Source organism: Oryzias latipes, chromosome 23 (genome assembly GCF_053564925.1).
Source record: "Oryzias latipes strain Hd-rR chromosome 23, Olatipes_Hd-rR_3.1".
In the NCBI taxonomy this organism is placed as follows: Eukaryota; Metazoa; Chordata; class Actinopteri; order Beloniformes; family Adrianichthyidae; genus Oryzias; species Oryzias latipes.
Window position 1 is genome coordinate 7,762,988 of NC_136259.1, and position 274,836 is coordinate 8,037,823.

Below are 274,836 nucleotides of genomic sequence, written 5' to 3' on the forward strand. Positions count from 1 at the left end.
CCTATGAACCAAGTTTCTGCTGCTATGGTTACCAACTGCAGTTTAGGCCAGTGATATGGAACACTCAGGCTGTCTGATCGGAACTTCTGCTTTTTGAGTCCATTATGTAAGGGTTAATGGCCGACGAAGTGTGCGGTTATTACTTTTTAACACACGCCGTGGAAGCCTGAACCGTCCGACGCGTCGCGCAGCACAACCGCTGCAGTCAAGATTCGGCGATATATATATATATATGCTGATCGTCCCGATGTGTTGAATAAAGCATCATTTCAGAGAGAAAGTTCTCCTCTTACCGCTTGTTTTTGTCCAGATGATGAAACAGAAAGTTGTTTTAAAGAAGCCGGCGCAGTGATACAAAATTTTTAAGCTAGCTGACCGAACTTCTTTTTTCACCGTGCGGTTATCAGGTTTTAATGCATACCCAGCAGCCAATCAGAATCTAGTATTCAACCGGACCATGGTATAATACTTTTTAATGAACACCCTGAAGCCAATCAGAATTAAGTATTCACCCAGACAATGGAGTTAACAAGAAAATAATTATTTGTGCAATTATTGATATTTGTAGACAAGAAATTAAGCTTTAACAGATTTAACAAAAAGGAAATTCTTATTTACTGTATTTTTGCTACTACTCATTATGCTAGTGTTTTCTTCAAGCAAAAAGAAAACTTCTAGTTTTATCCTATGCTATTTAGTATTTTTCCTTTTCATGTAAATAATTTCTATTTCAATATGAAAAAATACTTTTTTTTTAACTCTCCACACACGCACTACTTTGCAGGGCAACATTTTTAAAATTCCTTCACATCCCAATAGTTTTTCAGTTTTTGCAGCCACACTGATGTGTTCTTGGTGGTTTTTCGGTTGAGGCTAAACTCTGTTGGGGAAACCTTTTGGCTAAATTCTTCACACTGGCTATTTTAATATTTTTTTAACCTTTATTTAACCAGATAAAGACCTATTGAGATTAGGAGGCCAAGAGTCCTGCAACAAACGTCATGAAAACAAAACTGTTATGTAGTACAAGACAAGGACAGATACAATTAAAATATACAAAAATAAAAGTTAAAGAATGATCATAGTTAAAACAGAAATGTAAAAAAGGTAAGAAAGAGAACCGTAATAAATTAGTAGCATAGTTTGAAAGCTCATGGTTTTTGTTAGGATCAAACGAATATTTACCTTTTTACGTAATTTTCAAAAAAATAGCATGAAACATTTACTGTTGGGATCAACAGTAAATAGTTCACGTATTAAAAACGAAAACAAAGTAAAAGTACACATTTTCCATCACACTCACCTCTTATGCACAGTTGTGAGTAGCATGAAAAAAAACAGTTTGGTCATTTATTTTCAAATTTGTTAAGATTCTGGATTTGCCAAAAAAACCCTGTTTTGCTTCACTTCCTGCCAAAGAGAGCTGACTACTCGAGGTGGAAAAAAAATAGCTTTTTCTCCAAAACCTATATCACATAATAGCAGATAGGATTTAAAGGACCCAGGGGTCACAAAACATATTTTTATTGAAAAATGAAGCTCGCCAAACAGCACATTATAGCCATAAATCAGCAGCAGTGACCAGTTGTGGATAATATCCTAACTGTCTCCACAGCAGTTCCCTTGGCCCTGTTTTTGCTGCTCTGGGTCTTGGTGAGCCTCCAACAAAAGCACACGCATGCTATCCCTTCACCATTCACATCTGCTGCAGGATTCATTTCTCTGCAACCAATCCAAGAGGTCAAAATGTTGCAATAAACCAAAAATGTAAAAAAAAAAAAAAGTCTAGCTATAATAGTGTAAATACAGTAAGAGAAGCGAATGTCTTTTGTTTTTTGACAGGAGTTTCTGTAGTTCAGCTTCAAGTTCCCTTGGAATTGTAAAAAAGAGGGGGAAAAGGTTTAACCATTTGGATTTATTGGATTAAATTCATTGAATGAATGTTTACTATGAAATGTATACCTATAAGGCTTTCATGAGCCAGCATAGACTCACACAGGAAAAAAGGGGGATGGATTCCCCTAAATCCACATCCATATGTGACTCACAGCGTTTAAATCACAAGACCAGATAGAACAATTTGTTTCTGATGACTCCTGTGGATTTGTCATTAGGTCGCGTGCTGCATCAATGGATGGGACAAGAGTAGCCTCTGTTGCCTTTGCATGCATTCGTCAGTGTTAGTAAAGGCAAATTAAATACAGAAACCACACATTGTAGTAGGAAGCCATGACCTACTGTTTCAGGTGTGCCTGATCTTCATCTGATGTACGTTTACAACAGCATTTAAAGTCCAAATACATCTTTCAAGTTTCCCAAGAGAGACAAAAACAGACTTTGATCAAAAAATAATTCTCATACTTCTCGGAACATAAGGTTCAGTACACATAGAAAGATGAAACACGGTCATTTTCATACCCCAGATTATAGGGGTTACATTATGAAACAAAACAGTCAGATAGTATATGACTGCACTACCCAGAATGTCTAAGATGTCTGAGAGGCAGACTACTGGTTAAAAGAATTGATGGGAAGTTTTTCTAGCAAACTGTGTTGTTAAAAATTCAAATAAAAAAAAAAAACAGAATCTTTTAAACTGTATTTTTGCTACACATGATGGTTTCATAAAAACATGTAAATCATTTAAGACTACTGCTTATATCAAGCCCTAAATGTAAAGTAATTACTGGTACACTAACACATTGTTACTGGTCCTGTCCTGAAATACAAAAGTATTAGATACTATACTGATAGCCCATGAACAAATGGTGATTATTATTAAACTGGAGCCAGTTACATTCTTCCTTGGTCTCCCTAACACACAAATTAAGAATGTGATTCACAAAAAATTATTTGAAGTCCTAACCTTATGTGCCAGAAAAAAAATTCTGCTCAATTGGATCTCCAAGAAACCCCTGACAATTTCTCATGTACTTGACTAGTTTTAAATAAAAATGAATGAATAAAAAAACAAATGAGGTTACACTGATCAGAGAGAGTAGCATGATGGGTCTTGCTGAAGGACCCAAACCGGATCACACCCTCTGGCAATTGAACTCTGATTTCCCAAGTGCCAGTCCTGCACGTAACCCTCGTGCATTCTTATGGGGTCCAGATGATCCCACCCTTACATTGACGTGTTCTTCCTACCATGACAAAGGTGGAAAAAGGTGGAGAGGATTTCCTGTAATCCATGGACACCAGTGAAGATCACAAATCATTGAAGAAAAAAGGTTCAGAGCCATGTCTAGCGGGTCTAAGTGACCCCACTCCCAAAGTTAAAGTGCCTTGGATAGCACAAGGGCCTATCCATCTGCTTAAGTCCAGCTTCTGGGTCTTACATGAAATAGACACTAAACCGTCACAGCTACATTTCTGTGTGAGAACAAATAAACTGCATCCACTGCTGGCTGTTATGAAAATTTTGGGAATTATTCTCCTGATATTTTTATTGCCAAAAATATACTTCTTAAGCTTGTTATAGTTCAATAAAGTTGTGAAATAACTTTTTCTTATCAGAACAGACTTATCAGAAGGCTTCATCAACCAACACTGCGCCCGGCTGTACTGCCCCCTGTGGTGAGACCCAGCAATTAAAGGGAGGTTGTGACGGTCCTCTGAAGACATTTGTCAAATGAAAATTAGAGGAAAGTAAATGTAAATTCATTTTTCCTGAATACACAAAAAATAAAAGTAATTCAGAAAAGCCTTTTATTTACTTTTTTAAATAATACAGCAAGATTTTTTGGGTGAAAGACCAAAAACTAGGATGATTTATTTCGCCACAAATTTTTTATCTAATTACTAACAAATAACATTAATCTTTGTTTAAAAAAAAAGCTACAAGAAGCATTCCACATGAACAATATACTAATTAAATAATATACTAAGAAAATTATTCCATGCAGTAAAATGGCATATGGATTGTTAAAAAAAAAAAAAAAACACCAAAAACAAAAAAACAACAACTAATCTTTAAAAAAACTAAACTGGCAAGACTCTTGCATTGTTTAACTAAAAACATCAAGAGAACATACGAAGTTAAAAATAGAAAAGCTACAGGATCGCATTTTTCAATTTTCAATAAAATCTGAGGATAAGTGCTGAAGACATTTACTAATTTTTGCCTCATGGGCATGTAGCCTGCAGCCAATATGAAAAAGACTTTACATGTAATTATATTGACCAGCTGCTCCTATTCCTCAGGCATTAATGGACCAGTGGAAGTTCTATGGTTCAGACGTGGTAAAAGAAAAAGAGGGATAAATGCCCGCCTCACTGTGACACATAAAACAGAGGGGTGGTGGGCAAGTCAGACAGAGCGGGGGGAGGCTGTGTTGGACATTGAGATGAGGGGGAAAAAAAAGTTAAGAGGTGGAGGGATGAAGTGTTTTACCAGACAGGAGCCCAATTCACTCACAAAAGTTTAAAATAGATCCACTTGGTAAAAACATTAGTATTTTTTAAAAGATAAAAGAGCATTTGCTCAGTTTTTCCTCAAAGCTTTAAAAAGATGATAATGAAGGAAAAAAATACATAAAATTGCACCCTTTCTGCACAAAAACATTTTTTGTTGCGCTATTCATTGGGATTTAAAGATGTTCTCCTGACCATGTTTTTGGTCTTTTTAACATGTTCTTGTATCATTTCCCGATGATGGAGGGCATATATATAGAAAATAAAAATTTAGTATTTAGCTTGGGTTGTGAGGGGCTGTAAGCTAGCGGGAGAGAGTGTAAACAGACGCATGACGGGGGGTGGGGAAGGGCTTAAAATTTAGAAGAGAATATCTAATGAACTCCTGCCGCTCTGCAGAAACTATGTCCTGGCACACGACATTCTTTTTTTAAGTTTTGGTATAAACATAATTAAAGAGCACTGGGAACCGTTTTACAGTAAATCAAAAAATGGTCGAAGTTTAAAGCCTAACTAATGCAATAGTTAATTTATAGTGAGTGCTCCTCTCACTATTGTAATCAAAAGCAGAAGACTGAAGAGGTTAAATGACAGACTTGTCATAGTGTTGTTTCTACAACTTTAAAGGCATACTAAAATATTTCAAAAATATTTTGCACAAAAAACAGACAAAAGTGGAACTTGTTAAACCTTAAGATAAGTTCTTTTTTTGCAGCAATCAGATCAAAATATAGACTGATGTTCTCGTAATGCTTAAGTTTTCTTCCATACATGTTTTATCTGTAGTTTATGTGTTTTGAATTTCTTTCACTATTTTGTCAGGGAACCGCGAGTGTGACCAGTTTGCAGAAGTGAGGGCGTGAATGCGTCAGTGTCACTTCAGTGTTTTGCCCATAGTCAACATGTTGCGGGTGTCAAAACCCTCAAGCTAGGTTCACACCACTCTCGACAACTTGTGTTCACGTCTGTGTAAACATGTGGAAACGCGCTTTTCCTTCACACGTAGTTATGCATGATTCTACGACTTTTTTTGGGCTCTATATAAAAAACGTGCGGCCGTTGAACATGCGTTGAAAGTTAAACCAGGTTGAAATTGACCAATCAGGGACTTGGGTTTGGTAGTGACGAATGGATGACGTCCCTTCCTTTAATTCACGGAAGTGCTAAACGTTTGAAAATTGATTGCAGTTTGTGCCTGGTCGGAATTATATGACACCAAGTCTTTCATATATCGGAATAGAGCTGTGAAAGAAAAAGGCTGGAGCAAGAGTTGCAAGATTTGCACCCAAGACAATGTACCCCCACCCCCAGCCTTATGATATTCATCTTATTTCACTTAGCGTACAGCTAAACGTCTTTTCAAGTCCATACAGCTCTGCCAGGGTACGTTGACAGAGTTGAGGTGCGACATGCACCGGCATGCCCATAATGCAGATTACCATCCAGAAGAATAGACCCACATGTGCCGTTCTCTAATGTGACCTCAGCTCTGAGTTCATTCTTTCTTCGCACATGTGGAGCTCTGGCACCATCCCTCGTGCTCGACTGCTGCGCTGCTACTATCAGCACTTTTTTTTTTTAATTGGCCCGTCTTCAGATTATAACAGCCTCTGTGATGACAGCGCACTTGTTTATTTTTATATGCAACCATAAAGGCCTCAAACAGCTAACACCATACAAGGCGCATCGTGAAGTCTTTTAGTGTTTTTTTCTTTTTTTAACGAAGCACAAGGAAATAAAAAGGATTTAAAAAGGGAAAAAAGTGACAAAAAAGACCTACTCCGATCATGTTTTGTTCTACTTTAAAAGTTTTCCCAGTGATCTTTTAATTATGATTTTTTTGTTTTTAGCCCAAAAACTGTGTTGTTTTCGAGGACATGGTTTCCTGCATCTCTGCAGAGATGCAGGAAACAGTGGTGGGCGGGACAGTTAGCGCAGGGCAAGTCCACCCACATTTCCCATTACCCATCTGTTTACGAGCTCTCCTGCTAGCTTACGGCCCCTCACAACTTCAATCTAATGCTACGTTCACACCAACGTCAGCAACATGCATTCAAGCGACCACGTCCTATAAAAAGTCCATGTAAACGTGCATAAATGCGTGTTTCAGGCTGTCACGTTCAAAACCAGTCTTGAACTTCACACAAATGCAAACTTTGAGTTCGTGTGAACTTTGATCAGGGACTTGGATCTGGTGGTGATGTATGGACGGCGTCCTTTTCAAAACACGGAAGTTTGAAAATTGATCATGAAGGAGAAATGAATAATTGTGGTCTGTCCGGATGGAATTCTAAGACACCAAGTGGTTTATACATCGGAATAGAGCTGTAAAAGAAAAAGCCTGTGGCAAGATTTGCAGCACTTCAACATTTCGCACCAAACCTCTTCCAACTGTAGTGACATGCGCTCGTATTGGGTAGCGACAGTCCTTGGTGAACACCATAAGCTTAAAGTGCGCTCAAGAATGTGTCCAATGCTCGGTGTGCAAGTAGCATAAAAGTAGTTGTGCAACAAAAATGGTGAAATGATGATCAATATCCAGCCGTACAATTTTGAGCCAGATGTCAGCTCGTATCAGGAAAACAGACGTATATGGATTCAGTCGTCAAAAAGTGGACACATCAGAATGGAGGAGAGCAGAGAGCTTGCGGCCCCTCCCAGCGTATTTTCTACGTAACAAATACGATCTTTTTCAGACTACATTTTTTCTTCTGTTCCTGAATAAAGAAATACTCAGAAAGGCAAAATTAAGCTGTATTTTCTGTTTTTGTGTCCTCCATCATGAGAAAAATGACACAAAAACATGTCAAAAATAAATTTTTCCTCTGAGTTGGTCTTAAGGGAAACAAGCAAAACAACACGACAAATTACCACTTTCAATATATAGTCTGCACTACAAAAGGTGTTATTACAGTGAGGCCCGACGCCAGGAAGCGTATCTTACAAATACATTGTTGTAATTGGTGGTTGGTGAATTGCTGAGGGAGGAATTACAAGAACCAGGAAGCTCTAAGAGCACAGGAGTCAGGCTGAAGGGACACAACGGGGAACCCCCGCCCCACAAAAAACCCCAAAAATATCTGTATGATTAAAATTTCTGACGAGATTCAAGACTCACGAGTCATAAATTTGACCAGAATGCTGTTTCCTGACAGACCTAAGAGAAAGAAACTGACTTTGCAGACACCAGGTGAGAAAAACAGGTTCGTTCACCAGTTATTTGTGTAACGTCTCAGTGGGAGCCAGACAGTTTAGCATGACACTGCTGGATGAAGACGAAAACTGAGTTAGGAGGTTAGGAGGAAAATATGTGAAAGATACAGCAGCAGAAATGATTCATAATTTCTAAGTAAGAGCTGAGTAATGTGACTATATGCTGAGTTTCAAAGCTCTCGATTTCAGGCTAAAAACTGTTAAAGAAAAAGTTTGAATGAAACTTTTAAGATGGAATGGTTCTAAATGGCACACATTACCAAAATGAAAAAACTGAAAAAATACAGGAGACAAACGGTAACGCTTTCTTTTACAGTACAGTACTTACAGTGTACTTAAGTGGTATTTACATGGTACTTAATGTGTAACTACTGGGTACTTTTTAATGGAATTTACTGGGTACTTACATGGTACTTTTTATGGAATTTACTGGTTACTTAAATGGTACTTTTTTGTGTCTAGTCTGTACTTACATGGTACTTACTGTGTATTTATGTGGTACTACTTGGTTCATACCTATGTGGTACAAACTGGGTATTTACATGTTGTTCAAAGGTGTCTTTTGTGGTACTTACCACATGTATGAACAAGGTAAGTACAAATAAAGTACCTTGAATTTAAGTCTTCACTCGTATGCTTCATAGCATTTACTACTGAAAGTACCATGTAATAGAGCGGAAATAGGGCTGATTTTCTTTTACAGTCCAGTTTCAGTGTACTTAAGGGGTAGTTTCAGTGGTAAATTCATGGAATCCTTGGGGATTTTACACTTCACATTGATGAGGATTCTTCCGGCCCAGCGAAGGATTTTTTATGCATAACAGAAACTTTTACCCTTAAACAGCACATATCCAGTCCCACTCACACAAAAGGCCAACTCTTTTCATTGGGGCTTCATATCACTAATCTCTGGGTAAAAGATGTCCACATTAGGGATTATTGCTGTGTTTTTTGGTCTTAACTTTCCTCTTGACCCAAAACCTCTAAATATATGAAGGCAGATTGTTACTGAGACCACAGCGGAGAGATTTCAGGCCATGTTTGACCCATGTTTCTTAAATGATTGCTCTGATGTGCACTGTTTTAACGTACATCAATCCTCGACCAAGTAGCACCTTTCAAATCTAATAACGCCTCGCAGAAGCGCCATACTCCTTGGATAAATACATTTATTTTAAACCTAAGAAGATTTGGTTGTAAAGCTGGACGTTTATGGAAGTCCAACAACCTCGAGGTCCTTAGGCACCTGATGTGCTCTCCTAATGAAATGATAAAGGAGGCCAGATTCAAACAATTTCTCCAGTTGATAACATCTAACAAGAAAAATCCCAAAGTTCTGTTTGATGTGATTACTTCTATTGTATCTCCTGCTTTGCCAACTGCAGCTTTGCTTTGTAAAGCTGACAGTAATAATTTAAGTCAGAGACATCAAAGAAAATATTCCACCACTCCCTTGCCGTACCACAGCTTTTGCAGAGCCACCTGCACAAACCTAGCATTTTAAACCTCTCACTGGAGGACACTGCAATAATAATGCTCAAAACGAAACCCTCTTTTAGTTCCTCTGATGTCCTCCCCCTTCGGCTTCTCGTTAATGTCACATCCTGGATTACCTGAATGGTTAATCTGTCTCTTGCATCTGATGGGTTTCCTATAGATCTTTCAAATATGCTGTAATAGAAAACTTTAAAGACCCAACTGGACCCAACTGAAGAACTTTAGACCAATATCCAAGCTCTAGATCTAAATTGATAAAAAAAAGTGGTATCTGAACAGCTCACATCTTTTTTCATGCGGCCCTAAACCTCGGGGCAAAAGCCGATGGTCCCCAGCACACGTTATGAAACCATAGATCATTCTTTTAAAGCGGTCACTTTCTTCACGTTCTCTAGTCTCTATTGATGTTTTTAAAAGCCAACTGAAAAACCAGTTTTTTAATCAGGGTTTCTTATCACACTCTGGCTTGCTGACTGTATTTTATGATTTTATGTGTTTTTCAATTTTCTTCATTTTTTTGCATTCAAATTTTTATTTTTATGTTTTTGCGTTTGCAAAACAAATGTTTTCGCATGCGTTGTGTCTCATCTCGCTTTTTTCCTAACTTTGCTTTTGCTGACAAAATTTTTAGTTTAGCTGTCATCAAACAGCCTGCTGATTGGTCTAGATTCCAACCAATCAGGTGTGTCTGACTCATATTGATAGTCCTTCGAGGCAGACATGGACTTTGGACTTTGTATCGGTTCTGTTCGAACGGGATTCTGCCGTTTTCAACGTTTTTGTCCTGTCCAACAGCTGAGCAGACAGATGAGAGCTGAGAGCCTCTTGTGTTGAACATATTTTACTGTCACAATAGGGGTTATAAATCATTTGACCAACTAGGTGTATATTTAAATAAACCCCTTTTGTAATTTAGCTTAAACTTTGTCTTACTCATAACTATCGATTGAGGAATATAACATATTACAAATGTCATACTACATATTTACAAACATATTTTACAACAGATACTTGATACTTCGTAACCCTTGTGCTATATTAGATGACCCCACCCTTGCATTGACGTGTTATTGACAAAGGAGGATAAAAGTAGAAAGATTTCATGTAATCCATGGACACCAGTGAAGATCACAAATCATTGAAGAGAAAAGGTTCAGAGCACTGTCTAGTGGGTCTAGATGACCCAACTCCCAATGTTAAAGTGCCTAGGATAGCACAATTAATATACTTACAAATTGGCGATCGCACTATATAGCGCAAAATATATGGGTTAGGGAAGTAATTCGGACGCAGGGTTATATGAGCAAAACAATGCATGTGAAAGCATTTGTGTTGGAAATCGAAAAAATAATTTTTGAAAGCCGAAAAAATCAAATTTGAAAAAAAAGTGTTTGAAAGCAACAAAAAAAAATTACTTGAAAACAAATATTCAATATTTTCATTTGCAACTTAGAAAGTTTTGAGTGCAACGTGGTGGCATAAATTTTATTCCATACAAGCTACGTTCATACTGACCTTTACAATGTGTTTTCAAGTGACCACTTTCAATGAAAAGCCTATGTAAAGACGGGTAAACACAAGTTATGGGGTTCCGAATTTCACACATAGGAGCACAAGTAAATATGTTTTTGAGCTCTACATAAAAAACAAGCAGCTGTCTAAACCAAGCCGAACTTTGACCAATCAGGGGGCTTGGATTTGGTAGTGATAACCCTGATGACATCTGCGTTTGTTTTTCAAATAAAAGATAAACTAAGGCCACTTTCCTGAGACGCTAGCAGTGACTCTCCCTTAAATGACTAAGGCCCAACGACCGCCCCTAAATTGTAGGGATAACAATGGAGGCTATGTGTTCTGCATTTAATATCAAAATATTTGTTTTGCTACAACTTTTGAGATTTTGAGATTTCTGCAGCAGCTGTTCCAAAGTCACTATCAAACCGTTTTACCGTACTTGCTGTTTTGCAGCAGCTGCAGTGCTGGAGATCACTGAAGACTATATTCTGCTTTTTCATACACGACTAGAGCTTAGTTGCTAATATTCGTCTGGTTGACTCTGTTTGGGCTTTTTTTAACGTTCATTTTTGTATACTCCACCTCAAAGTTTTCAAACAGCTGCTAAGTTGATCTTGTTAGAATTACGGCCTTGCTTGAGAACGTTTTTTGTTTTTTTTCCGGCTTCACCCTTTAGAAAAACCCTGGCATGGTACATCTGGCATGACTCAGCAGATACAATCATTTTTTTCTCTAAAGGGATACCTGTAAGATTTTTTTCAGTAGCCGGATTTTACGTTCCATTGATTGCTTAATAAAAACCATGTAAAACTTTATCAAGATCTAGTTTCCTATTTTCATGTCAGTGAAATTGTTGCAGCAGAAAAAGTGTGAGCGGGTTTCATTTCTGGTTTTTGTGGCAACGTTTAACTGCCTCCGTCTTGAAGGTTGTCTTGACCATTATTACTCAGTGCGAGAAGAGCACCGCAACGTGTAACGTGTTCAGCAACTTGTGCCCTCAGCATGCAATTAGTCAGAGCTTCCCGTTCAAAACCTGTTCAGAACTGCTTTCCTCAGAAATATGCGATTGTTAGCAGCACTAATGACACCTTTTTGTCCCAACAAAGCACTTAAATATTAACAGTTTCTTTTTTTTAATCACCTAGTAAGTTTACAACTTCAAAATATTGTTTGTGTATCTTTGTGTGTGGTTGTGGTTACACAAGCGAACAAAGAGAGGATGACATAACGCTTAGAGTTCAAGTAAACCAGAATTTTTATTTCATCTTTAAAAGTGCTCCATAAAACAGTTTTTTTCTGGTAATTGTTACAAAGTCATCTTTTTATCTGCCTGTTTACTCATTTAGCTATTCAAGCAACACAAAATGAAAGACATGTCATGTAACCCTTGTGCTATATTAGATGACCCCACCCTTGCATTGACGTGTTATTCCTACCATGACAAAGGTGGATAAAGGTGGAAAGATTTCATGTAATCCATGGACACCAGTGAAGATCACAAATCATTGAAGAAAAAAGGTTCAGAGCACTGTCTAGTGGGTCTAGATCAGGGTTCACCAACCTTTTTGAGACCGAGGGCTATTTCATGGGCACCAAGTGGTATGAAGGGCGCCACTAAAAACCTCCTAGCCCCCCCCCCCCCCCCCCCCCCCCCCCCCAAAAAAAAACAAAAAAAAAACCAACACAATTTGAGGACTTCCTTTTGTGTGCCCTATTTTTTTTGCTCATTTTACACACAAAAACATGCATGAATTTTCTAGACTCGTATTACAGGGGGGGGTCAAACTCAGTTGCAGAGGGAGCCTAAATTCAAAACAGACTTTAGGTTGCAGCCGAACAAGATAAATATTTATTGAACACACTAAAGCTAAACTTTTAAACCTTTAAAACTTAAAATTAATTTTAACTTTTTAAACATAAATGTAAATAAAAACAGACAGGAATATTAATCCTCACATTAATGGATTACTCAACCACCTCAATCTATTCTCAAAATCTTTACATTACATGAATCATAAGAATGTCCAGAAATTGTGTAATTTATTTGATCTATTTAAACTTTTGTAATAGACCCTTACTTTTATTGATTATTTTTTAAGTTATATTTGTTTACATATTTGGGTTTACTTTGTCTACCTTTATCTCAGAATTGATATTGTTGTCATTGACAGACATGCCGTGGTTGTTTGTTGAATATTTGCTTCAATAAAAAAAAAAAAAAAAAAAAAAAAAATTGGGTGCATTCCCTGCGGGCGCCACAAGGGGTGCTCGCGGGCGCACTGGCGCCCGCGGGCACAGGGTTGGTGACCCCTGGTCTAGATGATCCAACTCCCAGTGCCTAGTGCCTAGGATAGCACAAGGGTTAAAAAAGGAAGTGATGAACTTTAACAAAACTAGGAGGAGGTCATGTTTGATACATTGTTTACTAAAACCTCAACTGTTCCATATGATGGCTCGAAGCTTCGGTTTCAGCATATTTTCCCTTTCGTACGAGTAAATGAAAGCAGAAGTGAGGTGAGAAGTTGGTTTGACAGCAAACTGCGACTGACCTAGCTTTAACAGGTGGTAAGAAAAGCTGTCGTTTTCCCTCTGTCCCATAAACAAAGCAATGATTGCTGTATTTTACAGATTACAATTCACATTTTTTGCAGCGTTTGGCCAGGGCTGTAATTTGTACTCAGGTGCGACCCAGCTGATTTGTTTTTTGTAAATGAATAGCAACAACCACTAGAGGGCGATGTGGTATGTATATATGAGTATCAGTATTAGCTACTGACAGCAACACAAAAGAAGAAACACCGCTCAGTCTTACGTTGGGCTTGGTGGAATTGTTCCAAACCAACGTAGTGGAAGAATTCAGCCGATTTACTAATTTCCATTGATATAAAGAGTTTAGTTGACTTGTTAGCATAGTCTTTACGCTATAGTTATCTTAACAATTGTTCATATGCTGTGCTAATATATTAGATTCAGTCTACAATTCCTAAGCATCAATGTGTTACGGTGGTGAAGCAGATATTTAGTCTATTGTTGTTGTCTTTACTGTTATGATTTGCTTTTTTAAGATTTTGCTACACAAATTTCGATCAAAGATGTGACTTATACACTCAATGGCCACTTTGTTAGGTACACCTAGCTACCAGTACCAGGTTGGACCCCCTTTTGCCTTAGTCCCTTAATGTTACAGATTTAACAAGGTTATGGAAACATTCCTCAGAGAGTTTGGCCCATATTGACATGATAGCATCACACAGTTGCTCCAGATGTGTCGGCTGCACATCCATGAGGCCCAATCTCCCATTCCACCACATCCCAAAGGTGATCTGTTGGGTTGAGATTTGGTCACTGTGAAGGCCATTTTAGTCCGGAGAAATCATTGTTCTGTTCAAGAAACCAGTCTGACATGATTATGACATGGCGCCTTATCCTGCTGGAAGTAGCAATCAGAAGAGTGCTGCACTATGGTCATAATGGAATAGATGTGGTCAGAAGCAATACTCGAGTAGGGTATGCTGTTGTGACCATGCTCAATTGGTACTAAGTGGTCCAATGTGTGCCAAGAAATATCCCCACACCATTACACCACCACCACCAGCCTGAACCCTTGATATAAAGCAGGATGGATCCATGATTCCATGTTATTGATGCCAAACTCTGACCCTACTGTCCAAATGTCACAGCAGAAATGAAGACAACATTTTTCCAATCTTCTACAGGATTGTCCAACTTTGGTGAGTCTGTGTTAATTGTAGCCTCAGTTTGCTGTTGTATCCCCAATTTCTTTCTTTTAAATTGATTTTTTTTTTTTTTATCAAGGTAAACTTTATTTTACTTCTTTCTTCTGAAAATGCACGAGGAAGAAGTCTTTTTTTCTTTTCTTTTTTTGGCCAGATTATGGAGGTAAATGTCATGATGGGGTGTCAAAGACTAATTGCTGGTTTTGCTGCTGTATGTGGCACAGGTTCAAGACGAAGTAAAGTAATAGTAATAGTATGTATACTTTTTAAAATAAGCAGCTCTGAATGGCTGTTTTCTAATTTTTAGGTACTGTGTGGTCAAAGCAGCATTCTTAGGCTGAATATTTGTCTGGTCTGGGGTTCAGATTTTCTGCTACACTAACAAGATTTTTTTAGTGCCACATATTTTTCTTCTTTTGATGAACTTTAGTTTGGGCAAACCTACTGAGATGTCTAGCGGGACTTTCATTTGTGAAAATACTGGGAGTGAAACTTAATAAAACCACAGTTAAAGTTAATTTTTCTCATTAATTTTTATTAAACAGCTCTCCATTAAGCTATCGGCCAAGCCTTCTTAAAACTGCATAGAAAGACAATCACCTGTCTGTTTGTTGTAATTTTGACATCCATAATCTCAAAACGACCTTTCAATATCTTATTCTCATCTATATTTTATAGCGATCTGCCCATTGACACAGTAAAATAACACACCCTCTTTAAACCACCATAACTCTTCAGCTGTTTACACAAATAACAATTCCAACAGATTCTGATTGTTGTCCAAATCTTCTCATCTCCTCGTCAGAAGCCGAATCCGAATTTATTCCCTACCCCTACATTTAACCCTTCAAACAGAGAGTTATAGAAAAATAGCGTCTTCTAACCCTTGTGCTATCTTGTGGGGTCCAGATGACCCCACCCTTACACTAACGAGTTCTCCCTATCATGACAAAGGTGGATAAAGGTGAAGAGGATTTCATGTAATCCATGGACACCAGGGAAGATCACAAATCATTGAAGAAAAAAGGTTGTCTTGTGGGGTCCAGATGACCCCACTCCCAACGTTACGTTGGGAGTGGGGTCATCAGGACCCCACAAGATAGCACAAGGGTTAAGTTGGACGTCACTCCCACTCGATGACATCATCAATATTCACGCTCAGAAAATACATAACATTAGTTTTATAGCTTTAAAAAGTCATGCTAAAACCAAAAAAATCATTATTTACATTTACATGCAAACTTCTGTGCTTAGGAGCACACCCATGTAAAGAAATGTGTTTGTCCTCCGTAGGACAGCGCAATGCAGGTCACCATTGTGGCGGAGGGATACAGAGCCCTCTGCCATGAGGGTTTCCTATTCAAAAAAAAACGTTTGAAACTTACTTGTCCCGTCCAACAGCTGAGCAAGGAGATCAGAGCTGAGTGCCTCTTGTATTGGACAGATTTTATTGTCCCAGTTGGGGTTTATGGATCTTCAGACAGACAGAGGGTATATTTGTATAAACCCCTTTTGTATTTGAGGCTAAGCTTTATTTATGAAAATTATATTTGTATGCATTCCTTGTTGGACCAGACGGAAAAAAGAAACAAAAGAGGAGAGAAAGAAACAGAGTGGGATGTCAGAGATGGGGGATAAGGGGTTAGAGTGGGGGGTATTCGATATTACAAAGTTAAAACTTAAACGTGTCCTAAGTAAATTAGGAGGACCAGGCTTTAGTTGCTGTAAGCAACTATGGAAAAGATTGGGGTGTCCCAGTATGCCCAAGAGAGGGGCCCCACCCGGCCCCAGGGGATGCCGTCCAGCCAACTCAGATGTTGTAGACTCCCTCCCTGCACGGAAAAAGAGCCGCAAGATCAGGGACGCAGGAGCCCCCACAGCGCCACCAACACCCCAGCAGCAGACGCCGGCCCATTTTACTCAGCGTGGGGGGCAGGGGACAGGGAGCAACATGACCATCCCCCTCTCGTTGTGTTTGTATGTGTGTGTATGTGTGTGTGTTAAAGAGTGTTTAAAACAACTATTTCTGACACCACTGTCCCACCAAATGCCCCTACAATTGGAGAGATAGGGGGAAGCCAGAGGAGTAGGGGAAGAATCTCTGGGTAAGAATCAGCTGTTTTACATAAATTGCGAAAAAACTTCACTGCTGTAAAGTGTTGTATTTTAGCACCAAGTTGCTTTTCTCCGCTTTAGAGTCCGGTGGAATTTTTTAAATTGCATAAATGGTTGATGAGTTATGGTAGTTCAAAGAATGTCAACACTGGAAATAAAGTTTTGCTGTTAAAGGGCCTATATCATGCTTTTCTTTAGCCTTTCAGAGTAAACTTTATCCATAGATATATAGATATGATAATATATTACCTTTTGCACTCTCACGAATACTTTTTAATGAAATACGAGTTATTTACTCAGCTCATTTTCCTACCTGGTGACGCCTGTTTCATGACATCAACCTAGAGTCGGCCTCAGCAGTGAGTCAGGGTCTCGCCCTGACAACAAACAACATCCAAACTTGTGTGAGATAGATGTGCATACTGTGCATATAAAATGAATGCGTCTTTGTGGATCACATTTAAGAGAAAGCTTGTGTGTGTGTGTGTGTGTGTTAGCCTGGGGACAGAGCTGGCAGTGCAGACTCTTCCTGGAAGGGGCAGTTACTCACTTATCTACATCACAATGTTAGAACCTGTGCGTTTTTGTGGATTGCGAGGGGCTGGTTCTCAAAGCGCAGGTTTTTAAAAGGAATACTCCAAAAACGATGCGTGAATAGATCAAATCCCTTTTTGGGGTTTCTTTTTGTTAGGAACCAACACTGTTATGCACTTCAAAGCTCAAAAAGTTGATTTAGCATGGTGTAGGCCCTTAAAAGGGTTGAAAAAAAGCTTAGACCCCCCGCTCCCCCATCTCCTTACGCTGTCCTGTGTGGGAACACTTTGACTTTGTTGTGAGCATCCATGAAGGGAAAGACAAATGGATAAGTGGAATGCTGTGTGTTGACATTGTTACACAAAGATAGCGTATGCCACATTAACACATCTAATCTGTTAACAAACTTAAAACTGCATCACCCGACTGTAACAATCAGGTCTACAAGAAAAAAATGTGCAAGTAAAAATGTTTTTTTTTTCAGGCCAGTATTACAGTAATTATCCAAAGTTTTTGGTTCCTGGCAGCTAATAGTTTTTCTTATTTTATTAAGCAGATCACCAATCGTATTTATTGTTATGTAAAACCAATAAATGCATTTTGTAAGTAATTTTTCTTCTGCCTTTTTTGTACCATGGATGGATGGATGGAGTGAGATAGAGAGATAGATAGAGAGAGAGAGAGATAGAGAGAGAGATAGAGAGATAGAGAGATGGATGGAGATAGAGAGATGGATGGAGAGAGAGAGAGAGAGAGAGAGAGAGAGAGAGAGAGAGAGAGAGAGAGAGAGAGAGAGAGAGAGAGAGAGAGAGAGAGAGAGAGAGAGAGAGAGATAGATAGATAGATAGATAGATAGATAGATAGATAGATAGATAGATAGATAGATAGATAGATAGATAGATAGATAGATAGATAGATAGATAGATAGATAGATAGATAGATAGATAGATAGATAAAAAATTTATTAATCTCCCAAGGGAGAAATTCAGGTGTCCGGCAGCTAAACACACACAATAAATAACAATAAAATAATAGTTTATAAAATAGCAGTTCATATCAGGCAGATTTGTACCATATCGAGCCCTGTTAAAATTCTGAATTGAACCGAATTAAGATTTTAGCGTGTCGTTACACCCCAACTATTTAATAAGATAGCTACGGCTAGTAGTTAGGCTAATGGAAAGACAATTAATTGTAATATTACATTAGCATTCACAAATGAATCTGAAGAATAATGTGCAAAATTCTGTAAATCAAGCTTGTTTCTTTTTTACTTTCCTTCTTAACGTTTTAAAGAAGTTGTAAACCTGAGGATTTCCCGTGCAAAAAAAGGCCTTAGCATCCATCACTGAAAATGCTAGCATAGCAGAGCAATGATTCAGACGTAACACAGCCACAGAGACTAAATGTAGCCCACAAAATATGCAGCTGGGAGAACTATGTCAGCTAAATGTAACTCACTAATCATCATAATGTACCTGCTCTTCATAACCACTGCACACACACATTAGGACAGACAGGAGGGGAGAGCGTGCGACCTGGGTAACACTCTATACTTAGGGAACTTCTGGCGTTTTAATGGACCTGACGTCGTTTCCTGTTGCGGCCTGAGCTCTCTCCACCAGCGTTCATTTTCCCTTAGGAGCTGAGAGCTGGAAAAAGGCACAGAGCGTTTAAACAGGCTAAAAATGTATCTGATGGCAACCACAGTTGGCTAAAAATGGCCCAGAAAGAGTATTATTATCATTAATGGGGAATAAACTGGTTGGCTGATTTAAGTCAGAGGCAGATTTCTCTTGAGTTTAGTCTTTTAGAAGACTTGGCAGAACTGAGTTAGTGTGGATAAAGGATTGTCCTGTTGGTTTAGCCAGAAGAGCAGATTGCAGAGATCACTTAGAACACACACAGATCAAAAAATGTTTTCTTCTTTTGCTCGTTAAAGCAACTTTTGCTTGAAAAACCTTCTCACAAAAAATGTATTTGACTTATTTTTAACATTTAGCATTTAACACACAACTAAATCTGTTGTGCATAGCTGAGATGTAGAGTGCAATGCGAATGTATAACATGTACAAAACTGTAAATAGAATTAAGCAGATCATCAGGTGTTGGGGTGGGATCACAAAAGATTTCTCTTCAACCCACTCCTTTTAAAGCACACTGTTTTGTTTTATCTGTCCACCTTACATTCTTGTGTTTATTCTCATTTTCCAAATTCACATTTTTACCATTTATTACTTACAGCTTTTAAACCAGTTTTGGTGTCGCACCACGACCTGCATCACTCAGATTTTGTAGCATGGCGTCTGTAAATCTTTCTAGAATTTAAAAACCATATTCAGGAATGTACGTTCGAATACTGATCATAAGCACACTTCAACAGGACAAATGCACAAAAGCCTATATCATTTTTATGTAGCAGGAAAAACAACACAATAAATCGTTATGATATGAAAATTTAACTCAGTTGAGGCCCCCATTATTAATTATTTAGGATTATTTAATGGCAATAAACAAAAATTGAGGTTTTCTAACTATAAATTACAAAACTTGCTGATATTTATGGACACAGCTTTGTTTTAAAAGGACCTGAAACGCATTCTGATCAAAGTCACTTTGAAAAATAACTACTTCCTACGTTCTTGTTGTCTTTTTCTTCCTCTCTTTTTAACCAGTTTTTGCCAAATTGTCTAAAAAAAGCTTACTATGACATTTTTCCATTTTTTTAATGCTTAAAGAAACATGCATTAATTATTTCCTAAACTTTGTCAATAATTGTGGTAATATTGGCTCAAAAATTTGGGGGCAAGTGGGGGGGATTTTTGCTCAGGGTGGGAGGGTTGTCTCCCTAGCTCCACCCCTGATCCCATCTTATTTCTTTTTTAAATCAAATGTAACTACCATATTGACATTGTGAGCTACTGCAACAAAGGGAAATCAGGCTACATATTTTGCAAACGTCTTTAGGTAATGGAAGTTATTTTAACTATTTGTGTCTTTGGGTAGTTTTTGGACCTTTTCGGTTTCTTTTTGTTGCTGTAGCCCCACCCACAAACGGTGGGGATGTTTATATTTAAGCGCAGTCCAAGCCGCAGGTGTTTCTGGTTCGAGCTGTTGTTGGCAGGAACCTAAAGTTGTGATTAAGCTAAACACTGTGAGTTACTGCTTTCTATAAAAGTAACTAACATCAATGTTGCCATGGAGATGGACAAAAGCAACGACACAGGTCACTAATTTGTGTTGGGTCCAATTTCAGACCAGTTCTTCAGCTCCATTTACAAACCTTTTTGCTTTCAAAACCAAGGAAAAACATTGAAAGCAAAAATATGTACAAAAAAAACTCTTTTTAATCTTAAGGTTTTAAAATTTGCTTTGTTCGAAAAATAAAAGCTGACACAAACCCTACAAAATAAAAGGTCATTGTTTTTAGCTTTTTCAAAACTGTTGTACTTTCGCATGTGTGATATTGTCCAAAACAGCCTTTAATGAATCATGCATCCAAATGTTATCAAATACATTGAATTTTAAGCTGGTTGTTCTCTCTGGTTTGAACTTGTTTAAGCCTGTTAAGGTTTTTGTTTGGTTCAGAGTTCAAGTCTGTTTTTTTGGGACATCTATTAGTTAGAACTAGAAGTTTATGTACATGAAAAAGGATTTTCTGTTCTTTATTTGCTTGTCTTAGTTCAGTTTTTGGGCTGCTCTTGCTTCATCCGTGATCACAGGTTTAAGTTTCATCCATGTGACTGTTTAATTTAATTCAATTCACTCTTCATAAGATCCTCTTCCTGGTCATCGTCACAATATTCTCTTCCTTGGTTTGAGCTTTACGTTTTGCCCTCTTGGCAAGTTTTTTTCTTTTCTTCTTAAAGTTAATGTCTAAAGTTTTTTTGAAAGGACTACTGAAGATGGGCCCAAAATTACAGGATAACAAACTTGGAAAAGGATCTTAAAACTTTAATAGACAACCTCAAACATAGCTCTGCTCAAAAATGCTTGTGACAGAAAATGGGCAACAAGAAAGTGAACTAAAAAAACCCAGACACTTAAATACACCGAAGATGATTGACTTAACTGAAGACAGGTGTGGATGATTAACAAAGGAAACCAGGTGAGAGGGTGACATGGAGGAAACCACGAAACCACCGAAGAGAACATGAGATGAACCAAAGAAAGATAAGTGAACAAAGAAAACCGATAGTAAAAAGTGTGATCCTCACACACTGAATTTACACTGAAACACTGAATGTGTTTGGGTCTGCCAAAGCCAGCATCCATGACACAAACCAAATGAAATACTCGCTCTACTTTTGCGGTCTAGTTTTGTTTTTGTTTTCTTTATATGCCTTCCAGACATGAGGTTGAGCAAAGAGAGTTCATCTCACAATGGCAAAAAAATGTAGTTTTGTTCACTAACCTAACATTTTTGGACATTTTAAACCTCCATTAATAACCAAATTCAAAGTTTCCATTGCATACCTGAGAGGAAACTGATGGGAAAAATCTGTCTTTATTTACACTCTTTCCACAACTCTTCCACACAACTACGGACATTTCAAATCAATTAAGTAAACAACGATGACATTAGTAAAAATTAAAGCCACAAGCGGCATTGTATGCCCCACAGGCGCTACCCGCCCATCTTTTGACACACCCTCACTGGTTTAGCAGGTGCTAAAGCCCTCACTCTCCGCCTCTTCCCCTGCCACATGTGAGCATTATGTGAGCAAATTCATTAAAAAAAAGGCAGATTTTTGTTTTGTTTTATCACCATAGCAACCATGTTATTTTTTTTGGTCACCTGGGAGTGACAGACAGGTCTATGTAAATTTCAGAAGAACCAGCAACAGTAAACTTTTGGATTTCCTTTGGCCACATAGGTTTTTTGTTAACCGCGCAAACATTCCTAATGTTGTATGTCATTTTGTTTGGCTCAGCTTGAGCCAAGGATTCCTGTATTCAATTTTCATTATATTCCGGTAAAATATGCTTGCTAAAGGGAAACACCAGTTTTGCCATTACAAATCTACCAAAAAAATAAATATAAAAAATCTCTTTTACAAATACCTTCACAAAGAAAGTCAAGGAGTTAGGTCGAAATCCCTAAATGTGAAGAAGGTACTAAATATTTAGTATATATGTATATTTTTAAAATTCAAGATAGCAGCCTTTTCCTGAGGCCAAAGGTCAATGACCTTGCACACTTAACCTGGTGTGAAACTTCCTGAAGAACAAAAGTTTCCTTTTCTCATATTGTGGGAAACTAAGAAAATCGGCAAGATTTAACACTTTGCCACACAATGACCGCCAAGCCGAAGGTTTTGTGGCCATCCCATAATAATAATAACTTACTTTGGATTTCCATGATACGTGTGTTTTGATTTCGTTAGTGGATTTTAGAATGTTTTATTTTTTTTTAAGACCCAATGAAGATTTTGGCCCCATTCCTTTTTTTGATGTTTTTTTCCCGCTGTGATGTCATCTGTTTTTGGAGGGTGGGGGATGGGGAGATTGTTGACTATGGCCAAAACAGTAAAAATAAATAAAAAAATTACAATTTGCCAAAACAAAATGGTCCTTGCAATACAAGACTGCTGGAGGAAATAAGAAGTAGAATTTTATCAAGTTAGCGTTGCACACTTAACATCAGATGTCTTACTTTTTATGTTGTTTTGTTGTTGTAGCCATTGTAAAGATCTCAACTTGTGAATTGTCTTGGATTTCTTCTGAATCTTCGCAATATTGTGGTAAACAATGGTCGTTTTTGCAGGAAAATCCTCCAGTCTGCTGTATTCATGGGGTCTTTGGGTTCATAATGATGTGTCAAGTCTGTATAAACTAGAAGGAGAGATACGGGAGGTGTGACGAGAGAGGTCAAGCAGAAAGAAACCGATAAAGTCGAGCAAAATGATGCATGGCGCTCCAGACCACGGGAGAACACTGTTTCGCTTTTAAGAAACCGTTCTTTTTTTTTTTTTACAGTAGTTGGTGGACTTTAGGGGAAGGTAGTCAGCAAGAGAGGGGGAGGCAGACAGAATAAAGTGCAGTGGGAGAGGGGGAGGACAGATAGGGAGAGCGTGAGGGAGTAATCTTATCATTGTTTGTGGACTGCTCTCACGCACATGCAGAGATTTCTTTATTGCAAGCCTGAAGGAATGAAACTGATGGCCTTCCTGTTGTTATTTTTTTTGTCTTTTTTAACCCTTGTGCTATCCTAGGCACTTTAACTTTGGGAGTTGGGTCATCTAGACCCACTAGACAGTGCTCTGAACCTTTTTTCTTCAATGATTTGTGATATTCACTGGTGTCCATGGATTACATGAAATCCTCTTCACCTGTGTCACGCTAAAGGTCAAAATCCAAATTCTTCATGTTTTTAAGAATTAATCTGCAGCTTCACCCCTCCCCCACTGGCCTGAAATGACCTTGTTACAATTTGGCACATTTCCACGGGAGCCATTACCATCCCTTGGGTGCGTCCCACCTCGCTGCAGGGTCTTGGTTTCTTAGATTCTTCATTTTACTAGCTATCAGTGGATGCAGCTTATTTTTGCCAAACATAAACACAGCTTCACCAATATAAAGTTAATGAAATCGCCGCAGAACAAACAGCTGCATGTATCCGTTTTTTGTATTGTTGATGCCCTTCATCGCTATCCTGTTTTTATTTTACATGTGCTAACAATGAAATATGAATATGCATAATTCATAGTCTCAGTCTTATTTGTTCACAAATCTTTCAGGAAATGGATCCCACCTTAAAACAATTAACCAATCAAAACAAACGAAAACTTCCATATAAGCTTAACACAAGCACGACAATTGTAAGTGACATTTTCAAAAATGCCCCTTGAGGTGGTCATGCAAGCGTCAAGGGAAATCCCAGACACGCCTGTGCTCCTTTTAAAATACTCTTGCCTACGACAACCCAAAACCCAGCAGAACCCGCACGGGTTAACCCTGCATGGACGCATGTGACTAAGGCCCTAGTTAGATTTCTTGCAACACCAACAATCTTGCCCTAAAAACTTAATCATTGAAAAAGTATCTGAAGATCAATCTGACCAAAACCAAATCCAAATTCATTCCCTACCCTACAGCTTCTCCCTACCCTCACATTTATCTCTCCAAGCAGAGAGTTATGGAATAATTGTGTCTTTAAATGCGGACGTCACTACCACTAGACGAGGTCATGAATAGTCCCCGTTCGCGCATAGATGTCAGCGCTACATAAATACATAACAAAATCGGTTTTATAACTTTAAAAAGTCGTGCAAGAACAAAGTCATTACTTACACTTAAATGTAAACTTCTGTGCGTCAGAGTACATGCATGTGAAGAAATGCGTTTCTCCTCTGCGTCGCGCTTGTGGCGCTTGTCACCCGTAGGGTGTCGCTTTGACTCCCCTTTAAAAAAAAAACAGTTCAGACACCACTAAAGCTCCAAATGCCCCAACAATTGATGCAATAGGGAGGAGCCAGAGGGGTATATCGTGAATTTAAGTTCAGACAAACTTCTTCTTCCTCTTTCGGCTTCTCCCATCAGGGGTCGCCACAGCGAACAAGTCGCATGGTAAACTTGGCAATGTTTTACGCCGGATGCCCTTCCTGACGCAACCTTCTCAAACCGCGCTTGGAACCGGCACGGAGATGGAGAAGGGAACAATTTGAGTTCAGACAAACAAATTTCCTTAAAGTTATACTAAACAAACGGATTTGAACATCAGATTTAACTCCATATTTACTCTAACAGACTCCTGGCACAACTTTTGTATGCAATTACACAAAAACAAGTCATTTACAATCTGTCCTCTCCGTATTCGGGATGCATAAGTGTGCATACGCACGTGTTAAGGTACATTAAAACAATATCTAACTCCTGGAGGTAAATCTTTCATTCGTGATTCTTCCTAATAAAGGGTTTGTACTGTTTGTCGACTCTGCCTCACTAGTAAAACTTGACCGAGTGGATTCCACTACAAGTTTATCCTCTCCTCTACACACAGTTGTGTTGGAAAAGTACAAGTCTGTTTGGAAATGATTGTTTGGAAGTAAAGGAAAAAATGAAAAACATGTTTCACACCTCTGTACTTGTTTCCACACCCTAGTTCTGGAAAATTATAGCTTTACTACTGTTGAACTGCTGGAAAGACAGGTTCAACTAACTGTGCAGTTTGTGACCAGTAGTTGTAGTGGGTGGATCTCTGGTTTTTTCATCGTTATTGTGAAAAATAGGGTCAATTAGTATATAATGCATACTGATTAAAGTCGACTTTAAATAAATTCAAATGTAGTAAAAAATGATTACATTGGAAAACAAAAGCAAAAAATTCCTCGTATTGTAACCATTGTGCTATCCTAGGCACTTTAATGTTGGGAGTTGGGTCATCTAGACCCACTAGACAGTGCTCTGAACCTTTTTTCTTCAATGATTTGTGATCTTCACTGGTCTCCATGGATTACATGAAATCTTTCCACCTTTATCCACCTTTGTCATGGTAGGATTGTCAAACTAGTATCATAATGTTCCTGAAGGAATGATATTTCAAAGCTGCTCTGTCATAGTAAAGATGTTTGGATCAATTCCAGTTTTAAAGTCTTTTAACCAACTTTAATTAAAATCATTCTCAAACGTGGAAGGGACCACAGTATGATGTCAGAACTGTGCAGAGACAAAGATGGGCTCCTTTGAACAGGAACTTGGACTTAGTGGTACATTGTAAAATGAGATGAACACTTTAAAATAGTGTTGACATCTTAACCCTGCGACAAAGATCAAATCTGCAGTAGGCAGAAATTCCGATTGGCTAAAGTTTAATTCAGATTCATGTAAAGTCACATGCACCTGCTCAGGGTTGACCCATCTTGACATATTTCTTTGATTGACAGTCGGGTGGACTTAAAACTTTACTTGGTCACGCCCAATAATTCATTTTGTTGTTGAGGTAGGCGGAGTAAATTCTAGTAAATGTTCCCAACCCTTTTTTTTTCTAATTTCTGGGTCCAGAGACAAGTAGTCCATAACACTTATATCCATGGTTTAGAATGATTATTCTCAGTGGTTTTTACCATTCACTTATTAACACATCTAAGACATTTTATGTTCTAAAAGACTAAAATAACTGTACTCACCCGCATTAAGCCTTAAACCCAAATGGCAAGTTGGGTTCTCCGGGTTTTTTGGGTGGCCCGGGCCAATGAAGGGTCGTAGAGAGAAGCAGCAGCAGGTGCATCTTGCTGTTCACTTGAGGCTCATACTGCCACCTAAAGGGACTGAATGAAAATGTAACGTTTGATTAACGTGCCTGTGGTAAGCGTATTGTAAGGAATTTGTAAGGATAATGTAAGTTGCACACACTTATTACATTTGGGTGACACTGTTTTACAGTGTCCTTATGCCACACCATTATCTTTAGCAATGTGCGCGTATGCCAGCCCACACAATTTACACTCTAATTGTCTTATTATCCCAATTTCCAAGTCAGGCGGCACGAAAGAGCAAGCACTTATCACATAAACAGGACCAACAGGATCCTTGTGCACTCTGTGTGTTAATTGTACACCATGACTTGTCGCTTGCAACATGCCCATAGAAAACTGTGCATGAGCATTTTGGCTTCACAGGCTAACGGAGCTGTCAAGACCTTGATATATTGTCCAGTATACAACCTTGATAAACTGTTGCGATCTATAACCTTGATTTATACCATGGTCCGGGTAAATACTCGATTCTGATTGGCTGTGCATTAAAAAGTGATACACCACAGGATTACCGCACAGTGAAAAAAGAAGTTCCGGTCACCTAGCTTAAATGTTTTGTATCACTGCCCCGGCTTCTTTAAAACAACCTTTAGCTTCATCATCTGGACAAGAACAAGCGGTAAGAGGTGAACCTTCTCTCTGAACTGATGCTTTATTCAACTTATCGGAAAGATCAGCATATATGTATTGCTGAATCTTGACTTCAGCAGTGGTGCGCCGCATCGCGGACTATTTGTTACGACGCGCCGCACCACGTAGCAAATAGTTCGCTTTTTGTGAGAAAAGCAATCCAAATTGGAAAAAAACAAGAATTAAGGACTAAAAACTGGTTACTATTTATTTCTTTTGTAAGTGACCATGGTATAACCGGGTTAATGGCCTTCAAAGTATGCATTATCACTTTTTAACGCAATTTGCGGAAGCTTCGCGTCGGACGGTTCAGGCTTCCACGGCGTGCGTTAAAAAGTGATAATGCGTACTTCGTCGGCCATTAATCCTTACATATATTGTGCAGTCTACGGCCTTGATGTATCGTGCGGTCTAAGATCTTGATATATCATGCGGTCTTTGACATCGATATATATGATATATATATATAGTAAGGTCTATATCCTTGATATATTATGCAGTCTATGACCTTGATATATATATATAGTCCAGTCTACAGCCTTCATATATCGTACAGTCTACAACCTTGATATTCTGTGCGGGCCACTCATTATGACAAAGGCATAAGTCGATCTAAAGTTTATTTAAAAATGGGTCAAAGTTTGGAAGATTGATTTCAGTGGATTCAGAATCCATGTGTAAGGGAAATTATGTCACCTTTTTAACATTTTTGGTCACTTTTATGAGTCAGTGCATGAGGTTCTGCTTTGGGCAAATCTTAATTAGATTATTGGACTTTAATAACTGCTTCGATAAAGTACAGAAATAAGTTGGAAGGGTTTTAAAAAGCAAGAGTAAGAAAATATCCATGTCATCGCTCTTTGATCTATCTCACCTGAGAAATATGCCTCCTGCTTCCTCCATATGCCATTCATCATCACTCAATATTTCTCCACTTCCAAACACACGTTTCTTGCCCTCGGGGTTCAGCATGGTGGGGCTGAAAGCACGCGAAGCAAAGCCTGCACTTCATTTAAGCATTTGCAAAAGCAAATAAAAGGTGCAGGGGCCAAAAACAGGAAGAGGAACTACAAGATGTGCTCCTTACAGTACTTTCAATTTAATAGCATGTCTTGTTTTAACAAGAAATGAATGTTGGCCCCTGACGCTGCTAAATCAAGAAGTGGTAGTCGCTTTGCAATTGAAGGACAGAATCACTGCATGAAGTAAGTGTAAAGCTAAATTGGGAAAATGATCTTTTTTCCCGTTCGGACATCAAACTGACAGTAAAAGTCTCCAACTGCAGACTTTTTTCCAGACTGAGTTTGGAAAGGTAAAAATGAAGATTATGATTCAATGTTTGTCTGTGTACAGCACAATGTGTTCCATCTGGTGTTTTCCTTTTTTTCCTCTCCTCCCTGGACCCTGAGGGAATATAACTGTCAGAACAGGACTTATTTCTGCTTAACATCTCTTGACTGACCGCCCCAAGTCCTTTTGTGTAATAAAAAAGTAATGAAAAAACAACGTAAGCGGACACTGCAAACATCTCAGAGCCATGTGGAATTCAAGCACAGGATTCTTGCAAATTTTTTGGTGGATTAAGATGAATAAAAATGGGATTAAATTTTTTTTTGCCAGGGAAAAAAGTTTTTCTATAACCTCGTAAACCACTACATCAAACGTTTGACTGAAAATCTAATTTTCAGAAAATGTTTATTTTTTTTGGAACTAAGATGTTTTTGAACCATTTAATAAAATCCATAAAACCAATTTTGCAATATGATTATTTATGATATATAGATAGTATCATTAATAATATGTTGGCTGATTTGGTTTTGCTCACAACAATTTTAGTTAAAGTGGGTAAAAGCACTTTATTTTTCATCTGTGCTTTTAACATGGTGTGACTGTAATATAAAGAATATCAACAAATTTTGCATTAATTAAAAAAACGTAACAATAGTCAAATCAACTCACCACGAAGTTTTGAAAATTAGGAAAACTTTTTCCAACTCAAACTGTTTTTGCGATTTCAGGGAGGCAGCCATTTCAAAATGACCAGAAAAAGCCCTTCTACTGCCCCTAGAGGAAAAATGATGAGTTATTCTCGTCACACATTTTTTTTTAATTGGCTGATATTGTTTGCACATATTTACGTGCAACCAAGAACAAAAACTGATGGAAATTCATGTTAGCCACACGTAATATGTGTGACCAAGATGCACACATACATTGCCCACACTTACTTTAAGTCTGTTCTGGTTCTGGTTTCTTTTTATTCTGGTTTCTCTTTATTTAATTAATTATTTATTTTCCACTGGTGTTTGTCTTTGTGTATTTTATTGCGTGGGGCTAATTGAATGTATTTTATTGCATTTGTTTTTGTTTTTATGTACAGCACCTTGAGCTGTCTTCTCATCATGAAAGGTGCTATATAAATAAAATTAATTTGAATTTTGAATTTGAATTTAAGTGCATCCAAGGCTAAATGTTGTTGTTGCTCACACATATTAATCTGACCGTAACCAAAACCTTCCTCGGGGTCCGGTGCGGCCATCAAAAAAGTTCAGCAATTGCAGCATGTTTTTAGAAAATCACATGCGAATAGCCACTTTCTTAACCTTAATCCACCAAAACTGTTTTTGAGATTTCATTGAAGCAGCTATTTTGAAATGACGAGGAAAAAGCCCTTCTACTGCCCCTAGTGGACTGATGATCCTCTAGGTATTTAGCCTTAGATGGAGTTTACCACCCACTTTGGGCTGCATTCCTAAACAACCCGACTCGGGGAAGGCAGAAAATGTGAATATTTATTTGATGGAAAGGAAAAAAAAAACTTTATAGAAACAAAAACTTGCAATATTTATAAAACAGTTAAATCTTATTCCATCAGTGTCAGATAAATTATTTTTGCTTGAAGATTTTCAGCAATTCTTCATACCATCTACCTTCTCTTTGGACCACTGACTGTGCTTATTTTGGGGGGAGCACCAACTGTTTGACTGCTGACCTCCTGCTACTCTAATGGCTTTGAAGTTGGTCAGTAATCCGACGGGAGGTGGACGGGTTACTTTACAGTGCTGAACATTACAGAGCGCAGCGGTGCAACACCCCCCCCCCCCCCCCTTGATAGACTGGCCGAGATGAGAGAGTCGCCTCCTTCAAGACTAATAACATGAAGAAAATGAGAAATGTTCCAAATGGCCGAGCATCCGTAGCCTAAAGGCATTATGGGGGCTTACAGCTTACATCTAAGAACAGCTGGAATCCTCTCATTATTTACGCTTATTACAATAATATTTACACTGACATTCAAGAATTTTTGTCTTCAAAGTAATATAAAAACTAACCAATGTGAATTCGTTTTTTTCCCATTCAGATGTTTTTTTTCCCTGAAAACAACCAAGACCTCAATTTAAAGTAATAAATAAAGTATTTGCTTGGGGTCTCGTGTAAACAAAAGGATGACGGGAAGTGGGGCTGGGCTTACTCCACACTAACGTCCCGCCCACAACTTGGAGGCAGATTTCTAATGAACTTCTATTGCTCTGCAGAATCTATGTCCTAGAAAACGACTAAAATCAGCATAATCATAATTAAAGGACCATAGGGAGCCCTTTAGATCAGAAGATGATCGGAGTGGGACTTTGACTTGACTTTGATTTGATAGACTTTTTGTCACCCCTTGACAGCAGGACAACATTTAATTCTGGGTACTAAACTCTACAAATGACTGAACTGACATGGAGTCATCAACAATCCATGCATGATAGTTACACATATAGTTTGCTTTTGTTAGGTTGACATCCTTTCATTTCTTGTTTCTTCGCTGGCTGGAACTCTACTTAGACTCTCCATGTGTGACATGAAAGCCCATTTATAAGGACTTTTAAGACTTTTTCTGAGGGTTGTGTACAGGGTGAAAGAGGTGAGACAGGCACAGATACAGATTTTTCATTTTTTCCAAACCTCCCCCCAAACCTTATGCACTGCAAAAGGGCGGGTGGCGGCTGTTAGTGCTGTTCAGGTGGTTAGTGTGTTCTCCTTGCGCGCAACCTGACTGTTAGAGTTTAAGAAAATTGGACAACCAGAGCGCAGTATAAGCAGATATCCTACAGCCATCCTATGGGCACGTACCACCTGGACAGAACTAGATCGCGGCGTATGACATCACCCGTACGTCATCTGTGCATGCAACTTAATACTTTACGATAAACTTCCAACGCGTACAACGTTCCGTTTTCATGACATCCCTTTAAGATGGCCACAAAGCCCAGAGTCCTGCATTTTGGGTCCAGTTCTTGACACTTTTTGAGGCTAACAAACCAAAAAAGGCTGCTTGGTATCCAATAAAAACCTCAGTGTGGAGATTCCACAAATAAAGTCCTAATATCTTTCTAAAAATCTTTAAGAGTCAATGCACAAAGTAGTAGTTATTGGTCTACCTATGATAATAAAGTAGATGGAGGAGCACAGAAGACCAAAGCAGAAGAACAGCAAATAAATAATCTTAACATCTTTTGTTTTTTGGTTGTGTAGGTTTTTAATACACATCTCTGTCTTCCAGAAAAGCAAGCTTTTATTCATAATACTATTTTTTTATTCCATTTGCCAATTGTAGATACCTTATTTAATATTATGAGTCATTTTCCTGATTTGGAAGCATCTTTTCAAAGTTCTTTTCCAAGTCATGTTTCTGCCTCGAAACAGCTGAGAGTTTAAAGCGACAAAATGTCAGCGCCTTCAGCGACGAGAGGTGTGGCTGTGTGTGTCTGGGCTGTGTGTGATTGTGGACTCTGGTGGTAAAAAAAAAGGATAATGGCTCCTTCCTGGTTTCGCCTGAGCCCAAAAAGAGAATTAAAAAAATAAAGAAAGCTGAAACTCAGCATGTGGAGAAGATAGGAGATAAAATCCAAATCAAAGTCATGGTTTCTATGCAGCGGTTTCCTTTTTCTTGAGCTGCTTGATTCAGAAGGAGCTGCTGCCAAATGCAGTCCTCCTCCCTCTTGGTTTGCAGAGGAGATTCAAACGGAGGGGTGTTTTTCCATCTTTCATCTCTACTCCATGAAGTGCTTTGGCTTCACACGTTTGCTCAACTGCCATCATCGCCTGTGTTAACAAAGCAGCAACAAACCCTGAGGGCATGACTCACTCCGCAATATATCACTGCCTTTATCATAATGAGCACTCATTACCTACCCTGCTTCCATATAAAGATGTATTTATACACTCAAGGACATAACCTCATCCCTCGTCTAATTGCTGCTCGCTTTATGAGCCTCCTTGGAGCCGTGGAGGAAGCTCAGAAAGCGTTCAGTCAGGAAAATTGCACATCTGACAGACAGTTTGGGAAACCGGCAACAGCCACGGCTCCAACTCTGGTTCCGTTTATGATGTGGTTTGTTTGTTTATCTACCGATCTCTATGGCATAAAAGCTCTGTGTCAGTTATTCTTGTCGGTGGAATTAGCCGATGGAAAAGGGAAAACTTTGCGGCATGACGCCTCGTTTATCAGTTTGCGGTGCGATCAGTTCAACTGACAGCAAGCAGAGGGACAGCTGGGAGTTAAGACTACCTGTCTTTAATTAAACTTGAACTAAAACAGACATTTAGTCATTTTAGAGCTGGATCCGTCACACCGATATTTGCTGCAGATCGCTCTCATCAGGGCTGCAAATATAGTTTGGTTTTCAACTAGCATTTATTTATTAATTAGTCATCAGTTTGTTCTCAGTTTTGTGTTTTCACAAGTTCACAAGTTTTGTGCGTGTGCAGCATCACTTTCAGCCAAAAAATGACCACATATGTATTCTGTGTTTACGATTTATTTATTTCAATTTGGAAGAGGTTTCAGAAATCTATTTGCAAAATGTATGTATGTTTCTTTTTTCCTTTTGTATCAGGTTTGAAACTTATTTTAAATTATAAAAAGTGTAAAGTGTTGTAAAAGCTACTGTTGTCTTTTACGAACCTCTGAATTTGAAGTGGTTTAAATTAGTGTCGGCGCTTAATTTGTGTTCTTAGCTGGTTGCCATGGCTTCAATTTACCAGCGGATGGCTTCTATAATTGTGTTGCCGGGGCAACAGTTTCATCTCCAAAATGTTGCTAATGGGGCCAACGCATTTTAGAGTGAAACCAATCGATAGCTTGTTAAAAAAAATGAGGCAACTCTCTTTTCACGTCAATAAGATGGTCGTGATATACAAGAAATTTTTAACAGTACCACATTAGCATGTGGAAAGTGTTCAAAATTGGTCAGTGAAACATAAAGTTTAAATAAGTAAACTATTCTGACAAGGATTGCAAAACTCAGGACTTCCATCATTTCTGCCTCTCATTGCTTTGCCCCGCCCCCGTAATTCCTGGCCAATGACTGAAGAGATCTATAGTTAATAGTTACGTGGTTTTGTTTACAAGCTTTGGTTTGCAGCAGAAATGACAAATCGCGAGGTTTAGGACTCGATTCGGACCAAAAAAAGTGGACTCTGACCAGACCAACAGATTTTTTCAACCAGAATACCCCCGTAACCCTTGTGCTATCCTAGGCACTTTACCATTGGGAGTTGGGTCATCTAGACCCACTAGACAGTGCGTTATACCTTTTTTCTTCAATGATTTGTGATCTTCACTGGTGTCCATGGATTACATGAAATCTTTCCACCTTTATCCACCTTTGTCATGGTCGGGAGAACAGGTCAAAGTAAGGGTGGGGTCCAGAGGGTCCCGCCGGGTCCCGCGGGACCAAATCTCGCGGGATTGGGCGGTTTGAATTGTGCTGCGGGCGGGAGCGGGCGGCAAAAAAAAAAACCTGCGGGATCAGTGCTGCCACAAATATCTCATGAATTTATATTAGCGGACTACGTTAGGCTGTGCGGCTGTTGGATTCTTATGTACTGAAGCTCTGTGAAGGCACCAGGTAGAGACGCCCAATGGCCTCTGTCATCTTATCTGTTGTTGGGGGTGCGCCCCGCCCCGCCTCTTACTAAGAGCGCGCTTCAGGCCGTCTGTCTGCGCGCGCACACACGCACACTTTTAATCGAACAGGATTTGGGAAAATATATTTAATATTTAAGTTGCACATTACACAAAAGAGGAATGCATGAAAAGATGAGGCTGGAGGAGGGACATGAATCTCTTTAATAATATCAATACAAATCCGTGTTTTTTTCCTGCGGGAAGACGATACAAAATCAATGCATCTCTATTACTGTGCGGGACTAAATTCTATGAGTTTTGCGGGTGCAGGCGGGAGTGTAACGCATACGTTGCGGGAGCGGGCGGGAGTGTAACGCATACGTTGCGGGAGCGGGCGGGATTGGTCAGAAATTCAGCGAGCGCGGGCGGGATGAAGAAAATAGTCCCGCGCAGGGCTCTAGTGGGGTCATCTAAGATAACACAAGGGTTAAAGTCATCCAACCACTACCAGTTTGGTTGTCCTCTAAATGCTTTAACGATTTGTCTCTGTTTTGTTTTGTTTTTAATCTATTTTCATGGTGATGTCCACAACCTCTGCTTTTGGCCTCTTTTGCTAACAGGACTTGCCAGAGTAGTTTAGCTACGTTTGCACCATTTTATTTCAAAATGGCGGTTTTACTGTTGGCCTTATCTTTATGTCTTTATCTGAGGGTTAAGAGCAGGTTTGACTTATTTTTGGAAGAATCCTCAACAACAGAGTTTTTTTGTAAACCACGCCCACATTCCCTTTTATAGGGGAACGCCCCTTTTGAGACTTCACCAAACTACTTCTAATTCCAATATTTGATCCCAAGTAGCTTCTCGATGAAGCTCAAGGTGTCATGGAGCCATAGATCAAAATCCCCTAAAAGGGGTTAAAATGTGTTGCTGGTACTAAAGGTTTTTTCTTTTTAAATTCAAGATGGCGTCCTTTTCAAGGTCAAAGGTCAACAAAACTTTGGTTGTGGTTGTAGACTAAAGCTGGCAGTGGGTGGGAAATTCTTTTCATATAAGCGGTGTGTAAATATCGCTTGTACAAAACTTTTCTTTTTCCATACTGTGGGAAAATGTGAAATTTGGAAAATTTCACGCTTTGCCACAAATGGCCACCAAACTGTAGATCCTGTGGCCATCCCATAATAATTTCATAGCCTCCTTTGGACATTCTCAACAGGAGAGTTTTGGTTCGGTTAAAAGATCATGAATTATTTTATTTTTTGAGTCCCTTAAGAGATGTAGGCCCCACTGACTTTTTTGATAGTTTCGTCAGCTGTGATGTCGTCGTCTCTTTTTTTCTTTATTAATTTTTTTAGGGGGGTATTTATTACGTCCAAAATTCATTTTCACCGGGTACTACCTGATTGCATTTACTTTCAAAAAGTTACTTTTCTTTTTCAATTAAATTAATCGTAATTACAGACAATCCTCAACTGAACACCCCCAAAAGAACGATCTACATCAGGATTATAAAAAAAGGCTGGATTTTTTTATTTTATCCCTTGTTTTGGTTTTAGATGCAGCCTTTCTTCAATGTGTGGTCGGTATGAATATCTTTAAAACAGCCCAGTATAATGATAATCATAAAAGACTTAAATTTACTGAACAAAAGAACAAAAATGGAAGTAGAACTACTTACAATAACTTGTGTAACATTTTTTAAAAAGTGTTTCCTGTCTAACTGAACCACCATAAATTTTTGCAACTAAAAAGCTTGTAGCAGCTGAAACTGAGAAGCTCTCTTTGTCTATCAAAGACTTCATTATAGGCGCCAGCTCTTTTGAACACAGAGGCAAACATAATTTGAATGATAACAAAAAACACATCTGTGAGAACAGGAACACGTTTATCTGAGTTCAAAGCCCCAGATCATTTATTTAAAGGGCTTTTTATAAAATTAATCTTTTTTTTGGAATTCAGATATTTTTTAAAACCCATTTGATAAAATCTACACAAAAAATTGCTGTACAATTATTATATGAGATATAGATAATATCAGCTATGATACCTTAAGAAATTTGTTACGTTTTTGTTGACAACAACGTCAGTTTAGGGTGCAAAAATATTGACGAGTGTTGAGGAAAAAAGCATCTTAACTTGATCCTCATATTTTTAACATGCTGTAAATGTATTATAAGAAATCAATTATCAACACGTTTTACATTTTTCCATTAAATGAAATTATCATTTTTAAAATGAATGACAATAGATGAACTATTCTCAACAAAAAGTTGTGAAGGTTAGCTAACCCTTTTTCCCGCGTTTTTGAGATTTTCTGAAGGCAACTATTTTTTGATTGAGCAGAAAAAGAACTTGTACTGCCCCTAGTGGAAAGATAATGAACTACAGGAGAGAAAATTTAGACCAGGTTATATATAATGAGAAAAGTTTTGATCATGCTAACGAGATAGACATGTGTGCATCAAATAGGATACATGAATAGGGTTTTTAAAAAAGCAGCATTTTCACTTCTAAACTAATTTTTCTAAATATTGACAGGTTTTTAACCATCAGTTAGCTGCACACGCTGTTTGGTTTAGCTGATGAACCCAGCTGTTAAGTAGGGTTAATTATTGACCTACATTACAGCTTATCACGAGCTAAATGGATCATCTGCAAGCAAACAAAGAACAAAAACGTAATGCTTTTGGATGACGTCCAGAGGAATTTGCTTTTGGCCGCTGTGTCTTTATGCATTTATTGTGAGCAGTTGTTGGTCCAAAGGACAGACAAACACCATCCTAGTTTCACTTTGTGTATTCTTGTTCATAATCCAAATGCATATCGTTTTTGCTTTTACTTATTCAAAAAAGTCATTAGTTTGTGAGAAAAGGAACTTTTCTTACATAGAACGTGACATTTTAATTGCGGCTTCGCCAGACAAAGTTGTTGTTTTCAATTTGTTTCTGTCTCTCACATAGACATAAAAAATAAAAGAGTTCACCGTATCAGGTGTGGGCGCAAGTTGAGCCGTTGGTTATGATGTGATCAGTGGCAAGAGGACATTCCCTGTTGCATATCTTGTTGGGTTGAAAATGTTAGCGTCTTGCTTACAACCCAGATGAAAGGCCTGTTTCAAAGAGTGAAAGTGTGTGGGAAGTGGTAGGTTTTGAGAAGAGTGTGTGGCGACAGCGCGTACGCGTGCGTGCGTGTGATCGTGTGGGCCGTGAAAAGTGTTTTCCTTGTTGTTTTTCACATGCAAAGGCTTCTCCACATCTGTTTTCCACCTCTGCGCACACAGCAACTCTGAGCACAAACAGGTGTTGAGCTGAACTCCTCCACAGTTGTGTTTTAACAAAAAAAAAAAAATGTTAGAAACTAAAAGTTCATCAGATAAAATTTTGTTTCAGCCAACGACGACTGTTTACAACAAGGCAAATAGGTCACATTGATTACTACCCACCTAATCTTGCAGCTGAATGCTGATAGAGCCTAACAGCAGCTGTGGAGTCCAAACCTAAATCATTTTTAGAGTATGTTGGGACAGCCACTGTGCATGTGAGCAGTGACACCAAATAGGTTAAGCTGCCTGAGCTTTGGACTTCTTTCTTCTGCTCTGTAAAAGCATAAGGAATAGTCAGAAATATTTGCACGAAGAAGAAAAACAGCGCAGTTATCGCAGTGAGTTATACGTTTGGAGAGTATAAACATGGAGCTACAATGGAGCCAGCCCTAATGGAGCGTATAAGCAACAGACTGATTTAGATGGTTTTTCCAGCTGCTTTTTTCTCACAACAGGACTGACTCAATGAAATTGGTTTTAGCCTGAGTGTTTCATATCTGCTGCCGATATTGAAACTAAGGAGCAAATATAAGTGAAAAAGAATTTCTTTTAATTTACTTTGATCTACCTGAGTCACGATTCACTTCCTCAGGTTTTCTTCATCAAAAGCCTGATCATTCTGGACAGAGCCATGAGTATTCAGGTTCTGCTGTCTCTTTATGCAAACATTAGCAGAACGCGTTGTGACAGTCACCTGACCAAACTCATTTCCCATCAGATGAGGACAATAAAAGATAACAAACCTGCCCGTCATTGGGTTTGAAATTGCTTTTGTAATCCAAAGAATAGAAATCATTTGAAGTGGTGCTTAGAAGTAAACTCCTGCCCGGTCTTTGCAGCACTGGACGCCCCCACTGTTAGTCGCTTTAAGGACTTGCACGTGCCTGTAGATTTGTGGGCTTTTAATTACAACAAAACAAAACGATCCCAGCTGTCTTTACGTAAGGATTTAGCTTTCATTTGAGCCCCTTTCAGAGGGTCACAATCCGGAGTCCCTCAACTTTAAGGCAAATCAGAAACATCAGAGGGGTTTCATTTGACCTCACCTTTATCTGAGGGCTCGGATATTTCCTGGAGCCACACGTCTGTCCTCAGGTCAGGCATTACTCACTGCTAAAAAATCCCTGCTCTGGCTTCAGCTAAAGATCCTCCAACCCCAGTTACATTACAATGTTGTTTTTTTTCTTGAAAACTGTAAACACGCAGATTAACATTTTGCTGAGGTGCCACACTGACATGACACAGAATCCACCCACGCAAAAGTCTGGGCCAGAAGTGAAAAACTGCATAAAAACACACACTAGTCCCCCCATCGACTGCCGTAGTTTAAATGTATACAAGCCTAGGATTATTAGATAGAACATGAGTGGAATGTTTGACTAATTTCACACTTTTGTTGTTTTTTTCCTAGTTGCAAACAGAAATGTCACATATCCTCAAGGCCATATGTAAGAAATGGTGTGTGTACTTTTTTAAAATAAAAGCCTTTATTGAAACTTGAATTGGAGATGAAAACTAATCAAAAGTAGAATTTTCCAATGGCTTTTACAGACATAAATATTTGCCAAAGTAAACTTCCTTTATTGGTAGAAAATTGTTCCTATGTGTATTTTCTCTTTTGGGTTTAATAAAAAAGTTGATGTTTTGGTCCATAGTCCCTCATAAAACTGACATAGTTGAACGGCAAACAGATAAAGCCTTTAGATGTTTTGAAGACACGTGGCGACATTTATCAATCTAAATTTCTTGTTGTCGCTGAGTTGCTGCTTATGGATAAGCCTCAATGTGAGGCATCAGGGTCACTGCATTTGTGTCTAGAAAGGGAAAAAAGATGTAAAGAGAGGCCAACGTCTTTACCTCTTCCATGACACGTACAAGGTGTATTTTCTTGTCAGGATCACAGAAGGACAACAATGCAGTTTGCCTTTGACGTGTTTCGGCCTTCAGTCTTCCTCAGAAGGTTTGCATAGTGACGAGCCACAACCAGCTGTTTAAATTCTAAAGGTTATGTCACACAGCGAATACATACATTTTGGGCATTTTCCACGCATGAAATTTCAACCTTTTGTGATACATGTGATGTATACGTAATTCATTTGTGTTTCTTGGGTTCGTCATTCTTCAAAGAGCGCAGATGTCCAGCGAGAGGTTTTACATAGTTTATACGCAATTATAACATAAATCTTATGCAATTGTGAGTGATTTTTGCAAGATACATCTGTAAACTTGTGGCTTTCCATGACTCCAACGCACAGAAGGGCATTGGTAGAGACTTCAGAGGAGCCAAACACCAACTCCTGGTTGACAGAACAGTTGCTTAAGACTGCAGGTCATGACACACCAACCCGAGCACAGCCTGGATTGATTACAAGAAAGCCTGTGTCTCAATGCCGCACACGTGGATCACTGAATGCTTGGAGCTGTACAACATAAACAGGACTCTAAGAGTCTTCATAGGAAATTCGATGAAGCTGTGGAAAACCACCCTTGAAGCCAATGGGAAGCCAATTGCACAAGTGTCCATCAAATGTGGGATAAACCAAGGAGATGCTCTGTCCCCACTGCTGTTCTGCATAGGTCTGAACCCCCTCAGCCAAATAATCACCAAGACTGGCTATGGATACCGACTCAGAAATGGGGCCAACATCAGTCACCTCCTCTACATGGATGACATCAAGCTATATGCTAAGAGCGAGCGTGACATTGACTCCCTGATCCACACCACCAGGATCTACAGTACTGACATTGGGATGTCATTCGGGCTCGAGAAATGCAGCCGGATGGTGACAAAGAGAGGCAAGGTAGTCCACACAGGAGGGGTCTCACTCCCAGAAGGAACAATAGCAGACATTGAGGACAGTTACAAGTACCTTGGAATTCCACAGGCTAATGGAGCAGGCAACAAGGAAAGCTGCTACAGCTAAATACCTCCAACGAGTAAGGCAAGTCCTGAGAAGCCAGCTCAATGGCAAAAATAAGACCCGGGCAATAAACAGCTACGCACTGCCAGTTATCAGATACCCTGCAGGAATAATAAGATGGCCAAAGGAAGAGATACAGACCATGGATGTTAAGACATGAAAGCTCCTCGCCATGCATGGAGGGTTCCATCCCAAATCCAGCACCCTGAGACTGTATGCTTGCCGCAAGGAAGGAGGCAGAGGACTAGTGTGCAGAACATGTGTGCAGAATATGGACTGGAAACCCCAAGGTCAAAACAGGAAACTCCTCAGAAGGTGGTAGAGAATGAGAGGGCAAAGATCCTGTGGGACTTCCAGATCCAGACTAATAGGATGGTAATGGAGAACCAACCAGAAATTGTAGTGGTGGATAAAGAACAGAGGAAAGCCGTTGTGGTGGATGTGGCAGTGCCAAGCGATGGGAACATCAGGAAGAAGGAACATGAGAAACTGGAGAAATACCAGGGACTCAGAGAAGAACTGGAGAAAGCCTGGAAAGTGAAGGTGACAGTGGGTCCTCTGGTAATTGGAGCACTCGGGGAAGTAACCCCCAAGCTGGAGGAGTCCCTGGAAAGACCTCAGACCTTTCAGTCCAGAAAAGCGCAGTGCAGTATATTTCCATTAAACAGTCACTCACAACAAAACAATAGGAGCTATGACAAAATCTTTAAAGAAGCAAAAATAAGCTATAAAAGACTGAGATGGCAAGTTTGCAATGAAGATCTGTGCAGCTATTTGTGTTTACTTTTGGTCAAAATGGATTTAGGATGCTATTAAAACAAAGTTTTGCATCTGTGCTTCATTCATACATGGAAGTGTGCTTACAGTGTTGTTACAAACACCCCAGAGAGACACAAACTCCATGTTTGTGTCAGCAAACTCCCGGGTAGAAAATGTTAACAGCTGCACTTGAAAAATAAACTGCATCCACTGCTCTCAGGTGTGAATAAAACATTTGTGGACGAGGCACTACAAATGTTACAAAGTCACACTGTAGGTACAGAAAAGTAGAAGTTTTATAGTTAAACCCTGTTTTTTTTATATTATAAGATATTTACTGTAAAACAAAAAACTACTGGTGTCATAAAATAGGTAGAATAATCAAATGAAGAAGACTGGTTTTGAAGAAGACTTTTAAAAAATGAAATCAAGCTGAACAAAAAGCACACATTTTGAAACATCTCTGACATCTCTGAACTGTCATAAAATTGCTTCAGGGAGGACAAAAACCTAATGAAACTAGACCTGACAGTGAGGAACCGAAAATTATAAAGACAGGAAGATAAAACCTGAAACAGAGACGCTTGAGGATGACTAAATCTGAAACCTGGTGAGAGTGAGGAAAAGGAGAAAACAAAAATGATTTAAAACAGACAAGAAAACATGACACATTAAAAAAAAAAGAAAAATCTTCTAAACCTCATTTAAATGTTTGATGTTGGATTTTCAAAATAGAAGCTTACTAGAGTATGTAAAAGTAACTAATTAGGAGTTTTAAAGGTTGTAAATATCAACAAATCCAAACCTGACTCGAAGAGTTAGAGCATAATTTCAAAAATAAATCATGAGACTATATTCCATGATGAGACATGCAGTCTGCTCACCATTTAAACACCATTTAAACAGCCCTCCTGCCACAAACCTTGCTAAGAGATATGAAAACTGAGCATGCACACTCAGTTTACCATTGCTGCAGGCTGAAACTAGAGGCCCTGCTCACACCTGATGCACGCTGAAAGCGTACTGTGGTAAAATGACTGATCTGATGTCATGTTTAATCCCAGTTAATCCAGTTGATTTCCCCAAGATGAAAAAAAACCTTCACACTAATTTAAAACATTGATGGCTTAAGCATTTTTTTCTTCTAGAAAGAGAACGGAACCTACAGGCTGTAGTGCTGGGTTTACAGCTACAGGCTTAGTTAGGGCTACCATAATTTCCAGATTATAAACCGCTACTTTTGTAACACGCTTTCAACCCTGCGGCTTATTTAATGATGCGGCTAATGTATGCATTTTTTTTTTTTTTGCATTTTTGTTTTTTATCGCACTTTTTCTAATGGCCGCCATGGGTGCTCGAGCAGAAAGGATAAGAGTAAGACAGGGGGAATACGGTATATGTGTCGAGGAAGACGCAAGTTTAATGTAAATTCCTGCTTTGTGAATGAATAGCATGAACAGACCCTCATCATGGAAAATGCAAGTAGAAATGCATATGACCCAGCTTTCAAGTTAAAAGCAATTGTTAAAAGCAGTGTGAAAAAATCCACCATTATCACCAACGGGTTTAGAAAAGCTGGTCTGCTGCGTGACGGAGAGGACAGCACAAGCTCAGGAGTGAATTTGCCTCAGGATGAGAGGGACACTGACAGCGACAACGAAGGAGCGACAGAGAGAGTGTATGGCGAAGAATATCTGATGCTGTTCCAATCCGACACTGAGGAGGAAGACTTCCATGGTTTCAGTGCACAGGAGGAAGACGAAGAAAGCCCTCAGTGACTTTTACCGGTATCTTTTTTTAAACCAGCCCTGTTTGTGCCGTTACTACCATATGGCTGCCATGTTACTGCTGTGTCACAGGTACTGTTTGGAAAGAAAAGCTTAGGTATATTATTGAAACTTTGAAAACTCTTTCTGTGTAAATATGTCATGTGTTGAACCTTTCCTGCGATTACTATTTTTCTTTCTGACGGTGGTCGGAAACTGCAGGGGAGATCCTCTCCACCAAAGGCGGATCTTCCTTCGGGGTTCACTTCCCCGTTCGGACCCCTCAAAGCCTCCAGAGTGGATTAATAAAGAATCATTCACAGCTCTTCTGGGGGAAAGCTTCTTTTATTACGGTTCTCCTTCTCTCTGTATATCAAACATGAATGCGCACTCCCAACAAACCTCCACAGCACACTCTCACTCCCTCTTGCACTGCATGAGCTCTCCCCTCCTTCCGCTGCACACGTTCCCTCCTCTTTCTTACACACTCGTGCGGTTCAGCACATACACATCCTCATTCTACAACACATGTTTCAATGTGGGCACATGCGGCTTATAGACATGTGCGGCTTATGTACGTACAAAATGGTTTATCCTTTGAATAATGTAATGGGTGCAGCTTATAATCAGGTGCACTCTATAGCCCGGAAATTACAGTAACTAGTTTTGCAAAATAATAAAAATGTGCAAGTTAAAGGTACATACTCTTTAAAAAAAGACCTAGACTTCATCGGGTTTAAATAACACAGAGCCAGTAACATTACAATTAGTTGATAATGACAAATTGAACAATAAAAGTAAGATTTGTGGCCATTTGTTGATCATAATGTGAATTAATCTGAAGTCAAACACAATTTATCAGCAATTTTAGAGTTAAGGAAAGATTTAACCCTTGTGCTATCTTAGATGACCCCACCCTTGCATTGACGTGTTCTCCCTACCATGACAAAGGTGGATAAAGGTGGAAAGATGGTGAGATTCACAAATCATTGAAGAAAAAAGGTATAACGCACTGTCAAGTGGGTCTAGATGACCCAACTCCCAATGTTAAAGTGCCTAGGATAGCACAAGGGTTACAGGCTGTTTTTTTTTAAATACCCAAAAATGTATTGTTTTGTTCCTTTTTTTCTTCTTATTCAGACAGAAAACTAAAGATTGTAAATTGTTTATAACAAATCTCATCAGTGATGGAGTTATCCTAAAAAGCAATTCCTCTATAAAAAAACTGCATGAAAACTGATCTTTAAGAACATGTTTTGAAGGTAAAAAAAAACAGATTGGAGTGTCAGTTACTATTGAGAAACTAAGGTTTAAATGATACAATGTTTGTTAATTTGTTACATTGCCTACATGTGCAGAAAATGAAAGACAGAGCTCATTTTGTCGTTACTGCAATATTAGCAACAGTTTTAATTGAACTTAGTAAATTCATCAGATTTTTTTTCCACTTTTTCTCTAAATCTGTTGCCCAAAAACATCTTTCAAAGCTAGAATCTTTTTCTATTGCCTTTGTAAGACAGTGTAACGGCAAAAAGAGAGCCGTCTTTGTAGTCCTGGTGCTGCAGTTAAAGCTCAGCACAGCAGATCAGCCAGCATATGAGGTCACACACTCAAGCTGCATGACTCAACCAACCCGGAGCGAAACCAGAGTGTGTAAAAACCCCGAGACTGGTTTATTTACATCCTGAACTGGACGTGGTTTAGCCAGGCTGTAGCCAAAGAAATCGCCTTCCTTTTCCTCCCTTTTAATTTCTTCCATGAAAGAGGAAAAGCAAGGCAGCTTGGCTCTTCAAGTCCAAGCAACAAATTTATTACAGGAGGTAGGGACATTTTTCTGGATGAAAAACAAAGAGTTTCCTGAAAATATTTCAAATAAAAGACGCACCCCTCCCCCTCTCCCAGCTGAGTTTGCCAAATCATGAGCTCATGTTTTGTAGGTTGAATAAATGTCTCTTAATAATATCAGCTTAAATACGTCTGACTTTTATGGCACACTCCACCGTTGTTGTCTAAAGCAGTTACTAGAAATTTGCTTATTGCAGACTTTTTTTTTCAGCCCCGCTAAGAGCGTATTAGTGGTTAAAAAGAAAATTTTGTAGATCTGCCTGATTATATAATGGTTTTGTAATATTTTGTCAAAAAAAAAATTCTCAAAATCGTTAATTTAGGCAAATTCCAGCATTAGAGGACATTTGGGGTTAAATACTAGCTTTCCTTTCAAAATAAACTTGAACTTTTGTTTCTTACATTGCACTATAGGGTGTACCGTCAACGAATGGTCTAATTTTGAACCTACCAGTATGTCAACTATAAATAATAAGGCACACCGAACTGTAGAGCGCACTAAGCGAGATAGCAGATAAGTCATGTCAGTCAGACAGACTTAAATAACTGCATTCGCAGGTAACTCTTGGGCTATGTCCGAGTGCTTTTGCCATTTTAAAGTGCTGTCTGAATCCACAATTCCCAAATCGAGTGCCCTAGAAATTTCCCAGATGTCTCTGCGAAAAACCAGTGTGAACCGATGCTCACTAGATCGGCAAATATAGACCACAATGCATTGCGTCTGAACAATTTTTGCTTGAAACCTTTTTTTAAAATAAACTATTAACGTTCGTATCTTAAGAAGACAGTGGGTTCATAAATGTTTGTCGCAAAACGCTCATATTAATTAGATTTTCACTTTGTGAAATCGATGACGTCATATCCGCCGTCAAAAAAAAAAGTAATGAGCACGGTGCCCGAATTGTTTTTAAAATTAACGGCACTACATAGTGCCGGACTGCATAGTTTTTTAGTAGTTATAGGGGTTAGGGTGGGAATTCAGACACAATCTAGAACTTGTTTGTAGCACACGACACGTTGGTCGTGTTAGCGTATCAACAATTCCTGTAACTGCCAACCTTATTTGCAATACGTAAAAAACAGTCTAATACCGTTAAGGCCAACTTTACTTTGACCATGCTAACTACCAACCTTGTTAGTACACAGTTTGACACCGTTGTATGTTAGCTGCGTTAGCTTATTCACAGTAACACCCAACCTTGTTTGCTTTTTGTTGAAAGAAAAAAAAAACAGGCTGATACCGCTAAGACAAACATTACTATGACTATGCTAACTTCCAACCTTGTTCGTAACGTAAAAAAACACAGTCTGACGCTACTACATGCTAGCTGTATTTGCATATTCACAATAACAGCGGCGCTAAAAGTAAGCCGGTACAGTCCAGTACTGCGTACCGGTATAAGATCTAGCGAAGGTACAACGTACTGGCTGGAAGTTCAGCTGTGTCGCCGCTCTTTGCTGCTTTAACACAGATACAAAAGCAGCTGCTGGCTAACGCCGCTAAAACTGTGAACCATGCAGCCCTTTATCTCATCATTTTGGCGTCTCTTTGGTTTTTAGTGTCTTATTATCGCTACAAACTGTGATTTACATCCCTCTATCCTTTCATGTTATCTACTCATTCTCACCCTAAACAAACATATTGAGCATGTGCGACTAACAGGATACCTTTTGATTTGTTGTGCGTGGACATTCAATTCATCCACAGTCAAGCAGGCATATTTATGTGCAAGCTGGAGGTTGGTGTTTTTGCAACGGGACAAGAAAAACAATAAATAGCACTATTGATTGACAGTTCAAGATGAAACCTATTGCAACGGTAGAAGTACAACATGCAGCAAAGAAATTCCTTTATATTTGAAAAAGTATTTGAAAAAAATAGAACAATGCAGGGAAGATTATTCAAGAGGAAAATAGTGAGGATGAAGATGTACAAGTGGAAATTAGTAGAGGAGAAGAAGAAAATTAAAAAGAAGGAGGTGCATTTCCTGCATTTATCCAGTTCTTTAGTGTAATAATAAATTAAAATATTTTTTCCAAAAAGCCCCATCAACAGTTGTATTTACAGTTAAGATTTATTCGTAATTGTATTAATCTGTAGTGCTGTAACGATTCATTTTAACAACAATTCATATCGTAATTTGTGTTTGTTGATCTGATTCATAGTCGTTATTGGTTTGAACAATCTGATTCACTGACCTAAAAACGATCCAGAGTTCGAGAAGAAAGCTCAGATATATACGAATGGATCAAAATACCACTTGGGGGTTGTTTTTTGTGAGGATTTAACATTATAATACACTTAAATGCTCAAAAAGTTGATTTTGCATGGAATAGGCCCTTTAAAATCGCTTTAACATCAGTAAACACAACCAGAATGAATCCATATACCGGATTTTCCGGACTATAAGTCGCCCTTTTTTTCATAGTTTGGCAAGGGCTTATACTCCGCAGCGAATTATATTAGAAATAAATTGAAATAAATACATTGTTAACCCTCCTGTAATGTTCATTTGTGAGGAACAGAGATGATGTTCCTGGGTCAATTTGATGTATGAGGTATGTTAAGTGTTAAGAGTATGTTAAGTGACTCAGAGAATCAGCAAACTTTTTTTTACAGTAAGATCTTGAAGGCTAACAACATAATATTCTATTTTCCAATGATTTCATAGATTCAGAAATGCAATAAAAATGACTACATTCTACAAATACAGGATGAAAACAGAGTATTGGTTGGCCAATGATGCTTCATGAAAGGAATAAATAAATAAGTATGAGAAAGAATTACTGTGAAATTATGAGATAAACAGTCTGCTATGATTGTGTCATATGAGGTTGTGGAACTTATTAGTTTTCTGTCTCAGATTTTGTCAAATAAATTTCCCGTCAAAATGTGACTTATAGTCCAGTGCGACTTAACTGTGTTTTTTTCTACTTTATAATGCATTTTTGGGCTGGTGCGACTTATACTCCGGAGCGACTTATAGTCCGGAAAATACGGTATAAGGCACTCTATATTATAAGGCGTGCTGTTGTTTTTCAAATAAAATGGCTTTTAAATGTGCCGTGTAGTGCAAAAAATACAGTGATTAATTATCTATCCATGTGCAAAAGTCCTCTTTTGTGGAACATCAGCTGTTCGTCCCTTTCTAAAATTGCGTTCAGTAGAAACAGGCCCAAACGTGACAGCAGTGCTGCATCTCTGTTGTCTTGACTCGTCTATAATTTGCTGGATGCTTTGCAAACGGTGTAATCTGGGATTTGGGGGGAATGTACAGTGCAAAGTCTGCCTGTAAAAAAACCTTATCCATGTTACCTTGAACTTCAGTTATAATAAAAAATGATAGCAGAGTCAACACATTCCCATCTAAACACACTTTTTTGTCAGTAAACATACTTTCAGAAGACAACAGAAAACCCTTTAAGCCGGCCACTGGCAGTTTCCCATTATCAGAATTTATTGTGGGGTGTTTTGAATAGCTTTCCAACACTCTGATACCCTCGTTCTGAAAAAATGAAGCACTTTTATGCAAAACTCATGCTGCTGCAGAAAAGTTTACAGCATTTTTTTGCATGGGAGAGAGAATCTGATAATATTTAACAGATGTTCAAAAATATGTCATGATAATTAAATATTATCCAGAAAGTGTGTTTTCTGGTTCAAGTTTGGAATCTATAATTTATGTAAATAAAACTATTTGTTACACTGATTTCTACAACTGTATGGTTACCACCAAAAGTACTACTATGAAGGTTATGGTTATGGTTTGTATACTTGTACATACTTAACCCTTGAGCTATCCTAGGCACTTTAACATCGGGAGTTGGGTCATCTAGACCCACTAGACAGTGCTCTGAACCTTTTTTCTTCAATGATTTGTTTTCTTCACTGATTTCCATGGATTACATGAAATCTTTCCACCTTTATCCACCTTTGTCATTGTTGGGAGAACACGTCAATGTAAGGGGGGGGGGGGGGGTCATCTAAGATAGCACAAGGGTTATAGGGGAATAATTAAAGAAATTTTTAAAAGTTTCTTTTGGAATTTGTTCCTTTTGTAAAGTTATGTCTGTTTGTATGTATAGTAGCGAATGCTTTAACCAAAGTTATCTCTTCTTGGACCAAACATCTTTAAAATGTCACAAAAATTGGCTGGTCCATGTTGCCTAAATGCCATTAACAGTACTTTGATGCTACAAAATGCCATAAAAAAACTATTTAAAAGGGAATTTTCTGATAATCTCCTGTGAAATTTAGATTTCCTTTTTTTTTTTTTTGGCTAAACTTATATTAAATGGAAGATGATTGGCCTGTGGGCCACTAAAGCTCACCAGTGTGATCTGACATGGGTTCCTTTCGACACTGAGCCCACTGAGTTTGGTCTATACCAGCAATTTTCTGGAATTGTCCATGTCTTTGTAAAGCTTATCTGAGGTTAACAAGTCACCTCTGATCCAACTCAAAACAAGGGCATCACTTCACTTGGAAGTGAACCCTTGAGCAGTTTTTTTGGAAAATAAGTCTTTGGTTATCTACAAACAAACAAGATTTCTGGCTCTCACCGGCCTGCAACTTCTTCTGTAAAAGGATCCTCTGTCCTTCACTTGTTACCTGTATTAATGGAACCTGTTTTAACTTTTTATCTGTATATAAACACCTGTCCACAACCTCAAAATGTTACACTCCAAACGGGGGACCTAGTGAATGACCTGCAGAGAGCTAGGACAAAAGTAACAAAGGCTACCATCAGTAACACACTACCCTGCTAAATACTCAAATCCTGCAGTGCCAGACGTGTCCCCCTGCTAAAGCCATAGCATGAGGAAGCCCATCTAAAGTTTGCTAGAGAGCATTTGGATGATCCAGAAGAGGATTAGGAGAATGTCCTATGAGGCAGATGAAACCAAAATAGAACTTTTGGCAAGAACTCTACTGGTTGTGTTTGGAGGGCAAAGAATGCTGTGTTGCATCCAAAGAATGCCATGTCTACTGTAAAGCATGGGGGTGGAAACATCATGCTTTGGGGCTGTTTTAAGGCAGAGGGACCAGGACGACTCATCTATGTAGAGGAAAGAAGGAATGAGGCCATGTATTGTCAGATTTTGAGTGAAAACCTCCTTCCATCAGCAAGGAGATTGAAGATGAAACGTGGAGTCTGCAGTGTGACAACAATCCTAAACACACTGCCCGGGTAACAAAGGAGTGGCTTCATAAGAAGCATTCCAGAACTTGAAGTCCTCGACTGGAACTGGAAGTCCCCCCACAAAAAAAAGAAAGTATTTTAACTGACGACCCTAACAGTTACATTTTTTTTCTTTTTTAAGCTTTAATGAAAGTTTTTCTACAGTTCTGAACACTTTTGGGTTAGAGTTAGGTTAATTGACGGCATATGAGAACTGGACTGAATGACGTCTCCACCCCTGCATTCCAAACAGGAAGTACCCACCAACTCCAAGAAGTCAAAATCTTATAGACTTCAATAGAGAAATAAACATCTAAAATTTAGTCATTCTATCTGTCAGAATAACCATTCTTGTTCTGCTACCTTTTTTTTTACATGTTCTTACTAATCCAATTTATTTTCCATAATTTTTATTTATTGCAAGGTATTCAAGTTATAAACTGACCAATCAGATGTTTCAATAAAAGCATATGGTGCCCGCTGGCCCCCACCTCAAATGTTCAAAATGTTTGATTGACAGATTCTCCCAAGCCCACTTTCAAATGGTAAGGGTATGAACTTCCAACAAGCTCACTCTTGACTGGTGACAGTAGTTGCCATAGAAACACTGACAAAGACCGATTCGAACTAATCACTGCTTACTGTTGTCATCTGGCTCCAAATAGTGGCGTCCGTATGACGGAAAAATGGCAACTGAATTGACTTAATTTGGATTGAGCTGGAAGTAAGCCATTTTCTATTGGTGATGTCACATTCACTCAGTCCAGTTCTCTTGTACAGTCACAGATTAGGATTAGGGTAAATTGTATAATTTCCGCTTCTGGACAAGGATCTCAGGCACCATCTTGTCTGCAGCTAGGTCCCTGTCATTGGGAGTGTCAATGAATGGCCACAGAAAGATAGTGGAGTCCATTGGCCCATTGTTGGATGCCATGTTGGCGCTATTCTTGTTGCTCCTGTGGAAAATGACCAGGTCTTCAAGGAGCACCTCAACAGAACCACCCAAGCATTAGGAATAACATCGGTATCAAACCATCACCAGTTCCATGGTGGGGAAACCCAAAGAGACCCTTATTGGTCAGTTTTACTTCCTTCAGGCTTAAGCTCATTTCAGCCAATACTGCCTCCCAATGAGCAGGTGTTGTAACTGCATGATTGTTTTTCATTGTTATTTATTCTGTGGAGTGCAGGATGTAAAAGCAGGATGTAAAAGCAACACAAGCCAAATGGTGAGACATTTTTCGGTCGTCCTCGCATAACAAACCCTAAAGGATGTAGGAAGGCATGAAAAGTCTATGTAAATGTGCATTTTGAGCTATGCACATTTTTGTGCATAGCTATGTGTTAATGCGTGACAGTTTTGGGACTCTAGGTAAAAAAAAGTGTGCCATTGAATGTCCGTTGAAAGTTAAAGTAGGACGAACTTTGACTAATAGGGGACTAGAATTTGGTAGTGATGCATGCATTTGTAATTCAGGGTAATTCAGGGACGTGCCAACCGTTTGAAAACTGATCATGAAGGAGAAACTAATAGTTATGGTTTGTACCCAGCTGGAATTCTATGACTCCAAGTCTTTAATGTATTGGAATAGAGCTGTGAAAGAAAAAGACTGGAGAAAGATTGGCAAGATTTGCAAGACATTTCGCACCGAGCCTCTTCGAAGCGGACATGCTTGTCCAGCGTGAACACCATGGGCTATACTCGCATCCAAGAATGCACATTCTGGAATGTGCATCACATGCTCAGTACGTCCACAGCTTTGGGAAATGCAAAAAAGCATGGAAACAATTCTGAAGCTCTATGTGATCTGCAAATATACCAGCTATTATAAAAAAAACTGTCTGCAGGCTTTAAAATACATCATGGCATGCCAGCATAACCCTTGTGCTATATTAGATGACCCCACCCTGACATTGACGTGTTCTCCCTACCATGACAAAGGTGGATAAAGGTGGAAAGATTTCATGTAATCCATGGACACCAGTGAAGATCACAAATCATTGAAGAAAAAAGGTTCAGCGCACTGTCTAGTGGGTCTAGATGACCCAACTCCCAATGTTAAAGTGCCTAGGATAGCACAAGGGTTAAATCAGATACCCCAGTTTGATTTCATTGTCATGCACTCTTAAACTAGGTTAAGGATTAAAAACTGTGAATCACAATTGTGCCGTTTTTTCTATGTTTTACACTGGTTTAAAAACACAGTTGTCCATGCAACCACTAAAGGCTGGAAACTTTCTTATCTGATCTATTGTCAGAGCATCCCCAGTGGTCTTTTAACTACGATCATGCTGTTTTTAGCCTAAATTAAAAAACAAAAACAGTCATTTTCTAGGACATATTTTCTGCAGAGTAGCAGGAGTTCATTAGAAATTTGCCTCCCCGACTTCCTGACATTCATTTGTTTACACGCTCTCCTGCTAGCTTACAGCCTCTCACAACCCCATCCTAACATATGAGGTGCACCTAAATGGCAAATAATATTGGAGATATCCAGCCGTACAGATTAGAGCCAGATGTCAGCTTGGTCAAGGAAAATGAAGACGTACATGGATCTAATCAATAAGTCTACGAGCAGATGCATCAGCATTGAGCAAAGAGCTTTTGGCTTGAAGCTTCAACGTTACACCTACCATCTTTTTCGAGTGTAACTTTTTCGTCTACTCCTGCTTCACAGCGATCTGAATAAAGAAATACCAAAAATGCAATCTTGAACTGAAACATCTTGATGTATGTCCTCAACCATCACAAAAATGGCACAAGAACATGTTAAAAACACCAAAAAAAAAAAAAATTTCATTGGAGTGGTTCTTTAGGGAAATATTGTTTCTTTTTGTTCCATTGATGGGGTGAGAAGTTTTAACATAACAATTTTTACAGTGAAAAATGGCTACAACTGGAATAAAAAAGTTCTTAAACCAGGTTTGACTCTTATTTAACCGAAAGGCTTTGCAACCATGATGTAATACACCCTTAGGAGCATCCTGACACTCATACTGTCTTCACCAGTCATTCAGATTTGATCAGTGCAGCAAAAAAGAACGTAAACGCTCAGTAATAAGCAAAACAATGAATGGTGGCTTCTTCTGCAATCTGATTGGTGCAGCATTTTCTTGCATTTCAAAGTGACTCTGCACTTTCTGCCGAGCAAGCACTGTTCGAAGCAGCAGCAAAGGGTTTCAAACTGGCTCCACTTCCAGACACCTACAGCCAGACTGAGGAATCACAAGAGCGGCCTCGCGCCAAAAAAACATTTTTGTTTTTTCTCTGTGTTTGACTCCTGCACAGGAGTATCAACAGGAAAGAGTCAGCCAATGAAACTAATTGGGTGGTGTGAGTCTTCTAAAAAGAACAGCCTGTACTGTCTCAGGATCCCTCCCCTACAGTTCCTCTGACTGGCTGCTTCCTAAGTGGTCTGCTTTCCGTCTCTCTGCTGCCATTGGAGAAGAGAAATGTCAATAACTCAAAACTTTTCTTCCCTACCTCCTTTTTTTTTTCTTCCTGGGGACATACCCTTGTTGTTTTCGACTTCAGAGGCAGAGCTGCAGGGATTTGGTGACAGCCTGCGCTCTGGTGCAGCGTCCACTCATCTTAATGCACGCACTTTCAACAGTCCTCACCAAAAAACAGCTCCAAATTCAAACTTTTTGGGCATAAATGCCTAAAAATTCACAACATTTTGGCTTATTGGTGGATTAAAATGATTGATTTAAACTCGGTCACGTCGCTGCAAACACACTTCCCCGTCATAAATAGAATCAGTTTACATGAGCGGATCACTTTAGACAGCATGTGTGTTTATTACAAGCAATGAAAAAAGTAAAAACAGCTGCAGGGGTTGTAACATTTTTAAATAACTTCTTTTTTTTAAAAGAGAAAATGCATAAAATCTATTATAAGGCTCAGTTTAGCAATTTTATTTATTCATCTTACAAACAATGAAGACAATACATATTTACAAAAAATTTGTTTCTTTGGAAGCAATAAACACTCACAAAAGAAGCATGACATAAATAAGTTAGTTAAATTTCAGTGTTTCAAAAAAAAAAAAAGAAAAAGAAAAAAAAAACATAATAATAACCTCACAGGTACAGGTTTTACACCAGATAAGGAGGTGCCACTTTGTTTTTCCTGCCCTCACACAAAAAAATGAATAATAGTGCAATTACAGGATAAACGCACCACAAGGAAAATTCTCTCTTTCACATATATATATTTAAAAATATATATTTTTTTAGGTCCACTACAGGGTTTTGATTTTTATGCAAACTTGGACCAGAATTTGGGGGTAAAAATGCACGACTTGTAAAAGCTAGTTTAAAAAAAAATAATAGTAAAAAAAGGCAGTTTCAAACACTGTTCAAATTTACTCCAAGGGAAAAATAAATAAAAGAGGGACTTAGTTTGGCAAATTCTCCATTTAAAGACCAAAAATAAAAATATAAATAAATAAAAAGTGGAAATAACGTCTCGTAAACGTCATTCAACCTGGCTGTTTCAGCCAAATGGACCTCTTGACTAACATTGTGGCCAAATGGGGGGGGATAAAATAATAAAGCCACAGAAAAAGTAAAGCCCTGACTTCTCTGTGTTCTTTTTTTTTTTGATTACCTGAATAACATCTTTAAAAAAAAACTTGTTGGAAATTGCACTGCAACTTCCCAAGTCAACAAACAAAAGACACGAAAAGCTTTCTGCTTTTGTATGTGCTACATCTTAAACATAGGTAGTAGGTATTAGAAAAAAGAAGCAAAAATCTTTTTTTGTTGCTTTTTTTTTGTAATTTCTTTTTGCACACTGCTACATCTTCTGCTGTTTGAGGCAATTTGTGAGTGCCAAAGGTCGATAGTGTACATATTCAGTGCTTGTGAAGGCTCCCTTCTATATGATGAGGCTTCCTTGTTGTGGAACATTAGTAGAAAGCTACAGTGATCCATCAGGACAGATCTCCATGCTCTAGAGAAGCAGGATCTTTTCAAAATAAAGGCTGAAGATGATGGTGATGATGTGCAAGGACAGCTGTTTGTGAGTTTATGGATGCTGATTGGAAGAAGAGGAGCTCCATCTCTGGAGAGTAGCTAACCTGGCACGTTTTTATATATATATATATATATATATATATATATATATATATATATATATATATATATATATATATATATATATATATATATATATATATATATATATATATATATATATATATATATATATATATATATATATATATATACACTCATATATATACTCATATATATATATATATACTCATATATATATATATATATATATACACACACACACACTTTAGTGGACATCTTCTGCGCTGTCTGCCTCGCTGGGTCCCACTGAAAGCGCCAAACTTCTTGCACCGTCCGACTGATCCTCCGGATCGTCCCCGTCGGGGCGCGACCTCTTGTTTGGACACGGTTTGGAGCAAGAATCTGACAAATCAAGATTTAGCAACATTTAGGAAAAAAGGGGGAGCCGCAAATGTGATTTTAGATTGTCTGTGGTTGGGGGGCTCGCAGTGGCGCACCGCGGGTGCGCCGCCGCCTGACAGCTCCAACCTTCCTCACCTGAAGTGTCCGCGCGCCGTTTCCGCGAGCCGCTTCTCCTCAAACTAGGAGCTGGGGATCGCGTCCCGGTTCTCCCCTCGTCCTCCTGGCTGCTCCCGCCGTCATCCCACCGCGGCCGCCGGCACCCGTGCGGCGGCCTGCGGTAAAATTCCGGCGCGTCGTCGTCCTTTTGCCACTCGTAGTTCCCCGGCGGCAACGGCCGCTCGGTCAGCGGGTCGAAATTGTATCTCTGCGCAAAATCCTGCGCGCCCTCCTGCGTGATCTCCGCCAAAAACCTCCGCGTCTCCTCCGGGTCAGGTGTGCCGAAAAGCGTCCTGCGGACCTGCCGGACGCTGTCCTGCTGCCGCGCCTCCACCCGCTCCACCGTGGGGCTCCCGCTGGAGAGGCGAACATCTGACATTGCAGCGCGCGAACGAGACGCTCTGAAAACGGCTGGTTAGATTCCCGAACGGTGTTTCCTTCAGACGCAGCTGGAGCGCGCACATGCCGCGCGTATCATCCAAAATGCGCATAAACAGAAATAATAGTAAATCGTCTCCAAAAAAGGTGCCAAAAAAAAGAGGTGGTGGTGGTGGTGGGGGGAGGTTTAAATGGAGCCACTCCTGTCAACTTCGTAGTAAGTCAGATGCGTCAAGGCACAACAACCAACATGGCGTTAGAGGGAGCTATGCGTGAAGAAGGGAGACTTGGCATCAAGGAACTATTTAACCGGAGGAGGCGAAGCGTCGCTGCGCGCACGAAATGTAGGACCGCCCATGGCGCTCTCAGAGAGAGGGGGGGGGGGGGCGCTACACCACGGAGCAGTGGGACGTTTTGAAGCTTGGTCACTCCAAAAAAAAAAAGGCAAAAATCCACTCCACAGAGGATTTTCTGACAAAAGAACTCAACAATCTGACGCATTTTCCGGTTAATCTGAAGTCCCCCTCCACACACACGAACACACACACACACACACCTCCCCAGGCTGCTATCACATGCATCAATCAATAAATGGCTTTATGATTGCTGATCTGATTTGGAGCCACATAAACAGCACGCTTGATTCAATCAGTGTCATTTAGGATAGTGAGTCTGGAGCTGTGGGGGGGGGGGGGGGTGTCAGCACAAACAATGACGGCAAAATAAAGTTAACTAGTGGCTGGAGGAGGTAGGTTGCCTGAGGTGACATCAGCTTTTAAAGCCCCACCCCCATGAAAACTTTGTTTTCAACATGTTTTTGTGCCAGTTATCTGATAATGAAGGACACCTATGAAGAAAATTAAGATAAAAAAAAAGCATTTTTTGAAACTGTATGGACAGCTCCAATATTGCTCGCCATTTTTGTTGCACAGGTGATGCTACGATGGGGGGGGGGGGGGGGGGGGGGGCTTATGAGATTGCGTAATCAGAGAGATCTCAAGGGGGGAGGGGGGGGGGGGTTGCTCCATGCTAGCAGTCCTGCCTGCAGTTCCTGCGACGTCACAGTGGGGTCAGAAATGTGCGTTGGAGCGTTCAGTAAAAAGTCTGTTAGGGCACGTGAATTTCCACGTTGAAAACTATCGCTTTAAAGTACGCAAGTGTTTGCGTTATATTTTGGGCTCTACGTACAAAAACACTGAGCACGCAAAAAAAATTTTTTTTAACAAACAGGAATTCGGATTTGGTAGTGACATGAGGATAGCGTCCTTTTCAAAACACAGAAGTACAAACCGTTTGAAGAAGAAATTAATAATTGTTTCTTTCATAAATCAGAATAGATTTGTAGCCTGAAGCAAGATTCACGGGATTTGCACCGCTTTGCCATTTGGCCTAAAACCTCTTCCCACTGTACGTACATGTATAGTATCGGGTAGCAACGGTGCAGTGAGAACAAAGTGCGTTCTTGATGCCCGTACACAGCTTCAGAGACACTGCCGCTCTGCAGAAACTATGTCCTAGAAAACAACACCGTTTTTATTTAGATTTTGGCTAAAAACGAAATTGTCATTATAAAAAGAGAAGGCTTTAAAAATAGCGTAGTGGGACTTTGCAGGTGAAGTCATCCTTGGCTCGGTGCCTATCTCTGACAGACTTTGGCACTTCTGCCACGAGGGTGGTTTGTGTGCTTCAACGCTAAGAAAAAACAAAAAGAACTTCTTTTTCTTTTCTTTATGAATTGTACACCCTGCAGGTGAGAAGAGAAGCGGGGCAAAAAGCGGAATGACTGTTGCTGTGGAGTGTCCCCAGGCCTCAACGCCGTGTCATCTGCATTCCTCTGCAGCGCTCAACCAGGCTAACCAGAGCCTCCGAGGCCATGCTGCTCCAATTAACATCTCGTGATGAATGGAAGCCAAGCCATCTGTTATATAGATGTTATCGCCAGGATCACACTTAATCCATAATGCGTTTATGCCGCTGTAAACGGACTTGTAACGGAGCGATCCTCCAACTGAAAACAGATCCCCATCACTCTGATCTGAGGGGAAGTTGAGAAAGGAATCCGGTCTCGTGTGACCGACGTAAATTATTGTGGTTTTGGTTAAAAGAAAGAGAAAATAATTAGGCCTCGTAGTTTTAGGGAAACAAAAGAATTAAATGTTCCACAGGACACCTGAAGTGAGAATCCCAAAGTCCAAACATAATACAAACTATTCAAAGAAAACGTTTCCATGAGCCAAAACCGCACTTGAAAGAATTTTTAAGTCGCTAAAAGCTAAAGTTTGAACTTTGTGTGCTAAAATCAGAGCAGAGTTGATTCAAAGAAATCAAATCGGTAAAAGGATGGAAATATTACTTAACGTCATTGTTATATATGAGCTGTGGTCCCTGTGGTCAATTTGTTTCAAAATGTTCCTTTCAGAATTTCATACAAATCAAAAGAGACAAAATGTTGCAGTGCCACTTTTGACCACTAGGGTTGGTTGCAGAAGGAGCAAATTTCCTATCACTTCCTTACTAAAAAGTCAAACTTTACAGCTAAAATTATAAATTATAAAGCCTTTTAATGTTTTCTTTCTTCTTAATTCATTCTTCAAAACATTTAGAAGAATTTTCCTTTTTTTTTAATCAGCCATTTTTATTTTGTTGAAGCTTAGATTTACACATTATTTCTACTTACTTAACGGTCGGGTTTAGCTCCATTACTGCAGCCATTTTGGCAAATATAGCATAAAACTCTGCTTTTAAATAAAGAAATAAAAATAAAAGTGTCAAACCTCAGATGTTAAAACACATCCAGTGACGCCATTCTAGAACTCACCTTTTTGAAGGTGTCATGGGAAAGGCCACGCCCCCTTTTGAACCCAACTTTGATTTTAAATAAAAATATATAAAATGAAAGTGCTAACATCTTACATTTTAAACCGACAAAAATGAACCACGTTAACAGAACTTACAGTTATAAAAAAAAAAATTCTATAAGACATTTCTTCCACTTCTATAGTTAGATTCAAAAACTCTTTAAATTTCACATTTACTTTAAATTTGCAAACAGATATATTCCTCCTTAGTACACAAAAAGATTTATAGTGTAGAATTTAATGTCCACCTGTCAATCAAAAGGCCACAACCTTAAGTATAATTTTTATTCAGAAATGTAAAATAAAAATACGATGCTTCTAAAAGTTCAGTTGATTTGGAGAATTTATAAAACTAGAGATAAAAAAGTTGTTTTTTTGTAATGTTAAGATGTTCCATTATAGTGCAAACCTAGTGGAAACTCGGTGAACTGATCTGGTTCCACTCTTAATTTTTAAATGTACTTTGTTCTGAAAGTCCCTGAATTCTTCCTGCTTCTAAAGAACGGCAACATCCAGGTGGTATCATTGTGAGTCTACAGTAGGGCTGCACGATATAAGGAAAACTCGCGATATGCGGTATTAGTGATCAATATTGCGATGACGAAGTAACTTGCGATAAATGAACAAATAGCAAAAACAACATTTCCATTTCACTGCAAAGTTTAATAGAAATAAGAGTCAAAATACCTTAAATTATTCCTAAAATGGCCCTCGTCTAATTAGGAAGCCAACATCTAACATAAAAGCTCCATCTGATTGGTCAACAACGTGAAGGGCTCCATCTGATTGGTCAAATGCATTAAGGGATTTATTCAATTCATATAGTTAAAGTTGCCATACTATTGTTTTAGCACATTTAAGGTTTACCATTTATTGCGATTTTCGGCGACTTTTGCGATGTGGACATTGCACCGATTAAAATCGCGATAACGATAAAATTGCGATTAATTGTGCGGGCTAGTCTAAAGTAATGAAAATAACACTTTTCTACATTTGAGATCCCTTTATTTCTCAGTTGGTGCTGATGTTTTCCAGTTTGTTAACACCCAGGAGTGCCACAAATGCAAGCAAAGCAGATGATGTTTTTCAGAAAAGCAGATCTGTCAGGTCTGATATCGGAATAGTGTTGAAACGAGGCGTTTTCACGCCACATATGATGACTGCATCGCTGCTGAGCCCCCCAAAGATTTCAGAACAGCTCCAACACTAAACCTGCTGCTGAGCCAAGCAAAGCCGGCAGGGAGAAGCGGGAAGAGCTCCGCCTGTCGAGGCTCGCACTTTCTTCAAGACAACGTCTGGAGCATCATCTGGATGCTGGATGCTGTTCCATGTGAACCGCAGAGCAGCTTGATATTCCTCACAGGCTGCAATTGCACTGTAAACTTAACAAAAGTCAACAAAAAAAAAAAAAAAAAACTTTTGGCTTCGACTTTACGTCTCTTTTGCCGGTTTTACGGCAGCTGCAGAGACCTTCTAGGACCGGTGAGCCGGTCCTGGTGCTTTCAGGTCACAGAGCAGCTGCCTTGGGGCTCTTTTTTGCCAGCTCGGCCTGAATCTGATGGGGAAACTGGTCCAGGTGTTTGCCGACACACTGCATGCAGAACCTCTTGGTGTAGAAGAGGCTGCAGTCCTGGTTTAGAGGAGAAAGCAGAGGAGATGGGAGGATTTCAGAGCCAAAAACAGTGTTGGCACATAGAGAAGACAGTCGTGCTATTCCGTTAAATTCTGCTTACAAGCTAAACAAAACCATCTACAATGATATACTAGGCAGTTAATTCAGTACTAATGACCAATATGGCTCCAAATGAATGGCATTTCTACAAAATGCTGCTCTTTTGTAGGATGAAAATTGTAAATTTAGTTCAACACAGTAAAAACTGACTACTTTAAATTGTTTAAGGTGGCAAAAATATTTTGACGAAAATATGACTGCAAAGTTAAAATGTTCTAATATAATTGAATAACTGTATTTCAAATTAAAAACTGGTTGTTCTTTGTCATTTTAATTTAAAAAAAGGTTAAAATAAAAATATATTAATTTGATCATTTTCAATGTATAAAAGCTTTGAACCCAAAAATCAGAAGAAAAAAAATTGAATTAGAGCTTTTAAAAAAGAAATTATTTTTTCAAATTGCATCAAATATAGAAAAGTCCGAATTTTTTTTGTTATGTACAATCAAATGCAACAGTGCTAGTATTTTAGACAAACACAGTCCTCTTTAAGTTACTAGATGTCATGAATATTTTACAATGTTGAATATTTCTTACCGATCCAACACAGACGCATGTTTTGCACAAGCTGCAGGTGGATCCTAACACGAGAAACTTCTCTTTATCAGGACTGAAGGGATCTCTAGTGACAAAACATTCCTCAAGAAGCCTAAAAAGAAAAGATAATCCCTTTATCTTTGAAGAGTTTCAATGATAAATGGTTTAGTAACACAAAGATATGGAATAAAACGAGAAAATCCGACTGGCCTTAAACACCCCATGCAAATACGTAGCTGCTACTGCTAACATTAGCATAGCTTGCCGCTTCTCTTTTTTATCTACAACTATTTAGCACGTTCTTCACTTACACAATGGCTCTGGTGTTCGGTGGTTTCTGACCGTAATATGTAAACGCGGTGCTAAAACCGCACAAGCGACATGTGAAGGTTTTAGGAGGATTTTCAGTTGTACTTTCCTCCATCGACAAAAAGCATTGAGGGTCTTCCTGCTTTCACTCACGTGTTCTTCTTTTGTGAACCTTTAGCGCCCCCAGCTGGAGCGGAGGGAAACAACCAAAGAGAATTGCTAAGTTTTCTCTGCTCCTGCAAAACTAGAACTAAAAAATAAAATAAACACAAATTGGAAGAAATACACCTGTATACAAATATGTACAAATTTGAAATAAATTTAAATAGAAGTCTATCTAAATCTACTTGGAAAAGCTTTAAATAAAAATATCAAACTACTAAAAATGACTAGTGACTCGAACCGACCGAGGATAAGCTAAATTATAATATTATCACAGTATAATTTTTTAACAGTTTATAATTAAATAAGAACATTATTGAATATAAAAAATGTCTAAATATGAAATTAAATAATGTATATCTAAACATTTTCAATATAACTAAAACATTGAGATGATTTGTTTTTGTCTCCAACAATTTCATTAAAAAATGTGTTTATGCAACAACAAACCAAATTTAAAAACACATTGTAGCAATTTTAATTTGTTTGAATAAAAATTTATTTAAAAAAAAGGATTAGATTCATGATAATAAAGTAATGGAAATGTCATATTGCACATAAAATTCAGTTGTATATATTATACTTTTAGCATATCACTGTAAACATGATGGTAATGGAAAAATGTAGATTAATTGTGTTGTACATTAAAAAATATATTATTATGTGAAAATCGTTTTTAAGTTTTCTTTTTTGAGGCATGTTTTCTGAGTCTGTGAAATTACAGCTCAGGTTCACCAGAGTCTTGTTATATTTACAAAATACTGTAAAAAAAATAAAAAGTTTATGGTGAAAATATTTCACCGTAACACATAAAATATTCTTTTGACACTGAAAACATAAAAAGTCAAAATTTAAATGTTGACCTGTAAAAATGTTGACTGAAATGCAAAGAACAAAACAAATTTGTCATTTTTAGGCATAACATGGATTAACATACAATATATGTAAGCATATCTAAATCAAAACATTTGCAGCTTTTTTTGTGTAACAGAAAAAATGTTTTGATTTATAGCGTCTTAACTATTCACAAAATGACATTTTACAGAAAAGCCTAAAACAAAATATTTGAAAACTGCAAGTGGTTATTGTTTTCTTTACACAGAATTATTTTTTTCCGAGCCTATTCCATTTACCTGCTACATAAGGACTTGTGTACACCCAAATCTCCTGCTTGTAGTCTCCCTACATTGGTAGAAGCCCAATCAGTACATGTCTTTGTATATTTCTTGCAGGAGGGGGTGCAGCGATGTGTCCTCTAGTGTTTTGATTTCCTGAATGAGCTGCGCGTGCTCTGTGACGAGCTCCCTGAGGTCAGCCAGCTTCTGCAGCAGTCGGGGGAACAGGAAAGTGTCGTCGGGGTGATTGGCCAGCAGGTGGTGCCGCAACGCCTGAATGATGCTCTCCTGCAGCCGCTCCACCACCGGTATGTCCACCAGACCTGGACGGTCTAAAAGAGGAGAGTTCAAACTTTTTAAAACCCAAACAAAAAGATGTACATTGAGAATATTTTGCATGATAAAAATGTGAGCCACCTCCACAGCAAATGATGGCGGCCACGAAAAGCGCCAGGTCACTGTCGTCCAAGTCCATTGAGTTGAAGCGCGTCGCAAACTGGAACTTTGGCTCCATCATGTCGCTAAACGGTCGTCGGAGACTCTTTAGGAACTCGCGTGTGATAAAGCCTCTTCCTCGAGCCACTAGGAGACCATCTTTGTTCATACAGGACGCCAAAAGGGTGAAAAGCGCTTCGTGGACCGCATATTTCAGAAGGGTCACCTGTGGATCAGGAGAAGGACAAAGTGTGACGCTCACTTCTAGCACAAACTGGCAGGACAATTCACTAGAGACCCACTCCAATCAATATGGTGTTTTTGGTGCTTTTAACATATTCTTGTAGCATTTTTCTGATGATGGAGGACATATATGATGAAAATGTAGGTCAAAATTGCATTTCTGAGTATTTCTTTATTCAGATCGCTGTGAATCTGGAGCAGATGAAAAAATAATGTTTGACATAGAAAATACAACGGCTAGCTACAAGCTCCTTGCTCTGATGCATCCACTTGTAGACATATCGATCCATGTACGTCTTTGCCGTTTTTGTTGCACCAGTAATGTTAGGTTGGGGGTGTGAGGGACTGTAATCTAGCGGAAAAGAATGTAAACAGATGGATGACGGGCAGTAGGGGCGGGCATACTGAGCTAACGGCCTCACCCACAACAATTTCTAATGAACTCCTGCCGCTCTGCAGAAACTATGTCCTAGAAAAGCACACGGGTCTTTTTTAATTTTGGCTAAAACGGCATAATTTTCGGAAAATCCACCTGATCGTTTAAATCCAGGGTCTGGAAGTCTGGCATGGCCTTGGCGAACTCCGTCAGCTCGGTGACCGTCTCCACCGACGTGCTCTGGCAGCAGTGGAACAGTCTGGCTTCGGCCTCCCTCTGCTGGAGCTCCTCAGACTCCCCGGCTGGAGTCACGTGTTCAACCCGAAGCTCGCTTTCTGACTCCAAACGCTCACCTTTTACCATGTGGGCCATGTAGGCAGCTAGCGTCCTCTCAGCTAGCTGAAACGTGTCCATGTCGTGGATAATAAAAGGCTTAAAAACAACAACAAAAACAGAGCGGCTTAGCTTTACAAAAGACGGAGATAAAGGACACAAAAAGGTAAAATTGGATTTTTTATTTTACCGGTTCGCTTGTCTTTCCGGTCAGAATGAGCCGCGCCTTTGCCTTGTTCATGGTGAAGCTCTTCATGTAGGCGTCGTGAATCTGCCTGACCAGAGTCTTACCGTCTCCCTCCATGCAGCTTTCAACTTCCTTTTCTGCCACCTTGCTTTCCTCCTTCAGCTTCAGCTTCTCTGCATGCGGCATGCGACCGAAGCGGATGGCTGAAAGCGGGAAGCATTCACAGCTTTAGCGATGGTTTGTGCAGCGGGCACGCATGCATCTTAACTGTCTATATAAAACACGCAAAAAATATCTGCTGTCCTATTTTCAATCTTCAAAGGCCGTTTCTGTAGGTCTCATGTTTCTGACGCGGCTCTGCCTGCAGCAAGAGGCCTGCAGAACGAACCCGCTGAACCGCTGAAAGACGCCAGATGTGAGGCTCGCTGTTTGGACATTTAAGTTGGCTCCAACAGAACACAATTCAATAAATACAGAGTTGACGCAAACTGATAGTGAAGTGTGTGTGTGTGTATATATATATATATAAACATATATATACATATATATATATATATGTATGCTAACAAATCGCTGACTCAGCATGATCCAAAAAATGCCAACACACTCACTTGTTTTTGATGTGTTTTTATAAACTTTCAGGCTAAATCATGATTTCTGCAAATGCTTTAATAATTTATATCATTATTTTAAGGCATTTATTAAAAAAAACTGTAATAAAAGTCTGTTAGCAGTTTAATCCCCGATTCTCCATAAAGCAATTGTGATCTCCTTCAACAATAGTCCCACTCCGATCACCTTTTGATCTATTGTTAAAGCGTTCCCAGTGGTCTTTTGGTTATGTTAATGCCGTTTTTTTGGGCCAAATAAAAAAAAAAGGTGCTGTTTTCTAGGACATAGTTTCTGGACAGCAGCAGTAGTTCATTAGAAGTTTAGCTGTGGGTGAGACCGTTGGCAAGGAGCAACCCCAGCCCCCTTCCCCTTGCAATTGCTGAGAGCTCTCTGTTGACACCCTTTCCCACTAGCTTACAGCCCCTCACACCCCCAGCTCAGACAGGGAAAACCAAGTCGTGCATTTATCATCTACAAGTGGATGCATCAGAATTGAACGGAGCAGGGAGCTTGTGGCTCGCCGTTGTAACAACACTGCAGCACTAACTGCTACAAGCTTTTTTAAACTGCTTTTTTTTAATATCTGCTCCTGATTTATAACAATTTGAATTGAAAATACTTAGAAATTGAAGTTTAAGCTCAATTTTCTAAATGTCCTCAGTGATAAGAAAAATGTTAAATAACACTAAAAACATGATTTTCTATTGGGGTGGGTCTTTAAAAACTCGCACCAGAGAGACTGCAGCAGAATGACTTCCAAAATACATAAATAAATGAATACATCCATCCATCCATTTTCCTCCGCTTATCCGGGACCGGGTCACGGGGCAGCAGTCTAAGCAGAGATGCCCAGACTTCCTACTGCCCGGCCACTTCCCCCAGCTCCTCTGGGGGGGACCCCGAGGCTTTCCCAGGCCAGCCGAGAGACGTAGTCTCTCCAGCGTGTCCTAGGTCTTCCCCGGGGCCTCCGCCCAGTGGGACATGCCCGGAACACCTCTCCAGGGAGGCGTCCAGGAGGCATCTGGACTAGATGCCCGAGCCAGCTCAACTGGCTCCTTTCAATGTGGAGGAGAAGCGGTTCTACTCTGAGGAGGCGGAGGCGGGTGACCGAGCTTCTCACCTCATCTCTAAGGGAGCACCCAGAACCCCTACAGAGGAAGCTCCTTTTAGCCGCCTTTATCCAGGACCTCGTTCTTTCAGTCATGACCCAGAGCTCATGACCATATGTGAGTGTTGGAACGAAGATCGACCGGTCAATTGAGAGCTTTGCTTTCTGACTCAGCTCTCTCTTCACCACAACGGACCGATACAGCGACCGCATAACTGCGGACGCCGCTCCGATCCGCCCGTCAATCTCACTCTCCGGTCTTCCCTCACTTAACTACAAGACACCATAGATATTTACACTCCTCCACCTGGGGCAGGAACACTTCAGCCTCCGAGAGATGGAGAACTACCTTTCTCCGGTCAAGAACCATGGCCTCAGATTTAGTGGTGCTGACCCTCATCCCAGCCGCTTCACACTCGGCCGCGAACCGCCCCAATTCACGCTGGAGGTCCCGCCTCGATGAAGCCAACAGGACATCATCATCTGCAAAGAGCAGAGAGGAAATCCTGTGGTCCCTAAACCAGACCCCCTCGGCCCCTGGCTGCACCTACAAATTCTGTCCATAAAAACCAAAAACCGAACTGGTGACAAAGGATAGCCCTGCCAGAGTCCAACATGCACCAGGAACAAGTCTGATTTACTGCCGGCTATGTGAAGCATAGCTCTTGCTCCGGTCATACAGAGACCGGACAGTCCTCACTTAGGCTCCTCAGACCCCATACTCCCAGACCACCCTCCACCAGAACCCCATGGGGGGCGCGGTTGAACGCCCTCTTCAAATCCACAAAACACATATGGACCGGAGGAGCGAAGTCCCACAAACCCTCCAGCACCCTAAAGAGGGTGTAGAGCTGGGCCACTGTTCCACCACCAGGACGGAAACCACACAGTTGTTCCTGGATCTGAGGCTTGACTATCGGACGGACTCTCCTCTCCAGTACCCTGGCATAGACTTTCCCAGGGAGGCGTCATATTCGCCATTAAAAAAAATGAAAGTATAGAGCGTGGTGTCCGAATTGCTTTTAAAATCCAGGGCACTAGATAGTCCCGCACTATTACTTTTAGTACTTTTAGTAGTTAGGGAGTAGGGTGCGAATTAGGCATGAAAGCCCTGCTGATGGTGGTCACAAGGGATCTTAAAAAATCTTACATTTAACTCACAGAAACTGGAACCCTGTGATGTTTGGGTTTGAAAAACTCACCGTTGTGGGACATCCCCACAATCAGACACTTGTTGAACCTGCAGTATTGGCACTTGTTGCGGTTCTTCTTCTGGATCTTACAGTTGCGTTCACATTTGTTGTACTCCAGCTTCAGCCTGATGGTTCTTCTAAAGAAACCCTGAATGAGACACAAAAGCATCTTTAATTACGATTAAAATGTGCTCAGGCTAAAATTGCTGCTAAGTAGCCTTGAGTCAGCCTTGAAGGCAAATAGATTTAGTTCGCAAATAAAAGGAGTAGTACTGGTACATACAAAGCAACTTCCATGCATGGAATTGTTGACACAAACCTTATCTTGAACATGATAGAGGTAAATCCACAAGAACAGCAGGATGCCTTAGTCTGAAATGCTAATGTAGATTAGAGTTTACAAGAAAAATAAGCAAAAATAAAAGTCTGTAATTCTTTTTTGAGATAGTTCGAGATACTCCATGGTGCTGCTAGCTGTTGGTCCGTAAGATTGGTAAAAACAAAAGCTTGGGGTTATATGTTACAAGGTGGTACCTGAGGGCCAAATGAAACCCCACAACAGTGTCAATTTGAAGGGGCAGAGCTGCAAGCTTCGCAAAAGGGGCTCACCTCCACTCTTAGAGGGAATGTAGGGTCTAGTAGAAACAGTGACGGCTGTGGGAGAATACTTTCTAAAAATGTTATGTGCCATTCTGATACAGGAAACTTTAAAATATTGAGTTTAAAAAATATGCTATGTTAAAGATTTTCTTTTAATGGGGGTAAAGTGGGCATGTTTTAGCCCAGGGCCTCAGAAATCTGAGCAGCGGCCCTGAAAATTATAAAGAAATAAAGCAAAGTAGTCCCTAAACATTTTGTTTTACTGTAAAGCAACTGTAAAGCAAATTCAAATTCATGTTTCCCCCTCATGCATGACTTTATTTCAAATTATATAAAATTATTATTCAATGTTTTTTCACATCAAGGTGATGCTAGATTAGGTGGAGTTCTGGATTAAATGGTGCGTTGCAAATTAGCGACATACAACAAGAAGGGGTTAAATGTAATTTGATGTATTTTGATGCTTCAAAAGGCACAAAAGGTGCATTTAAAGAACACGACTTTCCTAACAGTAAAAAATAAAATAATTTGATTTTCTTTTACCTTTTGATTCCTAAAAATGTATATTAAATACGTATTAGTGGTGCAAGCAGACACTAAATTCATTTATATCTTTAAAAAAAAAACTAAATCGTTTTCCATTTTGTCAGAAGTTTTGCCACAAATGTTTCTCATTTCTCAGAAATAAACTTTCCTCCTCCTGATGTGGCCTTGACAATTACTCGGTTGTGAAATTGTTGTTCTGAACATGGAGTGTTTCAATTCACAAACATAGATGCTATTTTTTGTACATTAAACATTTTTTTCCACAGAAGGACCACAGCTGTCATAGATCCCAGCCACTAATCATAAGATTTGGGCTTTCACTAATAAGACAAGGAATGCATACAGAAGTTAGATTTTATGTTCCTTTTTTTATTTAAACTATTTATTCTAATTGTCATGATGTTTACTGCAAACTAGTACACACAAACAAGGGGCTCTACTTGAAAAAACAGACATTTACCTTGAAAAAAAAACTGCTTGAGCTTTGTGATAGAAATCCTTCTGTCAGGTGTTTTGAATAAAAATGGCCTTTAACTTGCAAATACATTTTTTTAATTGAATAGATTTTCTCCACAACTTGCAGCCACTAGCACAATCTAAAGTGGGTTGTAATTCAGTCATCTCCTTGTGATTGTCCTTTTATAAGCAATTAGCAATATTCTGACAAAGTATCTGTCCTGTTGCCCAGCGACTGGTAACAATTTCAAAAGGAAAAACCTGGGGACACCACAACGCGTAATGGATTTAATAGCTGTCATAATATTGGGCAGAAATGTCTGTAACTTTGTGCAGGACCAGAAAATGGGAAATGATTGCCAGCTGCGTGTCCACATTGCCTCCAACAATATCGCTTTTTTCCTTATAGTTTATTAATAAATTGTGGTGTTTTAGAACAGTTTGTGTCTTTTATTATTTTTTTATACAAGCAAGAAAAAGAAAATCTTATGTTTAACCTTTTAACAACCCGCTAAAACCCTAATTTATATGACATTAAATTTAGCTTTTTTAGTCAAATAAAGCATTAAAAAAATCCGCCAACATAGGTGTTTAATGCTGCATTCAAAATATTACACTTAAAAAATAAATTGATTTGGATTCCCATATTTTTCAGACTATAAGGAGTTTAAGTTACAGACGCCTAAGAGGGCTTAATAAAGATAGAAACATATATAAGTTGCACTGGAGAATAAATCGGTCTTTTGGGAAAAAAGTAATGACAACAACCAACATTTAGTCTAGAAAGGCAAACAACGGAATAGATACGAATAATAATAGACTGAATGTATGCACGTTTCACTACCGTAACACATTGATGCTTATTTGGCTTCATGAAACATCAGAGGAATCTAGTAAATTAACGCAATATATAAAAACATAAAGAACACGCTAAGAAGTCAACTAAACTCTATATATCAACTCAGTGCATTAAATTCTTCATCCTGTGTCGCTTTGATAACATTCCGTCAACCCCGGTGTACGACTGAGTGGCGCTTTTTCTTCTTCTTCTTCTGTGTTGCTGTCAGTAGCAAATACAGAAACATACATCTACAGTGCCCTCCTCTCTGGAGTTACAACTAAACTGTTAAAAGGAGGAAAATAAATAAAAGTTAAAACAGATATAAATAACCAGATAAGTAAATATTTAACCTTAGAGACAGATATAAATTTGTAAACGTGAATAAAAACTATATCAAATTATTAAAAAGAGAACATAAAATACTTAAAATATCAAACAAATTCATAACGTTCATCTAATCAGAGGACCTCAGGGTCCATGAGGGCTTACACTTTAATTCATTCATTCATTCATCTTCTAAATCGTTTTTTATCCCTTTCAGGGTCACACAGCTGCTGGGTCGGTGTGATGTGTTCCTGCCCCTTTAGTCCTCGTCAGCACACGTGTGGCTGAATTCTGCAGCAGTTGAAGGTTTGATATCGTTCTTCTGGGAAAACCAGAGAGCAGGGCATAACAATAATCTAATCTGCTGGAAATAAAAGCATGCATTAGCACCTCTGTGCTGGCAAGCCAGAGAAATGTGCATGAGAGACTTTGTGAAATAAAATTCAAATATATCACCCAGGTTTCTCACACACTGAGAAGTTTTGTAATTTTTTTAGTTGAAATGAATCAATCTTTCTCTTGTCTTCTCTTCAAAACCGATCACTAAAACCCAAACCTCTCAGCCTGTTCAGTAACAGTACTGTGATGTACTGTGTCAAATGCAGCACTCAGATCCAGTAGTACCAGGACTGAGAGTTTCTGATAGTCCAGTTTATCTAATATCATTTACTATTTTAACAAGAGTTAAAATAGTGCTGTGGTTTGTCCTAAAACCAAACAGATACTTTTCAGAGATGTTATTTCTATGTAAACTCATTAAAGTTGAATTAGAACAATCATTTTACTTAAAAAATGTTAAGTTGGATATTGGTCGATAGTAATTAAAGTTGTTAGGATTCAAATTAGTCTTCCTCAGAAGAAGCCTCACCACGGCCATTTTAAATGAAACTTTTAATTTAATTTTGCCCATCAATGACATAATCATAATTAAAAGACCACTGGGAATGCTTAAAATAAACGAGTGGGACTTTAAGGAGAACAGGTTTCAGTTTTGCTCCGAAACAGCCACCTGCTCCTGGAAAACGATCCACTCAAGGAGATTTTTCTGAGGAACCTCCAGAGTTCCGTGAGACGGCCAAACAGCTCAGGAAAGTCAGGGCGCCTGGCCAACAGATGTCCCACATGTGCCACAACATATAATCTTCTGAAGCGCAACCACATAAATAACAATAACCCTTCAAGTCTGAGTTGGAAAGGGGGGGGTTGGTGGGAATTTTCTGTAGTTGTGAAATCCACCAGCCGTCGTCTTACACAACATCTTGGCTGCATTCATGTCAAAGAGCAGATTTGTTGTTTGCAGGGTTATTATATGTCGCATATCACTTTTTCGATGCATCTTTTAACTGCAAACATGTGGGTTTGTGGGCAAATCTCCAAGAAAACAGTTCAGTGGGGAACTTTGAGGACCAAACGTATAGTTTGGTAGCATGTGAAAGTCATTAGAGTGACATTTCAGGACAATATTACAGATGTGTGCGTCTCTACAACACACAGGCCAAAGCAGAGACGTATACAATGGTTTAGTGAAGATTTAACGCCTATTTATGTCTCATACTATTAACAGCTCTGGCTCGAACCCTCCCTTCTCTAGCGTCGAGTGTTCCACCACGTTGAAGTGAGGTGTTGAGTCGGACACTCAGAGGCCAAACGGCGTGCAGAGTATTTTCCATGACGGCTCAATAGACCGCTGTCATGGCAAACGAGTGTCCAGTCGCTGCTTTGGAGCGGTCACACGCTGCATGTAGAAACAGGCGGCCGTCCCGGCGGGCAGATGAGACGGCCGGCCTCCCTGATGATAGATGCGCGAGTCACAGATGCTGATGGGAAATGCTGAGCTGCCAATTCCAGATTAGAAGTGTGCATCAAGAACTGCATTTTTTTTTAATTACTCAAAATACCAACTAATTTATTTAATTTGTATTTTATGAAAACCCAGGTATACATACACAAATAAACTTGAGTTTCAACTTTAATAGACCTCATTTGGCAGGTTTAACCTACTGGCAGGTTTAGAAGCTGATGCCAACAAACACACCATTAGATCAAAGGACCACAGACAGAAATCACAATTATTTAACCTCATCAGTTCGAAGAAACGTCTAGAAAAAGCTTTTAGATAAAAGCTCAATTAATAAAATAATTGATGCAATTCCACGAAGTGACCACTGGGGCTTTTTCTCACAAGCAAATAACCTCCCAAACAGGTAATGGACCAAAAATGAAAAACTCCCAGGTTTGTTCTGGGAGTAACAGGTTTTGTGAATACAGTAATGTGGCTAATGTGTAGTGTGTTACAAACATGTTCTTGGGTTACTGTGAACGCAGTTTCTAAAGTCTGACTGACGGACTTATCTCTGACTCTTCAGTCACGCTTAAAGCCTTTTATAGTTCTCTGCACCTTATGACACAAGTTCAAAGTTAGATCGTTCATTGACGGCTCGCTTTACAATTCGCTGTGCCTAATAGTGCAGAAAATACAGTATTTACTAATTCTGTGTTTGTGAAGAGCAAACAGTCATGCTCATTTTTAAACTGTGACTTCACTGAGAAAGCATTAAAAGAACCAATCAGGAGAGACCTGGCTCCTATGAGGGTGGGGCTTCACCTGGAACTGGTAGATGGGGGCGGGACAAAAAAAAAATATCCATAGAACTAGACCTGCAACGAGTATCCAAATACTCGGATATCCGTGATCTGTTCCAGAAATAAAGGAGTAGGAATGTTTGTGACTTCCAAGATAGCTGATTTGTAATCTTTATAGGTATAGTACCAAAAAAACCATACACTTCAGACAATGTAATTATCACTCTAAAATACTGACTGATGGTGAATTTTCAACCTAACAAACCAACTGTGCTTCTGTCATTGGAAGTAAATAAACCTTCAAAGTAAAGTGTTGATGAAGGTTCTAATTTTCAAAATAAAACTAACCGGTGTATTTCGTAAATGAAAAGAAAAAAAGTTCAGTTTGCCGAATTAGGTTATGAAAAAAATAATTTTGTTTCATTATAGTTGACAATCTGAAGTAAAAAATATAATGAATATTTCATTAAAAGCATTATGATAATCTGGTGATCGTTAGCTTAGCAGAGAAGTTGGACTGGAATGTATCTGCTAAATGTTAATCTAAAGTGTTGAAGTTTAGTAAAAAGACAAACATATAGCAAGCATTTAAAATACCGTATTTTCCGGACTATAAGTCGCACTTTTTTTCATAGTTTGGCAAGGGGTGCGACTTATACTCCGCAGCGACTTATATTAGAAATAAATTGAAATAAATACATTGTTAACCCTCCTGTTATGTTCATTTGTGAGGAACAGAGATGATGTTCCTGGGTCAATTTGATGTATGAGGTCTGTTAAGTGTTAAGAGTATGTTAAGTGACTCAGAGAATCAGCAAACCTTTTTTTTACAGTAAGATCTTGAAGGCTAACAACATAATATTCTATTTTCCAATGATTTCATAGATTCAGAAATGCAATAAAAATGACAACTGTTTCTACAAATACAGGATGAAAACAGAGTATTAGTTAGCCAATGATGCTTCATGAAAAGAATAAATAAATACATTTGAGAAAAAATTACTGTGAAATTATTAGATAAACAGTCTGCTATGATTGTGTCATATAAGGTTGTGAAAGTTAAAATGCGACTTATAGTCCAGTGCGACTTATCTGTGTTTTTTTCTACTTTATAATGCATTTTTGGGCTGGTGCGACTTATACTCCGGTGCGACTTATAGTCCGGAAAATACGGTAGAATATATCAAATAGTAAGAATTGATATGTGAATTGTTCATTTTGATTGATGACTTGAATCGGATTGCCACCTAAGGAACGACACACAGCTCTATTTAGAACCAACACAAACTAGAATAAAAGGAATAAATGTTCTAAAAAGGCTTAATATGGCCTCTTTAGTCAGAGGTTTTCTTCTCAGAGTTGCATGCATCCTTCAGACTTGGTGCATGTGCCTAATTTCTCCTGCAGCTTGCTGTGGCGGTGGCTGTTGCACGCTCCTTACCTTGCAGCCTTCACACGCGTGCACGCCATAGTGGAACCCTGAAGCTCGGTCTGAGCACACGCGACACTCCAGGCTGAGGGGCCCGACGCTGTCCTCTGCTGCCGGGGCCGCTCCACACACCTCTGGTGAAGGACTGGAGGCTGGAGTTAAGGGGTCTACAGCGGGAAAGAAAGAAACTACATTAAGGAATTAATGAGAAATATGCTGAAATACCAGTTTTCAAGCTGCGTTCACATCCCCCTCTGCAGCATGAGTTCAATGAAAATTCTAATCCAAATCCCCATTTTTAACACCATTTTAAGGTATCTTTTAGGGTCCCTGTACTTACCCGGCATAACGGAGCTTTTGGGCCCGGAGTCGTTGCTCTGGCACTCCGGGAAGTCGAATTCCAGCGAGTTGTCGCCTATCGACGCAGAGATCTTACGGAGATCCTCGATCAAGTCTCCACACAGAGGACTGTCCAGGAGGGAATCTCCCAGTGGGGACGGGGGGCTGTACAGTTCCGCCGCCATGGTGGAGATCTGGGACCAAAACCCTAAAAGGTATTTGTTCACAGTTTTAAACCCATCTGTGGTGAGATTTTAGACACCAGAGACATCTGAAGATGTTGTGTTTGATCGAGCAAACAGGTTTAGATGTTTGATTACAGCAAAAGTACGAGAGGAATGGATCTGAAATCTGAGCTGCATCTACATGGTCAGGGTAGATTATTGAGTAGATTACGGCTGCCATAATAGGTTCAATAATGTCCATTCATTGATTGTATTGTATACATTACTAACAAAAGTATTTTATTGGAAATTTGTTGAATAATCCAATATTGAATCAAATTGGGAACTTGAAAATCAACATTGAATTGTTGGGATTCATGAGACCTGCTCTCCTTCTTGTTTCCCTGCAAAGAGCACAAGATTAGAGAGTGTTGGGCCATCAGAACCCGAGAATCACCTGATCCAGCTAATCCACCGGAAAAGCCGGAAAACAAGCAGGGTTGCAGTTTTCCAGTTCTGGGCAGACGTGGTCAAGAGTTTAATCCCCCCCCCCCACCACCACCACCAGCAGCAGCTCGCTGCTTCTCTAATAGCACTGAGAATACTCGGATGGTAAAAGCCCGTCTCAGTGTCCGCCCCGACACCAGGAGTTTGCTAAATGGGTTCCATTGTTGGGTAAAATCAAAGACTTGGAACTCCGCATCAGGGGCTGGACTGGACGCCTAGATCCCAAAACGGTTCCCGGCACAATGACCGCTGCTTCCACCTTTCTCGGGGCTAAAGGTCGATTATCCAGAACAACTTTCAGTCGTGGGAACCATAGAGTAACTCTAGATGGGACTGGACATGCGGACAATGGCCCACTCAAGAGGAAACCCAATGACTTCCTGTTTGAAGCAGATCTAAAACTGAAATAAACTGAAGCCAGGTCAGTTCACAAAGGAACCACAGGGTGACACGTTACACAAGCAAAATCCATCCTTATCCACACATTTTCTAGTTGAAAATGTACACCTTTTTTAAGACGATTAGTTTGAATATATTTGATCACTGAAAGAAGACAATTTTATTGAAAATATCTATGCTATTATTTTGTTTTTAACATGCAGAAAAGGGGGCGGGGATCTCATAGGACAGCTAAAAAGCCATCTTATTTATGGCCAACTATATGAAAACTTCAAACCACAATGATTAAATGAAAACTGATTCTAAAACATTAGTCATATGGAAGCCAAACTGAGTCTAGATATAGGACCTTAATGTGTTTGAAGTTTGTCATTACTATTTCAATAATCTTGATAGAGCAACCACATTGACAGGAGTTTACCTCACCCACTACTGTTCTTCTTAAAATGAGCAGCTGGATCCAAACACTTTAAAAAATAAAATAAAAGGTTGTTTAAAATAAAACAAAGTGGTAAAATCCCACATAGCTCTTATAATATACAAATTTAGGCCAAACGGGGCCAAAAGCTCCGTTATGCCGGGTAAGTACAGGGACCCTAAAACAAACAAAAAAAACAGTTCAGCTAAACAGAAATTGAGGTTTGAGGACACACTAAAGAGGTTTTTGATTTTTGGTTCGAAGTTGCAAAAAATGAAAGTCTTTGGATATTTCTTAAGGCCCGTACACACCGGGACGAATATTCGCCAGCGTTTTTCGCCACGTTTTTTGTGTTCACACCCAGGCGATTTTCGCTGATGATGAGCCGAGCGAACATGCAATTTCATTCCCTGACATTAGATGGCGCCTAATGTAAAACAGAAATACTCCTGTACACAAGGTGGCGCTGCGCAACTTTACGCTTCTTAAAGTCGCTTTTCACTCAGAAGAAGAGAGCAAGTATTTACGCGCTTGTCAGAATCAAACAAAGAAAACATGAATATTTCAAGCACCAGTAGCTCCAACTGGTGCTTGGTTCGGGGATATTTTAGAATGTCCGTCATTATTTCTTCGCGGCTGTGTAGATGCAACTCGGCGTCTATCTTCTTCGCTGGTATGTGTGCTCAGAAAGGCAGTTTTGTGTTTGGGCGCCCCCAAGTTGTGTTTTACTGTAACTTCAGAAGCTCCAGACACGTGTGCAAAAGCGCCATTCTCATTGGTCGAATAGATTTCGACGCGACAAAAAAAAAAAACGAACCCGAGGTTGTTTTTTTTTGACGCTTTGACGTGTGGCGTTTTTTCGCATCGGTGTGCACACTCTCATTGGTGCCCTTTGTTTAGTCACGAGGCGTTAAACGTCGGCGAAAATCTTGCGCGAAATTCGTCCCGGTGTGTACGGGCCTTAACTCCTGAAATCATTTAAGAAACTGCAGCATTCGATACTTTTAGGCTTTAAATTTAGCAACATGATGGAGTGTTTGAAACTTTGATGGCCACTTTATTTTATTGACGTCTGTCTTAAAGATCTACTTTCGTTTTTTTTTTTTTTTTCCTGATGTGGTCTGCAACACCAGAAAGTAGTGATGCGAGGAGGATTACAGAATATTTTTCATTAGTACTTGAAAAAAAAAAATGGGACCATAACATCTTTTTATACTCTGTTTTTTAAAGAGTCTTAGTTTTGAGAAGCACTGGTATATGATGGTATGCTCATGGGGGTGGGGCATACAACCTTCAGGCTACTGGTCACCACACATCTTATTGACTTTTGCCCTTAACTACCAAGATGTCACCTTTGACAGCAAAAGAAATGATGCTCTTCGAACTACCATAACTCTTTGACTGTTTCCATAATTCCTACAGATTCCAAAGTGGAGAAAAGCAGCTATATATCAGTTTCAAAAGTGTTGTAAATTGGCTTAAACTGCTCTTCTAAGCATCAGAATCAGTTGGTGATGCAGGCAGATTCGTTTGTGAACCAGAATAGAAACAGAGTGGATGGTAAGGGAGGGGCAAAAACGGTGGATTTTAAATAAAAATGGGAATACCGAGGATTGTTATTAGTATGAAATAGAAATAATAATAAGCTCTCCAAAATGACACCCGGACTCTTCACCTGTGGGGAGGGGGGAGACTGAAGATGAGTCAATGGAAAGAGTCAAACTTGTAACTTTGGAGAGGGTGGATTTGGAACCAGCAAGAAGTAATTCGGTTTTATCACCTTTGATTTTCAGGAAGTTTAAAGTAAATTAGTTTTTTCAATCTCAGATAGACAGACGGAGAGGGAGGAAGGTGGAAAAGAGGTGTCAGGTTTACTAGATACATAGAGCTGGGTGTCATCCGCAAAAAATGAAACTTTATATTCATTTTTTGTAAAACATTGCCACGGGTGAGGAGGTAAGTAATGAACAGAAGAGGACCAAGGACAGAACCTTAGGGCACACCAGATTTTAATGGTTTTATTTGAATTAATTGGGTGCACTTGAGAGGTAGGATTGGAACCAGAGGGGGATGCAGGTGATGCCGAGGGAGGAGAGCCTGTGGAGGAGGATGGAGTGAGATTTGGTTTCAAAGGCCGCTCTCAAGTTAGGGAGGAAGAGAACGGTGAGAATCAACTGCAATGAAAAGGTCATTGATGATCTTCAGCAGTTTCGGTGCTGTGTGAGGGGCGGAAACCAGACTGGAAAGGTTTTTGTTTTAAGTAATCATATTAGATTGTGGCAACACTGCTGTTCTCTGCATCAGGATCAGTTGGTTTAGGTTCATTGCCGAGGCGCTTTACTACCATAAAGTGTTGCAGAGGAGCTAAAGCTCTGGTGTTAACCTCAAAGCTTTAGCTCCAGTGTTGACACACTTTGGACTGCTTTAACTCTTTAACCGTTTACACAATTAACGTCATTCTAGCGGTTTCTGAAGCAGAGAAAAGCCGCTTTGCGCCAATTTGAAGCACTTTACGGTAGTGGATCATGTAAACATTTGAAAAGTTACGGTATGTCAAAGAGCGTGTTTTCTTCTTGGGCATCCCCAGCAACACCTCCAGAGTTAAAGAGAAGATCATGTGAATGTAAAATAAGAACATTTGCACTAATATTACAATATTTTAACAATTGGAGTCTATTGTGATGATTTTCTTCAGGCAAAAACTACAACTTACCTCCTTCAACTACAAAACATATTTTGAGTAAATATATATGTTTTGTGTGTAAAATTTCCCCTAAAAGGCTGGAGGTTGGAAAAAATGCATCTGTGTGTTGATACTAAAGCGGAGCGATTGTACCGTTTGACGTGAACGCTGTTCAGTGTCACTCAACAGCTGTACAATATTTCAAATGAGTTATTCTTACACACTAAATCCCCACCAGTCCAAAAAAAAAAAAAAAAAAAGTGCAAGCACAGTTGATTGTAAAACAATTATGGTGATTTATGGACCAACTCGAGACGCGCTGCACCCCGGTGGAGTTTCCATCAAAGAGGGAGCTTTTGAAACGTCCGGAGACTGTGTCAACTTTGTCTTTTGCAGTTTACTTTGGGGACAGAAGTAAATGGGAGCTGTCTGTGGGTTTATTTTTTTATTTTTTTTGCCTCCATGTTCAGAGAATGTTTACTCATATGAGGGGATCTTTGGGAGGGTGTGTGTGGGTGGGGGTTTGGTGGAGCTCCCAGCTGCTTCCAGTGGGATAAAGGACATCTGTTTGAACCATCGCAGAGGAGGACAGAAACATGGCAATGCATATTTTCTGCTCGGTTTCCTTTGATTCATGGCGACAGATGCGCGGACTCTCCTGTAGATTTACTTTTTCTCGTTTGATTTTGAAAGGATTTTCAGATCACCATAGAACTTTAACTGCTTAATAAAGCTAGAAAATGTCATCTGCAGGTGTGCTATAGAAAGGAAATTCCGGGATTTTGGGATCTAAAACTCAAAGTTTGAGATTGAGTGACTGTCTGAAACTATGTGAAAGGTCATCATCAGTAAACACGCACTGTTGTAACTCCAAAGGCCAGGCGTGGAGGACGTCGTTGATTGACGTGTTTGTCTCCTCTTTTGTTTTTGCAGCCCTGAAAGTGTGCCAACGGTGTGCAAAGGGGGTCAATACCACTCATCGATTTGCCTTTGATGTTTAAAGTATGCGCCCTTTGACACGGCAAACATCCCCTTCAGATTTCACAGGAGGGGAAGGAAAATCTGTTTTGCTTCACGGTGTGATTAAAAACTGCAAGTATAAAGAGTTAAGTGTCTTTTTTTTGGGGGGGGGGGGGGGGGGTTATTTATGTAGAAGATGTATATTTACGGATCATCAATGGCCCTAAAAGTCATAGTTTGAGTGTTTGTGACTTTAAGGAACCTGAAATGTTTACGTTTACAATGATAGTCATTAAAGAAATGACCATTTATGATTGCTATGACGCAAAAAGTGGAGAAGTTTAACTGATTATTTTAGAGGAAATTTTGTATTAAAAAAAACGGTGTCTAAACCACCTCTTGGGCGATAACCAATTTGGTTAGTAAGTACATCTCTCTGATGAAAATAAATTTTTTTTTAGTTATTGACATTTAAGTAGCTGTCAAACAGTCGCAAAGACGCTCTGTTGGAATTAATGCGATGTTGTGGCTAGGGATGGGTATCGTTAAGGTTTTCACGGTGCTACTACTCTTATCGATACTGCTTATCGATCCGGTATTTTAACGGTACTCTTATCGATACTTTTTGAGGACGAAAAATAAACAAATAAACAAATAAATAACAATTAAGAACATAAAGTGTTTTATTTCCTTATTAAGCAAAAGCAGTGTTTTTAACAAAACATTTTACTTTATACATGATACTGTTACAGCACAAACCTGGAATGCACGTGGATGTGCTAGACCAGGGGTCGCTAAACTGTACCTCTCAAAAAGCCATTTGGATCAGTTTAGCAATGAGATGAAAGAACAGGGAGCAACAACACTAGATGTGTAAGAAAAAAGGGTTTTTGCCGATATATCGTGATAGTACATTTGGCCATACTTGTATTGATTCAAAAATGCTGTCAGGATATTTATTTCATTATGTAATTATTTGTATTCTTTATGAGAGTGATGTTTCCTTTGATCTTTTGTCCATTGTCCATCTGTCAAACACCCAGAGTTAGGATGATGGAAACAAATTCACTTTGATGCAGACTCGTCTCTATTTATTTATTTTTCTTTAAATCCAGGAAACTCAATAGATTATATTAATTTTATGGATGACAACTATGTTGTATTAGCAAGAAGCTGTTAGTTTGTTGCGGGGCTGGAATCATAAGCGGTGAGTCTAAGCCCCGCCCCCGCCTCTCTCCCGCATCATATGGTCATCGTAGCAGCAAGGTGACAGGATAGTGGGGGCGCCCTGACGCAAATTTAACTAATTTTACGTGGGAATGGGTGGTCTTAGTCTAGGGGATAAAAATGAATTTTTTTGGGCGCTCACGTGTCCCCTACGAGATCGCCGGCGTTCACAGCTGCAGAATACAATAAATCCCAAAGTTATCGTGATATCAAGCTGAGCAAATACGCATATCGCAAAAGTTGCGATAAATGGTTACCTCAAACGGGCTAAAAGAATCTTAAAGCAGTTTAAGGTATTTATCAAATCAAATAAATCTCTTTATGCATTTGACCAATCGGATGGACTCCTTTGTATCATTGACCAATCGGATGGATATCTTGTGTGTTAGATGTTTGCCTCCTATGAAGACGAGGGTCATTTGGAGTAGAATTTAGGAAATGTTGACTAAAATCTAAATCCAACTGTTGCAGTGAAATGGAAAATATGTGTTTAGTTGTTTTGCTATTTGTATCGCAAGTTATATCGTCATCACAATATTGATCACTAATATCGCAAATCGCCAGTTTTCCTCATATCGTGCAGCCCTACAGGGGAGCTTTTTTTTATTATTGTCTCGATAAAAAAATAAGAAAAACATTGTAAAGTTCAGGAGGCCCAAGCAGGCTGCCTCCTCGTCCCGCAGCGCGTCTCTGATTTTAAAGAAATTACTACTTTAATTGTTCTTTAATAAAAATTAAACAAAAAAAAGGTAAAAGTACAGCAGCATTGATTTTTAAGGAGGATATTTTGTGGAAAAAAACAAACACCTCTTATTGCGTGACAACCAATTTGGCTGGTAGGTGCCTTTCTTTGAAAGAATTGGTGGAAGCCACCATGTGGTTTCCATGGTCACTATAGGCTCAGGTCATCAAGTCTTCAGTGGGCCAGATGACTCTCTTTCCACAGGTCCTTGGCCCAGTTTACATCACCCCCCAATCATCCCAGAAGACATTGTGTTTGAACTCCCAGAGGAACTGTAATCCCACACAGCCCGCTCTATCTTTAGGCTATTGGAGAAGTGGAAGCTGAAAGAGACACACGCCCGGCAGACTCAGACAGCAGAGCAAGGAATAATGCAGACACAACACATGATGACATGAAGAACAACAGCCCTTTATCTCTCATGTTTGTCATTTATTTCTGTCTCCACCTGTCGCAAAAATAAAAGCCTGACTTTTCTTGGGTAGAAGATTTTTTTTGTAATGTTTAGGTCGTTTTCTATAGTAAATAAAGTGAGATTACAATTACAAGTGTATTAACTGATGGTAGCTATCCTCACATAAACATTTTTAGTGAAAGTAAATAAAAGTTAAAACCCAAACAGGAAATAGACCGGAATGACACTTAATGGTTTAACAACGCGATTACGTAACTGCTTTGTTTTTTCTTAAAATAAAAGTTTGTTACGTTACCTTCGAGGCTGACTTCTCGCCTTAACTTTAGTTCATGTTGCCGGGATACACGCCTGTCTGCCGGACACTAGAGGAGGGAGGCGTTCCGCTCTCTAGAATCGCCACCACGCATGCACACAAGACCTCCGCGCGGCTCCGTCGATGCTGTTCGCCTCCCTCGGCGGATCGTCTCAACTTCCGGCGGAAGTGAGGTAGTTGCGGGACTGTGACATGCGTACACACCTCCTGACACACCTATACTTTCAACCAATTGGCATTGCCGGATCAAAAGTCGAACCCTATTTCTTTTAGGGTTTTTTTTGTTAGTAGGGAAATAAATACCATGAAATGTACCATTACTTTACAAAGGACTATTTGGCTCATACCAATCTATTTACACAGTTACATCATCTGTATTATTGGCTATCCGCGAATTACATAAAGTTATTAATGTCCAGTAAAATGTTTCAATTTAAAAATAAAGCACAATTACTTTTTAAAACTAAGATATAATTGATATTTTAGATATTTATGTTAAAATTTAAATAAAAATGTATTAATATAAATCAAGCGTGCAAAGTATGAAATTATGCATATTCTGATTTTTCATTAAATATATTTTGACAATTTGCCTGATTTCTACATGGATGTATCAAACATTCCCTCGTAAAAAATACATGTGCATTTCCTGTAATTAAAAAAATATAACTAAATAGGTCATTTTACCCAATTTTTTTATAGTTTTAATTCAACCAGAGCACGTTTTCTGGTGCAGTTAATTTTTATTGAAAATGTGGTCACAGAGACTAATTATCTGGCGCCACCTACAGTACTTAAAAAGCAGATTTCTATTCTAACCTGGTGTGGAGATGAACTCAAATTATTTAAAATAAAGGTTCCTAAAAAGTTAATCAGGAATAACCTGCAATTTTCCACTCAAATGTAACATGTGCAATTAGAATTAGCTAGAAACTATTAGGTTTGAAGTGTTCTCTTACCTCTAAAAAAAAACACGTCAAATTCTCTGTTTGTTTCTTTTTTTCCTCACCCTTGAACCTGTGCTACACTAACATCTTACCTGGAAAATCCCAAGTAATTGCCCGGTTTTTATTACACGAAGAGAGATAAAACGGGAACTTCAGAAGGCCCGTCTCCGCAGATAAAACGATAAGCTTTATAGATTGTTACAATGCTGAAATGCTGATCTCATTACAGTAATTGCATAATAAAGCCTGTACTTCTAGGGCAATATATTCTAACAATTAGGGTATTTTAAATAGAAACCCCCACCACAACAAAAACCAAACAGCACAGATGTTGCCTTCTCAAAAATGTGTCAAATCTTTATTGAAGAAAACATCAAAATAGAAAACTGCATTGTCATATCTTCAAAGAGCAAAGTACATGTGTGTTAAACGGTCATGAGAATCAATCACAGCTGGAATCTAAATGCCCCTGTGATGTATTGCTGCCCTCCAGGGAAGGCAGTAGGTTGTATAGTTAGCTCCTTATGGGGTAAAATCACAACCCTGAAACCACACAACCTACTACCTCACCCTGTACGAGCACCATGAGTTGCTGGGCAGACTTCCATCATAGGAAAACACTTTTTGATAACAGAAAACACTGGAAACTGCATTTCTATTTTTCACTTCCAATTTATCAAATAGCCAAGAATAACTTAACTTTGAATGGAGCTAATCAAAGGGATGCTACGGTCACACCGGGCTGGGAAACACTTGTTTATGCACCCACTTTCAATAAATAAAAAACAAAACAAAACAAAACAAAAATGGATGTAAACTTACATACATGTTCCAACACTAGCGCAAGTTCTTAAGTCCGTTTTTGGGCTCTACGTACAGAACGTGCGGCTGAACGACCCTTTAAAGTTAAACCAGTTGAACTTTGACCGACCGGGGACTTGTGTTTGTAGTGACGTATGAGTGGCGTCCTTTTCACGGAAGTAGCAACTGTTTGACGATTGATCATAAAAGAGAAAATGTGGTTTGTGCCTGGCCGGAATAACATGACACCAAGTCTTTCATATATCGGAATAGAGCTGTGAAAAGAAAAAAGAAAAAAGCCTGGAGCAAGACTCACAAGATTTCAACATTTGACCCCAAACCTCTTCTACCTGCCGGTAATGCGTTAGTATCGAGTAGCGACACCACATGCTATAAAGGCCCATTCGAGAAAGCCTGGTTAGCGTGTTTTTATTCGTATATCACATGTCCGGTGTGTACGTAGCATAAAACATGAATTGGACAATGATTGAACAACAACTTTACATTCTAAGAAGTTTCAAATTAAAATAGTATGAGTCCACCATGGAAAGAGAAAAAAAAAGAATGTTTTACAGCGTTCTGAAGAGGAGGAGGATGAAGGTGCCATTACAGCCGCTTCAGGAAAGACAGTAAGTTGTATAGTCATCTGACAGCATGGGAATGACCCTAAAACTATACAACCTACTACCTCACCCCAAAGGACGTTTTATCTGCCGTCTCCTGTTACCGGGTAGAACTTTGACCTGCAGGAACTCAAAAAAAAAAACAATACTGTACGCACGCATGACTAAAAACTTTAAAACGTCCGGGACATTGAGGGGTTTGATTCCAAAAAATGGTATAAAAACCAGAACGTTTCTCATCAAATCAACATGAATATAAAAGTGTGTTTTGAATCAGAGAAACTAGTTGGAGTACTTCCTGCGTGTCACCTGGAGCAGAGGTCACTTCCCCGTGCCGTGTTGGTGCTCCGCTGTCTGCTGGCTCGCCTCCTCTCGCGTTTCTCCACCTCGAAGCTGACAAATGAGAGAAGAAAGTGAGCCGTCCAAAGGTCAGCCTTTCGCTTCTCGTCTGACACATGAGCTCGCAGCTCTGCGTGCTTTCACACGCGGGTGGAGGCCGGCGTCTGGCCTCGATTCAAGGTCTGCGTGCAGACACCTGCACGTGCATCTGAGCGATCACCTGAACGGCGGGAGGAGGGGGGAGAGTGTCCGTCCGTGTAACTAATAAATCCCGTGTTTGGTGGAGTCTGATGAAACCGACTATTCTGACGGGGAATCCTGGAAATGATTGTGAAAGGGCACATCTGGCTGGGGGGGTCATGCAGTCAGGTAGCGGTGGTTTAAGGAGTTTCCTGAGGGAGACGGGGGAGGCCGTCACTTGCTTGTGGTTTTCTCTCCAGCCGGGAAGCAACAGGAGCTGGAGGTAGGGTTGACTTATTAAGAAAGAAAACCTGAGTCACTGCGTTAACTCCCCTCGTGCACGCGTGTGCCCGTTTGTGGCGGTTTTATTGCAGGTCGGCTATCCCGTAAATGCCCCACAAATCTCTATACGAGCCCCTTAATGTCCAGGACTAGCAGACCACACGGCGCACAACTCACTCCTTCACTTGCGCTTTTTAATTGCGTGGCGGGGAGTCCTTCCAGGTTTATGAAGGATGAAGAGCAAAGGAAGTCGCTCTAAGTATTTGTGCGCTAAGAAATAAAAGAGAAAACGGGTGCAAGAGCAAAAATCAAAAACTCTTATCTTAGGGGTGGATTATACAGAAAGTATTTACAAAATTAAAGCATAAAATTCAAATCAGTTTGCTAGCAGCACATATCAGTGAACCTCCTTTTACACAAAGAAGCAAACGGTTTAAAGCTTTAACCAAATCTAAGATTTCTAAAACGATTAAATTGAATTAATCTCCACTTTGAGCACTTTTTAATGTAGGAATGTAGAATTTTAGTACTTAAAGTTCCAACTTTGTTAAGGTATTTTAATTTATTATGTGAAAACGGTTTTAAAACCAATCAAAGTTAGTTTTAGAAAAGAAATATGAATCCTATTGAAGTGGAAATCTATAAAAACTGTAAGGTTATGAATGTAATAGTTTGGATAATTTTACTTTTGCATTCCTTTTTTCAGGCCTTCGTAAACTGGATGTGGACGTGTAAACAATTGACTAAATACACTTAAATCTGTTTCAACACAAAAGCTGTACGGAGCCTAAAAAAAACCTGATAAATGAATTCGGCTGTAGACTGAGTGAATATAAATCAGGCGCAGTCACTGTCATTTTCCTCGCCGAGTCTCTTTTTCATTTTGTCATCTGGATTTCACCATCAATGCAGTGAAGTCACATTACTGGAAAGAGACGAGGAGGAACCACATGAGATCAAAACTCATGACCCTGAATCCAACCACGAGTGGGAGTTAGCCATTCACGTTCGCATCCAGAACTATTCGTGACGTCCGTGCGCCTTTTGCTCGCAAAACAAGCAGATTTCACCGAAAGCAGAAGAAGCTCCGTGTCTCTTATCGCTCTGTGTGCAGTTGACCAAAACCACCAACAGGTGTCATGTCTCCCCAAGTATGCAGGGGAGAGCGTGCACAAAGCCGCAGGCTCCCGTGACAATGAGGCCTTTGTGAAGTTCCGGGGTGCCAGCCGGTGTGCCCTCGTGTACAGTTTCCCTCTAATCTTCATTTGACCTTTAGGCTGACGGCTTTTCTTTCCCATTTTTCCCTGACTAATTTCCTTTGAGGAGATTATCTTCAAGTTGTGGCACAGACTTACTAGACGTACTAGATGATGTGACATTCAAAGTGAACCGGGGCCAAGTTTGTCAGGACGCTGCCGCTGGAAACGTTTGACAAGTCAAAGTCTAAAGACGAAGTTGTTTGCCTGCCGGCGGCTGGTTCAGGAGGAACCCAAACTCTCCATATTCATACCTGCAGACCATCCAGAAAACATTGTGGATTTGAGAGGGAGGCACAATGTTGGCATGAGAAGACACACACTCTGACAGATGTGTACACCAACACAAATCATTTGGAGGAAGGAGACATGCAGGTACTTTAAGAAAAATCAAAATAAATAAACAGAAAAATCCAAACCTTGCACGAGAAAAAGAGATTCATTCAAAGCAATAAAAAAATAAGTCGAAAAATATTAATAAAACAGAAATCTATGCACCGGATGTATCATTTTTTATGGTTATGGATTTATAAACTTTGTATGATTTAGCATAAAAATTTGTTTTACAGATTGTGGTAAAAGACTTCTGTACATTTCTCATTCTAGTAACACACTAGTTTTTTTTTCTTTAGAAAAAAAAATGTATTATTAAAATTTTAAAATGTGGCTCCAAACAAGATAAAAATGTAAAAAAATAAAATAAAAGTCAACGCATTATATTGCTCTAATTTGTTTTATACATGTGTTTTAAAGTTAATTAAAAAAATTACAAAAATACCTGAAAGATTAATAGTCAGACACTAAAAAACAGAGTATTTAAAGTATTTAAAAAAATAAAAGTCAACGCATTATATTGCTGGAATTTTCTTTTTAAACATGTTTTTGTAAGGTTGTATAAAAAATTGATAGAACTGTGACAATATAAACAGGATGTTTAGAGAATTAAAAAAATAAAAGTTTGAAACGAAATGCCAAACACACATTCTAAAACACACACAAACCCTGAAGAATTTTTTAAAACTAATTTACTACAAAAAAATTCTCCACAAAGATTCTCAATTAAAAAACACGAGCAAAAGCACAACATATTGACTCTCACAAACACACACATAGACACACACACACACAGACACACACTTCAAACAACACTGTAACTGATCTGCAACAGAAAATAAAACACTCCAAAAACATGTCATACCTCATTTCCCTCTGCGGTTTTTTGGATTTCAAATTAAAAGTACTTTTTTGGATGCCGAAGTGTAACAAAGATGTCTGTGTCTGACTTCATCTCTCCAGCCGACACCTTATCACGGCCTGACGTGCTCTGAATGACAAATGACTGGAGTGTTTGTATGCACGCTCTCTAAAGTGATCCATTGTGTTCCTGTTACCGTGTGTGTGTGTGCTTGCATCATACTTAAATGCACCTGTGTGTGTGTTTGTTCATGGAGCACTGTGTGGCTTTCTGCAGTGTGTGTGTGTGTGTGTGTGTGTGAATGCTCAAAGGAGAAGGCTGTGCCCTGATCTCCTTGGGAGAGGCGTGGGAACCCCATTCATCTTTGGAGTCTGGGTTCATTATGGGGTACATAGCATCAAATGTGTGTGCGTGTGTAAAATTGAGCGACTTGTGTGTTTTCGTGTTACCTTCACTTGAAAACATTTCTGTGCTATTTAAGTGATTTAAAAAAAAAAGGAAACATTCAACCTTCTTTTTCAGTGTAGAAGAATTAGCGGCGCAGTTTAAGGAAAAAACTAAAAAATATATATCTAGAGGGAGCGTAAACCGGTTAGATATTCTTTTTCAATTTATTTCAAAATAAAATGCTCTTTGTTAATTTTCAGTTTGACAAGAAAGATCGCAAGATTTTTTTTAACTATAAAATAAATGAACCAACTTAAGGAGCATAAGATGAGATTCATTAAAATAAAGCAATTTGCAATCCTTTAAAACACTTTAAAACAAACGCGTCAATTTCTTATGCGACAGGACAGCCAACGACCACACAAATATGCGTTTTTTGCTGTTTGCTCGGAGCTGCGTGGACACGAAAACAGAATAGTGGAGGACAAAACCCCCAGAAGACTTCTAAATTCATCACTCCTCCTACACCCTCATGCAACAGCAGTTTGGAAGTGCTGATAGTCTGAACCAACTGGTGTCCAACACTGATGGTGTGTTTGTTTCCCAAAATGATAGTTTCAGAAGAGAACTTGAAGGCTTGAGAGTGTGTGTGTGTGTGTGGGGGGCGGGGGGACGTCAAGCATTCTTGTGGAGGTGGGGGGGCTTGCGCTGGGCTCTGTGGCACTCAAGTGGTGGATGAATAGACCTGTCAATCGTAGGGTGTAGGTGGGATCATAAGAGCTGTCTGTGGTGCCTCATGCTGCCTCCAGCATCCACCTTTTTGAAGAGAGTCGACTGATAACTGAAAATGTTCAACGCGCCGCCCGACACACATTGAGAAATGTCGAAAAAAAATGGATCTATTGGTTGTAATTGAAGGGCAACATGCTGGATGGCGCTGATGAGGGGTGTGTCTCCTCAGATTTTTTTTAAATGATGAGACAAATGTCATAAACAACTAAAAGCTGATATTTTGCTTATGAGACGAATAAACGTGATCTTCGTGTTTAAAGAAATGTCTAGATTTTTCGCTGTTTCGGAAAAGCTTTGTCACGTTTTGTTTTCCGCAGTTACAAATATAGATTCCTTTTTTTTTTATTCCACAGATAAGGCAAGGAATGTTCAAGTGGCTTAAAACTACATGGAGCCACGTGTCAGCACTGACCCATTTTCAAACGTTGGAACCTTTAAAAGCAAATATTAACGATTTCTAAATCGTGGAGGTGATCGTTTTGAGGAGAATTCTAACCCAAAGGCTCCCAGTTTCGGATGCTGAGCAGCCCATGGGGGTAACAGCACACGGAGGGGCTGGAGGCAGAACATAGTGGTGGGACTCGGCCTTGTGCAGCAGGCCTCGTCTGGCCCTAAGCCCAGCATTACAGCACTAGTCTACCTCAGAGACCTCCAAAACCTTCTCCTTTGCTCACACTTACAGCTCAGAAACCCACAGGTGAGAAGATAGCAGTACGATTAGCATAGTTTTACAAGAATTTTAAAAAGCGTACGCTTTCCCAGCTTGTTCATTGGTATTGACATAAAGCTCTTTTCTTTTATTCTGTCGTACGGTTGTGGAAACAACATCTAAACGGAGGGTTTGAACATCTAAACGTGGAGAACAGGTCAGTTATTCAAATGAAACCTCTGCATGGATGCATGCTACACACACACACAGTAAAACACTTACCTTCACACCCACACACACCGACTCACCCTGAGACTGATGGCTTTGGAGACACCGGGGTAATCGCCTATCCGGAGTAAATCTCTGCCGTTTAACTGATGGAGCCATCAGAAGGCAGCTGCTGTGGAGGAGAAGGGCAGAGATGGAGCTCAGCTTCTCCTCTTCCTACAAGGAGTAGGCGGGCACGCCGATGAGAGCCCCCCCCCATTCTCAGTCCCTGAAAAACGCCTTCCCTACACATCCGTCCGTCTCTCTGGAGGAAGAATTTTTCCCCCCAAAAAAATAAATCCATCCACTTTCCTCAAACCCACTCCCACTGGTACGCTCAGCTAACAGCTTTTCTAACGTAGCTCCTTTTGCTCCCTTCTGTCATTTACCGCTCAAGAATCAGAGCCTATCGGGGGCCCTGCCACAATGGGGAGGCCATGTGGGTTTCCCATGGAGTCGCGTGTTCCTCCCGTCTGGCAGTTAACAAGGCTTTGAATGAGGAATGTTAGCAAACAGAGCTGCTCAATGTCGGATGAATGCTAGGTCAGACAGCCAGTCAGATCGCAGCTCCGGCCCGGGCATATGAATAATGCAGAAGACTTGGCATTGAGGTGGGGGTGGGGGGGGAGGCACAACTCCTCCCTCCCTCTGCCCGCTGCTAACTCCATCCGCCCCTCTTCTTCTCCCCGCTCGCAACTCGAATGCCTTCACGGGAGCAAAGAGGAGGAAGAGGGGGGGCAGATATTCAAGATCTGTGCTGCTGCTGCTGCTCGGTTGGTGAACGCCACAGAGACCTCAAACCAGTTCCACGCCTGCTTCCAGCGCAGACCAGTTCCTGAAAAAAACTGCTGCTGCTTCCCTGCAGCTCACATCCAACTCACTCTTTTTTTTTTTTTGGCCTCTTGTGTCTTTTGTTCGGGGAATTGGCACCTGTCCCAGAAAAAAAGCCCCGCCATTGCTCCGCCCTCCTGCTCCCGTTTCAATTCCAGACTGCCCACGACGGATAGAGGGAGCGCGGAGGGAGCGGGTGGGGCCGGGAATCTAAAAGAGGGAACAGGTCTGCACAGATGTAAGGTGGGAGAGCAGTGCAGGAATGAGGCCAGCGAACAGCCAGGAGAAACCGAAGGAGCAGGGGGGGGGGAAAGATGCCTCCGTCCACAGCTTCAGTCGGCCGTCCACGTGCTCAAAAAGTCTTCAGTGAGTCACCATGGAGACGACCCAGAAGTAAAAATGAAGTGAAAAGTGTCTGTATTAAAGAGGAGCAAAAGCAGAGCCACTTGTTGCTGAGGAGCAGTGTGCAGAAGGAGCAGGCAGAGGGTTAAAATCCTGGGACTGGGAGTAGTGAAAAAGAAAAAAAAAATCCCTTCCTCTTTTGGCACAGAGCAGCCAAAGGGGAGGGCCTGCCTGTAGAAATAGCAGCAGAGCAGCCCCCCTCCCGCCTCCTCTCTCTCTCTCTCTCTCTCTCTTTTTTTTTTTTCCAGAGCTGCTCCGTCCTGGCGTACCCTCTCGCATGTGGCCGGGACCCAGGGAGAGAAAGAGGGAGAAGGAGGAGAAGAGCAATGGATTGAAAAAAAAAAAAAAGAGAGAGAGAGGGAGGAGGAGGAGGAGGAGGAGGCGAGCCGTGAGTGGAGGAAAACCAGCTCAGCTGATGATGAAACAGGGACATGTGGGAGTGAGCGCGAGCGGCGCGTTTTCAACTGTATGACGTGCGCGAGGCGGGGCGGTCAGGGGGAGGCAGAGCGCTCCTCCTGAAGATAGTTACAGCCAGCACTCCCAAATGATTACAGGACCCAGGTTTGGAACGGAGCTGCTGTTTTACAGCGCTCGTCCTGGCAAATGTCATTCGACTGCAATCAGACGCGCATTAACGAGCGGCTGGGACTGATCTGGTGCAAAACACCGTAAAAATCCAAAGATGATTACTGCGGCGCCGGCATTACCGGGGCCGCCCTCGCTCTGCAGAAGAGGCGAGAGATTAAAATGGACTCCGCTGATGACTCCTCGTTTCCCTGCACCCTCCTCCCTCCCCGTCGGTGTCCAGCCGGCTCCGTCCTCCACCCTTTCTTGTCCAACAGGGCACCGTGCGGCGGGGGAAACGCTCCCAGTTTACGTGAGGGGGATGTTTTGGTGCCAGATCCCAACCCTTTAGTCGCCTTTCTCCCTGTATCACCATCTCCACCACTTCCTCCCACCAAAAACTGTAATGCTCCATTTCTGGAAAAGATTCCCCCACAGCAAGAAAGAAGAAAAAAAGAAAACTTCCTCTTTTTTTTGGGATGCAACTCCCCTCCCCTGCAGTCTCCTTTCCCCAAAAGAAACCAGAACTCAGCAGAGGCACAGTTTTCCCTTCTTCTCTGCCTGAATTAGTGGTTGTGTTATAGAGCGAAGGACGGAAAAACGTGTCGAACATCATGATAAAAATCTCTGGAAATGTCTGAATGTTGTGAGGAGGAACCGTTAAACACGACCAGTGGTTAAAACCCTCCCGTTTTTTGTGTTGCTGTGTGTGTTCTGTCTAGGGGAACAAACGGAGGAGGAACGCAGCAATCGTACAGCAAACTAACATGGCTGCCGGTAAGCTCCCCGCTGCATGAAAAGGCGGGTACGCTGCGGCGGGCGCCTTAGAGAAGGGGACATGCGGCAAAGGGAAGCCTCAGAAAAACACAACTTTACAGAGTTTTGTATCAAACTGTACCAAAAATACACAAAAAACAAGTCTTTCTGATGTCAGTTGCAGCCCCCGACAAGCAAAAATAGGTCTAAAACCAAGCGCTGATCAGGTGTGATGTCACAATCTCGCCACCATTTTGAACCAATCCCAGCCCCAGCAAGCAGAAAACGCCACAACATCAGCCTTCTGAGAGCAAATCAAATAACAGCGCTAACAAAATGTTTTTGTTCTCTTTCTAGGATCAATAGCAGAGCTTTAGCTTCTTGTTTTAAGGTGTGTCAGTTGTGTGTCCTGCAACATGTGGCGGGGAGTTGAAAGGAGCCGGCAGAGCCTGCTGCTCCATACGTGGTGGAGGGTTCATCTGAGGATACGGCTCTGGCTTTGGCTCCGCTGCCAATTTCTGACACTGGAGCCTTCTGCGCGGCCTCGCCCCTGCAGGAGTGGCCCCCGCGCGAGCGGCCATTGATGAAACTCCAGCATTAACAACCCCTCCTCTCTCACATCTCCATGACTCAACAGCCATAAAGCGAATAAGGGCCGACCATAAATGCTCCGAGTGTGTAAAGACGTATCGCGCCGAGATATGATAAGAATGCGAGTTGGGTTCAGGCTCTGGAGAGGAGCACGAGAGCAGGCGAGGAGTTTACACTTCAAGCCGCCGCTCAAGACGGAGGTCTCTGCAGAAGGTCGAGCCGACGACCGTGCAAGCTTTATTGAAATAGAAGCAGCTCCATGGAATCGGACTTGAAGGGAGGTTTGGAGGTGTTATCGGACCTCACATACCGTCACATCCTCATGAGTCATACTGAACTCACAGCTGCAAACACCAACTATTACCACACACACCTGCTGAGGGGAAAGTCACACACTTTACTTGATAACTAAAATCTTAAAGATACAAAGCACAGTGTCTGAATCACAGCAAATACAGAAGGCTCACCTTAAAATCTGGATTCATTTACTAAATATCGTTTAAAAAAAGGCAAAAATATATAAATGTTAATTATTCTGAAATCAAATGCTGTTAAATGTATTTAATTAAAAGGTGTTTTCTTTTTCTTTTCAAGAATGACTTATTGGAGCCTTTTAGGCCTGCCGGTCACGTCGACACAAATGCGCCTTCCTCTCGCCGGCGCGCGGGGCGGCGGGCCCGCTCCCTCTGCGAGGTGGTCCACGGAGGGGCCTCTCGGCAGCACGCGCCTCGACAGCTTCTCTATTACAGTTGTGACCTTTAGGGTCAAACCTCTGAAGGCTTGTGAACAGAGGCCGCGACCCCGGGGTCAGAAGTGTGACGGCAGGAGCAGGCGGGGGCCCCGCGGCAAAAGGGAGCATGCTGTTTGCTTTGAAAGGTAAGGATCACTAACACCGAGGCCTAATAAGGATTAAGGGGCCATCTCCTTTGGGATGTCACTCTGGGGCCCCATACATCAGTCTCTATTAACCTACTTGACCCCCGGTGGTCATTACAGGGCGGCGGGTCACATGACCCCTTCTGACTCAGGAGCGGCTGATTACGCAGACGAAATGTTTTAGGAGATAAGCCCTTTGTCAACTCGTCCTCCTTTTGAGGAGGCCTGCTTGTTCAGGCAGCTTTGGACTTGCTGCCGTATGGGAGCACAACGCCGTCTTTAAGCAAGGCACCTTCAGAATTTAACCCCGGCAGGGAGGCGAGCAGAAAGAGAACTAGAGGAGCGGAAACACACAGGAAGCACTAACTTGGGGGGAAATGAAAAACGAAAAAAAGTAAAATAGTTGGATTTTAATTTTTTTGAATAAAAGGAGAAAGTTTGGAGGAACTTAGAAGAATAGGGAAAAAATAGAAGACAAATAAGGCGAGAAAAAGGAGGAAGAGTTACAAAATGGAGGACAGTGGGAGACAAGATGGTGGCTTGAAAGATCCACACCCACACAGCGTGGATAATGTGGTCAAAAAAAACCTGCAGACTGGAAAACATAACTAATATGTAACACGTTTTACATTTATTTTATTTGAATTCTCATCTACAAGCAACAGATGCGTCTGGAGCTTCCACTGTAGAAATTCCTTCAGTAACTTTGGGAGGATTTAAGTCTGTGCTGAAAAATGCACTTCACCGTTATTAAAAACACATTTCATCTCTTTAATAACGTTTACTAAATACACATATATTTTTCTTTTTTCTTTTTTTAAATGGCGCATGGCTGCACAATAATGAATTTGTCTCCTAATGTGAATTAAAAGGTTTGAGAGCATCGTTTACAGAAGCAGAAACTACATTTACTAAAACTCATTTTTATTTTAGACATTAAATGAAAAATGGTCTGGAAAAAAGACCAAACGGTCAAATTTTTTCACTTAAAACTCGTGCAAACAGATTCCAGCTTCACCTTCATTTGTTTAACTTAGTTCCCCAAATTCCCTAAATGTAAAGATTTGTTAAAAAGGAACAATTAGGAGTATGTTCTAATGACACAAAATTTAACATTTATTTGAACCAAAATGCACATTTTTGGTTTAAAAAAAGCATCTTTACAAAAATGCAATTATTTACTGTTAAATTTGAGGTTTTTTTTACATTATCTAAATGAATATTGTGGGATTTTCATACATTAAATCTATCAAACCTTATTTATAAGAAACAAATCTACAAAAGGAGAAAAGCAAAATTGGTGGTTTTCCTACATATTTAAATGGATTCAAGTTGAGATGTGGATATTAATTTATAAATTACTTAAGGTTTTTCATTTGACATTTTCTTTATCCTTATGAATTTGTACATGAGCTAAGAGAGAGAAGTTTGGAAAAATCTATTAACACCAAAAATGTTTTACTAAAATTGGTTCCCAAACCACAGAATAAAACTTTTTTTTAAAATTGAAATCCAACCTTAAAATTACTGTATTTTAACAGTTTCAAATGTTTTTTTAATTTAGTTTTATTTTTGTTAAAAGGAAAAAACAATTAAATATGTGCTGAAAGAGTAAATGTAGAACTTTTAAGTTAAGAAAACACATAATTTGTTGTAAACTAAGTGGTATCAAGTGCATTATCGAAGCACTTTGACTCAAATGCATTTCCTTGATAATAATTAACCAAAAAAAAGCCGAGCTTCTGTGTGTGGAGGGAGGCTGCACGGCAGGACAGCAGAGCCAAGCTTGGGAAGGAAAGGAGAAAATGGACCTGCTATCGCTACAGACGACGTGTCCTAAACGGCTTTTAAAAACAACAGTAAATCCTGTAAATCCAGCAGCACTGTGGCAGCTTCACAGCTTCTCTTTTCTGTGCTTCTTCTTCGTTTAAGTGAAGTCTGGGCGTCGGGAGAATCACTGTCCTCGAAAAGATTCCACTTTATCAGCCTTTTTTTGCAACCAGTTCAACTGAAAAAGTTTGTTTCATTAAAAAAGTTTATCTAATTTAGTTTGCATTTACATTTTTATCTTTGGTATTTATTTTAATTTATAAAATCTAATTTGAGCAACAAAAGAAAACAATAAAATACACAAGAACAGTAAAGCTGTGCATAAAACTACATCATAAAAAAAAAACTTTTAATACAAATCAAGAGCTGAATTTTTTCAAAGTTAATTCATTTCTATATGTTAAAAATAAATCAGATTTCTAACTATATGAATAAGAAAAAAGTGTAATCTATCTATTTTTTTAAACTTACCTCTCTTCTTTCCTCCACAGAAACACACCTCTCTGACGGTGGTGTGAACTGTTCACATGTCAGGGCCCTCACACAGAAACATCGGGATTCTTTTTTTAAAGCAGCTCTTATCAAACACGTTTGCAGCTCTCTCATGTTCTCAGAGACTGGTACCACCTCCTAAAGCGTTCGGACCTGCTGTTGGTTCTAGTTTAATGCCACGTCACACAGCCTCTGAAGCCTGGACGGGCCTGAGTGGACCTGGCTCGGCCCAAACGGCAGCCTCTGGTACCCCCAGCCTTCCTCAGGATCGGACCCAGCCAGGAAGGTCCTGGGAGAACTTTATAGGATAGCTTTTTTTGTTCATGTTTCTTTCATGAAAGGTGGAACTTTAGAAAGAGTTCTACTTATTCTGATCGAGTCCGTCTGACTAAAGGTTTTGGAAAGAGTTCCTATTTCTGCACGTGTGTGTCTGGAACATTCTACGCTGCATGTGGTAAAAGGCTTACAGGCCCGCCAGCTTTTCCAAACATAAAACCAACAATATGGATATTTTATGTTAAAAAAAAAAACAAAATTTAGTTTTTTTGACCGCTTAGTGACATAGAAGACATAAAAAGTCATTCCAAATATTTCTTTAAGTTAAGGACGAAATAAAAGGGACTCGCTTTTTAAATTTACATAATTTATAACTTCAAAAACCTTCAGTTTTTAAAAAGTTGAAGAATTTCACTTCGGCAGTTTTTTGTAATTAAAAAAAAAAGATAAGTCAACAGAAACAAACTTTTAAAAAAAGCCTCCAATCTGAAAAGTTGTCTGTCATTTATAGGTTATGACTGCATGTTTATGCATCTTAACACTTTTTTTTACTATGACCCCCTAAAAATAAATATATATTTTTATATTTTTTTAGTTGACTTGGATGTTTTGTAAGTTCTTTGAAAAGTAACAGAGATTCTATAACATATGCATTAATGCATTTATAGATGAAAAATATTCCTAATAACTATTTTTATGACTTTCCAACAGAAATAATCTGGATTTATTTTTCCTGTATTATTGCCCAACATTCATTTTCAAATGAAACTTAAAAAAATTCTATTAAATAATGAGTATGAACCCAAAACAAAACCTAATTATAGCATCACATGATTAAAAAGCACATTCTAGAATGCAAAACTATATTAAACAGCTTTTTTTTGTGTTGATTGACTGGTTTCTCCTTCAGTGTACAGTTCAGTGAGTGGAGAAGAGAGACGCTGGCTCTCAGGGGTTAAGATGCTAGCAGTCATGTGCCTGTCGACTGCAACAAAAGCCTGCCTATGTAGGCTGCATACAGATGGAGGGAGTCCCTTTGTGTGCAGCGTTTCACACGTCGCAGCCTTGGAGCTGCCAGGTCGGGCTCTCTGGGCACGGACACAGGCCTGGCTGGCTGGCTGGCTGGCTGGCTGGCTGGCCGAGGGCAGCACCTGACGCCGGGCTCTGGGAGAGTTTGGAGCCATAATTGGAAGCGAAGTCCAAACGGTGGCTCAACGCGAACATTAGAAGGGAATCATCTAAGTATTCCAGCAGGAATCCTACAAACTGATTGTTACTTTGCCATTAGAGACAGTACTGCAGCACGTTAACAGTTTCATATTCACCTACAGCCTTTTGTGCGTCTGTATCTAACAAAATGGGGAGTGTAAAGTAAAAAAAAAAAATTAAGCCACCCCCCCACCCCTAGAAACTCTGGTGTCGGAAGATTTTTCCATTTCTCTTATTTAGTCCGTCCAATACACTTTCATGCTCAAAACTAACCAGTAGCAGCACAGAGGAACTCTCTATACTACACACAGTGATACTGTATTAAATGCAAATCCTACATTTTTTGCTTCAAAGCGTTATTAACTTTTTGGGGTGCGTTGAAAAATGGCAGGGGGGGGACAGACTTTTTTCTCTGCTATCCCACAGATATGGTTCTAAACAAAATTATAACCTCCTGCTTGAGACCAATTCATTTTGGCGAGGTACAATGATCGGCTAAAGTCGAGTTCTCGCAGTGAAAAATATGTTCCCATCAACTCGTTTACACATTTCTGCTTGGAAATCATCCACAAATAGTCTTGTATTTGTGTTTCGTTTCCTTAGAGACAGACACAGTAAGACAGCGACAGCAGTCAGACATTCAAACACACCTAAACACTTTGTCTGATTACAACATTAAACTCCATTTAAAAGCAATAAATCAAACGCTCACAATGTCTTCAAAACTGTGGACTTATCCCATGAAGTCACCCTTTCAAAAAGAAGCTACTTAGGCCTTAGTCATGCTGGGAGTTTTTGGGTTGTCCGGGCCCGTATGGGGTCGTAGAGAGGTGCGGCTGCATCTCAAGGGGAGCGCAGGTGTGTCTTTTAGTTCCCTCTAGGCTCATACTGCCAACTCAAGGCGATGTCATGAAAGAGGAGCGTACCATTGTTGTGGGTGTAGTAACTATATCGTTAGGTATTTGTAAAGATGCACTTATGGCGTACGGCTGATGCAGTCATACGTTGCCCTTACACCACAATTTAGTTGTTTGTAAGGTGCGCATACTGAATCCTTACCGGTGGCGTGCAAATGCCGCAGCATCAGGGTGTGCACGTGATATGCAAGTCCCTGTAGGACGCCCATAGGGCTGTCTAATTTCCTAAATTCTAACAGTCAGGCTGCATGGAAGGAGTGCAACTTACCACTTTAACAGCACGAATAGGCTCCCCGCTTAGTGTGCAGGATTTGGGGGGATTGAAAAAAAAACCCATACGACACGCCTGCATCTTACCTAGTTCACCTTTACGGGTCGTATAAGTGTTTGCTAGGATTCGTCGACCGCGGCATACCCATAGAAAAAAACGTGCATGAACAATTTCGCTCTACGGGATCGCCAACGGCCTACGATATTGATATTTCGTGCGGGTTACCTCAGTGCCCTGTAGAGGTTTGCCCATTTTTTGCCCTCAGACAGCCCGTATCCACCTGTAAGGGCAGTTGTGACCAAAGTATAAAAGGCAGGAAGATAGATCCAAACGTTCCACTTAATATTTAGATACCACTTCCCGATATATTTGATCTCATTCTGTTCAACTAGAGTGAACATGGCAACCTGACGGGAACTATTTTAGTCTTTTTCTCATACAATATGAAGTATTTCCGAGCATGTGCAACCGCAATCACTTATAAGGCTGTTTCATAGATCACTGAACATTTATTCACGCTTTGGTATGAAGCAAAAATGTTGTGCTCACCAATGCTCTCCTCTGCAGAAGCCTTTCAAATGAGGTATGTCTTAAGCCCACGTCAGGTCACACGTTCCACTGGGGGTGGGTGGAACATCTCAGAGATCTAGAGAGAAGTCAGTTGTACTTGTCAGGGTGGCCAGAGTGTGACCTGTTGGTTTGTTTTTGTTCCCTAAAGTAAGTGAAGTGACACCTATGTCCTGGCTGCCATGCAAAAACTGTATCTAAAGACGGTAAAAAAGACCCGTATTTTAATTAAAAAATGTCTCATTTTCTGTTTTGCAAGAAAAAAATTCTTATCAAGAAAGTTCCTGAAGAGCTTTTGGGAAACATGACTGGGTGACTAACATTTTTAATACAATTCTTGGTAAATAGCATTTCTTTTATCCCATTAACCCATTTTTATTTACTTAATTATAGAACATTTTAAACATTTTTGACTTCTTTCTAGTGGGCCTGTTTTGCCGTGTGTGTGTTTGTTACTAGAGAAGGATTCGTCTGCCCTCAAATCTGGTGGCAAAGGCCCCTTTTAGACGGGTTTTCAAATTCTAACTCTCAAAAATACTAACAAGTCCTTACCTTTTTTTTTAAATCCTAAATTTGATACGTGTAGTAAACATTGACAAAGAATACAAAAGCCTTGTTTCTTATCCAATTCAAACTGAGCGCTAAAGATAAACTCCATGTGCACATTCTTGACTTTTAGTTCTTTAAAGCGTACACAAAATTTTGAGATAAAAGGTTGTCTCCAAGTGTCGGGATAGTTTTTAAACACAAAAGTTATGAAACAAATGAAGGTAAAGGTTTAGACAATCAAAAGCACGGCACGGATCCTCACATTACCAGACGAGCGTTTGTTTTAGCAACACAGCATAAAAAGCAGCCTTACTTCACAGTTTTTAATAGAATTTCATACAATAACCTGTACATCAGTATTCCTATTAACATCTAATAATACTTCTCATCATATTTGCCTTTTGTCCCCATGTACACCATAAGTCTCATGCAGACATGCAATAAAAAGTACATAGTTTATCTGTCTGTGTTCATGGATAGTAATTTTAGGGTAATAATTACATTAAAATTTAAAAATATGGTCAAAACATTTTTTTTAATTTGTATATATTTATATATATATATATATTTATTTTTATTGTTCAGAAGAAGCATATCAAATTCATTCAGGGTTGATGTTAATCCTGTTTGTTTAGAGCTTTTAATTTAAATGAGCCTGACTTTAACAGGATCAGTTAGAAAATAAATATTTGCCTTAAATTCATGCATGATTCGTTTTTATTTTATTTTTATTTTTTTTTACCTAGCTTATCATTTTTGACCAACAAAAGACATTAAACCACACATAAACACACAGAGATTTGAGGAGTATTCAGACTGGGAAAATCATTTGGTCCGGACACAGTCCACATGTTTTCAGACTGCCGTCAAGGTGACTTTCCTGTTCCGGACCAAAGCTTGTAAACAAAACCATGTGACTACAGATCTCTTCAGTCATTTGTTACGAGGGCGGGCAATGCGACTAGAGGCAGAAATTATGGAAGTCTCACGCTTTGTTCCGCAATCCTTGGCGAGCTAGTTCACTTGTTCAAACTTTACTTTTCGCTGACCATGTTTTTAATGTCTGTATCAACGTTAGGTCCAACACTTTTTACTTGCTTTATCTTGGTACGGCAGAGGCAGACTGCAAGGCGGTTAGCAACAAGAAGACATCTGAGAAGGAACTCTGTTAAGTGCTCATGACATACAGATGGTCGGGAAAACAGCGTGAGAAGCGATGTGCATCACGTTAAAAGCCTGCATTCATCCAACCACATTTCAATGAGTTACTATGTCTCATCGATGTCGTGTTATGGCATTTTTTTTAAAGAGAATTCTGTTAAGGAAAACTACAAAGTCGCTTTTAGGAGGACGTGACAGCAGCGCCGGGTGCGTGCCGCATAATGAGACACAGAAAAACATGTAAGAAGCGTTTTCAGTGGTGTTAAAATGAACGTTCTAACAAGTAAACAAGGACACCTCGAAACACTGTTCCTGGTCTCGAACCCGGGTCCGCTTGGGTGAATTCAGATTATAAAATTTGCTCTGGATTGTTGGGGGAAACTAACCAAATGCGTCCAGTCTGAATACACCCTTAGGGACACTACTGTACCTCTCACTGCTTGTATGCAGATCAGTACATTTGGATATATAGATATGAAGGGAATACACTGCAAATCGGATCTGATGGAGGAAGGCTGAGTAATCTGCAGCTGCGCTGAGGTTTCCCTCCAGCAGCAGGTTGACCAACAAACCTGGGAGTCAGGAGGAAAGGAGCCTTTGCTACAAAAACGCAGGAAATGTTTGTGAGGACTGGGACACCTCGCTGCCCTGACAGCCTAACTCCACAGCAGCAATAGAAAGTTTGCTTGGTTTTTAAGGTGGAAAGCTAATTTTTAACTAAGATCGCTTTTTCTAGTTAGGATTTTTTTTCTTTTTTTAAGCATTGAGAGAATGTCAGGAAACAAATGTGCTCACTTGTTGGATTTTGGAGGAAGCCGAGTCACAGAAGGCAAAAACAGCTTAGAAGAACCCATAAGAAAAAACATTTATAATACATCTTTACTAGAATAATAAAAAAAGAGAAATTGCTTTTATTTTTAAAAATTACCTCTAATTTTTTAATAATTCAAAAAAAAAAAAAATCAGCTTACAAGCAGAATTCTTGATGGTTAATCTTCAGAGGGGATCGGCTCAAATCTGATTTCCCTGACAGTGAATAATGCAGAGATGAGCAACGGAGCCTGTTGCACCACATTACTGCTCTAGTCACGAGCTGCTGCCATAAGATGCATGTTAATTCAACTTTTCACTACTGCCTGAGGAGTCCCACCTTCCATTTTCTGACCCCACGCCCCCACTGTCACCAATTAAAGGCACACTTGAGCATTGAACGTAACCACACAGACACGTTTAGAGCGCCTGAAGTACATGCGACTGCAGGGAGCTCGCTGGACGTCTGACAGCCACAGCGAAGGAGGAGACGTGAGAAAGGGAGCGGGAGCGCGAGTGTTAGTTTTCTGTCAGGGAGTCCCTATTGACCTGTTAAACCTTTGTGACTGGAACAAATGCAAATGGCGCTGACTTGTTCACATGAAATACTAAAGGCTCCATTCAAATGAGGCCCCGGGCCACAATGCGGCAGCGGACCGGCGCTCTGTGGAGGCTGGGCCGTCCCCAGATCGAGACACAGAGACTCTTTCTGCCGTGGAGAAGTTCATTGAGGTTGTCTGGTGGAGAGCAATCATCCACTCTGATTGCTTCACACACGCACACACACACAGTTACGACAAAGACAGTGAAGACAACTTGCATAAAGCAGCACTAAAAGAGAGAAAAAAGTGTCTCTTTTATCACCCGATTTATTATTATTAAAGAAATAAGCTCCGCCCCTAAAAAAAACCATGAACATCAACAGTAAAGAGGCACGGTGAAGTTTAGAATGGCTTCATAGGTTGAATGGAAAAGAACCAACAGAGAGATGGCCCATAATCAGACAATTCCAACTCAAGATAGCTTTATTTGAGTCAATCTATGAGTGTCGTAACTGGGCTACAGAGAAAAGCTAAAAAATGAAATGACTCATCACTGTGGGGGGCTCTGTGCGGGAATGTATACAACTACAAGTACTCAAAGGGTTCCTAAGTAATGACTTTTTCTCTCTGTTACTTATGTGACCATCTGTCCATGGCTAGAAAGCAGATGTTTGGTGTCTCCAGGCTTCTTAAAAATCAAAAGGTCCAAAGAACTTCTTTAGTTCATTTGTTGCTCATTAAAGACCCACTAAGATGAAAAGGGTGTTTTTGGTGTTTTTAACATGTTTTAACATGTTAAAAAAATGTGGCATTTTTCTGAGCTTAAAATTTTTCATTTCTGAGAATTTCTTTATGCAAATCGTTGCGATTCAGGAGCAGACGAAAAAAAATGTCATTTAGAAAAAGAGCTCATCTGTTACGCTGATAATACGCTGGGAGGGCCACGACCTCCCTGCTCCGAGCTCTCAGCAAAGGAGAGGGGAAAGGGGGCGGAGTTGCTCAACGCCAATGGTCCCGCCCACAACTCAGAGGCAAATTTCTAATGAACTACTACCTCTCTGCTGTCCTTGAAAACAACACAGGTTTTTTTTATTTTGGCTACAAATGGCATAATTATAATTAAAAGACCACTGGGAACAATTTTACCATAGTTGAAAAAGAAAAAAAGAAGAAAAAAAGGTTTCTTAGTCGATCTCTTCTGTCTAAATAATTCCTTAGTTGGAGTCCGAGGATGACTACATTTGGAAGGAGGCTGCCCGCTTGACCTCAGATGAACAGGATTGATCAATTCCAATGGTTTATTTAATTAATCTAGAAATTAAATGAAGAAACCTAATAAATATGAACCTTTTATGAAGACTATTTATGAATCCACCATGTTTCTGATTATATAAACCTGGGCAATTTTAACAAATAAAAAATGTATATACATTTTTGTGAAGATTTGTAATAAATGTATGTTCATAAATTAAGTCCATCAAAAATGTATTCTTATTTTTGTGCCGCTTCAGACCCTTTAAAGTGCCTTTGAATACAAACCTTTGTTTCTGTTAGCACTATTTGTACATATAATATCTAATAATATCTATGTAGCATAACAAATAATATATAAAAAGACTAGAATTACTGATCATTATTATTATTTTTTGTCCACCTGATTCCACAAGTTTCAAATACAGGGTCACTTATAGAGTCGGTTCTTGACTCGTTTTTTTACCCACTTTTTTTAACTTATATTTATCATTTTCAAAAGGCAAATCATTCAAACGCAATGCATTGTGGTCTAAATTCGCCAATCTAGTGGGCATCGATGCACACTGGTTTTTCGCAGAGACTTCTGGGAAGTTTCCAGATCACTGGATTTTGGAATGGTAGATTTGGACTCTGACAAAATGGGAGAAGTGAGTAAATTTGGACACAACCTTAATGTCAAAGATGCTAAAAACTAATAAACAAAAATTAATGGAAGGGGTTTTTTTTTTAGTGGGTGTGTGTTTTATTCCACTCTGCAGTACTGTATATGCAGCGACACCTGCAGAGGTCACACATGAGCTACAACTCTGCAGGCCGAAAGGCAGAGGAAATGTAAGGAGAGGACAAAACACCAGCGATAACAGACGAGACCGACCTCCATCCAAACGGCTCTTCTGTTTAACTTCATAAAGCATGTTGAGAAAAGGATTCATGTCTCTGTTATTCTGTTTCTTCTGTGAGTTTTTCTTACTCTAATTTGTTAGTTACTTTAACCAGAGCATTCATTTAGATGACATTTATCAGGGGTCCCCAACCGGGAAGCAAACCGGTGCCATTTGGACATTTGGTACCAGAGAGCGAGCGAGCGAGCGAGAGAGAGAGAGAAAACACTACTTACACTTTTTCAATGTATTCTAATCTGATTCTAAAGGAAGTTTTATTTTGGAAAACTACTGGATTCTCTCCTCCACGTCCGACTCATTCACAAATGTCCATTCGCTTGCTTACAGGTTGAAAATCCATCCGCTACTTTGTTAAAGCGGCTGTTCTGACCACTAAATTAAAGTCCACAAGCTCGCAAAGTTAAAGACAAAAAAACCTGTTTGGAAAGTTTCATTTCGCTGAAAAGTCAGTGAGGAAACAAAAGACGAGCCTTTGACTTCAAAATAACAGGAAGCTGCATTTAAAAAACAAATGTGGATTTATTGGGACAGTTGTTCCCACAGACCATAATAATAATGCAGAATATTCAGTAATCAACTATCTTATTAGCAGCAGGATACTGCTAATAAAGTTGTTCAAACGGTGGGTTAACATTTATGATTATATATTGAAAAGGCTGAAGGGAAATTCTACATCACAGTTTTTGGTTCCTACATCAAATCCAGAGTACAAACCAAGTTTAAAGCAGCTGCAGATATTTTATAGAGGATGCAGATAAACTAAACCCACATAACTCAAGGCAAAAATAAATAAAATGTAATTAAAAAACGAATAATCGGACGCCAACTTCAGCCTCGTCTAGGCTGGTCTATGAAAACATTGTCGGTCCATAGTGTGAAAAAGATTGGAGACCACTGGTATAGATGACATATGCTAAGCCATTTTTTTTAGAATTTAGTTCACTGGGAGAAGAAAAGTAGGGTTTATTATTCTGCTTTTCTTTTAATAACTCCTACAGTGTGTCATATTTGAAGCTCCAGAGAGAAATAATTGAAGCTGATGATGCTCAAAACCATTGAATGTCACGTCATCAACTACAGACTGGAATGTTTCAATCACACTATGGCTGTGGCCAAATTCCTTCCCTTCTCACTACATAGTCCACTCGCCATTTTCTAGTGCTGTCCGAATCTACAATTCCAAAATCCAGTGCCCTAGAAATTTCCCAGTAGTCTCTGTGAAAACCAGTGCGCATCGATGCTCACTAGATTGGCAAATTTAAATCACAACGCATTGCGTCGGAACAAAAAAAAAATTTTTAAATGCTTTTTTTTTTTAAATAAACCATCAAGGTTTTTATCTTCAGAAGACAGTAAATTCATAAATAATTGTTGCAAAACGCTCACATCAATGAGATTTTGACTTAGTTAAATTGATTAAGTCATATTCGCCGTTTAAAAAAAAAAAAAAAAGTTGTGAGAATGGTCTCCGAATTGCTTTTCAAATCCAGGGCACTAGATAGTTCTGATAGTATCATCTATCAGACAAACGTCCTGTTCACTTCATAGGGATGGGTTTGAATAAATAATTTTTATATCAATCTTTACTGAAAAAAATTCGATATTGCTTCAAACCTTTCAAAAAAACTTTCATAATTTTGTCATTAAAAGTCCCTCTTTTATTCAGTTTTACTAGTTGTGTGAGTAAGTTGGTTTAATGGTAAAATGTTAGGTTTCATTGAGTCCCGTTGAATGATCTCAAACATTCCACTGTAGGAGCAGCAATTGGATTCTGTGGCTGATGTGCAGAATGAAGTTGTTAAACAACCAGAAGACAATAAACTGCATTAAAAGGAGAATCTAGTTTGTTACAATCCAAGCAAAATTTCATAAATCTTTTGAGAAGTGGTATTGATCTTATAGCATCAGTTAAATCAAAACAAACTCAAACTACGTACAAAGAAGAATTCACCCGTGTGAGAGATGGATGATGATGATGATGATGATGAAGGAATGTCCCTAAGGTCAGCACACAGAACTCACAGCCACAAAAATGATTATTTCAAATTAAAACTTTTTTCTTTCCACTTTAAAAATGTTAAATTAAGAGACAGGTTTTCCTAGAAACAAGCTTAGGATGCAGCGTTATTCCCAACAAAAGTACTATATCAGAGCTTCTGAGTAGCCAAGTTTAATTATCAAATGAAATACAAATATTTCTACCTAAAAAAATAAAAAATGACTGTTTGCCATTTTTACACATGAGTTGTTCCTACAGAGCTAAAGCCTTTGTTCTCACTTTACTAATGAACAATCTAAATAACTGTTGTTACTAAAAACACGTAAAAAATAAATGTAAACACAGTTCAGCCAGAACAAAACATCCTGTTTTCTGTTTTAGTAGCACACAATGTCACGACGGATGAGGGGAGACGCTAAACTCCTCAAAGTTGGGTCAAAGTGCTTATGAAAACCACTAAGGTTGAGATTCAGTTTGAACTTTTTCTTTGAAGGCAAGTCCTAATAATCAGGAAAAGAAAACACATTTTAAACATAAAAAAGGCAAAGTGAAAGAGAAGCAGGCTGAAAAAAACCCACATGTATGAATTATTTGTTGCAGTTTTTACTGTTTTTAAATCTAAGGCTGCATAATGTGAGTGTCGACACTTTTTCCATCTGAGGACGAGTGTGAATTTACCCATCATCCTTTTCCAGTATTCTTGTTGGTCTGTGCCGGCTTCACCTCCTCCCTGATGCCGCTGCTGCTCCACGTGCTGCTCACCCTGCAGGAACCAGAAGAAAATGGACAAAAAAAGAAGCATAAAACTCCAAGCTGTCTGTCGTTTTTAGTAATAAATAAGCTAAATCCGTGATCAATTAGGACGTATGTTGCACAGTGACTTGCTGTTCCCTCACATGGTGTACCGGAACACGCCGGGAACAGAACATTCTTACCGGAACCTCTTTTTTTGTTGAAGCTACAAAACATTTCTGTTCCACGGAGAATTACCAACACATCAATTATTATTCAATTCAACCACAGCTTTTGTACTTTCTTTCAATTTTACATCATTTAAAAGAAAAACTCATTTTTAATCATAGAAGTGAATAAAGTGATATTTATTTTTTTATAGCGGTTTTCCCAATATTGTGGCTATTCTGAGCATGATCACAACCAGCTTCAGCTCTGTTCCAAGCTTTTCTCCTCTACTGTAGACTTCGTTGCATTCAAACCTCCACCGTTGTTGCGATTTCTGCAGATTTCCTCTGCGTTTTTCATTCTCACACGACTCAAACAGTTGGGAGATTTTGAAGAGACATGAGGAGGGGGGGGGGGGGGGGGTAGGTGGTTTCTCTTAGAGTCTGGCCCATTTTCATTCTTAAAGCCTCCCTTCACTGCAATAAATACACAAAACCTTGTAGACGAGATTATATAGAATTAAGCTTTTGCTCCAGCCGTTTCTGGAGTTGGCTTCAATCTAGTTCCTGAATTTCTAACAGGAAGCGTGAAGAGGCAAACGTGTGGGGGACATCATTCAGCAAAATCATCTCTGGTTTCTTCTTTTTAATACAATCATCCCCCCCCACACACACATTTGTGGGTTTAATTCCTCTTAGAAGCACTTTTCCCTGAACCCCAAATACAAATGTGGAGAAACTACATTTTGGGAGGGTTTCTCTCAGCCGAGACACTGACCTTAGCCCAGATAGTTGGGTGGGTGTGCTTTAATTTCTCTTCTTCCTTGGTGCAGAGCACGGCTTGCCTCTTTGCTGTGGGTATGTCGAAACTGAACCGAAAAAACCTCCACGGGGCTCGGCTTCATTTGCAAGCTTCCTTAGCTCCCCTCCAACTAAAAGAAACCTCCTCACATTATTGGGAACATTAAATCGGCACAAACTGAACCATTTGCTGCCATAAAAACTACAAAATAGTAAAAAAGAAAATGCTGAAATAGACAGAAAAGAGTGAACACAGGGAGGGAAGAGGAGAAAAAAAAATGGGCAGATTGCAGAGTGTTGAATCAATGCAGCAGGGCTGGATTTTTTTCCCTCCTCTCTCAACTCTTCTCTTTTTTTCACTCTGAAATGATTCTGAGTGGAAAGAAAAGGCCTTTTCCCCCTGTCCTCAGCTGAACTCCGCATCAGCTTCCTGTTAGAAAAAGGCGAGGAGGAAACACCCAGAGCTGCGTGTGTGTGTGCGCGCACACACACAAACAGAGGAAGGCCTTCACCGGCGGATTTTTTGCTGCCAGAGAAATTAGGTCAAACACTTGAAAGCTTCGCGCTGAGATTTCAAATGGGAAGCATTTGGTTGGTCTCTGGGGGGGGGGGGGGGGCTTGGGGAACACACATGTATGCAAACACAAATGTGTTGACTTTAAAAAAACACACAAAAATGATCAGTCAGCCACCGCGTGGAGATTCGAGAAAGTAAAACGACGGGCAACAGGTGCCCGTCTACAGATGGGCTGTCTGAATACGACGAGGCGCCGCGGCGCCGCATACTCACAGTGGGATGGACGATCTGCGTGGCAAATGAAACATAACCTGGTTAAGACGCATCGGAAGCCTCTGTGTTGCTTTAACAGAGAGCTTTGGACAGGACGCAGTACAGTATCAGTCATGCTCTCCAAAAGAAAAAAAAAAAAAAAATCCCCCCCACCCTCCAGCTTCCCCACCAGCCCCCCAGCCCCCCCCCCCCCCCTCCTCCGCCTTCTGACCTGATATGCCCTTAAAGAAACAACACACCGTACCGCCATTACACACAATCGACTATTCATAGAAAGGATTGCACTCAGCCTGATATTACCGTTTAGGATTTCAATCAATCCATTTTTTGTTTTTTTTGGGTGATATGAGAGCACGTCAGGGACAGTTAGAGGGAGCTCTCCTCTCCTCTGCAGATTCCTCACCGGCTGTATGGTCTAGCACTAGCAAGCTGCAGGGTAAAATGTAAAAAAAATAAAATAAAATAAAGCTAGATAATCGTAAATTGGCTACGTGAAGATGGGAGCTTCGCTCCATTGTCCGAGAGCCACCTGCCATTTCTATTCCATTTTCTCAACAACAAAAAAGCACAATAACGTTCCTATTTTGTTGCAATCATAACACTTTATAAACAACTATGAGGGTTAGTCTCACTCTCAGAAGAAGAAAAAAAAAGAAAAAATAGCGGGACGTTTGCAGGAGCTGCAGCCAAAAGGTCACACTGACCTCGTCCGCATTTAGGCTTCTGGCGCCCATCTTCCCCTTTCCGGTTAGAGAGTTAAGATGAACAAAAAAAAGAAGGACAATCTCTTCATGTTTCACAGCTAACACAAATCTTTCTGGGGAAACTGATGGCAAAAGCAGAATCTTAAATAACCGAGCAACCAGTCAAAGGCAAAAAGCTTATAAAATATGCACACAAAGCAAGAAATGCATAACCAGATGTGCAGGATGTCAAAAAAAACTGCAGGAGCTACAAAAAAAAAAAAAGAAGAGTAAGATAACCCGATAAAAAGTGGTTTAAATGTGTATATTTCAACTTTTGTCACTTTCCAGAGGTAAAACTAATATCACGGAGGAGACTTAAGTTTGACATTATATTCAAATTTTCCACAAAACATAAATATTCTTATTCTTGACGCATGACAAACCAGCACAGGATGGCTCGATGTGATTTATGTTAGGAAGATACAAAATTTATCAATTTATTTATGGTAGTCACAAGCTAGAAGGTAGCCACTGACCCCCATTTTTTCCCCATCATCTTTAGTGTGATTGCACGTGCAACTTAAAACATTGAAATATAGGCTCTATATTTAAAAACAAAATCCTGGAAGCATTAGTGATTTCTCTTGATGTATGAAGTCACGTTTGTCCAGCTATAAGTAGATTTTATGACATTAATTCTGAAAAAATGTCAGCAAAACTTTTTTTTTTTATTTTGAAAGGAAACATCAAGACACATCAAGAAGGAAGCCGCACAGCTGTGCTACATGTCCACGCGCCTCATACTACACCGAGCTCACGGCGCTAATCAAACGCAAATTTAATAAAAAAAAATTAAGTATGAAAACAAATAACACTAAGTGGTCTTTTTGAAGCACGGATGTCGGTCTGACCTGCTCGGTGTCTGTCTCCGTTTCGCATCGGGGACAACAAGGCGAAGATTATTCGTCTCCGAAAGGAGAAAGTAGGGCACGAAGAGGCGACCTCTTTTCGCTCACGCCGAGACGGAGAACAGATAGCGGGGTCAACAGGTTATGTTCATCCGCAGACATTTGACCAGTCACTTTAAATGAAGTGTCTCTAAAAATATAAATTCCTACACGAACCAAAGAGTCGCTATTTGTGGGGCGACAGTGCACGCGCGTGGCTTAATACGACAACAACACTTTTTTTCCCCCAAACAGCCGTTAGCGTGTTTTAAACTACTGACGCAGTTATAAAAGCTCCAAATTCATCCGCACAGAATAAAAGACTAAATGTGAATACGCACCAACAACGTATCAAGTTCAAGTTTCTTCCTCCCAGTGAGTCCTAGTCGCCTGCTAGCTTTATATTTCCAACCGCGAGACGTCGGCTCCTTTCCGCTTGTAGCGCCAAACAAAATTATTTTTAACAAAAGTAGTCATTTGTCTGTCAATTAGAAAGGACGTCATGTCAAACTTGTCGAAAGAGGATGTGGGAGAGCGGCTCTGTAGCGACGTGTCTCCGCGCTTCCTTCACCGGCCATGTCGCTCGGTTCACTGGGGGCATTCAGGCTGCAGACTGCGCCGCCGCCGCCGAGGAGCCAGATGCGGCGAGTTCAGCTGAGGTGAGACTCGGTTATACAACAACCTGCCGGGAGTGCGGCTGTCCCGCAGCTCGTTTAACGTCTCTCAACACGAGGGAGGAGGACATCTAAAATAAAAATCTATATAAAACAAAAAGAAGGCAACCAAATTACAGCCAAAAAAGGGGGCTGCGTTTAATATTTTGAGCTGCCTCACACCCTGCCCTCGTTTTACCCTTCCGCGATTAATAATAAAAAAAGAACTATTTGTTTTGATAAGCTAACAGCTAACGAATACACATGACATAAAAGTGTTATGTTTTATTTTAAAATAAATGTTTAATATAAGCTTAGACTTGAAGAAAGACCCCCTTACCTTATTTAATTTTCATATGACAAGTAATTTTGAACCAAAATTGGAACACTGTCACTAACAAGTCTGATTTTATTTTATTAGTTTGTTTAACCCCTTATCTTGTTTAATAAGGAGCAATAATTTATATTTTAGCTGTAAAGTTGAAATGTGGTGTGAAATAGTCCCTCCTTATTAATGATTATGAAAATATGGAACTACTTATTTATTTAAAGCAATTTAGCTGAAGACTTTAACTCTAAATGCTACCCTTAAAAAGGCCACTCACCTGTGAGTTTAGGTCACGTGACACTCCTGTTTCCCAGCCTTAATGGACTTATGAAGTTTTTGTAAAAACTTTAAAAGTCCTTTTATCCTCTTCAAAAGCTCCGGTGACTTTGAGTTGCCGAATTATGATCAACTATCTGTGGAGAAGAAGGAGAAAAGGCAGTCCAAAGTTGAAAAAGTTGCTTTTTACTTAAAGAAAATCCTGTTTTTATTTGGTTTTTATGAGTAAGTGTGTAATTTATTTTAAAAAGAACAAAGAAAAGCACATTTTTTCTATCTGCTCTTGCTTGTTTATTATAAAAACTAATTTTGTTGGTAATAAAGTTGCCTGAAAACAACCCAAATTACTAAAAAGTTAATTTTTAAATCTCAGCACAATAAAGCCACAATATATACATACACTTTTATTTTGAAAAAAAAACAAAATGTAAATAATTAGATGGACATCCATGCAATATAATTTAGAAAAAGTAAATGAATGTTACACAGACTTAATTCAGTATATACTGCAGAGTTCCTATTTAATAATGCAGGGGCACAAATGAAAGGACATGTCACATGAAGTCAATCCGTCTTTATATGTTGGAGATGATGTGCTTTGAAGATGCAGATTAAAAATTAACTTTGAATGACTCCCCTGGAATGCTGGAGCACACACTCCTTTACTGAGAAAAGATGGAGTGGGATTTAGGAAGTCGTCAATTATTAATAAAACAAGGGAATTGATAAAAATAAAATGCCTTTGTTGCAGATTTTTGTCGAAAGAGATGCCAAAAAAAAAAATCGAACGTTGTTAAAGTTTATTTTTTGTAATTATTTGAGTGCATGGAGTTGAACTTGACCGTGGGATGAGTAAGTCTGGTGAAGCTGCAGCAACGACTGACATTAGCCCTGAACTCAGTGACCGAGCTCCATCCATCGGCACAGAAATATACCATAGGATTAAAGTGTGTGTGTGTGTGTGTGTGTGTGTGTACACTAGCTAAGTGCAGCCTGTTGCTTATTGGGATTATAGGGTGACACAAGTTCATATTGATCCCATGATGGGACTCAAAATAAACACAGACACACACACACACACACACACAGAAAACTGTTTAGCCTGCAAACACATTTTTGAGTGTGTAAAATTCAACCAGCCCTGCGTTGCCACATTTATTCTAATGTGATATCTTGGCCACATTTTCTAATTTTTTTTAGATTTATTACCATAAAGAGATATTACAATGTTGTAATAGATGCGGAATTACATGTTTTACTATTTATTTGAATTGGAAGAGTCATTATTTTTGTAAAGGACATATTTAGAAAGAAATTAATGTATTTTTTTAAACCTCAACTTTGATTTCTTCATAGGACTGAAAATATTTAATGTATTTAGTCTCTTATTTTGTAAAATAAAATGCTATTAACGTTTTATGTTATCTAGGAGCTTTAGATACATTTATTATTCATTTTATTTAGCAAAAGAAAATGATGCTCAAAAGAAGAATTTATTCTCTCTCAGGATAATTAATTAAACCTTTATTTAGAAAACTAGCAAATATAAGTTTTTGTTGTATTGGGATTTATTAAAGAAAATGGGATGATTAAATAAAAAAAATTGAAGATAAATTCACAAAAATATTTTAAACATAAAATGTAAAATGTCTAACAGCCTCAGATGTTTATTGGTGCCATAGATGGCAGCAAGCACAGGATTTCTGCACTGATCAATCCTCAGATTGATGGATCCTGGACACTCTTCCATCCCCTCGTTAGCGTCAATTAAGGCTGGTTAGGAAGAATTTATCCCATTTATAGATCAAGTTGTTTTACGGCTTTTTGTTGAAAGCAGGTTTGAAGTGTGGAGGTGCGGGAACCGAGGGACACGAGGATCGGTTTGAGGATCCAGGAGGCCGAGATTCTCCGTTCCGCAGTCAGACCCTCTGCGCTCCTTCCTTGCCACGTCTCCGTCAGTGTGGATGGCGGTTGAGACAAAGCTGGCGTTCTTCGCCTAGGGCCCCCTCTTAGTTTTATTTCAGGCCACTGTTCTCAGACACAGGCCGAGGAGGCGGCGGCAGGAGGAGAAGAGGAAGGAGCAAGTGGAGAGGAGCCAGATATGGGGAGGTGTGCAAAGAGTGGGAGGAGGTAGTGGAAAGGACCAACATGTCGTCTTCGCTCATCTCCCCTCCCTCCCTGTTCCACCTTTTTCACCCCCCTACCCCGGCCGAGAGCCCTCTATGGTGCTGCAGTGCAGTACCATGCCCCATCCTGAAAACCCCACTGAGGAGGACAACCCAGCGGGATTCTGGATCTTCTAACTTGATCAAGTTAATCAAAACTCTCCAACTTTTTCAATTTAAGGGATGCTCCATTTGAAGTCTGGGTATGCTTAATTGAGATGAGGCCCCTTTGTATGATGAGGGGGTTTTGCATGAATGATCACATCATTCACCTCTTTCTTCTTTAGCTGACTAGGAGGAGGCCTCATAACTCTGTCGTTTCAGTTCACAGAGACCTGCTGCAGCTGAATCTGTCCGTGTAATAACACCAGCAGCAGCGTCCCACTGCTAGCGTGGCCTGTTGGTACTCGGTTGCCACAGGTAACGGGTCAATGATTACCAAGCGGGCTAACGGTGTCCTTAAACTCATGTCAGTGGAAGAAGAGTGGGCGTCAGCTGCCATCTGCGCCTCCAGGCCTTGCGTGGTCATCGGCGCGTCTTCTGAATGTGTCTGCGTTGGCGTCAGGCCCACGCTCCGCAAGCCTGCGATGGTGAAGGGAGCCTGCGAACTTTTCCTTAGACTCTCTCTGATCATCATTTGGTCTTTTAATTACGATTATGCCGATTTTGGCCAAAAGCAAAAAAATGTGTCATTTTCCAGGATATAGTTTCTACAGAGCAGCAGTAGTTCATTAGAAATTTGCCCCCCCGAGTTGTGGGCAGGACCATTGAAGCAACCCCGACCGTCCCCGTCGCTGAGAGTTCTCTGTTTACACTCTCTCCCACTAGCTTCCAGCCCCCTCACACCCCCAACCTAACAATACCAGTGCCACAAAAATAGAGAGCATAATTGGAGCTATGCAGCCGAACAGTTTTAAATCAGAGGCCAACTCAAACATTTTTCCTGATTCACGACGATTTGAATAAAGAAATACTCAGAAATGCATTTTTACGCTTAAAAACCAGGTTTTGCTTAAGAGTGGGTCTTTAAGCAATCTCCATGTTAGCAATCAGTGCACTCCTGCTGTGCAAAAGTGACCCAGAACTGAACTGGGATTTGGGATTGGCCAGTTGGAGGCCCTGCTCCTCGTTTTTGGAGGAGTCCCACAAGTCGCCTTCCTTGTCGGCTCCTTTCCTGTGCTGGATCCAAGAGCTCTCATTCTCCCCGGAACACACAACAAAGCCGGGACTGGCCGCAGTTTGTGCCCTGCAACCATTGGGCAACATCCGCCTGCTTCATTCAAACAGCCCCCCCCCCCCCCCTCCCCCTGGCAGCCATGTCAGCACAATTCGCCTGCAAGGGCACACATAGGTGGTGGGTGGTGGGGGTAGAACTGCAGACAAGCCAAACCGATCCCACAGTTCTTAACTGGCAGAGAGACGTCTCTGGCTTTAGCCGCAGAGCGGGCGGCTGGGAAAAGCGGGTCATTGCTGTGCTCCTGACCTCTGGCTCTGAGCTCCACCTAGGCGGCGGTGACAATCACATAGATCTGCTTTCACCCTCTCCTCGATACCTTTCTCTCTCTCTCGCCCCCTCCACCCAACCCCCTTCGACGACCACAAACAGCCATTGTCACCGGGATCCGCAAGAACAATTGAGTTCTTATGCTGCGGCAGGTCAGGGGACAGAGGGAGAAGTTTGGCAGCAGCCTCTCAAGGTAAATTATAGCTCCATTGTTTGGAGAGGCTTTGAGAGGAGGTCCGCCGCTCAGGGACACCGCTTCAGCACATTTGGTGTTTTTACAGTGTACAAGTGTAAAAAAAAACTGTTTTTTTTGTTGTTTGTTTTCTGGTCTCCCACTTTGGAAACCATCCCAAGTCGCATCTTGTAAAAATGGACTAATCCTGCTCGATCTTTCGCTCTGAGAGAGAGGGAGGCTCCGCCCATCCACTGTCCTCCCGCGCTCCCGTCTCTCCGCCCCTCCTCTGCCTTATCCCCTTTCTGCATGACATCATCCACACATCTGTCGTCCCCACAGGGGGGCTGGTGACACAGACAGGCCACAAAAGTTACAATTGCTCCCACCACCACCACTTTTAAACATCGCTTTTATCCTCCATTTTTTTTTTTTTCTCCGATCTTTCCTCCTTACGTCAGTCTGCCCGCTCCCTCCAACGTGTGCTTCAGAGCCGGCAGGAAACGGCCATTAAACTAAATGATGCATGAGGCCGACCCTGGCCTTGACCCATGTGATTGTGAGCAAACTCAATCAGCAAGGTCAGCACTAACACACAGTGACGCTCCAAAAAGACGGGATTTGCTGCACTTTCTCCTGATTCCAGCTATCAGAGCCCACTAGAGCCGGTCAAGAGGTTTGCGGTTCCATCCCTTTATGTGTGAACGAGGGAAAGAAAAAGAGGAGGAGAAAGGAGTCAAGAGCATTTCAACAGGAAAAAAAAAACATTCAGAGCCCACGTATGTGCAAGGGAATAGAAAGTTGGCACTGTAACGCACGTTTGATTCCCCAAAGCTCCAAATGCCACAACTCTTTACTAACAGATCAAATCCGCTTGTGTTAGATCACACTGGTTGCAGCAGATTTACTCCTCTGGTGATGCAATAGAGCAAAGAGGATTGATTTTGGGAGGCTGCATCCCTGTTTCTGGAAGAATTTTCCCGTTAAAAACTCAAAACAATAGAAATCAAAAACATAATTAAAACAAAAAAGAATATATTTTATCACATATCATGGGTTAATGGTTATTCCGAGAATAAAAAATGTCTTTATATTTTTTAGGTTTTACTTGGGCTAAACTCTGTCCAAACATAGCAGAAATTTTGCTTCTATTTTTAATAATAATTTTTTTATATGTATGTCCCTTTACTGACATGTGAAACTGGGTTTAAGAAAACTCTTAGGCTTTTTTTTTATGCACCCGCACAATCAATTCAAATCTATTTTTTATTCAATACCCTCATTTTTGTGAATATGTTTACATATTTTCTTATTAAAAATAATTAGTTTAGTCAAATCTTTTTTAAATCCACCAAAAACTTCAATTCCCGGAGCTCCACCCCTTCATATCTATTATTATTGAAAAACCCCAAAAGTCCTCTGTAGATACAAAAAGGAGTTATTTTCTTGTAGTTGGATGTTAATCAGGTTTAGAAATGTTCTCTACAGAGGACAAATTCACACTGCTGTTAGTCAGGAGGATATATTTGTACATATTGATTATGTAGGGGGAAAACATTTATCATGTCAAATCGGTACATATTAGAGCATCAGAAATAGCTTTAACGGACACTTTATAACAAAAACTGACTTTTAAAATTCAGTGGAAGGAATCAAGATGGTGGAGGCACAGAAAGGTAACAGCAAAGCGCCCCCTGGTGGTTTGACAAACTGCAAACTGACTATTTCCCTGCAGAAATGAATCGTTCTCTTTGTTCCGATGCAGCTTCAACGTGGTGTAGTTTTCTGAATCCATTTAAACGCATAATAAAGCAGCAGACACGCTTGTTGTTTTGTCTTAAAGCCTTCAGAGAAGCTTTCAGCTTGAAGGCTCCAAACACGAAGGGTTTTGGTCTAAACCCAGAACCTTTTCCTGATGCTTTGTCTCCCTCTGCAGTGAGAAGTGAGCAAAAACACACAAAAAAGGAAGAACTAAAAATCACACAGGTGTCATTTAAGATCCTAAAACCTTTATGTGATGGTTAAAATTCAGCAAAAGAAACAAGAAAGTCCTGAATGTAGATTTTTAGACTATAATGTTCTCTGTTCCCACTGAGGCTCACGTATTTGCCATACTTAAAGACCCACTATGCTATTCTGTTTTTTTAAAAACATTTTTCTGATTATGGAGCACAAATATAAAGACAATTAAAAATGCATTTTTCAGTATTTCCTCATTAAAATTAATTGGGAACAGACGAAAGAAATGCTGTTTAAAAAACAAAACATTTGTGATGTTGAAAATATGTTGGGTGGGGCACAAGCTCCCTGCTCCACTCCATTCTGATGCATCCACTTGTAGACAAATAGATCTATGAACGTCTTTGTTTTCCTCATCTGAGCTGGAATCTGGCTCAAAACTGTACGACTGGATAGCTTCAATTGTTGCACCGGTAATGTTAGGTTGAGGGTGTGAGGGGCTGTAAGCTAGTGGGAGAAAATGTTAACAGATAGGGAATGGGAATGGGGGACGGATTTGCTCACTTTTAATGACATATTTTTAATGAACTGCTGCTGCTCTGCAGATACTATGTCCTGGAAAATTACATGGGTTTTTAGATTTTGGCTAAAAAGAACATAAACATGATTAAAAGATCACTGGAAACAGTTTTACAATAGATCAAAAGATGATCGGAGGGAGTCTTTAGACTACAACCCATACATTTATCACTTTTTCTGCAACAATTTAAATTCAAAGAACTTCATTCTGTGACATCTGCATCGTATGAATTCAAAATTTCCTTCACAATAAAAGCATAAATCCAGTTTCTCCCAAACATGTCTCTGCTCTGCATTAATTGGTTCAAAAGCAGAATGGCTTTGTCCCCAACATGGAAGCAATTTGCTTCCCTCATCGTTCAGGGACTCTAAATCAGGCCCCATAACTAAGTACCGTCTGTGCTGGGCCGTCTTTTGACGGCGTTTGAAGGGTGATCTTCGTTTCCATACTTCCATCTTTCTGCCCCCATTACATCTATAAGCACCATGTGTTTGTCCGGCTCTATTATAGTCTAAACAATACCTCTGACGTTGTGGTTTGGCTTGAAAGCAGCTCACTGCGTTGCGGTCACACGCCAAAGCGACTCATATGCACTTGTCCGACCCAAACACATTAAACTCATCAGGGTGTCCCGGTGGTTCAGAGACTCGCGTGACGTGCGAAACCCAGGCCTTAGACGGCCGTCTTGACCCATCTCACGAAAGCTCCGATTTCACACTTGAAGGACAACCCTGTCATTGCACATCTATTGATCTTCTTGTCAACAAATGCTGTGAAAACATCAAAACCCAGAGCTGTCTGTAGCACTCAGCCCAAAGCGCCCATGAAGTCTGGACGTGTTGTTTTACTTAGTTGTGTCTTAAAGTGGTTTCAGCTGGCTTCAGCAGCAGGGAATAAAGTTTTTGTTGGGGACTGCAGCAGGACGAAGCATGCTTGTCACAATCACCATTCATTGAAATTCTTGTATAAAGAGAAATGGATCTTGACTATCGATTTTTCTACATTTGATATCATCTTCAATTTTTAACTCCAATGCACGACTTAGACTGGAAAAGCTTACCCTAAAAAAGTTGCTTTATTTTATTTTGGAAATTCTTCTGATATCATTGTGCAAATAATCACAACTTTTATGACCTACAGGTAGCTTAGCTTTTTTTTTTCATCCATCCATCGATTTTTCTAAACCCACTTAATCGCTTTTGGGGTTGCTGCAGACTACTCTACTTACTTTGGGTAAAGGCAGCGTACACCCTGCACAGATCGCCAGTCCATCACTGACGCACACATTGACATGCAGACCTAGGGGCAATTAAAAGTAATCAATTGACCTATGACGCATGTTTTTTGGAGTCCCCAGAGAACCCACACATGCACGAGGAGAACATGCAAACTCCACACAGAAAGGTCCCAACTGGGATTTGAACCAGGACCTTCTCACTGGTAAGCTACGTTCACAACGCCCTCGGCGCCGCACCTTCGAACGGCCACTTTCAATGAAAAGTCCATGAAAACTTTTTTTTACGGCTTTTGCAAGTCTTTTCCCCTTGGACGTGTGGCTTTTCTCAGACAGTCCAAAAACAGGCCTCATAAGTTAATATGTGATTCTAAATGACTCCTACATGTGTAGCCTTGACAAAGATTGACATCCTGTCCAGGGTGAACCCTGTCTTCATCCAACAGCTGGGATAGGCTCCAGCAACCCTGTGACCCAAAGAGGAATTCAGCAGTTTTGGTAAATGGACGGATGGAGTTACATAGATTAGTCCTAAACAGCAGAAAAAGAGGAGACTAAAGTGCAAAAATGTTCATATCAAGTTTTTTCTGCCAACGCTCCTATTATAAACCCACACATCTAAACTGTTTTGAGAATCTTGTTAGAGTTTTTCATAATGACTGCTGATAAATGAGGACTTTTTCAACTCTAATTTAGGAAAAAGTAGGTTTCCTCCTACCTTTTTTTTTTTAATTTTGCATGATGTCTTGAGTAACATGTACTGTAGATAGTAAATTAGTAATAATTTGGGGACGTTAAAGCTATCTGATTTATAAAACACATTTTTCTTTTTTTTTAAGTTAACTCCTTTTTTTAAACATACCTGCTCTATAAATTAGAAAAAACGTGTCCTGCCAGTTTGAAAACACAAAAAAGTGAGGGGTTTTGGCTTACATTAGTGCTGTGTCAAAGCTTTACATTAGAACATGAGAAATTATGTGAGTTGAAAAAGTAAAAGAGATCCAAAATGACTGTTAGTTGTTAATCTTATAAACTGCGAGTCTCGCTGCTAGATTCTCCCGGCCTGAAACTCACTTTTATGTTGCTAATGATGCCATTCCCGTTATTCATTCTTCCAGCATCTGGCCTAATGCGTTACATTTTGGTTCTAACGTTCAACAAATACTTTACTCACTCTGTTCCACAGTCATTTGAAGAAGAAGAAAAAGAAAAAAGATGTTTGTAACAAATCAAGAGCGCTGTTGAATTGTGGCTGCAGCAACTGCGGTTTAATGCGATTATTTACACAGAGAGAGAAGTGAGAATAAAGAGTAAAAAAAAAGACAGAAAATATAATGCCAGGGGTTCAAATTAAAAAAAAACAACAAAGTTATGTTTAGGTTCCATGGAAATGCAGCCTTTTTTTTACCACTGACTAAAAAGTTGACTTTAAGTGATTTTTTTTAATTATATCCTACTTAGTAAATTTGTACTTTTCATAACTTCTTTCATAATTTATAACTTCTTGGGGATAAGTGATTGTTTTTTTAATACCATCACTTTAGGTTCAGGTAATACTCAAAATTTCTAGGTTTGTGTGCATTTTGTCTCCTTTCCAGTTGTTAGACAGAACCAAAAAAACATCTATCGTTTGGAAATAAATACATTTGATGCAAATGATTAATTTGATCTGAAAATAATAAACAAAGCCCCAGACCATGGAAGTTGATGTAAAAGACAAAATTCCAACTTTACAAATAATCAATACTGGTGTTTTTATTATTATTATTCCTGGAGAAGAAATGGTAAAAAAAAATTCTTTTGTTTCTCTTTTATTTATTTATTGGTTTTGGTGTTTCTTCTTAACGTTGGCATCAATTATATCGACAGGATTTGAAAGGTCAGCTTGTTTTGAGTATTACCACAAGGGGGCGCAATATTGGGGCGTTTTTGGGAGACAACATTTAGCAGCAAGTTTGTGTTTAATAAGTATTATTCAATGAATTTGCTCGTTATTTGGTCACGTGCCCATGACATCCGTGGCATGGTCGGTGCGTGGATAGAAATATAGGGCCCTTGGGGGAATCTGCCCCCACCTCCCGTTTTTTCCCACTCCCTCACTTTTTTCCCACACCCCCAACTTGGTCCTCTTTTAGTCCAGGTGGCGGAGCGCGCAGAGCGGCCGAGGGATGCAGCTTCTCCCCCGCACGTGGACAGCGGAGCTCGCAGCCACCGCCACGCGCCTCGGCCCCGTTAGCCCCTGAACCCCACAGGAAACGACGCATAAATCCGTCTTTTAATTTGAAATTCTTTCTTTTTTTTAATTAGAAAAATCAAAGCGGAACTTTTTTCAATGCGCCACCATGCTCATCATCTCGTCTCGCAGTGCGCTGCTGTCTGTCTACTACCCGCAGATCTTCCTCATCCTCACCAGCGGCAGCTATCTGTACGTTACTGCGATCGCACGCGCTTGTCTCCTTTCATCGCACGCGCTCGTCTGGTTTCATCTTCCCCAGCTGCAGAAAGGGGCCACAGGTGTACGGACAGATGGGTTTTTAGGAGAAAGCTTTAACTAAACAAAAGTAATATTTCCTCCCTAATGGATGCATTTATCTAGTCAACGTCAAAGGACATCAACTTCAAACACGTTTTTTTCTCCTGTTGGGCATCTTTTTTTGTTTTGTTTTTTCCATTTTGCCTGATGAGACAACCTGTTGTTATGGATTTGTACCTGGTTCCAGATCTGTTTTATCATTGGCAGCATATAAAAGGGTTATTACATTTTTGCTTCTGACTGTAACCGAGCAACGGGGAAGGTTTACTTGGTTATATTACTTTTTTGCCTCAAGTTGTTGCACTTCATGGTCTCAGCACTTTGCTAATAATATTACCAAGAACAGGATCTAGGCGTTCGAACTAGACAAAGAGGCTGATGTTGGATGTTCTTTGAAGCTACATAGCAAATGGTGTTCACACTGGACAAGAAGGGAGGGGCTTCTTCTTATTTTTTTCTCTCTACTGTTTACAAGCATCTGCAGTTGGAAGAGGCTTGGTGTGAAATGTCAAAGTGGTGTAAATCTGGTGAATATTGCTCCAGGGTTTTTCTTTTACAGCTCTATTCCGATATATAAAAAAACTTGGTGTCATAGAATTCTGTCCGAGCACAAACCGCAGTAATTAATTTCTCCTTCATGATCAATTTTCAAACGGTTGGCACGTCCCTGAATTAAAAGGGACGTCATCCATAGGTCACTACCAAATCTGAGTCTCTGATTGGTCAAAGTTTGATCTGGTTTAACTTGTGTGTTCAATGGCTGCACGTTTTGTACAGAGCCTTAAAATAATTCTAAAAACTTGCGTGCCTACGTGTGAGAGTTTAGAACGTGGAAATTCGAGACATGTTTACGTGCGTTTACGTAGACTCGTCATTGGAAGTGGTTGTTTGATCGCATGTTTCTGAGGGCAGTGCGAGCGTAGCTTTAGACTTTCACCTCATAAGACATTTAGATCTGATGACTGTCGTCACATTCCAGGAGAGATGAAGCCTGTTCTCCATCTGTGTGCCTGCAGGGCGTTGTCGTCTGTGGTGGCCCTGGGCGCCAACATCATCTGCAACAAGATACCTGGACTGGCCCCCCGGCAAAGAGCCCTTTGCCAGAGCCGGCCAGATGCCATCATCATCATTGGCGAAGGCGCGCAGTCAGGCATCAACGAGTGCCAGTACCAGTTCCGCTACGCCCGTTGGAACTGTTCAGCCCTGGGGGAGAGGACCGTCTTCGGACAAGAGTTGAGAGTAGGTCAGTCTGTTTGCAGGATGTTTGAACGGTTCTGGTCCAACTATCAACCAGTGAAACACTAACTAGCACAAAGAAGATCAAAGATCTTTGGGATTTTGGGAGTCTTTGGGGTCTAATTAGGATAAGCTTAAAGTGAATAAAAAACCAGATTGTAAATTTGAAAAACAAAATTTAAAAACAAGACATTGTAAATTATGAAAAACAGCTTTAAACATAAAAGTTCACATTGTGAACTTGAAGGAATTGTTGAAAATCTGAAGAGGAAAAAAGTTAATTTTGAAAAAAAAATTTAAACTTGAAATAAATGTTGAAAAATGGAAAAAATAAAACATAAATAATTTAAAGAAAAAATTTAACCTAAAAATCTTACCAAAATAAAAAATGATCTTTATATGTATTTTATACTTTTTTTTTGTTTCTTTGTCTTTGCTTTCAGTTTCAATTCATTTTTCAAGTTTTCGCTGCAGAACTATTATTATTTTTCGTGGGGCGGGGATTTGAGCTAATTGGCTACAGGACGTGTTTCCCCATTTGGTGACAGGGGAAACTCCTCACTACACATTTTCTACACTTTTCTCAGACAGACATGAACATTTTCAACATTTTGTTTAAACTCTGAAAGTTTTCCTTTTTCGGAGCAGAAAAGGCCCCACGTTACCATAACCTATTTGAGAATCATGGGAAATCATGACCCGGTAGCCAATCAGCTCAAAGCCCCGCCCATACGTAAAAAATTGGATTAGCTTGGTGTTGAAAACTGGAAAACTCACAACTGAGAACTGAAAGCACAGCAAAAAAAAAAAAAAGTTGAAAATACAAATAAAGATTTTTTTATTAGTTATAGGCTTAACTTGTCTTTTTATTCAAGTTTAAATTAACTTTTTTTTCTTCAAATTTTCAATATTTATTTCAAGTTTACAATATCTTATTTTTCCAATTTTATAATTTTATTGTTTCACATGTTCAAAAAATTCCTTCAAGTTTACAACGTGTACTTTTAAGTTTAAACCATTTTTAATTTTTTTATTTAAATGTACAATCTGTTTTTTTTTCATTCACTTTAAGCTTATTCAAATTTACCCCTTAGTGTTCTTTCTTTTTCTTAAAGATAACCTCAAATGTCAGCAGGTGGACTGTATAAAGCAAAGCAAAAAAGGACAACTGAATTGTCCTTTTTTTTTCTCCCGTAGTTACTTTGTACGGAGCCCGTGTCCTGACATCGAAAAAATAAAATATATTTTGTTCCCACAAATTAATATCTCATTCTCACAAAAATATATCTCGTTCCCATAAATTAATATCTTCTTCTCACAAGTTAATATCTTGTTCCCACAGAATAATTAAGTTGTGGAAGCGAAACAGTATCTTGTTCCCACAAAATAATATTCTGTTCCCACGAATTAATTAATTTGTGCGAGTCATTCAGAAACACGGATTGGTGTTTCGCCTACCGGACTTAGCTCCTAGCTTCATAAACACAGATGTGAACAATAGTTTGATTTACAGTAGATATTTTCACATTTCTGTCTGTGTGTCTCATTACATTGCATGGAAGACACGGAGGATGTTTAGAGATCAGATTTATTTATTTTAAAAAGCTCTACAAAAGCATCATACTTTTTAGCAGTTGCTTTACATCCGAAGGCTAATAGGCTACATGCTACGTAGCCTATCATTTGTCCGATTGTCTATGAACGCATCACGGTTACAGGGCCACAGTGATTGGTCGAGATGCATTATGGGATATGTGTGATGCATGATGGGATACGTAGCATGTAGCCTTCAGATGTTAATAAATAGACAATAATAAATAGATCATTCTTGTTTTTATTTTTCCCCTCTTGAACGAACGTGGGTCAAAGAGACACGGAAGTAGCGGCAGAAAGCGGCTTTTGCAGCAGGATGGATGGAGAGCGTACCAGGATGTGAATGAACCCAGATATGAAAACTTGATTACCGATGCTGTTGTGCTTTTTAAAATAAATAAATTTGATCTCTAAACATCCTCCGTGTCTTCAATGCCATGTAATGAGACACACACAGACAGAAATGTGTAGGTTTCTGCTGTAAATTCAAATAATGCTCATATGACTTATAACGTAAATAATTATTTCGTTCGCACAAATTAATTATTTCAAGGGAACGAAATGGTATTTCGTGGGAACAGAATATTATTTTTTGGGAAGAAGATATTCATTTGTGGGAACAAAATATATTTTATTTTTTCCATGTCAGGACACGGGCTACGTAACTTTGAATCCACCAAGCTACAAACGCTTGGTTTCCAGATTAAAGGAGGAGCACAATATTTCCGCTTGCAGTCAGAGAACTGAAGATGTCTTCACTCCAGCAATGAAGGCTAATCAGGACGTCCCCAAAGTACTAATGCTTGGACCCACATCCTTTTTCGGCTGCATTCCCCCCAGCTTTATATCAGACGAACGTCCGCTTTGCGCCTGGACCTTTTCTATAAATTGCGTTTCACTCTACGGTGTTTTGTTGCGGTCTCATTGTGGGTTTGAAACATGTTTGATAGAGCAGTCCTGGGACCGATCGGTCTCCAAGACAGGCAGACAAGGCGTCTGGATTCTTTCCTTTTCCTTAAAAAAAAAATCTGTTAAAAAAGATTTTCTGTCCAAGAACTTTAGAGACACATGAGAGGTTTGAGTCCACTTCCTGTGTGAAATCCACTGCATACACTGAAGATTTATTGATTAAAAAACTTTTTTGTTCTACAGAAATATAAATGATAATTTCACAAGAAGTTGAACCGCAGAAAAGTGAGAAGCTTTCGAGAAATCTGAAGTTAGAAATTTGATGTATAATGACAAAAGCTGACCAGTTCAGTTGTAGAGGCTGAGTTAAAATGCTTTAAAAAGCCAAATATTCGTAAACATGACCAAAAATGATACATAAACATCTCAAATAAATGTTAAGTAATCTGAATTTATTTGGACTTAAAAATAAATAAATAAAAAAACTGATCATTTTTTTAATCTATTTTCAAAGCATTCCCAGTGATCTTAATTATGATTATAACATTTTTAGCCCCCCCAAAAAACTGTCATTATCTAGGACAGTTTGTACAGAGATGTATTATTTTAGAAAAAATTTGTGAGCGTGAAGCCCCGCCCCTCCTTCCATTGGGGGTTGTGGCTTGCCGAGTGAATTTTCTCCATAAAAAAATGATATTTTCCAAAGACTTTTTTTGTGTGTGTAACTGTCCAGCAGCTGAGCAAATATACTTATTTTACTTTTACAACATGGGGTTATGAATCTTCTGACACACAAGGTGTATATTTGAATAAACCCCTTTTGCAATTTAGACTAAACTTTATTTATATTAACTTTAATCGTAACTGTTTTTTGTTGGAGGGGAAGAGAAAAGAAGAGGACGGAAGAAGAGAGAGGTATGTTAGAGGGGTGGGGGTGGAAGGAGCATGATTATAGAAGGGGGTATCATAAAGTAACAACCAACAATTTGCTGGACTTTTTATAATCACTACTGTCAGGTTTAGATGTATTATGCATCTTAAAGGGGCGGGGCCTGTCAATACATACAAACTCAAATGATACAAACATACCTGTTGTCTCCAATAATGTTCTCATACAGACAAGTAATCATGGACACAATACAGATAACGTTCACACACGCATACATATGCATTCAGACTAACACGTGAAACATTTCACTCAGTCACGCAAACTGAGTGACAGAATGAGTGTTTCTGTTCTTCTGGGGTAGATAATGACCCCAGAAGCAGCAGTGGTAGCCAGGACCCCCAACACCCGCACGGTAGCAGATAGAGGAAAACCGCCTGCAGGGCAATCACATCCGCCACCCAGCCCAGGGCCAGCAGGACCGCCACAGGGGCCCCCCAAGGCCAGACAGCAGGGAGACATAGGGGGACAGAGAGTGCATGCTCCAGCCCTACCAGAAGAATAGCCCCCCAGCTACTGATTCACAACAAGTTAGATAAAAATAAATATTTTTTTTATTTATGTCCTCCGACACAAGTAAAAAAAAAAAAGGTCAATGTCTCCTGAATTTTTTAAACGTTTTTGTTTTTTACATTTCTAGCTGAGAATTTAGCTGATACACCACTGTTTTTGCATGGTTTGAAGCCTTTCCTGTTCATTTTAACGGTTAAATGGAACCAAAAGCACAAGAAAGAATCTCCTGAGTGTTTCAAGTCCAGAATGGTCCAATTGATAAGCTGAAATGGGAAGAATCAGAAGAAGATCTCCGAATGGAATGATATGAAGAATTAGTTTGGGCTGGAACACCGCGCCTATTCCTTTTAGGCCCTTTCAACCCTTTAAAAAACAGATATGTTTCCAGTGACGCCTAAATAAAACACGCTCTGTGACCTAGCACTCCTAAACGGTCTACACCAGGGGTCTGCAACCTGAGGCTCCGGAGCCACATGCTTACATTGTAGCTCTCTGGCTGAAGAAATACAAAATAATAGTACTTTTTAAAAGTAAGCACTACTGAATCAGTTTGAATCTAATTTAGATTAGTTTAGTTTATAAATGTATGGCTGAGGTCCACCTAGAAGTACAACACAAAAATGTACATCCCTGGTGACATCAAGAGCCCTATTTGTTTAACACTTTCTCCAGAATGCACAAAAAAAAAAGCTAAGCTAAACTTGTGATTGCTCAGTTAATGTAATGACATGGCTAGTGGCTGTCCAGAGGGGAGTCGCTAAAATATATATTTCTATATATTTTTTTACATTTTTGCAGGATCATAAACCTATGAATCCATGTTTATGCTGAGGTTAAAACAGTAGTACATAGGAAAAAAGATCACGGCTCACCAAAGTAGACCTGTGGTATAACAAGAGAAAATGCAGTTTTCGTTTTTTTTTCTTGCGTTGTTTGAAACCTTTCATAGGAGAACATTAGCTGCACTGGGACGATCCTGTGTAGCGCAGGGCATCTTTAAATTTTAAAGGAAGTCATAATGGTTTGTGTGAAAAGTAAAAATCAATTTCACATTTAAAAAAAATGCTGGTGTCTTTTTATACTTCTGTTTTTATTCATGCCCAAAAAAAAGGAATATAGTTTAAATTTATAATAAAAGTAACAATGAAATCAATGCAAAGCAGTATCAATATTTCCTGACAGGTAATGTAACATTTTTTCGGCTCTGACTAGGTTTTGATGAGTTAGAAACAGGCCAAAATGGCTCTTTTCCTGTTAAAGGTTGCAGACTCCTGCTCTACACAATCAACGTGAATCGGTTGCATTACGGCGCAAAGTCGCTTTTCTCCGCTTCAGATTCTGCTGGTAAAATGCGTAAACAGTTGAAGATTTACGATAGTTGAAAGAATGTCAACGCTGGAGCTAAAGCTCTGTTGTTAAGGAGTTTTTAAAAAAGTCACTACTCTTGGGTGGTGAATTCCTCTTATAGGAACTCATTAAATGCCCACATTAGAAACCACCAACTGAAATCAGCACCGGCAGATACAGGAGATGGCAACAATGGAGGGATGCATCACCGCAGGTCCGTCAAAATAAAATGTCAGTGTGAGGAGACGGCTAACCCTCTCAGCTTGCATCTAAGGAGCTTGCAGATTTTCCCTGATGAGAGGAGATTTCCGAGTTTGTTTTGAGTTACGGACAAAAGAAACCGCAGCCTTAAAGATCCAAGTTGGAATAGGGCCACTGGAATTGCCTCTCCCTGAGAAGTGGTGCATTAATAGTCGGGGTTGTTAGGATGAACGCAGGCCCAGCATTTTTTTTTCTCCCTGGTGGCAGCAGGAGGATATCCCATTTCCAACTGGAGAGCCAATAAATTCATTTCCCCTCCACCCCATAAATATTAAAGCTTTTATTTTGAAGTTCAAACGGTGATGTTGACGAGGTTGGAAACGGGCACATCTCAGTTAATAGACCGGCCCCAGATTGTTCCAGCACGCAGGATCATGTGGACCTCCAAAGATGGAGGGAGAGGGACTCTTAGGCTCAAAACAAGGGCACAGCCGTCACTTCACTGAACTTGTTAACGCCCCAAGCGACTGCAGGTGTGCAGGAGGAGCATCATTTGTAGAGGTGAAACTTTCCCAAAGAAGACTTGTCCTCAAGCGGATTTTAGCCTCATCCAGCAGGAAAGAATGAAAACTGACCGACAGAAACTCAAACAACTTCATCCAAAACACAGACGTCTTTACTGCGAGAAAGCAGTGCAACTATTTCAATATCCACAATGGTTTCTCGTGCGCCAAAACAAATATCCATCGTATAATTTTCTTTATAGCTGCGTATTGTTTAACAATTACACTCCTTAACGTAATTTGAATCCAGAAGTTGTCGGAATTGCCAAAGTTGGTCGAACGGTCAGCGTTTCCAAAATTCCACGTAGGCACGCAGACTTACGAGCTCGGATGTTTCCGAAAACGAAGGAGTTTTGCGATTAAGGGCACGTTTGTGGTCTCATGTGACACATTAGTTCCAATGTTTGTTTTTTTCTATTTTTGGGGGAAAACTGGAAACAAGAGAGCAGAAAATGGATTAAAGACGCACTCGGATGAAAACTGTGTTTTTAGTGGAGACTATATATAAACAAGATTAAACTGAAAATTGCATTTCATTATTTCTTTATTGAAATACTTGTGAGTCAGTTGCTGATTGAAAAAGGTGGTAGAAAATATGGAAATATGGACGGGCTACAAGCTCCCTGCTCCGCTCCATTCTGATGCATCCACTAGACCAGTGTTTTTCAACCTTTTCTGAGCCACGGCACACTTTAACCTTAAAAAAAATCCCGCGGCACACCAGCATCCAAAAAAAAAAAAAAAAAGAGAAACTCATAGTCTGTATTGATCTACAGTCCCTCCACAATCTCACATGCATTTTTGAGAAAATTGTGTCAGAAATAGCTGGAAACTGCAGCTGTTTTTTTTCTAAAAAATGCAATAAAAGTTAAGTTAGAAGATTTAAAAACAGATTGATGTGTGTTCGTTGTTTCAAGACGTTTAACAACAGATCTCCTTGTGCGCTGTCAATCTCATGACCCAATGCATCATGGGAGATGTAGTGCATAAAACGGCTGGAGATCGGTTTTCGGAGCTTCATTGTTTTGTTCACTTGTTCCACGGTCTGATACAGGATTCTGTGCAAAGCTACACCGCTAAAGACGAGCTTTAACTGGTATTTTTGTTAGAACTGAGCGACTTTACGAGCTAAATCGGGACAAGGAAGTGAAGACTTTAACCACTTCTGATTGGTCAGACTGATGACATGTGATTAAGCTCCCCAAGAATGATTGGTGGAGACAGTTAAAGGGACGGGACTTTTCCAAAATACAGCCGAAGGTGCAGCTGAATCGCGGTACTGTACCGTCATTCTTATCAAAATGTCTTTAATAAAATAAAATAAACGCAAAGAAAATGTATTTTACATCTTTTATATTCCTAACTACTCAGTGTTTTATCAGGGCCTGTTTGGATGAACACTGGATGACTGTTTGGATGAACACTCCTGGAGATGGGAAATGTTTTTAGATCAGTTAATGAGGACAATCTCCCACGGCACACTAGTGTGCCGCGGCACACTGGTTGAAAAACACTGCACTAGACGACTAGATCCATGTACGTCTTTGTTTTCTTTGTCTGAGTCGCCATCTGGTTAAAAACTGTACGGCTGTAGAGTTCAGATAGTGCTCGCCCTTTTTGTTCGTCCGATAATGTTAGGTTGGGGCTGTAAACTAGTGTAGAGCATGTAAACAGAAAGCTTTCAGCAATGGAGAGGGGTAGGGGTTGCTCCCTGGCAACAGTCCCGCCCACAACTCAGGGGTGAATTTTTAATAAACTCCTGCCGCTCTGCAGAAACTATGTCCTAAAAAACAATAGTTTTTTTTGTTCTAGTTTTTAAAATAGTTTAAAAAATGATTCTTTGACCTCACGTAAAATATTCCAATTTGCGAAATCTGCTCCAGTTTATTGTCTTACATACTGCACGTAAACTCTGCTTTGTCTTCTTCAGGCAGCAGGGAGGCAGCCTTCACCTACGCCATCACCGCGGCCGGAGTTGCCCACGCCGTGACCGCGGCGTGCAGCCAGGGCAACCTGAGCCAGTGTGGCTGCGATCGCGACAAGCAGGGCTACCACAACCGCGAGGAAGGCTGGAAATGGGGCGGCTGCTCGGCCGACGTCAAGTACGGCGTGGAGTTTTCCCGCCGCTTTGTGGACGCCCGCGAAATCAAGAAGAATGCCCGCCGGCTAATGAATCTACACAACAATGAGGCAGGTCGAAAGGTAACATCAAAGGTTTCACTTTGAAAAAAAGTCATTAGAAAGGTCATTATTTATGAGTCCAAGCAACAAAAAAATGAACCTAAAAACACTTTTGAAAGCACTAAATTAGATTTTTCCCAAACAGGTGATGCCCGATACTGAAATTTGATATTTAAATCTTTAATGTTATTCCATAAAGATATATATAAAAAAATTAGGCCTCTGAATTACAAGTCAAATAAACAACTCCCACTTTAGAATTAAAAAAAATGTAATTTTTAAGAAAGATTGGCAAATTTCTAGATAGAATTACATATTGGATAAAAAAAAAAAGAAGTAAAACCTTCCCGTACAAGGAGGGAAAGGCAATACCGCAGAAATCGAGTCGTTTTATTTCCGGGTAGGAAAATAACTTAGAATAATAACTAATATTTAATTTTAAAATTGCTCTTTTGTGTGCCAAAGGTAATTGATCATCATAAACATGGATATTATTTAATATAAAAGCCTTTAGAATAGCATGGTATAGACCCTTTAAAACAGGTTTTGTTTTGTTTTAAACTCCAAAAAGGTGTGAAAGGTGTATCTGAAAATGGGTCAGGAGAAAATGAAAGAGAACAAATGTCCTAAAACAAAAAGAGACAGAGATGTCATCAAGGAATGAATGGATGTTGTTTTAAAAGTGACTAATGAGATACAGATGGAGCGATGTGCAACTTAATCCAGGGATGTGTCCAAATTTCCTCCCTACTCCATGCATTATTAAGGGCGATCGCCATTTTTCGGGGTGTTCGAATCTACAATTCCAAAATTCAATGTCTGGAAATTCAGATGTCTATTTGCATCAATGCCCACTAGATTGGCAGATATAGACCACAATGCATTGCATTAAAACAGGTTGTTTTTTTTCAAAGCAAAATGTATTTAATTTTTGAAAAATCATTCAAATTGTCATCATTAGAACGCAGTTGATTCATAAATAGTCTCTGTAAAATGTTTATATTTATAAGGATTTTTCCTTTGGCAAATGGGTGAGGACTATTGGGGGTTAAAAAAAAAAAGTAAGTACATGTCTGAATATATGTATACAAATCCTGGGTACTGGATAGTCCTGCCATTGACTGTATATGAGAACTGGACAGAGTGAGTGACATCACCCATAGAAAATGACTCCATTCCGGTTCCACGAAATGAAGTCAATTCACTCGCCATTGTTTTTTGCAATAGGGACAGATTGGAATCAAAAATCGTTGGTAAGACATGATTCGTCCTAATTGGTCTAAGTCAGTGTTTCTATGGCAACCACTCTCACCAATCAGGAGTGAGCTTGTTGGAAGTCCGCAGCCCTTCCACTTCAAACTGGGCTACAAAAAATCTGTCAATCAAACGTTTCAAACATTTAACGTGACACCACATACTTTCACTGAGGCATCTCATTGGTCAATTTAGAACTTGAATAACTTTCACTACAGGAAAAATATCACGAAAAAAACTCGCAAGAACGTGTTCAAAACAGGAAGTAGAGCAAGAATGACTGAGTAATAGCTGCGTATTTCTTAGCAGAAGTCGATGGACTTTGCCTTTTAAAGCCAGCGGGTACTTCCTATTTGGAACGTAAGGGATAAGTGGTCAATCGGTCCAGATCTCATATACAGTCACTGTTTTTAATTGCTTCACACAATATTCAATTCACTTATGTAGAGTTTAGAAGGAACACGAGTCAGAATGTGCTGGTCTTTTAATATTTGATGAACAACCCAAAAGCTGCTGGTCACCTGTCCGTTCTGTCGTCTGAAGAAAAGCATTTTGACGTCATGCTGAAAATCTGGTGCAGAACCGCCACGTAACTATATCTGTTGGGTTGCACAACAGCTCTGGTCAGTTTCCTCCGGCAGTCCTGCCATTCCGCGGTCTGGAGAAAGGTAAAGTTAATTAGAGACTCCAGTTTGGGGGTTCGAGTTATTTTCCCCAGGTTTTTGACACAAACTTGGCGCGCTGGCTCCAGTGCTGAAAGTTGAAGTGCCCACAGGCATCCCAGCCTCCCAGAGGAGACCAACTAAAACGTTTTAAATTGGAGCTAAAGACCTGTGAATTTACTCCCCTTTCATTTCCCAACTTTTATTTATTTTTTGCTCTTATGGTTTTTGCCAGATCCTACAGGAGAGGACGAAGCTGGAGTGCAAGTGTCACGGCGTGTCTGGTTCCTGCACCACCAGGACCTGCTGGATCACCCTGCCCAAGCTGAGGGAGATCGGCTACCTCCTGAAGGAGCGCTACAGCGAGGCGGTCCAGGTGGAGCCGGTCCGGGCCTCTCGGCTCCGCCAGCCTTCCTTCCTGCGCCTCAAAGGGGCTAGGGGCTACCAGAAGCCCAGAGACACAGACCTGGTCTACCTGGAGCGCTCTCCCAACTACTGTGAGGAGGACGCGGCCACGGGGAGCACGGGGACAAGAGGCCGACTGTGCAACGGCACCTCCACCCTCACGGGCGGCTGCGGCGTGATGTGCTGCGGGCGGGGCTACAACACGCACCACTACACGCGGGTCCGCCAGTGCAACTGCAAGTTCCACTGGTGCTGCGTCGTCAAGTGCAGCACGTGCAGCGAGAAGTCGGAGGTTTTCACGTGCAAATAGCGAGTCTGCCGAAAGACCTGCCGGCTTTTATCACACGTTTGTACGTTTACACATCGATCGGGAACTATGAAGGAAAACGGGACCATGGAGCGACTAAAAACTAAAAAAAACAGATCAAGATGTTCTAAGATTGATACAGAAATATGGCCGCATCTCAACTCACTGTACTTTGTTTAAACACTGAAAAAAAAGGTTATTTATGGAAAAACACATTTAAAGGATTTGAAATTTGTCGGTTTCAGCATTTAGCTTTTTTTTTTTTCTTTTTCTAGTTTCACATAAGTATTTCTGTTTGCCGTTAATCTTTTATTTTTGCACTTAACCGGACCAATTTTCCTGCTTCCTGGTCTTCAAAGGGTTTGTCCACAGGTGTCACAGTCCACTCAAAACCCAGGTGGTCCAAATCCCAGGAGCTACAACGATGCTCAAGGGCTTCTAGAGATTATCTGGATTAGAGCTTTCCATCGTACAGAAGTGATCGCCGCGTTCAAATGATCCCAGCGCTGACAGGCATGTGGCGTTCAAGAGGATCAAAGGCCTCAAAGCTGTTTTGTTTGTGTGTACAAATGTGTTTCTCTTTGATGTGATGTAACTTACAAGACAAATTGAAGAGTTTATTTTTTTATATGAGAAATGTGGCATTTTGTGTCATAGATGGGAAGAGAGCCACTATTTTCTAAATGTTCAGATTTGAAAGCTTATAAGTTATTTGGATTTTTGTGCTCTTAATTTGAAAATATAAGCTCGACAAAATGATTAGACCCCCTATTAAAATGTCATTTTTGTGATTTTCTTTGTCATTTTTTTTTATTTATCCCAAAAAATTACCCCCAAAAAACAAGTTTTTGTCTGATTTATTTATTAGACATCATTCCCAAAGCAAAAGGCTTCAACTTTGAAGTACAACAAGACCCTGAAGTTGCAGAAGATGTCGGTGGTGTGAAGGAAAAATGTGGAAACAAGAGATCCTGACGTGTTGGAAGATGGGAGCGCACGGCTGCAGCTTCCCAGCCTCTTTCCTGTTGGGGCTGAAAAGCATTGCGGCCGGCCAGTGGAGCGCGAGTAACAGCTGTTTGTGTTAGCCGTCTGAAACGCTGGGGACCGGAACCGCGTAAGCTCCCCTCACTATACCGGTGGATTGAGGAGAAAAGTCTGTTGGATTGTTTTCTGTACACTTTGTCATTAAAAAGAATCCAGAGGCAGAGCAAACAGGGCGGGGCATGCCGGGAAAGCGCTGCATTGTTGGGTTGTCAGGGCCACTCAGCTTAGCTGTCAGCGGGGGGTGGGGGGTGCTCCGGCCCCCCTTACTCCATCCGTTCAGTCACCCTCTGTGGGTGAATGCTGGTGGAGAAGCTGGCATGCAGGTCATGAGGTGAAGAGTCTCAACTGAGAGATACAACTCACTGCAAATATTTCTGTTTGTTTGGATGATTTCTATTCACACCAGCCCAACATTGGTGTCAACAGCAGCTCAGACAGTGACTTTAAATTCATTAGGAATCCATCACTCAGAGCCTTTTCTCTCTGCAGCAACATGGCGTAGCATGGAGCTGATGGACCAGTGATATGGACGCTCCGGTTGATTGGATTTTGGCGTTCTGCTCTGTGTTAGTCCGTCTGGTGTGGGGTTGGGTATCGCCGCCAAAACATGGATTCAAGCTCAATTCACAAGTTCATAACTCCATGTTATTCCGCTAAAGACCCACTCTGATATAAATGGTGTTTTTGGTGGTTTTAACATCTTGTGTTTTTTTTTTTTTTTTTTTTTTTTTTTTTTATACACTGTATTTTATCCCACGAAGGGAAATTCTTTCTCCGCATTTGACCCATCCCCTTGGGGAGCGGTGAGCTGCAGCCGAAACCGCGCTCGGGAGGCAGTAGCGTTAAGGGTCTTGCCTAAGGACCCTCACTGGGTGATGTTAACTGCTCGCCATTGATATGGTAATTGCCCCCAGTACCATTGCTTTTTCCCCTCCGGGAATCGAACCCTGGTTTCCTGCATGGTAGCTTCCCACCTTACCAACCGAGCTACCCAGCCGTTTTTCTCATGGATGAGAAACAGTACAGACCAAAAGTTTGGACACACCTCATTCAAAGAGTTTTGTTTTTATTTTCATGACTATGAAAACTGTAGATTCACACTGAAAGCATAACACATGTGTAATTATATACACAACAAAAAAGAGTGAAACAACTGAAAATATGTCAAATTGTAGGTTCTTCATAGTAGCCACCTTTTGATTTGATTACTGCTTTGCACTCTTGGCATTCTCTTGACGAGCTTCTAGAGGTAGTCACCTGAAATGGTCTTCCAACAGTCTTGAAGGAGTTCCCAGAGATGCTTAGCACTTGTTGGGCCTTTTGCCTTCACTCTGCGGTCCAGCTCACCCCAAACCATCTCTATTGGGTTCAGGTCCGGTGACTGTGGAGGCCAGGTTATACCAAAAGTCTCCAATTTGGACTCATCAGACCAAAGCACAGATTTCCACTGGTCTAATGTCCATTCCTTGTGTTCTTTAGCCCAACAGGTCTCTTCTGCTTGTTGCCTTTCTTTAGCAGTGGTTTGCTAGCAGATATTCTACCATGAAGGCCTGATTCACAGAGTCTCCTTTTAACAGTTGTTGTAGAGATGTGTCTGCTGCTAGAACTCTGTGTGCCATTGACCTGCTCTCTAATCTGAGCTGCTGTTAACCTGCCATTTCTGAGACTGCTGACTTGGATGAACTTATCCCCCGCAGCAGAGGTGACTCTTGCTCTTCCTTTCCTGGGGTGGGCCGCATGTGAGCCAGTTTCTTTGTAGCACTTGATGGTTTTTGTGACTGCACTTGGGGACACTTTCATAGTTTTCCCAAATTTTGGGACTGACTGACCTTCATTTCTTAAAGTAATGATTGCCACTTGTTTTTCTGTACTTAGCTGTTTTTTTCTTGCCATAATACAAATTGTAACAGTCTATTCAGTAGGACTATCAGCAGTGTATCCACCTGACTTCTGCACTACACAACTGATGGTCCCAACCCCATTTATAAGACAAGAAATCCCACTTATTAAACCTGACTGGGCACACCTGTGAAGTGAAAAACATTTTAGGTGACTACCTCTTGAAGCTCATCAAGAGAATGCCAAGAGTGCAAAGCAGTAATCAAATCAAAAGGTGGCTACTATGAAGAACCTACAATATGACATATTTTCAGTTGTTTCACTCTTTTTTGTTGTGTATATAATTACACATGTGTTAATTCATAGTTTTGATGCCCAAGTGTGACTCACAGTCATGACAATATAGAAAACTATTCGAATGAGGCGTGTCCAAACTTTTGGTCTGTACTACATATAAAGATGATTAAGATCAAAATTGTATTTTCAAATATTTCTTCAAATCTGCTCCGACCTCTCAGCAGCCGGGAGGGAATGGGGGGTGGGGGTTGCTCCACAAAAGTTATGATCAAATGACCATGATTCTGTATTTTGGAACTTTTTCATGCTGTTCTAATTTTCTCAAACTCTTGTAAAAAATATTTATTTTAGTTTAACTAAATTTGTGGCATAAATCAGTTTTTTTTATACTTGCTTGAGATGCACTTATGAGATAAAACAAGCTCTAACATTTATAGATATTTCAATAGTTAAACGTTTTGTTAGCATGCAGTTTAAGCCCTACTTATCACCGGAGAGTAAGATCACATCTTAAAACTGAGCATAAAGCAATATAAAAACACAATGGTCTGCAGGGAGCGTAATAATATTCATACTTGCATAATGTACAGAAGTACAACAAAAAAACAACAAAATTCCAGAAAAAAATAAATTAAAACAAAATGCACTGCTCTAGTATTGCGTCTAAACTCTTATTTTGAAAAGCAGGGCTTTACGCCATAAATCAGATCCTGCTTTTTTGCATTTGGTTTGGTGTTGAGGGGGTGGATCCCATCATTCTCTGTTTCCTGGTCACTGAGGGACCCTCAGAGAAAAGTCCAGCCACTGCTGGTGACACCAGCATCTCCGAAAAGCCAAAAACTAAAATTAAAAACTAGCACAGAGGAGAGCTTTGTCTTTGGATTTGGCTCTTTACGAGGCATCAGCGTGTGCTACCCCTCGCCAACCCCTCACCTCCCCAGACTCAAGGCCGGAGCATCTTTTAAGAGCCTTTGTAGTGTCGATAATACTGCATATCCCAGCAGGGGACAGACGGAATCTATTCTTATATTTAAAAAAAATCTTGAAATGTTAAATTTAAAGCACTTTTCTTTTAGCTGCTTTAAGTCTGTCTGTGTTTCCTGAAAGGACTTGTATTTTTAAAGACTCTCACACCAGAGGCAGGATAAGCTGCGTTTTCTTCATTACTATTGGTCTAAATTCCATAAATTCGATTGGATTAAGCGATAAACTAATAATCTATTCTGATAGAGAACCTGATTGGAGCTCAGATTAAACTTTATCCTCTCCGTTTCTTCTAGGAATCCTTCTTCACAGGTTTCAGCAGCAAGCTTCCATCTCGCTCCTCCACCAGGAAGCCCAGCTCCCTGAGGGCAGAGTAGTCTACTGGGCCACGGCGCTCCAAAGAGGCTACCAGCTGCTGGTTCTGCTGGTTGCTCTCCAGAATGTTCCGGATGGTGAAGATGGCCCACTGGCTGATGACTGGATGCAGCTGGTTAAGGACAATTTTCTGAGAATCAACCAGAAGAATAAAATGTTCCTATCCACAAATTCAAGAATGTCTGGTTCTGGTCTGAGAGAGAGCAGCAGGAACATCAGACAAGTGTGGTTTTTAAGCCACGAAAATCTTAGCGAGCTGAACGCATTCTGTACAGGAAACAGGAAGAATGATTGTACAGCCACTGCACCGTCAAAAATGTAAAAATAAATAAATAAATAAAAAAATTACATCCAAAATTCCACAAAAAATGATCTGCGAATCAGCAGGACCAGAAAAGGTGACCTATGTTACAATGAGGGACACCATCTTAAAAATAAAACTCGGTTACCATTTTTAAGTGGCTTTTTTTGTTTGTTTTTTTAACTTGTTGTCAACAGGCCTTAAAAACAAAGTCATGGGGTCGTAACACACACACACACACACACACACACACACACAACTTCCTATTCACCTTCCATACAAGATGGGACACCCTACTAGCACATTCACAAAGACATGATTCACCTTCAATGAATACAAAACCACCCTGTGTCATGATCAGTGAGGAAAACGCATCCATTTAAAGACCTGATCTCAGACCTGGAGACACACTGGTTGTTTTTCTTGTGATATTTTGCTCCTAATTTGAGTAAAAAGCTTATGACATTTGAGACGCACAAGCTCCTACAAGAACGCTTACTGGACCCCAAATTGAGAGAACAGGTTTGTCCCCATTGACTGCATAGAGAACTGGACTGCGTGACCATTCCTCCCCCCTCGCATTCCAAACAGGAAGTACATGTTGGCTCCAAGTAGCCAATATCCCATAGACTTTTATAGAGAAATAAACAGCTATTACTCAGTTATTCTATTAGTCAGAATAAACATTCTTTCTCAGATACCATTTTTAAACACCTCCTAATTTGGTTTCTGTGGTGAAAGTTATTCAAGTTTTAAACTGACCAATCCGATGCCTCATTAAGTCTTTGTGGTCTTGCGTCAAAGAATCTAATCGGTTCAATGACAGATTTCGTGTAGCCCGCTTTCAAGTGGTAGGGGTGTGGTCTTCCACCAAGCTTACTCCTGATTGGTGAGCGTGGTTGCCATAGAAAAGTGGACCCAGACTGGACCAATCACCGCTTACTGCCGTCTCGCCTCAACATGGAAGCAACCAAAGCACAAAAAAAGGCGAACGACTTGACTTCATTTGGTTGGAGCCAGAAGTAAGCCATTTTCTATGGGCGACGACACACTCGCTCAGTCCAGTTCTCATATACAGTCCATGGTTCTACCACAGAGATCTTCTTGGGTAGCTGTTTCTGTACATTTAATTTAAAAAAACAACGCAAGTTTTTTAGTGGACCCAAAGATGATCCTGACTTATTTATCGTTGATAAAGTCCACAAACCCAAATGTTTGTGGACAAATGAAGGATACAAGGATTGTTGCTGTCTATGTTGCAGCTGTCCAAGATGAGCGGGATGCCTTCAAGTTCTCTCACCTGAGGAGACAATGGAAGGGCAAATTACCACATATAGAATTACCAAAATAAGTCAATTAAGTCAAGCCTTACTTTTTTTTTTGTTTTTATACGGCAACTTTTAATTGACACAATACACTCAAGAGTTATTGAAGGTTTCAAAATATTGGGAAAAAAAGATATTCTGATGATAAAAAAGTGTAATGTTTGCTTTGTGATACATTTCAAAAAAGAATTGGTCTTCATAGCAACCTTTTTTTTTTAATCGATACAAATGTATCTGCTTTAACACACAGAACCTTGAAGAAGATTGTGCTTTGGGTTTGAATTAGGGCAAAAACGAGATTCCAAAATTCTGTTCTGCACTCTGCTGCTCGGCCGACTTCCTGCATCGATCATCGCTCAAACATGTCAACGCGCAGATTTAAATGAAAAAGATACAGTATAATTAAAATGATGAACAGATGGTTTGCTGGTCATGAAACTCCAGCTCCAACAGAAAATCAACAATAGTGATGTCTTTAGCAGAGCAGCTCGTCTTTGCAAAGGCAGCAGTGAGGTTGAGGGTTGGTCCAGCGGCACCACAGCGGGGTGCTCTGCTCTTCATCAGCGTCCGCCTCTTTAGGCTTAATTATTCCATTTGCTTGCTCATGCCGTCCTGGTTCTTCCTCCCACCCCCAGTCGTTTAGGAGACAAAGTGCCGAGTTTCACCAAATGGAAATGTCGATCCGAGGAAAACGAGAGTTCACGCGAGGTTCCCGCTTCCAGGCCGGAACGTGGCTGACGTTACAGCCAAACCCAAAAAGGGAGACGGAGAACAAAAGACTGGACCCTGACTTCAGGATGGAACCAGAGCTCGCCGTGCTGGTCTCGCCTTACCCACCCTCCAAAAGGTGAAAAGAATGACGTGTGGTTTACTGGAAGAGATTTCGGTGAAAACAGATCCGAGGTGATTTCTGACCACTGACGGACCTCAGATCAGCATCTAGAAATGTCCTGAAGAGGCCCGTCCAGGGTGGCCGTCCCACAAGCATTCCAGAAATCAGATTCCATTAAGCACAGTGGAGTTTGTTATGGCGTTTCATCTCTGCCATAAAATGAAAGGGCGTAAAGACAACTGAGCGGGCGTATTCAGGAACTGAGTGAGCGAACCTTAAAACCACGCAGGCGTAATTCTAACCGAGCGACCCCGCATTTTAAAACTGCAGGCCTGCAATCCTATCTGAGCTGTGATCCCGCGCGGTCAGTTCCTCTTTGCGCCCTCATAAGGATTTACGCTCAGTGTTAAGGGGGCGTTTTTGTCGCTTGGGGGCAGGAACCTTTCTGGTTGATCTGATTGGCTGAAATTTGCATGTCAAGTCCAGGTCTCGGGTAGAATTGCGCCTGCACGGTTTTAAGGTTCGCTCACTCAGTTCCTGAATACGCCCGCTCAGTTGTCTTTACGCCCTTTCACTTTATGGCAGAGATGAAACGCCATAGTTTGTAATCCATGATGAACTTCTGATGAACTACTGCTGTCCAAGAAAACAACACGTTTTTTTTTATTTGAGCAAAAATCGACAATCATAATTAAAAGACCACTGGGAACGCTTTGAAAATGGATCAAAAGATGATTGGAAAGGGCTTTTAAGAAAACTCAGTTAAAATAAAACCTCCAAACTAATCACGCTCACAAAAAGCTTTCACAAAAAATGATAACATTCACTTAATGCATGTTTTTTCCCTTTCATTTGATCAGTTTGAACAGCTTTCCCTTAATTTCGTACTTCTGAAAATCCAAACCTTATTCTGGTTGTTGGTGTTGCAGTGACACAGGTTTCCAATGAGGCGAACGAGGTGAGCTTTAAAGCTGATGACAGGAGAGTGTGGAGAAGAGTCGCTGCCTCCACTGAAGGAGGAGAAGTTCTGAGCGGGGCTGAAGATGTTTTTACTCGCCTTTCCTATGGCGTGCACCTGCTGCAGCAGCTCTGCAGAGAAAAGCCGCACAGTCAGAAACCAAATCGGTACAAAACCGCAATTTAATGAAAACTTATTTACCAACTGTGTTCACTAAAAGGTCGGGTTGGTCCTGAAGAAACATGAACTGTTTGTGGTCTGAGGTCATCTCACACAGCACGTCCAGCAGGCTGATCACAGTCAGCGCCTCCTGCAGGAGCTGCCAGGAAATACAACCAATAAGCTGCTATTAACTAATAGTTTCAGTTCATTTTGAAGAGGGCATTAAAAGTTGTGTTGCAAAGTAAAACACAAAAAAATTTTTTTTTTTTAGGTATTTGTAATATTTCTCTGTAGTTGATGTTGTGTGGCAGCACAACACCAAACTGACTATTGTCAAGCTGTGGACACACAGACTGTTGGGCTTAGAAAATGTTTCTATGGTCATTTTACGTCCAGGTCTGTTTGATTAGTATGTTTTTTAATAAAATGATGTTGAATATGGAGGACGAAGTTTTAGGGCTTCCAAAATAAAAAAGAACAATTACAAGATTTAATATCGTAAAATGCTCCAGATGCTTAGAGCAAGGCTGCAATAAACAGACAACTTCTGTGTTTTTCTTGTTGATTTATGATGAAAATAAAGTAATAAATTTACGACTTTAAATCGCGTAAATTTACGAGAGAAAAAAATCGTAATTTCACGAGATATAAAGTCGTAAAATTACGACTTCTTTCTTGTAAATTTACGAGATTTAATTCTCGTAAATTTCCGACTTTACTCTCTTAATTTAGCAGTTATAACTTTTGTCTCGTAAAATTATGACTTTAAAGACGTAATAAAAAAAATTGGTTGTAAACTGGCCGTAAAACTCTGTTGTAAATATTAACTCAAAACTAAAGTGGGATTTTTTTTATTGATGTTTTTTTTTTTAAAGTTTGTACTTATTTTTGTCAATTTTTAGTCATTTATATTTTTTATATATATTATATGTTAAGTTATTAGTGATTACTCTTGGTTTACTTAACAGCTAAAGACCTTAAAGTTGTTGCACAACCGGCTGTGTGAAATTTGTTCTCCACATTTGACCCATTTCCTGGTAAATCCTCAGGAGCCGTTTGATGATATGGATTCTCGCTGCCTCCACGTTGAGCGTTTAACAAGAATTCTTTGCTACGACTGCTTTCTCCGGGCCTGATTAAAAACCATTTTCCTTTCTGATCGATACCTCAATGTCAGAAGCGGAACCAGTCGCTAACGAGAGCACAGCCCCGCAACCCGTCTGAAAGGAGCCGGCCAGGAAGCGGGCCACGCTGGGGGGGATGCCACAGCCCTCGAACTCCTCTTCTTTCAGCTGGGCCTGCAGCAGCTCCAACAGAGTAACCCTGACAGACACATGCAGACATCAGCATCTGGTATCACGAAGCAGCTTTTACAAGCTTTCCTGAATTAGATCCATACACCACCTGGATTACAAACCAAACCAGTTTATTCCTGACATGAAGAATAATTTAGGATTTTTCTCTGCAAATAGAATGGGGACAAAAGAGTTAAACTATTACCTTTCTTGATGACCCATCTGAGAGTACATGCTTTCTACCAGAGCTGCAGACTTGAGGAAATGCTGAGTAGCTATAAGAACCCTGGAAATGAGAAAATAGTTTATGAAAACTTCACGTGTTATAAAAGAAAAATTGACCAAGAAACACATTTCTAAAAATGCTGTGAAATCTTGCAAAGTATGAAAAAAGTAAAAATATGATATACAAAACCGTTCAGTTTGAACTGCAGAATTTATTAACTTTATTGATTTCATTAAACAATATACAGTATTTAGTCAGCCACCAATTGGGCAAGTTCTTCCACTTAAAAAGATGAGAGGTCTGTACTATAGATCATAGGTAAACCTGAACTATGAGACAAAATGAGAATAAAATCCAGAAAATCCCATCGTCTCATTTTTAAAGAATTTATTTGCAAATTATGGTGGAAAATAAGTATTTAGTTATCTACAAACAAGCCAAATTTCAGGCTCTCACAGACCTGTAACTTCTTCTGTTAGAGGATTAATGGCACCTGTTTGAACTGGTTTTCTATAGAAAAGACACCTGTTTACAACCTCAAACAGTCACACTCCAAACTCCACCATGGCCAAGACCAAAGAGCTGTCTCAGGACACCAGAAACATGACAAGCACCAGGATAGAAAGAATGAATCTGCAATAGTTAAGCAGCTTGGTGTGAAGAAATCAACCGAGGGATCAATTATTAGGAAATGGAAGACGTACAAGACCACTGATAATCTCCATCCATCTGGGGCTCTGTGCAAGATCTCACCCCTGGGGGTCAAAATGATCACAGAGCGGTGAGTAAAAATCCCAGAACCACACGGGGGACCTAGTGAATGACCTGCAGAGAGCTAGGACAAAAGTATCAAAGGCTACCATCAGTAACACACTACGCTGCTAAATACTCAAATCCTGCAGTGCCAGACGTGTCCCCCTGCTAAAGCCAGTATATGAGCAGGCCGTCTAAAGTTTGCTAGAGAGCATTTGGATGATCCATAAAAAGATTAGGAGAATGTCCTATGGGTCAGATGAAACCAAAATAGAACTTTGTAGTAAGAATGAAGAATACTGAGTTGCATCCAAAGAATGCCATATCTATTGTAAAGCATGGGGGTGGAAGCATCATGCTTTGTGGCAGTTTTTGGCAAAGTCTCTCTTAGTCAATGAGTTAATTAATGATAACATACAAAGTCTTCTAGCCTTAACAGAAACTCGGCTCCAACAGGATGACTATGTTAGACTGAAGTAGCCCCCCCCACACACACACACACTTATGCTAACTATCAGAAATCCAGGATTTTTAGGGAAATGAGCTGGTTTGGCAGTAATATCACAGTCTAGATTACTTCTCAGCCCTAAATTAAAGCATGTTTATTACTCATTTGATAGCATCATATTGTCTATAAATCACCCAAACAGGAAGACTCGAAAACCTGTTTTATTCGTAATTATTTATGGCCCCCCCGGCCCGTATTCAGAATTTTTAACTGAGTTTTCCGACTTCCTATCGACTACTATTTTAGATTCTGATCAAATTATAATATTAGGGGATTTTAATATCCATGTTGATTATCCCAGTGACTGTTTAGGAAATGCTTTTGCAGCTTTATTAGATGATGTTGGGTTCACCCAAAGTGTCAATGAACCCACTCACTGTCCCAAGCACACCCTGGACCTTGTTTTAACCCATACAGATCAGCCAGCTGAGTGTCCTTCCTCATAACCCCATCATTTCTGATCACTTTCTGATTATTTTCCAGTTTACAATAGAAGATGCTACTGCCCCAGTGAATAAGAAAACACTTAGAAGAACCTTATCTGACTGTTCTGTTTTTAAACTCACAGTTCAACCAGTACTTAGTGACATTCTGAGCAAATACTCTGAGTCCAGCTCCCACAGCATCAGTCCTAGTATAAATGACCTGTTTGTTAATGATGCCTTACATGCCCTTAAGATTACACTCGATGTTGTTGCCCCCCTGAAACTTAAGTTCGTTAGACAAAGCAGGTTGCGCAGTGGTTTAACGCTGAAACACACGTTCTCTTAAACAAGCAGATGAGGCAGGGTTTCTGGAAAACCGGTTGCCAGTTGCAGTTTGCCGGCCCTTGAGGCCTGGATTTGGACACCCCTGGTCTAAGGGCAGGGATGCCAGTTTAGTTTAGTCTGTTTAGTTAGTTCAATTTAGTATTTTCCTATTAAATTCTATGTATTCATTATCCTTTTGATTTTATGTTTTACTTTTTCAATTACCGATACAAATCCCATGGAGACGACTGTTGTTGTGAATTTGGGCTATACAAATAAAATTTAATTGAATTGAATTAAAGGAAAGAATGAATGAGGCCATGTATTATCAGATTTAGAGTGAAAACCTTCCATCGGCAGGGGCATTAAAGATGAAACGTGGCTGGGTCTTTCAGCATGACAACAATCCCAAACACACTGCCCGGGTAACATGGATTGGCTTCATAAGAAGCATTTCAAGGTCCTGGTGTGCTCTAGCCAGACTCCAGATCTCAACCCCATAGAAAATCTTTGGAGGGAGTTGAAAGTCTGTGTTGCCTAGCGACAGCCCCAAGATATCACTGCTCTAGAGGAGATCTGTATGGAGGAATGGGCAAAAATACCAGCAACAGTTTGTGAAAATCTTAAGAAGACTTACACAAAACGCTTGACTGCTGTCATTGCAAACAAAGGGCTTATAACAAAGAATTTAGTTATTGACCAAGTACTTATTTTCCACCATAATTGGCAAATAAATTCTTTAAAAATCAGACAATATGATTTTCTGTTTTTTTCTTCTCATTTTGTCTCATAGTTGAGGTTTACCTATGATGAAAAGTACAGGCACCTCTCATCGCTAAGTGGAAGAACTTGCACAATTGGTGGCTGACTAAATACTTTTTTGCCCCACTGTGTATATAAAGTGTTCTTAAGATTTAGAAACTAACAAAAAAAAGACAAAACAGCAACATAAAAAAATTGCTCCTTAAGTTTAAAAGACGACATTTGTCAGAAAAACAACAAGCACCGATATCATGACAAATTTTTCTTTTAGATAAATAAGTTAAAAAGTTGTGTTGGAAAAATGTGAAATACACTAAATGATGCAAAATGGGGGGGGGGTGTAGTTACATCAAAAATTATTCAACTCTCTTGATTATTGTGAGTAAGTTTCACTTTTTAATCCTGTATGTTTCTTTTAGTTTCGAAGTTAGAGTACAGGTGTGCCCTCAAACATTTCTCCCAGATGTAACTTTAACAAAATGTCTGCAATATTCCAAACTTCAAAGTAAACAAGAAAAACAAAAAAAAAAAAGAAACTACATTTTGGCTCCTACAGTAAGTTTCATGTCTGGGAAGTGCAGAGGGTTGGATCTAGACCGGTTTCTGCTGTGAAACTGAACCCAAATGATGTGCAGATTGTGTGTGTATATGGGGGTGGGGGTGGGGGGGTTTGACTAAAAGGAGAAAAGAAACTTTAAATGGAAGTGTGAACTTACGTCCAGTCCACATCAGGATGGGTTCTGCAGACCTCCATCACCTTCAGGGCCAGCGCGATGTTCTGTGGCTTTGACAAATCTTCCACTTTAGCCTCATCCAGACATGTGTGAAGAACCATTGAGGTGTAGTTCACCACTTTGTCATCGGCGACACTGAGCAGCTGCCTGAACCACAAGGTAGGAAGTGGACAAGATGTGAAGATGACATTTAATCAAACACTCCTTAAAGACCCACACCAATGAAAATGGTGTCTTTGGTGATTTTAAAATGTCTTTGAGATATTTTTCCTGACGATGCAGTTTAACAAGAGCTCATTTGTGATGTTGAACATACGCTGAGGCTCCCTGCTCCGATCTCTCAGCAACAGGGAGGGGAAGGGGGGTGGGGATGCTCACGCCGACAATCATGACAACAGTGAACGACTGCCGCCCTACAGAAACTATGTCCAAGAAAACGACACAGATTTTTGGATAACTACAGGACAACTGGCAACGCTTGTACAATAGGTCAAAAGATGATTGGAGTGTGACTTTAACCTAGAACTCTGTCAAAATAAAAACAGAAAGTCTCTAAAAGTCCAAACTAATCAAGCTCACAAAAAAGTGATAATAGATTATAAAATTGAATATATGAACGTTTTTTTTCTTTCAATTGTTTATTTGTGACAATTTCCCTAAATTTCTTGTTTCTACACTTCAAAAACATTTGAGGAAACTTTAAAAATAAAAGAGAACTTAAAAGAATTAGGATTTTTGTAGGTATTTGCAAAGGAATTCAAAGTGGGTCTTTTACCTTAATTCAGTGGTTCTCAAATAGTGGGGCGCACCCCGATGCGATGCCATGGGGGGCGCGCAGTAGTAGCGGTTTTAGGCACAGGTAATACGGGCAATTGCCCGGGGCGTAAATTTAACAGGGCGCGGTGGTGACAGTGGCTCAGTGCTTTAAAAACATTTGCGCCACTGTTGGTTTACTATTGTCTGTTATATCAGTGTTTGTAACAGCCTGAAACTGTGAACTGCCATCCCTGCAGCTGCTCCTGTCTCCCGTCACACACGGCTGCGTGTGTGAGAATGAAAGCGGAGGGGAAGGGGGCTCAGGCTGCAAGGTGGAAGGGGGCACGCGGAGCGCTAGATTGCGCAACACCAGGATCATCACGTGCCTTTAGATCAGTGTTTTTCAACCTTCTTTGAGCCACGGCACACTTTAACCTTGACAAAAATCCCGCGGCACACCAGCATCCCAAAAAAAAAAAAAAAAGCAGAAACTCATAGTCTGTTTTGATCTACAGCCCCCCCCGGCAATCTGACGTGCATTTTTGTGATAATTGTGGCAGAAAAAGCAGGAAGTTGCAGATGTTTTTCTAAAAGATGTAATAAAAGTTAAGTTACATACAAACTGTATGTTCGTTGTGTTTTCAAGACGCTGTCCCTTTAAGCCAATGCATCATGGGAGATGTAGTGTGAAAACTGCGAGAAAACGGCAGAAAGACTCGCGTCTCTGAGCTTCATGGTTTTGTTCACTTGTTCCACGGTCTGATACCAGATTCTGTGGAAAGCTCCACCGCTAAAGACGAGCTTTAGCTGGTGTTTTTGTCGGAACTGACTGAGTTATGAGCTAATTTGGAACAAGGAAGTGGAGACTTTAACCACTTCTGATTGGTCAGACTGATGACATGTGATTAAGCCTTCAAGAATGATTGGTGGAGTCGTGGAGACAGTAAAAGCTGCGGGACTTTTCCTTACACAGTTATAGCTGCAGCTATTTCGCGTTACCGTCATTCTTATCAAAATGTCTTTAATAGAATCAAATAAACACAACGAAAAAAGTATTTTATGATCGTTTATATTCCTAACTACTCAGTGTTTTATCAGGACCTGTTTGGATGAACAAAGACCTGATTTCCTGGAGATGGGAAATGTTTTTAGATCAGTTAATGAGGGCAATTTTCCACGGCACACTTGACCATCTCCCACGGCACACTAGTGTGCCGCGGCACACTGGTTGAAAAACACTGCTTTAGATGACTCAGCTCATGTTAATAATGTCATTCTTTATTAACTATTGTAGAAATTTTGATGACGTCTTTATTTTCCATAGATGTATTCTTTGTCTGCCTGTGGTTTAGTTGGTGTCAGTATTTGTCATAAAGACAGCAGGTAATGCTGCACTTTATGAGATCATAAATAAACAATCATCATTTAGATCAGTGTTTTTCAACCAGTGTGCCGTGGGAGATGGTCAAGTGTGCCGTGGGAAATTGCCCTCATTAACTGATCTGAAAACATTTTCCATCTCCAGGATTTGAGCTCTTTGTTCATCCAAGCAGGCCCTGATAAAACATTGAGTAGTTAAGAATATAAAAGATCGTAAAATACTTTTTTCTTTGTGTTTATTTGATTCTATTAAACACATTTTGATAAGAATGACGGTACCGCGATTTAGCCGTAGCTTCACCTGTTTTCGGAAAGGTCCCGCCCCTTTAACTGTCTCCACCATTCTTTGAGGCCTAATCACATGTCATCAGTCTGACCAATCAGAAGTGGTTATAGTCTACACTTCCTTGTTCCGATTCTGCTCATAAAGTCTCTCAGTTCCAACAAACATACCAGCTAACACTCGTCTTTAGCGGTGTAGCTTTCCACAGAATCCTGTGTCAGACCGTGGATCATGTGATCAAAAATGAAGCTCAGAGAAGCTAGTCTGTTTGCATTTGGCGGCTATTCGCACTACATCTCCCATGAGGCATTGGGTTAAAGTGACAACGTCTCAGTGCACAATGAGTCGTCCTTGTTAAATGTCCTGAAACCACAACGAACACACATTAAACAGTTTTTAAATCTTCTAACTTAACTTCTATTACATCTTTTAGAAAAAAAAGCTGCATCTTCCAGCTTTTTCTGCCACAATTATCACAAAAATGCACGTGAGATTGCAGAGGGGCTGTAGATCAATACAGACTATGAGTTTATCCTTTTTTTTTTTGGATGCTGATGTGCCTCTGGATTTTTGTCAAGGTTAAAATGTGCCGTGGCTCAAAAAAAGGTTGAAAAAACACTGATCTAAACATAAAATCAGCACAATGTGTTGTATCTATTTCTTCAGACTAAAAACGTTAAATACATTGGTGCTGCTGTGTTCATGTTTCAGATCAATTTAGATCTGCATCGGTTCAGTTGGTCAAAATGTTTCTAATTTAAATAAGGAATGACAGATTTTTTTATTTCAGGCACTTTAAGCTTCTTTTCCATTTTAGACTATAACAGGATTTCCATTTGTCAAAATAAAGGTAATATTTATTGAAAGTGGATTCATGTTGCTTTTTTTTTCTTTTCTTAATGTTAAAAGATATGATTTTAGGTATAGTTACACACTTTTTATAGATACTAACCTATATATTGTCAATGCGCGAGTGTGTGTGTGCGTGGGGGGGGGGGGGGGGCACGAAAATTTTCTTTGTCCTAGGGGGGGCCTGGAAAAAATTAATTGAGAAGCACTGCCTTAATTTAAAATAAACATTTAAAAATGAAAACTATACAATCACCACAAGAAAAAAAAAACTCCTTGGACTTACAAAAAAACATCAGGGAAGCTTAGCTTCCAAATGTCATCCTGACACGAGGGGTTTCCCACTCCCAGGTTACCAAGAAACTGGATCCCACAACGAAGAGCTAGGACACAATGGGAAATTAAAAAAACAAGACAGTTTTTTTTAATGCCATCAATATAAAAACGACAAAAATCCACAAACTGAATTCTATACATACACACATCTGTGGTGTGACTTTAGACTCACGCTCAAAAATGGCGTCTATTCCCAAATTTAGGTTGTGAAGAAGAAAACGTAAGAGTTTAAAGGACTCATCAATGAAACCAAGATCCCTGAATGAGGAAAAACACATAAAATAAGCAGTATGATTCTGTCTGGGTCCAAAAATTCTGCTCGTGAACATGCATTTTTAAAACAATAATTTGTCTAAATCTAGTTGCTCCAAAATTGCACTGCAAATCAAAGCACCTGAGTAGTTTCTGGTTGCGTGATCTGTGAACACAGGAGTTCCTCAGGGCTCTAAAGCACTCTGAAGTCAGCTGCAGCTGCAGGGTTGCAGTCTGCAGGCCCTCGGCATCCATGTCTGCAGACTGCAGCTCTATGCACAGCTGGATGAAGAGACTGAGAAGACCGGAGAAGACCTCTTTCTCCACAGCATCGCTGATAGACCCAAGAGGTGACAACAAATATTAGGTCAGTGATCCATTAAATGGGAAACATGCTAGTTTTGCAGAAACTGATGTTCAAATTTACTTGTAAAATAAGTTAGGCACATAAAATAGATTCAAAGAATAATTTTAAGAACAAAACTCTAGATATTTTAAGACTGTATTAACTTTATGAAACGTTTTTGGCAAATAAAAGAAATTATTACAAAAATCACAAAGATGCTTTAAAGATCTCTGTTTGTATGTCAATGTTCATCTATACATAAACAAATCAAATAAGCAAACATTATTGCTACGACGATATACAAGAAATAGTGGCAACATGCATTCTTTATAGACAGTAAAATACCAAATAGAATAACTTTTTAAAATAACATCAACAAGCCCAACAACACACTTCTAAAATATCACTAGTATTGACACTAGGATGTGAAGAAAAATTCACAGATTCAATAAAGTTTTCAATTTCAATTAACAAGAGTAAAAGGATGTTTTTAGTTTTTTTGATGAATAGTTCAATTTTTAAAAGCTACAAGAACTAACTGCTGCACTGCGCAGGTGTCAAACATCGGACCACTCTCTTCAACCGTTATTTAGCTAAGCTAGTGGGCTAACTCTGTCAGTTTCCTCCGGAAAAAAGCGGTATATAACAGCGACCATACCGATATTCCTCCTCGCGTAGTGCAGCAGTGAACGCTTTTAGCACCTGCAAATGTTCAGGACTATGTTTCTCATTTAAAATCCCAGTGAGGGACGCCGAAAAGTCCAAGTTGTTGTCGGCGGAAGCAGCCATGTTTCCCTTTGTCATGCTTGTGGGCGGGACTTCCGGGTTTAGACTCTCAAACGTTATTTGAGCTGGGAGAGGCGAGGGCGGGGTCATGGCTCGCGCCGCTATTTTAATGCTATTCTTTGCTTTTAACGTTAGTATCTTTAAAATACGCGGCCTTAACAGTCTTAATTCTGCCACACTTTAGATATATTATTTATTTAAATTAAAATAAATTCAACTGTCAGAATTAGATCCAAGGACAAAAATTCTTGCATTTAAAAAAAATTAGTGTGAAATCCATCCCAGTAAATTCAAGAGTAGCTACCAAACTGCAGACAAGATTGCGGATGGAGGTCCATCTTCTTTGCATCACTTTTTCTCTAACATTCTTTCTCTCTGCCATCTCTTGTCTACTGCTAATTTGCATAATAATTATTTTTTCTGCGCTACAAAGAAAAACAACTTCCAGCATGGAGTGTGGCTCCATCTGTCATCTTGTCTGCCGTTGGGTTCATCTCGGTAAAACAGAGAAGCATTTGTGTTTTTAAAGGTCTACTAGTCAACGTGGGATTCCTGGAATCACCTATAGGAAATGTTTTGTAATTATAAGAGACATCTTTAAATTAGCAATTTACCTTCCTCCATCACTGACTGTGCATGAGAACTGGACCAAGTGAGTGAGACGCCACCCATAGAAATGTACTTACTCCAAAGAAAGGAAGTTAATTCGCCATTTTTTTCGCAATACGTCTGTCACCATGTTGGAATCGCCTGTAGCCTAAGTAGTGATGGGTCTAAATCGATCTGAGTCAACATTTAATGTCAACCACCCTCGCCAATCAGAAGTAAGCTTGTTGGAAGACAACACCCCTACTACCTGAAGGCGGGCCCAGGAGTATCTGTCAATCAAACGGTCTGAATGTTCGACTGTGGAACCTCATACTTTCATTGAGGCATCTGATTGGTCAGTTTAAGACTTGAGTAATTTGCACTTTAGGATAAAATATCGTAAAACAAAAAGTCACAACAGTAGCAGAGCCAACTTAGTGGCATTGTGGTATAGTGTCCACCTTAAGACTGGAATGTCATGGGTTTAAGTCCATGGTTGAGTAATACCAAAAATAGCACCAAATGCCTCCCTGCTTGACACTCAGCATTAAGGGGTTGAATTGGGGGGGTTAAATAACCAAATAGTTCCCGGGCATAGCTTTGTCTGCAGCTCACTGCTCCCCCAAGGGATCAGTCAGATGCAGAGAACAAACTTCACACCCCTAGGTGTGTTATACTGACTATTAGAATGACTGAGTGTAGAGCTGTTTTTTTCTCAATGCAAGTCTATGGGATTTGGCTTATTGGAACCAGTGGGTACTTCTTGTTTGGAATGTGAGAAGGGAGGGATCACTCAGTCCAGATCTCGTATACAGTCAGTGATTCCGGTCTAGTTTGTTTAACAGTTTAACTAGTTTGTCTAATTTTTGTTTAACAGTCAGTAGTCAAAAGCTGCCCTGCGACAGATTGGCAACCTGTCCAGAGTGTCCCCTGCCTTCGCCCGCAGGCTCGGCTCCGACAGCCCCGTGACCCCGACAAAACGGAAGAAGATGAATGAATGAATGAATGAATGAATGAATGAATGAATGAATGAATGAATGAATGAATGAATGAATGAATGAATGAATGAATGAATGAATGAATGAATGAATGGTCAAAAGCTGCTGTTTATTCTTGCTCTTCATGAGAACATTTTGTTAAATTATCTGTTTTTATTTTTAAGTTTTTTAAACATTTATTTAACTAGAATGTAACATAGTTCACTCTTAAATCTTCTGAATAAGTCTTTTTTAAAAACAAAAAGGTTTAGAAGACTAGCCAGAGCCATGAGGAGGTTTAGAGACTGAGAAAGAAACAGGAGTCCGAGCTGGAGGTTGCAGAGATGAAGATGTTCTCTTTAGAATTGATGAGGATGGAAATAATTAGGAATTAATTCATCAGAAGAACAGATAATGTTAAATTTTTTTAGATAAATGCAGGAAAGCAGATTGAGATGGTTTGGACACGTTGAGGATGAAGATGCCTGGAAAGAGGCCTATGAGAAGACGAAAGAGGAGGTTTATGGGTGTAGTAAAGGAGGATATGAGGGTGGTTGGTGTGAGGGAAGAAGATGTAGAGGATAGAGTTAAATGGAAGTGATTGTTTAAAAAAAAAGATAGTAAAAATGGATGTTAAAGCCTAAATAAAAAACGGGTTTCGAAGACCCACTTTGTGGTTTTGGTGTTTTTAACACGTTCTTGTTAAATTTTTCTGGTGATGGAAGACATATAAAATTCTATTTCCGAATATGTCTTTATTCAAATCATTGTCAGTCAGCAGCAGAGACGAAAAAATGCAGTTTATAAAAGAGCGTATTTGAGCCACAAGCTCCCTGCCCCACTTTATTCTGATGCATTCACTTGCAGACAACATGCACGTCTTTATTTTCCTCCTCCCGGCTGGAAAGCTCCAATACTGCACTGGAAATGTTAGGTTTGAGTTGTGATGGACTGAGGAGAGTGTGTGTGAACAGAGAGCTAACAGCATTGGGGAGGGTAAGAGGGCAGGATTGATCTGCGCCAACAGTCTCGCCCACAACTCAAAAGACAATTTCTAATAAGCTACTGTCTCTCTGCAGAAAGGATGTTTTGAAAATAGATCACAAGATTTTCAGAGTGGGTCTTCGAGTTATATTTCAAGACTTTTACAAACTTTTTGCCTCAATATCAGCCAATAAAGCTAGAGGTTTACAGCTTTATTTATATTTGGCTGCTAATTTTCATTTGACCAGCCTCACACTTGATTGCAAACCAAACCGAAAGTGAACAAAAAAAATCCTGTCTCGAAGAAGCCATCAGAACAAAATCAAATGCTAAAAGCTGAGGTAAAGCCTCTCAGGGCAAAACGTGGCTAACTTTAGACCATAGCACAACACGTGTCAGCATGCTGTGTTTCCAGTGACCAGGAACAGCCTCATGTTCAAGAGAGTTGGATGGATGGCAAGAAGCAAACAAACAATTCATCAGGCTAAAGACAAGGCACTCGAGGAACCAAACATTCCCGTTATAGAAATGTCATTACTCATCCGTTGAGTGGATTACTGGAAACAGTCTTGCAAACTGGAAGTGGAGCGGTGTAAAGGGGAGTCAGAGGAGTTAAATTACAGAAAAAATAGGGCATTCTATTGGATATTAGTTATTCTGGAAACTTCAGTTATGCTAACTTCAAGAGGGGTGGTTTAGTTTGCTGTGGCAAAAAATTTGTGGCAAACAAAACCTTTATTATTCGCAGATGCTACGTCTATCAGCCGGTGTGAAACCCTGTTGAAAGCAAGTCTGCAAATGAGGTATTTTAGTGAAAAATTCAGGGGCGCTGTTTATTTGTCTGTCAAAAACAGAATAAACTGAGAAAAAGACCAAACCATTACACAGGCAACGCAGCAGCACATCAACTTTATACTCACAACAACAAAGTCTGAACTGAACCTAAACACAACATGCAGCGGTCTTAGTAACCACACAAGATCACATTACCTTGTTCAAATAGTGATCACGTATGTTGTACATGTGGGACGATCGAGATGAAGTCGTTCCTTTTAACGAGAGAATATTTTAGGAAATGTAAGCAGGGCGTTTGTTCGGACTAACAAAAACCTTTTACTTTCAAGGAATTTTTTCTGTTTAATTTAGTTTTTGAAGGTTCACTCCGATCATCCTTTGATCTATTTTCAAAGTGTTCCCAGCGGTCTTTTAATTGTGATTGTGCTGTTATTAGCCAAAATAAAAAAAACCTGTCGATTTCTAAGACATAGTTTCTGCAGAACGGCAGGACTTCATTAGAAATTCACTTGAGTTGTGGGCGGGGCTGTGGAGCGACCTTATTACCACTTCCACTTCTCGTTGCTGAGAGTTCGGAGTTGGAGCATGAAGCTTCTTCTATTTTCTACATCACTAATCCACCCTTGTTCAAAGTGCATTTTTGTGTCTGCTCCTGATTCACAACAATTTGAATCAAGAAATACTCAGAAATGCAATTTTGAGCTTAATCTTCTTTAAATATGTCCATCATGAGAAAAATGCCACAAGATCATGTTAAAAATACCAAAAACACAATTTTCATCGGAGTGGGTCTTTAAAGAAAATACCTTGTTTTACAACATATCCTCTGCTAAAAAAATAAAAACTGGGACACAACAACAACACTAAAGGTGCCAACACTAAAAGATAAAAAGCCTGTTTTGATGCAATGTCCTGTGACCTTATTTTCCGCACTATAAGGCGCACTTAAAAGCCTTAATTAAATTTAAAAAAGACGATAGTGTGGCATATAATGAGCCCCTTATACCAAATATAAACTGATTCATTCTGGTTGTGTTTACTGATGCCAATGCAAATTTGAGAGATACACGGCACTGTCAAATAGTCAGTCTGTTTTTTTACAGGTTGGAAAAAGGTTGGGTGTTATCATGAATAAGCTAACACGGCTCACATGCTGCAATGTCAGACAGTGTTTTTTTATGTGTTACTAATAAGGTTGGGGTTTATAGGTTCTGTAAATACACTAATGTGGCTAACGTAGCACATGTCACAATGTCAGACTGTTTTTTTTCTTTTTTTAACTTGTCCGTCCAACAGCTAAGCATACAGCTGAGAGCTGATAGCCTTTGGGGTGGACATATTTTGCTGTTACAATAGGGGTTATGACACACTAGGTGTATATTTGAATAAACCCCTTTTGTAATTTAGGCTAAACGTTTTTCATTTTCCTCATATCTGTGACAGTCTTTTGTTGGACAAGACGGAAAAGAAAAGAAGGGAAAAAGAGAGAGGGATGCCCGGGGTGGGGGGTGGGGATAGGAGGGTGATTAAAGGGGAAGCGGGGTAGAACCATGAAGCAGCATGAGGCAACAAGTTGCTGGATGTTTACAATCATTACAGTCAGGTTTATGAGTAACATAAATCCAAAAGGGGGCGGGGGCTGTCCACACACACACCCAAATGCCACAAACATACCTGTGGGTTCCAAAAATGCCCACATACAAAACATGTCAACATGTACTCCATACCACTGATGTTCACACTTGCAAACGTATTCATCCATTCAGACCGACCCTGTTTTTTTATGTGTCATCTGTTCATGTGTTGCTAACAAATTTGGGAGTTAGTGAAGTCATAGTAACATTATTTTTTACAATTTTTAAATATTTGGTTAAAAATTTATAAATACAAATTGACTTTTATAAAATAAAGGCAGTTAAAAAATCAATACAATTTACGTTCTTTTGATCAAACTAGTCACTTTTATTGTCAGCAGTAAAAATGAATTTCAGTGACGGATCAGTTTTTCTCTTTTTTGTCACCAAGACAAAAATCACACTAAATTCTAAAACTATGCATATGTATGTGCACATTACACATTTCTTTTTTTTCTATTAAAACATTTTTCTAAAAAAGTGTGAGCATTACAGAATCATGTCAAATGGTGTGCCATCATGCAAAAATGTTCATGAGTAGCCAGAAGTAAATGTATAAATTCCCATTCCTTAAAAAAAGCAGTTTGAAATGTTTTACAAAGCCACCAAAATGACAATAAATGCTATTTTTATGTACAAAATATTTCTCTTTTTGCTTTTTATTTTTTTTTTGCTTCAAAGCATCTGGAATCTATGATTGCAAGAAAATGGATTCATTTTATAGCAAAATGTCTAGAATGATCTCATAGCTTTGAGAGTTTAGGAGTGTGCATTAAGGCTGTGTTTTTGTCTTTTCGAGCAATCGACTTTGAGACGTTCCTAGAAGCAGAATCACAGCTCTGAGATGTAGACATTGATGATGACAATGTTCTGTTGAGAAATGACCCCTGACTGGACGTAGTTCACAGTGACCTCCAACACCAGCTCCCTGGGCCCGACGATGGGTTTCACCTGACGGATTACTCCTATCAGAATGACACAGAGTTGAAAAACAGATTTTCAGTGTTTTGACTGTAAGTTTAATAACTGTCAACTGTATACAAGAACTGGACTGAGCAAGCCCTCCCCCCTCACGTTCCAAACAGGAAGTACCCGCTGGTTACAAGAAGCCAAAATCCCATAGACTCCTATTGAGAAATAAACAGCTATTAGGCTGCGTTCACACCACCCTCAGCGATGCACGTTAAAGCAACCGCTTTCGAAGAAAAGTCAATGCAAACTTGCATTTTGGGCTTCCGCGGTGAAAACTCGCATTTTATGACTGTTTTCTGGCTCTATGTAAACAATGACAGCAATGCTTTCATAACTTGGAATGAAGCTGTGAACGAAAAAGCCTGTAGCAAAATCTTTGATATTTGATCCACTTCGACATTTTACCCCAAACCTCTTTCAACTGTAAGTGGTGGATAAACGCCAGTAAACAAAAAAAGCCCCTCCCTGTTTGTCCAGTGTGAACACCATGGGCTGAATACATGTCAGTGTGTCGCCACTTAGTCATTCTATTGGTCAGTATAAGCATTCATAAAAGTTTTCAGCAGTGCAAGTTATTCAAGTTAGAAACGGATCAATCAGATCCCAAGTATGTGGTTTCACGTCAAACGTTCAAAACGTTTGATTGACAGATTCTCCTGAACCTGCTTTTAAGTTGGTAAGGGTGTGGACCTTCAACATGCTAACTCATAGTGGCAAGAGTGGTTGCCATAGAAACGATCAACTCGAACCAATCACTCCATACTGATGTCTGGCTCCCACATGATGACATTCGTATCGTGAAAAAATGGCAACTCAATTGACCTCATCTCACTGGAGCTGGAAGAAAGACGTTTTCTATGGGTGACGTCACACTGACTCGGTCCAGTTCTCATATACAGTCAATTGGCTTGACAAACAAAATCCCTCTTACCGAGAATCATGCCGTGCTGCGAGCGCTTCACGACGTCAAAGGAGTACTGCTCATCTGTCGCCTGAATGTCAAAGTAAACCTGCGGCTCGTTGGGAAGCAGATCTGGTTTTGCTGCTGCTGCTGTGCGGAGCACAGCGATGTCTGTTGCATAGATTTGGGTTTTAATGTTCTGAGTGAGAATACATGGAAAGGCGTTGGATTAGCATCATTTGGTCTCACCTTCAGGCTCCTCCAACTTTCTCAGAGTTGGTAAGGAGAGGACGGTGGAGGTGATGACCAGGACGGGGTTGTTGGCACAGTCAGTGTCGTGTCGCTTGCAGGATTTAATGCAACGGACAAAAGCGGAGGTTTCAGCTTCAGACCTGAAAAGCGTTGATCAGACAGAGAAAAACGTTAAAAAACAGAAGAAATGAGAGTGGTATCATGATGTCAGATTTATGGAGGTAGACTTTGTTCCAGAGGAACGTAAGACGAAATCGATGCGTAAAGCGTGATGTGAAAAAGTGGATTTATGCCCGATTTGTTGACCAGAGGACTGGCAGCACCTGAATAGGTCCATAGACCTCCCTGGTTAACCAAGCCATCAACAAAGGGGCCAAACCTAGGAATCATGTTTGTGAGAGCTGCCCAACGTGAAGACAGTGATGCATTCGTATGTAACCTCAAAACTGCAGAAAGAACTGAGCCATGTAATTAGCTGCAGGCAGGTGAGTCCAAGTTGTTCACCGAGAATTAGTCCAAGCCACAGAGCTGATTGTGTGGTGTTCCACATCGCTACCATGTCACCAAGAAAAAAAAGGGGTTAATGGTGAATGACAAGAGTGAAGCATCGCTGACATTTTCCAAAGACATGAAAAAGGAGGGAAAAATTTGAACAATTACTTTGGTATTTAACAAATTGAGATTATTAGTTGATCTAAACGTTTTCAGTATACAGAAGGGCTTACATTTCAAACCCTGAAAACCGAAAACCACGCAAAAGGTAATTTTCCGCAGTGGAAAATATGTCTGGCAGGTCTTATCCAAATGACAGCTACTGTTAGTATCCTTTCCAGCAAACGAACTGATACCAGCCCAACACCACAAGCCTCATTAGTCAAAGGGAAGGCTCCTCCACCCCTAATGGAGCTCGCCCTTCTCGATTGGGCCCAAAAGGCTTTTCAGGTTTTTGATCTCAGAGCAAAGGTAGTTTCATTTGTAAGCAGCTGATTTAAAAAAAATGCAAATATGTGGTTTTGATTCCTTTATTTTGTGAGCACATAAATGCTCATTCAAAGTGGGAATTCCAAAAACCATCAGATTTAGAATGGGATGCTGGTTAAGCTTGGTGCATATAAAAAACCTTTAGCAATGAACAAGCACCATCTAGTGGCACTCTGTGTCTCTTGTGCTGTCTAAAATCCCAAAAGTTATTTCTTAATTATTTTCAAATAAGTTATTTATGTTGATCTTATCCATCAGACGGGATGGAGGCAAAGAAATTCAATAATAGATGCCAGAATCCAGAAACTCCAATCCTTCAACAATTTATCAGAATAAGTTCAATTCAACTTTCAAGTCCAGCTATCATCCTGATCTAAGAGCTGTCATACCACAGTTAACCTGTGGGGGCGATAATGTGCTGCAGACACTAATCTGCCAAATTAGTTAGAGGAAGAAGAAAACCGTATATTAGCAAGGTGCTAAGCAGCCTGGCATATTATGACCTAAATTGCTCTAAAATGCTATATTTAGTATATTTAGTATACATATATATATAGTATGTTTCATTCATCTTTTTTTTAAGTTTGGTAAAAATAGTGGTAATTTATTTTTTAAGTGGATCAATTAATGTTTTTAACGACTTAAGGGATGAAACAGCTAAAAGAATTTAAAAATGTACTACAAATAGTTTGAACAGTTGTTTTTCTGAAATGCACAGCTATGCATTAGATAAAATGTATTTACCAAAATGAAGACTAAAGAGAAGTGACCATTGACTGTATATGGAAACTGGACCGAGCAAGTGTGACATCATCCATAGAAAATGGCTTACTTCCGGCTCCAACAAAATGGAATCAATTCAGTTGCATGTTAAAACCAGATGTCGTTAGTAATCAGTGATTGGGTAATTGTTTCTAAGGCAACCAATTAGGAGGGAGCTTGTTGGAAGTCCAGACCCCTACCACTTGAAAGTGGACTACACGAACTAAGTGATTTTAATGTTTAACGTGAGACAACACACTTTCATTAAGGTATCTGATTGGCCAGTTTATAACTTGAATAACGTGAAAATATTTAAAAATTTGGATTAGCAAGAATATGTTAAAAAAAAAAAGGTAGCAGAGCAACAGTGGTTATTCTGACAAATATAGAAGTCTATGGAATTTTAGCTTCTGGGAGCTAGCAGGCACTTCCTGTTGAAATGTGAAGAGGGAAGGGTCACTCAGTCCAGTTCTCATACAGTCAAGGGATGTGCCATAATGGAGGCAAGACCCAAGAAGACTTGCTAGTGGGGGTTGTCACTGGAGAGTTTAAAGAGAAACTTGAACAGATGTCTCAAAGTTTGGCAAAAATCTAGAAACTATTAGAAGCGCTTCAAATGGCAGTTATGACAGAAGGAACTGTTTGGGGGAACACTTCTTACCCGCTTGTTGCTCGCCTGAAGTTTGGAGGACAATCAAAGTACAAACAGCGAAATCCTCCCTGAATATTGAAGCAATTCTCGGAGGCAGAACAGGTATGGGTTCCTGCTGCACATTCATCCACGTCTGATGATGCAAGAGAGAGGAAACTTTTGACATCTCTAAAATGTTTGGCTTTTCATAAGACTAAACATTTACAAGAAAGATTTTACTGTTTAGAAGCTATTGACTCTGGTGCTTTAGGATGCTTTTTAATCCGTTCTCACCTTGACATGAGCGTCCATCTGGGCCGAGCGTGTAGCCGCTGGACGGGCAGGTGCAGTTGAACCCTCCCACGGTGTTGATACAGCGGTACGAGCAGACGTTAGGTATCGCACATTCGTCAATGTCTGGCACACATTGGGAAGAGCGGTTTTCCATACAACTCCTTTATGCAACGTTTTAGTTGATCTTGCAAAACATGACAAACTAATACCTTCACAAGTTATCCCATCAATGTCGTTGAGCTCGTAACCACGGCGACAATAGCACTGGTAGGAGCCATAGACATTGGCACACTCTTGGCTGCATGGATTGATCTCACATTCATCGACGTCTGCCACCAGGAAATTAAAACATTCACATTGTTGTTTTTGACTTTTTGACTAGTCACTTGCTTAAAAAAATGTACCTTCACAGTTGTTGCCATTTTCCGCCAGTTTAAAGCCTTTTATGCAGCTGCAGTGATACGAGCCCTCTGTGTTCTCACACTTGTGGGCACAGAGTCGTCCAGAGTAATGCCTGCACTCATTAACATCTAAAAATCACACAGGAGAAAGCGTTCAGTTTACTCCGTTTTCTCATTTACCGACCAAAAACTAGTGAAAGTTTCTACCTTCACACAGCTTGGAGATGCTGTTGAACGTGAAGCCGTTCTGGCACTCACAACGGTATGACCCTTCCACGTTGACACAGCTGCCATGGCTGCCACACACATTGTGCAAAACGCATTCATCCACGTCTTAAAGATGGAGAAAACAAGATGAAGGCAGATGAACACAGAAAACTACAAGGACTGAATGGATGGCGTCTACCTTCACAGTGTGTGCCGTCCGCATTTAGATGATATCCTCGAGCACAGGAAGCCACGATGCTGCGACAGTAGAACGAGCCCACCGTGTTAATGCAGGCCTGGCCAGGCCGGCACGGGTGGGAATGAGTCACGCACTCATTGACGTCTAATTTGGAGAAACGGATTTAACAACTCAACTTTTTAGTTTCGATCAAGAAAAAAGTTCCTTTCCGGGTTTGACTTTACCAACGCATTTGCCAGCAGGATCCAGAATATAACCGTCCCCACAGGCTTTGTCCGGATGGCACTGAAAAGAACCGTCAGTGTTGACGCAAACAAAGTTTGCTCCACAGGTACTGGTCCACAGAGCACACTCATCAATGTCTGGGAAGGGCCAGTAAAACATATTTATTCAAGTGCTTGGCAACTATTTATCATGTTTGAGAAGTTAGAAAGCATTTGGTGTCACCATCATGACCCTCTCCACTGGGATCTTCTTTAGCCTCAGTTGTGGCCAAAAAGTTATAATTTATTCTAACAAATTTTAAATCTACCTTCACCTTTACAACAGTCTCTGAAGTTGTTCTATTTAGTTTTATACTTTCTGTGATGGAGCTGAACTCCTAGTTGTGCTTGGGAACCACGTTGTGGTTTAAATCCCTAAATCGCCAATGCTAGATCAAACTTTCTAGAATCTTTGTTATTCTGTTGGAGTGGATTCAAACCCATAACCAGCCAATTTCAGGGAGACACTCTTCCACTAAGCCACCTGTGAGGTAGAAAAAGAACACAGGGGTGTTCCTTAAAAAACAAAAAAATTGGGGCTCTGCAATGATACCCTGTGGAACCCCTTCAAGTAAGCAAAGCAGTTTCTATGAACCGTAGACCTAAAAGAACTAAAAAACTAAACTAATGCTTACTTTCTGTTCAAAGGTGTAAATGTTGAAATGTCATATAAAAAAATCATGAAAGAGTTCTTTTTGTGTAATGTTGAACACTTTAAAATCCAATGGAATTCTTTTTACAAAACACATTTTACACCCAACCGTGAGTGAAAACCAAAAACCTTCTGGTGTTTGGGGGAAAAATGAATTAATAACAACTTCAAGATACAAGCAAACAAAGACTATGGAGTTTTTATGCTAAATTGTCTTTATAATTTGTAATAATCAATCAGTGTTTTAACATCCTACAGGAAGAAAAAAGTATTTCAAGTCATTAGAAGCAGCTGGTGTCAAAGATCATGCTTACAAAAATGCAACCTCTGTGGAAAATACTTCAGGTCTTTACTCTGTACAGATAAAACAACACTTGGAAATTAGAGGGAAATCACAGGCCTTTGAGAACAACAGATGGTCAAATCAGTTTCCCTAAACAAAGAACGCAAAGCTGCAAAGAAGTAAGCATAGTACAAAATTATAAAGATTTTTTTATATCAGCAGTTGAGGAAGGGTGTCACTTAGAAGCATGCTAGAAAACCCTCAAAACATTTGACAAGTGAAGATCCTTGAATGAAAGATGATAGAAAATAATTATAGATATTTTTGGTAGAACTGGGATAAAGAATATTTAGTCCATCCATCCTTTTTCAAATCCCATTTTAGGGTCAAGGGGTTGCTGGAGCCAATCCCTGCTGCTGGGTGAAGGTTTGGGCACAATCTCTACAGGTCTGTCTGGACATATTTTTTAGACCGTGGGAGGAAACTGGAGTCCCCAAAGAAAACCCAGGCATGCACAGGGTGAACAGGCAAGCTTCACACAGAAAGAACCCAGCTGGGATTCGAACCATCCCAGTTTTAACCACTGCACAACTTATTCAGTCTTTCAAACAAAATGTCTGAACATTAAACCAGTTTTACTAAACCCCATCCAGGTAACTTTGAAATCTTCAGAGAACTGTCAATGATGTGGTGAAAAGAGCAAAAGCAACACAAGTTTGTAAATGAAATTCACCTAATTAAAAGACAATGACTTAATGCAGATTGAATTAACCCTTTTATTCAATTCAAATCAAATCAGGCTCTTTTTATAAAAGAAATGTAGCTTGATTAATGCTTTGAGCAGCTCAACCCGCTTTACAGTAAAAAACAAACAAACAACCAGCTTTAGAGGAGTGTTTGCACCAAAGGCTGCACAGTGGTGGAGTTAGTGGTTAGCGCTTAAGCCTTACAGCAAGAAGGCTTTGGTTCAAATCCCAGCTGGGTTCTTTCAGTGTGAAGTTTGCATGTTCGCCTCGTGCAGTTGTAGGTTTGCTCCGATTTCTTTCTCCGAGTCCAAAAACTTGCTTCATAGGTTAACTGCTGGATCTTAATTGCCCTTAGTACCTTTGAGTCCTGCAATGGACTGGCGCCCCCTCCAGGGTGTACCCTTACCTTCACACAACAACGATTGGGATAGGCTCCAGCAACCCTTTGACCCCAAATGGGTTTAAGCAGGTTTAGAAAATATATGTGACAGATGTTTACACCTAAAACAAAAGTTCCAGACACAGTAAAGCCCCAAATTATTCATAGATACTGGCAGATTTGGACTTAATGCTACTTTTACGCAACCGGCAAGTTTCTTCTTTATTGGGCCTGAAACAGGCGTCTACCAGGAAGTAATGAAGTGATGTTTAAAGAGCAGCACTTGGAGAGAAAAAAATGCAAAAAAACTCTTTTGAATTACATTTAAAAAATTGGGGTAGGAACACTTTCAGACCTAACAGTTATCATCAGTAAATATTGCACCTCACCTTCACACTTTTTGGAGACCCTGCTGTACATGAAGCCAGTCTGGCACTCGCAGTGATACGAGCCCTCCGTGTTGACACACGCTCGGCTGCCGCATACATTCCCCTTCAGACATTCGTCCATGTCTGTAGGACAAACCAAATAGCACAGCAATGTTTGAACACAAGCCCCTTCTTCATGCGTGAATTGCATCTACTGAACATATTAGTTTACCGATGCAGTTCCCAGCCGAGTCCTGAATGTAACCTTCTTCACAGCCTGTTTTCGGCTGACAGCGGTAAGACCCGGCTGTGTTGACGCAGACAAAGTTTGCTTCGCAGTTATGTGTCCACAAAGCACACTCATCAATGTCTGAGAAAGAAAAGAAAAACGACTTTTTGATCCCCATCAATATTTAGTTTATTTTTTTGCAACACAAACCTAAAAATCTTTTTGAGCAGCGGCGCTCTTGACTAAGTTACCTCTGCACTTGTTTTCAGGGGTGAAATGGAATCCAGGGGCGCAGGCGGCCTGACAGTAGAATGACCCCTCTGTGTTCAGGCAAATTTCTCCGTGAGCACAATTATGACTGCTGGTCAAACACTCATTAACATCTGAAGAAAAAAATGAAAAAAAAACTGTTTAGATATCAGTATCTAGACAGTCCTCATGTCAGCTGCTAAGCATGGCAGCGTAGCTTTCATAATTTGGTATTGTCGTAAAGCCAGGGGTTATTCTGTTGTACATTGGAGCTACATTCTAAAAATAACCTGCAATATCCGCAAGGTAGCCATCTGTATTTTTAGCAATTCAATGGTTTAATGTCATTTATTCCATAAAATTTACAAATTAAAAGTATTTACACTAGAGCGAAATTGTTTGACTGTGTGTAAAGAAAGAAAAACTGCGTAGTGTTGGTTTTATTTTTGGTAAATTGGAAGTTAGCATTTCAGCTCGTTGGTTGTCGTCACCTTAGTTAGCTAAGATTTAAGCAAACCTCGGACTTTTAAGAAATTTGCAAACATACTGTACAGCCTGATTGCTGTTAGAACACAGCCGGTAGATATCACTATTTAATCCTGATACCTGTTAAGCATGGCGGCAGAACTTTCATAATTCTGAGTTATTTATTCATTCATTTTTTCATCATGCAGCCAAAAGGAAATTTATGAAACCACAAATTCCGGTGTACAGTGGTCCCTGGTTTATCATGGGAGTTACATTCTAAAAATACATAGATGAAGTCTGCAAATTTCCCGTCTTGTTTTTTTTTTTTTTATAAATATAGATCTTTTACGCTGTACAACCCATTTGTATCCTTTTCTCAGACAGACTTTAATATTTTACACTTCTGTCTGTTATTTACTCCCAGAAATTTGCAGAACAGCCAGGTAGAACACAGCCAGTACTGCAGTCCAAGATCTGAGCGTTTGAGGTTAATGTCAATCAAAATGTAGCATAAAAAAAAAGAAAAAGAAACACAAGTGTAAAATCATAAATTACCTCAGTAAAAATAAATCTAAATACAGTGTAAAATATAATGTCAGAGTTTTAGCATGATTAATTCTACTGTAAGGATGGGCTGTTTTGGATTCAAGTATATAGAAACCTGATTTACAAGCCACCTAGTGGTTACTAGGCAAATTACCTCGACTCCACTTACTTTCAATTTTAAACCTGCTTCAAACAGGAAGATTAGGTGTGTTAACATTAAAAACCAAGATATTTTAAACTGGTTTGACTTTAAAATAACCAGTTTTATGTTAATGTTACTGCATAAATGTAATTTTGTTTAATAGTATTTAGAACTCTCGCCTCACAGTGAGAAGGCCCCGGTTCAAATCCCAGCTGGTTCCCAGTTTGCAAGTTCTCCTAATGCATGTGTGGGTTTTTTCTGTGCACTCCAGCTTTCTCCCAGTCTAAAAACAAGCTTCATCGGTTGATTGAGCATTTCAAATTGCCCCTAGGTGTGAAGTGAGTGTGTGGTCTGCAACAGACTGGTGACCTGTCTAGGGTGTGTCCTGCCTTCACCCAACAGTAGCTGGGTTGGTTTCAGCAACCCTTTGACCCCGAAAGGGATTCAGAAAATGGATGGATGAATGAAAACTAAGCATACCTTCACACCGCAAGCCGTCCGCAGTTAGCTGGTAACCTTGTTTACAGTCATCTGTGGTGCTGCGGCAGGTGTAAGAACCTTCTGAATTAATGCAGAACTGGTCGGGTTGGCATGCGTCGGTGTGGGTCAGGCACTCATTTATATCTAATAAAGGCAGAGAGACATCTTCAGCAGAACGTCTGTGTGATATTGAAAGACCTACTCTGATGAAAATCATGTTTTTGGCATTTTTCTGATTTTGGAGGACATTTATGAAGAAAATAAAGCTTACAATAGCATTTCTTTATATTGCTTTATTTAAATTGTTTTGAATGAGGAGCGGACGCAAAAATGCTGTTGGAAAAACGTTGGATTTAGGGGTGGCCACAAGCTTCCTGCCCTGCACCATTCCACTGCATCCACTTGTAGACGACTAGATCCACATATGTCTTTGATCCGAGCAGGTATCCAACTTAAAACGGTACGGCTGGATTTCTCCAATATTTATTCGCCCTTTTTGTGGCACCGTTAATGTTAGGTTGGGGTATGAGGGGCTGTAAGTTAGCAGGAGTGCGAGCAAACAGACAGCTTTCAGTTATGGGTAATGAGAAGTGGGGGCAGGCTGTCTTTCCGCCAGCAGTCCCGCCCACAACTCAGAAGGGAATTTCTGCCGCTCAACTGAAACTCTTGCTGTTTCCGAATTCCTACCCTAATCCCTAATCCCTAGTGCCCTGAATTTTAAAAAGCAATTCGGACAGCATGCTCACTAATTTCTTCTTTTTTTTTTACGGCGAATTTGACACAATCGATTTCAAGAAGTAAAAATGTTTTGCAACAATCATTTATGAATCCCTGTGTTCTGAATATAAAAACGTTGATGGTTTATGAAAAAATACATTTTCTTTGTAAAAATTGTTCAAACGCAATGCATTGTGGTCTATATTTGCCAATCCAGTCAGCATCGATGCGCACTGGTTTTTTGCAGAGACTTCTGGGAAATTTCTAGGGAACTGGATTTTGGAATTGTAGATTCGGACAGCACTACACAATGACAAACGCACTAAATAGTGCACTATGTAGTGAATAATAAAGGACTTTGGACACAACTTATGTCCTAGAAATGATACAGGTTTTTTGATTTTGGTAAATCATAATTAAAAAACCAGCGGGAACACTTTTGCAATAGATCAAAAGAATATCGGAGAGGGACTTAGAGTGCTAACAAACCTACCAACGCAGCTGCCAGTAGAGTCCTGAATGTAGCCATCTCTGCACACGTTCTTTCGCTCACAGCGAAAAGAGCCAGCTGTGTTGAGGCAAACAAAGTTTGCTTCACAGTTATGGCTCTCAAAGGCACACTCATCAATGTCTGAAAAGCAAAACATATTCTTATTAGAGCATAAGACTTGATTTTCTTTTTCTCGTTTTAAAGTCAAATGTTCTTGAATATAATATGAAGAAAAGACTGGAAACCATGACTTGGACTGTTACCTTCACAATGGTTTTCAGCGGTCAAGACATAACCAGTACCACACCTGGGTTTACAGTCAAATGACCCGTCAGTGTTGAGGCAGACTTGTCCAGGGCCACAGTTATGTCTACCAGTTAGACATTCGTCAATATCTGCAAAGAGAGGCACCAAGAAAGCTATCATTTTGAAAAAAGTTATGGCTAAAAAGAGAAACACAATATTACACTTGGAAACACTACAACGTGTAGAGAAAGCAAACAAATTTAAATAAAAAAATCTGCTTTTTTCTTTGTGTTAATTTTTTGAGGGAGGGAAAAAGTGTATCAGTGGCATTATTACTAATTAGAAGCAAAAGCAATACGTTTTCTTCTTTCTGTTCTCCTTTCATTGTCACTAAACAGGCTTTTTGTGTTGTTGTTTTTTTTGTGGGAATTAAACAAAAAAATATATAAATAAAATAAAAAAATTATAATGTAAAACAACTTCATGTTTTAATCAATTTGTCAAAAAAAAGTTTTGCAAAAGTAAAAAAAAAAAATTTTTTTAATCTAATGCCTGGTAATTTTATAAACAGTTACTTGTTAATTTAACTACTTGGATATTTTTCTGATAAGAAATTAGTTTAACTTAATAAAAAAAAAGGTAAAGAAAAGAGATTGGGTGACATTTTTCTTTTCCTCTAATTTCTACAATGAAAAGTCAAAATTTTGAGTAAAAACATGGGTATTTTTAAAAATTAAATCAAAAGTGATTTTTTTCAGAATAAAGGAAAAAAGAGGATTAATAAGGATTATTAAGAATTTATAATAAAACCTTAAGTAAGAGGCTGCAGATGGCATTCAAGCGGGAAAGCTAATTTCAAAGTAAAAGCCTGTTTTGTTAGGTTAAAGTGAGAAAAAAAGAAAAAAGTACAGTAATTCTGACAGAAATGTCTGATTAATCAAATCAGAGTTTTGGATAATGAAATACAGTCAAATATTAAAAGGTCAAAACTCTAAAAATAAAATCTGAGATTGGAAAATTTGCAGAGTGCATCTGAAAAGTTTTAATTATTTCAGAGTTATGAAAAAAAAAGTATTGCATTTTTTTTTACTTAAAATTTCCTTAAAAATCCTTCCTTAAAAAAATATGACTAGTTACCTTGACAGGTAACTCCATCCATTTTCATCTGGAAGCCCTCTCGACAGGCGCACATTGCATTTTCTAAACACAACTGGGAGCAGTTTGCGTCTGTCCGGATGCAGAAATTAGAAGAAATAAATTCAGGACATTAGCAAATATAAAATAAAATGTAAAATGTTTTTTTTTTTAAAAAAAAAAAGGAAATTTGCATAAATAAATAAAAAAACATGCTGAACCTTGGCATGACCTCATCCTCTGAGGAGGCGGGGTGGTGAAAATTTTAGGCTCCACTGGTACTGCACAACACCAAAAGCAGAGTCTCAGAACAGGTTATCATTTCTGTACAAGCCCCCAGAACAGACCTCTTTGGAGCTTCACTGGGACAGGAGCAGCATGCCTCAACTGGTCTCTGCTCGGCCCCAAGTCACCATCTGGCAAAGCATCTGCAGCTTAATCTCCTGAATGACCTGTGATCTGCCTGCAATCTGCTCCACCGTGTCACACCGAGGCCATCAATCTGCTGCTTTCAGGGAGCAGAGATGTCTTCTCATCTTGTTTTGCTTTTATTTATTTATTTGCTGATAAGATGCATTTACCTCCGATGATGTCAGCTCTGAACCTCTCAAGCTTTAACGTTTTGTGGACTACAAAGCTACTTATCACACAATGTTTGCAAATGGCTTCACGTGATTAAAAAGAGAAGCTAATCACACAACCTAAAGAGGGTTTGGCTGTTTTTTTTTGTCGTCGTTTTTTTTTTTTTTTTTACCTTTTATGGTGGGTCTGATTTCTTTGGGTTGGTCACAGCAGCTCTTGGCCGCGTCGGAACACTGCTTCTCCAGCTGCAGGCCGCGGAAGTCGCAGCTCCAGCCGTTTTTGGCGACCATCAGGCCGAGCGTGCAGCAGTCACAGCAGATCTGAACGGAAGTGGGGTGGGAGGGTAAATGAGAACACGAGACGTTTCCGTGCTGCCAAAAGGAAAAGTATAGACCATTGACAGCATAGGAGAACTGGACCACACAAGTGAGACATCTCTAGGACCGCACAATAAATCAGAAATCTATCAGCATTGCGACATCAGTTGCGCAATACGTAAAAGACTGCGATAAATGATAGACTTAAATACATACATTGACATAGAAATAATTGCTTTTAAAAAAGCCCAAGCACACACTACCTACATTGTTCTTAATTATTGTCTATATTAGTTTATGCCAGTGCAACCAGATAGGCAGATAACTGTTCTTCTGTGTGTCGCCTATTGATAAAATTTGCAGTATAATTTATGTGGCTTTTATTTAAATAAAACTGTTGGAGTGAAATGGAAATAATGTATTAGTTGTTGTTTTTTATTACTATTTGTTCATGTACCTAAAGTCACATTGTCATAACAATATTAATCACTAAAAGTTTTCCTCATATGGTGCAGCCGTAGACGTCAGCCATAGAAATTGGTTACTTCCGGCTCCAACCAAATGGAGACAATTCATTCACGTTTTTTTTGTTGTTGTTTTTTTTCAATGCGGAGGCTGCCATGTTGGAGCCCGACGACGTCAGTCAGTAATGATTGGTCCGAGTCGCTCTGAGTCAACGTTCCTTTGACAATCACCATCTCGCCAAAGCAGGAGTGGGCTTGTTGAAAAGCCCACACCCCCCAACGCTTTAAAGCAGGCAACACGGAATCTGTCACTCAAACATTTCAAATGTGAGATGGCGCATTCATTCTGGTTGTGTTCAATAATGTTGAAGTGATTTTAAGAAGTGCACGGCACTCGGTCAAAATGTCTGTCTGTTGTTATGTTTTTTTGAGTCGCAAACAAGGTCGGGTGTTATTGGAAATATGTCAACGCGGCTAACATGTAGCCGGACTGTGTTGTTTTTTTTACGTGTTGCTAACAAGGTTAGCAGCAATGCTTGTTTTAGCGGTATCAGTCTGTATTTTTACAAGTTGCAAACAGGGTTGGGAGTTACAGGTATTCTAAATATGCTAATGTGGCTAACGTGTAATAAGTTCTAGAGTTACTGTGAATGCAGTTAATACAGTCTGATCAACTGACAGACTTATCTATGACTCTTTTGTCTCGATAATCCGCCTTATATATATAGATGACGTGTTCAAAAATAGACCTTTCATTGACGGTGCTCTTTATAATCCTATGTGCTCTATGGTGCAGAAAATAAGGTATTTTTTATTGAGGCATCTGATTGGTCAGTTTATAACTTGAATAATATACAGAAAACAAAATTAAGATTAGCAAGATTGTGTTAAAAAAGGTATCAGAGCAAGAATTATTATTCTGAGTAATATAACAACTGACTAATAGCTGTTTATTTCTCTATGGAAGTCTACAGGACTTTGGCTTCTTGGAACTGGTGGGTACTTCCTGTTTGGACCGTGAGGGGATAGGAGTCTCTCAGTCCAGTTCTCGTTTACAGTCAGTCGTCCAGGTGAGCTCATAGCTAACCTGTGATATCAGGGTTTGCCAATCGAATCCACTGAAGAATGCCCTCTCGCAAGCCCCCTGCCCCCGGGCCGTCTTGATGCCACCTTTGCAGGCCATTTCCCCCGCCGATGCTCGACAGCACTGTTCGTGAATGATGCTGGAAAGTCAAGTTAAACTATAAAGTCACACTCCGATCATCTTTTGATCCATTTTAAAAGCGTTCCCATGGCGTTTCTTATTTGTAGATTGTTTTTAGCCAAAAAACAAAAACAAAAAAACTGTGCTGTTTTCTAAGACAGTTTCTGCAGAGGAGCAGTAGTTCATTAGTGATTCACCTGTTGGCACCAAATGAGCCTGCTTTCATTTCCCATCATCCCTTTGTTTACATGCTCCCCAGCTAGTTTAAAGCCCCTGACATCCTCAACTTAACATTAGCTGGGCAACAAAAACTGGTGATCAATGTCAGAGTTGTCCAGCTGTACAGTTTTGAGCCAGATTCCAGCTCAGACGAGGAAAACAAAGACGTACATGGATCTAGTTGTCTACAAGTGGATGCATCAGAATGGAGGGGAGCAGGGAGTTTCCACACACCTACAAGATTTTTCAATTGAAAAGTTTCATCTGCTCCTGACTCACAACGATTTGAATTAAGACATATTCAGAAAGGCAATTTTAAGTTCAATGTTTTTACATATGTCCTCCATCTCGAGAAAAAACACAAGAAGAAACAACACAATTTTCATGGAAGTGGGTCTTTAAAATACGCCCTGCTGGTATTTGCCGCTGACCCTCCAAAACGTCTGTGGCCTTAGGGGGGAATTTTTTCACCTGCCTCTAATTTTGCACAATTTTGACTTTAATTGAATGTTTGAGAAAACTTGAGAAAGCCCATGTGATGACCCCCCCCCCCAAACCAGGTGTTGCTTACCTGCACATAGCAGAGGTGAGGACCTTCTGAGCTGCACAGTCATGTTCCCTAATGGCAGTCGCCCTCCCAAGATTACAGCACCCCTCCACAGACAGCAGCTTGTTTTCTGCATTTTAGTAAGCAGGTCCAAACAATGAGATATTTAAAGATCGTGGTGTGAAAGTTCATCTCTAAAACAGGGGGAAACTCACCTTCCCAGCCCAGAATTCCTCCAACAGAAAGGAGGAGAATGATCCTCAGCGCCATGGGGGCTCGCTCTGCTCAGACGGCAGGAGAATCAGCGGAGTCCTGCGGGACGGAGCACATCCCAGTTCGGCCTCGTGAGGGTTTGAGTGGGTGGAGAGGGCGGGGAGATGCAGGCTCTCTGTCAGGGACGCAGAATGATTAAGACGCGGCTGATAATGGGATTTGTTTTAATGCGCGACGGCGGGCGCTTCTTACTGAAACAAAGTACAGTTTGCCTCTCATAAATTCCAGAAAAACCTGGATTAGTTTTAATAACTGATCACCAAATAGGAAAGTTTAATAAAAGCGCTCAAGATAAAGGTTTTTCGCCCTTTTTTACACATTTTGGTTTTGGCATTATCTGCAAAAAGTCAATACCTATAACACTACTATTTATCATTAATAACCCATGCAATCTTTCGTGGAGACAGAATCACAGTGTTTCCAATGTTGACATTTGTCCTACATAAATGAACAAATTGTCACTATTTTACAGTAGCTTAAATTATTCAAATAATACTGAACATTTTTTGTTTTTGAATCCCTAATTAGTAATAGCATACCCAATACAGCGCTACATTTCTGATACTAATCAATCATGCGCGCGTGACTCTTTACCGGGACGCATCAAGTTTGAGGTTTATCAGTTTAGTTATTTAAAACGTTACTCTTCAGACTATATTCACTGAAATAAAAATGTCTCCGAATAATTAGTAAAATCCTTAAAAAACAAACAGATTTTGAAGTTCTTCTTGTTGTTAAGCCAGTCCGTGAGCAAGAAGAGACAAAATGGGTTATAAACAAATGGTCCAGTCCAACTCAGAATACTCGTTGGAATGTCAAAATCCATCCATCTTCTTCCGCTCGCATTTCAAAATAAGGCAGAAAATTAGATTTGAAGATAGTTTTAAATCCTGAAGTGAAGGAGGGATTAAAAAAACACAGTGTGAAATTAACGTTTAAACAAACAGACATTAAAGCTTTATAAAGATCTAAAAAGACGTTTACGTTTTGTTAAGTGTTTCCCCTCTGCAATGATGAAATACATCTTGATTTATCTTTAGGAAGACCATTTGAACCAACACAAATGTAAAAGAAATGGAAGTGAAAAGAGATAAAAAGATTGACTATGGCGTTTTACTGTATGTGTAAAAAAATACATATAAACCCAGACAGTAAACAGCATATTTTTCTTTCATCAATGGAGATTTGTGCTTTCTAAATGTACTATTTTATTCATTTTAAATGATTTTCTATTGTAACTGGGTAGCTATAATGGGTTAATGGCTCAATTCGTACAGGCAAAACTAGAGGAAATGACAATTTTATGCTGGTTTACACTTTAGGTAAAGTGTAAAGTTAAAGAAAATGATTTTACACTTTAGGTACAAAAAAAAACTATTACCAATGGAAAACAGGACAATCCTTGCAATGTATGAACTAAGACAAACTGTTGAGAGAGAAAAAATTCACATATAAAAACATGACAAACATGTTTATTATAAACATTGTAAATTCTGGGGATCTTTTTTCATCATTTCAAGAGTTCATTTACAGGCGAATTTTCACTAAAAATATTTTCTGTACCATTGATTCTTTTCTTTTTAACCATCCCCAGCTTTTAAACGCCTTTACACATGACCTGGCGGGCGGGCGGGCAAGGACAAAAGCTGGGAAACAGATGAAAAAGTGGATTATCTTTTTCTGCATTGTCTGCCGATGATAAGACGTTATTAAAATCTGAACAAGTGCTGTTTGTAGCGGCTTGTGTGTGGGTGTATTTACGGCACTTCACATTAAAACAGTCTGCAGTGCTTCCTGGGCAGAGAAACCAATCAAAATAAAGCACGATAAAGAAACAAACCCATAAAAATGACTAGAATGTTTTTTAAAAAAATTCATAAACACAAAAAAATGCTAATAACATAGGTAATAATATTGCATGCAATACTGAATCAAAAACAGTTTTGTTCTGATTTTAACTGCAGAATTAGCACATATTATGTACAACAGTAAGCTAAAACTTAAATACGTATCCATCTGTGCGTTTTTCAGTCACATAAAGATAAATGATGGGTTTCTTCTCCATGTTGCAGCTGCGGTTCAGTGTCGCTGTAAATACAGACACTAATGTGATGCAAAAACGGTCATTGCAGGAAATGTAGGGGACTGCGGAAGACTGAAATCATCCATGTTTTTTTCCGCCTCTGCTTAAGAGTGACCAGTTTAGTCTTTCTCCTCCACGGTTTCAACTGTAGAAGCTGAGTTCTCCTGGGTTTCAGGAGGTTCGTCTATAGGAAGCTGCGGGATCTCCTCTTTAAGAAAGCCTGATGCTTCCCTGTCAGTTTCAGTCGCAGCTGTTTGACAGTTTTCCACCTGTTTCTCAACAGTGGCCTCCTCCTGTTTCATCTTCTCTGCGGGAACGCCTTCTTCCCCGTCTGCCGCCGCTCTGTCCTTTTCGTCGTCGCTCTTTTCTGACTTCTCTTCTTCCGACTTCTTCCTCTGGGTTGAGGCTGTGGATTCCTCCTCTTCTGCTGGAGGCGTTTCCGTCCGTTCAGGACTTGGAGGCTTATCTTCAGAGGAACCTGCCGTGTCCTCCCTGACCGGCTCCTCGTCGTCATCAATCTCGTCCTCCAAAGGAGGAATCATCTGTTCTTCCCTCCCTCCGGGGAAAAGCCGGTCTGGGAAAATGAGCTTTAGCTGCTCTTCAAAGTAGTCCTCCAGGTACAAGCCTGCGCAGCCAATCTCCGAGGTCGGCTGCAGAAATGCACAACTTTAAGTCTTTATAGCTGATTTTTGCACACAAAAAGGCAGAATAAAAATGGAAAATTGACACTCACCTTGTAGTATTTCGCACAGTTGAAAAATATAAGCCTGACATCAGCAACAAGCTCCTCAGGGTTGATGTAACCGCCATCATCCTGCAACTCCAGCTTCTTCTTTATGACTGATAAGTCCATCGGCGTCTTAACCAGCTCTTTGTACCGCCGTGTTTCCTAAAAAGGCAAAAGATTTATGATCTAATAAAAAATTTTTGCCCGCCCCCCTTTTCCGTCGCCGACAACTGAGAGCTCTCCGTTTACGTACTCACCCTGCTAGCTTACAACCTCTCATAGCCCCCAACCCAACATTCCCAGTGCAACAAAAAAACTGCAAACGATTTGGTACATCAGTAACACGCTCTTCTTCAAACAGCAGTTTCTCATTCAATTCAATTTTATTTGTTTAGCCCAAATTCACAACAAGTCGTCTCGATTGGCTCATCTGCTCCTGATTCACAAATACATATGGTAATTTAAAAAAAATACTCAGAAACGCAATTTGTTTTCCTGATTCTCTTTATTTTTTTCTTTATTATCAAAAATCTTTTGTCATCAGAGGCGCTGACCAGCTCCTTCAGCACCAGACTGTTGCATCCACAGAGCAAGAAGGAGCTACTGCAGGTCTTTCCTCCCCACGGCCATCAGACTGTAGTGTTACAGTGACACACTACGGTGCCACGGGTGGTTTTTCTTTCACTCATTTATTCATTTCCTTTTTTTGCAGTTGTTTTCAGTTGTTCTTGTTTCTTAACGGTTGTATTATTTGGTGTGTAATTTGTTACTTATTTATATATAATAAAAAAAAGTGGATCACATGTTTACAGTTGATCACATGTCACTTTTGCAGCTGTATTTATTTAATTTGAATGTCATTTTTTATGTCCTTTTTGCTGTCATTTCTGAATGTCAGATAAGTGAATTTCCCCATCGTGGGATAAATAAAGTTATGTAATCTAATCTATTCTAGTATCTTCCACTATTTTTTGGTGCTTAAACTCCTACAATTTTTAGATATTTTAACCATTCAACCATCAAATTGTCAGCTCTTTCAGCTTTTTCCAGCTATGACCTTCAAATCCTTGAACTTTTAAAGATATTCCGGGATTTCTGCCTCCATTGAAATACATGGGGAATCCTTCAAAACCTTTGCTTTTTTCAACCTTTATAACTTCAACATACTTTTAGCTAGACACACCATTCAAACTACAAATTATTCACAAAACTTTAAACCTGTTCTTTCAGGTTTTTAAAATATGTTTTAGTTTTTTGAAATATAGCATTCAAACCTGGATTTTCTTCTGGAAATGCAGCTCCTTCTAGTTTAAGATTAATTTTCTTTATATTTGCTCTCCATTAGCAGAAAAATGCCACAAAACATGTAAAAAAATGAAATTTTCATTGCAGTGGATCCTAAAATAATGGGGGTCTTACTGATGGAGCTGCTGGCTGCTGGAAGTCGGTGCTAAGGTCGTTGCAGAACAGACGTAGCAGAAGTCTCTCACACTTCTATAGATTGGACAAATAAAAAATGTTGACAATCCTCACTTCAGACGTTTTTGGATTTAGTCAGGATGTTGGTGGTTTGAATAAATCAAAGCCTGAGGCAGGATTACCCGTCTTTCCACAAGAGGGAACTTCTCCGAGGGGGGCCTGTCCTGTCGGTTGCAGTCGTACTCCATCTCAGGGTTCAACAGGTCTCGGCAGAAAGAGCAGAACCACTCACCACTGAAACAAAAACCAGCATCAAAAGCAGGTGTCACTCAAGACAGGCAAAGACGTTAAGGCAGCACTGACATTCATAAAGAAGGCCCAGAACCTGGTTTGATTCCAGAGATTTACATAAAAAGTGAGGACAAAATAAACAGAGAAACACAGATTATTATTAAGTTAGTTAATATACCATTATTGCTTCCTAAAAAAACTTACTTGGGTTCAGTTGTGTTTTCTTTAATGGGATACTTTTTTAAATTCCCATTTTAACCCAATATTTAAAATATACAAATATATTTTGAACATGCAGTGTTCCCTAATTTATTACAGGAGTTATGTTCTAAAAATAACCCACAACAGGTGAAAAGACAAGCTGAATGCATTCTGTACAGGAGACGGGACGTTCATTGACGAGGTCTACAGCCAATCAAGAGCAGCTTTAAAAAAAAAGAGGGGGGAGGGGGGGGGGATCACTGAAAATCTGCAAGACCGTGAAAGATGAGCTGCAATATAGTGAAGGACCACTGTAATAAATTTGAACTTGATTTAGTGATCATAAAGCATCATTCAATCTATCTTATAGAAGCCCAAGAAAGCGACAAAATCCAATAAAGACCCAGGATCTTTCAGGCTTTTTTTTGGGGCAAAAAGGTAATTTTTTTAATTAATTCAAAGTTCGAAAATCAAGAAAAGACATAACCCCTGAATGCCTATTGATGCAAATATGAATCAAATCCCTTAAAATTTCCCTTAATTTAGCTTCTACTAGATAGAAAAAACATTAATGGTTGTTTTTTATATTGTTAGAAATAAATTCAAGAGTCAAAGGACTAAAACATGATGCAGGTTGGGCCTGTCAGTCATTGTCCAGCTGTATTTGAGCTAATCTTTAATTTAATACAAGTCAAACTTTAGCCTATTATTACTAAGCTTCAGACAAACGTTGGTCAAAATCCAGAAGAATTCTGTTAAGGAATATTATAGCAAAAATCAGAGGATCCCAGCTGCTGTGGCAGAAGAGGAGATGAGCTCATGAGATCTCAGACGAAGACGTCAAAAAGACAAAATGCTTTTTTTTCTCAGCATTAAGGCTTTCAGACGAGGGCGGCTCCAGGCCGCCCTCGTCTGAAAGGCTCCATTGCAGGCCTCTTAGCTCCATTGCAGTAGCTAAGAGGTTCATAAATGACTGTAAGGAGTTGCTAACTTGTTTTTATGTAAAATTACATTTCCAAAAAGGAAAGGAGCAGGAAGGCATTTTCATACGATGCTATTCAGATTCATTGTCTTGTCAATAGATTACACTTTTAACTGTGTCAACTTTCAAAGTCCGAAGAAAGGGAAGGAGATGAAGTGTGGGAGGAAAACAAACGGTCATTTATTTAAGAGGAGCTGTTGAGTCTTTGGGGGTCCCGACGTCAACCCTCTCTACTTCACCGCATGGGAAATTCGCTGCTTGAGCATAAAAAACTGTATTTTTAATCTTGCCGATTTATAATATATATGTTCATAAGCTTGACGCCCCAGCGGCGTGTGGGAGGAGCTACCACTGAATGTTTTTAGCCTGATCGCTGCATGGCGCTGTGTCTGTGTGTCTCATGACAATGAATGGAAGACACGGAGGAAGTTTGGAGCCGTGACATCAGTGCAGGTTGTTGCTGGTGAGCCAGATTTACAAACAAAAGAAAGGCCTATATTATTGAAGCCCTCAACTGTAGGAACATGTTTTAATATGCAAAAATTTCAATTAATTATTCATGGAACATGTCCCACAACATGAACCTAACCCTGTTAGCATACCCTCTGCTTTTAGCGAGACATCGATCCTATTATTGATGAATGTGTCGAAAAGAATCAGAAAGGTGAGGGTCTCCTTTTCATGAATTATGAAGCCCAAAAAACTCACCAAGGTGAAAATATAGAGACTATAACAGAGAGTGCTGTGGAGGATGCTCTCGCACACAGGTACACACACATACAACCCAAATGCACACACACAGACACACACACACCTTTTACCTGTAATCCTTCTGGACAAAAATCTCTGGGACTTTAAAGTTTAAAAAGTCCTCCTTATCTGTTTTTAGTTAAAGAAGTATCAATAAATAAATGTTGTTCAGCATCCATTAAATATTAATTTTAATGAGATTACATCTGCTATTTTTCTTGCAGTCAGTCAAAGCTAAACATAAAATACTGGCTCTTATTAAATATACTTTTTTATTATCAAATGACGAACAAACGCGAGCTGTTGAGACAGTGCTGCTGCGTACCTAACCGACTAGAGTTGCAGTTGCTAAGGGGTTGCTTTTCCAAATCCTGCAGTTGCTATAGCAACCCCTAGCGCTGCCCCTGCGCCAGGGCCTTTATAGTTTTCTTCAGTTTTACATCCTGCATTTGAAATTGTAAAAGTAACCTCGTAATTACGGTAATGTTCATTTTGTCTCCAGTCGTCTGGATCTGGTCTTTTGCCAGTTCCTAGAGTCAAACCCAAACATGGAGAAGCTGCATTCAGCTTCTATGCTCCGCATTGCTGGAAGAAACCTCCAGAAAGCCTAAAACTACGTTCACACTACCCGCTGTAGTGACCACTTCCAATGAAAGGTCTGCGTTAACGTACGTAAACGCGTGTTTCGGGCTTCTGTGGTAAAAACTCATGTTCATCCGTCGCTACGCGAGTTTCTACGACCATTTTAGAGCTCAATGTAAAAAATGCACTGCCACTGAACGCACGCTAAAAGTTAAACGTGGTCGTCCAACCAAGGACTCGGATTTGGTAGTGAGGTATGGATGGTGTTTTTTTTAATTCACAGAAGTATTAACCATTTGAAAACTGATCATGAACGAGAAAATTAATTGGGGTTTGTGTCCAGCTGGAAGTCTATGACACCAAAGCTGTATCCAAATCCGGGGGCTGCATCCTTCAGTGGCCGCGGCCTTCCCGGGAGACGTTTGCCGGGTCCTTCGACAAGCGGGAAGGCCGGATGTTAACGGCTGTGAATTTGGACGAGTGTAGCCTTCAGACATTTATAGCCGTTACATTGGCGGATGTCCTGTCGCCTAGCAACCGTGAGTCCCAAACAGAGAGGAGTAGTGAACCAGGCATGGAGTTTAAAATTTTCCTGGCTTATTTGATCCAACTTTTAATTTTGGAGGTGTAAATATAAAAAGGTGTGATTATTTCCAACTCCAGGTCCAGCTTCACAGTCCACCATTGTTAGGAGAAAATCTCAAGGTTCAGCAATGCATCATGGGATATGGACAGCATAGAGGAATACATCCTTGAAATCGGGAAAAAGAAGGCCGGATTCGTTGGCCGCATTTGAAGGAGTCGTTGAATTTGGACAGCACTCGTCGCGGCGCTGTGACGTAAGCAGCCTACAAATGCAGCTCAGGAAGAACACAGCCCTAGAATTCGGACACAGCCCAAGTCTATGAAGGTAAAAATGTGTCTAAATGGACGAGCTTTAGATTTGATGTGAACTTGTAAAACAGAATTTGAAGATTTTTACACACAGATGCAGAATTTTGGTGCACAAGTTTTCAAATTCTGTTTTACAAGTTCTCACATCAAATCTACAAGCTCAGACACATTTTTACCTTCATACAAGTCTTTCATATATCGAAATAAAGCTGCGAAAGATGAAGCCTGGAGGAAGAATCGCGGGATTTGCACTGATTTGACATTTTGCACCAATCCTCTTCCAGCTGTATGTGACAGGCATGTGTTAGTAAACAGTAGCAAAAAAAGAAGAAGCCCCTCCCCGCTTGTCTAGTGTGAACGCCATGAGCTAAATAAGCGTTTAAGAATGCACGTTTAGCGCGTTCTTAAACATGAATGAGATCATCAGAAACGTTTTTTTTTTTAATCCAGATTAAAAACCAACCTGTTCTAAGATGCTTTTGATGAGTTTTCTTTTAAAAGTTGACATCCATACTTTTCCTTTTATTCGTATTTAAAATTTAGTTCTTTTTAACTTTATTTAAATTTAAATTTTGATGATCATTTAGCATTTTTTTAATGTTTCTTTACTGTATTATGTAAAGCACTTTGAATCGTCTATGTACACATAATCCACAAATAAACATAACTTACAAATAAAAAACAAGGACAGGAGACATTTAGTGGCAACTTTGACTGAAACATTACATTTGATTGTTTACAGTACGCCTTAAAAACATATCTTTATATGATCACACAGTCAAAATAAATCCCTAAACTGACAAGAGTTGCTGAAAATATGCAAATATTTTCTTTGTTTTTCAAAGTTAAAAAATGAGCAGATGTGCCAACCTAAACTATCTACAGACAGGAAAACACCAAAAACATTAAAAAACCTTCATCTAGATTCACGTTTTACTGTTTATTTTTAATACATCCAACAGAATTCTGATTACTTACAAAACCCTGAGACGTGATCCAAGTCTTACCTGGGGGACTCGTTCAGAGCGGGGATGTGGCAGGACAGGTGAAAAACTTTGGGACACTTGTCGCAGCACAGCAGCTCTCCTCCGTTCTGGCAGACGGCGCACCAGTCCTCGTTTGGGTCTTCCTCTGGCTCCGCCTTCTTTTCAGACTCCGGCTGTTGCGTTGGGGGCTGAGGACGTAAGTCCTTGGAGTCCGGAGCTGGGGCCAGGGCGGGCGCTTTGTGCAGCTGCCGGGGCTTGGATTTGGCTGCGGTGCTGCTGTCCGGCAGGCTCGACCCACCGCTGGACTGCACCTGAAGGAACGGCAAAGAAAGGAATTCTTTTTAAAAAGCAATCTCTGCGGAGGGCGTGAGGCATACTGCATCTCTCATACAAAGCGAACTTCATCTTCATCTTCGGGTTCGTCCTTGATCACAATAACTGGCCCTGGGGATGACCTTCTTCGACGCTTGGCTGCAGGGGCTGATGGCGGCTCAGCAGTATGTTTCCAAGTAGTCAACCTTACAGATTGCCAAAGAGGATATTGCGATTGTTAGAAATGGCACAAAAATAAAGGTTGGAAATCATTTTGAGACTTAAAACGATCACATTCTTTTCAAAAAAGTTGGAAATTTGCCTGTGAAATAAATAAATGGAGCTAAAAGGCCTGTTAATTATAGCAGGGTTTTTCAACCAGTGTGCCGCGGGAAATCATCCTTTCACTTATCACTGAACATTTCCATCTCCAGGATATCAGCTCTTTGTTTCATCCAAACAGACCCTGATAAAACACTGAGTAGTTAGGAATATGAAGGATCAGAAAATACTTTTTTCTTTGTGTTTATTTGATTCTATTAAAGACACTTTGATAAGAATGACGGTACCGCGATTTAGCCGCAACTTCAACTGTCTTTGGAAAAGTCCCGCCCCTTTAACTGTCTCCACCAATCATTCTTGGAGGCTTGATCACAGGTCATCAGTCTGACCAATCAGAAGTGGTTAAAGTCTTCACTTCCTTGTTCTGATTCTGCTCGTATAGTCTCTCAGTTCCAACAAAAAACGTACCAGAGCTAAGAAGAGTTAAACAGTTTAGTTCTCCTTCAAGGTTTGTGTTTATTTACAGCCAAACATCCCAGAGTTTGGTCCAAGTCATCTTTCTAACTGAAACACTTTTCTAATGACGTCTGGATTATTTTAGATGTTAAACTTTAGAAGATGTGATAACAACATTTAAGAAACAGGATTATGGTGAAGTGGCCAACAGACACAATCAAACTAAATTGAAACATCTAAAAAGTAATAAAATATTTTTGTTAAAGTTTTCAAAGACTTTATCTTTGATTACGACAATAGAAAAACGAATAAAACTTCAACATGTTCACTTTTTGTGTAGCTACAGAAAATATAAATATAAAGTTGGCCTTTTTGTGTAAAATTTATCAAACATATTGTGATCATATAATTGTTCAAAAATTACAGTTGCCTTTGCACCAACATTAAAATAAATATAAAAAATAAATCACAATTTAGAAAGAATATATTTGTTTTTTTTGTGAGGTTTCATAAAATTGCATGTTAATAAACTGAAAGGAAAAACAACTACCAGGGTAAAATGTCAAATAATTTAGTTGAAGATTATTACTGAAAACTAACTTAACTTTTATTACAACTTTTAGAAAAAACAACTACAACTTCCAGCTTTTTCTGCCACAATTATCACAAAAATGGACGTGAGATTGCAGAGGGACTGTAGATCAATACAGACTATGAGTTTCTCCTTTGATGCTGGTGTGCCGCGGGATTTCTGTCAAGGATAAAGTGTGCCTTGGCTCAAAAAAGGTTGAAAGACACTGATTTATAGTATGTAGTCGTTATTGTGTCAGTATTTGTAAAAAAAAACAACACAACAGAACAAGAAACTAAAAAAGCGTCTTCTGACCCCGCTCTGCTGTCTGAAGAGGACGGCTTGGCCAAATAATAATCCTGCCGTTGAGGAGCTGAAAAGAGTAAACAAAAATATGTATTTTCACATTAAAAGCTCAATTTAATAGCTTTAATTTTTATGAAGGAAAGAGTCTCTACAAGCACAAACCTGCCGTTTGACTGAGTGAGTTTGTTTTGTCTGCAGCTCCAAAGGCTAAAGTCGTAGTCATGCTGGGTCTGGGTACAGAGATGGAGACGGATGGGATGGTGCCTCCACCTTCACTCCTCCTTAACAGAGGAGACTCTGGCAGAGATCTCTGAAGACCAAAACGGGATTAGAATAAAAACCAGAATAAAGATGGGATTGTTTTGGTGGCGAGACTTTTTCCTGGCATCCACCTGGTGCAGCGACATCTGCGGAGAACTTCCAGAGCTCAGAGAGTGCGTGAAGCGAGACGGTCCCTGAGAGACATCCACAGGTTTTGGAGGGAAGTTGCTGTTGATCAGATCTCTGAGAGACTGGAAACACGAGATTAAAACAAAGCATTTATGCCGAGTCACATTCTGTTGATTTTGTTCACTGAGACACTGAGAATTACAATCTAAAAGGGGCAAAGGGAAAAAAAACACTCCGATATTTACAGTGTCCATCAGTTATAGATTCAAAGAGCTGTCAAAGGACACCAGGGACAAGATTGTTCACCTGAACAAGACTGAGATGAACCAACCAGCAAAAAGCAAGCAGGTTGATGAGAACAGATCAACTGTTGGAGCAACTATAAGAAAACGGTAGAAACACAAGATCCCTGACAACCGCCCTCCACCTGGAGCTCCATGAAAGATCTCCCCTGGTGGTGAGAAAAGTAAGGAAACAGCTCAGAACAACATGGGGGGACTGGTAAATGACATCAAGAGAGCTGAGATCACAGTAACAAAGGTTACTATAGCAACATACATGGATGCAAATTCTGCAAAGCTCAAAAAGGTTCTCCTGCCTAAACCAGCACATGTCCAGGCCCGTCTAAAGTTCTCCAGAAGCCCTCTGCATGATCCAGAGGAGGATAGGGAGGTCGTATGGTCAGATGAGATCAAAATGGAACTCTTTGGTAGAAACGTCAAAGAACATGTCTACTGTGAGGCATGGAGGTGGAAACATCATGGTTCGAGGCTGAATTTCAAAAAGGGGCAGAACGACTGATCCGCATTAACCCTTGTGCTCTCTTAGATGACCCCACCCTTACATTGACGTGTTATTCCTACCATGACAAAGGTGGATAAAGGTGGAAAGATTTCATGTAATCCATGGACACCAGTGAAGATCACAAATCATTGAAGAAAAAAGGTTCAGAGCACTGTCTAGTGGGTCTATATGACCCAACTCCCAATGGTAAAGTGCCTAGGATAGCACAAGGGTTAAGGAAAGAATGAATATGTCAAAAACCTCTTTGCATCAGTTAAGATCAAACATGGCTGGATATTCCAGTATGACAATGATCCCAAACACAATGCCAGAGCAACAAAGGAGTGACTACATCCAAAAAGCATTTCAAGGGTCTGGAGTGGTCAGCCACCCTCTGGACTTCAATCCAACTGAGAAATCTATGAGTTGAAAGTCTGTGTCTCCTAGCAACAGCCCCAAAACATCACAGCTCTTGAGAAGATCCGCATGGAAGAATGGACCAGAATAGCCGTTACAGTGTAAGCAAACCTGGAGAAGACCTACAGGAAATGTAACCTCTGTAACAATAAAGCATTGACCACTTTGATTAAGACCAAATATCCATTTTCAATAAATACAAATAAATTCCTTGAAAATCAAACTATGTGATTTCCTGGATTCTGTTTTCCATACTGTCTTCCCAGTTGAAGGGGATCAACGACTACCATTACAGACCAAACTCCCCCTTTTCAGTGGGACAACTTTGGAGAATTAATGACTCAAATACTTTTTGGCCCACACGGTAAAAGATAATCAAAGACAGAGCATCGTCATCACAGCAGTAAGTATTCCACTCTGTGCTGCCCTCATGATAAAACGCAGTCTGATGAGCTGCATGTTCCCCGCAGAACATCCTCTCCTCCAATCGCTCCTCATCTGACTCACCTGTGCAGCTGGGAACGCAGTGTTGTGCAGCAGCGGCGACGTGGGGCTTCTGGGGTTGGAATGCAGGTTCCCGTACCGCCGCCCTGTTGGGGCGAAGCCAGAGAGGCCTTGTGAGGGGGAGGACCCCCCGTGGTTAGGCTTGGTCGGGGGTGGAGGGCCAAGAGGTCCGGGGAGTCTGACGCTCTGGTACCAGGACCAGTGGTTAGGAGCAGGCGGCCTCTGGGGCTGAGTGTGGGAGAGTTTGTCAACCTTAGAGGAGCAAGTTTACACATTAGGACTTAAGCGAGGCTTTATTTTTACGTTTTTAAAGCTTAAAAATGTAATTTAATTTAACCGAAGACCCTCAAAAAGAACCCTAATCTTCAAATAGTGGGTTTCAGACTTTTCCAGGAACATCTGTTTGATGAAAATTCTTCTACCTGCATCTGAAGCTGTGCCAGAGTGCTCTGTCGCTGCTGCTGCTGCTGCTGCTGCTGCTGCGACATGGACAGGCCTCCGAGGGGGGCCTCTGCTCTGGGACCGGTCTGGTTGTTGGTCATCGGCGGCCTCCCTGGACCCCTTTCTACAACAAGCGAACCTGTAAGAGACAAATGTGCAGAGAAAATGAAGCAAACCCAGAACTGAAGAAGGACAGAAGGCGTTAGTCCAAAGCTGGAGGCCAGAAATGAGACCAACCACACGGCAACTCAGCATATTTAGGTTTTTTAGAACCTTCTGGAATAGTTTTTTTTTTAACTGCAACTATTAAAAACACAATTTTTTTTCAGTTTGTTTTTGTCTAAACAAATTTCTCATTTAATTTGCACACAAAAAACGTTGCTTTTAATTTTATTTTACCCACTGCCATTCATAAAAACAGAAAATTGTTTATTTTGAGGGATATGTTGGCTTTGTTGGGTATTTATTACAAAATAAATGAAAAGAAATTTGGTCTCAAAACATAAAAGTGACTGTACATCATTCCCAAAGCAGAAACTTCTACATTACAGCAGATCACTATTATAATTTATACAAGTGATTTCTTATATAGATATTAGGGGATTTGTTAAGGTAGGGGGGGTTAAGAATCTTTTTCATTCTCTTAACTTTAGAACTTTTGTCTATCTGCATCACAAATTCCTCACTCAGTACAAAAACACAACAGTGATGCCATAAATCACATGGAAACAAGAAGACAAGAGGTTGTTTTTTTTAGGTCAGATGAGATAACATAATAATCTCGTCTGGCCTCAGAGATTAAAGGAGTTTAGATTAACGGAGGTTGAAGCTACAGAATATCCTGTTGGAATGTACTCTGACAAATAAAAAGCAGATAAAAAATAAATAAAATGACATCATCAGTGAAATCTTTCTGTGAGACTTTACACTTAAATGCTGTGATTTACTCAACTGACATGAAGATAAGATGTGAAGGTGTTTGTGAGAAAAAGACGGACTTTTTTTTTTCTTTTTTAGGAAATAAAAGAAAGAATTGCAGTTAAAAACTAACGTCGAGATGTTTAGTAGTAAAAGAAACCTTTGAAAAGATCAACTTCTTTGGGGGGGTGGGGGGTTTAGTCTTACCGAGGTCTACATTTGAAGCCCAGAATCCAGAGCGGCAGTGGAAGCGCACAGAGCTCTGAGGAACGATGGAGGGATTGCAGCTCGCTCTCATGAGGTACTGGATCTGGTAAAGGATCTATGAAACACAAAGAATGATGACTCAGCAAATCTTTGTAGTATTTTTACAACACTCTCTTGAATTGATCAGGTAACCCTGGAAACGTCGCCAGCGACATCTAAATAACACACAATCGTGAACATAAAGAATTTCGACTGTTTATGCAATTAAAGGGAGTTGGCTCATTCTGACAGGGAGATAAGTGATATTGCACCGCTAGACATCACTCTACGAACATATAGTCTTGGTTGAAAAGTTTCAGTAGAGGAAAGAAGCGTGTTTAAGGGCTGAACTGCTGCTTGCTGCTGGAGCCACACACCAGTCTCTTGCAGTACAGCAGAGCGGTTCCACTGTGGCTCTCTGTGGCCCACTTAGTGAAGCTGATGACATGGTCCAAGTGTTTGGTCAGAGAGTTCAAGTCGTCCTGCTGCTTCTTCAAATTGAGTTCGTGGTCTTTCGTTAGAGCCTGGGAACGAGAAATGTTTGAGAAAACGTCAGAGGAGGAGTCAAAGAAGCTAAATCTGCATTGAGACAGTCTTCCGATCACCTCAAGATGGTTCACCAGGATCTTTCCTTTCTTGTTAATTTCCATGATTAGGGTACAGATAGACTTCTTGATCTCATTTGTCACCGCCCTCCGGTTTTCTTCAACCTGCTGGAGTCTAAAAGTCGGACAGAGCACGAGTTACCTCAGGTCTTTATACTATAAATGCACTTCTATTCATCTGATTTAAAGATACAATTTGATCATCTTTTATTTCTAAAGCATTCACTGTGGTATTGTACTTATATCATTTCTAGCCAAAATCCAAAAACCTGCGTCGTTTTCTAGGCCACGGTTTCTGCAGAGCGGCAGGAGTTCATCATAAATTAACATCAGAGTTGTGGGCTGGACTTTTGGCGCAGAGCAACCCCATCCCCACATCCCCTCCCCACTGCTGAGAGTTCTCTGTTTCTGATATTTACGTCACCAATGCGCTCTTTTACAAATGGCATTATTTGTCTACTTCTGGTTTGTTTGAAAAAAGAAATACTCAGAAATGCAACGTTGAGCTAAATTTTCTTTACAAATGTCCTCCATCATCAGAAAAACATATTAAAAACACCATTTTTATTGAAGTGGGTCTTTAAACACATAAACTAACATTCACACAAAACATTCTTTGTTACTTTGCATCTTGTGGAAAAACACCAAAGCAGTCAAACAGAAGCAGAGGAGGACTTTACCCGTTGTTGATGCAGTGCGACACTTCCTCAAAAGCCTTTCGTTTATCTTGCAGCTGCAGCGTCATGGTCTCTAGGTACTGCTTATGGTTTTTGTACGCGTCTTCCAAAAACTGGTAACTGGACCCAAAAACTCAGTTAGCATTCGGATCAGGCAATTCCAACCACTGGCTGTACAGGAGAACTCGATAGAGTGAGTGTGACGCCGCCCACAGAAAACAGTTCCAGCTCCAACCAAATGAAGTCCATTCAGTCGCCATTTTCTGTGATATAGACGTCGCCGTGTTGGAGGCAGACGGCGTCAGTAAGCAATGATTGATCCGAGTCAATGTTTCTGTGGCAACCACTCTCACCAATTAGGAATGAGCTTGTTGGAAGGCCACACCCCTACCACTTGAATGTGGGCTACACAAATCTGTCAATCAATTGTTTTGAACGTTTGACGTGAGACCACATGATTTTATTGAGGCATCTGACTGGCCAGATCCATCTTGAACAACTTCCACCACAGAAAACATTTCATAAAAAGATAGAATCATCAAGAACATGTTTAGCAGAGCAAGTATGGTTATTCTGACAAATATGATGACTGAGTAATAGCGATTTACTTCTCAACAGAAGTCTATGGGATTTTGGCTTCTTGGAGCCAGCTGGTACTTCCTGCTTAAAAATCCAGGGGAGAGAGGTCACTCACTCCAGTTCTCGTATGCAGTCAATGGTTACAACTAGCTCTTTAGATGTTAAATGAATGAAGCATCCATTGGCATACTTGTGATCCTTGTGTTTGAGCAGTTGACAGTCTCGGCAGGTGAGTCGGTCACAAGTCTCGCAAAAAAGCTTCAGCGGCTCTTGCTTGTGGACGTCGCAAAAGACGGGTTTCTGAGTCGACATTCCCAACGCCTCTGGAGGGCCGACAAGTAATTATGCATCCCGATGTATTCACAGAACAACTGATCAACATCGTAACAAGCTTAAGATCGAGACTGAAGTGTGTCTACCTGGGGACATCTCCTCCTTTTGTCGTATGGTGTGGTCTCTTGTGAACTTCACCCTTTGGTGCGCCTCGATGCACGTCACACACAGAAACTCCACACACTCTATGCAGTAACCCGTCGCCTCTGTGTTGTCATCGCAGCTCATACAAACCTGGTGAGGAATTGTCCGGAGAAATAGAAAGCCTGTGTTTTGTTTTGTTAGGTGAGCGGCTCTCATGGAGATCATTAGGTGGGCGACCAACCTGACTGGTTTTCTCCACCGTGCTGCTGGGCACCTCAGCGGAGTCCTTTACGAAGAAATTGTCCAATATGTCCACCTCCCAGCATTCTTGTCTGCACACGGGGCATCGAACCGAATTCTCTAGAGAAACAGCAAACACTCTGATGAAGACATACGCTCAAAAAGACACTACTTACTATTAAGAAACCCACACTGATCTATTTTGATCTGTTGTAAAAGTGTTTTCCCAATGGTCTTTTAGTTATGATTATGTCGTCTTTAGCCAAAATCTAAAAATCCGTGTCGGTTTCTAAAGAGCGGCAGTCATTTGCTAGAAATTCCCCTCTGAGCTTTGGGCGGGACGGTTGGTGCGGAGCAACACCACCCCCACTTCCCATCTGTTTACGCACACGTCTGCTAGCTTACAGCCCCTCACATTCCCAACCCCACATCAACGGTGCAACAAGAATGGTGAGAAATATTGGAGCCATCCAGCCGTACAGTTTTGAGCCGGATGCCAAGAAAACGGAAATGTACATGGATCCATTTGATGCATCAAAATGGTGCAGAGCAGGAAGCAAAATGTATTTTTAACGTCACAAATAAGATCTTTTACAAAAGAGATTGCTTTCGTCTGCTCTTGAGTTCCAACGATTTGAATAAGGAATCACTCAGAAATACAATGTTAAGATTCATTTTCTAAATATATGACCTCCATCATCGAAAAAGAAATCCAGCTAGGACATGTTAAAAACACCAGAAACCCCTTTTTAATTGGAGTGGTTCTTTAAAAGTGTTTTTCTAAAACACTAGTCATGTAACATTGGTCATTTAAATTAAAATGTCTCATTGTTTAGATCCCACTGAATCCCGTTTGCTGGAGCCTATCCCACTTGTCAGTCTTGGGTAGGGCTGAATTTAGGTTCTAATTTTTTTGGATTACTTTTTACAAGCACATAACTTGAGGATTTAGCTTTATTTCTGTAGAAAACACACGTGTATAATTTAAATACTGTAGGGGTTAAAACAGTTAAACCACAGAGCTGTTTGAGCTAAAATGATATTGTTTCTGTTTTAAACATTTATATGTCTATTCAGAGCTAAAATATGAAGCCCATTTGACAATCAATTTACATAAATTGCATTATAAAATTCACCATGAATTTAGGATATTTAACCTTCTATTTAGGTTTAGTTCTACCAAAGGATCCGCAGCTTTAAGATTACTTGTTCTAAAGGAAAGCAAACTGGTTATCATAACTCATTATTGAGGTTATCTTTCCTGAACCTCTCCCCATGTGACCCCTTGTTTCGCTCACGTGGTTTGTTGGCGTCAAGCGGCGCGTGCGGGTCGCGCCGGGGGTCCGCGCTCCTGCAGGGGATGGGCAGACACCTCTTGCAGAAGGAGTGTAGGCACGGCAGCAGCTTGGGCTCTCTGTTGTGGAAGCTCAGTCTGCAGTTGGGACATGTGTCCATCAGGCCGAAGGCGCCTTGCTGCTTCAGCCTCTCCTCCCCGGCCGGCAGACTCTCTGCCTCGTTCTCAACGATGATGACCACGTCGTCGACATTTTCGGCGCACTCATCCATCTTTACCCTCCTCCTCTCCGTCAATCAATATCAGCAGCGCCGCGTTTGTCAATTAAAGCTAAAACTATAATTTTTCTATGGAGGACTTACTTATGTTGCACATTATACGTTGATTGTCCGCTTCCTTTTCATTATGAAACAGATCGAGCGTATTTTGACTGTTTCTCCGTTCAGGACATCTGAGTTAGCATGTAGCTATCATTGATTTCACATCTTCTGTCAGATATAATTAGCAACACAGTCCTAGTTTGAGGGGACGTTAAATAAAATTAACACGAGATAAAATAGCGTAGAGTCACGTCTAAACAAGAACCGGACCACAACATTTTAATTTCTCAGATTTTTTCTCCAGAGAAGTGTAAACGAGTTAGCGTGCTCCCTTTTCTCAAAACACAGACCAAAACTACCCAGACGCCACCGCGGTGGTCCTCATCTATAGTGACCGATAAAGGCCAAATGAGTTCGCAATCGCGCGTTTGAGAACACCCCTTCCATGTACTTATTTATTATATATGTATATTTAGCACATATAAAACACCGTGGCATACAACAGAAGGAGAAAAAATATACATAGTATTGTTATTATAAGCAACAGGCAAACGTGCAGTGAGGTGGAAGAAGCTAGAAGGGCTTTTGGTGAGATCAATTCTAGATACCCAAAAATCCTATGGTTACGTATTCTGTATATCTAAATGTAATTTGATTTGCCACTAAATCTCAACAAATATTCGATTAATGAATAGTCTACTTTTTAATTTAGTTTTGTAGATGGTCAAGGAATTAGCTTTGAAGATCAGTGTGGCCATTCGATGATTTGGGTTTGTGATATCCTATAGATATATTCTCTTGACTTATTTTGTGTAAAGGTAGATATAGTTTAGGATTCTGTCTTGTTGAATGGTATTAGATTTGGTGAATAAAGTTACTTTTTACATTTGGAGGCCATCTGGTATTATAACGTGCACTAAATGTGAATGTATAATTTAACAGGGAATAGACGTGCGTGTGTGTGTGATTGTGTCAGATACTGTGATTTTATCACCATGTAAACGTGTGCGGGAGGGTGCTCCTATCTGGGAGGAGTTATAGTGGTCAAAGAGCAGCAAGAGTTGTGCTCAATGACACTTTGTCAGGCTTTACCTGAGGGCAGAATAGAGTAAGCATGGAGTTGACAGCAACAAACCACTCGATTCCTCTTAGTGATGGAAACAGGATTCCTTTAATAGGACTGGGAACTTATGGGGATCCAATCACGGTAAGAAGGTAACTCAACCTAAATTTAAGCTGAAACTTGTTTTCTACCAGTTGATGCTTTCTGACTAGACCCCCAAAGGAGCCACAAGTGAAGCCGTCAAGCTGGCCATTGAAGTCGGATACAGACACTTTGATGGGGCTTTGGTGTATTTCAATGAACATGAGGTGGGACAGGCAATCAGGGAAAAAATAGCAGACGGGACGGTGAAGCGGGAGGACATCTTCTACTGCGGAAAGGTTTTCAAAACTCTTGCTTGTTTGTGTCTGTGCTTTATTTTCGGCAACTGAACTCTTTCCCAGATTTAGCTTCATGGTCACACAGATAACCTACTGCCACAGTTTTGCAACAACTAACACTTTGTCCCCCCCTTTTCTTTGTCTAGCTGTGGAACACATTCCACCCCCCTGAGCTTGTGCGAACTGCTCTGGAGAAAACCCTGAAGACGTTACAGCTGGATTATGTTGACCTTTATATTGTGGAGTTGCCAACTGCATTTAAGGTTTTGCACATTTTTGCCAGTTTTAAGTTTGAATTATTAACAGCCTTTAACCATTTACAAAATGTTTTGGTTTTTCTGTAGCCAGGAGATAGTTTCTACCCTCGAGATGAGAATGGAAAATATCTTTATCATACGACTGATCTATGTGCTACTTGGGAGGTGAGGCAGTCAATTTATCTATTTATTTGTTTATTTATCTATTTATTTTTCACAAAATAAGAAAGATTAGTCCCTATTGACAACATTGGATTCACACTTTTTTTTTATATAACTTATGGGTTAAGGGTCCAGTAAAAAGATTTAAAAAAACACCCATTTTGGATTTGTGCTCACGGTTAAGAGTAAATAGTTTGTCATTATCATTAGTACAGTTTAACAAGACGTTCCTTGCTCCCTGGTTTAACAGGCTCTGGAGGCGTGCAAAGATGCCGGGCTGGTAAAGTCTCTTGGAGTCTCCAACTTCAACAAGCGTCAGCTGGAGTTGATTCTCAACAAACCTGGACTCAAACACAAACCAGTGTCCAACCAGGTGACCGAACCCCAGTAATTAAAAACACATATCCAATTATAGGATTAAACTTTGAAAATGATAAGAATATAAATTGTGAACACTACAGGGGAAACCTGGCTTTGGTAATCAAAGATACAAGACTTAAAGACATTTATTTAACCCCTTGATGCTTGAATTTATTTTGAGCAATAAAACAAATCACATATGTTTTTGCTTTCATGTAGATCCTAAATTAAGGTAATTTTGGAGCCAGAGTGTTTTAAGCATCAATAAGCGTCAAGAGGTTAATAGACTTTTTATTCTGCTTCTACCTCAGGTTGAATGTCATCCGTACTTCACGCAACCGAAGCTGCTTGAATTCTGTCGGCAGAACAACATTGTGATTGTTGGCTACAGCCCTTTAGGCACTTCAAGAGATGCATCATGGTATGGGCCTCTTTCTTTTCAGGAGTTTTTACTTAAAAGAAGCTGCAGAATCCATTTTTGTTTGTTTTTGGTTAACCAACACTAGAAACAGTAAAGGTAATGAAAAATTAATCAAAGAAAAAAAAAGTTCTCTAATGTTTCTAGTTTATAATCATCACTCTGAAAGACGGCTGCACTTTTAATTTCAGTGTTTCTTGGATGTAATGATTTCTAAATAGCGTTTTGTTCTATATAAAGAAAAGAACATTTTATTTCTTTAGGAAATACATGTTGGCTTAATGTACTGTGGGGGCATTAGAGGTTGTGAGCTTGTCATTATTTATTATGTTAAATAGGTAAAGATCTATTCAGAAGAAAATATGTTCTCCAATGAACAGACAGGAAACTAAAATAATTCAAAGAACATCCTTTTTATTGTTTGAAGAATATGAATGCAGCAACTGGGAACATCTTTCTGGAGGTAAAGCACCAAACAACAACAGTGACTGGTTAGAAAAAAAGAGAAAAAACTGTTTTTGGTACATTTAAAAATGTATAAATGATCAATTGGAAACCTGAAAACCAGAAAGTAAGGAAAAAAACGAAATTATGTATAAAATTAAAAAGACATGGAAACTGTGGATTTTTTAGGGTGGTAAACGAAGTGCAGCTAATATTTCTTCCAGGACAGGTTTCAGCCCCAGCCCCAGACCAGACTGATTTTTGTGCTAAAATAATTTAAATTTAGTCTAAATCCGTCCTGAAATGGCAACATTTGGTACATTAGAATATAAAAGAAATCAAAAAGTAAGTTTTACTGTAATTAGTTTAATTACAACACAGTTTAAAGAAGAAAATGTGCAAAAAACGGGGCTCGATTTAGTAAAATAGCACCAGCAAATCTTTATTTGATAGTAGTAATATAAATATAGGGACAGCACTGTGTGTGCATTTGACAAGTGCGTGTGAAGCCAACAACTGGGAAAAAACATCATAAAAGGGGCAGAGCGTGGACGGAGCTTTCAAGATCATTGCGAACGCGTCAGAAATGTGGTAGAACTATTACCACATGACCAAAGAGAAACCCTCCAAAATGTTCTGTCCCTCTGATGTGCTCCTTCCTGATCCTCTCCACCCTGGTCACTCACACAGAGAACCTCAGCATCCTCCTCAGTCCTACTGTCTCTAGGCCCATCAACATGGTTGCTCGAACCCCAGTTTTGTACACCTTTCCTTTCCTTTTAGCTGAAACTCTTGTATCACACCGGACACCTTCTTTTCTAAACTCTCCAGTACTCTGGACTGTTGACCCAAGATACTTGAAATCCTACAACTTCTTTTTCTCCTCTCTCTGTAACCTCATTCTTTTATTTTGGTGCCTCTCATTCACACACACACGTACTCCGTCTTCCTGCGGCTAACCTTCATTCCTCTACTTTCCAGGGCAAACTTCCACCTCTTTAGCTTCTCCTCCGCCTGCTCTCGGTACAAACCCCAATGTCGTCCGCAAACATCATAGTCCATGGTGACCTCTGTACTTCTCTATCAACAAGTCATGTCCTGCTTGCCGTTTGTTAATTTTTCCAGTCTTTTCTTTTGCTTCTGTGCAGGCCGGCTGGGACTCCAGGGTTTATTTTCATGAGAAAATACCATTATAATACACTTAAGAGCTAAAAAAAAAATAAAAATAAGATTTGGCATGGTATAGGGCCCCTTAAATGTGACTTCAGAATGACATTTACCAATGTTGACTATTTTAACAACTTATGTTTCAAAGGTTAAAGTCTAAAGCTTTAAACACGTAGCTTTCCCTTTTCTATAAACGACAGACCATAAAGAGGTTAAATGTAAGGAGGGAGTGGAGACTCTCTAAATTGCTTTATGAACATGACCTAAAAATGTTTGATTTCTCTTTAGAGAAGTTGTAAGTGTTCCCAATAAATAGTTTGGAAAGATAAATGTATGTATTATTAGATGCTAAAAAAAAAATAATGGTAAAGAAATAATAATAAAGAAATAAGTTTATGTCTGAATATGGTTGGAGAGCAGATCCGTGTGAGAGACGGGTCGGGCTTTAACACATTTGAAAATACAGCAGCCTGTTGATTTTTATGGAGACTGTCTGGTTTTTAGAGTCAGCCAAAGGATGTCTGGTGTTCATTCGTTCATGAAGGGTGTTTGACCATTTTTACAAAGTAACATCACAAGTAGAAGCAGTTCACAGCTGAAGCTGAGTAAGGAGTCATTCCCAGAGATTTCGTCCAAAACCCAAAATGTTGCAAAACAGTCAATGACACACAGGTTTCTACTAGCAATGTAGCCAAATCTGAGCAGTACTTTCTTCTCGCTCGTTAGTTTTTGGAACACATTATACCTATACCAACTACACTACAATTATTCATGTGAATACAATGTTCTGCTCGGCACAGTGTGACTATTATTTAATTGAACTTTAACCACTTCTGTCAAAGGGATTTCCTCCATTTCTTTAAATTTGTTGCTGTAGGGAAAAATAGCCTTTAAACTTAAGTGTAGAATTTGATCACATACTGACACCACTACAGGTATGAAATAGTGCGGGGTGCATCGTGGGTAGTTTTGTTTTCAGCTGTGAATGATGAAAGGTATCATAAGTCTAAGGAGTACTTCTAAGACTTCTACTTCAGGATTGATTAGCAAATAATTTAAGTAAGCTTTTAGATGCTCCATGGATGCTACTGTACTATAAAGTATACATAACAAGCAAATTACAAGAGCATAATTCAAATGGGCGGCACCCACACAGAGCAAAAGCCGGTGCCTCAGAGGCATGACTTTTGAGAAGCAAGTGAAACAGGCTCTGTGTGGTCAGGAGGTACTCCCAGATGACTGGGTAACCACAGCTAATGTGATCAGGGAGACAGCTAGGAGTTTTCTTGGTGTATCATCAGGAAAGAAAGTCTATAAAGAGACTTGGTGGTGGAATAGGGAGGTGCAGGAGTGTATATGGAGTAAGAGGCTAGCTAAGTAGAAGTGGGACACAGAGGACTAAGGAGAGTAGACAGGAGGACAGTGAGATGCAGCCTAAGGTCAAAGTAGAGGTGTGAAAGGCAGAACAAGGAACTTATGATAACTTGTATGCTAGGTTGGGCAATAAAGAGGGAGAAACTGATCTGTGTAGATAAGCAAGGCAGAGAGACCCAGATGGGAAGGACATGCAGCAGGTTAAAGTGATTAAGGATAGGGATGGTAATGTATTTACAGGCATCAGTAGTGTCGCAGAAAGATGGAGAGAATACTTTGAAAAGTTAATGAATGAGGAAAATGAGAGAGAACAAAGAATAGAAGAGGTGACTCTTGTGGAGCAGGAAGTAACAAAGATCAGTAAGGGTGAGGTGACGGGGGGCATTGAAGGGGATGAAGAGTGGAAAGACACTTGTTCCTGATGATATACCTGTGGAAGCATGGAAGTGTCAGAGATGGCAGTGGAGGTTTTGACTGGGTTGTTCAACAGGATCTTAGGTGGTGAGAAGATGCCTGAGGAATGGAGGAGAGATGTGATGGTGCCTATTTTTAAGAATGAGGGAGATGTGCAGACATGTGGCATGGCACATTGCTTTATGAACAAGGCGAAAATCTTTAAGTGAGTTTGATAGAACATTTCATTTACTGACATTTACAATCACACATTGATTTACAGACCTAACAATTGATCATACAAATACATTGATCCACACATTCAAGAGATTGGGCTACATATTAATTTTGCAGTAGCACAAGGATTTCACTGTTCTAATTATTTTATGAAATTCTGTATTTTAAAGATCAAATTTATTTTTTAAACCAATCTTGCAAAGAAACAGTTTTTTATTTTACAATATTGTATACATGAAATGTCACTATATGACAACAACATTATGATTATTTACGAAATAAACAGATTTTGGAAATCAAAAGTTTAATTGCTAAACATGACTGAACACATATTACTCTTTTATGACATGTTGGTCTTTTTTTGTTCCATTCAGAAGCAATTTTGTAGTCTGGCCAATAGATGCCACTATAGTTTCAGTGTGTCAAATGCTTCACAACCCTGAACTATTTCTATGCAATTTGAATCATTTTGATTCAGAAAACGTTGGTTTCTCCATTACTAGTTTCATATCAAGAAAGAGCAAAAGACATAGTCTATCAGGGTGCTAGTGCTCAGCAGAACAAGCCAGGGAACAGAACATGCCAACGCTGAAGGCTTTACCAGAGTTCCTTAAATACACTGAGACTTGATTACCGAAGTGCAGGCATCTGTGACTACTTTCCAGGTTCCACAGGAGAGTAGGCAGAGTCAAAGCCAGCCTGCATGGAAGCAAAAGAAAAAGCTGGAAAAATTAACAAAAAGGCAAACAGAACATGACTTGATGATGGAGAAGTACAGAGAAGCTCAGAGAGAATGATGCTGTGCCTTTGATCTGGAGAAGGCTTATGACAGGGTGCCCAGAACTGTGCTATTATATGAGGGAGTCTGGAGTGACAGCGAAATATGTTAGAGTAGTGCAGGACACGTATGAGGGCTGCCCTGGAAAAGAGAGGAATAAAGGTGAGCTGCAGCAAGATGGAGTACATGTGTATGAATGAGAAGCATCCAAGTGAAAGAGTTACAGAGTCATACAGAGTTCAGAAAAGAAGTGAAGATGCAAGTGCAGGCAGGTTGGAATGGGTGGAGAAAAGTGTCATGTGTGATAGAAGAGTTTCAGCTCAAATGAAAGAAAGGGTGTACCAGACTGTGGTGAGACCAGCCATGACGTTCGGCCTTGAGACAGTGGCACTGAGGAAGATACAGGAGGCAGAGCTGGAGGTAGCAGAGATGAAGATGCTGAGGTTCTCTGCGGGAGTGACCAGGATGGATAGGATCAGAAATGAGTACATCAGAGGGACAGAACAATGTTGGAGAGTTTGGAAATAAAGTAAGAGTGGCCAGACTGAGATGGTTTGGACATGTCCAGAGGAGAGACAGTGAAGATATTGGGTAGAAGGATAGTGAGTCTAGAGCTGCCAGCCAAGAGTTCAAGAGGAGGACCAAAATAAGAACTATGGATGCAGAGAAAGAGGACATGAAGGTAGCTGGTGTTAGAGGAAAGGATGCAGAAGACAGGGTTAGATGGAGGAAGCTGATCCGCAATTCACAATTCTATGTCAAAACCATTAACCCTTGTGCTATCTTAGATGACCCCACCCTTACACTGACGTGTTCTCCCTACCATGACAAAGGTGGAAAAATTTCATGTAATCCATGGACACCAGTGAGGTTCACAAATCATTGAAGAAAAATGGTTCAGCGCACTGTCTAGTGGGTCTAGATGACCCCACTCCCAATGTTAAAGTGCCTAGGATAGCACAAGGGTTAAACAAATTGAGCCATTTTTGCACCCCCATTGATGTAAAATGGAACATAACGGTTAGAGCAGAGCTACTGGCACATGATGAAACCCGTTGATTGGTGGAAGGTAATTACGACAAAAGAAAGCGCCAAACCAGCGCCAGCATGTTCCTCGTTGGTGCCTGCAATCTTCTCTCAAACGACATTAAATGACTTGTGTATACGAAGTACCAAAAGCCAATCGGGAAAATAAAAATAAAAAGAGAGCTGCGGGATGACGTCCATTGTTGTTGTTTATAGCTTCACTTTTCCTGCAGCTACGATGCACTACTACACCCTACATGCGCCGTGACGGTCCAACTTTGAGAGATCGTTCTAAACCGTACCAAACATTACAAGCCCTCTAAAGGTGCTTGTTTGGATACATTCATTAAAGTGAGGGTTTAGGCATCACATGGTAGCCACATGTCCGTCAATAATGGGACACCCATCCATCCAGGTGACCTGCTAGTGGAGGGGACAAACAACTCCCACTCTACTATGTCAATTTGGTCACAGGATGTCTCTTTGGTCAAGTGGTAAAAGTTCCACCTTCTTTCTAACCTGTTCGCGATGATGTCGAAAGCTCCGCCTAAGTCTGGCCCATGCCCCACTCCATTTATCGTGTAGTTCAGGTCGCGGGGTTCACACACCTACTGTCAGGTTGGGAGGGCTGGTGAGCGTGCAGGAGCCAAAATGCAGAGACGGGAGGCACATGGTTCCAGGGCAAGGGGTTTATTCTTAACCAAAGGCGCTGCAGAGCAGGGTAACAAAACCAAAACTGACTGTGGCCTAAACATGGAAACATGGCAGAAGGCAGTCAGGGAAGAGACGTTGATGGACCAGCACAAGAGGAAGGCAGAGACAAGACTTAAATACAAACAGCACTAAGAAGACACAGGTGAACATGATCAGGAGAGATTGGGACGAGGGAAGTAAAACTGAAAACCATGACATAACAGTAAACCTTTCAAAATAAAACAGGAAACAGAACTCAAACATGACAGAAACAAGATGGAAAGCAAAAACCAATACAAAGAAACCCAAACCATGACACCTACAATGCTGTCCCTATATTACTACTTTAGATTAACCAATTTTACTAATCAATTTATCTTTAAAGTATTTCTGTTTTTTCTTTTTAGGACAAACTTGCTTTTAGTTAGTTTTTAAAGTAAGAATTCTATGTACATTTTAAAGAAAAAGTCCACTTTTGTTCAGTTTGTACCACCAGTGAAGTGAAAATTAGTTTTCATAACCAATTAAAATTGGTTTGAATTGAAATTTGAAGGGAAAAAAAACCCTGAAATGTAACAAATTCATAAATCAATTTCAACGCAGCCCAAGAAATAGCACATAGATTACATGACACATTAAAAACGTTTTAATAGCAACAATTTAAAATTAATTACAAACTTTTTTCATTTTAAAATCACAACGACTGTGGCGCTGTCTTGACATATTTATTCAACAGGGTCAACCTAAAGTGCCCGCCTCTGTTGGAGGATGAAGTGCTGAAGTCAGTCGCCAAAAAGTACAGTAAGACCACTGCACAGGTGTGCCTGAGGTTCAACGTGCAGAGAGGAGTGGTGGTCATCCCAAAGAGTTTCACTTCAGCCCGCATTAAAGAGAACTTTGACGTAGGTTGGAAATAAATCAGTTTCTGAAAAAAAGAAATTAAGAGTGACACAAACAATAACTTCTATTCAATCTTCTCCAACAATAGATATTTGACTTCTGTCTCTCTGATGAGGAGATGAAGGCAATTGAAGGACTGAACAAGAACATTCGATTTGTGGAGCTTCTCATGTGAGTGTGGCAAACTCGGCATCTATATCTATTATGAGCGTGCAAGTATTTATTTTCTCTGACCCGACAGGTGGGCTGACCATCCGGAGTATCCATTTCATGAGGAATATTGATGGCACCAATCTCAAGACCAGCTACATGATTTTCTTTGGTTGGCCAGTTAGATTTTTAGCCATTTTTATCCTCACAAATTCGTCTTTTGCCTCACTTAATAAAGACATTCTAAACTGCTTTTGATATTTATTCTTTTATATTGCAGCTACTTTTCAACAGAATCTTTTTGTTTTGATTTTCTAAGGTCTGGAAAACTTTACCAATCATTTTGGGATAGGGAAATTAAAGCTTAATTAAAGCTAAAACTAAACTACTAGCCTGAACGCAAACGAATTTAGCATTAAAATAGTTTTAAAAAAGAAAGTAAAAAGGCACAAATGAAACTCTGCTCTTTGGAAAGTCTTAAAAAATTCACACAAACTTTTAATTTGTAATTATTTTTCTTTGTTTTAGATCTGTTAGGATTTCCTCACGCATCTAAATGGTTTGGGTTCTAAATGCACAGCTTTAACGACCACCTGATATTTTTTAATGCTTACGTAACAATTTATTTGCACAAATGTTAATGTAATTACATAATGAGAAACTGTATACATTCTTAGTCATACTTTGATTGTTTTTTTGTTATTTTTTTACGGGCTACAAATCCTTCCTCCATTAAGGTAGCAGCATAACATAACGCTGCTGTCATGGCCAGCTGAAACAATTTTGTTGTATTTGTAACGGTGACAATAAAGGTTGTGTTCAAATCAATTGAAGCTTTATTTGCAATGTGGGGGTTTTAAAGGATTAAGTCCCAGTATGAAGTTTTTTGTGTTTAAATCTACAGCACACAGGGAAATTGTGCCAATATATGTATTGTGGAAAATATTTGTTTTTTTTCCCTAAAGATTAGGGATGTTACAATTCATTTTATTAACAGTCTGATTTATAACATAACTTGTGGTTGTTCATATGATTCATAGTCGGTTTTAGGTAATATAAACCAGGGCGAACGGTTATGGCACCTACACCTGTTAACCGATTCACTGAGCTAAAATCCAGGACAACTTTAGCAAAAAACTCCATCAGTGGGACTCAGAAATAAATACCTGGGTACCAAACAGTGCAGGTGAAGTTTACCAGATTCCTAGTATTTTTTGCAACATAATCAAGCGTAAATTAAATATGTGCATAAACAAACAAGAAAACAAGAATTAATGGAAAATAACTTCATATTTTAGTTTCATAGAGTTCAGTTCACTATTGTTTTTTCACATCAAAATAATACAAATGGAACAATTTTAGAACATTCTGCCACACTGTAAATTGTATGTAAAATTGTAAAAGTGTTTCCACACATTGGACAGTAATGATGGCTTGATCATTTTTTGCAGTAGTCACGTGCGCTTTGTCCGCTGTGATCCACTTGGTTTCTTTTACGTCTCATTGTAAAATATACCTGCCATGCCTCAATCTAAAAGGTATTTTCTAATATCATTCTAACAATTTGATAACGGACTAAGTTGATTATTTTAAAAACTTGCCTCACCAAGATCGATCTGGTTGGATTGTAGGAATAGAAATCGATAAAGTCGATTAGTTATTACAGCTCTGCTAAAGATGCATGTGAATTAGTTTATGTTTACAACAAATTCACATACATTTAAAGGATCGAAGATGAGATCTAAACTTGTAAAATCAAGGAACCCACACGTTAAGACATGCACAATAAACCACACAATTTACTATAAGTATAATTGCCAATAGTGTATCTAATATTCGGAGTTAATATGTTTTTGTCTGTTTTGTATACCACTGGTGCGCTCTTTTTAAAGTCGTGAGTGTGTTGTTAGTAACTGTTAGTATTTTTTTCTTTTTTGCTGTTTGTTTTTGTCTACGGAACTCCTTTTTTGTGGGAAGCATTTCATGTTTCCACATCCAGTGTATGTGTGATATTTGTGATCATCGTTGTATTTTGTTACGTTGAATTGTTGAGGGGTTTGTTTACGTGTTTTATTTTTCATAAATACACATTTTTCTTAAATTAAATAATAAAAATGTTTGTTATAGAAAAGAACACAAAGTGTTTTTGTAATAAAACATTATGTGATAAATTCCTAGTTTATAGAAAGAAAGAAAAAACGATAGATTTTTTTCCGAGCACCGATGAAAGCACCACGGCTGTTCTTCCCCTCCCTGAGGTAGCTAACTAACACGTTAGCTAATGCGGCTAGTACTATACCTGCAGACGACGCTAAATTTCACAAAAGTCTGTCTTTTAAACTTCGCAACGACGTTGTCATTTTTCGGTGTCATTTCGTTGTTACGAGCGCAACCTACGAACCATTATCCAAATGACGTTTCCTAACACTAGCTGCGCAACCGACAAAAGCAGCTAAAGTTAGCTTGATCGATGCTTTTTTTCCCCTCCTCTCGCTTCGTTCGAGCGTTACAATGAATGGAGGATAAGTCATCAGTCAACAATGTCGGTTCGCTGTTAGCCTAAACCTGAGTGGCAAACACAAATACGGAAGTTAAATCCAGAAAGGTTTATGAGAAAAACTAGCCTCACAATTTCGCTAGCTAAAAGATGCCGAAGCTAACAGCTGATATTAACTTTCTTGGAAATGCAGCTTGAACTTGAAGGGGACACCACATTAGCTTCCGCTGCTCAAAAACAACAGCCTTATGGAGAGTTTAGCGACTTTATTCCGTATTTTTACTGTCCCTGCTGGAAAGCGGATACTATGGAGCAGTGTTGTGAAAGAAGAAACGGGTGACATATTGGATTGACCCGACCCTGCGTCCCAGCCAGGTAGAGGGGACTTTCCCCGGCCTGCATTGGTTCGCTGTTTTTACGGATGATCATGGGTACAGAAAATGCACTGGAGCATTCTTCTGCTTTTTATTTTAATCCAATAATAATCAATGAGATTCTGATCGACGTGGACGAAGTTCCACAACAGGAGAATTTTTCCTAGAGCCATGGATTGTTGATTTTTTTTGTACAGTTTTGCCACATTATTATGTTTTTTTAATGACCGTGGTAGCACTCCAACATGGCTGAGATTGTCGAATTTGTTCCTCCTCCTGAATGCCCGGTGTTTGAGCCGAGTTGGGAGGAATTCTCGGATCCTTTAGGATTTATCAACAAAATCAGACCCATTGCAGAGAAAACGGGGATCTGCAAAATCCGACCTCCCCAGGTAAGATAAAAAAGTGCACCTTGTCAACACAAAAAAACACAACAAATTGGTTCAAAGCCAGTTACGATGTCCTAGTTTTGCGCATGCAAAAGTGTGCAGTTTGAGTTTCAGTTTTCGTCGGCCCTTAAATATGTCAACAGTCACATAAAGGTCAATGAAGTCATTATCAACGAGCTGATCGCATTGTTTTGAAAGCCTGTCACCACCTTCTGATTGTTGTTCATGTTTTGATTAGAAAGTGTGTCACATTTTGACGGACGGCTAGCTTCGTTTAGTGCTGCTTTAGCACTTAAACCAAAAATGTGTTTTTCCTTCTTTTAAAGATGCACTAAAACGCTTAAAAGCTACATTTTCAAAGCTTCTATTGGATGTCTGTTTATGATTAATAATAACAGTTTTAAAACAGCAAAGAATCCTGCATACATGCTGACATCTGACATTTTTTTTGTTTTTTTTTTGTTTTCTAGCTTGCATTTCACTTTTACTAATTTTTTTGAAGTAAACAACATTTATTGCATCTGCATGTTTTCTTGCAGGACTGGCAGCCTCCCTTTGCCTGTGATGTTCGCAATTTTCGCTTTACTCCAAGAGTTCAAAGACTGAATGAACTTGAGGTGAGTTGCCAAACGAGGTTAAAACCTGCGTTTAAAGAGTCATAAAGAGTCATTTAATGGCTGTAGATTGTAAAAAAACAAAACAAAAGTCTGTCCTGGTTTTGAGTCCACTTAATAAAACTGTTAAAATATGTTTTTCCCATACATCGATCTCCTTAAATGATTAAAACAGTGTTTCTTTATTCAAATTGTGCTGAGTCAGGAGCAAAAAAAAAGCTTGTGGCGATGTATAAACTAGAATCGTCGGGCCACAAGCTCCCTGCTCCGCTGCATTCCAATGCATCTGCTTGCAGACAAGTAGATCCATGTACGTCTTTGTTTTCCTCCACTGAGCTGGCAGCTGGATCAAAACTGTACGGCTGGATTGCTCTGAGATTGCTCGCCGTTTTTGTAATGGTAGTTTGTGGCTGTGAGGTGTTGTAAGCTAGTAGGAGAGACTGTAAACAAAAGGATGATGGGAAATGAGCGCAGTATTACTCCCTGCCAACTCAGAGGGGAATTTCTGATGAACTCCTGCTGCTCTGCAGAAACTATGTCCTTGAAAACAACACAGGGGTTTTTGATTTTTAGGCTAAAGACAACATCATCATAATTAAAAGACCACCAGGAATGCTTTAAAAATAGATAAAAAGATGATGGGAGTGGGACTTTGTGTATAAGATACCATTGTACTGGAAGAGTCACACCTTTTCAGTCTAGAGTTCATTTGCATCAAAATAAAAGTCTCAGGTTCATTTTCAGGTTCATCAAAAATAATCAATTCTCCTTAAAACATGACTGCGTTTTCAGTTGATAAGGTTTTCTATTGTTTCCAGATGGGGAAAAAAAAACAATATTAGATATGATTGATTAGATATGATCTCATAACTTTTGGACTTGGTTTTCATAATAAAAGTCCAGCTGTTGAAGTTACTTCATAAAGCTGCTGCGCTTTTACGATCTACCCTCCTTCTGCCTCTGCAGGCCATCACTCGGGTTAAGCTGAACTTTCTGGATCAAATAGCGAAATTCTGGGAGTTGCAGGGATCCAGGATCCGCTTTCCTCACGTGGAGAGAAAAATTTTGGACCTTTATCAGCTCAGCAAGGTAAGACCAGTCTGGAACATTTCTTTTTAATTCATTCATCTTCTACCGTTTTGTCCCTTACGGGGTCACGGGGCCGCAAGAGCCTATCCCGGCCACTTACGGGTGAAGGCAGGAGACATCCTCAACTGGTCGCCAGTCTGTCTCAGGGCCACAATCACACACCCATTCACTCTCACACTCACACCTATGGACAATTTAGAGTTGCCAACTGACCTATGGAGCATATTTTTGGAGTGGGAGGAAGCCGGAGACCCCAGAGAGAACCCATGCATGCACGGGGAGAACATGCAAACGCCACACAGAAAAGTCCCCCATTGATGTTCTGGTTCAGGTCCCCCAGCCGGGACTTGAACGGCGCGAACCACTGCGCCTCCGTGCAGCCAGGAACCTTTTTGTATTTGTAATTTATTTGTGACAAATGGAGCATAAGAATAAACAGGAGCGACTTTAGTTTAGTTTTTTTGTTCCTGAAATGTTTAATTTCATTGAAAAATGTTTTTAATCTGCCTCACAATCCGTGCATTTTTAGATAGTCTCTTCCGAGGGCGGCTTTGAGATGGTGTGCAAAGAGAAGAGATGGTCCACAGTGGCCGCCCGAATGGGCTTCCCGCCCGGGAGGGGCACTGGCTCGCTTCTGCGCTCGCACTACGAGCGAATCCTTTACCCGTACGAGCTCTTCCAGTCTGGAGCCACGCTGACTGTAAGTGTTGGAGCGTTTTCACAGCGCAGCTTCCATGAGAACGTTCACGCCGTAAACCCGCTCGTTTCTCAAATCAGGGCCTGCAGCGTCTGTACGACGAGGGAACCGAGAAGGAGGACGTGGATGAAGGGGTTGGCGAGGAGACGACGGAGGAAGAGCAGCAAGACGAGGAGGAAGAGAAGGAGAAAGAGGAGCAAGGAGAGGTGACGCAAAACAAGGAGCAGATTCTTCCTGAGAGGCGCTCCAGGCGCCTGAAGTCAGAGGTGATGGAGGTGCTGCCGGCGATCGGATCGAGCAGAAGGACAGAGAAGCCGTCCACAGAAGCAAACTGTGTTTTCTTTTTCTCTGTAGAGGGAAAACAAGGAGCCAAAAAGCCTCCAAATCTTTGGGACAAGTCCCAGGATGGTTGGTTTGGAGATCTTATCAGCCGGTAAGAAGATCACTGCCTTTTTAAACATTTAGCAAACATTTAAGTGTCCCATATGTCAGCAGTGGTTTCTTCTCCTTCCAGACGATGGTTATAGTAAGAAACAACGTCAGCTCAAAGCCCAGGCCTTCGCCATTAAGATGAAACCACAGAAGGAGACCCTGGAGGTCAACTTTGTGAGAACTCTTTTATGTTATTGTTAGAATAGAATAAAACAAAACGTCATTTATCCCACAAAATGGGAAATTCCCTTGATCTCTATTAAAAATAGCAGATAGATAATAATTAACATTAAAAATCCATAAAAATAATAATAATTAGTTTCTAGTACCGTGTTTTTTCAACCAGTGTGCAATGGGAGATGGTCAGGTGTGCCGTGGGAAATTGCCCTCATTAACTAAAAACATTTACCATCTCCAGAATAACAGCTCTGTGTTCATCCAAACAGGCCTTGATAAATCACTGAGTAGTTAGGAATATGAAAGATCGTAAAAGACTTTTTTCTTTGTGTTAACTTGATTCTATTAAAGACATTTTGTCTTGATAAGAATGAGGGTACCGCGATTTAGCTGCAACTAAAGCTGTTTTCGGAAAAGTCCCGCCCCTTTAACTGTCTCCACCAATCACTCTTGGAGGATTAATCACATGTCATCAGTCTGACCAATCAGAATTGGTTAAAGTTTTCACTTCCTTGTTCTGATTCTGCTCATAAAGTCTCTCAGTTCTGACAAAAATACCCGCTAAAGCTCATCTTTAGCGGTGCAGCTTTCCACTGAATCCGGTCTCAGACCGTGGAACAAGTGAACAAAACAATGAAGCTCAGACGCTAGTCTCTCTGCCGTCGGCGGATTTTTGCACCACATCTCCCATAATGCATTGGGTTAAAGTGAAAACGTCTCAGCGCACAATGAGTCTTCCTTGTTAGACGTCTTGAAACCACAACGAACACACAAACAGTTTTTGTATCTTCTAACTTAACTTTTATTACATCTTTTAGGAAAAAACAGCTGCAACTTCCAGCTTTTTCTGCCACAATTATCACAAAAATGCATTCGAGATTGTGGAGGGGCTGTAGATCAATACAGACTGAGTTTTTGGATGCTGGTGTGCCGCGGAATTTTTTGTCAAGGTTTCAGTGTGCCGTGGCTCAAAAAAGGTTGAAAAACACTAGACTCTAGTGTTTATGAGGTGTTGCAGATTCTAATAGCTGACAGGAGGAAAGATGTGTGAAAGTGCTCCCTCCTGCAACGAGGTGTTAAAATCTCTGACTGAAGCAGCTCCTCAGTGCACCCATGGAGAGGGGGATGATGATGAAGATGTTGTCCGTGATGGATTCCGGATTCTGTAACATCCTCTTCCCACCCACCCGCAGTCACAGACTGGAGGGGACATTCCGGAACGGAGCCAGTTTGTCGACACCAGCAAAAAAAAAAAAACCTTTTTAAGAACCCTGCAAACATTGAGGCTCCCCAGTCTCCTCAGCCTTTCTTGCGATCTCCGGTAACCTCTCCGCCAGCATTTATCTGTTGCCAACAGCTTATTGGGTAAACGATGAACCCCCAGGCCGCTTCACACCCCCAGAAAGTGGTGGAAGAAAGGTGTAGCAGACATGCCATAGCACTCATGTATAAAAAATAAATAAAAAAACTCAAAATAAACACTCTATAACCCTTTACCACCCCCCCTCCTCCCCAGATTGACCTTTATTTTTGCATGGTGTGTGGCCGAGGCGACAAAGAGGACCGGCTGCTCCTGTGTGACGGCTGTGACGACAGTTATCACACCTTCTGCCTGATCCCGCCCCTGCAGGAAGTGCCCAAAGGCGACTGGCGATGTCCCAAATGTGTTGCAGAGGTAACAATCAGCAGTTGGGGACAGAGAAAGCTCCAGAAATTTATTTGTTTGTTTTCTGGAAATAACAACTATGTGATCAGATTTTATGATTAGAATTTCTTTTGACACAAACACGCACAAATGCATTTTTGCTGCCATGAGTGACCATGACGCTCTCTCTGGCAGGAGTGCAGTAAACCCAGGGAGGCTTTTGGCTTTGAGCAGGCAGTGAGGGAATACACGCTGCAGAGCTTCGGAGAGATGGCCGATCACTTCAAATCGGACTATTTCAACATGCCAGTTCACGTATGTATGGATCAAATTTGGCGGTTTCACACAGTGAGAAAGAGTTAAAGTTTAGATTTCGTCTCCTCAGATGGTTCCTACAGAGTTGGTGGAGAAGGAGTTTTGGCGTCTGGTCAGCAGCATCGAGGAGGACGTCATCGTGGAGTACGGAGCGGACATCAGCTCTAAGGACGTGGGCAGCGGGTTTCCTGTCAGAGACGGGAAAAGGAGGCTGCTGGGAGATGAAGAGGTGATGGAACAACGCTTCTTAAATGGAAAGCAGGGCTGGTCAGACTTTTTGCAAATTGGCCTGCATTCTTGGAACACCTTATGCTCCGGTCACAGCCGACATTTGTCCCACTCGTTCTTAAACGCGCTTTTATCATATGGTGATATGCCACCTGATCCAATCACAGTTGGAAGAGGCAGATTGACCTGGTTGAACTTTCAACCTGGATATAGTGGCTGCAGGTTTTGTACGTAGAGCCTCAAAACAGACGTAAAAACGTGCACGGCGACGCCTAAACACTATGTAAAGATGCATTTATGCGCGTTTATATAGCCTTTACACTGGAAGTGGTTGCTTGAGGGCTGTTGTGATCATAGAATAACAACATTAAATTCAAATGAACACTTCAATAAAAAACATTTTTGCTATGGGATGCAGAAATGCTTCTAAATATATTTTCACCAAATTAAATGAATTTCATATTTCAAGAAGTAAAATGAAGAAAAGGTTTGTGTGGAAAAAAACATCTTTTTTTCCACATTAAATCTGGGTTCACATGAAATGTTGCATATTATTAATTGTTAAAGGCTCGCCGTAAACTTCTAAATGTAATGACGAGAGAAGGAAAATAACAGTGATTATCTTCAGATATACAAACCACACATGGTTTTGGGTTTTTTAGTGTTTTTTTAAGCACAGCTAAATCTGAGGCCGTGGTTCTCGACCGGAGAAAGGTAGTTCTCCATCTCTCTTGGTGGGTGGAGTGTTTCTGCCCCAGGTGGACGAGTTTAAATATCTAGGGTGTCTTGTTCTTAAGTGAGGGAAGACCGGAGCGTGAGATTGACGGGCGGATCGGAGCGGCGTCCGTAGTTATGCGGTCGCTGTATCTGTCTGTTGTGGTGAAGAGAGAGCTGAGCCAAAAAGCAAAGCTCTCAATTTTACCGGTCGATCTTTGTTCCAACACTCGCCTATAGTCATGAGCTCTGGGTCATGACCGAAAGAACGAGGTCCTGGATACAAGTGGCTAAAAAGAGCTTCCTCTGTTGGGGGGCTGGGCTTTCCCTTAGAGATAAGGCGAGAAGCTCCGTCACCCGTGGAGTAGAGGTAAGATCGGGCCTAAAAAATCCAGCCCGACCCGACACAGGCCCGAACCCGGCCAGAACCCGACCAATTAACTTGATTTGCAGGCTGGAGCCCGAAGCAAACCCGAAATTTCAATTTATCCCATAGTATAGGGATCCCATAGAAAAAACCCCAAGATTTAAGGTTAAAATAATCTACATATTTTTATGATCACGATAAATGCATTTGCACAACGAAATAACGCTGGAACACAGAATAAGAGGCCAGACAAAGAGAGTGAAAGAGAGATCTTGATGCGCACTCGCTTAACGCGGAGAAATACTGCAGCCGCGGCGGTGCGTGTTTACCTTTTCAGTTCCCCTGTCTTAAGTTTCTCCTTGACTTCTTGCTGTTCCATATCGGGGATACCTAAACAAAATAGATGCAGACTTGCGGAGGGAAGATTACATTCACGACACGTGCGCAGAGCTGCGGGTGGCCAGTGCCCCCCTCTTTCTGCCAGTTGCTGGACCACAGTGTATGTCAATCAATGGTGGGCTGGTGATTGGAGGGCGGGGTCTACCTGTGTGTGTGTGTGTGCGTGCGTTCGGTGAACGTTCTCCCTCTGAGTAAGAAGCTGGCTGTGCCTTTCGGTTCGTGCGGTAACCGTTCTGACATACAGGATTAATAAAGAGCTGTTTGACAACCACCCGCCTAAGGAGCTTCTTTGCAGCCATTACCAGAAGCCCGGCCCGAACCGACCCGAACGTAATGATTGTCATTTAGTGCCCGACCTGACCGGAAATTCGGGTCGGGTCGGTAGAAACATTTATCCTCCACATTGAAAGGAGCCAGTTGAGGTGGCTCGGGCATCTAGTCTGGATGCTTCCTGGACGGGGAGGTATTCAGGGCATGTCCCACTGGGGGGAGGCCCCGGGACACGCTGGAGAGACTACGTGTCTCTCTCCCAGAGGAGCTGGAGGAAGTGGCCGGGGCAAGGGAAGAGGCATCTTTGCTTAGACTGCTGCCCCCGCGACCCGGATAAGCGGAGGAATCTTATCTTGGATCTTTATATTGTTTACAGTCGATATTTTAAAAATAAGTTAGTGTCAAAAGGTTCGTGTGACAGTGTTGCCTTTACTACGGCTAATAACGGAATATAGCCGATCACAATTAAGAAATCGTACACACATTTTTTTTTAAATACCAGTTTTAGTGACTTTTTTTTTCCTTTTCTTTTTTTTTTGTATTTTCATCCGTTGCTGTCTGATTTTTTTCTTTGGCTTCCACTTTGACAGTTAAGGGGAATTTTATTGATTCCTACAGGAAATCTAGAGTACAAATAAAGTTGAAAGCAGCTGCAGATATTTTACAGAGGATGAAGATAAATTTCACCCTCAAAAGTTAAGGAAATTGGAAGCCAAAAAAGGAAAAAAACTCCACTCTAGTCTCCTACAGGCCGATCCGTGGAGATATTGTCTGACATTAAACTGAAAAAGGTTGGAGACCTGGCGTCTAGAGGGCTGATTTGAGAAGCATCGGATGCAGCAAAAACTTCTGTGTGTGTTGAGCAGAAAGTGGCTTTGAGCAGTTCAGGAAGTGGTTTCATTTCACTGCGTTCTCATATTTTTGTCAAACAAAAACAAACCACAAACATAACAAAAAAATGGATCCAAGCAGCTGTTAAGTTTACGCTGCCTTTTAAACTGCTGCTTTAGAAAAAAAAAAAGTTTTTTTTATTTTTACTTGGATAATAAGTTTTTCTTTTTTTAACTTGATATCTTGTTCTTTTGATAAAAATCATTTTTTCTGTTAATTTTTAAATTTATATTTATCCCCAATGGGCATAAGGACAGGATTACCGTTAAATGTTTTTTTACTAATTCAGAAAGTAAAATACAAACCTGGTAATCCACGTTCTTAAAATTTTCTAATTAAGTGATGTACTTAAAGACCTACTTTGATGAAATGAGTCTTTTTGGTGTTTTTAACATGTTCTTGTGACATTTTTCTAAAAATTGGAGATATGATATTGAGAAAACTTTGCTTAAAATTGCCTTTCTGAGTATTTCTTTATTCAAATCATTGTGAATCAGGAGCAGATGAAAAAGTGCAGTTTCAGGAAAGATCCTATTTGTGACGTAGAAAATACACTGGGCGGGGTCACAAGCTCCCTGCTCCGCTCTGCAAGTACAGAGGGAAAGGGGGCGGGGTTACTCTACACCAACGGTCCCGCCCACAACTCAGAGGTTAATTTCTAATGAGCTACTGCCTCTCTGCAGAAAACTGTCCTTGAAAACGAAACAGATCTTTTGATTTTGGCTAAAATCTGCATAATTATAATTATAAGACCACTGGAAGCGCTTTTAAAAATGGATCCAAAGATGGTTTAAACACATTCGGATGGTTTTCATGTTCACTCATTCAATCGTGGAACGCATTTCATTTTTTTTACACTACACCAGTGATGACAGTTGCTGCATTTTTGGCTTCCTAATGTTTATTTCTGATGGATTTGCATTACGTGGAATAAAAGCACCTTTCTGTTAAGTTAGTGAAACCTTATTTTCCTTCTGCTGACAGGAATATGCAAACTCAGGCTGGAACCTGAACAACATGCCTGTCCTGGAGCAGTCTGTGTTGACCCACATCAACGTGGACATATCCGGCATGAAGGTGCCCTGGCTCTATGTGGGAATGTGTTTCTCCTCCTTCTGCTGGCACATCGAGGACCACTGGAGTTACTCCATCAACTTCCTTCATTGGTAGGTCGATGAAGGTTCTCCTCCATTCAGGTGACGTCTTCTTGACGTTGGCCATCTGGACTTAAAGACTTCTGCTTAGATGAATGGGGAAACAGGATTTAACTTCAAGACTTCGTTGGTGAGAAGCGACCCTGTCTTCTTGCCATGTTTTTAAACGTTCGCCTGTAGTCTGAGGTGCAAACGTGTGCAAAGCACGTAGAACCAAAGATCACGAGTTTGTCCGCACTTCAAAACATCCAACATCTGCGAAGCTGTGGGAAGCAGAACGATCTTCTCATATCTTCCAAATCATCTGTGCTCCTCCAAGAGTTTGTAAATGGATTTTTCAGAACTCCTGTAGGCTTAATTAAATGCGCCCCCTCCCCCCCCGTATGTTGTCCCGTACAGATGCTGCAGGTTTTTGGTTGTCTGGACCCATGGAGGGTTGCAGAGAGGGAGGTGCTGCATCTGAAGAGGAGCATAGGTGTGTCTTGGAGGTCTCTTGTGGCTCATGGAGCCACCTTAAGGGACGTCATGAAAACAGACATATCTGAACTTTGGCGAAGAAGACTCGTTGCTCAGCTTTGGCCCGTGACCGGTTGATGATGTGATCAGTGAGCGGAATCCAAAAACAAACACGATGGAGGATCTGATTGTTCTCCTCATGAACTTTATGATATTTTTTATATTTGCATCAAAACGATCCGAAAAAGTTATTCCTCTGACTAACAGCAAGCTGTCCAACCGGGTCACAGACAGACGGAAGTACCGCTGAAAGCAGCCGTCATTCAGATGATGAACCTCGCCGCACTGGGAGAGTCTCTGAATGATCTCATGAACCCAGATGTGCTAATTGATGCTTTTATAGACCTTTTTAAAATAGATAAATGCTCCCATGTTGGGATCAAATTAAGAATTTTTAAGTTTATGTCAAGTTTCTGAACACGTTATCGGAGAAGCACGCAGGAGAAATTTTGTTGCAAGTCCAAAGAGAGGCAGCATAATTTGACAATTTGAAACGCAAGTTTCATTGGGTGTGGTTTTAGCATAATGCTTAGTTTTCTTTATCTTTTTGAACTTTGTAAAACTGCTTTTGCTTCTTCTGCTGTTAAGGGGTGAACCCAAGACGTGGTATGGCGTGCCGGCCGCTGCCGCAGAGAAACTTGAAGCTGTGATGAAAAAGGTGGCGCCCGAGCTGTTCGACTCCCAGCCCGACCTCCTCCACCAGCTGGTCACCACCATGAACCCCAACGTCCTCATGGAGCACGGCGTTCCCGTACGCGGCCACAGCTTGGGGGTTCGACCTAAAGGGCTGATCGTGGAGTCCAGGTTATGACCAGTTTCTCCCGATGTGCAGGTTTACAGGACCAATCAGTGTGCGGGCGAGTTTGTGGTCACCTTCCCCAGAGCTTACCACAGCGGCTTCAATCAAGGCTACAACTTTGCGGAAGCGGTCAATTTCTGCACAGCCGACTGGGTGACGAGAGACGAACAACTCATAAATCACATCAGAGGTTTTTCTATTTCTGTGGATTAAGGCTTTTTTTAATGTTTCAATTGTGCGTCGTAGTTGCCGATGGGACGCCAGTGTGTTGCTCATTACCGCCGCCTTCACCGCTACTGCGTCTTCTCCCACGAAGAGTTGCTCTGCAAGATGGCCGCCGACCCAGAGAGCCTGGACGTGGAGCTGGCCGCTGCTGTTTACAAGGAGATGAGTGACATGATGGAGGAGGAGAGCAAACTCCGGCAGGCTATGCAGGAAATGGTAACCATCACCTTTCTGGTGGTTCTGACTTTGCGGTAACCCTAGCGTTCTCAATGATCCGTTCCCACTGAACGCCATTTGTGCGTGATAGTCGACGCTCGTCTAAAAGTGTCTTCATCAATCTGCCACTTTGCAATGTGTGGGAGGAGCTACCCCCAAACGTTTTTAGCCTCATTGCTAAATCATGGAAGACACGGATGATGTCGAGAGATCAGGTTTTATTTATTTTGAAGAGCTCTCCAAAAACATCGGTAATCACGTCGAGGTTCATGAGGTCATTCAGAGACTCCCAGTACGGTGAGGTTCACCATCTAGTGCAGGAAATGTGTTTAAAATAGGCTTTAGTAGTAATTCTATCTCTCTGTGATCCAGTTTGATGTCTTGCTGTCTCGCATTAGTCCAATGAGGGTAAAAAAATATCAATAAAATTGGAGGATTTTTAAAATGATTTCTTTTATGTGTCGATACGAATAAGAACACAGACCAAAACGGAGTCCCTGATTGGTTCATGTGAGGTGAAGCTTCACTGAAGTTTAGATATTTAAACTCTGGAAACTTTTGCCACTTGTCCGAATTTTCGCCGCTCAACCCAAAATGTGCTGCTGATAGAAGAATTGCGACGCTCAAAATGGACTGTTCATTGAATTAACATTACAAATAGACATTTGCGTTTGAATGTAGCCTAAAATCCAACCTCATTGGTCTGTTGTTTTATTTTTATTTTTCAGGGGGTGCTGTCCTCGGAACAGGAATTTTTTGAGCTTGTTCCAGACGACGAGCGGCAGTGCCACAAGTGTAAGACCACCTGCTTCCTGTCTGCACTGACCTGCTCCTGCAGCCCCACCAGGCTGGTGTGTCTCCATCACGCTGGAGATCTGTGTGACTGTCCTCTTGGAAACGCATGTCTGCGGTGCGACCTTGTCTTATTGAAGCCACGAGAACATAAAAAAACAAACCCTCCCTTTCTTTTTTGAATGACTTGCTCTCTTAAATCCCTGCCTTAGCTATCGTTATGACTTGGAGGAGTTCCCTTCCATGCTGTACGGGGTAAAGGCTCGGGCGCAGTCCTATGATACCTGGGCAAAAAGGGTGGCAGAGGCCTTATCTGCAGACCAGAAGAACAAAAAAGGTCTGGATATTACAGTTCTGTGTCTTATTCAGACTTTTGTAATGACTTTTTTTAAACTTTATCTAAAAAGAACCTTCAAAACATTAAAGTATAAAAGCTGTCTTAAAAAACTTGTTAATGCTAAATGTTTTGTAGTCACCTGTTTACTTTTTTCCGTCTCATAGAAAAACTACATTTATCACCATTATTATCATAGTTACATTATAGAAAACATGTTGACCTGCCTATTAGCTGCTAAATGTTTTAATAAAATTTGTGGAAAAACATGTTTTTTGAAAAAGATTTTTAAAACTTAAAAAAAAAATGTAAGATTTAATTTACAAGCAATTAATATTATGTGGAGACATCAGGGGAAAAGGCCTATAAACTACAAAAATACAACAAAAATAACTATTTTTTATGAAAGTAAAGTAAGTAAATCTTTATTTATAGAGCACTTTCTCACAGAAAGACTCACAAAGTGCTTCACGATGTTAAAACAATACAGAATCAGAGACAGAGTGGCACAGGGAGTCTAAAGCAGGTAAATTCCAGTAAAACAGGGATAAAAGTAAACAAACTAACAAAAGTGAACCCAAGTAAAAGTCAGCAAAAAGCCCTCCAACATAAAATTAAGGTGACATTTTTGTCCAAGGCTCAGTCTGTATTTATACATTTAAAAATCGACTTTTTTTAGAAGGGAATTGAAAAAAGGGAATTTTTGTTGTTTTCTTGGCCATAATTTCTGCATATTAGCAGGAATTCATCAGCAGAGACTGCTTAGAGCTCAGGGGGGCTTGTGGTCCCAGTTCAGGAAAATATTTGAATGAGGAAATACTCAGAAATGCAATTTTAAGCTTAATTTTAAATACATATATATCCTCCAACATAAGAAAAATGTAAAAAACAAACACAATTTTCTCTGGAGTCTTTAAGAATCAGTCCATAAAAACCTTCCTTAATATTAAACTGGTCCTCGCTTGGAAACCAATCCCTTAGGAATCAAAGTAGGAATTAGATTAAAATTATTCTTATGATACTTGATATTATTGAGGTATTTTGGCTGGTTCTGAAAAAAATCAGTCTGTATCATTTCACAGCAAAAACCTTTAATCTGAGACAAATCTTTTTTAAATCAGTGGCAGTAGTTTTATAAATAAAGCCTCAATACTTTAACCCAACATGTCAACTGGCCTGATAAACCAGTCTGTATTTGTGGTGACGTGTTTGGTTTGTTCCTCAGATCTGATTGAGCTCAAGGTTTTGCTGGAGGACGCGGAGGACAGGAAGTATCCGGAGAACGCTTCGTTCCGCCGCCTGAAGGAGATCGTGAAGGAGGCGGAGACGTGCTCCTCCGTGGCTCAGCTGTTACTCAGCCGCAAGCAGAGGCACAGGTCTGTTACCGCGGGAACAGAAGCTCACGAGAAAGTTTGAAAACAACTTTTGATGCCTTGGTTTTCCTGCTCGCTTTCTCCAGCAGCCGTCTCCGCTCAGAGAGCAGCCGGAATCGCACCAAACTGACGGTGGACGAGCTCAAAGCCTTTGTGGACCAACTGTTCAAGCTGCCGTGTGTCATCAGCCAGGCGCGACAAGTCAAAGTTAGGCTCTTCCTTCAGTATTCTGTTTTACTCTGTGATCCTGCGATCCATTTCCTGTGATCGGTTTTTGTGCCATCAGGAGCTGCTGGAGAACGTGGAGGACTTCCACGAGCGAGCCCAGGTGGCTCTGTCGGAGGAGATGCCGGATTCTTCCAAGCTGCAGGCGCTGTTGGACCTGGGCAGTGGGCTGGATGTGGAGCTGCCGGAGCTGCCCCGAATCAAGCAGCAGCTGCAGCAAGCCCGCTGGCTCGACCAGGTGAGGCCGCCTCCGTCGGATGTGGCTCTCGCCGCTCGTTTCTACTCACAAATACATAAATGTGTGGAGGAAGAGTTCTGGAGTGGAAACCAAATAAATCACTTTGTTGTTTTTTTTACGTTAGTTTGTTTCACTTCAAGTTGTGCCTTTATAGTTCTAATGGATCCCAAGCTTAAAGTCCCGATCTGATCGTCAGTTTCAGAAGCATTCCCAGTCTTCTTTTTGATTGATTGATTATGCTGTCATGTAGCCAAAATCCTGATTTACAACGATTTGATTAAGAAAATATAAAGAAATTCAACTTAAAGCTTTATTTTCTTTGCATATGTCCTCCATCATGAGAAAAACACCTGAACATGTTAGAAATACCACAAACACCAGTTTGATTGGAGTGGGTCTTCAGAGCTTTGTTTTTCTGTCTCAAATCTGTTTTTCTTTTCTTAAATCGCAGGTCCACGTCACTCTGGCTGAGCCCCAGCGGGTCACGCTGGAGCTGATGAAGAGGCTGATAGACTCTGGGGTCGGCCTCGCTCCTCACCACGCGGTGGAGAAGGCCATGGCCGAGCTGCAGGAGGTCCTCACGGTGTCGGAGAGGTGGGAGGATAAGGCCCGCGCCTGTCTGCAGGCCAGGTAAACAGCCAGAACCGACTCAGGCCACATTTCCAAGCTTTTATCGTGAAAGGCAACTATGATAGAAAATCTTTGTCAAACGAGTTTAAAAAAAATGTATCAGAGCAAGAATTGGTATTGTGACAAATATGATGACTGAGTAATAGCTGTTTACAGTCTCAACAGAATATAGTCTATGGGATTCTGGCTTCTTGGAGACGGCGGGTACTTCCTGTTTAGAATTTGAGAGGGGAGGGGTCACCCAGTCCAGTTCTTATATAAAGTCAATGGTTCAAATGCATTAAAGTGTTGATTTTGAGGGGGGGGATACAGGTTTTGTCTCCTGCTTTTATTAAAAATCAACAAGTTGGATAGTTTCTGACTGATGGCAACATAAAGCCAAAAAAAAACATATGATTATAAAAAAAAATAATATTTTGGTTAACAGAATGTAAGCCTTTATAGTCGCTCTGAACTTCAAAATAACATCCTGGCCCCTCTGTCTGTCCTCTTGGAAACTCAGACCTCGCCACAGCATGGCCACCCTGGAGAGCATCGTGGTGGAGGCCAGGAACATCCCGGCGTATCTCCCCAACATTTTAGCCCTGCGAGACGCTCTGCAGAAGGCCAAGGAGTGGACGGCTAAGGTGGAAGCCATTCACTCTGGGAGCAGCTTCGCCTACCTGGAGCAGCTGGAGAACCTGCTGGCCAGGGGTCGCTCCATCCCCGTCCGTCTGGACCCGCTGGCTCAGGTGGAGTCTCAGGTGGCTGCGGCCCGAGCCTGGAGAGAGAGGACGGCTCGCACCTTCCTGAAGAAGAACTCCACCTACACTCTGATTCAGGCGAGCAGCTTCATGTTCTTGAAATAAAAAAAAGTCACAGAAATAAGAAGAGATTTTTGCCTCTAGCATGCAAATCCAGGATCACTATATAATCTAGAATTGTTTCTTTTAGGTTCTCAGTCCTCGAGTGGATATCGGGATATACGGCAACAGCAAGAGCAAGAGGAAGCGAGTGAAGGAGCTGATGGAGAAGGAGAGAGGAGGCTTCGATCCTGACGCTCTCAGCGACCTGGAGGAAAGCCTCGAAGAAGTGCGCGAGCCGTCCACCGTCGTGGCGGCTTTCAAAGCCAAAGAACAGAAGGAAGTGGAGGCCATCCACTCCCTCCGGGCCGCCAACTTAGCAAAGATGGCGATGGCGGACCGCATCGAGGAGGTCAAGTTCTGCCTGTGTCGCAAGACGGCCAGCGGCTTCATGCTGCAGTGTGAGCTTTGTAAAGACTGGTTCCACGGAGCGTGTGTGCCCCTGCCCAAGACGGGAACCCCAAAAAAAGTGGGCGTGTCTTGGCAGAGCAACACCAAGGAGTCAAAATTCCTGTGCCCGCTGTGTCAGCGCTCAAGGAGACCCAGACTAGAGACCATCCTGTCCCTGCTGGTTTCACTACAGAAGCTGCCAGTGCGCCTCCCAGAGGGAGAGGCGCTGCAGTGTCTGACTGAGAGGGCGATGAGCTGGCAGGTCAAAACCTAAACATTTGCCGTCTTTAATTTGTATAGTTTTTCTTTTTTTTTTTTTGAAAGCTCGTTTTCCTCTTTCAGGATCGAGCGCGCCAATCTCTGGCTACAGAGGAGCTGTCCTCGGCGCTGGCGAAGTTGTCCGTCCTCAGCCAGCGGATGGTGGAGCAGGCAGCGCGCGAAAAAACGGAGAAGATCATCAACGCCGAGCTGCAAAAAGCTGCCGCCAACCCAGACCTGCAGGTGGCGCACATATGCCCATTTCTACTAGTTTGAGCCAACTATAATTCTAGTCTTAAAAAAAATGTTTTGTGTGAAATTTAAAGAGCCACTCCGCCCATCTTTTGAAAACGAATTTTGAATGCAGAAGCCCGAAATGCACATTTATGCACGTTTACGCAGACTTTTCATTACAAGTGGCTGCTTGAACAGGCGTCTCCAATGACGGTCTGAACACAGCCCAGGAAATTTGCCTCTGAGCTGTGAGCAAGACCGTTGCGGTGGAGCCAATACACGAAACATTGCTGAGAGATCTTTGTTTACTGTCTTTCCCACTAGCTTACAGCCCTTCACATGTCCAACCTAACATTACCGGTGCAACAAAAATGGCAAGCAATGTTAGAGCTATCCAGCTATACAGGTTTAAACTAGGGGTGCCAAATGTATCACTGCTGAAAAACAATGTTCGGCGTGTGGCGCAATCACCATGCATCGGCGATCTGCCCCCTACTTGCAGTTCCGGCTGCGTGGAAATATTTCAAGTATTTCCAGAGCTAAATTGTCAGAAGGGGTTCATGGGCCAAAGCCTTCACCACATCTGCATTAACTGGGCTAAAAGGAAGGCTAGCGGTGCTAGCGGAACTCCTTCAGTGTCCCACGTGTTTGAAAAGCTGAAAGAATTTGCAGGAAATTGATGTTTTGTGTGAAGACATAGCCTTATATTAATAAAATACACTAGTGCACTCACTGGAAAGACTTGGATAATAAAATATAAAATAAACATTTGTTTTATTTGAAAATGTTGTGTAAAATGTATTCTAGGCTATTTCTGCAATATTAAACAAAAAAAACTCAACATCCTCATTTGATATTCGGTCACTATTCAGTATTCAGCCCAGCGTTTTAATTATTGTTGGGCTTCGGCCAAAAATGTTCGCTTCGCTGCGTCCCTATTTTGTGCCAGATACCCGTTCGGACCAGGAGAATGGGGACGCACATGGATCTAGTGGATGCAAGTGGTGCTTTGGAATGGAACGAGAGATTTGTGGCCGTCATGAGAAAAACACAACAAGAACATGTTAAAAAAAACAAAACAATTTTCATTGGAGTGGATCTTTAACGACTGAATGTTTTTCTGGAAACAACCAGTAGAGGTCACTGGAGTTCAGTCATTTTAGTGGAAAAAAGAAGAACTGGATATTCTTTATTCTTTGTCCAGTCGCCATTTAAAACTTCTTTGATGGTTTCTGTACGTTTTAGGGCGTTTTCCTTCAATTCCTGGTTCCAGTCGAAATCTCTGCAGGTCGTCATTGGAATGTTTGACACGTTCCTGTCTGTGTGTTCTCCTCAGGGCCACATCCAAACCTTCCAGCAGTCCGGCTTCAGCAGAGCCACGTCTCCTCGTCCTTCCGTGGACTACGATGACGAGGAGACGGACTCCGACGAGGACATCAGGGAAACGTACGGTTATGACGTGAAGGTGCGAGATCTGAAGGAGCATTGAACAAACTCCCCTGTTTGTTTTGTTTTTTTAATTCATCTGGTGACGTGGGGGGTGTTTGTGCAGGACCCTGGGGAGGTGAAGCCATATCTGTTCTGTGACGAGGAGATCCCTGTCAAGTCAGAGGAGGTGGTCAGTTACATGTGGCCAGCTGCGACTCCTTCCTTCTGCGCTGAGCACGCGTATTCATCCGCCTCAAAGTCCTGTGTGCAAAGTGAGACCACATCTAATCCTTTCAAGGTGAAAAAATGACCCCCTCAGTTCTTTTTCTCTGATAACGTCAACTATTTATATTTTTGCTAGACGTCAGTACTCCCAGAAAGCAGCCGAGGAAGACCCCTCTGGTACCCCGGACTCTGGAGCCACCAGTTCTGGAGCTGTCCCCGCAGGCTAAGGCCCAGCTGGAGGAGCTGATGATGCTGGGAGACCTGCTGGAGGTGTCCCTGGATGAGACCCAGCACATCTGGAGGATCCTGCAGGCCACGCACCCTCCCTCTGAGGAGAGATTCCTGCAGGTCATGGAGGTATGGAGGTCGTCCGTTATGCAACGTTTATGTCGCCGCTTGTTTTCAGTCGTTCAAGACGCACTGTTCAGAGGACTGTATCGAAATATTAAGAAATATAAAGATTTACTTACTTGTCATTGTCAATAATGAGCAACGAAATCGCGTTTAGAGCATCAACAATTACCCTAATAAATAACCAAAGTGCAACATCAGTACAAAAACACAGCAAAAAGATCACTTTATTTGTTTTCTATGCTTTTTCAGCCCGACAACTTGCTGTTGGAAAAACCTCTGAAAATCAAACACAAAGATTCCGAGAAGAAACGGAAGCGGAAGCTGGAAAGAGCCGAGCACCATCACATGCTGATGGCCGCCGCCGCCGCCGCTGGCGGAGCCTCCGCTTTGTCTGAAATCAGGCCATCCAAGCCCAAAGAGCTGAAAAGAGTCGGTCTGGAACTCGGTCTGGGCATCAAACCGAAAAAGAAGAAGCTGAAACTCGGCCTGGAAAAAAACCGGGAGGTGAAGCAGCTGGCCAAGCGCCTGGCCAAGGAGGAGAAGGAAAGGAAGCGAAAGGAGAAGGCGGCTGCAAAGGCCGAATCCATCAGGGAGGGTCTGGACCAAAGGAAGGTGAAGAAGATCCTGGATATTCCCTCCAAGTACGATTGGTCGGGGGCTGAGGACTCGAATGACGAAAACGCCGTGTGTGCTGCTAAGAACTGCCAGAGACCATGTAAAGACAAGGTGAGGACATCCCTGAGTATGATCAGCAAAACAAAGAGAACGCCGGAGTTATCGCCAAACGAGCAGAATAACTCGCACTCTTGGAACGACTATAACTCTGCGACCATTTACAACCTGAACGTAATTCTGAGGCAGGAAAAAGCTGCTTTTCTCCAACTCGGAATCCGCTGGAATGAGGGGAATTCCATAAACGGTAGTCAAATGAATGTCAAGACTGGAACTAAAACTCCAGCGGTAAAGGGGGGAGAAAATGTAAATGAGGAAGTCACCCCCTCTAATTAAAAAGAGATCAGAAATGTAGATGAATAATAGTACTAATAGATCAGATCACCTCAGCTGGTATTAACATGCAAAAAGTGAACAGACACCTTCAATTTACAAAATTCTTTGTGTAATACGCAGTCGGAACAATTACAATGTACTCCATAGTATTAGTCACAAGTAGATCTCAAGTCTTTGTCCTCAAGTCCAGAGTCAAGTCCCAAGTCTAAGCAGGCGAGTCCAGAGTCAAGTCTCTAGTCCAGAGTCAAGTCCCAAGTCTAAGCAGGCGAGTCCAGAGTCAAGTCTCTAGTCCAGAGTCAAGTCCCAAGTCTAAGCAGGCGAGTCCAGAGTCAAGTCTCTAGTCCAGAGTCAAGTCCCGAGTCATTTTCCTTGTCAAAGTATTAAATAGATTTAGGTAGTCTCCATTAAGCACTCCAGAGAGAGCTAGAAAACAGGGAGGCCAGCCCTGTCCTAGTCAAAGTATGCAAGTCCAGATTCAAGTCCTAAATCAAAGGAGGCAAGTCCCAAGTTGAGACTGACAAGTGTCAAGTCCATGTTCTCCCACTGAACGTTTCAAGTCCTTTGGAGTCCTTAGAACAACAGAGTAATTTTTTTTAGGTAACTTTATTTATCCCACAATGGGGAAATTCACTTATGTGTAGCAGCAAGAAAATAATTTTCTTGTATTTTTCTTACATTTTTTAATAATATTTACACAGACCATGGATGCTTGTAAAAACTCTTTTCATTTGTCAAAACTTTGCAAGAATACTAGCTAAATATGTACTTGAGCTCGTGTATTTCCTCATCAAAAGCCCTAAATTATTTTTCTATAACAAAAACCCTTTTTACTGTGTTTGCAATCCAACACTAACAGTGAGTTTACAGTCTCCTAGATTGAACTACGGCGAGCAGATACTTAGCCAAAAAGTTAGCATCAGCTTTCATTCAGGATTGGACAAAGTTGGATGTCGTTGAGTGTCCGTGGAAGTGGACATTCTGCAACATTGACAATTATTTTCTCAAATTTTCAATACCTCTTTTTGTTTTTTTTATTCACTTTAAACTCATTCTGATTTGAGCCCCATACATTTTCCTTCCCGAATGTTTCAGATTCACAGATTAAGAGTTTTTTTTTTACCTCCCACAGTGCACATTTCCCATGAGCCCTTTCTCCTCCTAACACTGCAGATGTTCTGTTTTCAGCAGCTCTGAAGTGACCTCGATAGACGACAGATTCCTTTTTGTAGCAACATTTCCTTCAGATTTCTGAACTTGGCTGAACATCAACAGCTGATTACAGCACTGTGACACCTTAAAGAGAGTTACGCATGACATATGAACAGATCACACACTCGTGCAGAGGTTTCAGGAAAAAGTTTAACCTGTGGTCAGGCTTTGTGTCTGTGGGACGGCCAATCGGAGCATCAGGATCTGGCCTGTCCTGGTTATCTGTAGATAAGTAGAAGTCTGCAAAATAATATTTGAGCTGAAATTTTTCAGAAAACAGTAACAAGTTTCTAAAGAAAAGCGGATTATGAGTTGCAGCGATGACGTCATCGTTCGTGGAGACTTTGACGTGCCTGCTTTGCACCTGGTGAGGTCATATCAGGGAGATGGGGTTAAACGTGGGGTAAACACTCTGTTTCTCTCCGTCCCTAGGTGGACTGGGTTCAGTGCGACGGCGGGTGCGACGAGTGGTTCCACCAAGTCTGCGTGGGCGTGTCCTGCGAAATGGCAGAGACCGAGGACTACATCTGCATGGACTGCTCCCAGAAAGCGGTCGGGGACGCCGAGAGCCTCACCGTGGTGGAGGTGGTGGAGGAGAGCGTGGCGGTGCTGCCGCCGCCTTTGTGCAGCGGCGGGCAGAGCGCACCTTCGTCCCCGTGGGCCTCGACGCCTCACTTCGTCACGGCAGCGCCGCCACCACAGACTCAGGAGGGCAGTTAGCCCGAGGACAGCAAAACAAAAACAATAAAAACTGTGGCGTGACTTCCTTTCTTTTTTTTTCTTTTTTTTTTGGGGGGGGGGGGGGGGCACTTCTGTAACTGGCTGGTTTTTAAAAGCACAGGAAAAACATTTGTGGCTTCGGGAATCTTCTCTAAACTCTAGTCCTCATGTAAAGTTTAGGTCTAGATTGAAGAAATCTCTTCCTGAACCGGACCCGATTGACCTGCGAGGAGTCAGAGACCCCCCCCCCCCAACAAAACCGGTTAGCAGTAGAATAATTTATAATGTAAATATGTTTGAGGCAGGTAAACATTTGGGTTGTGTTTGTGTTTTCTCACCTTGAATAAATATTCCTAGTCAAATGAATGTGTGTTGTGTTTGTTTATTCGCTCACGTTGCGATCGGACATGAGAACTGGATGGAGTGAGTGTGGTGACACCCTTTTGTTTCACGATGTCTGACTGGTAGTTTATAACTTCAACTGGAGACTTTTCTAAAATAGAATTGGCTAAAACATGATAAAGACTGGTTATTCTGACAAAATAACTGAGCATTTGCAGTTTATTTCTCAATAGAAGTCTGTGGGATTTTTGACTTTTTGGAACCAGCAGGTACTTCCTGTTTGGAATGCAAGGTAGGAGGGGTCACTCATTCCAGTTTTTACGTACAGTCAACGGTTCCTACTTATGAAGATGACCAGGATGTATTTTGATATTTTATTTCAAAAGTAATTTATTCCTTGTTGCTGTAACAAAACTTTTTAATATTTTACTCTTTACATGTTTCATAATTAGTGTTAGAGCAGACAAACCATTAAAAATGTGATTTAAAGTGGCGTGTACTTACATCCTGACTATCAGCAGTGCAAATGTCTCCTCTGTAGAGGACATTTCTATGCCTACTGCATACCAGTGATTTAACTCCTTTTGGTGTCTGCAGAGGACATTTGATACCAAATGTGAGGACATGGAGTTCTAGGAATTGTAGTTTTAGGTGGATTTTTAACAAATTGACAGGACAATATTTCTTTTCCCTGGAATATAGCAGGAAATGAGGCTTTTCTATCTTCATTATAGCTCAAAGGACTTTACAGTCACAGTCTCAACCTGATGACAGCTGGAACCACCAAGAGCAGTGGCGGTTCTACACTGAATTACTCCCTGGGGGAGACGTCTGAACACTTTTTAAGAGAAGAAAAATCAGCTCAAAGATGCTGTTTTTCTGCGTTTGTCCGCTTAAGTGAGGTTTCTCACCGTACAGTCATAGTAAATGGGAAATATTTATCTTTAAAATGACCTACAGATTTATGAAAATTCCATTGACTCATTATAAAACCCAACATGATGGGAAGAAAAGAAATATAAACTTCATACATGCAAGCTGAAAATGAACACACTTCACCCTAAAATCCCCAGTTAGCTGTTTAAAGAAAAATGTGGAAACCATGATCGTCTCTCTGTATAGACTTCTGTGTTCTAGATCTGCAGGTTTTTTACAAAAAAAACAAGTAACTACAACGTAATCCAGAAGTCACTGTAACATTGGGATATGAATACTGTAAAGTAAGGGATTACTTCAAAGTGACAATAATTAGTATCTGTAATGTATTGCAGTGTGGAAGTAACTTACTGTTCATGAATCATCCATCAGACTCTGGAATGACCCTGTGACCCTGTAAAGTTAATCTTTGCATGTTGTCACGCATGTGGTGGATTCTTACTATGTTGGCCTTCATGTTAAACTCCATGTTGTCTTTTTTGCAATTGTTTTTTTTTTCTTTTTTTCCCACTAATCTCCCTTCAGCTGAAAACATTTAAGCTTGTTCTATTATTTGGAGTTCTGCTTCAGACATTTGGGATTCGCATGGATGAATTCTGTAGACCATGGCTGGGCCCGGTTGGGGGAGTTTTGACTCAGTCGGGTTGAATCCGGACTGAACTCAATGGAGCAGCTTCGGCCTCCGTCTGAGCAGCTGGCCTTTGTCTCTGAAAGGAGGAGACCTTCTCTCAAAAAGTGACATCAACAGATGAAAGCACAGAAAATGACCCTCAGAGGTTGCCGTCTGTTGCACCTGAGTTAATTTAATTCACAGATAGAGATATTTTTTTTCATCATTATTTTCTTTTCGTTTTCTGTCTTTTTATTGGATTTTTTTTCTCTGCATTTTTGTGTTTTTTAGTATTTTTTGTCCTTTACACTTCTTCCTGTATTTTCCGTTTTTTGGTGATTTTTCTTTTTTTTTTTTTTGCTGCATCTTATGTCTCTTTTTTGTTTCTCTCTATTTTTATTTTCTCTATTGTCTGTTGTTTTTCTGACTTAGATTTTTTTTGTGTTTCTGTATTTTTTCTCTTTTTTGTTTTTCTGCTTGTTTTGTTCTCTGAATGTTTTTTTGCAGTTTTTGTTTTTTTTCTTGCTTTTTCTGTTTATTCTTTCTCTTTTTTTTTGCTCTGCATTTTCCATCTTCACGTTTTTCTGGGTTTTCTGTCTTTTTATTGGATTTTTTTTCTCTGCATTTTTGTGTTTTTTAGTATTTTTAGCCCTTTACACGTATTCATGCATTTTCTGTCTTTTGCTGCATCTTATGTTTTTTTTTGTTTTTCTCTATTTTTATTTTCTCTATTGTCTGTTGTTTTTCTGACTTTTAGATTTTTTGTGTTTCTGTATTTTTTCCCTTTTTTGTTTTTCTGCTTGTTTTGTTCTCTGAATGCTTTCTTGCAATTTTTGTCTTTGTCTTGTTTTTTCTGTTTTTCTGGATTTTCTGTTTTTTGTCCTTCTGCATTTTCTTTCTCTCTTTTTTTTTTTTTTGCTCTGCATTTTCCATCTTCATGTTTTTCTGCGTTTTCTCTCTTTTTCATGTTTTTCTGCCATTTCTGTCTTCAGCAGCTGAATTTGGATTTGAGCAGCCAACGGGTCAGAGATTCCTCCTCTTGGACTCTTACGTTTCACCTTCTTTTAACCGTAGAGACGTGTGGCCGGTGATGTACTTTGCTCAGATGGGGGCAAGTGAAGGGACAGAGAGAGGAGGATGGCCCTGGTTTTGCATTACAAGGCCCCGCCCCTTTCTGGAATGGCGTTATATAGCAAAAGGTTGAGTGTTTATGGATGAGCGTGCGCAAATATTGCTTCAGCCTCGAGACAGACAGACGTTAGGCTGCAATGAAAGGTAAGCGGCTTCTGGACCAACGGATCAAATAACAAGATCTCAGTAAAACTGGGGGGAAGGGGCATGACTTTGTGACTTTCTGCTGTAATTCATAGAAGATTCTGCCAAAGCAGGCCTTCCCAATGGGGCCAGCCGGGATGTGCTGCCGGCCTCCGAGCAGAAGATGGAGGAGCGGGGTCAGTGGAGCAACAAGCTGGAGTTCATCCTGTCGGTGGCGGGCTCCATCATCGGCCTGGGGAACATGTGGCGCTTCCCCTACCTCTGCTACAAGAACGGAGGAGGCGAGTGGAAGAACTTCTACACAACTATAAAAAAAAGCCAGAAAGTTGGATCAAAACTCAAAAAGTCCCGTCGTTTGGTCCTTGGAGTGACCTGATCCGGCTCACAGAATTAACAATTCCTTTTTAGAGACTTCTCCTCCAATGTAAGGACTCCAACTGAGGACCCCCCCCCTCCCTTCTGGTTTTGTTTTTGGACATGCTTGTGTAGCTGCTAAATTGGATGTCCGTGTCTTTCTTCAGAGGGGGGTCAGACAGAGGTCAGAGGTCAGGGTAGAACAGGGTCAGACAGCTGTTGTTGCTCTTTTCTCACAGCAGCTGTTCCCGCAAATCCGAGTACTCAAAACATCTCCCCACCCCCCCACCCCCAAAAGGGCCAAAGCCGAAAAAAGGAAACATTGGGGTTCAAAAACATATTTTGGGTGTTTTGTTGTTGTTGCAAACAGTAGATTTTTAGAGGCCGAACTCCCAATTTGGTCAGATTTTGTGCATTCAAGCTTCTCTGAACGTTACAAATAAAATTGATGAATTAAAGCGGCAAAAACTGTGCAACTGTTGTGTGTTTGCATCTCTAAAAGACGACATTTTCCTTGTTTTGGACTCAGGTGCCTTCCTCATTCCGTACCTGATTTTCCTCTTCACCTGCGGCGTTCCCGTCTTCTTCCTGGAGACGGCGCTCGGCCAGTACACCAGCGAGGGCGGCATCACCTGCTGGAGGAAGATCAGCCCCTTGTTTGAAGGCAAGACCTAGTCATGTATGTCGAGGGATAGAATGATCCAGGTGTGGAGCTCAGGAACTCCTCTGAACTCTCCACTGCAGGTCTTGGTTATGGAACCCAGGTGATTGTGACTCTGCTCAACTTCTACTACATCATCGTTCTGGCCTGGGGGATCTTCTACCTTTCCTTCTCGTTTTCCTGGGACCTCCCTTGGTCTTCCTGCAACAACACATGGAACACAGGTGAAAATTTGGGGGATTTTTAAAGATCTTGCGCAAAGAAATTCCACATCGTTCCTGTATTTTTCTTTTCTCAGAAAACTGCGTGGAACTCCAACGGAGAAACACGTCAATCAATCAAACGGTGAACCCAAACTCCACCTCACCAGTTATTGAATTCTGGGAGTATGTTGTTTTGCTCTTCATCATTTGGTGTTCCAACTGCAAAGTTCCCATCATGCACTCCTTTGCTTGGTTTCCAGGAGAAGGGCGCTGAGGATTTCCCCCGGAATCGACCAGATGGGCTCCCTGAATTGGGACCTGGCGCTGTGTCTTCTCGTGGCCTGGGTCATGTGCTACTTCTGCATCTGGAAGGGAGTGAAATCCACAGGAAAGGTGGCTGAACTCCGAAGAGCACATCCAACACCTTTTTTTTCTGTCTAAAAGAATAATTTTAGATCTGTGTGGAGTTTGCATGTTCTCCCCGTGCATGCGTGGGTTTTCTCCGGCTTCCTCCCACTGTCCAAAAACATGCCTCAGATATTAATTGGTTAATCTAAATTGTCCCTAGTTGTGAGTGTGAGAGTTAAATTTGTGTGTGGCCCTGCGACAGACTGGCAAACAGTCCAGGGTGTTCCATGCCTTCGCCCACAAGTGGCTGGGATAGTCTCCGGCAGCCCCGTGACCCCGAAAGGGACAAAATGGAAGAAGATGAATGATGAATGAATAATTTTAAATGAGAACTCTTCAGTTAGCCTGTCTCAGGTTTGGACATGTTCTCCATGTTTTATCTCCATCTAGGTGGTCTACTTCACCGCAACCTTCCCCTATCTGATGCTGATTGTGCTGCTGATCCGAGGCCTCACCCTGCCTGGTGCTGAGATTGGAATCCAGTTCTATTTGTACCCCGACCTGGGCCGACTGGCTGACCCGCAGGTACCATGTACGCTGAAAGCAGGAAGCTCAGCTGGGAATTTTATAGCAATGAAGAAAATTGGTACCAAAAAAAAAATAAAGAAATAATTTCCACCTGTGTTACTCCAGCAGACTGCACTGGTGGGGGTCCTCATCTCTGGTGCCTCAATCTATTTTGCATCAGATGCAACCGCTTCAGGGATCAGATTGGGCTAAATGCTGTGGCTGAACATTTACATTTTTCATTTCAATCTTGGCAGCTCACGAATGGCCCCTCAAACTGGGCAGAAACAATCTAGCAACATTCAAAGCCGCATTGATTTTCCTGCCACACAAGTCTGCTGGGTATTTTTAGATTGACCAGACATGCAACACTTTGCCATCATCATTTGAGCAATGATTAGTATTTTTTTCTTAGTATTTCTGTGGGTTTTTAGGTTTTGCAGAGGCCCGTATGATGATCCATCCACCCTTGTGCCTACCAACAGAACTAAACATAAAGCTAATATCTGACATACAGTTTCTTTCAATTGGTCAAAGCTGTTCTTGAGTCTGGTACATTAATCCAAATTACTGCATGTGACAACTACATGCAAAAAAAACACCTTTTTCAAAACTGCAGCTTTTCTGTTGATTTTTCTCCATAGCAACCATGTTATGCTTTGGTTGCTGGGGGGTGATAAACAAGTATATGTTATTTGTAGAAGAATTGGCCAAAGGAAATTTTTGAATTTCCTTGGCAACAGGTTTTTTTTAAGCCACACCATTCCTTATATGTTAATATATCATATATCATATGTCATATTGTTTTGTTCCACTCGAGTCAACATTTCGTGCAATACATTTTCACAATAATCTGGCAAAAACTTTGTGAGCAACAGGGGAGTGCCACTTTTGCAAGCTTGCCACGCTAACGCCATTCAAAATCTGAATTCTTTGTTGAGGATTGTGGAACTCCTCATTACAATATTCTTTTTCCCCGACTAGCTTCCTGATGATGTTTGAGGAATCAGGAGGCGATAGATGAAAATCACATGGAGAAATTTCAATTTGTAGGAGACAATAAAGGTACAATTTTTGGAAAAATCAAGATGGCGGCCTCGTTGCAAGGTCAAAGTTCAACCTAGCTTTGGTTGCAGTTTTAAGCTGGTGTAAGTGTGCATGAATGTTCGTGTAGATCGCTTTAACAGAAGTTTTCCTTTTGCCATATTGAGCAAAAATGAAAATCGCTACGTTTCCCATTTTGCCACAAAATGGCCACCAAGTCCTAAGTCCTGTAGACATCCCATAATAGTATTAACACTTCCTTTTGATATCCCTGACACATCTTTTGGTTTCGTTTGTGGATTTATACATATAATTCTAAATATATTTTTGAGCCCCATAAGAGATTTTGGCTCCATTCATTTTTTTGATGGTTTTGCCCGCTCCTATGTTTTTTTTCCCCAATAGGAAAGGTGTGTGCGTGTGTCTGTGTGTGTGTTTATGTGTGTGTGTGTGTGTGGGGGGGGGGTTGTTAACTATGGCATTTCAAAAATTCCGTTTCACCAGGTAGTAGGTGTGTGGACATTTTCATGACTTTATAAGTATGCAGGGGCAACATTTTCATTCTAACGGTCAGTTTGAGGAATTGCAAAAACAGTACAGGACTGACTGCTGAGGCTCAAATTATTTTAGTTGCACAACTCCGACACTGAAAAAAGGTGGAAACTGTTGTACTTTTTGAGCTTTCAAACTACTATGACGCAAAAATCCTGGATGACAAAAAACAACTTTTAGCGAGTTTGGATGTTTCTTCCTCTCAGAAAGTTCCCTGAAAACCTATCTCTTCATGTATCAGGTGTGGATGGACGCCGGCACCCAGATCTTCTTCTCCTATGCCATCTGTTTGGGCTCCCTGACCGCTCTAGGCAGCTATAACAAATACAACAATAACTGCTACAGGTATGAACAACACGAGTCCCAGAATCCCTTTTTTATTGCTGGAAAAAATAGGCTTTTGGGGAAAATGTTTTGTGCGTTGCAGAGATTGCCTGGCTCTGTGCCTACTGAACAGCGGCACCAGCTTTGTCGCCGGCTTTGCCATCTTCTCCATCCTGGGCTTCATGTCTTATGAGCAGAACGTTCACATCTCAGAGGTAGCAGAGTCTGGTGAGGCTCAGTTTTAGGGTCCAAGCTTCTGTTCAACTATTTGGTTTTTTTTTGTAGCTTTGAGATAAACATTTTTTCTCATTGACTCACAGGTCCCGGCCTGGCCTTCATTGCTTACCCCCGAGCTGTATCCATGATGCCCTTCTCCCCTTTGTGGGCCGCCCTCTTCTTCATCATGATTGTCTTTCTGGGACTAGACAGTCAGGTGAATTTGAATATTTCTTTCTCCTCCCTCTTAGTGCATTTAGCAGTTTTTTACTTGTTAAAAGCGTGATTGTCTTTGTTTTTTTTTTTTTGTTCTTCCTGTCCAGTTTGTATGCGTGGAGAGCCTGGTGACAGCAGTTGTAGACATGTACCCCACTGTGTTCCGCCGGAAGAACCGCAGAGAGCTTTTCCTGTTAGCCGTGGTTCTCTTCTCCTTCCTCATGGGTCTCATCATGCTGATGGAGGTAGAGCTCACAAGGACACACCAGCATATATCTGATCTGCTACTACCAGAACAGCTCAAACGTACCCAATCACACTTTAAAGTCCCACTCCGATCCTCTTTAGATTTTTCTTTAAAGCAGTGATCTTTTAACTATACAACTTTGAGCTTAATTTTCTTCATATATGTCCTCCATCATCAAAAAAAGCCACAATAACATGTTAAAAACATGATTTTCATTGGAGATGGTCTTTGATGTTAACTGTCTTTAACTAACTCATTATTTCATAAAGAAACATAATCTCCTCTGCACTTTAGAAGAAGCAATGAAAATGTCCCCAAATATGTTTGTTTTTGTTTATCTCTGATCTAAAGTAATGTAAAGTTATCGCTTATGTTATGCATAAGCGATAACTTTACATTACATGTGCTTTACATGTGCTTTTTGCAGCCTTACAGTTTTTCAGCAGACTCCTGGCCGAGTAAAACACTGCCTAATTTAGTCAGGAGTTTTGTGGTAATCCAGTCGTCAAATCTGTCTTTCATAAAATAACAAATAAACAAAATCCCAGTTGTGTTCATGTCCAAAAGAAAATATTAAACTGCATCCACTGCTGACAGCTGTACATATCCTTTGAGTAAGAATAGCTATTCTTTGTTGTCATCACAACCAACAGATTTTGGAGCAATTTTCTAAATTTTACACGTTTTTTTTTTTTTGCTGCTTCAAGTTGGAAGGTGGAAATACTTACGAATTTCAATGAGTTTTTGCTGCAAAACTAGCCTTACTCTGTGCTGTGCTTTCCTTTCTGTGGCCTGCTTGTCTTCTCATAGTCCTTGTTCTCCACACATTAGGGTGTCCTTCAAAAGAAATGTGAACTACAGTCCTCAGGATGGATTTGAAAGCTTTAAACAGGTTTATTGCAAATAAGTAAAACTACCGAAAAATGTGTAAATAAACCCCAAACCGATGTCAGGTATTTCAAGTTTTGTGACTTGCTTTTGTCATCCTCTTCTCAAAGATGCATTGATTTTGTTCCTCTGAACACATTTCATCACCATTTCCTTCACATGCAGACTTGACTTTAAAACCAGAATCCACAAACTAAACAAAACATACAGCTTTTTCAGTTTCAAGCCAAGTTTCCACTTTGGTTTCGATTTTTTATTTAAAAATTGAGCTTTATGTATCATTCTATGTTTCTTTAAATTGGTTCCGGGGGGTCGGAAGGATTCTTTGTGTTTTATAATTTTGTTTTTAATTGTTTTAAGCCTGTAAAGGACTTTGCGTTACTGTTGTATGAAAGTACTTTATAAATAAAGTTCGATGTGTGTTGTGCAGTTACAATTCATGTCAAACCATCTTTTTATCCTGTTTTTGTTGACTTCTGTTTTGATAAATGTCTGTAAGTTTGTAACGTTACATAACGTGGTATAAACTCAGTTTAAATGTTGGGATTTTCTGTAAAACGTAGCAATGAAACGCCGTGTCTGAATGTTTTCTTTCTCCTTCAGGGGGGCATGTATGTCTTCCAGCTGTTTGATTACTATGCAGCCAGCGGCATGTGTCTCCTCTTCATGTCCATCTTTGAGACGGTCTGCATTGCCTGGGTTTATGGTGAGAAAAACGACAGAAGAATTAGGATTTTCTCCCTGAATTCAATCGGCACGTCCCGTCCAAAAGCTTGATCCCTGTCTTACGTCTGTCCACAGGAGCAGATCGCTTTTATGACAACATTGAGGACATGATCGGCTACCGTCCAGGACCTTACATCAAATATTGTTGGTTGTTCTTCACTCCTGCAACCTGCATTGTGAGCCACTTTAAATCTATCATTCACACTTTGACAATCGGCGCCAGATTTTCCTCTTCATCGGGCTAAAGTGTTCTTTGCGGCATATCAAATAACTATATTTTTTATTTTTTTCTGATTCATCATTTGTCTCTGAAGGGAACCTTTGCCTTCTCCCTCATTAAATACACTCCGCTGAAGTACAACAATGTCTATGTGTACCCGTGGTGGGGCTACATCATTGGATGGCTGCTCGCCCTCTCCTCCATGATTTGCATCCCATTGTGGATGGTGTACAAGATCAGCACCACCCAGGGAACTCTGAAGGAGGTATGCTTCAAATCTGGACATGTATAATCTAGTCTGATATTTAGAGATGTACATTTCAGTGGAGACCAGGGCTGCCCACCCTTTAGGCTTTGAGATCCATCATCCTGCCTGTTTTTCAGTCCCCCTCCCTTTTTTTGTTGTTGTTGCCTGGATCAGGTCTGTTCAGTCCAAGGGTATCAAACCTTTAACACTTAAAGAGACATTTTGGTCACTGTCTTACTGATCACATGGGGGCCAGGAAGTCTCACTTCACCCTTCACAAAAACACAACAACACTGATTTGTATTAATATTAATCCAACTTTTATGATAAATATAAACAAACTATTGATGTTCTTCAGCAAAAATAAAACATGAAAATAAAGAGAAGAATAGCCTGTTTTTTGACAGAGGTTCACAATTTCCTTTCAAAATAAAAGACACCGTGTGCCACATATACCAATCTGAAATGTAGTAGGTAGCAATTAAAAAACTAAAAAACAACTCAGTTCATTCTACCATTTGTGGTGTATCTCAGTCAGAAATTTGTAAATCAAACCAACAAAAACTAAATTGGAGATAGCTATTGTATTTTTTAACCATAAGGCCTGCTTAAAAACCTTTAATTTATGCCCTAATACTGGCTGTGCTTGTTGACCTCCAGTTGATTTTCTGTGGTTCACAGAGCTTCAAATACATACAGTTATTCAACTTTTTGTGAATGAGTTTAATAGGGGTAAAAGAGCTACAATGGAGGAGGAGAAGAGCTACAATGAAGGAGTAAAAGAGCTACAATGACGGAGTAAAAGAGCTACAATGAAGGAGTAAAAGAGCTACAATGAAGGAGTAGAAGAGTTAAAGTTCTTTTAATGGTTTATAAATGTTTTTATGGTCTTGGGCCTTCTTATTTGAATGATATTCTTTTAAAATATGAGCCCTCGCGGACCCTGAGGTCCTCCGGTGCTGGCCTCTTAGTTTTTCCCAAGGTGAGGACCAAAACTTATGGTGAGGCTTCGTTCTGCCATTATGGTCCTCGCCTGTGGAACGGCCTTCCGGAGAGCCTCAGGGCCGCAGAGACTGTAGAGGTTTTTAAGAAGAGGCTCAAGACCCACCTTTTTAATTTAGCTTTTAGTTGATTTTAACTGCTAATTTATTCTATAAGTTTTATTATAGGCTATATTCTATACTATATTTAATTTCATTTTATGCATCTTATTCTCAGTTTTTTATTTATTTATTTTTATTATTTATTTATTTATTTTATTTTATTTTTTTAATAAATCTTATAATTTTAGTATCTTATCATGATTTTAGCCCCAGTGTTTCTTGTGGGAGTCTTTTCTGCCAGGGTTGCCGGCTTGCCCGGTGGCTGTTGCTGCAGTTCTTGCCCTTGCTGGGGCGGCTGGGGTTTAATTTTGCAGCCTCACGGCTGTGAAGTGGACCCCGGTGTTGTCCCGGTCTGGGTTGGCGCTGTGGCGATGCCCCCGTGGCCGGGCTGGCTCCTGGTATGAAGAGATTCCCAAATGCCGTTTCCTCACAGCAAAGCCAAGCCTTGTTTGTTTGTTTGTTTGCTTGTTTGCTTGCTTGCTTTTTTATTTATTTATTCATTTATTCATTTATTTATTTATTTATTTTAACTTGCATTGGTAGTCAACATTCATTGTCGTGGGTCATGTGCTTTAATGGAGGGGAGTGGGAAGGGTGTAGGGTGGGTTGGGTTTTTACTGTAATGTTGTGTGTTTTTTGTTTTTAATGTTAAAGCGCTTCGAGCTGCACGAAATGCATGATAAGCGCTATTTTATAAATAAAGTTTGATTGATTGATTGAAGAGCTACAATGAAGGAGTAAAAGAGCTACAATGAAGGGGTAGAAGAGCTACAATGGAGGAGTAGAAGAGCTACAATGACGGAGTAGAAGAGTTACAATGACGGAGTAGAAGAGTTACAATGACGGAGTAGAAGAGCTACAATGAAGGAGTAGAAGAGTTACAATGACGGAGTAGAAGAGTTACAATGACGGAGTAGAAGAGCCACAATGGAGGAGTAGAAGAGCTACAATGGAGGAGTAGAAGAGTTACAATGACGGAGTAGAAGAGCCACAATGGAGGAGTAGAAGAGCTACAATGGAGGAGTAGAAGAGTTACAATGACGGAGTAGAAGAGCCACAATGGAGGAGTAGAAGAGCTACAATGAAGGAGTAGAAGCGCCACAATGGAGGAGTAGAAGAGCTACAATGACGGAGTAGAAGAGCTACAATGGAGGAATAGAAGAGCTACAATGAAGGAGTAGAAGCGCCACAATGAAGGAGTAGAAGAGCCACAATGAAGGCATAAAATGATCACAAGTGGCACCGGAGCATTAGGTTGCAGACCCCTGGTCCAGTCAAAAAGAATCTGGAACTTCCTGAAACAGTTAAATTGACTAAATGAAGGGAAGGAAGCATTGAAAAATAAGCAGAGTCAAGCCAGGCTCACACTATCCATGGCAATGCACGTTCAAACAACCACTTTCAATCAAAAGTCTGTGTACATGCATGTACACATGCATTTCAGGTTTCCGCATTCAAAACTCTCGTCTTCATGCGTCGCTATGCATTTTTTACGACGTTGAAAGTCAGACCAGGTTTAACTTTGACCAATCAGGATTTCAGATTTGGTATTAACATATGGATGGCGTCCCTTTTAATTCACGGAAGTACCAACTGTTTGAAAATTAATAAATGTGGTTTGTGTCTGGCTGGAATTCTATGTCACCACGTCTTTCATATATTGGAATAGACCTTTAAGGTAAAAGCCTGGAGCAAGATTCACAAGAAATGCTTTGACATTTCAAACCAAGCCTCTTCCAACTGTAGGTGGCAGACATGCACAGTAGAAACAGTAGAAAAAGAAGAAGCCCCTCCCTGCTTGTCCAGTGTGAACACCATGGGGTAAACGCGTGTTCAAGAATGTGCGTTTAGCGCGTTCAAGAACACACGTCTTGTGTCCAGTGTAAACTTAGCTTTAGATTTCAGGGAAAACAAGATCAGTCAGTTTAGTGGTTCCATCTGCATACTGATTCCAACCAACGGTGTTCTTCATGTTTTTTTTATTCTTACAGCGTGTGCAGTTACTTATCAAACCATCTGGAGAATTACCCAAAACCAAAAGGGAGCAGGAGAGACTGCTGGTCATTTTTGCTCCGGATGGAGACGCCACCAAGGCTTCAAACAGCTATATCCCTGTCTTAGAGACAGACTCCAGCGTGTGAAGACGGTGAAAAGACCTCCAAGTGTTGCAGCCTTTTGTTACCAAGAAAATATAAGCACTTTGGTGTCTTGTTATTTTTATTCACAATCTGTATAGAGGACTTGGGAGATTTAGCGCCTATATATCAGAGAAATATTTTTTACCACGTGACAACAAAAGAAGGAGTGTTAGAAAAGGTCCAATCCCCCATCAAAAGTTGTTTTTAAGAGTAAGAAGGTTTTTTTGAAGTACAAGTGAGAACACAAAGTATGATATCTGTATGAAGTCAGACAACTTTTAGAGAAAGAACTGATTTTTTAAAAGAAATTAGCAAAAGAGACAAAACCATAAAGAAGTTTTTTGGAAAATGTTCGGAAACTGTTCTTTTTTTCCTCTTTTTGTTTGACGAAAAGGGCTGGACAGTGATGTAGTGGCTAGCGTTCTCGCCTTACAGCCGTTGGCTGTGGTTTGATTCCCAGCTGGGTCCTTCATGTGTGGAGCTCATGCATGTGTCCAGGCAGTCCTGGCGACCTGTTCAGAGTGTACCCTGTCTTTAACCAACAGTGGATGGGATAAGCTCCAGCAACCCTATGACCCCCCCCACACACTTTTGCTATCTTATGGGGTCTAAATGACCCCACCCTTACATTGATGTGTTATCCCTACCATGACAAAGGAGGAGAAAGGTGAAGAGGATTTCATGTAGTAAAGATCACAAATCATTGAAGAAAAAGTGTTCAGCGCACTGTCTAGTGGGTCCAGATGACCCCACTCCCAATGTTAAAGTGCCTTGGATAGCACAAGGGTTTAAGAAAAGAAAAAAAAAGCAATCAAAGCATATGCATTTTTCCCCTCATTTTGAATTTACAACCAACCTAAACAGGAGAAAATGGCATCTACTGTAAGGGTTGTGTATGTTTTTTCAGTGTTTTCTCCTTTTTTAGTTTTTTTCTGAACAATTCGCAGTGGAACGTCAATTAAGGGGGTTTAGTAAATGGTCACAACAGGCGCAGATACCTCTGCAGCCCAGCGGTCTAAACACATCAACGTCCTTTATCCCTTCCTTTGTCTGAACATACATATGAACAGGGAGGACAAACCCCTCCCCAACTAATCATGACGAGTCCTTTTCTCTTTAGAAGAATTTCCATTGCTTTGTGATAAAACCAATTTTATGTTTGACTTTGTGGTCTTTTCATGTACACCAAATGTGACATTCAAATTTCATCTGACATTGTGAATCAAATTTCCGTTTTATAAAATATGCACATTCTTTCTAAAACTTGATTTGTAATATAACAGTTCGAAAGTAGGTGACTGATTGTTTCTGGGTGTTCTTTACAAAGAGTACAGTTGAGGTTAATTGTCTTATTATATCGTAACATGTAGTGATAATTGGGATAGAATCTATGTAGAAGTTTGGAGGAGACATCTCTTATCTTGTTATGGATTCAAAATTTCTGATGCAGAGTCTAAATATTTTTCCAGGACAAGTCAGGCACACGTTTTTCTCTAATAGACAGCAGAGGGAACAGAAATTACATTTTGTTGAAAAAGGGCACATATGACATTGGGATTCTTTCAGGCAAAGTTGAAACAGGATTTTTCAACAATATATATATTTTCATCAAGTACAGTATTTTTGCAGAGTTCGCAGATTTCATTTGTAGCATCAAAAACATTGGCATCCTCTTTTAGAGGAACAGCAAAAGATAAACTTCAAATTCTTCATTTCTGAGTAATTGTCAATTGTGGTTAAAAAGCCGACCCACCAACAGGATATTATTATTAAACCAATTCTTGTAAAATAAAGATTTGTTCTTATGAAGTATGTATCTGTTATTCTGAATACAAAAGTTATGAGGGGAAAATGTGTGTTCATAAAAGAAGAATCTGTCTGAGAAAAGCAGTTTAACTGGGATTTTGTCAATATTATAATAACAAAATGTAGGCCTCCTTTCTGATAGGCGTTCATTAGTACAAATTATTTTTAAATAATGAATACGGTTTTTCCAGATGAAATTTAACAACATTTGGTCAATAGATTTAAGAGTTTGATTGTAAAAGTGCAGAGACGGGTACTGGTAAGTCGAGAAGTCAAGTCTCTTTAAAGCCATTGAAACGTTTTTTGGTTTTATTAATTAAGGAAGCACATTTTAATGAGCATCTTTCCAAACTACTTTTGGAAATCACAATGTTAAGTATTGTAGCGACCTGGGGGTTGGCCCCGCCTTCAGCCCCTAAGATTCATGGGAAGTGGGGAGCTTGGGGTGAAACCTTGAGTCAGAGGGCTGGAAGCTGAAGTAACACCCCGTGCTGTTTGGGCTGTATATGTGCTTGAAAAAACAGGCTTGATGCTCAAACGGAGACATTGCCTTTCTTCCTGTTTATTCTGCCTGAAACTGTCCGGGGCCGTGCGGTTTATGGGGCATGGACAGCTCTCCAAGGAAGCCATCTAAATAGCAGTCTGGCTTTTGCTTCCCCAGTAAGCTGACGGTCTAGCTGGATCATTACAGTATGTTTATTTTACAGGAATGTTGCAGATTGATTCTAAAGCACATTCTTTGATAGAAGTTCACATTTATTAAGGTTGAGACACAAAAGACTGAATGAGGTTCAGGCCACAGGAAACAAGAGTACCGTGGTGTCATTGTCAGGGTGATGACTTATTCCTTAATAAAGAGAAGAACCACACAGGAGATGGGAATTTTTGCTAGACTTCTGCAGAAGGAGAATCGGTCTGTCAATCGAACTGTCAATCGAACTGTCACAGAGGAGATCTGCCTTCCTAGAACATGGAGCCTCTTTTTATTGAAAACTGAAAGCTGCAGACATGAACAGGGGTCATTTTATCAGGAAAAACAGGGACATCATATTCTTGTAATCAGAACTTTTCATTTTCATTGTTTTTTTACTGAAAGATAGAACTGAGACAATCATATAATGGTGATTATAGCATAAGTAAATGATAATTACGTAACTCTAACATCCCTCCCTTTTTATCATTTCAAACATAAGTAAACAGAGATAAACGGAGGGTACAAGTGTGAAACATGGTTATTTAGTCATAAGAACAAGGCATCAAAACATCTTAATTTCACCACTTGCCCTTTAAGTGAGAGATTCATACGATGCCTCTGAAGTAGGAGTATTCACATGGGTAGGGGGCCTCTTCAGCTTGTTGGACAAGCTGGTAACGGATGAAAGCCTGCGTAGCGGCCTTTGTGGTCATGGACATGACACAAGGCAGAGCGCATGTTTGTCAAAAGACAAAACAGGCACAAAACGATGAGTATAGGGGTCAATCATTTCAACAGGTGGTGCCACCATGGACCAGATGGAAGCCAGGACCAGATGTCACTGGTGGGACTGGCACCAGGAGTCGCAGGCTTATGGTAGGCTTGCAGTGCCATCAAGTCGTGCAGTGCGGTAGAAATGTCCTGTCCATCACTCCATCCGGGATGAAAGTGCAGCAGGTGTCTCCAACCATTTTGCACACACCTCTCGATGATGCAGTTAGGAGGTCGAGCACGAGTTGATTTTGCAGGACCATAATTCTTATGGTCGACATCTCTGCTGCTGATGCATTGGCAAACTTGTAGGTGGCGTTAAGGAATCTCAGCAATGCGTACCTGTTGATCTCGATGTGGTCCCTTACTTCTGCCACTCCGATCCATGGAAAGAGTTTGGCTCCTCCACCCCAGATGCGGAACTCCCATGGGACTCCAGTATTGGTGGTCATTTGTAGGGCGTTTTAACTGTATTACAGAAGAAAGAACCAAAACCGAATTTATGAAGACAGCTGGAGATAAAGCTATGATTAACAGAGTCAAATGCTTTGAAAAGTCTAAAAAGAGTTTAAACTATATTTAGAAATCAGGTGTAATGTAGAATGTCAAGAAGAACAGACAAATATTATTGGAGATGTGTCTGTTTTGCATGAATCCTGATTGTGTTTCCGTAAAATTAGAACTGATTTATGTCTTATTGCAAAGACAGATGAATTTTGTTGTCAATATTTAATAGACATATTGGGGCCAATTGTAAATGAGAAGTTTTTCTTTTTGGGGTTTGGGTATAAGGGTTAGTATGCCATGATTCAATGTTGGAAGGAGGATGTCTTTTTCTTTGCTCTCTAAACCAGTTTTTTAGAATAATTCAACTGGATCGCTGAGAATCTCCGAATTGACTGTCGTCGTTGCGTCACTGACCACGTGACGCAGTGACGCTCCACGCTTTCCCAGCATGCAATGCCCGAGCAAAGATGGCGGAAGGAGGAGCGGCTGATCTGGATACTCAGAGAGGAGAGATCGCGGCGCTACTGAAAACACAGCTAAGAAAGGGAGACACCTGGTAAGAACCGCACTGGTATATTTTGAAGGACTCTGAGCGCGTGCCGGATATCCCAGCCGGGGTTGGCACCGCTGACAATGATAGGAAAGCCGAGGCGGCGGGCCGTGTTGACAGTGAGCTCCGAGGCAAGCTAGCGGTGAACTCCACTGAGGACCAATCAATCCCGAAAAAAAACGTTTCATTCTCGCCCTCTGCCTGGGATTTGAGTCGCGCCGAAATCGCAGCCTCACGTTTGACTCGACTATTTTACAGAAACCGCCGCCCTTTAGCTCAGGTCTTCTTAATGAGCAGGCTAATAGCTAATTGGTTAGCAATGATCGCTGTAAGTGGTTTTCCAGTCAGCGGGTTCAGCTTCCTTCGGCAGGGCGGAGTCGGGGGGGGGGGGAGCCACCTGTCAAAATCTCCCAGCCAGCTGGCCGGGCTTGCAGCAACTTGAACTCGACGCGACTTTGAGAAAGCTAAAGTTACAACTATCAGTCCGTCGGGCTTCTCAGAATCCCATTTGTTAAGGTGTCCCGGGGCGTCCATTACCTGACTGTGACTTAACCGCCTTTCCCGTCCATCCGCTCCGTGTTAAGGTACCTGGTGGACAGTCACTGGTTCAAACAGTGGAAGAAATATGTGGGCTTCGACAGCTGGGATAAATATCAGATGGGGGATCAACATGTCTACCCAGGACCGGTGGATAACTCAGGCCTTCTTAAAGGTAAGATCAATACTTTTTAAATTGTTGCAGAAATATGCAATAAAACTCTTTCCGGGAGTTTTATTTTGAAATTCTAATGTTTTCAATTGGGGCTGGATGTTTTTTTCAGAATAATATTCCATTGTAATTTTTTCCCCCCAAACACGACAAACTGTTAACTCATACTTGGTAACTCAACAGAGGTGGAATTTTTTATTTGACAAATTAATAAAATCTAACAGTCGAAATAATATATTTTTCAACTTTTTAAAAAACTTCCTCTAATTGGATGTTCTCATAGTGCGGATCTGATCAAATAAAAGTCTATAATTGATTGACTTAGCCCAACTTTTTATTACATACATTTTTAATCTTTATCTGTACTTTTTCTGTATTCGGTAAATCATTTCTTTATGTTGTTTGTTCTTATTTTCTTTTCTTATTTTTATGATGTTTCATCATCATCAGCATCACTGTGATCTTTTAGCTTCAAACTAAACAAAATGTTTGGTTTTTATGCGAGCATAGATATTAATAGACCCACTCTATAAAGATAGGCAGATTGGACTTGAATTAAATAAAATAGTGATAATGAATTTAATCTAATTTCAGAGCTGATAGTGAGATGAAGGTCGTCATTTTAGTAATGATAATTACAGACATTAGAGGTTAAAACCACATTGTCTGCTAATTCTGTACTGTAGCTTTTTGTCTTTTTTTTGGGGGGTGTTTGTGTAGAAAGTTCTCCAGCATGCCTTTTCTCCCCCTCCAACCTTTTTTTTTTTTTTTTTTGTCTGGTTGCCGTGGGAGACTGCAATCTGACTGTGTTAACATTGCACACTGGGACTGTTTCTCACCCTCTCCTCGCCTCCTGCTCTAGATGGGGACGTCCTCGCAATCAAAGAGCACCTTATCGACGAGCTGGACTACATCCTGGTCCCGACGGAGGGTTGGAATAAGCTGGTCAGCTGGTATGGGCTGACGGAGGGGCAGGAACCAATTGCACGCAAGGTAATCGACGTTGGAAAACACTGGAATAACTTTTTGCTCAATTTTTATGGGAAGTCTATTTAAAACACGATGACACGATTGTATTTATTGTGGAAAATAATAGTTTTGATTCAAACAACGTGGTCATGCGTCTGCCTCCAATTTGGTGTGGATTGCCAGTAGGGGGCACTAGAGGTCCTATTTTCATGAATGGAAGCGCTTGCAGCTTCATGGTTGCTGCTGCAGATCTTGCTTGTCATGGCATCATGGCTGCTGGAGGAGGCTCTTCACCTCTTACGTACCTCCTCCTTTGACCCTCCCCTTTTTTAGCCAGTTTTGTCACGTATCGGGTAATCCCCCCCTCCCCACCCCCATGGGGTTTCTATTTTCAGTCAGTGGTCTGGATGACAGGAACGCTTCATGGAGCGATCTGCGAGACTCAACATGCAGCAGGTTCATTAGCAGTTTTCCCTCCCGTTTTGTTTGCTTTCCGGGTCTTTGCGGGTTCAGGTCGTCCCAGGGCGGAGGGGGGTGGGGGTGGGGGGTGGACTGGGGTGTTGGGGGGGGGGGGGGGGGGTGTTGTGGCGAGCTCAGATCCTTTAGAGAATGGATGGAGGTGGATTTTAGGGGGGGTTTGCTCAATCCCTTTGGGTCTCCGAAGTCGCTTGCGTCCATTTTTTTTTTTGGGACTGAAAGAATGTTTGGTGAGATGCAGAGAGCAGCTTATGAGAACAGACATGACCGGTATGTCAACCAGGAGGTGAAAGATGTTGAGAGGGGGGTTATTTTAGCTTTGTTTAAAAAACAGAAAGGAACTTTTTTTCCACCCCTTTCCTGAGCTTAAAATCCCATAATTTATATTTTTTATTTTTTTTCACTTCTGGGACGTGCAGAAGTGAGCGTTCCGTGTACACGCCTGTCACCGCTCTCCGTGACATTCGTGTGCGCTTACGCCAGTGGGCCAGAGTGGCTCAGCACTGAAATAAATAGGCCGGGACCCCTCAGCTGTTTCCACGAGGTGCTGCTAATTTGAGCTCCTCACAGCAACTGTGCTCCTATCAGAACGCTCCGTGAATCCGGGCACAAACAAAGCGCAAAACGAACCGGCTGGCTCCAAAAAGACAAAAAACCAAACAGATTCTTGACCGCTTTGAGGTTCGAGAGCGTCTGCGACGTTAACCACGTCAGCTGGGGCCTCTGCGGTTCTGCTTGCTGCATCTGCAGAGGTGGTGTGTCCTCACGGCAGCTTTTATTTTTGCAGGTGGTGGAGCAGGGCATGTTTGTGAAGCACTGCAAGGTGGAGGTGTACCTGACGGAGCTGAAGCTCTGCGAGGACAGCAACATGGACAACATGATCACCAGACGCTTCAGTAAAGCTGACACAATAGGTAGGAGGAGAAGCCGCTGGTGTTCAGAGACGATGCTTCCTGCTTTTTCTGCTATTTATTTGCATAATTTAGCGTTTCAGTTGTAGTTTATAGTATCCAACTACCTGTGAAAGTTAGATTTATGCTAATTAAGACACATTTTACACTCCGTTATAAAAGGAAAACAATTGTAGGACCCTCATTCCAGATGAAATATTTCTAAAACCTGAAAACAAATACATTCTAGCTAAAATGTTGCTGGTTTTCTTGCTAGCAGTTAGCTAACTTTTTCATCGTGAGGGAACGATTTGTTTTAGCTAAAGTTTGGTGACTGTAGTTTTAGTATCTTCAGAACGATTGAACATAAACTCTTCTATATGATGGTGATGAGGAATATTCATGACTAGCTCATAGTAATGTCAACATTTGTTAGTTTTTTTAGAAAAAATTCATGTTTTTTAACCACTTTTTCCCAGAGTTTACACTTTGTAGACGGTCCCTGAGAGCCCCGTTTACTGCTGTCTGTCTGTCAGCAGCTCGGAAAAATGCTGTTTTCATTCAAGAGAACCAGAAGGCTGGTCTTTTTTCGGTTGAAATGCCTTTCTAGGCCATTGTTTGAGTTCAGACAAACCAACTAAGACACTTGCTGTTTTAAAAAAAATGTTTATTAAAAGACTTATGGAGTCTGGAAGTCCTAATCTGAACATTTTGCTAACTTTACCGAACTGTCTTTGTGCCCTTCCTGCTCAAACTGCTGTGGCATTTTTACTGCGCTTTATGACAGTAAAATGTTGTGATCCGTTCATGATATGCAGACTTGTAGCAGAGGATTTATCTGTAATAGTAAACTGGAAATAAATAGCATTGATCATAATGCAAATAATATGAATCGGCAATCCCTGATCGGGATACAACATTCAATTTCCTTCAAATCTAAAACTATTTAATCTGCGCTGAATTCTAATCACATGACTGGATTGCGACGTCCCTATTTCACAGTCAATATCGGTTCATTTCGAATGATCCGATTCGTTAACCTAAAACCATCTTTAGCCAAAAATTCCACCAGATAATACCTGGATGCTGAACAGTGCAGGTGAAGTTTTCCACATTCCTTGTATTTCTTGCAAATTAATCCAGTGTAAATGAAATGTGTACAAACAAACAAGTAAAGAAAATAAATCCATTCACATTTTAGTTTCCTAGAGTTTAGCCCACTTTTGTTTTTCCACATCCAAATAATCTATCATTAGAACATTCTAGCACACTGTATGGTCACATGACTTTGCTGTGTTTCCACACATTGGACTGGAATGATGGACTGATCAGTTCTTGCTGTCACATGTATGTTGTCCGCTGTGAGGTCACATTTTTTACCTTCTAGTAGAATAAACCAACCAGGTCTGTCCAAATGGTATTTTCACATATCAATATGATCCATTTATTTTCATTTTGCAATGATTTTTATAAAGGTTTAGGCCGATTTGATTAACACCTCACCTCAGACAGATCGATCTGGTGGGATGGCGGGGATAGAAGTTGACTCATTGATGAAGTCGACGAATGTCTGAGTTGCTGTTCTGTTTAGTCCTAAGAGGACCTGAAAGGGTTGAGGCTGCAGCTCAGTTCCATCGCAAAGCTTTAAAGCTTCCTCTGCTGCGAGGCAGCAACACATCAATAAATCACAGTAGATGCAGTAGAACTGAGAAAAAGAAGAAGAGCTGCAGCAGCCTAAAAAGCTTTCACCTGAAGACGGACAGAAACCCTGATGGCCTGTCATCCCGTCTGCTGCAGACATGATAGAGAAGGAGATGAGGGAGCTGTTCAGCATCCCCGACGAGAAGGAGACGCGGCTGTGGAACCGGTACATGAGCAACACCTTTGAGCCGCTCAACAAGCCCGACAGCACCATCCAGGACGCCGGCCTCTACCAGGGACAGGTGGGGCCTTTCATTCCACATCCTGATGGCGCTTTAGGACGCGCTTAGTTTCAGTGTGTGAAGGTGTGACTGGGACTGTAAAGCGCTTTGGGCGTTCCTGAACAGAATTCTCTTAAACGATGCCATAAAAGCACAACAATGAGACGCAGCGACTCATTGAAATGTGAGCAGATGAATTTAGACTCATTTAAACATTTTTGAAGGTGTCACACATCGCTGCTAAGTGTTGTTGTCATCAACACTTAGCAGCCTACCTTCATACCCGACGTCTCCTCAGCACTGCAGTTGCTAGCATCCTCTGAGTTAAAACCCACACGGCGGGTCTCCCTTCCAGGTCCCACCTTGCAGCAGGCCACCGCCGTAACAAAGTAACAAGTAAAAAGTGTCGGTCCCGATGTTAAAATCTGATATTCTGCGTAGAAAGTTTTAATAAGTGAACTGTCCAGATAAGGACTGTAAGCAGCAGCACGTCCGTCTTTTTCTTGTTGTTTTGCTTGTAGTTCCTGGCCAATGGCTGAAGAGATCTTGAGTCACATGGTTTTGTTTACAAGCTGTGGTCCGTATTCAAACGGTCCGCCTGATGCCGGTCATTACGGAGCCCGTGTCCTGACATTAAGATATAAAAATATATCTTGTTCCCACAGATTAATATCTTGTTCCCACAGGTTATTATGTCGTTCGCACGAAATACTATTCCGTTCCCACAAGATACTATTCCGTTCCCACAAGATACTATTGCGTTCCCTTAAAATACTATTCCGTTCCCTCGAAATGATTAACTCGTGCGAACGCAATAATTATGTCGTTCGAACGCAATAATTAATCCGTTCGAACGCAATAATTATTCACGTCATAAGTCATTCACGCGGATATGCTCTCTGTACGCCGGCAAAAGCCGCTTTCAGCGGTAACTTCCGTGTCTCTGTGACCCATATTCGTTCAAAAAAGGAACATGAAAAACAAAATGATCACTTTATTACAGTCTCAATGAATATAAGAAAAATATCAAAAGATTTATGATAACTAGGCTGCTTTGTCATACGATAGCTCCTGCTAGGCTACTACTAGCTCCGCCGCAGAGCTCTCTGATCATATATGCCGGCATTTGGGCAACTGGCTGGTCTTGTCAGACAGCTGATATTGTAGTTTAGGGTCGAACAGGAATAATAATATTCAGGACTTGTCTTTTATTAACTTTAGCAGTCAGTATCTTTACATTCGAAGGCTATTAGGCTACATGCTAACTGACTAGCCGATCATTTCCTGTTATTAATTTACGTCATAGATTTACAGCAGATACCTTCACATTTCTGTCTGTGTGTGTCTCATTACATTGCATTGAAGACACGGAGGATGTTTAGAGAACAGATTTATTTATTTTAAAAAGCACAGAAGCATCCATCGTATTCACGTTCACATCATCATCATCATCTGGTACGCCCTCAGTCATCTTGCTGCAAAAGCCGCTTCCTGCCGCTACTTCCGTGTCTCTGTGAGCATTCAATAGGGGTAAAAATAAAAGCAAGAATGGTCGATCTGTTATTTTCTCGATGAAAATCTGAAAAATATCATATTAAGCTGGATGCTTCGCCTAAAGCACTTACCTTTAGCTTGTAGCATAACAACAATAGCAGTACGTCCCGTTTCCCAGAGTGCTTTGCTGCCAATCACTAGCCAATCACCGTGTCCCTGTGACCAAGGTCTAACAACAAGACCAATAATTGGCCAGTGATTGGCAGCAAAGCACTCTGGGAAACGGGACGTACTGCTATTGTTGTTATGCTACAAGCTAAAGGTAAGTGCTTTAGGCGAAGCATCCAGCTTAATATGATATTTTTCAGATTTTCATCGAGAAAATAACAGATCGACTATTCTTGCTTTTATTTTTACCCCTATTGAATGCTCACAGAGACACGGAAGTAGCGGCAGGAAGCGGCTTTTGCAGCAAGATGACTGAGGCGTACCAGATGATGATGTGAACGTGAATACGATGGATGCTTCTGTGCTTTTTAAAATAAATAAATCTGTTCTCTAAACATCCTCCGTGTCTTCAATGCAATGTAATGAGACACACACAGACAGAAATGTGAAGGTATCTGCTGTAAATCTATGACGTAAATTAATAACAGGAAATGATCGGCTAGTCAGTTAGCATGTAGCCTAATAGCCTTCGAATGTAAAGATACTGACTGCTAAAGTTAATAAAAGACAAGTCCTGAATATTATTATTCCTGTTCGACCCTAAACTACAATATCAGCTGTCTGACAACAGACCAGCCAGTTGCCCAAATGCCGGCATATATGATCAGAGAGCTCTGCGGCGGAGCTAGTAGTAGCCTAGCAGGAGCTATCGTATGACAAAGCAGCCTAGTTATCATAAATCTTTTGATATTTTTCTTATATTCATTGAGACTGTAATAAAGTGATCATTTTGTTTTTCATGTTCCTTTTTTGAACGAATATGGGTCACAGAGACACGGAAGTTACCGCTGAAAGCGGCTTTTGCCGGCGTACAGAGAGCATATCCGCGTGAATGACTTATGACGTGAATAATTATTGCGTTCGAACGGATTAATTATTGCGTTCGAACGACATAATTATTGCGTTCGCACGAGTTAATCATTTCGAGGGAACGGAATAGTATTTTGAGGGAACGCAATAGTATCTTGTGGGAACGGAATAGTATCTTGTGGGAACGGAATAGTATTTCGTGCGAACGACATAATAACCTGTGGGAACAAGATATTAATCTGTGGGAACAAGATATATTTTTATATCTTAATGTCAGGACACGGGCTCCGTAGGTCATAATACAGACCAAACGCAAAGTTCAGGACTCGCTCAGGAACTAATTCAGCTAACTGGATCCGGAACACAGGATTGTTCCAGTCTGAACACACCTTTAGTGTTTTTGTCCTAAAATCATCCACTAAGCCGAGCCGCAAATCCAACAGTTCAAAGACTGACTTTTAAACCAAATCTGAGAGTTCAATGGATTTTATCTTAAAAAAATGCTGCATTTAATCATCTATTCCACAAATTGATTTCATTTGAAAGCAATTTCTTAAACTTTTCAGGGGAAAAAAATCCCTCAATTTGTTAGTTTTTATTGCAAGAAATTTTTGCTTTAGTAATAAAAAATTAAACGTTCAGTTTAAACCTCTACTCACATAAAAAGGGTTTTATTTAAAAAAAAAGAAGAGAATTTTTTAAATTAAATTTGAAATCAAATCAAATAGTAAATTGACCTCAAATCAATAAAGGTTTGAAATTCAAATGTAACGAAGGAGGAGTCTCTATTGAACCAAAACCCTGTTTTTGCAGCATAAAAGTGCTTCTGCTGCTTGGAAAAGCCTGTTCGATGACGGAGTTGTGTGTCTGCACCCAAAGACGCATGTGGACTTGACCTTTCGTCTCTGCAGGTTCTCGTAATAGAGCAGAAGAATGAAGACGGCACGTGGCCCCGGGGCTCCACGGCAACCAAGTAAGTGAAGCACGTCGCCTCCTAGCCCAGATCCGGGTTCCTCATCTGCCCTCAGAGACGAGGCAAAGTCTGCGCCCCTCTTTTTTTTTTTTTTTGGCGAGCGGTCCCTTCAGTGTCCCGCCCCCTTCGCTCGGCCTTACCTCGCTGACATGTCACTTTTATTTGGTTCGACTCATCGCTGTTCAGTTTGATTGACACGCCCCCTTTTTTTCTGAAGCAGCCTCCTTTTTATTTTTACTTTTCTCTTTTCGTTTATTTAATTCCCTCCTCTAACTCATGATCTTATTCTTTATCTTTTGAAGGTCATCTGGCGCTTCCAATCTCTCTGCTTTGCCAAAGATCTCGCCTTCATCACTCACAAACAATCATAACAGCAGCTTCAACAGCAGGAAGTAAGGCATAGTGGGGGACTGCCGGTAAAACCCGGGGAGGGTGGGAACAGATCCCAGCCGGAGATGCAGTTCTAGTCGCACCTGTTCTTTTGAATTCCATTTTTGGACCCAGTTTTGGTCAAATCTGCTTTTTTCATTCATTTTTGTCTCTTGCTGGGATTTTTGCGGTTTGAATCTAACTCGCTCACCACAGCGCTGTCCACCAGCGGCCGACTGATGGTAAAAACAACAGCATTGAACTTCTGATTTGAAATGTCATCAACTCAGGTTTTCGTTTTGGTTGAGCTGCATGATCAAAAGGATTTTGGGGCAGAGCTGAGCTGCAGAGATCATTTCATCTCCTAAAACTCTGAATATTTCAACATTTTATCTATTTTTTGATTATTGACCTAAAGTCCCAGTCTGATGAAATGGTACTTTTGATGTTTTCTTTTAACATGTTCTTGGGACATTTTTCTGATGATAGAGGACAAAATTAAGCTCAAGATTTCATTTTTGAGTATTTCCTTATTCAAATTGTGAATCAGACAAAAATGTCCAGTAAATGTGAAATATATTTAACAAAAACCTTTTATAAAAATCTTTTTTGCGAGTTTCCTGAATTCAAAGTGCAACGAAATATTTACAAATAGTAAAAAAATGCATGTAAATCAACACAACGCAGGTTTTGTGAGCTGCTGCTGGCGTGAGCTTCTCACAGAGAGCTGCTGGGATTTTGTCGTCACACCGCGCTCGGAAACTCGCTTACATGTGCGTTTCAAGCTTCTGCGTTACGACCCTTTTGGGGCTGTACATACAATACGCAGCTATTGGACGCACGTTACCAGCTAATCCAGGTCAAACTTTGACCAATCAGCGACTCAAATTTGATAGAAACTGGCCGAATTCCGCAGTTTCATCTGGTCAGCTCAGACACGGAGACGAGCCTGACGACGTCTGCGTCTGTTTTTCAAATAAACTCTCCTGATTTATTCATAACCTAATCCACCATTGCCAGGGCGCCGTAGATGAACCGAACAGTTTTCCGTGTCGCACCCAACATGCAATGATTTGCACCGCTTTGATATTTTGCACCATCCTCTTCCAACTGTAGGTGGCGGACATGTGCTAGTAAAGAGTTAAAAAAAAGAGGAAGAAGCCCCTCCCTGCTTGTCCAGTGTAAACACTTTGGGCTAAACGAGCGTTCAAGAATGCACGTTAAATGCCAGATGTGTACGGAGCTAAACAGATTTTGGAGCGTGGGATTTGTTGCTCCAAGTCTAGGGGGGCAAAGCCAAACTAGAAAAGTTTCCTCCTTCAGGAACAAGCTCCTCTTTGCTAGTTTCCATTTGAACGTCTGCACGTTGCGAGATGCGGACAGGCTGACCGTAGTCCGAACAATGGAAGCCCAGGAATCCAAAGATGAATTCTAATTAATTCATGATTTGTATTGTTTTTTGGAGGTAGATTGTAAATGGGCGTGGCTCCGGCATGCAGCTCCACCTCAACCTCAGCGTCCTCTGGGACGCCGGCTCACTCGTCTGTCTTTTCCTGGAAGCGTTTGCTTCCTGTCAGTCGGCCGTGTGACGGACGGCGCTGCTTGGCTGTCGTAGAAGCCGTTCCACTTCACTCTTCCTTCCAACCTGTGTGTGTGCTTGGGTTTTAGTGCACGTTTGTGCGCCTGTGTGTGTGACATCGACTCGTTTCTGCGCACACAACTAGAATGCAGAAAGAAAATCTGTAGAAATCCACGAGTGAACTTCCTGTTCTGTCAGTTTTCTCCTAAGGAATAACCCAGTTCTCCTGAAATGTGTTTATTTTGGAGTCGTGTAGTTGTTTAAAAAAAAAAAAAAAAGCGTAACAAGAGGGGGTTATGGGTAAAATGAGCAACTCTTCCTTCATTCATTAATGGCAGTGCTATTAATTATGCATGGGGGCTGGTTTTCTCCTTCTCTCCTGCTTTGCTCCCTCCTTCATTGGAAGCGTTCCCGTATTGGATAACCGATTTTAGCCGAAGCAGCGATGCTCCCATGATTCTCAGCTCTTTTTCTCCTTCCTCCACTCTCCCCTTTATGTCCTACCCCCCCCTTACCCCGAGCTTATTGCACCCGTTCTGCGGTCCTGAGTGACCTTCAGGGCTCATTTCATCCACCGAATCGTTCAGGGAATCCGTGATTTTCAGGTTTTGATATGTGAGGGGCTGAAGGCGTCAGGAGAGCGAGGATTTTTTAAAAATTATTATTTTACATTTGTTCTGTAAGGGCGTGGTGAGAAAGCGTCAGGACACTTGTGCAAGAAAATGACTTTGAGGGAGAGCGCCGAGTCAGACGGGTGAATACTGCAGCCTCAGCTGGATGCAGGCTGCTCCCCCCCTCCTTCTCTGTGCGCACCTCCAGTCTTGAGCATCCTCATCGCTGCTATAAATATCCGCAGGCTTGAGTGGAAAGCAGCAGACGGGCCGCAGGGAGGAGCAGAGGACAGAGGGAGGGGATTTGGCGAGGAGACGGCAAGCTCACAACAATTACCGAGGGGAGGACATCCAGAAGTTTTTTTTTTTTATATATATAGAGATTTTTTGGACTTCAAAAGGCCTCCATGACATCCATCCCGGTTAGATTCCCGCTGGAGCCGCGCCCTTACATGCGCCTCCCGCTCAGCCCGGGCCGCTGACATGCGGGCCGGTGTGGGCCGGGCCCGGGGCGGAGCTGGGATGTCATGCTCCTCTGCTGCTGGTGGTGCCTGCGGCCTGAGGCGGTGGAGCTGGACTCCCGGAGGGTGGAGCACCACGTGCTGAGCTGCGAGGCGCCCGCCTCCACCATCGCGGCCGTGTCCTTCGAGCGCTGGGACGCGCAGGCGGGCGGCGGCGCTCTGCCTCAGAGGTCCGCTACTTGCTGCAGGTGGAAAGAGCCCCCAGATTCTTTCCGGAAAACTCAGTTTGTTTTTTTGTCTGGGGAGGGGTCTGCTGTTGGTTTAGTCCTAAAGGCTATCAAATGTTTGTCCTGAAGTCAGTGTTTGTAGATGCTACATTAAAAATTCAGTCTAATGCGATGCTTTTTCTGCATTTGTGGTGCAGTGTGAAGAATTCCAGCTACAGTCTGCCGTCCTACCACCCCTACACCAACAGCTACGACTACTCCGACCAGAGCAGACCCAGCGAGCGCTCAGGACTCTGTGGATTATCCAACTTAGGGAACACCTGCTTTATGAACTCTGCTGTGCAGGTGCGGTCTGGAGAACCTTCCTCAAGTCTCCTTTGTAGTTTAGAAGTGAGATGGTCGCTAATTTTGTGTGTTTTCTGCTTCTGAACGTCAGTGTTTAAGCAACACTCCTCCGCTGACGGACTACTTCCTCAAAGACAAGTACACAGACGAGTTGAATGAGGACAACCCGCTGGGAATGAAGGGGGAGATCGCCCGAGTCTACGCCGAACTCATCAAACAGCTGTGGTCGGGCAAGTACAGCTACGTCACCCCGAGACCCTTTAAGGTGATCACCAGAACCTTCTCTCCTTGTAGGGGTTAGACGACCTTTTTCAGCTTGTGGTTTAGTCATTGACTGTATATGAAAAATGAACTCCCACTCTCATGCTCCAAACAGGAAGTACCTGCTGACTCCAAAAAGCCAAAATCCTGTAGACTTCTATAAAGAAATAAACAGCTATAATGCTACGAACACGTGTGACGCGCGTTCAAGAGTGTGCGTTCTTGAACCCGTGTTTAGCCCCATGGTGTTCACACCGGAAAGGCAGGGAGGGGCATTTTTTTCTTTTTATTTTTTGACTGTTTACTGGCGCATGTCCACCACCTACAGTTGAACGAGGCTTTGTGTGAAAAGGCGTAGCGGCATAAATCTCGTGAATCTTGCTCCAGGCTTTTTCCATCACAGCTTTGTTCTTGGATATGAAAGACTTGCCGTCATAGACTTCACACCGGACACAAAACGCTGTTATTCATTTCTCCTCTATGATCAATTTTTAAACAGCTGACACTTCTGTGCATTAAAGAGGACGCCATCCATACGTCAATAGCAAATCTGAGTCCCTGATTGGTCACAGTTGGTCCTGGTTTAACCTTTGAATGCGTGTTCAATGGCTGCGTGTTTCGTACATAGTGGTGGAAAAACTGCATAGTGACCGGTGAATGCCAGACTTTTGAACACGGAAGTCCAAAATGCACGAACATAGGCTTTCAAATGCAAGTGGTCACTTGAGCGCATGTTGCGGAGAGCGATGTAATAGTAGCTTCACTCTTTTATATTTTTTAGAAGAATCCTCCTTGCTCTGCTACTTTTGTTTGTTTTTTTAAACACGTCCCTAATATTTTTTTCCCTTTACTGCGAGTCAAAAACTAAAAAAAAAAAAAAAGATGCCTAAATAACATTTGATTGACAGTCTGTGAAACCCCCTTTCAACAAGCTCACTTCTGATTGATGACGGTGGTTGCCATAGAAACGTCTTGACTTAAACCAATTTGGACCAATCAGTGCTCACTGAAAATTTCTGGCTCCAACTTGGCGACATCTGTATCGCGACTGACAATTGATTTTATGTGGTTGAAGCTGGAACTCAGTGGGTTTAATGTTAGATTAGGGCTGGGCGGTTAATTTGTTGGTCCAGACGATTTACTTTTGAGAGGCAAAGAGGAGCTACTTCCGCGAGACTGAGGAAAATAAATAAACACTAGCGCACACGCCGCATGAATCACTCCGTAACCTCCGCTAATCATCTCCGTGTAGCTTTAGTTTACGCTAAGCGGAACATGTGACCATTTTTACAGAACCCAGACAGAATTGGAGGATAGACCTGTTGGACTAACAGTAGCAACAGAACGTTTAATAAAAAGCGGTGTCGTTACACTGACACGACGATGCTATCACGCTAAGATGCTATCACGCTAAACGCTATGCTAACGGGCTGTTCCTTGTGTCGTCTACATTTGATCACGGACCGGTTTAAAGTCAAAATATGTTTTCAGGAAACGAACAAAATTAATTCATAGAACATTTATGAAAACTGTATGTTATGGATTTATATTGTTATGAGTAAGAGGCAAGAATCCAAAACAAGATCATGTTTTTATTATGATTTCATGTCAAATCCCCTGGAGGGAGAATTAGGAAAAGAAAAAGCGCCTTTTCTGTCGATTTCCAATCTGTCCTTGTTTTCTCGGCAGGTTTGAATTTGACTTTACAGTTGGTTTAGGCTACAGGAGACTAGGGGTGTGTATTGGCAAGAGTCTGGCGATACGATATTTATCCCGATATGTGCCCCGCGATACGATTCGTTTACTGAAACATATTTTCTTTCTCTTTTATTTTGGTAAGTTAAAATATAGAAAGGGAACAGTCAACATTGTCTGATTTCCACAACAAAATATTTTTCAGTACAGTGATCCCTTGCTATAACGCGGTTTACTTTTCACGGTTTCGCTACTTCACAGATTTGCATCATGCATTGTGTTCTGCATTCTGATTGGCTAAAAAAGTCACTCCGCTTCTTCTCTACCTGTGCATCAATAATGTTGCAGTTTAATATGTACACGTACGTAAATCAGCTTTCCAAATTACGTACATGCAAATCATCTTGCAATTTCAAGTTTCTCTAAAACCCATAGAAAAAGAGCAACACCAACTGTCAATCTCTATGTTCTTCTCCCGAACAAACACACACAGCTGCACCGCGGGCTTGAGAAGGAGAAAACACTGCAGCTTCTCAGACTGAAGAGCATTGAAATACACCTGAGCCACTATTTGTCCGTTTGTACTTTGTATTTTTTTATGATCATTTTAAATTTTCTCCCGTTTAATTCAATTACTCTCGGGTCGCGGTGGGCGGGGCTAATCTCCGCGATTTGAAGCCTTCTGTTTACATCGATGATAGGGTTGTGCCGATGGACGATATCATCGTCCATCGTGATGGGTGACTGACATCCCGATGGAGAGACCACCATCGTGATGCCACGCCCCCGCCACGTTGCGCGTCGACACCATAAGCCGCGGTTACATGTACAAAATATCCTGATGGGATCAATGGTCGGATTAGAATCCAACCGTGTAGATGGGCCCAGAAAAATGTTTGCAGAATATAAAAACGTTCACTAAGGTCACAATTTCGGTCGGAATAAATCATTCGCACATGCGCAGTATTCGCACATGCGCAGTTTGAAAACCGGAAGGGGATACAACTTCCGCCGAGCGGCTTTTTTTCCAAACTTTATTGAATGTAACAATTCAATACAAAACCATAACAGCACCGAGCGGCTATACATGTCAGCTCGGTAAAATACGAGATGATCTTCGTGCTTTTAATAATGTTACGGTTATTATCAAACACCTGTTCGCTCATCATTTGAATTTTAATCCGTGTGGTCAGTGCTTTTTCTGAACGGAGCCAGGATTAGCAGTATGCTAACACGGGCTAACAACATTAGCTTTGGGTGGCGCTGCTTGCTGGCTGCACGTAAACATGTAAGAATAACATCAGCCTTTATATAGTCGGGACACGACTGGAAACACAAATCCGCGTGATTGTTTGAATGTTTTCTAAGGACTGAGCGACATTTCTGCTTTGAAGCTCAAACCGCTGTGTGTGCTGACGATCCGAGCTGTGCTCCGACACACGTTTAGACCCGGTTCTGAGTTCGGTTGCTTGTACCCCTAGAGCTGCGGGACGGATCGCAGTCTTAAATCTCCCACACATACCGCTCATGTACCCCCCCCCCCCCTTCCCATCAAACGCAAAGCTTTAAGTCCGCGTGGACCGGTCCGCCGGTCCACTTCACTAATTAAGTGCGGGAGCGACTACACTTCTTTTCTATCTTGCTTGTTACTTTTTCTGTTAAAGTCACTTCCCTCCGTTTATACTGGATAATCGCGGATTAACCATTAGTTGGGAAATAAAATGAAAAAAGCAAAATAACGAATAGCAGTTATATAAGAACGAAAAATGTAAAAATACCCCCCCCCCCCCCCCCCCCCCCCCCGACGATGTCATCGTCCATCCCGATGGTTGACGGCAAACATCGTCAACGGCCAAATTAGGGGACATCGCCCAACCCTAATCGATGATTCATATTATTATTTGACAGTACAGAAGTTATTTGTTGAAAAAAAAAACGTTTCTAAAGTACTTTGATTTGTGAAACAAATGCTTGAGCCTGTAAACTGGTTTGTTCTTTCTTTTCTATGTATAACAGAGTATTTAATTGTATAATAATTGTTGAAAAAAATAGAGGTTTCTACTTCACGGATTTTGCCTATCACGGGTTCTTTCTGGAACGTAACCCCCGCGAAAAACAAGGGTTTACTGTATAAGGAAAAACAAAGAATGAATGAGCCTTAAGCAATAAGTTTCTATTGGGGAAATAAAATGCTGTTTATTTTCAGCATTGCTTAATGTAGCTTCTCCAGTACTTTTAAACAGTTCAGGAGCCTTCAAAAATAAGGGGGGCACACACTGATTCTTTCCTGAAACAATCAAGTGTGATGATGAGGCAGCAGGACAGAACAAAGGAAATTGCTTAAATGTGACAAACAAGGTGCTTTGCTTACATTATCAGTCTGCTCTGCTGCACCTTTGCAGCCACGCTTCTCACACACGGAAGTAAACTAACGCTCCTCGCCATGATGTCGGCCTTTTTTCATAGCGTTGTACACATCCCTCTGATCCATCAGGTCGCTAAACTAGAATCTATTGTTGGGAGGTTCTGCAGAACTTTGGCCCGCTTTGGCGATAGCATTTTAGCCGATGCTAAGCGCATTGGCCTATTAGCCGCTGCCATGCTTCACTCATATTTATCTGGGCCGCTAAAAAGGACCACAATCCTCGTTTTTATGTGCTACTGGCAGCAACATGGCACAGAGTTTCTGTTTGGTATCCATCCCAAGTAAAAACGAAGTAGTTCATGTCTCATAACAACGAAACAAGCTGCCTCTGGCTGCAGTCTTCCTGTTGTCTTGTGTGGTGTGTTGCTGCTCTAAAAGGCTCTGTGTTCTCTGCTGCCAACTAGCAGTCGGAGGGTGAAGTGGACAAATAGAGTCAGAACCTGAAGGACGCTCAGAAATAATTAAATAAATATTGTCCTGGCAGAATTTTGAAGTATTTTGCCAAATCAATTTTTTTCTTACACCCCTAAAGGAGACTGACAGAAACCCCTCATTTCATGGGGGTGTTTTTCAGCAAGAAAACATTAACAACTCTTTTGTGAATAAAAATAACAAATTTCATAGACGGCGTGAAAACACCTAAAGTGGAGGGCAACGATTAGATTGTTTTTTTTGTTGTGGTATCGTTTTGTAGACGCAGGTGGGCCGCTTTGCGCCACAGTTCTCCGGCTACCAGCAGCAGGACTCCCACGAACTCCTCGCCTTCCTCCTGGACGGCCTTCACGAGGATTTGAACCGCATCAGGAAGAAGCCATACATCCAGCTAAAGGACGCGAACGGGCGACCCGATAAGGTTGATTTTAAAATTGTTCAAAATGTTCAGTATTTTTTTTTTTTGCCTTTGCCTTTTCTGCTACGTTCACACCTTCCATGTCAAGCGCGTTCAAGAACATATATGGGGTTCACAATTGACCGTCACTACCCGATGCTAGCATAGAGATGTGGTGCGAAATGTCGTAGCGGTGCAAATCTTGATAAATTAAAGAGTTTGTATCGTAGAATTCCAGACGGACACAAACCACAGCTATTCATTTGTCCTCCAGGATCCATTTTTAAATAGTTGGCTCTTCTGTGAATTGAAGGGGACGTCATCTATATGTTACCAATTCTCAGTCCTGGAATGGTCTAAGTTTGACCTTGTTTAACTTTTAACGTGTGTTCAATGGCGGCGTTTTTTACATAGGACTGGAAAAGTGTCTTAAAAATGTAAGTAGCTACGTTTAAACATGAGAGTTTTGAGTTTTGAGTGTGAACGCCTGACACAATTATGCTCGTTCACAAAGACTTTTCATCGGAAGTGGTCGCTTGAACACGCGTTTCCGAGGACGGTGTGAACGTAGCTTTAGAGTCCTGTGACTGTCGTTTTGACCCCGCCCCCTTGCTTCAGGTCGTGGCCGAAGAGGCGTGGGAGAACCACATCAAGAGGAACGACTCCATCATCGTGGACATTTTTCACGGCCTGTTCAAGTCCACCCTCGTTTGTCCCGTGTGCGCCAAAGTCTCCGTGACCTTTGACCCCTTCTGCTACCTGACGCTGCCCCTCCCCATGAAGAAGGAGCGGACCCTGGAGGTCTACCTGGTCAGACTAGACCCGGTGGCCAAACCCACGCAGGTGCCTGAACGGTTACGAGGTTCCACATCCGGGTTATCCCAAGATATTTGATCACATTTTTGTTTTGCTTTTGTTTTTTTCTTAGTACAAGCTGACCGTGCCAAAGGTGGGCTGCATCTCTGACCTTTGCACCGCCCTCTCCAACCTGTCCGGAGTGCCTGCTGAGAAGGTGGAGTCAGTCATTCTAACCCCCTGAAATCAGTCTTTAGTTTTGTGCAGAAGCGTCTTAAATTTGCTCAGAAGCTTTAAGTGTAAACTAACAACTCCCATGATTCAAAGCGAGGTTGTTGCTCATTCTGGCTCGTCTTTCAGATGATCGTCACCGATATTTACAACCATCGCTTCCACCGGATCTTTGCCACCAACGAAAACCTCAGCAGCATCATGGAGAGAGACGATATTTATGTGTGAGCGGATTTTAGCAAACAGGACAACAGTCAACTGCTGATGCTCATTTTTTTCCAAAAAAAAAAAAAAAAAAAATCAAATATATGAATTTTTTTTTTCTTTAAATGTGGCATGCAGTTTTATTTAGTTACAATTTTTTTGTTCCATTCTTTAAAAACAACTTTTGGGGTTAGTTGGTGGTTTGACCTCCTGGTTTATAGTTTCGACTTTCTGGCTGCAGTTTCGAGGTGGCGGTGAACAGAGTAGAAGACACGGACCACGTCGTGATCCCGGTCCACCTGAGGGAGAAGTACAAGCAGTCGGGCTACAACCACACCAGCACGCCGCTGTTCGGCCAGCCTTTCCTCATCGCCGTGCCCAGAACTCTGAGCGAGGACAAACTCTACAACATGCTGCTGCTGCGCCTCTAGTACGTTCAGTTCTGCAGCGGCCCTGGACCGCATCTTGGTTTGGCAATTCTTTCTCCCAAAACAAAAACAAAAGCCTGATGACATCACAGTGGGAGTAACGGTCAAAAATGGACTCAAAAAATGTTTCTAAATCCACGAATGAAACCAAAGCACACGTCAGGCTTTTTTCTTTTTTATTATGAGATGTTTCGTTGACCTTTGACCTTGGAAATTAGCTGCCATTTTAAATTTTCTGCCCCAAACAAATCACCTTTAGTAAAAGCTACACATTTAAACTCATCCCAGGGATTTTGATCTATCTCCTCCTAACTCGTTGAGGGTTAGGAGGAGAGGTAAGCTCCTTAAAAAAAAAAAAGTTGGTTTTAAAGTTTATAGATTTTAAATGGCGTTGGCGTGGCGTCCCCTGCTGCCGGCAACATTTTTACCGGAATAATGGGAAAATGTTGCTGATCCTGTTAAAAACAACATAACAGGCCGTATAACTAAATTAGGACTGTGTGCGTGGTTAGCGAGGCTCTTCTGTTGCCAAGGAAACCAAAAAATGGACTTTGGCGGATTCAACCTGTTTGTCACCCCGGGCGACCAAAACATTAAAAAAAAACATAAATATATATTTGTTGTTGTGATTTAGTATCATGTAGCTCTGACCCAGGTGGCGGGGACAGAGGGGGGTGTAGCAGCAGCTCAGGTCAGTGAGGGCGGGTCTCCATGGGGCCACAGGGGCGGGTAGCGCCATACAACGCCACTTGTGGCTTTTGTAGATTGGATGCTCAGGAATCGGCTTCTTTCTTTGTTTGGCAGTCGATTTGTGCGATCTTCTGTGGAGGAAGACGAGGACGACTGTGAGGAAACGCAGCCATCCAAACCGCACACCGTCAATGGCAACGCCACCAACGGGCTGCTGGAGGAGGGGTCACCAAGTGAGCGACCGCGACACATCCCCGTCAAATCCCTTCAGAATTTCCTCGGAACGCGTCCTTCCTGTGTTCGCCCACAGGCGAGATGGAGACCGACGAGCAGGACGACGAGTCCAGCCAGGACCAGGAGCTGCCGTCCGAGAACGACAACAGCCAGTCGGAGGACTCTGTGGGTGGGGACAACGAGCTGGAGAACGGCGTGGTCGGCCATCAGATCTCCAGCAAGGGTCAGCAGCCGGTCGGGCACAACAGGAAGAGACTTTTCACATTCCAGTTCAACAACATGGGCAAGACGGACTTCTCTCTCATCAAGGAGGACAGCAGACAAATCCGCTTTGACGAAGGTCACCTCAGGCTCAGCGGTAGGCAGGAGGCCGCCTTTGTTCTCCAGACTTTTACTTTGAAAACATAGACAAATATTCAGGATATTTACTTTCAATATAATTTTTTTCAAAACACAATTGATCAAGTCGTTCATTTTTTTCCTCAGACCGTTCTTATCTCTCTTTGGACTGGGAGCCAGAAGTGAAGAAGAAATATTTTGATGAAACGATTGTCGAGGTAAACCGACATTTTACTGAATTTTTTTTCTTTTAAAGTTCTTGAGTTTATCACTCAAGAGACACTAGAACTGTTTTTCATTGGCGAGTCTGTTCATTGCATGCTGATAAATTAAATGGATAAAGATGCAGGAAATTAGTAAGGGATTTTCAGAATAAAATACACAAGTGAATTTGCCAAATAATCTTTAAGAAGAACCGTTTTTTGTTTTGTTTTGCTCCGTTTTTGTGTCCACCTGAGAACAGGACTTTGACAAACACGAGAGCATGGAGTACAAGCCTCAGAAGAAAGCTTTCTTCAAGCTGAAAGACTGCATCGACCTGTTCACCACCAAGGAGAAGCTGGGAGCCGACGACCCGTGGTGAGAAAGCAGCTCCACGCCTTCCTGCAGCTCCCTCAGGACAAGCCCAGAGCTCGTGGAACAGTCATGAAACCATCAGGGGGAAATGCTTTGTATTAGTGCAACTGTTAGAAACCCATAAATTAGACCTACATTTGCAGCAGGTTAGGTTAGGATAGAAACGGCAGTAAAATATTAAGGTGCTTGCCATGTTTTTCTTGAGGATCTGCGTACAAAGTGTGTTCCTGACATTTCACATTTAGTTCCCTGCATGATCAGAAATAGAACGGGAAGCCCTCAGCTGGATGCAATTTATAATTGATGTTGCTAAATGTCACTAATTGAACCTGCTTTGGAGCTACTCAGTCATTTAAAAAAAGAAACATGTCTGGCCGCGTCTCTGCTTACAGGTACTGTCCAAACTGCAAACAGCACCAACAGGCTACCAAGAAGCTGGACTTGTGGTCTCTGCCACCAGTGCTGGTGGTCCATCTGAAACGTTTTTCCTACAGTCGCTACATGAGGGACAAACTAGACTCGCTGGTTGACTTCCCACTCAGGTACACACACACGCACATCTTCTCATCTTTATATATTTGTGGGGTCCAAGCATGCATTTGACATCTTCGTTTAGGTGATTTAAATCAAAAAATGTGGTACAATAATAAACAGTTCATTAATATATGTCATACTTTGTTCAAGACCACCTTTTTAGAGATCAACTTGAAGCTTTAAAATTAAAAAAAAACCTGAAAAGAGCTTTTTTTAGTAATGAGGTTAGTTATTGACCTTTAAATTCTCCGTTTTGTGTCTTTAGAGACTTGGACATGTCTGAATTCCTGATCAATCCCAACGCCGGGCCATGCCGCTACGACCTCATCGCTGTCTCCAACCACTACGGAGGGATGGGAGGAGGCCACTGTGAGTTGGTTCTGTTTCCTTTTTTTTTTTGGAAAGGAATGCAACTTTTCTGTCATGTCTCATTCTCTGCAAAGGCTGTTCAAAGATGAACAACACAGTTCACTTGAAAAACTTCCCATCAGCACCTCTGACCAATTGCCTGCCTGTCTTTCCCTCAAGGGATTCTGGGAAGTGAAGTTGTACAACATTATCTGACCATTTTGTTTGGCTGAATGCGTCTTCTGATCGGAAATTCAAACACGGCATTCACACACCGATGCTAACACTGTTATGAATAGAGGCAGAACTCTTTTTTTTCTTCTATTTTTCCTAATTTGAGATGCAGCTTTTGTTGATTAAAATAGCTTCATATTGTTGTTTTTTTACAAAGCTGTCTTCTGTGATGCAGAACAAACTCTAAGCAGGTTTTTATGGCTATGAAAAAAGCAAACTGCATCCACTGCTGCCTGGCGAAATCCACTTTTATTTTAAGAAAATAATGTTGCGTCTCTTTTCAGGGAAAACATCAAGCCATCATTATTTTGCTAACCTGTCAATCAATGAATAAACTCTTTATTGGGCTGCCTTCTCATGTGCCCCACAGACACCGCTTATGCTAAAAACAAAGACGACGGAAAGTGGTACAACTTTGATGACAGCAGCGTGTCCCCTGCTAGTGAAGATCAGATCGTGGTGAGTGTCCTCCTTCAGAAAGTCGTGCGGTGTTTGTTGGTAAGAGGAACTAGATGATTTCATCCGAACCGCACATCGGAACACCTAGTGTTTCCAACTATGACAAACACTGTAGTGTTAACCCTTTAACAGCAGAGCGGTCACGCTCTTTCAACATCTTTGACCAATGACGTCATTAACGTAACTGCAGTGGATTCTGAAGCAGAGAAAAGTAGCTTTGCGCCGATGTGCCATAGATCAGCGGTGACCAACCCCCCGGCCGCGGACCGGTACCGGTCCAAGGGTCATTTGGTACCGGGCCGCAGAGAAAGAATAAAGAACTTGCATTACTTCTGTTTTATTTATTTTGGAATCTGAAAGATGTTTTATTTTGTAAAATTGCCCGATTCTCTGTAACATCCGTCTATGTCAAGACCAAGGCGCTCTTCTCGGTCACGTGATAGGTTACCGCTGAAATATAACCCAGGAGCTAGCTAAATGAGTTAAAAAACAAACGTCTTTGGAAAATTTCTTTGCCAGGGGGGAAAACGCCCAGCCAGGAGACAGAAGAGGAGCCTTCCACTTCCAAAATAAAGAAAGCTACATTTAATATACAGTACGTCTTTTTTGCACCATGAGTGTAGGAAGGGGAGAGGATGATGACACCTGTGCGACGTACAATACCTGTCAAAATAAAAGCTCAGAGTTCGTATTGTAATGTCTCTGTTCCTTCCTCATCGTAGCTTTGCTACAATAATTGTCCGCCACATCTTCAAGACCGGTCCGTGAAAGTTTTGTCTGACGTCATACCGGGCCGTGGCATTACAAATCGTTGCCATACATGACTACGGTAAAGTTTCGCATTTCGGCTCAAAGCTGTTTCTCTCTGCTTCAGAATCCACGGGAATTCCGCTACTTGTGTAAATGGTTGAGGAGACTTGGACATTGACAGAATGTCAACACGGGTGCTAAACGTGGTGTCTCACAGCCACAAAGTACTTTTTTGCCTATGTTGCCTAGATAGAAATGAGTCATACGTGAATATGCGAGGGAAAAAAGTTAGAGAAGTTGTGGTCTTTACATGAAATTTACTACAGATGCATGACGAATGACTCATGTTAAAACCACGGAAGAAATACGACTAAACCACGCAATGATCACGTAAATCAACGAACATGAAGCGTGTTTGATTATTGTGCTGTTTATATTCAATTCATTAGTGATTCGTGTGTCAATTATGAAAGTTTAACATGTGTGCGGCGATTACGTGATATAAAGGTTATAATTCAGTGGTCCGTGCGAGAAAGGTCATAGACATACGTGGAAAAGTGGCAGAAAGTCACAAATTTGCATGTGCATCTCGCAAAAATCGCGCACAATTGCGTAACATTTATCTAATAATTGCGAATAGACGACATAAAATACGCGTAAACGGGGAAACCAAAAATTTAGAAGAGCTCAAATTTGAATTTACGCAAAGCCTGAAAACCCTTGACAAACATCTGGGCACATCAACGAATGACGAACGCCATATATGTATTTTTTCATTATTTTATAAATATTATTATTATTATATCACCGACATGTGTAAAAATACCCAAAAAGCAAGCCTTAAAACCCCGGGATTAAAGGGTTAAAGTGCTGCAGCTGAGCAGAATATCACGATTTGGGGTTTTCTATTTCCTAATAACAGATGAAACCGGTCTGTTGTACCTTTTGTCTGCAGTCCAAAGCGGCGTATGTGTTGTTCTATCAGCGCCAAGACACGGTTAAAGGCACCGGCTACTTCGCCCTTGACCGTGAGGAGGAGGAGGAAGACGACGAAGAGGAGGAGGAGGAGGAGGATGAAGTTGAAGATGTAGAAAATGAGACTGGGGAGAAGCTGGAGAGGAAAACCGTCTCCTCCGGTCATGGGGCTTCATCCGCCGCCTGCACCTCCACCCAGAGCGACGAGGAGGACCTGAATGAGAACAGGCAAAGGAAAAATGACAACGACCAGGCGGACGATGAAGAGGAGGAGGAGGATGAAGAGGAGGAGGAGGAGCAGGTACCTAACAGGGACGTAACGATGAAAACCAACTGAGTAAAGCGGATGCTGAGGAATGGAAAGGTTCCACCTCTAGAGACAGGACGGCTCAGACCGGTGCCGCCAGGAGGCCGCCGGGAGGGATGGCACCTCACCGACATCAGGCCCTCCTCTGTGGGTGGATCCCCGAGAGGGCGACGCCCCCTTTCGTTCACGCAGACATCGCTCATCGACTTTTTTTAAATCCCAGCCATCATATCCTTTTAAGATTTTGTTTTTTGTAAATATTTTAGACACTGAAGTTTTTAATGAACTTGCACAATCACCAACCATTTAAAAAAAGAAAAGGAAAAAAAGTGTTCATGCCAGACGTACTGCAGTTGTTTCCGGACAACGTGAGGAGCTTTTCGAGGTGTGGATCCCGACTCGTCGTGTTTTAGAAGCCGTCTAAAGCCAAACTGTCCAGGGTTCGTGTTTGTGCTGCTGCTGCTGCTGCTGCTGTGATCTTGCGTTTTTAGGAAGATTACCAGTATCCTGGTGTCCGCCTTAAGCATCGCCCCGCCCCTCCCCCCTTAATCCACACAGCCCCGCCCTCGAGGCTGCTTCAAAGCAATCTTTGTGTTTCCGACTGGCGCTGGGATGAAAGTCTGCGGCATCTGCAGCGTCTTCGGTTTAGAGAACATCGCTCGTTTGGATCACCTCGGCCTTAACTCCAACCCCCAGCTGCAGTTTTCTTTTTTTTGTTCTCAACACAAACGAGCTTCTCGTAGGAATGTCACACCCACACGAGGGCCAGAATGTACGCCGAGTGGACTCAGAGACCGCGTGTATATGACCGATGCCTTTTTAAAAAAACAAAACAAAAACGTTTGCTTCGTTTTTCTTCTTGCTTCTTTTTTTTAGGGTGAATGTGTGTTTTTTTGCGTTTGCGGACTGAATCAATCTGTGCGTCAAAACACTCGCCCTAAGTCGCCCTAAAAGGGTTTCTTTAGCTTTCAGGATCACGAGACGGCGAGAACACCCGCAGACGGGGTTTTTCCATCAACTCATGCTAACGTTTTTTTCATTTCCTGCGCGTTTTCTCGCCAGCACCGGATGCCTCAGGCGTTCAGCTCCACAGACGTCTACCATGCCTTCAACGTCGGGGCTCCGCCGGCTCAGTGCTGCCTTGCTTTTAGGCCGAATTCCCCCCCCCCCGTCCCCGTCTGTCCGAGTGAGACGCGATCGCTACTCATACGATATTGTACAGAAGAGTTCACTCTGTGAGTGCACATTTGATAAAGTTTATTTATTTATATGTAAGCATTTCTTAATGAACAATATATTTAAAACCTTGGCAAGACCCCGGACCGTCTGGAGAGCATTCTCACCGTCTTGCCAGGGAGGGAATATTTTTTAAGAGAAAGGTTCTGCTGTTTGGGGACTGTGTTCTTTTGTAAAAAAGAAAAACTAATAATAATAATAATTAAATCAATGCAAACATCCTTGCATGATGATATATTGGGGTTTGCAGGTGTGGCTGCACTTGAGTTCACTTGGGTTTACATTACAAATGTGCATGTGTATTTATACACAATCTTCAATAAAGTTGTGTAAAGCTTCCTGCAGCGGCAGCTTGAGAGGATTTCTGAGTGACGGGAAGCCAAGACCAGGATGCAAAGGTGACTGGAGCCAGGCCAGTTCGCCATTTAAGTCCATATAAGGGAGTAAACGTAACATTTTATATAAACTTATACTGGAATAATGCAATGAAGCTCAGCGTCTGTAGTTACTAACTGACTTTTTGGTTCTTTTGTTGTCAGTCGGGTTATGTTTGAACATACCCGACGTGTTCGACTTCGTCAGAGTCGTCATCAGGAGCTTGTGTGTTATGTTCAAACATAACCCGACTGACGACAAAAGAAGTCGGTTAATACTGGAATAATTTTCTCTAAACCTTTAGACAAACTTCAAAGGTAATTGGAGACAGGTCAGTTCACACGGTAACCACTAGGGGGTTCTTCTAACGTTTTTTTCTCTCTCCGGGAAGTCAGTTTTCCATAAACATTTGGATAATGTCAGACAACTTTTGCTCCGAAAAAGAAATGCTAGTTCGTTTTGTTGCCAGTTTTCCAGACACACAAAAAGATTCAATAAACTTCACTTTTGAAGTTTTACTTGAAAAAGACAGAAAATCCCAATCAGAGTTTAGAGTTCAGCCTCTCCTCACAGCTGCATGTCTGCAGCCTTGGGTTCCCATGGAGGGGAAGTCGGAGGCGTTTGCTTTGAAGCTGCAGACTAATGTCTGTGCATGCGGATGTCACTTGATAAAAACAAAGAATATTGTGTGAACTAAAGACTAAATACAGCTACGTTAAACTATGTTCATTGGAGTAAAAGAAAAACCTCATTTAGTCAGCATGCCTACAAACTGATGATAGGATTTAAACAAACAAACTCAAAGACTTTGAATAAATCATTGAAAATATGGAAGATGTATTTTAACAGACAAATGCTGCAAATTTTACTGGAGCCAGGTCACTTGGCAAGCTAACCAGACGGTGACTTTTATTGAGATTTGTACAAATTAAACCCAGGAGTAAACTGACATTTTTTTGTTTCTGTGAATTTAATAATAAACTTTACTGTTGTCATTTTTTGTTCAAGTTTTGGACAAGAGCGGCAAATTTAATTGAAGCCAAGTCAGTTCACACGGTAACCACTGGGGGACTTTTATTAAAACTGAAGTTAAACCCCTAGAAATTAAACAGACTTTTCTTTTGGCTTATGAGTAGATTTTATAACCTTATGATAAGATCTGCCAAGTTCACTGGAGCCAGATCAATTCACCAGGTAACCACTAGTAGTTCTTTGTAAAAGCTTTTTCAAGTTAATCTGGAAACTTTACTGGGATAATTTCCCATAAACATAAAACATGATCTTGGAATCGTCAGCTAATGAATAACCTTGTTTCAAAATCTGACTTATTTTTTTCCACCTCTCTCTGATTGTTGGACAGGAACTGTAGGCGAATTGCGGCAACACCCACAAAGCTGGTAACTGGCTTCACTTTAGGCCCAAACAAACATCATACACTTGTTTTACACACAATATCTTCTACATAAAAAGCTCTACAATGCAATAGAACAAACAAAACCCCAAATGAAATCCACAATGTAATCTAATGAGATAAAGAACAAATGCATCAAGATTTGAGGAAAACAAATAACCTTTCTATTTAGAGCGTTTGATAAAATGGACGGAAATCCTTCACATAAAACATGTACACAATGAAACATGTAATTTAAGAAACCAACCTAAATTGGGGGTGAAACCCAAATAACCTATGACTTTCTTTTTTTCTAATTAACAGTCATCAGCTACTTGTAAAAGATTAATTATTTCTTAAACTCTTTACTAAAATGTACTATAATTAATATTCCCATTATGTAATAAAATCAATATGACTGTAGTCTATAAAGAAAAGCATTTTTGCAAATATTCTATCAAATGTGTTGCTAAGAGACGTGCAGCAATTGAGTTTTAACAAATGTAAATGATGTAAAATTAAATAGTTTTCGTTCAAACGCTGCACAATACTTTTTGGGAAAAGTGTATAAAATCGTCATTTTAGTCGTTCTGCTCTAACCACAGGATACACTCAACCAGCAGGTGGCGCTGAACACCAGTGGTTTCGTTCACACCCATCTTTGGAAAAGAAGTCAGAGTGGGAGGGTTGTTCAATTTGTGATCTCTGATGACGCTCCTCCTTGACGTTCCCCGCGAATTTCCATCCACATCCACTCAGTCGACGCACCACCACCACCCAGAGCGCGAGGCGTCCGCTAGGCAGAGGGGGAGAAAACAGATCTCTCCCTCAGAGGAAAAAAAAAGGATTTACAAGCGTTTCTTTGATTGGAACTAAACTGGACGTAAAATTAGGAGAGCTTTATTTTATTTTATTGTTTGTTCTAACAGACGCCCGCAGCTCCAAAAGGAAGGAACCAGTGAGAGGAATCAGGCTGTGTGTTTTTTCCATGTTTGCATGCACTATTTGCTCCAGATTTTCATTTTAAATTCCTCAACAGTGCTGTTTTAATGTGCGTTTTTAATGTTTAAACTGCCATTTGTATTTGTTATGTAATTCTGGGACAAATCGTTGCTCCAACTCCAGTTCATAGTGGTTCTTGAAGACCTTATCACTGATGTTAATACTTTCTTTGAAAAGAAAAAAAAAACGCGCATGTATACATTATTTTAACGCCAGTAAATTATTTAATGGTTTCACTTAACAGATTTAGCAACAAGATATAATTTTATATTTTTGTTATATACTTTTTTTATTTTATTAATTTCTTGAGTATTGATTTCAGACTTTTTTTTTTAAATGTAATTTTATTTTCTATCCTTGAAGCTGGAACATTGTTTAAAAAGAAGAAGAAAAAAGCGTAGTGAAGTGACCGGAAGCAGGGCGGCTGAAGCGCCACGCGCCGGCTGAGGTAGTAGTTTGTGCTGTTGGTCGGGTCGTCGTGCTGCCCCCGATGGAGGTGACTGCGCAATCTACTGCCTTGCCGGAGCTGGCGACTCACGGCGGAGGAAGCCAGACGAATGCGGAGGATGGATGGAGAGTCACTGGAGTTCCCAAACACCGAACTATGGACGGAGCACACAAAGTTTAATTGCAGTAATTTGAATGAACACATAAAATATGATACATTATAAAGAAATATACTATAATTGTCTTGTTGTCAATTTGTATGTGAAAGGAATAAAATAATTGTAAGCGTTCCTGTGAAAAACATCAGCGCTTATTTTCAAACTTCATAAATTAGATAAACTCCAGAAAATGCTGATAAAATAGCCTGTTTTACAAAAAACGGATTAAATTAGCTAAACTTCTGAAACGTCTAAATTAGCTTCTGAAAGCTATAGCGAATTAATTTGAAAAAAAAAATCGTTAAAAACGTAAAAATGCTAGCAAAAACTGTGAATGCCTAATTAGCTAAACACACTTCAGAAACTCTAAAGTGGTCTGAGTATGAAACGTCTTAACCCTTGTGCTATCTTAGATGACCCCCCCCCACCCTTACATTGACGTGTTCTCCCTACCATGACAAAGGTGGAAAGATTCCACGTAATCCATGGACACCAGTGAAGATCACGAATCATTGAAGAGAAAAAAGGTTCAGAGCACTGTCTAGTGGGTCTATATGACCCAACTCCCAACGCTTTGCTTTTGAAAGTTGAAAAGAAGCTAATTGATAAAGAAACTTAAAGAATCTTAACATGACGGCTATATTTCTATTAACCTATAGTCTAATTACTTAACCCTTGTGCTATCCTAGGCACTTTAACGTTAGGAGTTGGGTCATCTAGACCCACTAGACAGTGCTCTGAACCTTTTTTCTTCAATGATTTGTTTTCTTCACTGGTGTCCATGGATTACATGAAATCTTTCCACCTTTGTCCACCTTTGTCATGGTAGGGAGAACACATCAATGTAAGAGTGGGGGGGTCATCTAAGATAGCACAAGGGTTAATTAGAACACCTGAGGTAGTAATATAAATGCTAAATTAGCTGGAAAAAAACTAGAAATTTGAGTTGGCTAAAAACTTGCAAAATTTAGCTTAATTTAGTCAAATTTACAATTCCTTCCGTTTTCTTTCATAATCTAAAATTTTAGATGAAATTTGTATTTTATTTTTTCTATGATTTGTTTGATTGGTTTTACTAATGCAGCATTGGGTTTATGTTATCTTTAAATCAAATTTTAAACAGTTTAGATTTTAAAAATACAAAAAATAAATCTTTTAGAAATATAAAACATAAAAAAAACACTTATTTTAGTAAGAGTAAGTAAATAAGTAAGAATATATTTAGGGACCTGTTTATTCCTGTGATAATTAACAAACAAAAAAACTAAATGTTATATGTTAAAATATCACAAAACCACATTTCTTTTAGTTAGGTGTAGTTTGACGACTCAAAAATTATTTTTTCCTACTATACAAACGTGAATATTCATTAGGTCAACTATGTTATTTAAAATATATATAAATAATGGATGTAAAAAATAGAAGAAAACAAACCTAAAGAAGCAGGTTTTCAACCCTTCTGGTCAGTTTTAATAAATGTAGAATTTTATACTTAAACCAGTTAGAAGCTTGACTTGATAATCAAAAACAGGTTTTCTTCTACATACCTTGACAATAAATAATAAAATGTGGATTCTTCGAGCAAATTAAAAGGTAATTTTTTTTTAAATTAACATAAACTAGGCAGTTTTAGTTTTCAAATCATTTGGAACATTTATTGTTTTTTGTTTTCATTTCTGGATTAGAAACACTAAACATAAACCGCAGTTTTCATTTCTTAAAAGTCCACAAAGAGAAACATGACAAGTTTTCATTTGGACTCCTTAAGATAAGGTTTCGGAATATAAAATGCACATTTCACAATTTTACAAATAGGGAGGTTGCAAGTGAGCACAAAAATCCCCAGAAACGTTCTAATTTTCCCGTTGCTACAGAAAAAAAAAAAATTCCGGCCTCAACAAATTTTCCCATTTTCCATTCCTAAAACCTTGGTAGTTACAACATCCATGATACAGTAAAAGAA

The 274,836-nt window shown here is 40.6% G+C and overlaps 11 protein-coding genes, 4 long non-coding RNA genes and 2 other non-coding genes across 39 annotated transcripts; 7 read left to right on the forward strand and 10 right to left on the reverse strand.

Annotated features, from left to right (window-relative positions):
- Window positions 1-53,508: 53,508 nt before the first annotated feature.
- On the reverse strand, window positions 53,509-56,035 carry LOC144989315 (cyclin-dependent kinase inhibitor 1B-like). Its single transcript, XM_078941530.1, has 2 exons — window positions 55,186-56,035; window positions 53,509-55,050 (listed from the first exon to the last, which is right to left on the reverse strand). The coding sequence occupies exons 1-2, from the start codon at window positions 55,583-55,585 to the stop codon at window positions 54,914-54,916; spliced, it is 537 nt and encodes a 178-aa protein (XP_078797656.1). The 5' UTR covers window positions 55,586-56,035; the 3' UTR covers window positions 53,509-54,913.
- Window positions 56,036-59,425: 3,390 nt separating this feature from the next.
- cdpf1 (cysteine rich DPF motif domain containing 1) lies at window positions 59,426-61,307 on the reverse strand. The gene is made up of 3 exons (XM_004082902.5): window positions 61,023-61,307; window positions 60,712-60,823; window positions 59,426-60,072 (listed from the first exon to the last, which is right to left on the reverse strand). Exons 1-3 carry the CDS (start codon window positions 61,133-61,135, stop codon window positions 59,950-59,952), a joined length of 348 nt encoding a protein of 115 aa, XP_004082950.1. The 5' UTR covers window positions 61,136-61,307; the 3' UTR covers window positions 59,426-59,949.
- Window positions 61,308-61,657: 350 nt separating this feature from the next.
- pparaa (peroxisome proliferator-activated receptor alpha a) lies at window positions 61,658-110,850 on the reverse strand. Of its 6 annotated transcripts, XM_078941458.1 has the most exons (11): window positions 107,925-108,261; window positions 106,926-107,010; window positions 99,013-99,109; window positions 84,411-84,494; window positions 73,904-74,110; window positions 73,576-73,730; window positions 66,794-66,932; window positions 63,875-64,074; window positions 63,508-63,783; window positions 62,715-62,958; window positions 61,658-62,629 (listed from the first exon to the last, which is right to left on the reverse strand). In XM_078941458.1, exons 5-11 carry the CDS (start codon window positions 74,085-74,087, stop codon window positions 62,385-62,387), a joined length of 1,443 nt encoding a protein of 480 aa, XP_078797584.1. In that variant the 5' UTR covers window positions 74,088-74,110; window positions 84,411-84,494; window positions 99,013-99,109; window positions 106,926-107,010; window positions 107,925-108,261; the 3' UTR covers window positions 61,658-62,384.
- mirlet7b-2 (microRNA let-7b-2) lies at window positions 83,166-83,253 on the reverse strand. The gene has a single exon (NR_107214.1). It is a non-coding gene; the product is annotated as a microRNA let-7b-2 (primary transcript).
- mirlet7a-3 (microRNA let-7a-3) lies at window positions 84,089-84,183 on the reverse strand. Its single transcript, NR_107215.1, has one exon. It is a non-coding gene; the product is annotated as a microRNA let-7a-3 (primary transcript).
- On the forward strand, window positions 88,726-95,929 carry LOC105357036 (uncharacterized). 3 transcript variants are annotated; one of them, XR_002872783.2, is made up of 4 exons: window positions 88,726-89,398; window positions 91,968-92,022; window positions 93,187-93,468; window positions 95,790-95,929. It is a non-coding gene; the product is annotated as an uncharacterized LOC105357036 (long non-coding RNA). The 3 variants fall into 3 exon arrangements; XR_002872781.2 differs by having other exon boundaries at window positions 91,968-93,468; XR_013653455.1 differs by lacking the exon at window positions 91,968-92,022.
- Window positions 110,851-110,888: 38 nt separating the features above from the next.
- On the forward strand, window positions 110,889-136,129 carry LOC101170723 (protein Wnt-7b). Of its 4 annotated transcripts, none has more exons than XM_020714331.3 (4): window positions 110,889-111,029; window positions 122,791-123,017; window positions 131,013-131,284; window positions 133,415-136,129. In XM_020714331.3, exons 1-4 carry the CDS (start codon window positions 110,947-110,949, stop codon window positions 133,892-133,894), a joined length of 1,062 nt encoding a protein of 353 aa, XP_020569990.1. In that variant the 5' UTR covers window positions 110,889-110,946; the 3' UTR covers window positions 133,895-136,129. The 4 variants fall into 4 exon arrangements, with proteins under 4 accessions (XP_020569990.1, XP_020569987.1, XP_004082952.1 ...); XM_020714328.3 differs by having other exon boundaries at window positions 110,895-111,029; window positions 122,791-123,013; XM_004082904.5 differs by lacking the exon at window positions 110,889-111,029 and adding an exon at window positions 121,253-121,666.
- On the reverse strand, window positions 132,984-152,102 carry atxn10 (ataxin 10). The gene is made up of 12 exons (XM_020714324.3): window positions 151,896-152,102; window positions 151,034-151,225; window positions 150,812-150,897; window positions 150,590-150,686; window positions 147,018-147,182; window positions 143,509-143,589; window positions 143,175-143,331; window positions 142,048-142,165; window positions 141,793-141,977; window positions 139,968-140,031; window positions 138,307-138,532; window positions 132,984-133,175 (listed from the first exon to the last, which is right to left on the reverse strand). Exons 1-11 carry the CDS (start codon window positions 152,039-152,041, stop codon window positions 138,348-138,350), a joined length of 1,476 nt encoding a protein of 491 aa, XP_020569983.1. The 5' UTR covers window positions 152,042-152,102; the 3' UTR covers window positions 132,984-133,175; window positions 138,307-138,347.
- Window positions 152,103-157,305: 5,203 nt separating this feature from the next.
- LOC101160948 (uncharacterized) lies at window positions 157,306-174,423 on the reverse strand. Its single transcript, XM_078941531.1, has 23 exons — window positions 174,311-174,423; window positions 173,542-173,714; window positions 173,351-173,456; window positions 172,444-172,579; window positions 170,748-170,895; window positions 170,215-170,274; window positions 169,997-170,086; window positions 168,877-169,008; window positions 168,617-168,754; window positions 167,407-167,550; window positions 165,773-165,904; window positions 165,525-165,662; window positions 165,314-165,436; window positions 162,826-162,963; window positions 162,602-162,745; window positions 162,403-162,528; window positions 162,199-162,324; window positions 162,004-162,123; window positions 161,795-161,917; window positions 161,531-161,654; window positions 159,124-159,266; window positions 158,905-159,045; window positions 157,306-157,966 (listed from the first exon to the last, which is right to left on the reverse strand). The coding sequence occupies exons 2-23, from the start codon at window positions 173,594-173,596 to the stop codon at window positions 157,833-157,835; spliced, it is 2,721 nt and encodes a 906-aa protein (XP_078797657.1). The 5' UTR covers window positions 173,597-173,714; window positions 174,311-174,423; the 3' UTR covers window positions 157,306-157,832.
- Window positions 174,424-175,051: 628 nt separating this feature from the next.
- trim24 (tripartite motif containing 24) lies at window positions 175,052-192,224 on the reverse strand. Of its 2 annotated transcripts, none has more exons than XM_011490940.4 (19): window positions 191,957-192,224; window positions 190,660-190,778; window positions 190,421-190,568; window positions 190,192-190,324; window positions 189,426-189,542; window positions 188,746-188,860; window positions 188,518-188,664; window positions 188,102-188,216; window positions 186,958-187,115; window positions 186,539-186,763; window positions 184,834-184,953; window positions 184,604-184,751; window positions 184,451-184,508; window positions 182,906-183,032; window positions 182,536-182,825; window positions 178,011-178,122; window positions 177,829-177,903; window positions 176,416-176,571; window positions 175,052-176,332 (listed from the first exon to the last, which is right to left on the reverse strand). In XM_011490940.4, exons 1-19 carry the CDS (start codon window positions 192,222-192,224, stop codon window positions 175,802-175,804), a joined length of 3,162 nt encoding a protein of 1,053 aa, XP_011489242.3. In that variant the 3' UTR covers window positions 175,052-175,801. The 2 variants fall into 2 exon arrangements, with proteins under 2 accessions (XP_011489242.3, XP_011489241.3); XM_011490939.4 differs by having other exon boundaries at window positions 186,539-186,787.
- Window positions 192,014-202,902, forward strand: LOC101170970 (aldo-keto reductase family 1 member D1). Its single transcript, XM_004082905.5, has 9 exons — window positions 192,014-193,479; window positions 193,548-193,715; window positions 193,862-193,978; window positions 194,060-194,137; window positions 194,385-194,507; window positions 194,806-194,915; window positions 201,761-201,926; window positions 202,013-202,095; window positions 202,166-202,902. The coding sequence occupies exons 1-9, from the start codon at window positions 193,387-193,389 to the stop codon at window positions 202,206-202,208; spliced, it is 981 nt and encodes a 326-aa protein (XP_004082953.1). The 5' UTR covers window positions 192,014-193,386; the 3' UTR covers window positions 202,209-202,902.
- Window positions 199,100-201,079, reverse strand: LOC144989320 (uncharacterized). Its single transcript, XR_013653462.1, has 3 exons — window positions 200,940-201,079; window positions 199,648-199,753; window positions 199,100-199,226 (listed from the first exon to the last, which is right to left on the reverse strand). It is a non-coding gene; the product is annotated as an uncharacterized LOC144989320 (long non-coding RNA).
- A 1,375-nt stretch (window positions 202,903-204,277) lies between the features above and the next one.
- On the forward strand, window positions 204,278-226,708 carry kdm5a (lysine demethylase 5A). Of its 5 annotated transcripts, none has more exons than XM_011490943.4 (28): window positions 204,278-205,337; window positions 205,874-205,951; window positions 206,915-207,037; window positions 207,567-207,737; window positions 207,815-208,000; window positions 208,089-208,167; window positions 208,249-208,340; window positions 209,860-210,018; window positions 210,184-210,303; window positions 210,374-210,532; window positions 214,157-214,338; window positions 215,431-215,593; window positions 215,675-215,794; window positions 215,888-216,082; window positions 216,811-216,992; window positions 217,087-217,211; window positions 218,434-218,584; window positions 218,668-218,788; window positions 218,868-219,044; window positions 219,496-219,674; window positions 220,177-220,495; window positions 220,608-221,168; window positions 221,249-221,407; window positions 222,735-222,863; window positions 222,951-223,098; window positions 223,188-223,408; window positions 223,655-224,131; window positions 226,055-226,708. In XM_011490943.4, exons 1-28 carry the CDS (start codon window positions 205,191-205,193, stop codon window positions 226,340-226,342), a joined length of 5,211 nt encoding a protein of 1,736 aa, XP_011489245.1. In that variant the 5' UTR covers window positions 204,278-205,190; the 3' UTR covers window positions 226,343-226,708. The 5 variants fall into 5 exon arrangements, with proteins under 5 accessions (XP_011489245.1, XP_078797659.1, XP_011489243.1 ...); XM_078941533.1 differs by having other exon boundaries at window positions 204,282-205,337; window positions 218,671-218,788; XM_011490941.4 differs by having other exon boundaries at window positions 204,294-205,337; window positions 207,815-208,009.
- Window positions 226,709-229,365: 2,657 nt separating this feature from the next.
- On the forward strand, window positions 229,366-241,368 carry LOC101161687 (sodium- and chloride-dependent GABA transporter 2). 4 transcript variants are annotated; one of them, XM_023952505.2, is made up of 15 exons: window positions 229,366-229,505; window positions 229,601-229,786; window positions 230,389-230,523; window positions 230,604-230,744; window positions 230,819-230,906; window positions 230,984-231,116; window positions 231,522-231,656; window positions 233,476-233,579; window positions 233,662-233,786; window positions 233,879-233,991; window positions 234,098-234,235; window positions 235,729-235,831; window positions 235,927-236,027; window positions 236,166-236,336; window positions 239,413-241,368. In XM_023952505.2, the coding sequence occupies exons 1-15, from the start codon at window positions 229,499-229,501 to the stop codon at window positions 239,560-239,562; spliced, it is 1,830 nt and encodes a 609-aa protein (XP_023808273.1). In that variant the 5' UTR covers window positions 229,366-229,498; the 3' UTR covers window positions 239,563-241,368. The 4 variants fall into 4 exon arrangements, with proteins under 4 accessions (XP_023808273.1, XP_023808274.1, XP_023808275.1 ...); XM_023952506.2 differs by having other exon boundaries at window positions 229,373-229,505; window positions 229,616-229,786; XM_023952507.2 differs by having other exon boundaries at window positions 229,381-229,505; window positions 229,619-229,786.
- Window positions 241,369-243,719: 2,351 nt separating this feature from the next.
- Window positions 243,720-269,851, forward strand: usp15 (ubiquitin specific peptidase 15). 5 transcript variants are annotated; one of them, XM_023952339.2, is made up of 22 exons: window positions 243,720-243,893; window positions 244,472-244,599; window positions 245,459-245,589; window positions 246,830-246,956; window positions 248,730-248,875; window positions 252,298-252,359; window positions 252,662-252,751; window positions 255,804-255,951; window positions 256,043-256,216; window positions 261,027-261,185; window positions 261,780-262,004; window positions 262,090-262,173; window positions 262,317-262,411; window positions 262,633-262,821; window positions 263,624-263,742; window positions 263,820-264,101; window positions 264,230-264,300; window positions 264,546-264,661; window positions 265,051-265,200; window positions 265,458-265,561; window positions 266,145-266,233; window positions 267,939-269,851. In XM_023952339.2, the coding sequence occupies exons 1-22, from the start codon at window positions 243,805-243,807 to the stop codon at window positions 268,293-268,295; spliced, it is 3,135 nt and encodes a 1,044-aa protein (XP_023808107.1). In that variant the 5' UTR covers window positions 243,720-243,804; the 3' UTR covers window positions 268,296-269,851. The 5 variants fall into 5 exon arrangements, with proteins under 5 accessions (XP_023808107.1, XP_023808108.1, XP_023808109.1 ...); XM_023952340.2 differs by lacking the exon at window positions 252,662-252,751 and having other exon boundaries at window positions 243,724-243,893; XM_023952341.2 differs by lacking the exons at window positions 243,720-243,893; window positions 244,472-244,599; window positions 245,459-245,589 and adding an exon at window positions 245,947-246,021.
- On the reverse strand, window positions 250,232-250,585 carry LOC144989319 (uncharacterized). Its single transcript, XR_013653461.1, has 2 exons — window positions 250,480-250,585; window positions 250,232-250,365 (listed from the first exon to the last, which is right to left on the reverse strand). It is a non-coding gene; the product is annotated as an uncharacterized LOC144989319 (long non-coding RNA).
- LOC144989318 (uncharacterized) lies at window positions 250,571-250,911 on the forward strand. Its single transcript, XR_013653460.1, has 2 exons — window positions 250,571-250,670; window positions 250,785-250,911. It is a non-coding gene; the product is annotated as an uncharacterized LOC144989318 (long non-coding RNA).
- Window positions 269,852-274,836: the final 4,985 nt, after the last annotated feature.

Bases quoted from the DNA above. Each gene is read 5' to 3' on its own strand.
- kdm5a (XM_011490941.4), top strand. From the start codon at position 205,191: ATGGCTGAGATTGTCGAATTTGTTCCTCCTCCTGAATGCCCGGTGTTT. The intron at 216,993-217,086 runs GTGCGACCTTGT...TCCCTGCCTTAG, and splicing joins CTTGGAAACGCATGTCTGCG to CTATCGTTATGACTTGGAGG. The intron at 218,789-218,867 runs GTTAGGCTCTTC...TTGTGCCATCAG, and splicing joins GCCAGGCGCGACAAGTCAAA to GAGCTGCTGGAGAACGTGGA.
- usp15 (XM_023952339.2), top strand. From the start codon at position 243,805: ATGGCGGAAGGAGGAGCGGCTGATCTGGATACTCAGAGAGGAGAGATC. The intron at 245,590-246,829 runs GTAATCGACGTT...TTATTTTTGCAG, and splicing joins AGGAACCAATTGCACGCAAG to GTGGTGGAGCAGGGCATGTT. The intron at 262,005-262,089 runs GTGCCTGAACGG...TTTTTTTCTTAG, and splicing joins CGGTGGCCAAACCCACGCAG to TACAAGCTGACCGTGCCAAA.
- LOC101170970 (XM_004082905.5), top strand. From the start codon at position 193,387: ATGGAGTTGACAGCAACAAACCACTCGATTCCTCTTAGTGATGGAAAC. The intron at 194,508-194,805 runs GTGACCGAACCC...CTTCTACCTCAG, and splicing joins ACAAACCAGTGTCCAACCAG to GTTGAATGTCATCCGTACTT. The intron at 201,927-202,012 runs GTAGGTTGGAAA...CTCCAACAATAG, and splicing joins GCATTAAAGAGAACTTTGAC to ATATTTGACTTCTGTCTCTC.
- LOC101161687 (XM_023952505.2), top strand. The intron at 231,657-233,475 runs GTACCATGTACG...TTCATGTATCAG, and splicing joins GCCGACTGGCTGACCCGCAG to GTGTGGATGGACGCCGGCAC. The intron at 233,992-234,097 runs GTGAATTTGAAT...CTTCCTGTCCAG, and splicing joins TTCTGGGACTAGACAGTCAG to TTTGTATGCGTGGAGAGCCT.
- cdpf1 (XM_004082902.5), bottom strand. From the start codon at position 61,135: ATGGAGGAAAGTACAACTGAAAATCCTCCTAAAACCTTCACATGTCGC. The intron at 60,824-61,022 runs GTAAGTGAAGAA...TTTTCTTTTTAG, and splicing joins CCGAACACCAGAGCCATTGT to GCTTCTTGAGGAATGTTTTG. The intron at 60,073-60,711 runs GTAAGAAATATT...CCTCTAAACCAG, and splicing joins CATGCGTCTGTGTTGGATCG to GACTGCAGCCTCTTCTACAC.
- pparaa (XM_020713987.3), bottom strand. From the start codon at position 89,568: ATGGCTCCATCAGTTAAACGGCAGAGATTTACTCCGGATAGGCGATTA. The intron at 66,933-73,575 runs GTAAGGAGCGTG...TGTCTCATTCAG, and splicing joins ACGCGTGTGAAGGCTGCAAG to GGTTTCTTTAGAAGAACCAT. The intron at 63,784-63,874 runs GTAAAATAAAAA...GTTGTTTTTAAG, and splicing joins CCGGAAAGACAAGCGAACCG to CCTTTTATTATCCACGACAT.
- LOC101160948 (XM_078941531.1), bottom strand. From the start codon at position 173,596: ATGGCGCTGAGGATCATTCTCCTCCTTTCTGTTGGAGGAATTCTGGGC. The intron at 165,905-167,406 runs GTATGCTTAGTT...TTTTTTCTTCAG, and splicing joins GGACGGCTTGCGGTGTGAAG to ATGTTAATGAGTGTTTGACC. The intron at 162,124-162,198 runs GTACATTTTTTT...TCCTGGTGGCAG, and splicing joins AAATGGCAACAACTGTGAAG to ACGTCGATGAATGTGAGATC.
- LOC101170723 (XM_020714328.3), top strand. From the start codon at position 110,895: ATGTGGGAGAGCGGCTCTGTAGCGACGTGTCTCCGCGCTTCCTTCACC. The intron at 111,030-122,790 runs GTGAGACTCGGT...GTGTGCCTGCAG, and splicing joins ATGCGGCGAGTTCAGCTGAG to GGCGTTGTCGTCTGTGGTGG. The intron at 123,014-131,012 runs GTAGGTCAGTCT...TGTCTTCTTCAG, and splicing joins TCTTCGGACAAGAGTTGAGA to GCAGCAGGGAGGCAGCCTTC.
- trim24 (XM_011490939.4), bottom strand. From the start codon at position 192,224: ATGGATGAGTGCGCCGAAAATGTCGACGACGTGGTCATCATCGTTGAG. The intron at 182,826-182,905 runs GTATGAGAGATG...CCGTTCCTTCAG, and splicing joins ATGAAGATGAAGTTCGCTTT to GTGCAGTCCAGCGGTGGGTC. The intron at 176,572-177,828 runs GTAAGACCCCCA...TTGCCTTTTTAG, and splicing joins AGCAGCCAGCAGCTCCATCA to GAAACACGGCGGTACAAAGA.
- atxn10 (XM_020714324.3), bottom strand. From the start codon at position 152,041: ATGACAAAGGGAAACATGGCTGCTTCCGCCGACAACAACTTGGACTTT. The intron at 150,898-151,033 runs GTGCTTTGATTT...TTCCTCATTCAG, and splicing joins CGCAACCAGAAACTACTCAG to GGATCTTGGTTTCATTGATG. The intron at 143,332-143,508 runs GTAATAGTTTAA...TGTGTCTGTCAG, and splicing joins CAGATGGGTCATCAAGAAAG to GGTTACTCTGTTGGAGCTGC.
- LOC144989315 (XM_078941530.1), bottom strand. From the start codon at position 55,585: ATGTCAGATGTTCGCCTCTCCAGCGGGAGCCCCACGGTGGAGCGGGTG. The intron at 55,051-55,185 runs GTGAGGAAGGTT...TTGATTTGTCAG, and splicing joins ACGGCGCGCGGACACTTCAG to ATTCTTGCTCCAAACCGTGT.